At 48.0% G+C, this 241,432-nt stretch overlaps 7 protein-coding genes and 1 pseudogene across 11 annotated transcripts; 3 read left to right on the plus strand and 5 right to left on the minus strand.

Moving 5' to 3' along the window:
• Window positions 1-4,403: 4,403 nt before the first annotated feature.
• On the plus strand, window positions 4,404-7,845 carry OAZ1 (ornithine decarboxylase antizyme 1; the record flags this gene model as incomplete). Its single annotated transcript, XM_080988574.1, has 5 exons — window positions 4,404-4,412; window positions 5,681-5,866; window positions 6,053-6,225; window positions 7,092-7,177; window positions 7,321-7,845. 5 exons carry the CDS (start codon window positions 4,404-4,406, stop codon window positions 7,449-7,451), a joined length of 585 nt encoding a protein of 194 aa, XP_080844700.1. The 3' UTR covers window positions 7,452-7,845.
• A 2,765-nt stretch (window positions 7,846-10,610) lies between these two features.
• MYO1F (myosin IF) lies at window positions 10,611-61,229 on the minus strand. The gene is made up of 28 exons (XM_080988778.1): window positions 61,005-61,229; window positions 48,617-48,754; window positions 44,975-45,064; window positions 44,724-44,818; window positions 39,468-39,555; window positions 38,804-38,893; window positions 38,342-38,473; window positions 36,664-36,798; window positions 35,941-36,073; window positions 34,418-34,614; window positions 32,637-32,717; window positions 31,433-31,519; window positions 30,641-30,727; window positions 29,577-29,744; window positions 29,221-29,306; window positions 27,461-27,542; window positions 25,922-26,028; window positions 24,776-24,874; window positions 22,211-22,355; window positions 20,557-20,671; window positions 19,427-19,596; window positions 18,930-19,075; window positions 17,509-17,655; window positions 16,546-16,694; window positions 15,339-15,422; window positions 14,367-14,580; window positions 12,355-12,524; window positions 10,611-11,256 (listed from the first exon to the last, which is right to left on the minus strand). The coding sequence occupies exons 1-28, from the start codon at window positions 61,005-61,007 to the stop codon at window positions 11,180-11,182; spliced, it is 3,315 nt and encodes a 1,104-aa protein (XP_080844904.1). The 5' UTR covers window positions 61,008-61,229; the 3' UTR covers window positions 10,611-11,179.
• On the plus strand, window positions 58,526-66,908 carry LOC308467518 (uncharacterized protein). Of its 2 annotated transcripts, none has more exons than XR_013981184.1 (4): window positions 58,526-58,665; window positions 59,436-59,492; window positions 60,475-60,614; window positions 66,099-66,908. XR_013981184.1 is itself a non-coding variant. In XM_080989311.1 (4 exons), exons 1-4 carry the CDS (start codon window positions 59,248-59,250, stop codon window positions 66,147-66,149), a joined length of 339 nt encoding a protein of 112 aa, XP_080845437.1. In that variant the 5' UTR covers window positions 59,245-59,247; the 3' UTR covers window positions 66,150-66,908. The 2 variants fall into 2 exon arrangements, 1 of the variants encoding a protein (XP_080845437.1); XM_080989311.1 differs by lacking the exon at window positions 58,526-58,665 and adding an exon at window positions 59,245-59,338.
• Window positions 63,846-107,201, minus strand: ADAMTS10 (ADAM metallopeptidase with thrombospondin type 1 motif 10). Of its 3 annotated transcripts, XM_080988775.1 has the most exons (25): window positions 106,732-107,201; window positions 100,305-100,627; window positions 97,652-98,019; window positions 93,388-93,547; window positions 89,139-89,356; window positions 87,853-87,936; window positions 87,121-87,266; window positions 85,964-86,007; window positions 85,593-85,698; window positions 84,741-84,887; window positions 82,535-82,676; window positions 80,358-80,465; window positions 79,988-80,133; window positions 79,833-79,896; window positions 78,046-78,148; window positions 77,812-77,945; window positions 76,350-76,473; window positions 75,870-75,950; window positions 74,638-74,801; window positions 73,211-73,337; window positions 72,021-72,150; window positions 68,971-69,175; window positions 67,867-68,043; window positions 67,250-67,406; window positions 63,846-65,958 (listed from the first exon to the last, which is right to left on the minus strand). In XM_080988775.1, the coding sequence occupies exons 2-25, from the start codon at window positions 100,390-100,392 to the stop codon at window positions 65,849-65,851; spliced, it is 3,333 nt and encodes a 1,110-aa protein (XP_080844901.1). In that variant the 5' UTR covers window positions 100,393-100,627; window positions 106,732-107,201; the 3' UTR covers window positions 63,846-65,848. The 3 variants fall into 3 exon arrangements, with proteins under 3 accessions (XP_080844901.1, XP_080844902.1, XP_080844903.1); XM_080988776.1 differs by lacking the exon at window positions 84,741-84,887; XM_080988777.1 differs by lacking the exons at window positions 93,388-93,547; window positions 97,652-98,019; window positions 100,305-100,627; window positions 106,732-107,201 and adding an exon at window positions 90,501-90,616.
• On the minus strand, window positions 82,688-83,985 carry LOC308467514 (small nuclear ribonucleoprotein E pseudogene; annotated as a pseudogene). Its single transcript has one exon. The product of its transcript is annotated as a small nuclear ribonucleoprotein E pseudogene (transcript).
• Window positions 107,202-113,950: 6,749 nt separating the features above from the next.
• On the plus strand, window positions 113,951-142,338 carry ZAP70 (zeta chain of T cell receptor associated protein kinase 70). The gene is made up of 13 exons (XM_080988961.1): window positions 113,951-114,146; window positions 122,559-123,017; window positions 124,290-124,450; window positions 126,077-126,215; window positions 128,064-128,145; window positions 129,963-130,003; window positions 130,237-130,291; window positions 133,846-134,029; window positions 136,681-136,887; window positions 138,430-138,622; window positions 139,927-140,067; window positions 140,961-141,073; window positions 141,439-142,338. The coding sequence occupies exons 2-13, from the start codon at window positions 122,616-122,618 to the stop codon at window positions 141,554-141,556; spliced, it is 1,836 nt and encodes a 611-aa protein (XP_080845087.1). The 5' UTR covers window positions 113,951-114,146; window positions 122,559-122,615; the 3' UTR covers window positions 141,557-142,338.
• A 23,088-nt stretch (window positions 142,339-165,426) lies between these two features.
• On the minus strand, window positions 165,427-167,119 carry ACTL9 (actin like 9). The gene has a single exon (XM_080989065.1). The coding sequence runs from the start codon at window positions 166,843-166,845 to the stop codon at window positions 165,514-165,516; it is 1,332 nt and encodes a 443-aa protein (XP_080845191.1). The 5' UTR covers window positions 166,846-167,119; the 3' UTR covers window positions 165,427-165,513.
• Window positions 167,120-173,318: 6,199 nt separating this feature from the next.
• LOC308467230 (mucin-16-like) lies at window positions 173,319-229,483 on the minus strand. Its single transcript, XM_080988691.1, has 87 exons — window positions 229,199-229,483; window positions 226,797-226,913; window positions 225,659-225,787; window positions 224,124-224,278; window positions 223,959-224,026; window positions 223,657-223,829; window positions 223,193-223,219; window positions 222,531-222,685; window positions 222,366-222,433; window positions 222,065-222,237; window positions 221,602-221,628; window positions 220,906-221,060; window positions 220,747-220,814; window positions 220,465-220,637; window positions 219,976-220,002; window positions 219,313-219,467; window positions 219,154-219,221; window positions 218,872-219,044; window positions 218,382-218,408; window positions 217,720-217,874; window positions 217,561-217,628; window positions 217,279-217,451; window positions 216,789-216,815; window positions 216,348-216,502; window positions 216,184-216,251; window positions 215,878-216,050; window positions 215,528-215,554; window positions 215,160-215,308; window positions 215,007-215,074; window positions 214,708-214,880; window positions 213,518-213,544; window positions 212,734-212,888; window positions 212,570-212,637; window positions 212,264-212,436; window positions 211,770-211,796; window positions 211,405-211,553; window positions 211,252-211,319; window positions 210,951-211,123; window positions 210,582-210,608; window positions 210,240-210,394; window positions 210,076-210,143; window positions 209,770-209,942; window positions 209,276-209,302; window positions 208,911-209,059; window positions 208,759-208,826; window positions 208,458-208,630; window positions 208,089-208,115; window positions 207,732-207,886; window positions 207,568-207,635; window positions 207,262-207,434; window positions 206,893-206,919; window positions 206,551-206,705; window positions 206,387-206,454; window positions 206,081-206,253; window positions 205,135-205,161; window positions 204,843-205,006; window positions 204,560-204,627; window positions 203,101-203,273; window positions 202,030-202,056; window positions 201,735-201,895; window positions 201,271-201,338; window positions 200,961-201,133; window positions 200,009-200,035; window positions 199,699-199,838; window positions 198,648-198,718; window positions 198,007-198,179; window positions 196,672-196,698; window positions 194,419-194,564; window positions 194,272-194,339; window positions 193,734-193,906; window positions 193,256-193,282; window positions 191,658-191,800; window positions 191,194-191,261; window positions 189,584-189,756; window positions 188,063-188,089; window positions 187,825-187,970; window positions 186,412-186,479; window positions 185,495-185,667; window positions 183,761-183,897; window positions 182,607-182,674; window positions 181,872-182,026; window positions 180,194-180,357; window positions 178,317-178,384; window positions 178,003-178,175; window positions 176,975-177,013; window positions 176,694-176,773; window positions 173,319-174,906 (listed from the first exon to the last, which is right to left on the minus strand). Exons 4-87 carry the CDS (start codon window positions 224,178-224,180, stop codon window positions 174,808-174,810), a joined length of 8,850 nt encoding a protein of 2,949 aa, XP_080844817.1. The 5' UTR covers window positions 224,181-224,278; window positions 225,659-225,787; window positions 226,797-226,913; window positions 229,199-229,483; the 3' UTR covers window positions 173,319-174,807.
• Between the last annotated feature and the right edge of the window lie 11,949 nt (window positions 229,484-241,432).

Consider the following 241,432-nt stretch of genomic DNA (forward strand, 5'->3'; position numbering starts at 1 on the left):
AAGGGCAGAGTGAGGCCCACTTCTGTTAATTAAGAAACGAAACAAATTGATGCTCTTTCACACACAACCCAACACACACTTATAGCACCAACGTTTAGGAAGAAAGGGGCCAATTTTAAAGGGGGAAGGGGAAGAATGTGAGCCCCATCCTTGTTCTTTTGGGAAGTTCAAGTTTGTCCTTCCACTTTCCGCTGCCCATACACCTACTTGGCAGCCAACACTTAGAGGAAAGTTGCTACCTGTATATGTTTCCAGGGAATGAGACTATTTGATCACACGGGACAAAATAGAATTTTATCAAACACGTGCCTTTGTGTAAAATGACAATTGGCCCCCAGGCACTGAACACAAAGGAGGAGGTACTATTTTAAATATGTATGTATGTATGTATATGCTAGGATGAGGGAAAGTAAGGTGCACTTTTATATTCTGTAGTGAGAAACACTTCCCTCTCGTCCTTCATTTGGTACTCACCCCCCAGAGAAGTCTCTTCCTAAATAGTATGAAGGGACAGATGAAGCAAAACCCATATCTGATCATTGTGGGGAAGGATATGGGGTCTTCCCTCTCCACTGCCTGCCCCAGACTGAGGCAGAAGCATCTGTTCCCTAGGAAAGAATGAGCTTCTGCTCTCATTTGTTGCAGACGAGGTCACTGGTTACATGAGAGACCTTCCCCTGATCCAGACAAAATACAAATCCTCTTTTTATCATTAGGGGAAAGGCTTCATCCCTCCCTTGAGACGCAATACATTTTTAGACACCTTACTCAGTATAAGTTTCAGGGAAATGAGTGACATCATAAAGGAAAAATGGGCACCAACTTCCACTCTTCCCTATCAAAACCTTGGGAGCCTTTTGTGAAAAACAGTTCCTGTGCAGGGATACATAAAAGTGGAGCACCTGCCTAATCCTTGTGGAGAGATATTTACGACCCCTTTGTCAATCACGGGGAAGGCAGTGGTTCTACCTTTATTTAGGGGAATCTACATTAATGAATGAAGGGGACGCAGGTGGCGCTGTGGGTTAAACCACAGACCCTAGGACTTGCCGATCAGAAGGTCGGCGGTTCGAATCCCCGCGATGGGGTGAGCTCCCATTGCTTGATCCCTGCTCCTGCCAACCTAGCAGTTTGAAAACACATCAAGTGCAAGTAGATAAATAGGTACCGCTCCGGCGGGAAGGTAAACGGCATTTCCATGCGCTGCTCTGGTTTGCCAGAAGCAGCTTAGTCATGCTGGCCACATGACCCGGAAGCTGTACGCCGGCTCCCTCGGCCAATAAAGCGAGATGAGCGCCACAACCCCAGAGTCGGCCACGACTGGACCTAATGGTCAGGGTTCCTTTACCTTTACATTAATGAAACACACAGGAATTGTAGAGTTGGAAGGGATCGCTAAAGTCATCCAGTCCAACCTCCTGCAATGCAGGAATCTTCTGCCTAATGTGGGGCTCAAACCCACTACCCTGAGATTAAAGAATCTTGTGCTGTAGAAACTTGAGCTTTCACACATATACCCATCTGACTTTTTTTTTTTGCAGAATATCCTATGTATTCATACAGCAAAGGCAAATCTTCAGCAGTGCATATTTTCTCACTGATGTGCATTGTTAAAATAACCACATTTAAACAATTCTTAAGTGGATACGTATAACACTAGGGTCCCAAGTAGAGGGAAGCCCCGTTCGATACATAGAGAGTGTGTGTAAAAAGAAAACAGTGTCTTTACTACATAATCCAAATCAGATTTCACCAACCTAGTACCCTCCAAATCTTTTGGGCTGCAATGACCAGTGGCAGTCCTGGCTGGCGCTTATGGGAGATGGAAGTTCAAAACCTGTGGAGGGCACCAGGTTTAGTAAAAGCCGCCTCTAGATTTCCCATGTCACTGAATTCAGAAATGGGACCACCTTTTAGAAAAGGGGTGGGGGCTTTAAACAATATTTGAGGTGGGGACAAATTCACAAGGCAAGCACTTAATTCACTCTTGCCAGCAGTAGGGCTTAATAATGTCTTTTCCTCCACTTCTGATCATGTTAGAAGAAGCATCTCAAACTGAGCATTATTGAGATGTAACTCCGCCTCCGGGAGAGTGGGGAGTTTCCTAGCTGTTGTCCTCTGGGTGTGGCTTGCCCTGAACTTCCTTTCTTAGTGCCATTAGAGCTGACATGGGGCCTTGGCCAACTGCACCTTCCCAGAACAGGCAGAGGACCCACTTCCCCTTCCCCCAAACCTGTCGCCTTGTCTCTTGTCTGCTAAAATCTGCAGGTGCACACTTTATTGGCCCTACCTAGGAAGGGATGTTCCTTCGAGAATGAGAAATGGGGGTGGAAGTGTCGGGTGCAAGAGAATGCTGGAGACGTCTTGGGTGGCACTTGCATCTTTTTGCCCTCTAATAGCCCTTCCCCAGTTGCCTTGCCATTCTTCATGAGCGCAGAAGAGATGGTTGTAGCCCCTGCCAGAAGCATTGCAAAGAAGCTTCTCTGTAGTTGCTCATGCCTCAGCTCCCTTTTCTCAAATCTCAGTGCAAAAGTAGCAGCTGATCCAAGAATGGTGTGTTTTTTTTAAAGAAAAGAAATCTGTTTCTCTGAGAAAGACATCTTGTTTTGACCAAGCCAGGGGTGGGAAATTGGATGTCTGACCCGCTTTAAGCAAGGTCCGGGCTTTTTTTTACATGTAATACTTTACACTGTGGCCTGTTCCCTACATAATTAAGAGGTACAGGCCATATTCCTTTCCTGCTCTGGGATTTGGATCTCTGAAGCATAGTGTACAAGGCATATACAGTGGTACCTCTACTTACGCACACCTCTGGTTACGTATCCTTCAGGATACGCATGCGGCAAACCCGGAAGTATTTTTCCGGGTTTCGTCGCATGCACAGAACAGGCACCTCTGGTTGCAAAAAAACTCTGGATCCGACCGGAGCTCCGGAATGGATCCCACCCGCAACCGGAGGTACCACTGTAACTGAATTCTGTGGCAATGGTTGCCTTCATGTTCTTCCTAACACCACTTGCCTAAAATCCTGTTGCAGAGAGCCCTGTTTAGACTAACCTGCCCCCAACATGGTGTCTTCCTTGTCCCTAATCATTGGCCAGGCTGGGTTAAGTATGCAGTAGCACTTGGTAGTGTAAACTTGAGTCATCCCCTGCTTGGGATGTTGGTGGGCTGAGCAGCTTGGGTCAGCTCTTCTCCCAGAGATTGAGTTTGTCCCTTGATGTGCTCTAGGTGTTGATCAGCTAGGTTTGGATAGAGCAGGGTCCTCATAGAAGGGACCCCTTGGGTCATTTAGTCCACCCCACTGCAGTGCAGGAAGGAATGCCCTCCTCCTGTCAACTCTCCTTCGGGGGTGGGGCTTGAATCAGACCACTATTTCTCAGAACAGCCCTGGCAGCGCTGTTGAAATGACCTCAGAACACAATGCAGGGGGGGTTGAGTTAAAGGCAAATGCTTTTGCAGGGAGCTGAGGCTGGAACTGGGTTGAATCCAGTGTGGAATAGTCTCCCTTCTTGCTTTGAATCCTCTCGGTTCAACTGGGGGTGTTGAATTTACAAAGCAAGAGTGCCTAATTTGGATCCGCAGACTGGTGAGGCACAGCCAGCCTATGTTTCAAGTTGATTCTCCTACTCAAGAGCACCCAAGACATCCATGCTTGCTCAGATCCAGGCCCGCAGGAGCCTGCCTTAGTTAGGTGATTGATGGGGAGCTGGCGATTGGTCCCCCACCTGTGGATTGCAGTCTTCTTTACACTGAATAGAAACAGTTGTCTTTAGATAAGCAGCTTGGGCTTCCTGCGTAACAGGGCCAATTCCTTGCGGACTGCAAGGATAGAGGGGTGTTGAACCCTGGGCGTAATGGCTACTTAAGGAGAGAGCTGAGTTCATGATGGAAAACACTAAGGGTGGTAGATCTTGAAGACTAGAATGGACCTTTTTCTGTGGTGGCTCCCCGTTTCTGGAATGCTCTCCCCAGAGAAGTTCTCTTGGCGCAATCCTTTATCTTTAGGCACCAGGTAAAAACTGTCCTCTGGAACCAGGCCTTTAACTATCTGTGGCTTTTTAGAAGTGGGTGGGGTGTTTTTAATGTATTGTGGAGTTGGGAGGGATCCCCATGGGTCATCTAGCCCAACCCCCTGCAATGCAGGAATCTCAGCTAAAGCACTTATGACAGATGGGCATCTAACCTCTCCTTAAAAACCTCCAAGGGAGGAGATTTGATTTTAATGTACCGATGAGGTGTTTATTATTTGTCCGTTTGGTTGTATGCCATTTTGAGTTGCCCTGAGCAAGATAAAGCAACTGCCAAATTTAATTAAAAAAATAAAACATTCCCTGTGGTTTCCTGCCTGGAACCATTCTCCCACTTATCCAAACTGAAACAGCGCAGAGCATTGTAAGACGATGGAGTTAGTAACTGGATGTTGGGCCTGTGGCATTAAACCAGAAATTACAATAGCAAATGTACATGGGAAAGGCGCCCTTAATGAGTAGATACTGCCTGTCAGAAGTCCTTAAAATAAGTCACAAACCATTGTAACCCGGAGCAGCATTTTTCTGCGCCTCAGATGACTCAGTCATTTCCCCCCCCCCCCCCATTGAGCAACCTTGAGCCCAGCTTGTGTGGCTGAAGGGGGAATAAAATAAATCGGATTGTTGTGCAATCCTATGAGCAAAGCACTGCATATCGCGTTAAGGGATTAGTGGGGCGGTTGTTTCTTTTTTGGCTGTTCAAAATGGTGGATGACAGGGCTTCCTCCCCACCCCTTGTTTATACTGTTTTGCAAATGGCTGCTGGCAGGATGGTTGTGAGAATTTCCCCGAGGGGAACCTTGATCTGCTTCATCTGCTGAGGTGACGCATCCAGTGAGAGCCTGCAGGGTGAAGGATGGTGCAGAGGGAGGGGCTAAGTGGGACAGCGATTATCATCACCCGCTGTTGATGTTAAAAAGGAGACGGAGCCCATTCAATTCAGCTGGCTTGCTGTTGACATAGCACTGTACGTGAATGCTGCACGGCTAGCTTGCTTCAGCTGTGCGGGACATTTAAATGGCAGCTTAGAAATTCAGAAATAGGGGTTGGTATTTTGCGGCTGCAAGTTCCATTCTTAACGTGTGGATTCATGCACTTTTTTGTTTCTGTTTTTAAATGGCAGTTCTCCAATTTAGCTTGCAGGCTTGCTGCTCCCAGTATTAAATTCCCAGTAGAAAGAAGCAAAACATATTATGGATTAATGAAGTTTTATGTATTTTATTGCAGCCAGTAAAGGGGAAAGGAAAGGGCTTCCAGTTCTATAGAATGTGAGTGCGGCAAGAGTCTAATAGGGAATGAACATGTTTGTGGGCTGATGGGGCAATAGAGTGCTAGTTAAACAACTAGAATGGGAGCCTTTTAGTCCTCTCCCCGGCCCCCGCCTGCTTCATGGGTTGGAGCTCCCGTTAACTCTGAAAACTTAAGCACCTCCCCAGAGAATAGCAGATAGCAAAACAGCAGGCTTGAATATCAGTGGAGTGCATCCAGATTGTTTTGTGTGTTAGCATTCAACAGACACAAGTGTGACATTTGCATGATTCTTGGAGTTTGACGCAATTTGTGTGTGGGGGGGTGTTAGTTTTTGGTAGGCTTATTCAAACTTGGAGCTCATGGCACTAGTCCATAAGAAATTCTGATGTCCTCCCTAGTTGTGCAACCCTGACCACTTTCCCCCTCTCTTTTTCTCAGTTCCAGAGTGTCCTTCAGTTGCTGTAGTAACCTGGGTCCGGGGCCTCGGTGGTGCTCCTGATGCCCCTCACCCACCCCTGAAGATCCCAGGTGGGCGAGGGAATTGTCAGAGGGATCACAATCTTTCAGCTAACTTATTTTATTCCGTAAGTATGCTTGTACTCTGCACGTGGGGTTAATCCCTGCATATTTTAAGGGTTTTAGAGATTAGGCTGAGATGTGCCTTTTAACTTCAGTGGGTCTACTCTGAGCGGGACTCACAGTAGATTCAGCCTAACGTTTTCCCCACAGCCATAAGCAGATTAAAAAAAACACCTTTCTGTTTCCTTTAGGATAATCGGCTGAATGTAACAGAAGAGATAACATCTAATAACAGGACGAGAATCCTGAATGTCCAGTCCAGGCTTACGGATGCCAAACACATCAGCTGGAAAGCTGTGTTGAACAATAACAACTTGTACATCGAAATTCCCAATGGCGCTCTGCCTGAAGGGAGCAAGGACAGGTAAGGGCGGAAGGAGTTCAGGTGTGCCTCGGTTGTTGTCATGGTCGGAGTGGGGTGAGGGAGGCCACCAGCAAATTTAGAGCTATGGTCAAGTCTCGTTCTTGAATCTGTGGCTTTTACAGAACTGCCCTCAGGGTCTATCCTTGATACACTTCTTGGTGTTGTGTTGTGTTGTGTTGTGTGGTGTGCTTTACACACTGATTAGGCAGGTTCACAGCGGATGAGTAGTCTATCTGCTGACAATTGGCTGCTATGGCTAAGTGGACCCTCCGTGTTTGCAGACAGTGTGCTGCTGCGGGGGGGGGGGGGGGTTTGATGTCTTTCAGACTGTGCTGCTGGGCTTCCCAGAGGCATCTAATTGGCCACTGGGGATCAGGTGGTGCTGGTGGCGCAACAGGGATTGGCTGATGCTCTTCAAATACTAGGTGCCCCCCCTTCCCTTTACAGGAGAATGGAGGAATTTCTCGTTAAATTGATCCTGGGGAACCTGTGCTATTCTACTTTTGTACATACATGTTTCCTGCTTTTCCACAGAGGTGGTGTGGGGCTTCAAAAAAGAAAGGCCTGTGTTTAACGGGAAAGGAATGCAGTCCAGGTTCTTCAAAGTTCCCACATGTGCATCTTAATTCCTAAAACCAGCTCTTGACAGTAGCATTGCGGGGCAGAGGCCATCCTGGGTAATTTCTGTAGTCCGTTCAGCCCCAGGAGATTATTAAGCTATAAATGGCAGCTGCTGGCTCCTTAAGGAGCTTCTGCTGCTTTTCCTCTGCCCAAATCAAAACCACAGTTGCATAAAATACTTCTTGAGCAGGGAAGTGGAAAACAAGAGTTTTCACTTGCTTCCTGTTCTTTCTCCCCACCTCCAGTTTTGCAGTTCTTCTTGAGTTTGCTGAAGAACAACTTCAAGTGGACCATGTCTTCATTTGCTTCCACAAGAATCGAGACGACAGAGGTAAGAGAGGCTGGCTTTGTGGCTGGGTGTGTGTGCGAGGAACCCGTGTCACCTCCCCGGTGGCATGGGTGGGAGATGGGGGGCAAACGGGGTGTTTAATTTCGTCTGGGGAACTCACCCTACATCTCTTCTCTCCCCGGCAGCCTCGCTGCTCCGTACTTTCAGCTTCTTGGGCTTTGAGATTGTGAGACCCGGGCATGCCCTTGTCCCCAAGAGACCCGATGCTTGCTTCATGGCGTACACCTTCGAACGAGACTCTTCCGAAGAAGACTAGATTGCAGTGTTTGCCTTGTTAGAGCTTTTCTCTCTCTTGTTTTCTCTTTGTCAAAGATGAATCTGTAGAAATTTTGTCAACATCTTTAAATGACGCGTAGCGCACAAGCGCCGGAAAAAAAGAAAGAAAGATGACTTGTTCCTTTGTACGAATTATTTGTGACAGGCTGCTCTGGTGGTGGTGGTGTGGGGGGAAAGATGTTGAAAATTTCCACCTTTTTGTCATCTGTTTTTTTTCTCTCTCCTGGATTTGTCCGCATGTTGTGATTGTGCAAAGAAAAAAAATAAATGCTCACTCCAAATTAGCAGTATATTTCTTGGAAGTTTAATATTGTGTGTTTGTGATACTGAAGTATTTGCTTTTAATTCTAAATAAAAGTTTATATTTTACTTTATTGCTAGTTTTAATGTTTAATAACAGTTGGTATGTTCGGCTAGGAAGGGGTTTTTTAGCCTGGACTTGTAGAGCAGTAGTCAGGCATGTTGGGTTCTCGGCTCCTCTCATTCCTAGCTAGTGTGGTGGAGGCAGATGGCATTTGTAGTTCAGCAACATTGAGAAAAACGGTGGGTGTTCCCTAGCTTTGCTGACAAGATCATGACGTTGGTCCTACTGTGAAGGTTTAGTTTCTTCAGGGAATAGTTTTTCACTCAAATCAGGGTCCTTTCAAGCAACACAGTTGCATATTCCACAACATCAGCTGGCCTTGTTGGGGGTCCTCTTCTCAATAACGTAATTTGGTGCCGATTCTGAGCCTTTCCAGGGTTGTGGCTCATTTGTGTTATTGTCAGTATTGCTTCAAGATAGTTGGGATTCTAGGGTGCTGAGTGGGCCTCTTAAGATTACTTTCCTGTGTCCTGCAAGCAGGGACTTGGCTGTTTCCTAGGTGCCTAGTAGGGCTGGGCGATAGCTGGTGTTCAACATCACAATATATCACCAGCTAAACATCGCGATAATGTATCACACTGATTGAGAAGGATGGAGCTATGTAGTGTCATTGGCTGGCTTCATGGTTTTCCCCCACATTCTGATTTTTGCATAGCACACACAGACACCATGATTTGCAGTATATTGCCAGGTCAAAAATTATGAAACCGATCGCGTGATACGAACTTATATCATCCAAAGCAGGTTTTATCAAGATATTGCCCAGCCCTAGTGCCTGGTAATCTTAAATTGGGACTGGTGCTTGAGTTGTTGCAGCAGTCCAGACAAGCAGCTGTAGGAAATGTGCACGTCTCTGCATTCTTACTTCTCTACCATGTCCCCTCGCCTCAGTTGAGCTTGTTGCTATGAGAAGTCCCAACCCGTGGCTTCTCAACTCCGTTCCTTTAATCCTAGGTGGCGGCTGGTTTTATACCCTGTAATGCAGCCCCTTGCCAGAGTCTTTGTTAAAAAAAACCCCATCCTGTGTTCCCATCTCGAGACAGTCTACTTTTGCCAGTTACACTGCAGCAAACCATGAATCCACCTAGCTGAGGATTGTCTACACAGACAAATCGGACGCCAAGGCAAAATGCTTGCTGCTGTGATCTTTACCCGAGGGTCACGTACGTACACTGCTCACAAGATAGGTATTGAAGCGACTTTGTAGCATAAGTAAGTAAACAGAATTGTAGAGTTGGGACACTGCAGTTGTCCCATAAGATGATCAAACCTGCAACCTTGGCATTGTCGGCACCACAACTAAACTTAGGATAGGTCCCCCCGACCTGCTGGAAACCTTAAGGCAGGTGCAAAAAAATAACAGGTGGAGAAACTTTTTCAACCTTAGAGCTACCTTTTAGGGAATTGCTGACAGCGGTGGGTGGGGCCAAAAATTAAAAAGTTATCTGACCAGCGGGATAACTCTATTCTATACCGCAGGGGTCAGCAACCTTTTTCAGCAGGGGGCTGGTCCACTGTCCCTCAGGCCTTGTAGGGGGGCCGGACTATATTTTTTTGGGGGGGGGGATTAATTCCTATGCCCCACAAATAACCCAAAAGATGCATTTTAAATAAAAAGCACACGATCTACTCATATAAAAACACCAGGCAGGCCCCACAAATAACCCAGAGATGCATTTTGAATAAAAGAGCACATTCTACTCATGTAAAAAAACACTGATTCCTGGACCGCGATTGGGCCGGATCCGGCCCCCGGGCCTTAGTTTGCCTACCCGTGCTAGTCTACTGAGTCTACCCAGACCAGCAAGAGGTGTTGCCGCAGTTCATTGGCACATTCTGTCAAAGCTAAAAGCACTCAAGGAAAGTGAGGCAGGGCAGGGCTGGGGAGAGTGTCCAGGGCCAGAGAGGAAGGTCTGCAGGACCTCAGTAGTCCCCAACGCCTGAGGTGCCCCATCTCTGAGCCAGAAGGGGAAAGAGGGAAATGTTTTGGACACATCTTGCCTAAGCCGAAAATTAAAGGGATGTACATGTTTTTAAGGAGAGTTTGGATGGCCATCGGTCATGGATGCTTTAGTTGAGATTCCTGCATTGCAGGGGGTTGGACTAGATGACCCTTGGTGGTCCTTTCCAGCTCTACGATTCTATGCTAAAGCTCTCAGTCTGATGCGAGCAAGATGCTGGCTCCAACCCCAATGAATCATAATCATAGAAATAAAAGCCAATGCAAACCTGAACCTCTAGGTTAGAATGACACTGGTCGAACGATTCCACGATTCTAAGTCCCATTTGTTGAATTAATTCAACTAAATAGTTCCAATTCAATTTTAAATAAATTGCGATGGATGTTTACCGTTTTGAATCTTGATTGCCTCGTGATCTTCCTTGGCGGGCTTTGCAAACCGCTATTCTGAACCATGCTTTTTGTAGGGGGTGCTGGTCCCCAAAGGTTTGGCAACCGCTGTTGTGGATAAAACAGCCTGCTGGCCTGGCTCAAAATAAAGAATCTTCCTATTTTCCTACGTGTTCTCCCCCACAACTGCAAACAGGCACACCCTTGATTTTTAGCAAATCAAAATGGGCCAAGGCTTCACCTCCGATGGGCGTAGCCAGATTTAGTTTAGGGGGCTGCAGGCCCCCCACCTACCCCCATCCTCTGCCTGGCTTTGTTTAGCAGATACGGAATAAAATGTCTCAGCAACAGTTGTTTTAAATTACTTCCTTTTAAATTACTTGCTTTTGAACTCAGCGAGGATTTCAGTTCCCAATATTCTCATTATTTCTACTTTTAGATTAGTATTTTTATTTACTTGATGGGGGGTGCAGCTGCTCCCTTGGCTATGCCCATGTCCCCTCCTTCAAATGAGCGTGCTTGTATCCTAAACTGACATTACGAGGAAGACAATGTGCATTTCGAAACGGCGTTTTTAATTCCTTCCTGGGCCTCCCTGCCTCTCCCACTCACCCCCCCCGCCCAAAAAAGCATTGCAACATTGTGCAGAGAACACATCAAGGCGGCCGTTGTGCAATGCCTCTGCCAGCATGCCTTGATAACTCATCCCTTTTAAAAAATCCCTACTTGCCGTACCCCTTTAGATAGCACCAGAACAGCAAAAAATATCAACACAGTGAGTGCTGGGGTGCAAAGGTTGCCTTTGCTGAAAAAACCCCACATGCCAAAGTGTTTGCAATTTGGAAACAGCGTTCCTGACTCCCATGTGCTTTGCAACGCATGTGGTGGGGGTTCCTTGCGCATGGTGCAAGCTCTCTGTTTCAAGAGCTCGTTTTGTATGATCTGGCCTGTTTACTGCCCTGCTTGGGCTCTGGGCCACAGGATGGAGAGTTGCTCAGATCTTCTGAACATAATTCCCGGGGAAGAGGCCTTCTCTCCCATGAAGCCGACCTTTCCACCATCCGGAGGGGTCTGCGAAAACAATATAATAATATATGACAAGGTGTTCGTGTTGCTTGTCAACCCCACGTGCCGCCCTCCATCCCTGCTTTATTGAAACAGCTGCATCTCTTGAAAACTAGCCTTTTTTGGTCTCCTCCCCTGCCCTAGCTACGTGCATACCCTCCAACGTTTCTCTGATGAAAACAGGATCATTCTACAGTCCCTACAAGTGTCCCTATTTTCCAGGGACAGTCCTGGATTTTCAGAAGCTGTCCCGGTTTTGATTTGATCCCAGAATGTTCGGCTTTTCCTTAGGATGTCCCTATTTTCATCGGAGAAATATACAACCTTTAGAAGACATCTGAAGGCAGCCCTGGATACGGTAGTTAGTTAATGTTTAATGTTTTATTAAGGGACGCGGGTGGCGCTGTGGGTTAAACCACTGAGCCTAGAACTTGCCGATCAGAAGGTTGGCGGTTCGAATCCCCGCGACGGGGTGAGCTCCCATTGCTCGGTCCCTGCTCCTGCCAACCTAGCAGTTCGAAAGCACGTCAAAGTGCAAGTAGATAAATAGGTACCACTCCGGCGGGAAGGTAAACGGCGTTTCCGTGCGCTGCTCTGGTTCACCAGAAGCGGCTTAGTCATGCTGGTCACATGACCCGGAAGCTGTACGCCGGCTCCCTTGGCCAATAAAGCGAGATGAGCGCCGCAACCCCAGAGTTGGTCACGACTGGACCTAATGGTCAGGGGTCCCTTTACCTTTACCTTAATGTTTTATTATGTTTTTATATGTGCTGGAAGCTGCCCAGAGTGGCTGGGGCAACCCAGTAAGATGGACAGGGAATAATAATAATAATAATAATAATGCAGGAATAGGATGTCCCTACTTTCATCAGGGAAAAGTTGGAGGGTATGAAAGTGGCAGAGAGAGCGGAAAGGGTGTCTGGTGGGGAGACAGCTTCAGAAGAAGGGGGCAGCCCTGTAGACCTCTGCCACTGCCCGCCTGCCCTGTGGCTGACCTCAGACCCACCTGTACCTCCCCCAAGAAAAATGTGCATTTCTGCAGTGCAAAACCACAGCTTCCTCAGCCCTTGCTTGCGTGAGTCACAGACCGCATTGCAGACCTACCTTCCATCAATATATCTATCACGTCGCCCGCGTTGAAGCTGATCTCATCCACATCCTGCCCTACATACTGGTACAGAGCGCGGCATCGTGGCCCGGAAGCCTTGGCCTGCGGCTTGGGCCTCCCCACGGCCGGAGGGGGTTTTTGGCTGATGCTCCGCTTCCTCTGCGTCCTGTTAAAAAGAGGCGGAAATGAGTCGGCAAGGGGTGCTTGAAGCTCTGGGTTCGAATTCTGCAGGGCACCAGAGATGTTTCCACCTGCAGGGCTCATCCCATCTGCAGGATGACACAGGGGAACAGAATGCAACATTGGGCACAGAATCCTGCTTTTCCGATGGGTGCCCAATTGAATAAAATATTGGGGGGCCCCGGTAAGCCCTGCCCTACGTAATTAATCACATGATGCGGCACACTGCAAACAATTTGGATAGCAATGGTCATCAGCTTTTTTGGGACCCCCAAATATTTGGCAGGGCAGGAGCGGATATAAAAGGAGGAACAACATGAAATTTAAAGAATATTTAGCTAAATATTATAATATAAGCTAAATAGAAAATTTGGAAGTAACAAATAGGCTTAGGGGTAGAATAAGGATACAGGGTAGTAAATATTAAGCATTAGAATATTAATACAGGAGAAGAGGTTAGTAAATGAAAGGAGCTAATATTATTAGAAATATGAACTTGGAGAACTGTTATAAAGGTGATATAATGAAATTCAGTTAGAGGGGAATCGAAGTCAGTTATCAATGTTAAGAGAATTAGGTATTTGAAGAAATAATTTTTCTCTGTGTTTAATTTTATTGTATCGTAGTATGTTTTTTGTTGTTGTTGTGTTTTGTTATGTATGTCATTTTGTGATAAATGTGGAAAATCAATAAAAAAAAATTGGGGGAAAAAATAAAAGGAGGAACGGCCGACGAAAAGACAGATCCAGATAATCACACAAGCAAGATGAAAAGAAAAACATAATATAGAAATAATAATAATAATTATATTGTTTATGCCCTGCCCATCTGGGTATATACAAGTAATGATTTAAGGTGGAGAGGCAAGGGCCAAAGCAACCTCATTTGTTTTCTTTCTGTTTTTCTTTTTAAGGAAATAAGTAATTATACAAGCAGGGACTGATAAATAGACGGCTGAGGGGGAAGGGAGGGGGGAAATAAATTTTAAAATCTGGAATTGAAGATTAAGTATAAGGAACGGAATGTGAATTAGAAATCAATGGCTGATATAAAGCAGTAATTAGAGGAAAGATGAAACACATAGACAATGAAGAGTGGAAAAACTGCGTTAAATTTGATGTAATTGGGTATTGATTTGTTAAAATGAATAAAAATTATTTGGCAAAATAAAAACAAAAATGTGGAGGGGCCAAGGGACCTCAGACCCTAGGAGTTGATTCCTATGGTTCCCAATAAGTTCAGTTTAATTTTCAAGCCGACCCCATGATTCTAGTCCTTATGGTTTTGTTATCAAAATCTACCTTTTGCTTCTTGATCGTAAGTAAAACCTCCAAGTGGTTTGCAAATAATAATAATAATAATAATAATAATAATAATAATAATAGGGACGCGGGTGGCGCTGTGGGTTAAACCACAGAGCCTAGGAGTTGCCGATCAGAAGGTCGGCTGTTCGAATCCCCGCGACGGGGTGAGCTCCCGTGGCTCGGTCCCTGCTCCTGCCAACCTAGCAGTTCGAAAGCACGTCAAAGTGCAAGTAGATAAATAGGTACCACTCTGGCGGGAAGGTAAACGGCGTTTCCGTGCGCTGCTCTGGTTCACCAGAAGCGGCTTAGTCATGCTGGTCACATGACCCGGAAGCTGTACGCCGGCTCCCTTGGCCAATAAAGCGAGATGAGCGCCGCAACCCCAGAGTTGGTCACGACTGGACCTAATGGTCAGGGGTCCCTTTACCTTTTAATAATAATATTGCCAGCAAAGGGGGAGGGAAACAGCTTTCCTCACATAGGGCACCCTGGGGCAGGTGATAGGTTTCAAAATCAACTCATACCCTGCCATTCCCTGGTCTGGAACGTTGAGGAACTCCATGTTGTGGTCCGAGGGCGTCCTCGCCTTTGCCCGCCGCGTCATGCCCTGTCTGGGGAGAGCGCTGGCCGGGGGCACTTGTCCAGGCCTCTTGGGGGCGCTGTAGGTCTGTTCCTGGGACCTGGTGCTGCGTGCAAATTGTGGTGCTCCGTTCCTGCATGTACCTTGAGGCAGCGCCCCTAAACCGGAGGCGTTACAGAAGCCTTAGCAAATAAACTCTGCAGAGATTCGTGCTGGTTTTGCTCAGCTACGTACAACCTGAGCCATTTGTTGCCTGGTCGCCTGGAGCAAACTATCAGCTCACCACAGGTGAGTTAGATTGTGATGAATGCCCCAATTATTAGTAATAATATTGTTGTTATTAAAATTTGTGTACCACCTATACCTGCAGGTCTCAGGGCAGTTACAACATAAAATCACAATATAAAAGCACAAATTACATAATAAAAACAACCAATTTTTTTTTACCCATCCTTCACTAACAGGCTCCCAGGGTGGGTCACAGCGATTTAAACTTCAGTATTGAAAACAGCTTAAAGAAAACATGACGAGCGAATCTGAGCTTTCATCCAGGCCAATAAAAATTAGAGGGCAGGTTACTGGACCTCATGGAGGAAGAATGCAGGTTGAAATTCCCAGCTAGTCTATGTGAGACAAGGTAACCCCGCAAAATGGGTTAGCTGGGCATACTGAAACTGGCTCAAGGTCTGCAAATGAGCAAGTGGATCTTCTGGGATCCTTGCCTGGCACAGTACTTTATCCTCTACCTTTAGGTCAGAAATGGGCAATTCTGTGGTTTTCTGGATGTTCCAGGACTCCACTTTGCAGAACCCCCTGTACCATTGACCATGCTGGCTGCTGGGACTCCAACAGGACATGCCATGTTGAATGTGCATTTTTCTCCCTTCCTCCAAGAAGCACCATTGGCCAGGCTTACCTCTGGGGGCTGATGGGGCGGCTCGCGACGGCGTTGCCTGCTTGTGGCGGCCTCTGCTTTGAAGGGCCCCTTTCCGAGTTGGCTCTGGAGGAAGAGAGGAAGAGATTTCACATTCACCTTGGCCTGGAATTGGGATAAAATTCTGCAAAAGGGTGCACCTTTCATGCGGATTATACCCAGCTCTACCTCTCGTTTAAATCGGAACCAGTGAAGGAAGTGAAGGTCTTGTGTGAGCGGCTGGAGGATGGATGGTGGTCAACGGATTGAGGTTGAATCCCGACAATACAGAAGTGCTGTTTTGGGGGGACAAGGGACGGGCAGGTGTGGGGGACTCCCTGGTCCTGAATGGGGTAATTGTGTCCCTAAAGGACCAGGTGGCAGCCTGGGAGTCATTCTGAACTCACAGCTGTCCATGGAGGCGCAGGTCAATTCTGCCTCCAGGGCAGCTGTCTACCAGCTCCATCTGGTGTGCTGGATGAGACCCTCCCTGCCTGTTCCCTGTCTCACCAGAGTGGTCCATGATCTGGTTGTCTCCTGCTGGGGCTACCGCAATGTGTTCTCCATGGGGCTACCTTTGTAGGTGATTCAGAAAGTGAAACTAATCCAGAATGGGGCTGCCAGACTGGGGACTGGGAGAAGCTGATGGGACCATATAATACCAGTCCTGAAAGATCTACACTGCCTCCCAGTACGTTTCTGGGCACAATTGAGAGTGTTGGTGCTGACTTCTAAAGTCCTAAACAGCCTTGGCCCTCTATAAGGAGTGTCTCCACCCCCATCGTTCAGCCCGGACACCAAGGTCCAGTTCTGAGGGCCTTCTGGTGGTTCCCTCACTGCAAGAACTGAAGTTACAGGGAACGACAACCAACCCAGAACGCTGGTGACTGGGAGTGACCGCTGAGAACATATAAGACCTGCTCCCGGTACGTTTCTGAGCATCATTCAGAGTGTTGGTGCTGGACTTTGAAGCCCTAAACGGAATTGGCCCTGAAGGAGCATCTCCAATCCCATCGTCCATCTCCAAGGGCCTTCTGGTGGTTCCCTCCCTGCGAGAAGTGAGGTTACAGGGAACCAGGCAGAGGGCCTTCTCGGTGGTGACACCCTCCCTGTGAAACACAGATGCCAAGGAGATAAACAGCTATCTGACTTTTAGAAGACACCTGAAGGCAGCTCTGTATAAGGAATTCCCCCCTCAGCCCCTGCTTACTGGAGTTCTTGGGGAGGCCGCTCCCAATGGAAATGGTCAGTGTCTTGCCGCTTGCTTTGAGGGCTGCCACATCGCCCTGTCCACTCACAAACGACACCGTCCGGGTGCCCCCTCCTCCCCACCCTTCTTTCTTCACACGGAACTGTAGTCTGAGGGACGGAGAGAAGGAGAGGCAGGGGAAACGATTAGATCCACAAAAACCTGATTTGTTCATTGTTTCTCTCACATCCAAAGTGACTTGCAGTTTGAACCATTTAAGGACATCCAATAAAAATATTAAAGACAGCTAAACAGATAACTCAGGACATGCTGACCCCATCCCACTAAAAGAAGGCCACAATTGCAGACCCTCCCAGTGACCCTGTTTTCCCGGGATAGTCCCGGATTTACAGAAGCCATTCCAGTTTCTGACTTGATCCTGGAATGTCCCACTTTCCCTTAAAGGTAAAGGGACCCCTGACCATTAGGTCCAGTCGTGGCTGACTCTGGGGTTGTGGAGCTCATCTCGCTTTATTGCCCGAGGGAGCCGGCGTGCAGCTTCCGGGTCATGTGGCCAGCATGACTAAGCCGCTTCTGGCGAACCAGAGCAGCGCATGGAAACGCTGTGTATCTTCCCGCCGGAGTGGTACCTATTTATCTACTTGCACCTTGATGTGCTTTTGAACTGCTAGGTTGGCAGGAGCAGGGACCGAGCAACGGGAGCTCACCCCGTCGCAGGGATTCGAACCACCGACCTTCTGATCGGCAAGCCCTAGGCTCTGTGGTTTAACCCACAGCGCCACCCGCATCCCGCATAATATCATACTTTTCACCTAATACATATTGTGGAAAGTGCTACTGCTGTTTTAGAGGGGTTCTGAGTTGGAACGGCAGGGCTGAGGAGGGGAACCGGGTCTATTTCCCAGCGACACTTTGGGAAAGGGGCGGTTTGTGTGCTTGTGTGTCGCTGGCCGTCCTGCTTACGTGTCGTTGAAGTTCAGGAGGAGTTTGCTGCGGGTCGCCTCTTCGTAGCGCTTGCAGAGCAGGCTGATGAGCTCCGTCTTGAAGATGGATTCCAGGAACGTGTCGGCCTCGGCTTCGTGGAGGACAAAGAAATCGTCTTGCCTCGTGCTGTGGTCACCGGAAAAACAAAACAAAACAGGAAACAGCCAGAGAAAAGAAGGCGTTAGTTCTCTTGGGAGAGGGAGGAAGCGGGTGGGTCGAGAGGGAGAGTGGCAGGGAGTCCCTCTGACCCCGAGATGGCCAAGCGCGGAGCAGAGGACCATTCCATTTCAATTCTCTGAATCGGAGGGTTGTGGGTTCGAGCCCCACATTGGGCAAAAGATTACTACATTTCCAGGGGTTGTGCTAGATGACTCTTGGGGTCCCTCCAATTTCTACAACTCAGCTTCCTGTTTAAACCAACCCTTTGTTCAAAACAATGAGGACTAGAATCTTGCTTCAGTTTTCAGGGAAGAAGCTTAGAGGTGGCTTAGAGGGAAAGTAACTCATCATGCGAAAGGCTGGGCTGGATGAATCCCAAGCCGGAATTAAGATTGCCGGAAGAAATATCAACATCCTCAGATATGCAGATGACACAACCTTGATGGCAGAAAGTAAGGAGGAATTAAAGAACCTTTTAATGAGGGTGAAAGAGGAGAGGGCAAAATATGGTCTGAAGCTCAACATCAAAAAAACCAAGATCATGGCCACTGGTCCCATCACCTCCTGGCAAATAGAAGGGGAAGAAATGGAGGCAGGGAGAGATTTTACTTTCTTGGGCTCCATGATCACTGGAGATGGTGACAGCAGCCACGAAATTAAAAGACGCCTGCTTCTTGGGAGAAAAGCAATGACAAACCTAGACAACATCTTAAAAAGCAGAGACATCACCTTGCCAACATAGGTCCGTATAGTTAAAGCTATGGTTTTCCCAGTAGTGATGTATGGAAGTGAGAGCTGGACCATAAAGAAGGCTGATCGCCGAAGAATGGATGCTTTTGAATTATGGTGCTGGAGGAGACTCTTGAGAGTCCCATGGACTGCAAGAAGATCAAACCTCTTCATTCTGAAGGAAATCAGCCCTGAGTGCTCCCTGGAAGGACAGATCCTGAAGCTGAGGCTCCAATACTTTGGCCACCTCATGAGAAGAGAAGACTCCCTGGAAAAGACCCTGATGTTGGGAAAGATGGAGGGCACAAGGAGAAGGGGACGACGGAGGACGAGATGGTGGGACAGTGTTCAGGAAGCTACCAGCATGAGTTTGACCAAACTGCGGGGGGCAGTGGAAGACAGGAGTGCCTGGCATCCTCTGGTCCAGGGGGTCACGAAGAGGCGGACACGACTAAGCGACTAAACAACAACAAAGAGGGAAAGTGGCCCAAACAAAGAATGTGGCATCTCACCTGAGGGACACTCTGTTGACAGCCTGGACCTCCACTTTCTTTTTCAGGACCTCTCGGATCTGACCTTTCTCAGGACCCTTTTTCACCTTCTCCCGGCCGATCATGTAGAGGTATTTGGGAGTCAGGATGAAGTCCCTCTTGATGGGCTGATGATGAGGAGGAGAAGTTGGTTGCCACGACCTCTCGAAGGGAGCGTGTCCCATCCACCCTTACTCACCTTCCCCCTAAACTCAAAAACCAATATGTACTGGGCAAAAATTTCAGCTACGAACAAGGAAGTCCTGAGTTCGAATCTCACGTGAAATTGACTGAGTGGCTCTTAGGCATCCCATTCTCCCTCGATCTTCCCCATCTGTGAAATGGGGATTAAATGCTCCGATCTGCCTTGCACAGAACATTGGCAAGGTAAAACAGAGGCGGTGTTTGTGAACATTTCAGTGCTAATGGAAGGGTAGGACTCTGGATAAAGGATTTGGAAGGGGAAATCTCCCCCTTACCTTAAACCGCCTGTCATATTTGGTGACGGAGTCGGCAAAATCGACCCGCTCTCTCCTGGCCAAGAACTGGCGCAGCTCAGGCTTGTCTTCCATGCCCAAATAGTCCCCCACGAAGTTCCGGTTGATGCTGTTGCGCCGCCTCTCTTTGAAGTTATACAGGATGTGAGATGCTTTGCGGTTGGGAGGAAAAGAAGAGGCCGGTTTGAAAAGTGGCCAGGCAGACCTGGCCTTGGTCAAAATGAAAAACGCAAGGAGCTAGTCCTTAAGACTGCATACCCTTGTGCGTGTTTCTGACCAGTTTTAAAACCACATGGACAAAATTTGAAATGCAAGGCGTTAGTCCTTAAGGCTGCATACTGTGCTTGTGTGTCTGACCAGCTTTAAAAGCACACAGGCAAAATTGAAAAGCCAAGGTGCTAGCCCTTAAGACTGCACACTCTGCTCATGTTTCCGACCAGTTCTACAAACACACAGGCAAAGTTAAAACCGCGAGGGGCTAGTCTCTTAAGCTTACATAATGTGCTTGTCTTTCTGACCAGATGATGATGATGATGATGATTAATGGCCTCAGCCCTGTATACCTGAAGGAGTGTCTCCACCCCCATCGTTCTGCCAGACACTGAGGTCCAGCACGGACGGCCTTCTGGTGGTTCCCTCGCTGCGAGAAGTGAGGTTACAGGGAGCCAGGCAGAGGGCCTTCTCGGTAGTGGCACCTGCCCTGTGGAAAGCCCTCCCAGCAGATGTCAAGGAAATAAGCAACAAACCTACTTTTAAAAAACATCTGAAGGCCTGTTTCGGGAAGTTTTTAATGTTTAATGCTGTATTGTGTTTTTAATATTCAATTGGGAGCTGCCCAGATGGGCAGGGTATAAATTATTATTATTGTTATTATTATTATTATTACTTCCTCCCTCCCACCACTCCCACTTGGATGAAATGTAATTAGATTGTAATGTCCTTGGGGCAGAGACCTTGTTAAAATGGCTATAAACTGCTTTAAAGGCCTTCTTCAGGGTGGTGGGAAAGGGAGATAAATGACCTCCCCCCCTCTCTCATCATCATCATCATCACCACCCTGCTTCTCTCTCCACCCTCCCTGAAACATTGGAGTGTTTGTGCACACCCCTTACCTTCTTCCCGCATCTGCTCGTATTTCCGGATCGCGATGTAGCGTCGCCAAGCTTTCTGGATTACCCGGGCGTATCCGTCAAACTTCCGTTCTCGCATCTCCTCTAGCAGAAAGAGCTGAGTGGCGATGAAGGTGGGAGGGAGAGAGAAACAGAACTAAAGGATTGTATCAGAAGGCGATCTATCCAAAACTAACGGGGGGTGGGGAGGAACCCATTTCCCCTTCCCATTGAACTTCCCCCATGCTCCACCCAAATCCTCTTTAAAGGGTACAAGAAGATGTCTTCCACTTAGATGTGGCTGATACCCAGATTTATTTCTGTTGGTGTTGTGAGTCCTGGGAATCGGCACGGCTCCCGGCGCCAGCAAAATATGCTAGGACGCTCTCAGGGATGAGTTGGATGCAGATAAAGGGTGGGAGGAACCAGCCAGGGGACCCCCAAGGGAGGGAGGCTCAGAGCCCGGGGAGAGGGGTGGGTGGGATGACAATGAGGGAGAAGACTTGGATGGGGAGGTGTCAAAAGTGGAAGAAGTAACAAGGCTTAGTGAGCAGGGAGAGTCTGTGGCAGAGAGCAGTCCAGAATCAAAGGCTGCAGCAGGAGAGGAGGGAGGCCAAGAGGCAGAGATGGTGAAGAGTCTCCTGCTGCGAGAAGCTCCCCTCCCTGCTGGTCTCCCAGAACCAGGAGAGGCATGAAAAGGGCAGAGGAGAGGTTGGCGTCACACAGGCAGAGTCTCTGATTGCTCAAAAATAGCCCCAGAGAAGAGGGGATTTAGCTGCATCTGGTACGCAGGCTGAGACCCTCCCTGCCTGCAGACTGTCTCACCAGAGTGGTCCATGCTCTGGTTATCTCCCGCTTGGACTACTGCAATGCGCTCTGTGAGGGGCTACCTTGGAAGGTGATTCAGAAACTGAAACTAATCCAGAATGTGGCTGCCAGACTGGGGACTGGGAGCGGCTGATGGGACCATATAACACCAGTCCTGAAAGATCTACACTGCCTCCCAGTACATTTCTGGGCACAATTCAGAGTGTTGGTGCTAAAGTCCTAAACAGCCTTGGTCCTCTATACCTGAAGGAGCATCTCCACCCCCATCGTTTACCCTGGACACCGAGGCCTAGCTCTGAGGGCCTTCTGGCGGTTCCCTCACTGCAAGAAGTGAAGTTACAGGGAACCAAGCAGAGGGCCTTCTCGGTGGTGGCACCCGCCCTGTGGAACACCCTCCCACCACATGTCAAGGAAATAAACAACTATTTGACTTTTAGAAGACATCTGAAGGCAGCCCTGTATTGGGAAGTTTTTAAAGTTGGATATCTTACTGTGTTTTAATTTATTGGAAGCTGCCCAGAGTGGCTGGGGAACCCAGTCAGATGGGTGGCATATAAATGAAATTATTATTGTTATTATTAGAAGGTTGGGAAGCAGCTTCACTTGCCTGGGCTGCCTCTTCCTCCTCTTCCTCCAGACTCCAGCCCCCAGCCAGGATGGCCACAGACTGGAGCAGAGTGGGCACAGGGGGAGTGTAGCCTAGTGGGTTCAGGCGAAACGGGGGAGTAGCAAAAAAAGCAAGGCCGTCTGGATCGTGCAACCTGGCTTACACAACAGCCAAACCTGAACCCAAGTCCCAGATCCTCTGACACCAGAGCGTTCTGCTTACCGACTCGGGGTTCTTGACGAAAACCTTGGAGCGGCCCATCTGGTACTGATCCGCGTCCATGTTGACGGACCGCAGCAAGTGCTGGACCCCTTGGCGCTCATCTCCCTGCCACCTGGGCCACGTCTCTGGGGTCAGGATGGCGTACCTGCCGGAGGGGGCAAACACACTTTGCTCAGGGCGCCGCAAAGGCACCTGGAGATATTGGGGAATCCCAGCAGGAATGGGAAAGTACGGGGGCGTCGTTGGTGGGGAGGGCCGGGAGGGACCTGGCTTTTAACATAAGGTTACCAGATTTTTTTCAATGAATCCAGGGACTAAATAAATAAATAAATACTACACGTTCGGGACATTGATGATGCAGCGATGGCGGTGGCAGAGGGGCGGCTGCCGCCTTGACCTCAACCGCCACGTTTCCCCTTCCTCTGAGGCGTCTATCTCCTTTCTCCATGAGCTTGGGCAGCCCCTGAGGTGTTGGTTCTTTGGTGGTGGGGAAGCGGTGTGCGGTGGGTCAGGCATGGAAGGCGGAGAAGGAGGGCCGAGAGCAGCAGTGGTGGCGAGGCTAGGCCAGCGCGATGCCTCCCTTCCCATTGGAGCAGCCCCAATCCCATTCCTACTTGCGTGCAAGCAGGAGGGGGCGGGGATCCCTCAGCTGAGAAGGGAGGCTTCCCTTTGCCTACCTGAGAGATCCCTGCCCCTTCCTGCTTGCGCAAGTAGGAGCTGGGAGGCTGCTCTGATAGGCAGCGTGAAGCCTCCCTTCACAGCTTACTTGCTGGGCTCAGGGAAGGTGGAGGCAGAAGCTGCACCTTAGAGCCCCTGCACCACCATCAGATGGGGACTTCCGGGCAGCTCCTGAAGCCAGCCAGAGCCAACTGCACTGGGCTGCTGAGACTGCTTTTGCTGCGTTTCCCGGGGACATTAGATGAAATCCGGGGACATTCCGGGGATGCAATTTGTCCAGGGACTTATTCGCAAATCCAGGGACTATCCCCGGGAAACGGAGACTTCTGATAACCCTATTTAACACCAGCTAAACATCGCAATATACTGATATATCACCATGTCTGAAATAAGGGTGGAGCCAGGTAGAGGCTTCACGGTTTCCCCCCGCATCGTAAATTTTGCACAGCACACAAGCACATGGTGATTCACAATATATGGCAAAAATTCTGAAACCAATACTGTCTTATAATATGGACTTGAAACTGGTTTTTGGTTATATATATCGCTCAGCCCTAGTGGTGGGTAGTCTAGAGGGCTCTGAAACCTGCTGCCTTCTCCTCCCCCCATAATATTCTGCTAAAACTGTGCTTTTGGGGTGCCCTGCGTATCACCTTGCTAGCGAAACACAGCCGCCTGCCATCTTAATTTGCCCAGAGGTGTGTATATGTGCCTAGATCACCATATGCAAATGATAAGCAGATTTGTGCGCTGGGCGTGTACCCTGAGGCTTTTGCTAGGAGGCTCTAACCTGGGGGGGGGTCGGAGTGGGGGCTTTTTTCCAGCCTGGGAGAGTAGAACCAAAGGCAAAGAGGGGGATTGTAACATGAGATGGGGGCTGTTATGGATAGAAGTTCTCCCCCTGGCCACCAGGGGTATTGTGTACAGTGGTACCTCTGGTTGCGAACGGGATCCGTTCTGGAGCCTCGTTTGCAACATGAGCAGAACGCAAACCGCATCTGCGCAGGTCGCAATTCGACGCTTCTGCGCATGACGTCATTTTGAGCGTCTGTGCATGTGCGAGCGGCAAAACCCGGAAGTAACCCGTTCCGTTACTTCCGGGTCGCCATGGGACGTATCCTGAAAGAACGTAACCTGAACCGCACATAACAAGAGGTATGACTGTATATAGTTTTCACTCAGGTCCACATCAGTTAATTTAGGCAGGAAATCATGGGTTGTTGTTCCAATGTTGACAGCCGGCTGCCTATAAAAGCAGGTCGGCTGAGCTATTCAGTTCAGTTCAGTTCAGTTCCAGCTTACTTATAAAGAACTACAGTGGTACCTCGCAAGACGGAAAACTCGCAAAACGATAGGGTTTTTTGTTTTTTGAGCTGCTTCGCAAGACGATTTTCCCTATGGGCTTGCTTCGCAAGACGGAAACGTCTTGCAAGTTTGTTTCCTTTTTCTTAAAACCGTTAATACAGTTGCGACTTGACTTCGAGGAGCAACTCATAGCACGCGGTGTGGTAGCCTTTTTTGAGGTTTTTGAAGACTTTGGTGATTTTTGAAGCTTTTCCAAAACTTTTCCGACACCGTGCTTCGCAAGACGAAAAAAACCGCAAGACGAAAAAACTCGCGGAACGAATTAATTTCGTCTTGCGAGGCACCACTGTACTTGGAGAAATCTCTGTGACATCTGCTATGTCCACCCACTACTTAATAGGGGTGTAGTGGGGGTCTGCAGAACCCACCTTCTGTTATAAAGGTGAAAAAGCATGGGAAGCCCAGCCCGGCAGCCCCTCCCCACTTCCGACCCCCAGGAAGTAATAATAAAATAATAATAATTGATTATTTATACCCCGCCCATCTGGCTGAGTTTCCCCCGCCACTCTGGTCTCTGCCTACCTCTGCAGGAATTTGTGGAAGAGCCTGCGATAGGCGAAGCCCGCTCTGCGGACTCGGATGTTCTCCTTCAGCCCCAGATACTCCACCTGGTGTTTCACCCTGAAAGAGAGGAAGAGCTGCCTTGGTTCTTTGTTTTCAAGAGAGTGCTGTCTTAGAAGAGGCATTCCAATCTCCCTCCTGTGTGCCTTTTTGTCTGACCCAGAAGGTAACGTCTCTTAAGATATATGCATTTGTGAAATTCTTTCTTTGCCTCTCTGACATTGTAGGAGATGATATAAATAGACAGGATTGTAAGTTGTTTTTATATGCGATAACGGCAGCAATAATATTATTGGCACAAAAATGGAAACAAGAAGAACTACTGACAAAAGAAGAAGGGAGGATGAAATTGATGGACAATGCAGAACTAGATAAATTAACAGGAAGGATTCTAAACCTGCGGGATCAGAGATTCTTAGAGGACTGGAGCAAATATATGAACTATTTGAAAAGTAATTGTGATGAACAGATTACGCTAGTAGGACTGCAAGAAGTTTTGTAAGGTGGACTGTTGGAAATATTGCAAGAAAGATTATGAGGAGAATTATTGGTTAATGATAATTAAGTGTAATAGAGAAATTAAGAAATGCAGAATAAGTGATAAAAACGGAAAATCATCAGAGGCGTTGACGGAAGTAAAAAATAATGTATAAGATAAGAAATTATGTTATATGAATGTTGGAAATGATATGTTAAAAAAACATATATATATATATACACACACATATATATATATATGAGAAGGGAATGCCTCTCTTAAGGGAATCTCTGCTCCCCTCTTGTCATCCTCTTCTAAGACACAGCTTGCCTTTCTCATTCCTCATCCTCCCACCGAAGAGAGAATGGTTTTTCTAAGACAGGGTTTTGCAATCCACATTCTCCCTCTCTCAAGCAGAATAGAATGCCTCTTCTGAGATGAGACATTCAATAATAATAATAATAATAATAATAATTCATTATTTGTACCCTGCCCATCTGGCTGGGTTTCCCCAGCCACTCTGGGCGGCTTCCAACAAAGATTAAAAATTAAAATGTCACACAGCAGGATTCTCCTCATGTTCTCAGTTCTCAGTTCTCAGATCTGGGTCTCCCACCATCCTTTCTTACCTGCTCTCCTCCCAGTCTCTTGGTCTCTTGGTCTCGTTGGGTTTGATGCAGCGGATGTAGTGGGGGGTGCACTTCATCAAGGTGTTCACCAGATCATTGGCCTGCCTCTTTTAGGGAAATAATAATAATAATAATAATAATAATAATAATAATAATAATATTTATACCCAGCCCGTCTGGCATTGTTGCCCCAGCCACACATATAAAAACATAATGAAACATCAAACATTCACCATAACAATTTGATCCAATACAAATAAAGTCACAATAACTTTAAAATAAACAGGTAAAGGTAAAGGGACCCCTGACCGTTAAGTCCAGTTGTGGACGACTCTGGGGTTGCGGCGCTCATCTCGCTTTACTGGCCGAGGGAGCCGGTGTACAGCTTCCAGGTCATGTGGCCAGTATGACTAAGCTGCTTCCGGCGAACCAGAGCAGCGCACGGAAACGCCGTTTACCTTCCCGCCGGAGCGGTACCTATTTATCTACTTGCACTTTGACGTGCTTTCGAACTGCTAGGTTGGCAGGAGAAGGGACCGAGCAACGGGAGCTCACCCCGTCGCAGGGATTCGAACTGCCAACCTTCTGATCAGCAAGCCCTAGGCTCTGTGGTTTAGACCACAGTGCCATCCGTGTCCCTTAAAATAAACAACTTATATCAAATAAAGCTATATTCAATAATCAATTAGAATGCAATAATAAACAATAAAATTAAATCAACAGATTATAATTAAACAGTTTACACTTATCAGTTACAAGAAAGAATAGCTAAACTATAATAAGTAAAAATAATGGCAAGTCACAATGCACTCTTCCCAGCTGCTTTTGCTGTTCTCAAAGTCTGGGAAAGGCTCCCAGGGCTTGATCAGGATTGCCCAAACTTGGGTGGCTAGCTGTTGTTGGACTACAATTCCCATCATCCCTGACCACTGGTCCTGCTAGCTAGGGATGATGGCACTTGTAGTCCAACAACAGCTGGAGATCCAAGTCTGGGAAATCCTGGGCTGGACGGTGGAGCAAGGCAGGTGGGAAAAGCCATTGCCTGATGGACAGCAGAAGACTCAAGTTTTTTGGTGTTACCCAGCCCAGGGGGCAAATGACAGGAATGAGCCGGAAGTCAATCGCAGGAAGCAAGCGGGGTTAACTCTTTATTAGGAAAAGCAGGATCTGAACAGCAGCACCAGCAACTCTTCTTCAGTGGGTCTTGAAGGTCCCTGCCTCCCCACAACCATCTAAGACCCCTTCTGTCTGGGACTTTCCCCAAGCAATCGGAGACTATGCCTTCATGCAGCCAACCTCTCCTCCGCCCCTTTCATGCCTCTCCTGGTTCTGGGAGACCAGAGGGAGGGGAGTTGGTTGCAGCAGGAGGGGGAGAAATCCGTGACTCTTCACCAGACGAACTTCCTCTCTGCCTCTTGGTCTCCCTCCTCTCCCGCTTCTGCCTCCGATTCTGGACTTCATAATACATGGATAGTTTTATCCCACGCAAATGCTTCCTACCTTCAGCTATGAAACGGATCAGGCCAAACAAAGACTCACCTTAATTTTGGATCCCGCTGTGGTGGGTCTCCCTTTCTTATCCGCGTCGAGTTTTTCTGGGAAGAGTCCCCGGATGAACCCGCTGGGAGGCGAAAGGTTTGGGGGCCTGGTTATGTCAAGCCAGTAAACCCCACCCCACGTTCCCCGAAAGAGAGAACTGAGGTAGCAGATAAGGCAGTCAGACCAAGGGAGTTGGTATTATTATTACTATTATTATTATTATTAGCAATCAGTGCTATGCACTTTCCCAAGCACTCCCATGAGGTCTAGAAACTTCATGCTCCATTTTTAAGGCAGAAGCTGAGAGTACACACATAGCCCCAAAGCCAACCCACCCTCGCCTGCTTTTTCTCAGTGACCAAACAGAGGGATCTGGCAATAATAATAGTTGTTGTTGTTGTTGTTGTTGTTGTTAGTACCCCGCCCATCTGACTGGGCTACCCCAGCCCCTTTGGGTGGCTTCCAACATATATGAAAACATAATAAAACATTAAACCTTAAAAAGCTTCCCTATGCAGGGCTGAAGAGCTTCCTTTTCCATGTAGGGTTTACCTTCCTCAAACCACGGTGACTTTGATGCCACCAGGGCAAAACAGTCCCCTGTTGTCAACACGACTCAGGACAGCTGGTTAATTCTGAAATATTTTTGTCCATCCCACTTCCCCTCCTCCCTTCTTGTCCCTGACCCTGGGCATAGCCAGTGTGGTGTAGTGGTTAGAGCAGGGGTTCGCAAAGTGGGTGGTACTGCCCCCAGGTGGTTGTGGTGGGATTAACTATTCTAAATAATAATAATAATAATAATAATAATAATAATAATAATAATTTATTTATACCCCGCCCACCTGGCTGGGTTTCCCCAGCCACCCCGGGCAGCTTCCAACAGAACACTAAAATACAATAACCTATTAAACATTAAAAGCTTCCCTAAACAGGGCTGCCTTCAGATCTCTTCTAAAAGTCTGGTAGTTGTTTTTCTCTTTGACATCTGGTGGGAGGGCATTCCACAGGGCGGGCGCCACTACCAAGAAGGCCCTCTGCCTGGTTCCCTGTAGCTTTGCTTCTCACAGGGAGGGAACCGCCAGAAGGCCCTCGGCGCTGGACCTCAGTGTCCGGGCAGAACGATGGGGGTGGAGACGCTCCTTCAGGTCTACTGGACCGAGGCCGTTTAGGGCTTTCAAGGTCAGCACCAATACTTTGAATTGTGCCTGGAAACGTACTGGGAGCCAATGTAGGTCTTTCAAGACCGGTGTTATGTGGTCTCAGCGGCCGCTCCCAGTCCCCAGTCTAGCTGCCGCATTCTGGGTCAGTTGTAGTTTCCGGGTCACCTTCAAAGGTAGCCCCCCATAGAGCGCATGGCAGTAGTCCAAGTGGGAGATAACTAGAGCATGGACCACTCTGGAAGACAATCTGCGGGCAGGGAGGGTCTCCGCCTGCGTACCAGATGGAGCTGATAAACAGCTGCCCTGAACTCACTCACATCTGAGGAGAGAATGCCTCTTCCAAACAGATAATCTCTATGTAGCTCAGGACTGAGTGCCTCTTCTAAACAGACGTGTCTCTCCATCTCTTGCATACTGCAGGGACTGAATCTTATTCTGTCAAGGATAGGGGAACCTGCAGCCCCTCCAGAAGCCACTGAATTTCACCTCCCAGAAGTGTTGCTGGTTTCCCATCCTGGATCTAGCAAATTCCCAGAGCCTGTTTCTAACTGCCAGATGTTTCTGGGGAAACTCACAACCGCAGGGATCCCGGCAACTCACAATTCGCTGCTTTGCATCAACTCGATCAAGTCGGTGAAGAGCACGTCCCGGTTGCGTTCACAGAAGCCGCTCACGTCGTAGGACACCTGGAAACGAGCGCCATGGAATCTTAGGACGGCGGAGTTGGAAGAGGGTCCCCCAAGGGTCATCCAGTCTAACCCCCTGCAATGCAGGAGTCACAAACAGAGAATCCCCAGCAGATGCCGCATGTGCAGAAATGAAATGAAGGGGGGAAGGATCCACAAGAGTTTTATTTAAAAATGGGCTTTAAAAGTAAAATAATACGAGGATAGCAAATTAGCTAATTGGGAACCACTGATGTAGATAAGAATAGCGCCCCACAGAGCTCCAGAGACCTTGCCAGCATAATGGTGGATGATGAATCCCATGTTGGACCCATTGAAATGTTCGTGGTTCCCCACAGCCGACTGCAGCTTCTGAAGGAGTGTCTGGTCAGCTCCATCGCCCTTGGCGTACACAGTGGCGCAGACGTCGTCCAAGACGCTCATAATGCCCGGAGGATTCTGGGAGTTGGAAGAAAAGAGTGGAGGGGGGCTAATTACGTCCTGCTTCAGCCTTGCTGGAGGTCTTGTTCCGCCCAACCTCCTTGTGTTTTGCCTGTTCTCTATGTTAGAATTCCTGCTCCATGATTGCAGTCATGGGATTGCTGTCTATCACATGACGGTGTGTGTTTTCATTCCACAGAGTGGGAAGTGACGGAGACAGGATGTTTGTGTTCCTGTGTTCCGTGAAGTGGGACTATTGTCCTTTGTTCTTTGTCTCTTTGCTGTTTGATGCTAGAGTGAAAGGGAGCCATGTTGCAGTGCTCCGTGTGTGTTTATATGTAAAGTAGATTAGCCAAAATGCTGAGTTGCTGAGGTCTGTTACACAACTGCACAAACTCTGCGGATCTCTGTGTGCCGGTGTCTGTTGGCATCAGTCGCTGTGATGTTCGGGCTGAAGAAAGCTTTTGAAGCTTCCGAACGATCGACCAGGAGGGAGGGAACGTGCTAGTTGGGCATGTGTCTCTGCCAGGGTCCTACTCGAGTGTAGGCTGAACTCCTGACACTCTATGCACACATTTTGGGTCGCACCCAATTAAATTCTACTCAGAGCAGATGTGTTAAAACGAATGGAATTAAGGTACGCATGCCCTTAAGTCTGAACGGGCGTCCTCTGAGTACGGCTGTGTACACACCACCCATCGCAAGCCCATGAATGCCAAAGAACCACGGGAAATGTTGTTGGTTCAGGGTGCTGGGAATCATAGCTCTCTGAGGGGTGAACTACAGTTCCCAGGATTCTTTTTTTGGAGGAAGTCATGTGATTTAAATGTACAGGGTATAGCAGTCTATGCTCAACTATTCCTTTACACTTTTTTTATGTAAAAGGGGACTTTTTTGGGGGGGTGCTCTCTTACCAGCTTGTTTTCGATGAGGTCACACACCACTTTGTTGTTGAAATATTCGATTGGGGTCCATTTGATCCCTTCTTGCACATACTCTTCCTAAGGCAAAGAGAACGAGCTGGAAATGCGAGGTTTTTTATTTTTAAAGAAACCATAATATATCAAGAATTGAGGAGTTAACTCTTGATGTCACCCTGATTGATGTGTGGGATGGGCACACTTGTTGATTTTGTTTTTAGAAAACCCCCTCTTTTCACCTTGAAAGGGGATGGGGGAGGAAACCCTTTCCAAACTCCGGGTTTTTTGTTTCTTGCTATATAATACAGTTGTAAGGCTGTCATCACTCTGCAGTTGATGGCTGCAGTAGCTCCAGCATTACAGCAGAATATTGGGCAGGCAAGCCAGCAGGGTATGTTTATGCATTTCATTTAGACTCTGCATATTAAAATACATTCAAGGTGGCATGCATAGATATCAGCAACAAACCGGTTAAAGGCGTTTAAATGTTTAATGACTTGTCTATTGCAGGTGGGAAGAGCCAGAAGAAAATGCAAGGGAAGAGTAAAGGCGAACCAGAGCAGCGCACGGAAACGCCGTTTACCTTCCCGCCGGAGTGGTACCTATTGATCTACTTGCACTTTGACGTGCTTTCGAACTGCTAGGTGGGCAGGAGCAGGGACTGAGCAACGAGAGCTCACCCAGTCAAGGGGATTCGAACCACCGACCTTCTGATCGGCAAGTCCTAGGCTCTGTGTGGTCTGGAGCTATTGCATTCGCCCTTCTGAACCCTGGCGTAGACCTCACCTGCTCTGCTTTCAGGGTCAGCTCAATGAAGATCTGCTGCAGCTTTTCATTCACAAAGTTGATGCAGAATTGCTCGAAGCCATTTCTCTGATGGGAGGAGAGAGATTAAAAGGCATTACCCCTGACCTGGCCACTGTGATCCATGCAACGGTCACCTCCAGACTTGATTATTGTAACTCGCTCTATGTGGGGCTGCCCTTGAGACTGACCCAGAAACTCCAGCAGGTGCAGAATGCCGTGGCGAGGCTCCTTACGGGGTTCTTGCCGCGGGATCACATTCACCCGGTGCTATACCAGCTGCACTGGCTCACGGTGGGGTACAGGATCAGGTTTAAGGTGCTGGTTTTAACCTTTAAAGCCCTATACGGCCTAGGACCCTTGTACCTATGGGGCCGCCTCTCCTGGTATGTCCCACAGAGGACCCTACGATCTTCAAACAAAAACATCTTGGAGGTCCCGGGCCACAGGAAGGTTAGGCTGGCCTCAACCAGAGCCAGGGCTTTTTCGGCTGTGGCCCCGATCTGGTGGAACACTCTGTCACAAGAGACTAGGGCCCTGCGGGACTTGACATCTTTCTGCAGGGCCTGCAAGACGGAGCTGTTCCACCAGGCCTTTGGCCAGGGCCCAGCCTGACCCCCTCCTTTGGTAATCCTCATAGCACTCTAGCCCAATGGTTGCCATTAATTTGATTCTGAATTGGTTTTAGAATGAATTGAATTTAGAATGCTGTGTTACTTTTATTGTTGTTAGCCGCTCTGAGCCCTGCTTTGGCTGGGGAGGGCGGGATATAAATTATTCTTATTATTATTAATATCACAGGGAACAGAGACATGCCCAGTTCAGGTCGCAAGCTGTGGCGATCGGTGTATTGTGGTTTCTGGAGATGGCGAGAGAATTAAACCCCCACATCTATCTTCTAAACCTGGGGTGGTTTTTCAAATTGTGATCCGTGTTCCCCTTGGGCGAAGATTCCGGGGGCCACATGGCAGCGGTGGGCGGGGCCAGAGGTCAAAGTGGGCGGGGCAGTGCATGCAAATGTCACTCCTGCACCCCCCACAGAGACACCACCCTTGACCCTTCACCCCAGCAAGCAAGAGGCATTATCAGAGTTCAAGGACCCATTTCCAGCCGCGTGAAAAGGCTCACGGAGGTGTGGAGCAGGGCCTTGAGAGGGGGTGTGGCTTGGGGGAACAAAGACACCTACCTGGAATATTTCAAACCCATAAATGTCCAGAACGCCAACGCTGTACTCTTCGTGCGGCTTCTGAATGGCTCTGTTGATGGACTTGAGGCAAAGGAGAGAGGATTGGTTACCATCCAAACATGGCGGAAGGATGACAAGAAGGTTGCACAAATGCAGAGCGGACAACCGAGGAACCGGCAGCAAAGCAGGCTGCCATCTTGCCCAACCCGCTAATCCTAAAGGCAAAGGGTTGCTTCCAGCTAAGTTCCACTCAGAGTAAACCCATTGGACTTAATGTGCCCAAGTAAACCCTTTCCATGGTTTTCAAGGGATATCATGTAGGATCAATGGTGGATCCCGCCGAATAGTCCCCCCCACCCCTCTATTTCAAAGAACCATAGAGCTGGAAGCGACAAACAGGCGGCTCTCCAATAACTCTCGTCTTTTCACGTTCGGTTTTTAAAGGATCATAGAGCTGGAAGGAAGAAATGGGCCGCCATCTTGTTCCAACACTCTCAGGCTATTCCTCCCTTCCATATTTGGTGTTCAAAGAACCACAGAGTTGGAAGCAAGAAACAGGCTGCTCTCCAAACAAGTCTCATCCTTCCATTAATGATTTTGAAGGAACCATAGAACTGGAAGTGATGAATGGCTCACTCTCACACTTGCATATTTGCTTTCCAAGGTACCATAGAGTCAGAAGAGGGAAGCAGACCAGTCTCACCCTTCCATATTTGATTATGGCGGCTAATGAATTGAGGTTCAATTCTGACAAGACAGAAGTGCTGTTCTTGGGGGACAGGGGGTGGGCAGGTGTGGAGGACTCCCTGGTCCTGAATGGGGCAACTGTGCCCCTGAAGGACCAGGTGTGCAGCCTGGGAGTCATTTTGGACTCACAGCTGTCCATGGAGGCACAGGTTAATTCTGTGTCCAGGGCAGCTGTCTACCAGCTCCACCTGGTACGCAGGATGAGACCCTACCTGCCCACGGACTGTCTCACCAGAGTGGTGCATGCTCTGGTTATCTCCTGCTTGGACTACTACAATGTGCTCTATGTGGGGCTACCTTTGAAGGTGACCCGGAAACTACAACTAATCCAGAATGCGGCAGCTAGACTGGTGACTGGGAGCGGCCGCTGAGACCACATAACACCGGTCTTGAAAGACCTACATTGGCTCCCAGTACGTTTCCGAGCACAATTCGAAGTGTTGGTGCTGATCTTTAAAGCCCTAAACGGCCTTGGTCCACTATACCTGAAGGAGCGTCTCCACCCCCATCGTTCTGCCCAGACACTGAGGTCCAGCTCTGATGGCCTTCTGGTGGTTCCCTCGCTGCGAGAAGTGAGGTTACAGGGAACCAGGCAGAGGGCCTTCTCGGTGGTGGCACCCTCCCACCAGATGTCAAAGAGAACAACAACTACCTGACATTTAGAAGACATCTGTAGGCAGCCCTGTTTGGGGAAGTTTTTAATGTGTGACATTTTAATGTATTTTTAATCTTTGTTGGTAGCCGCCCAGAGTGGCTGGGGAAACTCAGCCAGATGGGTGGGGTACAAATAAAAAATTATTATAATACTTTTATAATAATAATAATAATAATAATAATAATAATAATAACAACAACAACAACAACATCAACAACAACAACCATCCAGTTGGAAGCTATGAAGGGGCTGCCATCTTGTCCCAACACTTTTGGGATCCAAAGAACCACAGAGTTGGAAGCGATAGACAAGACTCCCTGTTGCCCCAGTGGCCCCAGCCTCCCCTAACACCCTGGACCAGGATGAGGCCAGTCCTCACCTCCACAAGGAAGTCAAAGACTCGGGAGTACAGCCCCTTGGCCAGGGCGTCGCGGGTGTAGGAAGCTTGCTCGACGTTGAGGGTCACGTTGATGGACTCCTTCCGGTTCCCCCATTTGCTGTCCATTTTCCGGCTGGTCAGCTTGTCGTTCAGCCGATTCTTGTCGATCCCCAGGAGGTAGGCAGGAAAGGCCAGCACTGGAGTTGGGAGGGAGAGGCAGTTGAGCATCTCTAGAGAGGCCTGTGGAACTCACGGCCACTGCATAACCCTGAACTTCAGGGCTAGGGAATGATCTTCACAACAACCTTGTAGGGTAGTTCGGTTTGCACACCCTTGCTGGGCCACAAAGGTTGCCTGATGAACATGGGGGCCAGTTGCCATTTTCCCTCAGCCTAACCCCTGGGTAGGCAAACTAAAACCCGCGGGCCAGATCAGGCCCAATTGCCTTCTGGATCTGGCCCACAGACGGTCCAGGAATCGCCATTTGGATCACCAGCGCGTGCGTTCTTTCCCTCTCCCTCCGTCTCCCTCCCATGGCGGCACTGGTGGCACCTCCTCCCTCCCTCCCTCCTCCCGGCTTCTCCCTGCCCTGCCTAGAGGAGGAAGGGGGCTGGGCTTTGATGGTGCCAGCAGCAGCAGCGCTTGAGCGGCCGCCATTTGAAGCAGCCCCTGCCGTTCGCAAGACACAGGTAAGCAGCCACTGGTGCTCGTGGGACACTCCCAGATTTACAGAAGCCGTCCCGGTTCCTGATTTTTATGTAATTAAAATTCCAGTTATGTCTTAAGGATGCCTCATATCTATGATTAAAGGGGGGAGGGAATGAAGGTTTTATGGTCTTTTTGGGGGGGGTCATACTATTGTATATTTTGCTCTAAGACATGGATAGGCAAACTAAAGCCCAGGGGCCGGATCTGGCCCACTCACCTTCTAAATCCGGCCTGCGGACGGTCCGGGAATCAGTGTGTTTTTACATGAGTAGAATGTGTCCTTTTATTTAAAATGCATCTCTGGGTTATTTGTGGGGCATAGGAATTCGTTCATATTTTCCCCCTCAAAATATAGTCTGGCCCCCCACAAGGTCTGAGGGACAGTGGACCGGCCCCCTGATGAAAAGGTTTGCTGACCCCTGCTGTCCTAATCTTCTTCTATCCATGGTAATCATTAATCAATTTGAAAACATTTATCTCCGATACCTCTTGAATGACACTTTGCATGAGAAAAACACATCCTGCTCCCTCCCAGGCTTGGGCTATTTTCTTACACACACACACACACACACACACACCCTACTCTCCAGCTGTGAAGCAGGCCTGGTGAGGGGCGTGGTTTAGATAAAAGGGGCGTGGCCATGGAGTCCCGAAAGGCCATGTTTTCTCCCTCTCTGGGCCTGAGGTTCCCCAGGCCTTTTGCACCGCTTCATTTGGAGCAATATTTCATAGGGTCATAGAACTGTGGCATTGGAGGGGACCCCAAGGCCCATCTAGTCCAGCCCCCCTGCAATGCAGGTTGGCAAGCAACTCACAATCTGGGCTCTCCACCTGGGCGTAGTTGCCCTGCTCCTGGAATCCAATGTTGCCGAGGTGAAGGATGCCGGCTGTGATCTGTAGGATGAGCTGTTTGTCTTGGCCAGAGATCCCGATGACGTCCATGGCGTTCTGGGGTGGTGTGGGGAAGCCCAGGAAATAGAGAGAGAGAGAGAGAGAGAGAGAGAGAGAGAGAGAGAGAGGAAGTCCATGTTATAGCTGACTGCGAATAACAGCCAGTGGTTAAAAAGGTAAAGGGACCCCTGACCATTAGGTCCAGTCGTGGCCGACTCTGGGGTCGCGGCTCTCATCTCGCTTTATTGGCTGAGGGAGCTTCCGGGTCCTGTGGCCAGCATGACTAAGCCACTTCTGGCGAACCAGAGCAGCACACGGAAACGCCGTTTACCTTCCCGCCGGAGCTGTATCTATTTATCTACTTGCACTTTGACGTGCTTTCGAACTGCTAGGTTGGCAGAAGCTGGGACCGAGCAAGGGGAGCTCACTCCGTTGCAGGGATTTGAACCGCCGACCTTCTGATCGGCAAGTCCTAGGCTCTGTGCTTTAACCCACAGCGCCACCCGCGTCCCCAACAGCCAGTGGTTGCTGGTGCCCATTGGAGCTGATAGAGAGGCAGGGAGAGCATATAAGGGTGTTACAGATTTGGGAACGTGGAAATTAATAAATGGCAGGGTTTTGATGATTCGGGAAAAATATGACCACACCATTGTCTCGTGGAATTCGCTCCGGTCGTCCGTTCCGTCCACTTTGTACGTTTCTGACTGGGACAGGTAGTAGTAGTAATCTGGGCTCATGATCCCCAAATTGTGCTTCTGGTCTTGGGAGGCTCCCTCGATGAGCTGGAAAACGAGACACGTGGGGGAGAAAAAATATGCAACACAAACAGAGATGGCAGGACTAGCGAAGATTTCTGCGGTGAGAGAATGTATGGAAGAGGCAATATTCTTTGTGCATGGACTGGCAGCAGGGATGGTATAATGCTCAAGGTTTGGGAGTTGCACTTTTAACAGATCTTGGGCATGGAAAAGTGCTTGACCATGCCTACTTCTGGCCGGGCAGTCAGTGCACAATGGTGCATGATGTGAGCTCATCCCTGTGCCTCCTTGCACAAGAACTTTTCTTTAATTTCTCACTAGTTACAGGTAGGTAGCCGTGTTGGTCTGCCGTAGTCGAAACAAAAGAAAAAAATTCCTTCCAGTAGCACCTTAGAGACCAACTAAGTTTGTTATTGGTATGAGCTTTCCTGTGGTATCTGAAGAAGTGTGCATGCACACAAAAGCTCATACCAGTAACAAACCTAGCTGGTCTCTAAGGTGCTACTGGAAGGAATATATATACATATATGTATATGTATATGTATATGTATATGTATATATATATATATATATATTAAACAAAGAAAAACAAAGAACAGTACATAACACTGTAAACACAATTATATACAGAATTTCCAAAATGAAAATAAAAATAAAAAGAAAGAAAAGGAAAAATAAAAGATATAAAGAAAAAAAGAAAAAATACTTTTCATAACCTGAAATATTACCAAATTCTTGCTTCAAATACAGTGGTGCCCCGCAAGACGAATGCCTCGCAAGACGAAAAACCCGCTAGACGGAAGGGTTTTCCGTTTTTCGATGCGCTTCGCAAGACGAATTTCCCTATGGGCTTGCTTCGCAAGACGAAAACGTCTTGCGAGTCTTGCGATTTTTTTCGCTTCCCCCCCTTTTTCTAAGCCGCTAAGCCGCTAAGCCTTTAATAGCCGCAAAACCGCAAAACCGCTAATAGCGCTAAGCCGCTAAGCCGCTAATAGGGTTGCTTCGCAAGACGAAAAAACCGCTAGACGAAGAGACTCATGGAATGGATTATTTTCGTCTTGCGAGGCACCACTGTACTGCAATATATAAATCTTAGTTTAAATATTATAAAAGACTTCCACTGCATTCACCACACGTCTCTTAATTGTCTTACTCGCATTTACATCTGTTCTTCAATCATTTCCCTTCCTTAGATTCTTTCATAATCCATCAAATCTTTATGTTCTCTGTATTCTTCACAAGGTTAATCTAGACACAACCAAACCTTCATATTTGAGCCCTGCTTGTATAAATAATCATTTAAACATTTCCATTGTTTCTGAATTATTTTTTTTTACTTATGCCTTATTATATCCGTCAATTTTATTTAATTTTGTACCTTACAATAAAATTGTTAAGGCTGTCACCATGCTGTACTTCACCTAGCCACCAGTAGGTGGCCAGGGCCACTCCAGCATGGTTGCAGAACGGCAGGCAGGCAAGCAAGCAACAATACATTAGATGTGCTTCTTAGGCAGATGCACATCTAGACACTTAACTGACCCAGCCCTGCTTCGTCAGCTCTTACCTGGTAATAGATATGGAAGTTCCTCTCGCTTTCGTTCTGGCTCACCACACGGGATTTTTCCAGCAGGAAGTTGGAGATCTTCCCTCCATCGGGCTCCCCTCCACGACTGAACTGGATCTCAAAGTACTTCCCCTGGCAGGGCGAGACGGAGACACAGGCTCGTGCTGAATGTTCGCCCTACTCAGAGTAGCCCCACTGAAACCAATGGGCATGAGTCACCAAGGCCCATTTGTTTCAAGTGCTCTCTGAGTAGAACTTAGCAGGAGACAACCCACAGCAGGTCATTTTGCAAATCCAGTTTTTCAGTGTAGGAATCTCAACTAAAAAACCCCCCAGCATGTATTTTGGCTGCGTTAGGTCCCCTGCCTTGAGGTCCCCCATCCTGCCCTATTGGCAGCAGCAGCCACCAAAGCTGGAGCTCCAAGTCTTCACTCCCCAAACAACGACCCTGCAGAGACTTACGAATCGACTGGAGTTGTTGTTCCGGACAGTCTTGGCATTGCCAAACGCTTCCAGCAGTGGGTTGGACTGGAGAATGATATCTTTAACGTGCTGGAAGGAAGAGAAACCAACATCAGTGGAATTGAGCAAGAGAGAGCAAGGCAAAATGGAACTGAGTTGTCCTAAACCCTCACAGCATTTCTGAATCTAGTTTTCCCCTCCTTTTGCAGAGTAAATAACTCTGAATTCAACCCAGGATCCTGACCTGGGGAACCCCCAACCTGACCTGGACCAATTCAGGGCAAGGCGAATGTTCAGTTCAGGTTTTATTATTTATTCGTGTTTCATTAACCTTGCCGGCTGGTGAGCAGAGGGTTCGATCCTGCAGGGCGCCGCATCCCCAGCAGCTTCCCTGCGGGGAGCACGCCAGCGAAGGAAGACCTGGCAGCCCCTCTGACCCATCTAACAGCCCCAGATTGCTCCGGAGATGGCCCAACCTGAGCAGGGGCGATCTAAGGCTGCTTTGAACCTGACTCAACCCACAGCCAGATCCTAAATCGGCCTGAATCAGTTTGTCATCCAGCCAGATGTGGAGCCCAGAGCTAGCCCATGGGACAGGAAGCAAGACTTCAGAACTGAAACAAAACACAGAATTCGGATAGGGTCAAAGGGCGAAACAACCTACCTGCACCTTTTCACCACCTCCGGAAACTTTGGAAATGTACCCCATGATGTATTTGGCGGCCACCGTCTTCCCTGCACCACTCTCGCCGCTGAAACACACACGTCAAAATGTCAGAAGCTGCCTTGTATACAGAGTCAGACCAACATGGCCTACCTAGTTCAGCATTGTTGACTGCCGTCTGTATCGAGAGACAGCGTGCTTTTTGGAGTGAAGTCAAACCGCTGCGTGAGCGGCACAGAAATGACCTCCCCGGGGCCCAAGCTTGGTCAGTGTGTCTGGAGGTCCTGGGCTGCCCAGATGACAAGACCCGCCTTTCAGCCTTGCTGGTGTCCAAAGGAAAGCAGAGCAAGACATTTGGCACCATGTTTGGCATGCAAAACACCCTCCAACCGCCAGGGCCGTCTTATCCATAGAGGCTAGTGGCACGGGAGCCAGGGTGCCAAGTTCTGGAGGGCGCCAGGGAAGAGGCGGAGGCTGGATGTGGCACCTCCTGGCATCAGCTCACCGCCCTCGCCCGCATCTGCCATGCCGCGCTGAAGCAGCACTGCGCCCGGAGCCTTTGTCTGCCGTGGCCACCGCACCACAAAGTGGCCAGCTGAGCTGGGAGGTGCCACGTCCAGCCTCCGCCTCTTCCCTGCCGGAGGAGCCGCCCCCTAGCCACTGCCCACATCCTCCAGCCCCACTGGCAGCGCTGTCCTCCCTAAAAAATTCTGGGAGACGTAGGGAGCTTTGCACCACGGCGGCGGATATGCTTAAGACAGCCCTGCCTGCCTTAGGGACTTCGCTCTGGATTTGTGTAGGGTTCACTCCTGAAGCCCTTTCGTCTCCCAAATATATCCTGTAAAGGCAGCAGAGATTTGAGACCCCCGTTTTCCTTCTCCTAGATAGGAGACAAGCCCCACCGGCCCCTCACTTCTGAAATAAAAAAATTAAGGTCTTATATATATAATAAATGTTCCTCAATGTACCAAGCAAACACGTACATAAATATATAAACCACATGCCTGAAGCAGCACAGGAAAACAGCCCTGGAACCAATATTGACTCCCAAACTGACCAAATGTTTTCTCTGCAACGTCAAATGGAAAAGCCTCCCCATTGTCTTTTCCTTCACAATTCCTGTCTTAAGGGTATGTCTGTGTATGAATAGGGTGAGCCTGTGACCTGGCTCAGGAACTAAGTATTTATCATTGCAAAAGACTGGCCAGGCTCCCCAGGGTATCCAATCAAGTGAGCGTTAACAGGTAACCTGCCAGACAGGAGGTAAACAAAGCACTCAGATTTCTGTTGTAGACCGCCCTTTCTGTGATGTAGGTATGATGTATATGGGGGTGGTCTTGGACTCCAGGGTGGGCAATTTAAAATGTCTATATAAGGGTGGACACACCTTTGTTCTGGGTCCTCCTCTCTCCTGCATGTGAGGGGAGCACCCAGTTGCAACAGATCAATAAAGACCAGGCTTACTAGCTGCTTTGCTTCTCAATATTCTCTGGTTGGCCTCTGTTATTTTCTCTGACCGATGGAGAACCTGCAAAGGACTCTATAAGGGCTCTTGTGTCCCCCATAAGGGAATAAAGGCAGATTTTCGTTTATTACACTTCCCTCTACAGCACGGGCAGAAACCGCCTTCTTGACCATGGGGCCCAGTCTTGGTCTCGTCCATTTTGTCCGCCGGAGTCTGTCTTTACCTGGAGGGGAAGCCCCTAACTCACCGAGGGTTTGAGACCCACCGGCTCCCCTCAAAGCCCAGGGTTTGGGAAATCACCAAAGTTAAGGGGACCCCAGGATGTCCTCTTTGGTTATAATGGGAAGCACCCCTTTGCCCCATGAAACTTGGCTTGCAATGCAAACCGTCTGCTAGAACGTCGCAGACTTCAATGGGGAAGTTGCTCAACATTTTGCAACAAATCTGTTGCAATGATCTCATCAGGGAAAAACAAACAAAACCCCCAAGCCCTAAATTTATACAGTATATATATTTTCCTTTTCCTTTTCCTTTAACAGCAGGCCTCTTCCTAAGTCACTGCAGCCGTGGTAAAAAAACAAAACCCCACGCCTGCCCCAGGAGTTCTGCTTGAAGGGCAACGGCAGAACTTCTGCTAGAGGAAGAAGTGTGTATGTTTGTATGTTAGTGTCTGCGTAACCTTGTGCTGAGTTTTGATTTGCTCAATCATCCCAGATCGTCCATCATGGGGGAGCTGAAGTGGTCTCCTGATTGCTGGGTTTCTCTTTCTTGCCATTGGAATGAGACACCCATTTGAATTCAGAGAAGGCTGATAGACTGGGCAGATAAGTCTGTATCTCTAGAAGCTTGTTCTTGGCAGGCAGAACTATGCCACTGTGGGGACCATTTATAAAAAAGAAGCTCAGGCGAGTCAGGAGTCCTCCTTCTATCTGCCAGAGCTGGGATGAGGAAACTGTGGTCCTCCAGATATGACTCCCAGGTGGTTAATAATCAAAGATGTTGGGCGTTTTGACCCATAAAGCCTTAAACGGCTCAGGGCCGCAATATCTCAAGGACTGCCTCTCTCCATAGGAACTGACCCAGACCCTGAGATCATCTTCTGAGGCCCTCCTTCGTGTGCCTCCTCCTCGAGAGGTCCAGAGGGTGGCAACACAAGAACATGGCCTTTTCTGTGGTGGCTCCTCAATTGTGGGAAGCTCTCCCCAGGAAAGTTTGCCTGGCGCCTTCATTATACACAGATGCTCCCTGAGCTAAGAAGAAGCAAAATCTACGGCATGCAAGAGACGGGAGAACGCATCTATTCAGGAACAGGGAATGCCTCTTTTCAGAACAGAATAATGAAGGCGCCAGGTGAGCCTCCCTTGGGAGAACATTCCACAAACGGGGAGCCATCACAGAAAAGGCCCTGTTCTTGTGTTGCTACCCTCCGGACCTCACATGGAGGAAGCACATGAAAAAGGGCGTCAGAGGATGATCTCAGGGTCCGGGGCAGTTTATATGGAGAGAGGCAGTCCTGGAGGGATTGCAATCCTGAGCTGTTTAAGGCTTTAGAGCAGGGGTCAGCAAACCTTTTCAGCAGGGGGCCGGTCCACTGTCCCCCAGACCTTTTGGTGGGCTGGACTATATTTTTTGGGGGGGGAAATGAACGAATTCCTATGCCCCACAAATAACCCAGAGATGCATTTTAAATAAAAGGACACATTCAGCTCATGTAAAAACACGCTGATTCCTGGACCGTCCAGGGGCCGGATTGAGAAGGGGATTGGGCTGGATCTGGCCCCCGGGCCTTAGGTTGCCTACCCATGCTTTAGAGGACAAAAACAGCACTTTGGTTTGGGCCTGGAAACTGATTGGCAGTTGGACCAGAATATGCTCAACCTGTTTTGCCCCAATAAGCAACCTGGACCCTGAATCCTGCGCTAGCTGGAGTTTCCTAACTGTCTTCAGTGGCACCCCGAGGTGAGATTAGATCGCGGATAAAAACATGAGGAGTTTTTTCTCCCACTACCACATCCCCTGAAGCAAACCAGGGAAGCCCTGATGCATCCAGGTTTCACCCTCGTGACAACCCCAAACCTGGGAGAGGCCGTGACGCGGGGCAAGGGACCGAGTGGGGATTAAGCCCCACGGTCTCTCTACCTTGCCAGGACATCAGGCTTCCCAGCTGCCAAGCACCCGGATCATGATTCAATATATAATGATTTATATACAGTGGACGCTCGGGTTGCGAACGTGATCTGTGCGGGAAGCATGTTTGCAACCTGCAGCGCCGTGTCTGCACATGCACGGGTCGCAATTCGGTGCTTCTGCGCATGCGCAAAGCACGATTTAGCACTTCTGCGCATGACAAAGCGCCGAAACCTGGAAGTAACCTGTTCCGGTACAGTCATACCTCATGTTACGTCTGCTTCATGTTATGTTCTTTCAGGTTACGTCTACGCATGCACAGAAGTGCTAAATGACATAAGCGCATGCGCAGAAGCGGCAAACGCAACCCATGTGTGCGCAGACGCACCGCTGCAGGTTGCGTTCTTTTCACGTTGCAAACGGGCCTCCGGAACGGATCCCGTTCACAACCAGAGGTACCACTGTACTTCCGGGTTTGGCACGATGCACAACCCGAAATCGCGCAACCCGAAGCGTCTATAACCCGGGGTATGATTGTATTTCAAAAGAGCTTAACACAACTTTTTCCAATTAACAATCAATTCACTTTGGACTTCCCCTCTGCCCTCCTCCACGCTTTCCCTAATTTTCCAAATAATGTTGCCTGTTACAGTCCTTCTGTGCCTTCTCTTCTCCACAATATTTTCAAATACAGGTTTTACTCTAAGGCTACTTGCGCCTCAACACATTTTACAGTATTTTTTAAAATGATGGCATATGCTGAAATGGCAAAGCTACCTGGAAGACTTAGAGTTAAGGACAACAGAGACTTAAAAAAAGACTGGGAGCCGTTTATGTTGTATTTACAGAAGCATTGTAAAAAAGAAGTGGACTCACTAGCAGGGTTTGAGCAGACACTTACAACAAAACAAACATAGAGATCAAGATGTAATAACAGGGAAATAACAAAGTGTAAGAGGCAAATTGAAAACAATTATGGTGTAAAAATGCTAAGAATATAGCAATATTCAGCTTAAAGAATGCAATATTAAGGTATAATATTGCGGGACTTGACATCTTTCCGCAGGGCCTGCAAGACAGAGCTGTTCCGCCTGGCCTTTGGTTTGGACTCAGTCTGACCCTTATGTTTCCCTCCCCTTACGGTTTTGATCTATGGGCTACTTTTAAAATGAGGCTGCATTTTAAATTGCATTTTAACCTGTATTTTAAATTGGTTTTTTTCTTTTCCTATTATGTTTTTACTGTAATTTTAGTGGTTTTAGCCGCCCTGAGCCCGGCTCTGGCCAGGGAGGACGGGGTATAACTAAATTTTTTTATTATTATTAATATAAAATAAGCAGGAGGAGTTAATGTATAAAGAACCAGAAGAGGAAGTTGAGGGAAGTTGGAGTGTGTGTGTTGGGAATTGTATTTTTTCTTCTTCTTGACATAATGTCATTGTGATGAATACAAAATTGTAAAACTTAATAAAAAATATTTTTTTTAAAAAGCAATATTTAAAAATAACCGACCAACCTTTTCCAGTGCTCCTTCAATCCTGCCTCTTCTTGATCTATAATTTCACTAGCTGGACTTGCCAGTTTGGCAGCTTCTGTCAATTTTAGCTGCAAATCCTCTTTAGCATGGATAGCGATTCCATTCTGTTTTATCCTCTGTTTCCTTACCTGATGATGACGCACTGGTTCTCCCCGTCGATGAGCATGTTTCGGTACATGTTGTCGGTCAAGGCGTAGATGTGGGGCGGGTTTTCGTACTGTGCCTAGGACAGAACACCAGAGAGGCGTGAATCCGGGGCTCCTGCTGTAGCCAGACCCGTGTCAGAGGGCAGGGAGGGGCTCGGCCACCTTAAGAAATTGGGGTGCCCACTGGCGGCCCCCCGACCCATTCCCCCAGCCCCACAACTCCAGGGCCTTACTGCTCCTTGGTAAAGTTCCACTTCCCGGTCTGTGAAATAGGGCATTTGCTTGAAGGGGTTGACAGAGATGAGGACGGGTCCAATATAGGTCTGAGAGCCATCTGTTAAGGAATAATCTGCCTGTCTGTCTGTCTCAATATATTTTGTCTCTCTCTATAGGTAAACTATAGAGAAATATCAACAACCTCAGATATGCAGATGACACAACCTTGATGGCAGAAAGTGAGGAGGAATTAAAGAACCTTTTAATGAGGGTGAAAGAGGAGAGCGCAAAATATGGTCTGAAGCTCAGCATCAAAAAAACCAAGATCATGGCCACTGGTCCCACCACCTCCTGGCAAACAGAAGGGGGAGAAATGGAGGCAGTGAGAGATTTTACTTTCTTGGGCTCCATGATCACTGCAGATGGTGACAGCAGTCACGAAATTAAAAGACGCCTGCTTCTTGGGAGAAAGGCGATGGCAAACCTAGACAGCATCTTAAAAAGCAGAGACATCACCTTGCCGACAAAGGTCCATTTTATTAAAGCTTTGGTTTTCCCTGTAGTGATGTATGGAAGTGAGAGCTGGACCATAAAGAAGGCTGATCGCCAAAGAATGGATGCTTTTGAATTCTGGTGCTGGAGGAGACTCTTGAGGGTCCCATGGACTGCAAGAAGATCAAACCTCTCCATTCTGAAGGAAATCAGCCCTGAGTGCTCACTGGAAGGACAGATCCTGAAGCTGAGGCTCCAAGACTTTGGCCACCTCCTGAGAAGAGAAGACTCCCTGGAAAAGACCCTGATGCTGGGAAAGATGGAGGGCGCAAGGAGAAGGGGACGCCAGAGGACGAGATGGTTGGATAGTGTTCTCGAAGCTACCAGCATGAGTTTGACCAAACTGTGGGAGGCAGTGGAAGACAGAAGTGCCTGGCGTGCTCTGGTCCAGGGCGTCACGAAGAGGCAGACACGACTAAATGACTAAACAACAACATAGGTAACCTTGCCTGAAATGCACCTCCCCATCCCAGCTTCAGAAGCCAGCATTCAAGCATGGACCTAAAACCTGGGGAAGATGTGGCTTTCTTGTTTTCTCCAGCTAGGGAGGGTAGGACTCGAACCTGTGGCTTCAGGTTACAAGTGTAATAAATGAAAATCTGCCCTTATTCCCTAATGGGGAACACAAGAGCCCTTCTAGAGTCCTTTGCAGGTTCTCCATCGGTTAGAGAAAAGAACAGAGGCCAACCAGAGAATATTGAGAAGCAAAGCATCTAGTAAGCCTGATCTTTATTGAACTGTTGCAACAGGGTGCCCCCTTCACACGCAGGAGAAGGAGGAGGACCTAGAACCCAGGTGTGCCTGCCCTTATATAGACATTTTAAATTGCCCCCTGGAGTCCAAGACCACCCCCAGAAACTTCATACCTACATCACAGAAATCTGAGTGCGTTGTTTACCGCCTGTCTGGCAGGTTACCTGTTAACGCTCACTTGATTGGATACCCTGGGGAGCCTGGCCAGTCTTTTGCAATGATAAATACTTAGTTCCTGAGCCAGGTCACAGGCTCACCCTATTCATACACAGACATACCCTTAAAACAGGAATTGTGAAGGAAAAGACAATGGGGAGGCTTTTCCATTTTCCTTCGACCTTGCAGAGAAATATTTGAGGTCAATTTGGGAGGGACAACATGGTTTCAGGACTTTTTCTGTGGGGTTTCAGACATGTGGTTGATATATGCAGTTATATATATAACCTTAAATTTTTTATTTCACTAGAAAAGCGATTCCGACTCAAAATCAGGAAGAACATTCTGACAGTAAGAGCTGTTCGGCCATGGGATGGAAGGTGGCAGAGTCTCCTTCTTGGGACGTTTATAAGCAGTGGCTGGGTGGCCCTCTGTCAGGGATGCTTTATCTGTGATTCACGCATTGCGGGGGGGGGGGGGTTGGACTAGATGACCATTGGGGTCCCTTCCAACTTTACGATCGTATGATTCTATGAAATCAGAAGCCGGGGTGGCTTCTGTAAATCCGGGACCATTCCTGGAAAATCAGGACACTTGGGTTGATCCTTGCTGAATTCTGCAAGAAGCTCAGCTCCCAGGTTGCTTGTAAGTAGTATAGCAAGCAAATGAGGGCTGGGTCATGGCTGTCCAAGGTGAGGGGGGCAGCGCCCCATGGACCCCAAGGCGCCATGGCATGTACAACTGGCCCAAGGTGCGGCTGCGCCTGCAAACTCGGCCGCCCTGCAAGCTAGAACCATCCGGCCATTCTCTCTGGCGCCACCTACTGTTGGGCTCCCGGGCTCCCACCCTCCCAGCAACCGCCACCACCAATTGCACTTGCAGCGTTGAGAGGCAGTGTCTGTGGTTCTGCCCTGCATGGTCCCTAAGCATCCGAGGCGGACCCAGGTTCGGATCCAGCCCTCAGGGGGCGAACCTGACCTTTTAGCATCCCCCTGGGCACCTGACTTATGTGGGCTGTGGCGATTCTGGATGACTCAGGCCACAGTACGGAAGTCCTTTCCACAACGGCTGCTGTGGGCGGCGCTATTTTTAAGCAGGAAGATGAAAGCGAGACAACTTTTCAGTTTCGGTGTGTGTGCGTTTATCCCACATAGCTAAAGAGTCCCGTGACTTTGACTAAGCCCATCTCCATCTCTATTGCATGCTAATTCTTAGAACTTCTGTGGACCTTCAGATTATATAGTGGTACCTCTGGTTAAGATCTTAATTCATTCCAGAGGTCCGTCTTGCAGGAGTTAGGGCAGACTGCTTCTCAGAACAGCACCAGGGGATTTCGCAGAACTGTGGAGTTGGAAGGGACCCCCGGGGGTCATCTAGTCCAACCCCCCCCCGCAATGCAGGAACTCACACTGGGAAAAGAGTCCCTCAATGGGAGCATCAAAACATTTGGGAAATCGGCAGAGAAATGGGCTTGTGGAGCGAAGAGGAGGCTTTCAGAGCTCTGCCGGGACTGCCAAATTTGGAGCGGATGACGGGAGAGGAAGAGCAGGGGGAGGAACGTACTTGCCACAAACCACAGGGACATCTGAACGGAAGTGACACAGGGGGACAGCAGCACAGGCAAGAGCAAAAGTATAAATTTAAGAAGGATGTCGACAAGCTGGAAGGTGTGCAGAGGAGAGCGTCCAAAATGATCAGGGATCTGGAAACCAGACCTGATGAGGAATGGTTGAAGGAGCTGGAAAAGAGGCGATAGGAGAGCCATCTTCGAATATCTGAAGGGCTGCCACATGGAAGAGGGAGCAAGCTTGCTTTCTCCCGCACTGGACACCAGGACTCGAACCCATGACTTCCAGTGACAAAGAAAGGCGATTGTGACTAAACATCGCGTAGAACTTTCTGACTATAAGAGCTGTTCGACCGTGGGATGGAAAGTGGTGGACTCGCCTTCCTTGGAGGTTTTGAAGCAGAGGTTGGGTGGCCTTCTGTCATGGATGCTTCAACTGCATTGCAGGGGGTTGGACTGGATGACCTTTGGGGGTCCCTCGCAACCCAACAATTCTATGATTCTAATTCACTGCCCGAAATGAGAACTTGGCTCAGTCAGATGCCTCGACTCTGATCACGACGGACACATGTGGCACCAAACACCTAGAAGGGAACGCAAGAAAGAACGGCGGAAAGGACGAAAAGGATACGAAGATATAGTCATCCATGAACCGCTTCTTGAGATTTTCGACGATGGCGTCTTCGTTGATCTTGCTGAGGAGGACCATGTCGTCCACCCCGCTCTGCTTGACATTGTGGCTTTGCCAATGGAACCGCTCTTTGCTGCCCTGGAAAGATTTGAGAGAGAGAGAAGAAAGCGGAGTCAGGCCGGCAGAATGGATCTGGAGTTCGGATGGATGGATCTGTCCATTTACACTTTCATTCAGCCTCTGATTCCCTCCTTCTCCTCCCCCCCAGTTTCAACTATTTTGTTATTTATTACCATGGAATCGTCGAATTGTGGAGTTGGAAGGGGACCCCTGAAGGTCATCCAGCCCAACCCCCCGCAATGCAGGAATCTCCACTGAAGCATCCATGACAGATAATAACGCCATCCAACCTCTGCTTAAAAACCTCTAACCCTTAAAAAAACCCTTCACTGGAATATCACAGGGCGGTCCGCAACACAAAAACGCAAAACGAAAACACAAAATACAAAATAAGCAAAAACAAAACAAGAGCAAAGCAACAACCCCCCTCCCACAAACACAGACCCCACCCCCAATATTCCTCAGGTGAAAATAAGGACATTTCTCACTCCCATCAAGTGACCCTCCTTGACCCCCCCCCCCCATTTTTGGCACACAACCCCGCCCCCCGGCAGAGGATTTCCACCACTTCACCAACGGGACACGGGACACACAAACCCTGAGAAAACTCCTTAACCCCTCGCAGCTGCCATAGGGCCATTCTGGGATACAGCACAAGATATTATGGGCTGTCCTGTGAACCTGCTGGATGAAAGAGCAGAAGAACGTTGCCTCGGGAGAGTGAGGAAAATTCTCAGGGATGATTCACACCCTGGCCGGCACTTTCTTGATCTCTGTTAAGTTGTGGGTGAACATATCAGACGACACAGCGATTCTTCAAACAGCTCTTGTTTATTCACAGGCCAGAACAGAACTGAACTGAAAGGTTCAGTCAGCCTGCTTATATATAGAGCTCCAGTACAACGTTACTGTAACAATTTTCTAAAACTATCCAATCAGTGAACGTCACTTTCGATCCCTTATTTGCATAACTATCTACAGTATCCCCCTGCTGGCCCAGGGTGAGAACTTCAGTACATAACACTCTCCTGCCCTCGGGCAGAAGATATAGAAGCAGGATTAGTCGCACCGACAGGGTAAAGAACAGCTTCTATCCGTAAAAGATAACAACAGGGCAACGGACTTTGGGGTTTGGTGTGTGTGTGTGTCAGTAAACGAGGAGAATTAAGACTAAGGGAGCTGAGTGGGGGGTGCTCTGTAATCTCACTGTATACAAGTTGGACAAGCGACAATAAAGTATTTCAGTTTCAATAAATCAGAAGCTGGAGTGGCTTTTGTAATTCCAGACTGTCTGCAGACCCCCTGAGTGTCCCAACTTTTCCAGGGACAACCCCGGATTTACAGAAGCCATCACGGTTTCCGATTTGATAACGGAACGTCCCGCTTTTCCTTGGGGTGTCCATATTTTCATCGGAGTAATGTTGGGGCGTAGGTAACCAAACAACCTTTAGAAGACATCGGGAGGCAGCCCTGTAGAGGGAAGTTTTTTTAATGTTTTACAGTGGTACCTCAAGTTACAAATGCCTCAGGTTACAAACGCTTCAGGTTACAAACTCCACTAACCTGGAAGAGTTACCTCAAGTTGAGAACTTTGCCCCAGAATGAGAATGGAAATCGTGTGCCAGCGGCGCAGCAAAAGCACACCTCTAGTTAAGAACGGACCTCCGGAACGAATTAAGTTCGTAACTAGAGGTACCACTGTATTATGGTTTTATATATGTTGGAAGCTGCCCAGAGTGGCTGGGGCAAACCAGTCAGATGGGTAAGTATTATTGTTGTTGTTGTTGTTGTTGTTGTTGTTGAACAGGATGTCTCTATTTTCATCGGGAAAATGTTGGAAGGTATGTACAGTCCCTGGAACACCAGGACGCTTGGAGGGTATGCAAACACAGCAAAAAGGCCCTAGATAGTTTTATCAGCCAAAGGCCTGGTTATAGAGGAATGTTTTTGCCTGGCGCTGAAATATACAACAGCCGCTCGGGTTGCGAATGTGATCCGTGCGGAATGCACGTTCGCAACCCGCAACGTTCGCAACCCGCATCTGCGCATGTGCGGGTTGCGATTCGGCACTTCTGCGCATGCGCAAAGAGCGATTTAGCGCTTCTGCGCATTGCGCGATTGCCAAAACCCAGAAGTAACCTATTCCAGTACTTCAGGGTTTCAGCAGACTGCAACCCGAAAAAACACAACCTGAAGCGGACGCAACATGAGGTATGACTGTATGCCATGGGGGAGAGCATTCCAGCAACGGGGAGCCACCGCAGAAAAGGCCCTGTTCTCGTGTTGTCATCCTCCAGACCTCATGGGGAGGAGACACACAAAGAAGGGCCTCAGAGGATGATCTCAGAGTCCGGGGCAGTTTATTTGGGGAGAGGCGGTCCTGGAGGTATTGCTCCGTGCAGTGGGCTCATTCCTCAACACGCATCTCTTGATCCTCCATTCGGTCAAGCAAAAATTACAGTCAGAGTTGAAGGGCACATTCTGCAGAGGCAAAAACGCTCTCCAGGAGGGCGTGCAGAGCCAATGAGGGCCATGGGTTGGGACAAGGCTTGCGGGGAGTTATGAGGGCCAGGCAGAGAGGTCCCAGGGGCCGCATTCGGTGTCTTCTCCACCCCCCACTGTAGTCACCGACAGAAGTATTTCCGAAGGGGAAGTTTTAACTGCTCTTACATGCTGCTGATTGCTTAAGAGGTGGTTTAGCTGCAGTGGGGCAATTTTGGAGATCTCGGCCTGTCGAGTCGTTCCAGTGCTTTTGAGCTCGAGGGCTGAGATCCGACAAAGTCAGGCTCAGAACAGACCCACTGGCTTCAATGGAACGAGGCAGGCCTGCAGATTTCAACAATCTATTAATAAATTAATAAACAAACAAACATTGCCCCCCTTGCCTATTTAAGCATGTATTGTTGCTGGGCTGAAAATAAGATGGAGAACTTCCAGGGACAGGCTGGGACCAGAGAATTCGGGACTATTTTCTCGGCCTTTTGGCTAAGATCAAGTGTAGTATTTTCGATCGAGAGGGAGGCAGGAAGAATTCACCTCTACCTCCTCCAGGATTCCCAAAACACAACTACCCTCTGAAATCTGCACGTCTCTGAGTTTTAGGACCCGGTTCTCCAGCCTCTCCCCTTCTGCAAATGTGTTCAGCAATACGCATTGGTTTTTTGGGGGTGGGGGTCAGTCTGGATGATGTCCCGGGTCCCTTCCAGTTCTTGAGATCCTATAACTGTTTTGGGTGAGATGCACAAATTTCTGTTTAGGTAGAAATCTGTGATGTAGGTATGATGTATCTGGGGGGTGGTCTTAGGTTACACCCCTTCTGTGATGTATGTCTGATGTTTCTGGGGGGTGGTCTTGATCTACAGGGTGGCAAAGTCTTTATAAGGCCTTGCGCGCCATTTTTCTGGGTTCCTCCTCCTTCTCCTGCATGTGAGGGGAGCACCCTGTTGCAACAGATCAATAAAGATCAAGCTTACTAGCTGCTTTGCTTCTCAATATTCTCTCCTACCAATAGGGAACCTATGTAAGGACTCTATATGGGCCCTTGGATACCCTATAAGGGAAAAGGGCAATTTTTGTTTACAACACATGAGAGCAAGCTCTTTGGCTTTTATGCCTCTGCAGGGCTTTTCTGATTTCCATATATGCCTTGGGGGCGGGGGGGGGGGCAGAATGCACATAGGCCAATTTGCTGATGTTTAGGGATTTTTATAGAAAAAAGAATTTGCAAATGGGCGAGGAAATGCGGTGGGGTTGAGATGAAGAAAAAACAGGAAGCCAAGAGAAAGCGAAGTGAGGGCAGACCACCACAAATGGGGAGGGATTTCTGGAGATCCTCAGATCTGGCTGCTAAACTCAAAGGCCTCTCCTGCCTTCACTGAAACCCTCGTCTGCCCACAAGGAATTTATTTTGGACGTAGTGGTTTTTGATTTATTGTGGATTGCTAACTTGTTGATTAACCTCACTTGCAGATATTGGAAATGTCAGAATATTATACGTCCAGGAACTGAGGAGCGGCTAGCCAATGCTTCAGGATAATAAACAACAACAAAATACTGCAATAAGGTTAATTGCAATTAGAAATAACTGGGAAAACAATGCAGCAACAAGATGAAACGATGGACATATCGAGAACGGAGTGCGGGGAACCAATTTTTTGAAAAGCTGTATGCAAATTGCTTTCATTTGTGGTTGATTTTCAATTTGGCAAAAAAAAGGGGGGGCAGGGGAGAAACCATAGTCTGCCCCTTTCTTGGTGTGGTCACTGTTTGCAAAAGCACCCGGCATCCACATCCTCCAGATCGTATGCAGAACACAAGAAGGTCTCTTCCTCTGTGGTTTGGTTGCTGCGGCTTGGAGAGCTTCGGTTTAAAGGAAAGGGGAACTGAGGTAGCTGTGTTGTGAGTGTGTTTCTGTGTGTTGTGAAACCTGTCTCTGCGTTTCCCAGGACATGGTTTCGAAAAGGCGGCCAGAGAGAGAGGGGCCCACAATCAGCCCCAAAGCAGTGAGTTTCCCCCCAACATGGCATGTCTCCTGCTGCAACTCTGTATGAGTCTCCGTTCCAGGCCTGGCCTCCTTTGAATCAGCAAGCGCACCACCCCGGGCAAGACCGCTGCCGCCCATTGGTTTCCTGTGTCACACGCGAGCTTCAGAGGCAGCAAGGAGGCACACTTCCTGTGGTTGAAGTTAGAGGAGCGATCAAGGGCCTAGTCCTCAGCGAGGTGGCAAACTCGGCTCTGGGGAGTGCCGCTTCAGAGTGTTGCAGGAATTTATGTATAGGTTGGGGGGGGTGTTGCCCCTCCAGCAGATATCAGGCACATGCAGCCCACTACCAAAACCAGCACAATCACTTTTGTGACTTTTGTGATTTGTCCCCACAAAACACTTCATCACAGTTTCTTCCTATCTATTCAAAGGGCCTTTGCTGCACGATACCAAATGTAAGAATTCACTGACAAATGTCTCTATGTACTGGCTCACTGGGAAAACTTCAGAAATTCATATAGACGTGTGAGCTCAGCTACTCAGCAGCCCCTCTGCCTAAGTGATAATCCCTGGCATCCTGATACCTGAGTGCCAGACAGGTAGCCATTCCAGAAAGAACAAACCCAGAGGAAGACCAAAGGGTGTGATGGGAAACTTGGATGGGAAACAGGGAAATGTAAATATCTCTTTTCTTACACTTGATGGGTGTTTGGTGGAGGGCAAGGGGAACCATGGGGCAGGGTCCAGGATGCTCAGATTACTACCACCAGACCTCCCCTTTCATGATGTAACCGTGATGTATCAGTGATGTAGTTTGGGGGGTGTAACATGGGGATGAGCAGCTAATAAAAGTTTGGGGGCTCTTTCGTTCTGGGCTTCCATCTTGTTCCACCTGGTGGCAGGTGGGAGTCCTGTCGCAACAGTCTTCAATCAAGACCAAGTCTACTGGCCGCTGTTTTGCTCTGGTATTCCTGGCTGGTGTCCTTGTTTTTTGTCCAAGGGAGCCCTCAGATTTCTCCGTTAACAAGAGGCAGAACCTCCAAGTGTCCCTATTTTCCAGGGACAGTCGTGCACTTACAGAAGCCGTTCCGATTTCTGATCTGATCCTGGAATGTCCTGCTTTTGCTTAGGACGTCCCAGTAAACATCGGAAATATCTGGCAGTGCATTCTTGAGCCTGTGATGGAGGGAGGTGGATAAAACGAAAGTTGGCATCCAAACCTCTGAGCCAGCTCTCTCACAGAACCATAGAGTTGAACGGGACCCCAAGGGTCATCTAGCCCAACCCCCAGGGATCTTTTGCCCAATGTCGAACCCACAACCCTGAGAGTCTCATGTTCTACTGACTGAGCAGTAGGTAGCTCATATCAGCTGCATTGATTTATCTATTCGTGTTTAGTTTTAAATGTATTAATGATTATTCTGGGCAACTTACAAACATTGCCTTCCGGGGATGGGCGGGGCCAGAGGGAAAAGTGGGCGGAGCAAACAGAAACATTACAAGAATGTTTTAGCAGGTGCCAAAAAAGGGAAAGGCGCCTGTTGTCAATAGGCGGGGAGTTCCAAAGATCAATTTCTTACAAATGAGGAATGGGTATTATGTGGCAGCTGTTGACAGGCCCAGTTCTGCAGATAGAAGAGGTCAAGGGGGCGCGTATGGGGTATGGCAATCCCACAGATTGGGGTTGGCTTAGTTTTAGGGATGGACATGATCAATATTTCTTTCTCTGAGTTTCTTATCTGTCCAGATTTAAATTCTCCATCTTTCTGCATCAATGTGGATCCTCGTGAAAATACCCGTGCAAATTCACCAGAGCTTTAGTTTCAATTTCTCCAAATATGCACGTTTTCTGTAAGCCGTTTTCCCCATGCTATTTCCACTATTATAGATATCTGTGTGCACATCCGTAATTATACAGATTTTGGGAGCTGGATCACCGCATTGCAAAATTCAGAAATGTGCAAATTTCGAAAGATCGCTGCAAATTTCGGTCTTGCAAAGTGTAGGTCTGCATTAAGCGAACCAAATTCCTCCTCTTCCTCTTTCCTCCTTTGAGTGCCGTGCTCTTTTCAGTCTTCATTTAAAAATACACACATTTAAAAATATGAGCGCGAGAAGAGACGCTGGATCGGGGCCCTAACCTCTCCAAATGATGTTTTCCCCCACCTACCCTCCCGCACTGATGGGTCTCTATCCTCTTCTGACCTCTCCATTCTGTTTTCACACCTCCCACCACTGTCACTTTTCTTCCAGCCTCTCATACTGTCCACACCCCATGCTGTTAAGCTATTATGGGATTGTTTTGGTGTTTCTGGCGCCTCCCACATCCCCCTTAAGATCTTTTGCCTATCTGCAAACCTCAGGGGTTACTCACAGTTTACTGATATTCCTGTCTTAGAATCATGAAATCGCAAAGTTGGGATCTCCAAAGGTCATCCAGTCTAACCCCTGCAATTCTGCCCACAGCCCTGCCTGGGTGGGCTCGAACCCCCAACCTGGTTCACAGCCAGACGCACTGACCCATTTGAGACGTTTTCTCCCCATAAAGAATGTGCTGCAACCTTGGCACAGGAATTGCCATTCGCCGCAGAATTCACAAAGAAAGCAAAATTAATAAGAAATAAAATTCTCTCCTCCTGCTGAACCCCCTTATGGTTTTGTCAGATCTTTGGACAGTTAAGTAATAAATCTGATCATCTCTCTGCAGATCTCAGTTTCTGCTGTCCTCGGGTGCCAGGTGGTTCTTTCTGTTACGCTTTCAGATCCGACTAAACGTCAGGAACTTCCTAAATATCAGGAAGAACTTTCTGACAGTCAGAGCAGTGGACAGTGGACAGTGGAACTAGGAATGTGGCGGACTCTCCTTCCCATTTCCAAACAGACGTTGGATGGGCAGGGATTCTTTATCTGCATTTCCTGCGTTGCAGGGGGTTGGTCTGGATGACCCTTGGGGTTCCCTTCCAACTCTACACTTCTATGCTTCTATAACCTGGAGCTTTCAAGCAAGTCAGTGCTGGTTTAATTGTTATGTTGGCATTAGAACCTTAAACAAAGCATTGCTTGGCATAGAAACTGGTTTTTTTATGACAGAATGTGTAAAAAAATGGAAGTGTAAAAATTCCAGAAGGCTGTCAAAGCCACTACTTCTCAATTTTTGCAATGTATGGATCATTTTGTAAGTAGAAAAATGAAACCTTCATAAGCACAGGAATAGCACCTCATCTAACCTATGGGAATGGGGGCGTTATTCCGCTACTTTTCTTTTTCTTTTGATTATGTATTTTGTGTTTTTATATTGTGATTTTGTGTTGCAACTGCCCTGAGACCTGCGGGTATAGGGACGTATAATAATAATAATAATAATAATAATAATAATAGCATATAAAATTTTATTTCTTAATTGAATTATTAATTATTATTATTATTTTGTGGATAGCTGTTCAGTGGAAAAAGCAGGACAGGAAGACTTCAACTCACAACCTAAATACCTACATAGAGATCTTTCACTTCCTGTTGTTTTGAAGCTGCAAAGCTCAGCCCCCTGCGTGCTTACTCAGAAGTAAACGCTGCTGTGCCCACTGTGGCTTACTCCCAGATAAATATGAGGAGCAGCACCGAGCGGCGAACTTTCTTCCAACGCGAGGGCCGCATCGCCTCCTGCGAAACTTTCTGGGGGCCAGCAATCAGAGGTGGGCGGGGCAAGAAGTAAAAGTGGGTGGGGCACCAGAGGTAAACCCCGCCTCCTCGCCATAGCCAAGTTTCCACACACCCCTCTCTGTCTGTCCTCCATCCAGGCGAGTGAAAGACAAGATTGGGGTATGAAGACACATCCCCGGCTGTGGGAAAATGCTCAGGGGAGGGAGCACGACCTGGAGAGAGAGGGTGTGCGGCCTCAGCACATTTCTGAGGGCCAGACAGAGATGCGTGGAGGGCCACTCCCAAGGGTTCTAAATTGAAGCTAAATTGAAGCAGGTGCTACTTAGGGAGGTTTAAAAAAAGCAAAGCAAAATGTGAAAACAGTGTGTTTGTCGGCTGTTGAGGGATTGACAGCAATCACTTCCCCCCAACATTTCTTGGGTGAAAATAGGAACTCCCTATTCCGTAACCACACAGCCTAGGGCTTGCCGATCAGAAGGCCGGCGGTTCGAATCCCGGCGACGGGGTGAGCTCCCGTTGCTCAGTCCCTGCTCCTGCCAACCTAGCAGTTCGAAAGCACGTCAAAGTGCAAGTAGATAAATAGGTACCGCTCCGGCGGGAAGGTAAACGGCGTTTCCGTGCGCTGCTCTGGTTCGCCAGAAGCGGCTTAGTCATGCTGGCCACATGACCCGGAAGCTGTACACCGGCTCCCTCGGCCAGTAAAGCGAGATGAGTGCCTCAACCCCAGAGTCGGCCATGACTGGACCTAATGGTCAGGGGTCCCTTTACCTTTACCTTATTCCGTAACAACAACAAGGCGTCTGTGACATTGCTCTGTCAGAGAGGAGCACCACAGAATCACAGATTTGGACGGGACCACGAGTGTCATCTCGTCCAACCCCCTGCAAGGCAGGAACCTTTTTGCCTAACGTGGAACTCAAACCCGCGACCTTGAGATGCATACTCTCCAACATTTCTCTCACGAAAATAGAGACTCTTGGGCGGCTTCCAACACATGTAAAAACATAATAAAAACATGAAACGTTTAAAAACTGCCTTCACGTGTCTTCTAACGGTTGCATAGCTACTTATCTCCTGGGCTTGGGGATGGCACAACTCCAGACCCTCTAACATTTCTCCGATGAAAACAGGGACGTCCTAAGGAAAAGCGGGACATTCTGGGATCAAATCAAAAACTGCGACAGCTTCTGTAAATCCCTGGAAAATAGGGACACTTGGAGGGTGAATGCCTGGATAGCTCCGTGCTGACAATGCCAAGGTCGCAGGTTCAATCCCTGTATGGGACAGCTGCATTGCAAGGGGGTTGGGCTGGATGATCTTCAAGGTCCCTTCCAACTCTACGGTTCTATGGTCTGACTTCATTTCCTGGTGATGCTAAGCTTCCACAGCAATTAACGCCACCCAAAGTGGCCTGGGGGGCGGCGAAGGTGCTGAGATTCCTCTCGGATGCCTGTGACAAGAACTACAATCCCCATTTCCCAGCCTGGAAAGAGAGAGCGGTTGTTAAACCCCGCAGGCTCCAGGAAGTTCTCAAAGAGGACGCAAAGGCAGCAACCAACCCCTTGTTTATAGTTACCAGAATCTAGTACTCCAAGGCAGACTGCCTTTGCATTGAGAGCTCTGCTGGGTCAGAGCAAAAGCCTGCCAAGTCCAGTGGCCAATCAGACATGGGATTCTAGAATCGTAGGACTGTAGATTCGGAAGGGACCTCCAAGGATCATCTAATCCAACCCCGTGCAATGCAGGAATCTCAGCCAAAGAGATTCTCTCCCTCAAGCCCACAAGCAGGGTATGAAATGAATGAGGTTAATCCCGAAACGCGGTGGTTGCTACCTCTCCTGCTCCCTCTGGTTTGGGTTCTTTGAGGTAGACTTCCTTAGATCATGGAGGCTCCATTACACCAATAGCGATCGAGAGATCAGCTTTCCTTCCCCAAATCTGTGGAACGCCCTCCCACCAGATGTCAAAGAGAAAAATAACTACCAAACTTTTAGAAGACATCTGAAGGCAGCCCTGTTTAGGGAAGCTTTTAATGTTTAATAGGTTATTGTATTTTAGTGTTTAGCCAGATGGGGGGTATAAATAAATTATTATTATTATTATTATTATTATTATTATTATTATTATTATCTCTGCAGTCTAGTGGACATTACCACATCTTCTGGCAGGGAATCCTGTCAGTTAGAGGAACAGGATTCCCCCCCCCCCAGCCTGTGGACCGGCATGTGGGTCCCTCGTGGGCACTTTGGGGTCATGAGGCAGGGCTGGTGACGATCCCGGCTTGTGGGGAGAGTCACAAGGCCTGGAGCACTTCATTCAAATCTTCAGATTATCCACTCCCTGTCCGCTTTCACAGTGGGTACGGTACACAATGCAGAACTTGCACGGCTGGTCGGAGATCTGGCCTGAATCTACTGCTACGTTTGTTCATTCTGAATCGATTGTTCTGAATCTCCTGATGGGTAGTGATGCCCCAGGGTCCGAGGATCACGGGAGAAGGAGAACAAAACGTTATTTCATGCCACTTTCCCCCTACTAATTTTAAACTCTGTGTTCTAGCTTTCGTGTGGCTATGCCCCAGATATACATCTGAACATGGACCCAACTGTTACGCGTGTAAGGACAAAAGAAGCAATTATAATTTAACAGTTTTCATGTTACTCTATTTTATCAAAGCAACTAGGAAAAAAATTATGATGGGAAGATCTCACACAGGTGAAGGGAGGCAGTGGGGAGGAGGGGGGGTTAGGTTGAATTGGGGGGGGGGATAATATATGGATATAATAGATTCTTGTAGAATAGTAATATATTGTAACCAGAAAAGAAGTTTAAAAGGGGAAGTAAATGTACTTTTAGTATTTTCATTATTGTAATAGTTATTATTATTTCTTATCGGTGGAAGGCAATGTTAATTTAGGCTTCTTTGTTTTGCTGTCTATATAAATTATTTAAAGCCAATAATAATAATAATAAAAAGAAGTACATCTGCACCTGGACCCAAATATGTGCCATCTGGGAGCTGAATGTGGGATTTACTCTGTCTTTAATTAGCACAACAGAACGTCAGGATAAAGGCAGGTCTCGGTGGGAGTTGGAAGGACCCTCAGGGATCATCTAGTCCAACCCCCCTGCAACGCAGGAATATGCAGCTGTACCATAACAACATACAGTGAAAACAGCATCAAACAGAATCTGCCCCTTCAGTGGCATGAAACAGGGCTTTTACCTCAGATCGTTCCAAGGGTTGGTTTTGTGTTCACCGTTAGCCAGAGTAGACCCTCTGAAGTGAGTGGACATGACTAACTTAAGCCTGTGACTCTGAAAGTGTCTACTCTGAGTAAAAACCCAGTGGGATGCAACTGATGGATGCTAGTCAGAGTGGCAGGGGAGTGAAAAAGAGCAGAAACCACATCATGGACCTCACAAGGACTAGCCACTTGAGCTGCCCAGGCACCTTCCTGCGCCGAAACACATACAACTGAGGTCACAGCCCAGAACTTCTGCAAGTTGCTTTTGGGAAGAAGGCTGCAGGCAAGGCCTGCCGGGTTAGACGTCTCCTCTGGACAGGGAAGCTTAATTTTGCCTTTTTTATTTTTAGCAAACCAGCTGAAGAACACCACCCACCCTGGAATGAATCAGGAGGACCGAAATACACATGTGTCTGAATTGCACATCCTTGCACCAAAAAACAGAAGCAAAGCACCAGACACAGAAATGGCAAAATTCCTTTTGGCCTGCGTAAGTACAACTTAATCCATCACCTCTGAATACACACACACATATATAATGGTGCCGCCTTATTTTATCTGAAATAAGTCCCCATCGACTGAGTTTTTGAGTAAGCATACTGAGGACTAGAACTTTTGTTTCCCTCCCCAAATTCTCATGCCAAGCGGATGCCAAGCGGTAACTTTCCTTCAAGTAACCCTAGCAGTTTAAGCAACAAGTGGCAAGCAATTTGTCAGGGAATTTGGGGTGTGTGGGGGACTTACCCTACCGAACGCCCCTCTCTGACGCCAGACACCTCTGGAACTTGGTCCATTTTGAGCAGTGCAAGCTGGGTGGAAAACTGGTTCCCGAAACAGGAACCACCACCGCTCACCTTGCCACCCTGAAGCACAGACTTACCATGATCTCTGCTGTGCCCACTCCCCAGGTTGGTGCTGAGACCCCCGAGATGGGTCACTGAGGTTCTCTGTGGGTCATAGATGCATTCCTGGCGCAGGGCAAGGAGCAAGCGGGGAGAGATCTCTCAGCGGTGAGCTTCAGAGCTGTGCAGGCAGCAAGAGAGAAGTGGAAGCTCACCAGAGTCACAGCAAGTTCCTCTATCCGGCCCTCACCACCCTCCCGCCTTAATCTCCCCCTTACTTCCTCCTTCAGAGTTGCGCAGAGCTGTGCAGGTAATAGGCCTCTGAGAAGAGGAGTCAGCGCAAAACTGCACTTTTATTTCAGGATGACACTCTCGAACCCAGTGCCAGAATAGAATCGTAGAATTGGGACCCAAGGGCCATCTAGTCCAACCCCCTGCAATGCAGGAATCTCGGCTGAGTTAATAGTTAATTGATCCCCCTCCAAGTTTCCTGTTCTGGAGGGGGATTTAATTTTTAAAGAAAACGACACACACAGACACAGGCCTGGAAATGAGGCCAGATAAGGAACGATTGAGGGAACATGAGTTTGACCAACATGAGTTTGACCAAACTGCGGGAGGCAGTGGAAGACAGGAGGGCCTGGCGTGCTCTGGTCCAGGGAGTCACGAAGAGTCGGACACAACTAAACAACAACAACAGCCTGGAAAAGAGGAGACTGAGAGGAAACATGATAGCCATCTCCAGCCCCAGGAGTCCTCATAAGGGAGCTGTTCCTGAAGGAAGAACTGTGAGGGGAGGGACTCCATCAGGCAAGGCCTCCTTCCACCTGCCTTGCTCCACCCTCTAGTCCCTGCTTTGCAATGTGTATTGTATTATTTTATGTACTGTGGCTTGCTGTGGTTTTATTGATTATAGTTTAGATATTTTTTATTGTAACTGTTAAGTGGACTTCTGTTTAACTTTTATATGTTGATATTATTATTTTATACTATTCTAATGATTGCTGAAGGGACGCGGGTGGTGCTGTGGGTTAAACCACAGAGCCTAGGACTTGCTGATCAGAAGGTCGGCGGTTCGAATCCCCATGACGGGGTGAGCTCCCGTTGCTCAGTCCCTGCTCCTGCCAACCTAGCCGTTCCAAAGCACATCAAAGTGGAAGTAGATAAATAGGTACTGCTCCAGAGGGAAGGTAAACAGCGTTTCCATGCGCTGCTCTGGTTCGCCAGAAGCGGCTTAGTCCTGGCCACATGACCCGGAAGCTGTACGCCGGCTCCCTCGGCCAATAAAGCGAGATAAGCGCCGCAACCCCAGAGTCGGCCACAACTGGACATAATGGTCAGGGGTCCCTTTACCTTAATAATTGCTGAATGTTACTTTTTTGATGTAGGTTGCCTATTTTAAAATTGTTTTATTATCACATTTTTGTATTGCATTAGATTGTTATAAGATGTACATTTTTTTGTTTCTTGAGCTTGTAAACCGCCTTGAGTATTGTAAGATAGAAAGACGGTATACAAATTAAAAATGATGATGATGATCTTCAAGTATCTGAAGGGCTGTCACATGGAAGAGGGAGCCTGCTTGTTTCCTCCTGCTCTGGAGGAGCAGGAGACTCGAACCCATGGCTTCAAGGAGATTCCAACTAAACACCAGGAAGAGCTTTTTGACAGCAAGAGACATTTGACAGTGGCAGTCTCCCTCGGGAGATGGTGGATTCTCTTCCTTGGAGGTTGTGAAGCAGAGGTTGAGTGGCCATCTTTCATGGATGCTTGAGCTGAGATTCCTGCATTGCAGGGGGTTGGACTAGATGACCCTCGGGGGTCCCTCCCAACTGCACAGTTGTATGACTCTATGATTCTGTGAAAAAGCTCTTTCCCTTGTGATGGAGTGAGATGGTGGCTCCAACCGCAATGAATCAAAATCATAAAAATAAGGGCCAATGGAAACCTGAACCTCTAGGTTAGAATGACTCTTGTCAAACCGGGTTCTGAAAGTTAATTAGTGCCCCCGCACCAAATTACCAGCTCAGAATGTGGCTCATTTCCTTTTTTAAAATAAACATTTAAAAAATTGCTAATGTGACAGTGCAATGGCATGGTTTGAACAACAGTGAATTGAGACAATGTGCAAATAATTACATGAAAATAAGGGTCAGAATGACTCTGTTTGGGAAAAGTTACCAGCGCAGAAAACAAACAAACTGCCTAAACAACTAACAGCGATGTGATGGAAAGTTGTGGTATTTCACCCCAGTAAATTATAAGAACATAAGTTTGCAATGAAGAATATTTTTGTTTGTGTGTGCCTAAAACTTCTGTCCTCTTAAAAAATTGATGGCAAAATAAGGGTGGACGAAGGGTCAAGGATGCAATCTGCTCCAGTTAAATTTTACCTTTAAAAACACACACACACCCGCTGCCCCCCCAGTTAGAAATCAGTCTCTTGTTGCACCAGAGTTGCACCAGATTTGGTGGCTCTCACTGGTGGATCCACTGTGTGGATGTGACACGGAATGTACAGCTACCAGTGGGATTCCTGCCGTCCAGGCTCTGTGAGGGAAAGGAAAGTTGTCAGTTTGGCTGGGAATGAAACTTTACTGGGGTGCTGACTGAGGAATGGGAAGAGGTCCCAGGAAGTCAAAGGGACAAAGGGACAAGGAGCCCAGAGGCCAGGGTGAGAGCAAGACAGGCTTGCCAATTACTAGGTTTAAAATCCAGGGTTGTACCCAACTCAGCACAGAACAAACCTCAGCTTCCCCTTGCCCATGAATGCCAATGGGTCTATTTCGGGTGGAACTAAAATAGGATAAAACCGTATGTTTTTACATCTCCCCAACACCAGACATAGATGCCAATTCATAATAACTCAGAACCGGGGGTGGTAGGTAGTTTTTTTTATTGTAAAAATCATGCTGTAATTTCTCTCTCTCTCTTTCTCTCTCTCTCTCTCTCGCTCACTCTCATCGTGGAAACAGGATTTTAAACAACTTCTATAATAACAATATTATTATTAATACAATATATCTGTATATATTTATATATGAAATGGTGAAATCTGACCCTGCCCACCAGAGGGCGCTCTGAGCAGATTAAGAAAACCAGCACCCGACTATCAGCTAGGAAGGTTCCTTTGGCGACATAACGGATCTTCGTCTGCTTGTGTCCGGGACCCAAAGGAGAGCAAGTGACCAACATTTTGCTGGCGGCCAAAATCCAAAACTGTTGCTAGGTATCACTGAAGCTGAAATTTGAACTGGATTCAGTGAAATTTTGAGGGAATGGGAAACAGTTTGTGAGTAATTCATTGCCCAAATCCTGCAGGTCCCTTAGACTTACCAGAGGGTTGCGGGGTACTTTGTGGGGTGAGGGCGATCTCTAACCAGATGGGAGAGGGAGAGAGTTTGCCATGTGAGATCCACAAAAGGGGCAAAATTGAACCAACCAGTCTCCCAGTGGCATAGCAAGGGTTGCCAGTGCCCAGGGCAACCTGTGGAACATTAGCACTCCCCGAGTCCCTTCCGCCAGTCCCGTATTGAACAAAGTCAACAAAAGACTCTGCCATGTTGACCTCTGTCTCTTCGATGTGCGCATCTCGAATCACTTGATGACCAGCACGGGGACAGCGGGACAGGGAATTGGTCAGGAGCGGGTATCTTTTGAAAGCTTGTGCAGAGGGCACCCTAGCAACCAGTTGCCACCCAAATCCATAGCTGTCAACTTTTCCCTTTTTTAAAGGGAAATTCCCTTATTCTGAATAGGATTCCTCGCAAGAAAAGGGAAAAGTGGACAGCTATGCCAAATCCGCCCATGCAAACATTGGGAGATTTTCTGTGTAAGCTGTTACTATTATTATTATTATTATTGAAATTGTGCACACCTAAGAATTTTGTGCCACTGCAACTCCCCCACCCCACTGTCTGATTTTGAATTTCTAATTTTGATTGCTCTGGAATTTGGCAAGCTACCCTACACCTCCTTAAAAAGATAATTCTGGAATTGAAACGTACTGTAGGTTCGAGTCTCCCAGGACAGGAGGGACTCCACCAGGTTTGTGAGAAACCAAGTGAGGTGAAAGAGTTCTCCCCTCAAAGCACCAATTTATCGTTCACGTCCGCAAATTCAAAGGGAAGACCATGGAAGCATGTGATCCCCAAATTCAGTGGGACATAAACAGTTCTAAAAAATATCCTAGGATCTTCCCTCACTCGCAGGCTCTGATTTGGCCGCAAACCCCTGGGCTCTGAAAACAAGAGGTTTGTGTCGAAATTCCTGGATCTTCCTCCTTTGCAGCTTTGGACAACCCTAGACCTGGAGATGAACAGGTAAGATCCTGTCTCCGCTTGTTTCTTTTAAGCGAGCCTCAAGCATGTGTGATCCCTTCCCTGAGGCCTTGCTGTATCCTTTTCTTGGCCATTCACCTGCAGCTCGGGATCCCTGCCCGACTCCCAGACCCAGACTCCTGTGCTATGCCTCCTCTGTGGGGCTCGCAACAGCCAACCCACTGAGTAGGGGAGAATTCTGGGACTGGAAAAATGGGGGGGATGGGATGCTGATGGGGCACTAGTGACTCGGGTGGGCTACTCCCACACCGTCGGGTGGGCAGGGCAACGGCGGCACCCAGCTGTGATACTAAAATAAATAATAATGTCAGAGTTTCAAGTAATGCACTCCACAGCGCCTCGCCCAGGTCCTCTGGCACAGCGGCCCCTTGCACCGCGCTCTGCTGCGCCCCCCACGGAGATTCTTGCCTGCTCGTTGGCGGTCCTGGGGGAAGGGATGGGCGGTGGGGTGGGGGAAGGGCACAGCCACCCCTTGACCCGAGCCTTCCCGATTTCCTTGAGGCACCGAGAGCGTGCTCCCCCCCCCAGCCGCCGCTGCCAGTTTAACGCCCCTGGCAGGTTTTGCAGCACATCTGTCGGAAGTAAGGCCGGCTACAGAACTTGAACTTTAGCACCAAAGGGCAGTAGGCGACCTTGTTCACATCTTTGCATTCTGGAGAGGAAGAAAACAGAGGGGGGGAAAGAGAATGTGTGATGTTAGTGGGTCAAGAGTAAGAGGGTACATGAAGAAGTTTACGAAATCATGTGCGGCGTGGAGAAAGTGAAGTTTTGCTCCCTCTCGTGTCACGCTAGGATGTGTGGACGTCAGATGAAGCTGAATGCCGGAAGATTTGGGGCAGATGAAAGAAAGGAATTCTTCAAGCAGCACAGAGTTGAGGTGTGGAACTCACTGCCTGGTAGGCCAGGGGCTTGGGATGGCTGGGCTAGGTATTTGTTGACTAGAGACCCCAGCCCCTTCCAGGCCCTAAGGGTTCTAGCTGTGGGGATGTCTCCTCCGGGCTCTCCTGATCCTTTGAGGAGCCTGGCAGCTAAGGACGGTCTTTTTTGGGTTCAAGAGACGGGTGACAAGGCATCTGCATAAAGTGGACCACGGAGCAGATCCATCTCCTCCTTGTCGCTGCCATCGTCAGAGGACTCTGCTCCCAAGCATTCCTCGTCTGGGACTAAGGCAGTTTAGGCCTAGTACCCTTGTACCTACGGGACTGCCTCTCCTGGTATGCCCCATGGAGGACCTTAAGGTCCATATATAGCAACACCCTAGAGGTCCCGGGCCCTAAGGAAGTTAGATTAGCCTCAACCAGAGCCAGGGCCTTCTCAACACTGGCCCCGGCCTGGTGGAACACTCTGTCTCATGAGACCAGGGCCCTGCAGGATCTGATTTCTTTCCGCAGGGCCTGTAAGACAGAGTTGTTCCGCCTGGCCTTTGGCTTAGAATCAGTTTGATTCCCTCCCCCTCTCTCTTTTTCCTTTCTCCTCCTATGAAGAGATTGCTCCCTAATTGTTTTAATGTTGTATCTTAATCTTTTAAATTGTATTTTAATCAACTTGTTTTTATTATTGGTTGTTAGCCGCCCTGAGCCCTGTCTTGGCTGGGGAGGGCGGGGTATAAATAAAATTTTATTTTATTTTATTTTATTTTATTTTATTTTATTTTATTTTATTTTATTTTATTTTATTTTATTTTATTTTATTTATTTATTATTATTATTATTATTATTATTATTTATTATTTAGGTGAGACCCAAGCCAACCCCTCCCCTGCCCGGTTGGCCTTCTGTGGTCTACACGTTCTGGCCCATGCCACGGGTGTAAGCCCCAACTGGCTCCAAGACAGCCCAAGGTCCTGAGTTAGGTCACAATAGCTTTGTCTCATGGGGAACAAAGTTATTTGCCACCCTGACCCCTGGGTGCTTGATACAAATGTTGGAGCAGCAGGCAGGTACCTTCGGGGTTCTCTGTGGGTCCCGAGTCACACTTGCTCTCGCACTGCTGTGCCGCTGCAGGCTTGAGGGCTTCTACGCACTCCCCGGAGGGCTGCCCCGTGTGGGTCATGCACTGGACCGAACGGCGTTGCTGGCCAAAACTGCACTGCCCAGAGCACTTTGGGGAAGAAGAAGGAAGATGCAGGAGGGTTAGGGTGGGCTAAACAGAACAAAGTAAGATCGTAGTCCTCATGATGTAAATAGAAACACACGAAGCACATAGAGGGACAGACGGATAGAAAAATGAAATAAATATAAAATAAATAAATACTACATAACATTTAGGAATTGCCTGAGGACATTCCTGTTTATCTGTTGGATTATCTATTGACTCCCCAAGCCGTCCCCCTTGATTTGTCCCAACCAATATGGCTCCCCAGTGCTTTCACCATTGGTTTGACCCACTCAGTATGACTCCCCATCCCCTTCACCATTGGTCTGACCCAACCAAGATGGCGGAGCAGCTCTATTGACCTCCATTGACGCTTTGCCTCTGGTTAAGGCTCCCCGCAGTGGCTTGGCCTAGTGGAACAGTCCTTGCCAGCTCTCATAAGTGAAAGAGAGCAGCAGTTCCATACCTCTCCCCACTCGCCGGTGACCCACCGCGGGGGTGGACAACGCCGAAGGCTGCACCTTATACTGGTTGGGGGCTTGGCATCTTCGGGACATTGGGAGGTGGGCAAGGTGGAGGTGTGGTCGCCGCTCTTGCAGAGGACAATTCGGTGGCGGAAGCCGGGCCCGCAGTTTGGGGTGCACTGTAGAGAGAGGATGCTGTTATGGACTGGGGCAGAGAGAGAGAAAGAGAGGGAGGATAGCTGAGCTGAGCTGAGCTGAGCTGAACTGAGCGGCTCATCTGGTACATGACCCAAATGTTTCATCGTGACAGGGGGTAGTGTGATAAGAATTTTAAAGTCTTAGATATATAATAAATGTTCATAAATGTACCAACCAAGCATGTACATAGATCAGCACAGGAAGACTGACCTGAAACCAGTTTTGATTCCCAAACTGACCAAATGTTTTTTCTGCAAGGTCAAAGGAAAATGGAAAAGCTTCCCCATTGTCTTTTCCTTCACAAATCCTGTCTGTGTATGAATAGGGTGAGCCTGTGACCTGACTCAGACACTAAGTATTTATCATTACAAAAGACTGACCAGGCTCCCCAGGGTATCCAATCAAGTGAGCATTAACAGGTAACCTGTCAGACAAGATAAACAACGCACTCAGATTTCTGCTGTAGATCACCTTTTCTGTGATGTAGGTATGATGTATCTGGGGTGGTGGTCTTGGGTTACACCCCTTCTGTGATGTATGTATGATGTATGGAGGGGTGGTCTGGAGCTCTAGGGCAGGGAATTTAAAATGTCTATATAAGGGCGGGCACACCTTTCTTCTGGGTTCCTCCTCTCTCCTGCGGGTGAGGGGAGCACCCTGTTGCAACAGATCAATAAAGATCAGGCTTACTAGCTGTTTTGCTTCTCAATATTCTCTGGTTGGTCTCTGTTATTTTCCCCTACCAGTAGGGAACCTACATAAGGACTCTATACGGGCTCTTGGATACCCCATAAGGGAAAAAGGGCAGATTTTTGTTTACAACAGTAGCTACTTGTTTAATCGGTGCGTGTGCTTGTGTGCCATGCTCAGTACATATTAGACATTTAAAAAGACACAGAGGCTCTTACTTCAGACCAGTCGAGGGCGGCCCATTCTGGGGGGCAGGTCTGGTTGCCGCAGGGCTCCAGCACGCGGGGGCGTGGGGAGTTGCAGGCGGTGTCGTCCAGGATCTTCTCCTCCGTGGTGGAGATTTTGCGCCGGCAGGTCACGCTCCGGGTACGGACGCCCTGGTTGCAGCTGCGGCTGCACTCGGACCAGTTCCCGATCACCCAGCTGACGGAGGCGAGAGGCAGAAAGGATAAGCTTGCTTCCCCTGTGTGCTGGGAAGGGTGTGGGGAGAAGGGGCAGCTACAGGCCCTGGCGGTGCAAATGCCCAGAGGAGGGAAATTTCAGGGTTTAAATGAGAGAAGTAAATTTGCTCAGGGGCATGTTGCAAAGTCTCCAGAGCTTCCAAGGGGATGGGGCGACTCCCCTATGAGCAAAGGCTGCAAAGTTTGGGACATTTTAGAGAAAAGGCGAGGAAGAGGTGAAATGACGGGAGTTTATAAAGTTACGTGTGGCATGGAGAAAGTTTTTCTCCTGACACTAGGACTTGTGAACATCCAGTGAAGCTGAACATTGGAAGATTCAGGGTGGATAAAAGAAAGTCCTTTTCCACACTGCGCATGGTTACACTGTGGAACTCCCTCTCATCGCAGGGATGGCTGCCAGCTTTAAAGGATGATATTTTTAAAAGACCAGTTCATGGAGGGGAGGGCTATTGATGGCTAGGGCTGGTCAATAAATTGATATATCACCCCAAACCAGTTTGAAGTCCGAATGATGATATCAGTTTCATAGTTTTCGACCTGGCAATATATCGTGAATCATGATGTGTGTGTGTTTGTGCGTGTCATGCAAAAATCACAATGTGGGGAAAACCGTGCAGCCGGTCAATGCCTCTACCTAGCTCCATCCTTTGCGGTAAATTGTGATGTTGATTTATCTGGTGATATATTGTGATGTTGAAAACCAGATACAGTGGTACCTCGGGTTAAGTACTTAATTCATTCCAGAGGTCCGTTCTTAACCTGAAGCTGTTCTTAACCTGAAGCACCACTTTAGCTAATGGGGCCTCCTGCTGCCGCCACACGATTTCTGTCCTCATCCTGAAGCAAAGTTCTTAACCCGGGGTACTATTTCTGGGTTAGCGGAGTCTGTAACCTGAAGCGCATGTAACCTGAAGCATATGTAACACGAGGTACCACTGTACAGTCATACCTCGGGTTACAGATGCTTCAGATTGTGTTTTTTCATGTTACAGATCGCCGAAAAAGAGCGTCCACTATATTGCCCAGCCCTAGCTATTAGTCACAATGGCTGTGCTCTGCCTTCACAGCTGGAAACGGTAATGTTTCTGGACACCATTCGCTCTAAACCGCAGGAAGGGAGAGGGCTCTTCTGCTTGGATCCTGCTTTCACACAGGCAACTTGCTTAGCCACTGTGAGAACAGAATCCTGGACTACGTGGGCTGATCCAGCCGGCTCTTATGATGTTCTTATGAGCTTCTGTTACTGAATCAGGGCTTGGTGGATAAACCACTAACTGGATTTCTATCAATGGCTGCATGGATGGTTATAGCCGCATTCTGGAAGGATTTGGTTCAAAAAAAGGATGGTGTGTTCTTTACAGGGTGGGGGAGGGGACTGACTCACAAGACTGGCAAGAGGAATGAAGGACCCAGGACACCTTTCTGGGGAAATGGTGGAGCTTTCACCCATTCAAAAATCACCCAAGAAACCAAAAACCAAAGGTTTATGCTGACTTGCGGATCACTTAAGATGCATTCTGCTCTAAGTTGTGGTGTACGTAGGGCAATACAGGTTTTCACAATGTATTTCGGGGGAGAAGATAAATAAATATTTAAAAAAGAAAGGGAAAGGGATGCATAGGTATGTAAAAACTAAGAGACCCTCAAATGTTTTCTTGGAGGAGGGGAGAGTTGGTATTTTCCCTGTCTCAGTTGGATTGTTGTTGTTATTTAAATTTTTATACTGTCTGGTACCTGCAGGTCTCAGGGAAGTTACAAATTAAGATTACAATATAAAAACACAGAATACATAAAAAAATGCAAACAAAAACCCCCAATAACCCCCCCCCCCCAAACACATTTTAAAAGGCCATCGGAAGTCAATCAGTCATGTCTGGGAGAAGAGGAACATTTTTGCCTGGCACCTAAAGGTGTTTAATGAAAGCGCCAGGTGGGCACCCCTGGGGAGAGCGTTTCCACAAATGGGGAGCCACTGCAGAAAAGGCCCTGTTCTCGTGTTGCCACCTTCTGGACTTCTTGCGGAGGAGGCACACGAAGAAGAGCCTCAGATGATGAACGCAGAGTCTGGGCTGGTTTATATGGGGAGAGGCAGTCCTAGAGGTATTGCGACCCTGAGCTGTTTTAGAGGTCAAAACCAGCACTTTGGATTGGGCCTGGAAACTAATTGGCAGCCAGTGCAGTTGGACCAGAATATTCTCAAAGCATTTTGCCCGGATGAGCAACCAGGATGCTGAATTCTGCACTAGCTGAAGTTTCTGAACCATCTTCAGACACAGCCCTACATATAACGCATTGCAGTAATCTAACCTTGTGGTTAGGTAAAGGTAAAGGGACCCCTGACCATTATGTCCAGTCGTGGCCGACTCTGGGGTTGCGGCGCTCATCTCGCTTTATTGGCCGAGGGAGCCGGCGTACAGCTTCCGGGTCATATGGCCAGAATGACTGAGCCGCTTCTGGCAAACCAGAACAGCGCACGGAAACGCCGTTTACCTTCCCACCGGAGCGGTACCTATTTATCTACTTGCACTTTGACGTGCTTTTGAACTGCTAGGTTGGCAGGAGCAGGGACTGAGCAACGGGAGCTCACCCCGTCACGGGGATTCGAACCACCAACCTTCTGATCGGCAAGCCCTAGGCTCTGTGGTTTAACACACAACGCCAGCTGCGTACCTAACCTTGAGGTTACCAGAGCATAAACAGTAGTTAGGCTTTTGTTTGCCTGCTGGATAAAAGAGTCTGGGCACTGGGCCTCTTTTGGGGTGCCCCTCCCCCTGGGATGCAGCCCCCCCAAAAAACATCTAACTTACGCTGGTGGGCAGGGCTCAGTGTTGCACAATCTCTGTCTCTCGGGCAGCTTAGTGTCGGGGCTGCAGAGGTGGTTGAAGACCGTGGAGCTGTCGGCTTGGTTGCGGCAGACGACGGGCTGGACCTGGCTGCCTGTAAGGATGGCGCTGAGTGAGGATGCTGAGGTCTGAGCAGCGAGAAACAGCAGCAGCTTCTCACTCACTCCCCACACCCTAGGTGCCAACTCTCTGGGGCCCTGGGTGCTTGAGCATCCACAAAATTCCCCTTGAAGGGGTTTTCAATGCCAGGGCATAGCACCCAGGGTCCCAGGCACCCACTGTCGCGGGGCCAAGTTGGCACTCCTGCCCCCCACACCCCCAGGTTCCATAACACCCCCTAGCCAAACAGTCTGCTTTTCAGTGGTAGGAACTGCCTGCCCTCATCCCCATAAAATGTGTTTTCAAAAAGATGTGTGGACAGAAGCAAGGGTTTATCTAGCTCAGAGCTGGCTACAATGACTTGGGAGATTGAAACCTGGAACCTTTCCCATCTAAAGCAGCTGCTCCACCACTGAGCTACTGAAGTAATTTTCAAGTCCCCGGTTCTCTAGGGGTTCAGGTGAGGTTTGCTCCCAGCCGCACCTGAGGTGCTGTTGGTGATTCGAACCCAGGACCTACTGCGTGCAAAGCAGATGCTCTGGAGTTGAGCGATGGCCTTTCTCCTATAAATAAAGCAAGATTCTAGTCCTCACAGTTCTGTATGGCTTAAACTGGAACATGGGGATCTGCCTTGGAGCAAGTCTTCCCAAAGGTCTGCTGAACTTAGCAGAGTCTCTACACTGCTGTTGACACAAAAATGGCAGGGTCTCTCTAGGGGTTCAGACAGGAGCCCTACCCGGGTTCGAACTGGGCAGTGCTGGATTACCAAACAGGCAGGGTAGGCAGCAGCCTATGGGCCCCACATTTTTTAGGGGCCCCACGACAACAGATCAATATAAGATTGATTTGATATTGAAATGAAATTGGTTTATTGAAATTGTTGGTTGGTAAAATCAACAACATATTAGGAGATAATTTGCACAGCCCCCCCCCCCCCGAGATTCTGAATACCCAGTGGTCTCCTCAGGGTTTAATCCAGGACTGGAATTGGGGACCTCCTGCAAGCATACCGCTGCCGCACCTCTGAGTTGGGCTCTTCCAATAAAGAGTCTTACCTCCGCCACAGAGGGCCGAGCATTTTGTCCACGAGACATACTGCCACAAGTACTGGGTGACGGAACCACGGACGATGGGTGCATTGAACTTGTAGCGGATTCTCTGCAGTTCTTCCCTGACGAGCACCTAGGGGTGGAAGGGAGAGGGAATAGGGAGGCACAGCCATGGTTGGTGGAGAACCCCACACTTTCCCAAAAGGACCTTGGAAGCAGAATTCTCTGCTGGAAAATAAAAAAGCCACCCCCACTCCCCATAGCTGTTCTGTTGCATGACTTGCGGGACGTTATTGCAACCCATCCAACAACTCATGTTTTGCCAGATGGGCACACGAAGGGGAAAAGGTTCACAGAGGTTTCCTACAAAATTTGCTAGAGGGAACTCTTCCTGAGATCACTTCCTTTGTCTGTCTTGGCAGGAAGCTGTAGTACTAAATCCTTCCTTCCTGTCTCAGCATCTCTCTCTTACTTCGTCGTGCCTCCAAGCAGGCCACACATGCATGCCTAGTTCAGGTACCATTTTTGAACTCAAGATTTTGTACTTTTGTAACTTAGATAGTGGTTATAAGTCTGCTTTCATTTTGCTATTGTACCTCCTTCTTCAAGACCGAGCTTATGTAAGTAAATACTACTTTTACTTCTTCACAAAGCAATGTCATCATCATTATTATATCATTATATTGAAAAGTTGGAAGGGATCTTGAGGGTCATCTAGTCCAACCCCCTGCAACGCAGGAATCTTTTGCGCAACACAGGATTCGAACCCACAACCCCAAGATTAAGAGTTAAATGCTCTACCAAATGAGCTATCCCAGGTCCGTGGGACTGTTATTTTTAAGGGGGAGAAAAGGGGTACTGCCGGGGAAAACCCAGTCTGCCTTAAAGCACCCCAGATTATTGTTTCTAGAAGATTAAATCACCCTTGTTTTAGCTTCCAAGTTTAAAGCTACAGAGTATGGTAGTCTGCTGATCTCACGCACGTGAGCAAGGAAAGATAACAACTAAATAATATATGCTCTCCTAAGGCTTGAGGTCTACATTACATGACCCCCGCTCCTACAAGGATCACACGACATCTCAATTACACGGCCAATCAGCTTTAGCTGTGTGCTGAGGTCAAACAAGGGCAAATGGAGTCTGTTAGTGGGCATGACTATAGCTGTCAACTTTTCCCTTTTCTTGCAAGGAATCCTATTCAGAATAAGGGAATTTCCCTTAAAAAAAGGAAAACGTTGACAGCTATGGGCATGGCGTCCTTTACTGGTCGCAGGGAGAATCTTGGCTTATCAGGGATCACCCTAAAGCAGCGGTTCCCCAACTTTTTCGTGCCCCACCACAAAAAGCAATCTTCAGTAGAGCACTGGTACCTGCTTTACAAAGACTGATAGTCTTAGATACCGCATTTAGTAACCCCTGTTCAGTCAACGAACCATGACGATGAGGGTGACGTTGGTGGGGCCCAGGGATTCCAGGGACTCCAGCTCGTCTTGAGCGCGTCTGTAGTGGAAGGTGGTCCCGGCGATGTCAAAGCGCCGGGGTGGGTCAATGGAGAGCTTTCCGTTGACGAAGTACTCGTCGTTCTCCCCTCTCAGAGCTGGAAAGAGAATCCGGGGTGTGTGGGGTGTGACCAAGTCAGGGGTGGGCTGAAGCACTTGCATCCCACCCCCCCAAAGAATACAGGGATATTTTTCATAAAAATCATAATTGTATTACAGTGGTGCCTCGCAAGACGAAATTAATTCGTTCCGCGAGTTTTGTCGTCTTGCGATTTTTTTCGTCTTGTGAAGCACGGTGTCGGGAAAGTTTTGGAAAAGCTTCAAAAATCACCAAAGTCTTTAAAAACCTCAAAAAAGGCTACCACACCGCGTTCTATGAGTTGCTCCTCGAAGTCAAGTCGCAACTGTATTAACGGTGTTAAGAAAAAGGAAACAAACTTGCAAGACGTTTCCGTCTTGCGAAGCAAGCCCATAGGGAAAATCGTCTTGCGAAGCAGCTCAAAAAACAAAAAACCCTTTCGTCTAGCGAGTTTTTTGTCTTGCAAGGCATTCGTCTTGCGAGGTACCACTGTATTTGTTCCCCACCCATCTGACTAGGTTGCTCCAGCCACTCTGGGCAGCTTGCAACAAAATATTAAAAGCACAATAAAACATCAGCCATTAAAAACTTCCCTATATGGGGCTGCCTTCAAATGTCTTCTAAACATCAGATAGTTGTTTATTTGCTTGACATCTGACCACTGAGAAGGCCCTCTGCCTTGTTCCCTGCAAACTCACTTTCCGCAGGGAGGGAACCGCCAGAAGGCCCTCAGAGGTGGACCTCAGTGTCTGGGCTGAATGATGGGGGTGGAGATGCTCCTTCAGGTATACAGGGCTGAGGCCATTTAGGGCTTTAAAGGTCACAACCAACACTTTGAATTGTACTGGGAAGCCACTGTAGGTCTTTCGGGACCGGTGTTATATGGTCCTGCCAATGGCTCCCAGTCACCAGTCCAGCAGTCGCATTCTAGATTAGTTGTGGTTTCCGAGTCACTTTTGAAGGTAGCTCCACGGAAAGCACATGGCAGTAGTCCAAGCGGGAGATAACCCACATGCAAAACCAGAGGTTGGAGGTCACCTCAAGGACAACCTGTCTGGGGTATCCCTCCTTAGCTAAGGTTTCTCACCAAGGTAGTTCAAGGAAAGGTTGAGCTCCCGGATGTCGATATGCACCGATCCTTTGGGGATCCATATCACCTCTTCGTAGCCTGTGCGGCAGATGGACATAATAAACCAAGTTAAGTTCTAAGGGGGTGCTCAATGTTCAAAAAGCCAAGAGAGAAAATTTTGGTGCAGGGAATTGCAAAGCACATGAAGAATTGTGTTGATGCTGTCTTCTACTAAGTCAGTACTGGGATGGGAACCTGGGAGACCAGGCTTCAAATTAACGTTTTTTAAGGGCACTGGGCAATAGGCATTACAGGCATTGGGCAATAGGTGCTATGCACAGCTGGGAACCTCCCCAATCAAGTTCCACCTGTGCAATTTATTTTTGAAAGCACCTGCCTTGGAATAGAAAAACATTTGCCTACAACATGTCAGAACCGTCTTGGCCACTCTCTGAGCTGTACATTTGTCCACCCATTGGGTCACCAGGCAACCCTCACCTCCGTCCGGCAGCGAGTGGTTGAAAAGTCCTTCAATGGTCTCGCAGGAGCTCCCGTCCCCTCCGCAGACCCGGCACTTGTCCTCCTTGGTGTCCGAGCCCAGGATGCGGTCGCAGCCCACGTGCTTATAGGAAACAAAAGGAGAGGTTTGACGGAGGAAGTTCTTGGAAGAGTTAGGGATGGGTGATATTGGGTTTTCAACATTGTGATATATCACCAGCTAAATGCTGCGATATACTGATATATCACGATGCCTGAAATAAGGATGGAGCTATGTAGCGCGCCAGTGTGGTGTAGTGATTAAGAGCGGTAGACTCGTAATCTGGGGAACCGGGTTCGCGTCTCCGCTCCTCCACATGCAGCTGCTGGGTGACCTTGGGCTAGTCACACTTCTCGGAAGTCTCTCAGCCCCACTCACCTCACAGAGTGTTTGTTGTGGGGGAGGAAGGGAAAGGAGAATGTTAGCCGCTTTGAGACTCCTTAGTGTAGTGATAAAGCAGGAAATCAAATCCAAACTCTTCTTCTTCTTCTTCACGGATTTCCCCCGCATCAATATTTTTGCATAGCACATACACACATCATGATTCGCGATATATTGCCAAGGTCAAAAATTAAGAAACTGATATCATGGTATGATCTTCAAACCGGTTTTGGACGATATATTGATATATCGCCCAGCCCTAATGAGCACCAACCGGGATAGCCTTAAAAGAAAGCAGGCCTTTCTAAAGAGAAATGGTAGAAGACAAGAGCCTGGTTTTGGTTTGGCCAATGGCCCGTTTGGTCCAGCATCCTCTTCTCACAGTGGCCAGCCAGATTCCTCCAGGATGCCCGCAGGCAGGAGATAAAGGAGCAAGCCCTGTGCCTCTCACTGTGATTCATAAAAAACTAAGAAGAACCTGCAGCTGGGACTCATCTAGTCCAGCCTCCTGTCCTCGCAGTGTCCAATCAAATGCCCCCCTAAGAAGCCCAAGCAGGATGTGAGAGTAATAGCCTTCTCTTGCTCTCCACCATTCTAAGGTAGACTGTCTCTGCCCATGAAGGCTCTATTTGTGAATCGCCAGAAACTAAGTGCCAACCAGATGCCCATGTTGGGAAGCCTGCAAGCAGAAGCTGACCATCACAGCAAACCTCCCTCCTGTGGCACCCAGCAACTGGGATTCAGAGGTAGACTGCCCCAGTCCAGGAGGTGATATGCAGCCATCATGCCTAGCAGCCACTGATAGCCTTATAGTCCCTGAATTTGTCTAATCCCCTCAGTTAGCCTGATCCAGTAGGCTCTTCTTATGGCCTTAAATCATGGCCATCTAAATGGAAAAGCCCCCCAATGCATAAATCTTTCCTTGTAGAGAAAGTGGACCAACCTCCCCCTCCAGACGGTCCCAGAAGCTGCCCATTAAACCTCAGTCATTCGGAGGCCTACGGGCAGCGAGGAGGAGTGGTTACAGCGCTCGAAAATCACCTTGCACTCTCCATTGACACAGATGTCGTTGGAGTCCTGGCGGCAGGGTGTTCCATCCACCACGGCTGCCGCCCTCTCTGTGTAGAAGTTGAAACCTTCCGCCAGGCAGTTGAGCGAACAGGACTTGACGCCTCCTGCGGAGAGATGGCAATTTCAAACCACTAGATCAGAGAGGCTGGATTTGGAATGGGTGAAAGCCCCCCCCCCCGGGTGGGTGTGTGGAAACAGCCTTACCTCCTCGGTACGTCTTCCAGGTATAATACTTTCCTCGGAAGGGGATATTATCAAACTCGGCGCACTGCAGTTCTCGGAAGTCTTGCGAGCCCGGTAGGCAGTCCTGGGGTGGGGGCACAGAAAGATCGCCAAATTTATTATCTGCTCTCTGGGGCTGTGGGGTGCTGCTTCTTTTAATGCCTGGAAGCAGAGGTGGTGCATTCTGTTGTTGTTTTTTATAAGATATTTATTGAGATTTTCAAAATATTACAAAAGAAAAAGAAAAAAATACAAAATAAAAATGGTTAAAAACAACTCAATCTTTCCATTACTTATTTTTCATTAGCTTGTTTCCCGGACCTCCTCACGCCTCCCTTTTTTGTATTCCAGTTCGGTTTGTTGGTTCAGCAAATCCTTACCCTCTTTAATCTTAATAGTCTTTAATCTTAAAATATTGTAAGGTTAAATTTTTATCTATTAATAATCCATTTTTCATATTCCCTTATAGTATTACAGCTGAAAACCACTTAGTTTCTATCCAACATCATTCTAACATTCATTAACAGAGGTGGTGCATTCTGGACCCCACAGCTGAAAGACTTTGCTGGGAGGTGCAAGTCAGGCACTCCATGACTGAGCTATAAGGTTGGGAGTTGCTGTCACTTCTCACATCTGCCTCCCAAGACATGTGACTCACTCTGCCTTATCATTATTAATATTTATTAAATTTGTATACCTCCCTTCACCCGAAGATCACAGGCAGCTCATGACATAAACATTCAAAACAAGAACCCAAAATACAGTTATTGATTGTGTGTGGGGGGGGGGGAGACACTCCTAAACCCTAGAAATTGACAAATGGTAAGGTAAAGGTAAAGGGACTCCTGACCATTAGGTCCAGTCGTGGCCGACTCTGGGGATGCGGCGCTCATCTCGCTTTACTGGCCGAGGGAGCTGGCGTACAGCTTCCGGGTCATGTGGCCAGCAGGACTAAGCCGCTTCTGGCGAACCAGAGCAGCACACGCAAACGCCGTTTACCTTCCCGCCGGAGCGGTACCTATTTATCTACCTGCACTTTGACGTGCTTTCAAACTGCTAGGTTGGCAGGAGGCAAATGGTAGGATTTCGATTAATTGGGATGTGGATGAAAGTACAATCTGCAGAGCTGTGCCAGACAGGGAATCCCCAGGCTGGCTTCTGCAAACCAGCCTGGCTGGCCTAGCAAACAGCAAATCTGTCAATAGTGGCGCTGGCTTGGGCCCTAGATTATGGGTGCCCAGTGGCAAGCAGCTCAGGACAAAGAGCAAATCTGTTAACATGACAAAAGGTGTTGATGTGCCATCCGAGAGGAATTCTGTGGCCTGGGGAAGCAGACGGTGCCAAGGTGATGGGTGTGTGTGTTTGAGGTGACAGGAAAAGAGTCTTTTCAGCAAGGTGTGCTGGGAAGAAGAAAGGGAGAGAAGAAAGGCTGGGATCCATCTTGGGCAGGCTGGCTGCAGGCTGGCTGGGAGAGATGCCTTGGACACCAGGGCTGCACAAGCCCCTCTTGAAATGACCATGCTGTAAGATCTGGACTCCCTCCAGGCAGACTGAAGGTGTAAACAGGGGAATAAACCACATTTCTTAAAGCTATGGCAATCTCCACCGTGTTGCAGTTCTCCAAGAGACCACAGATCCTGGGTGAACGCCCAGAACCCCTTGGGATCTTGCTGCCTCTCAGCAGAGAGTGGGGGGTAGCGCTCAACTTTCGTAACAATCCATTCCTTTGCCCCCACCGTCCTCCCATCCCAGAATCCCTTGCTACTCACGTCAGTGTTACAAGACCGGTAACGCTTCCGTTCCCCGAGACAGTATTTCCCACCGATTGTCGGCCTTTGAAAGAAAGAAAAGGAGGAAGACATGGAAAATGCCGTCCCAGGGAACACGGGGGATGTCTTGGGTGTTTATGCATGTGTCCACTTACCGTGGGCTGTCGCAGTGGCGGATGGATGAGGAGACGCCTCCCCCACAAGTCCGGCTGCACTCTCCCCATGGCGACCACGTCCCCCAGGCTCCGTCCACACCCTCTGGCCGTGTGCCGAAAGGAACACATTCCCGTTTGTAGCACCACTGGCGGTGGATACAGAGGATGGAGGGAAGAAGAGAGACCCACCGGTCAGCAACAACACCCCCCGCCTCGCTGGCGTCCATGCGTCTGACCTCAGCAGGACTGCGTGATTATGGGTAAACTGGCCGTCTGGAAGGGACCCCAAAGGCCATCTAGTCCAACCCTCTTGCAAGGCAGGAATCGCTGCTGTGGGTTAGGGTACAGCAAGGGTGACCCTGCCTCTTACCCCCCTCTCGATGGTGTTAGTCTGGCAGATGGTCCCCTCGGCCGCCGGGATGCTGTTGGTGATGCATCGGTTGCTCTTGCTAAGGCACCAGAGCTCGTTGCAGACTTCCTGGAGGAGGAGGAGAAGAAGGACCAGTGGGTGGGTGGGGGCGCAGGCGGAGCTGGGAGGAGGGGTGCACGGTCGCAGAGGTTGGTGGTGCTACGTGACGTCTTGGACTAAGGAAGAAGGTGGCAACTGATGACTGGAGACTGAAGGAAGGATTAAAGAAACACAACAGGTCTCTGTGGAGACTAGGTCTGGGAGATACCTGGTTTTCAACACCGTGATACATCACCAGCTAAACATCACAATATATCACAAGGTCTGAAATACAGTGGTGCCCCGCAAGACGAATGCCTCGCAAGACGAAAAACTCGCTAGACGAAAGGGTTTTGCGGTTTTTGAGCTGCTTCGCAAGACGAATTTCCCTATGGGCTTGCTTTGCAAGACGAAAACGTCTTGCGTTTTTTGCAAGTTTGTTTCCTTTTTCTTAACACCGTTAATACAATTGCGACTTGACTTCGAGGAGCAACTCATAGAAAGCGGTGCGGTAGCCTTTTTTGAGGTTTTTGGCGATTTTTGAAGCTTTTCCAAAACTTTTCCGACACCGTGCTTCGCAAGACGGAAAATTCGCAAGACGAAAAAACTCGCGGAACGAATTAATTTCGTCTTGCGAGGCACCACTGTAAGGAGCTATGTAAAGGCACTGGCTGGTTTCATGGTTTCCCCTGCATCATGATTTTTGCATAGAACACGTACACAGGCTAGGAGCCTCAATGTCTCTCCTCTGGAGGCTTCAACCAGGGCAAAAAACTTGACACCCCGCCCCCTGCAGCTACGGCTCTGCATTGAAGTCAATGGATTGTAGCAAACTGCACCAAACTCAGTAGACCCATTAACATCAATGGATCTGTCAAATGATGCTTTTACTCAGTGGAGTCATTTAAGTCAGTGGGTTGCCTCGAATTATATCATGCTGTGAGGAGCCCCTTGGGGTATAGGAAGGGCTACAAAGGAAGAAGGTTGTGATTCCATTTTCCCACCCCACCCCCTCACCATTCCCCATCCATTAATAAGCAAAAAGACTGCTTTTGAAAATCATCAAAGTGGAGAGGAAAAATTGGTGGAATTCTCATGGGTGGAGTGCAGGGGTTAATATACAGTCGTACCTTGGAAGTCAGAATCCGTTCCAGAAGTTTGTTCGACTTCCAAACGTTTGAAAACCAAATCCTGGCTTCTGATTGGCTGCAGGAACCTCCTGCAGCCAATCAGAAGCCGCGGAAGCCACATTGGATGTTCGGGTTCCAAAAGAACATTCGCAAACCGGAACACTCACTTTCGGGTTTGTGGTGTTTGGGAGCCAAAAGGTCCAAGTTCCAGGGCGTTTGGGATCCAAGGTACGACTGTATTCCTTTTGAGGTGGTCAAGGGGTGATGATGATGATGATGATAATAATAATAATAATAATAATAATAATATAATTATATGCTGCCCATCTGACTGTGTTACCCCAGCTACTCTGGGCAGCTTCCAACAAATTGAAATACACTTGGAAGCATCCTTCCATTCATTCTGCAGAGAGCTCTGCAGTCTTCCCAGGTGCCCACAGTGCAATCAAATCACAGCTCAGTCACAGAATCATAGAATGGTAGAGTTGGAAAGGGACCCCAATGGTCATTTAATCCAACTCCCTGCAATGAAGGAACCACATGTAAAGAACTGTATTGGTAGTGCTTCCCACGAAGCAGCTTTTTCTACATCAGGAAGTGTGGTCACCCAGGAAGGCTGTGGGGCACAGAGGACATATTGCCTGGGGAAAATGTTTATTGGGAACGAAACATACACCTGCCTAAAAATGTCCAGAAGTCTCTCCAGAAACTCCCAACTGCCCTGTGAACCAGGCAGAAAAGGTGGAAGCCTCTTTCGCAGAAGGAGAGTTGTTTTTAAAAACAACAACCCGAAGGGCAGATTTCAGCCCCGCACTCCTGATTACTGCAAGAGTGGACCTTGGCTGACGCTGGTGCTGCAGCTGAGGGCTGTGGCTGGTTTAAAGGCTGGCCAGTGGGCGCAAAATGCCTTGCCCATCCCTCCACCCCTCCACGTTGGGAATCAAGAGTAAAAGCAGGAAGGCTCTCTACCCCATATTTACACTGGCGAGATTTGACTCCGTACTGAAAGCGGCACTGCTCATCTGCATCGTAAGCCTGTCCTGGGGCCACCGTCGGGTAGACGAAATCCTGCTTGGGTGGAGCATTGTTCAGGCAGAGGCCCATCCCAGAGCTGGAGCAGCAGAGAGAAAGAAAGGAGAAAGACATCAAGGGTTGATGGTGTGAGTGCAAGAAGAGTTTTATTTATAAAGAGCTGCAATTCCACATCAGCGTAGAAATTTTTTTGGAAATTATGCAAGCACAGACTAAGTAACTGGCTTCATTCTTCAGCTGGTAGAGCATGAAGCTCTTAATCTCAGGGTCATTTCAAGTCCCATGTTGGACAAAAAGATTCCTGCATTGCAGTGGGTTGGACTAGATGACCCTTGTGGTCCCTTCCACCTCCATGATTCTGTGATTCCGTCAGACACCTAAAGTAGAATTTGGAGTGGTAGCATTAAACCACCACATATTTTAATCTATAGTTTTAAAGATTGAAGCAATGGAACAAAACACACTGAATAGCCATTTCTAGTTACAGACGCTCAGTAGAAGAGTCATATTAATCCCTTTGAACATGATCCGACTCAGCTGTTTCCTTGATTTTGTCTTGGAGTGAATCTCCTCAGCATCATCCAGAATCAAGTTCAAATCCAATAACACAGCCTTCTATCCTTGTGTTCACCTGTTCATACAGTCCTACCTGAATGCTGAACCTGTTTTGTAGGTATCTGAAGATGAGGTTGATGGGCTGTGCCATTGCTTTCTGCATCTTCTGGCCTTGCCCGCCATGGCCGACACCTGGGCTTGGAATGACCCCCCCACAAGACAATCCTACTTCTAAGGGATGGGGGCCCCTTCTAAGAAGACGCGTGGAATCATAGAATTGTAGAGTTGGACTGAGGATCATCTAGTCCAACCCCCTGCAATGAAGGAATCTTTTGCCTGACATGGGGCTCGAACCCATGAACCTGAGATTAAGAGTCTCATGCTCCACCAGCTGATCGTTGGAAAGAAATGGCCACCAACCTAGATGGCCTTAAAAAAGGATTGGACTATATGGAACTTGCCGAACTGACTGGGAGACTCTGGGACCAGAGAGAAGAGACGGTGGAAGAAGATTGGAAGAAGTTTAAAAAATATTTGAAAAAATATGTTACTATTTAAATCTTAGAAAAGCTTTGGAAGTGGATATAGGCTGTAGGGTTAGAAGTAGAAGATAGCGTATTTTAAAATAGTATTATTTGTAAGGGATAATATGTGAAGATTTTAATGGTAAAAGTAAGTGTGATAAAAAAATGGTTAAGAATTATGATATATGTAAACTGCTAAAGATGAGGTAAAATGAAAATCAGATAGGGGGGAAGCTCACTAAACAATGTTTAGAAAAAATAAGGATAAGACAAGAATTTGTTTGTATTGTTTGTTTTTCTATTTGTGTTGGTTATTAGTGATATAAAATGAATAAAAAAAATTGGGGGGAAAAAAGAATTGGACAGAATCATGCAAGGAAGGGCTATCGATGGCTACTGCCCACAATGGTTGCGCTCTCCTTCCACAGTTGGAGGAAGCAAATGCTTCTGAATACCAGTTGCTGGAAACCGCAGGAGGGAAGATTGTTCTTTTGCTCAAATCCTGCTTGCTGGTTCCCCACAGGCATCGATCACTGGGTGAACAGAATACTGGACCAGATGGGCCACTGGACTCATCCAGCAGGACTCTTCATATTCTTATGCACAACAATACTAAGTACGGAAAGCAGGACCCCAAATAATAAATACAGTGGTACCTCAGGTTACATACGCTTCAGGTTACATATGCTTCAGGTTACAGACTCCACTAACCCAGAAATAGTGCTTCAAGTTAAGAACTTTGCTTCAGGATGAGAACAGAAATCGTGCTCTGGCGGCGCGGCAGCAGCAGGAGGCCCCATTAGCTAAAGTAGTGCTTCAGGTTAAGAACAGTTTCAGGTTAAGTACAGACCTTCGGAACGAATTAAGTACTTAACCCGAGGTACCACTGTAAACCCAGAAGACCCCCCAGCATGCAAAAGGAGCCCATTGTGTCATTTTTGTGTCCACCACTTAAAGGCCAGTTATGGAAAACTTTTGGAACAAAGAGACAGGGGAAATGGAAGTAATGAGGTGGTGTGTGCGATGCTTTGGAGACGCACAGCGGAAAACAGGCAGCCCCTTACTCGAGAAAGCTGGTTATATAGTCCCTACTGCACGTGGACCACACAAAAGGGTTGGTTTTCATGGTGATGTGAGCCGCCATCAGCTTGGCTGTCTCCTGCCCCCGGGAACCACAGCTGTTTCCGACGCCGTCGTGGTTCATGCCAAACCTGGAAGGAGAAGCGTGAAGCCAGAGAAAGAAGGAGCCAGTGTGGTGTAGTGGTTAGGAGCGGTAGTCTCGTAATCTGGGGAACCGGGTTCGCGTCTCCGCTCCTCCACATGCAGCTGCTGGGTGACCTTGGGCTAGTCACACTTCTGTGAAGTCTCTCAGCCTCACTCACCTCACAGAGTGTTTGTTGTGGGGGAGGAAGGGAAAGGAGAATGTTAGCCGCTTTGAGACTCCTTCGGGGAGTGATAAAGAGGGATATCAAATCCAAACATGCCAAACAGGATTATTTGCTGCCTGCTTGGGAGTAAACAGAGCTGCAAGTAGGGGAGTTTATTCTGGAATAAACTGGCTGGCAAGTGGAGAGTCTATTCTGGAATAAACTGGCTGGCAAGTGGAGAGTCTATTCTGGAATAAACTGGCTGGCAAGTGGGGGAGTCTATCCTGGAATAAATCGATCAGCAAGAAGGGGAGTGTATCCCTGAGAAAACTGACCAACAAGTAAGAGAGCCTAACCTGGCCATTCGGATGTCTTTGACATCTTTGGTACCCCTGCACCCAACCCCTCCCACAAGCCCTCTTTCAGGCCTGCGGTTCAGAACACTGCAACATAGCAGAAGTGGCCCTAAGCATTAAGCAAAACATTAACCAGACACAAGACCAAACAATTTCCACATCAACCCCACAATCAGATCTGAACTCTGCTCACGTGTGGCCGATCTCGTGGGCGATAGTGAAAGCTGTCGCCAGGCCGAGGTCTTCGTTGATGGAGCAACTCCGTTCCCGCTCACACATCCCACCCACGGGCGCCAGTCCTGGGAGAAGCAGAGCATTGTCACAGGGAGACGTTATGTCAAAGCAGATTCAGCCACGAGATCCAAAATCCTGATCTGCACATGGCTCTGGAAGGGTAGTTTGTAGCGAAGTCCACCCTCTCCCCAACTGGAATCTGTCCTAGGTTGCATCACAAACTGATATTGAAATGATGTCTCCCACTCTGCTCTAAAGCTGGGGGGGGGGGGGGTGATGACAGAAGCAGAGCGTTTGAAATGCATTTAGTGGGAAAAGCTTCCTACCTACCTAGAGTCCCGCACGGCTTGTTTTTGTAGATGCAGATATCGTATCTAAAAAGCAGGTGCGAGAAGAAGGGAGATACAATTAAGGCACATTCCATCCTGCCAACTGAGCACAGCAAATAAACGAAGGGCAGGTGGGGCTCGTCCACCTGGGAAGGGAGCCCACCCAGGAGAAGGAAAACTCTGACCCTAAACCTCCGCTGTCTTGTGGCCGGGACATCTTTGGGAGACGAAAAGACTCAGGAGTAGACCCTCCACAAAAACGGACCGGAGTCCCTAAGACAGTTGGATGGTGCCTTGCACGCCTGTTTCTGGCAACTCCTGCAGCCAAGCTGGTGCCAAACGTCTTGTTCTGCTTTCCTTTGGGCCACACCAGTGAGGCCACAATGGGGGTCTTGTCATCTGGGCAGCCCAGGACCTCCAGACACACTGCCAAGGCTTGTGCCCCGGGGAGGTCACTTGGGGGCTGTTAGTGCAGCAGTTTGACTTCACCCTCGGAGGCACACTCCATTGTCTCTCATGACAGACAGATGCCAACAACAACAGCTATTATGGAAATTCCAGTTCTGGTGTTTTATAGCTCTTATTTTGGAAAACAGTGATGTTTGCTGCTCTTATTCTTAAAAATGGAATAAAAAATATTTAATTATGTTAAACAAACAAACACGAAGACAGAGAAACTTCTGGGTTGCGAGAGAATCTCAGCTTGCAAGGGGTTCAAACATGGACATAGCCATGGGTGTGCAGGGGGGGGGCAGCTGCCCACCCCCAATCAAGTAAATAAATAGAAATACTTGATTAACCAATTGCTTTGCAGGAAACTTGGTTCTGCCCCCCCCATAATGCCTGCTACCCCTAAAATAATTCCAACGTGGCCCACGAGACCATCTCCCCCAGCCCCGCCCACCTGTCAGCCCTGGGTGACATCAACTGATGGGCAGCATTCAATCCTGCTGGAGTCCGCTTGGCCAATGCATTCCCTGGGGCTGGGAGGATTGAACCGCCCTCTCAACAGTGGGCGAGTGGAGGGTTTGATGTCCGGGGGGCAGTCTGAGGTTGGTGTGCCAGTAGCATGCCCCGCCCCCGCACAATCAGGATGAAACAAGATGTTTCAACTTTGGAGCCAACTGCTCTTTTACCACCAACATGGTTCCGGTATACCTGGTGATCAAAACGGCAGTGTCGTGATTGGCGATGCCGTTGTCCGGGATGGCGTTCCCGTTCCCATTGCGATTCACAATGGATTTCTGCCACTTGCAGAAGCTGTCGAGAGACTTTCCGGCATGGTGGTTGATCTCCAGGGTGGGCTGGAGGAAGAGGGAGAATCGAAAAGGTTTCAGAGAGTGTAAATGTATCAAATTCTCCCACTCTTTGAGACCTCCTGGACAGTATCGTTGGGGCATTTCTGTGGCTGCACCAAGACCAGGGAGACAAAGCCCCGTGGCACATGGGGTTTCAGGCACTTACCCAGCGTCTATTTCCTTTGGAGGGTTGAGACATGGCAGAGACCGTCGCAGCTTTAAGAAATATGGTTTACTCGCCTGTTTACACCTTCAGTCTGTGTGGCAGGAGTCCAGAACTTACAGCATGGTTATTTCAAGAGGGGCTTGTCCCCCACAGCAGTGCAGCCACGGAGTCCAAGATATCTCCCCCAGCCAGCTTAATTAATTTCTAGGGTTTGGGGGGGTCCCCCCAAAACCTATAGCACATCTCTTATCACCTCCTCTGCAAATATGCTCCTCTTCCCCCACTTTATTGCCAGGGAGAGGACGCAGCAAGCAAGCAACCACCGCCATTTTCTGTTCCCACTTTTTGCCACCATCATTGTCTGGGGAAGCTTCTCAGTGATACCAGCCCTGGTCCCTCTTTCTTTCTCTAGGGGCACCCCCTCACCTGGTCCTCTGTCAGTAGGATGAGCCGGGTCACCAGTATGTTGACAATATTGCCCAGACTTGAGTCTTGGAAAAGTTTAGCAACCTGACCTCCAGGAAACAAGGAAAGACCAGTGTTAAAAAACAAGACGGTTGGGGGAGGCTGAACGATGATGGGCATTTGTATCTTTCTCAATGGGACAGAGGAAGCTGCCTTAAACCAAGACAGACCATCGGTCAGTGTAGCTCAGTAAAGTCAGCACTGACTGGCAGCAACTCTCCAGAGTTTCTATCTATCTGGAGATGCCAGGGATTAAACCTTTTGCACACAATGCAGATACTCTACAGTGAGCTAAAATATTTCTTAAAAATAAAGCAAGGTCCTAGTGCTCAATATTTATTAATATATTTGCATTTGTTTTTGTACATGAAGTTGCAAACCGTACAAGTGTCCCTATTTTCCAGCATCATTTCCGCATTTACAGAAGCCGTCCTGGTTTCCAAGTATCTCAGAATGTCCTGCTTTTCCTTAGGACATCCCTATTTTAATCGGAGAAATGTTGGAGGGTATGCAATTGCTTTTTACAACTGTAATTGGTTTAATTGAAAGCATGCCCTATTTTGTGTATAGTTTATATATATACGGTATATACATATAACTATACTATATGTGTGTGTGTGTGTGTGTGTATATATATATATATGTGTGTGTGTGTGTGTGTGTGTGTGTGTGTGTAGTGTGTGTATAACTTAAAAGATGCTTCATAGGAAGCAATTAAATTAATGAAATATATTACACACAAATATACACACGGGGCTGCTTCCCCTACTTCTGTTGCTCAGCTACCCCCACCAACCCCATGCTAACCCCAGCACCCCTCTTGTCAACCCTCTTTACATCTCACCCAAACCCCATCCTCTCACAACTCCTTCAAGCCCCACATCCCTGCTTTACTCAAACCTCTGCTTTCATTTATAGCCACCATTTTGCTCTCCTCCCTCGCCCTGAATTCATGCAAATCCAGGATTGTGTTGAGGCAATTTGTAGCTGCGTGACGACAGCCTTACGTTTCTATGTATATAGGAAGATCCATTTCCCAAATGAAAACAAACAGCTAAACAAAGGCAGACCTTTGGCAAATTGGAGTCAGCCTCCAATAACCGGAGTTAATAATTATCCAAATTGGAGTTAGTTGATGTGTGTATATGGACTTCAGGAAGCACTAAGGTTTGCATTGCACATCCTACCGCTGGCCCAGAGTTCCCAGAATGGGAACCATTGGCTGGGTGCTTGGTTATAACACTTACAATATTCATGATGGCCAGGATGTACTGCTCGATGTCCCGCCGGCCGTGGTACCCCACCATCATTTTGTCGGCCACCACGAGGGTCTCCACGTAGCGCTCCGTGCTGACCGACCTCTTCAGCGGAAGCTGCCCCCGTTGGGTGAAGTTGCTCAGCGTCTTCGCTGGGGAGGGTTTCAAGGCCCGCAGCCACCACGGGCGGCCCTTCCACGGCTTCTCGTCTGAAGGGGAAACGGCTGTGAGGCAGACTTTCTTTCTCCTCTGTCCCCCCACAGCGCTTTTTGGGGCAAACCACTCACAATCCCGAAAACCTGCTAGGCCTGACAAATCCAGATGCCGGCTAGGTCTGGCTAGTCTCTAAAACATACTAGGCCTGGTCAATCCCTGAGGCTTAGTAGGCCAGGTCAACCAGCCAGCTAATCTTTAAGATGGAGTACTAGGCCCTATCAGACTCTAAGGCCTACTAGGCCCGGCCAGTCCATGGTTTGGCCTGGTCAGTCTCTAAACCAGCATTTCCCAACCTTGGGCCTCCAGCTGTTTTTGGACTACAACTCCCATAATCCTCAGCTAGCAAGACCAGTGGTCAGGGATGATGGGAATTGTAGTTCGAAAACAGCTGGAGGCTCAAGGTCGGGAAACACTGCTCTAAATCATACGAGGCTTGGCCAATACCTGAGGCCTTCTAGGCCCAGAAAATCCCAGAGACCTACTAGGCCCAACCAATCTCCAAGGCCTAGTAGGCTTGGAAAATCCCTGAGGCCTACTAGGCACAGTCATTTCCTGAGGCCTGCTAGGCTCCATTCAATCCTCAAGGCCTTCTAAGCCTAGAAAATCCCTGAGGCCTACTAGGCCCAGCCAATCCTCAAGACCAACTAGGCCTGAAAAATCCCTGAAGCCTACTGGGCCCAGCCAATCCTTGGCCAATTCCTGAGGCCTACTAGGCCCGGCCAATCCCCAAGGCCCAGTAGGCCTGGAAAATCCCTGAGGCCTACTAGGCTCAGTCACTTCCTGAGGCCTGTTAGGCCCAGTCAATCCTCAAGGCCTTCTAAGCCTGGAAAATCCTTGAGGCCTACTAGGCCCAGCCAATCCTTGGCCAATTCCTGGGGCCTACTAGGCCCAGCCAATCCCCAAGGCCTAGTAGGCCTGGAAAATCCCTTAGGCCTACTAGGCCCGGCCAATCCTCAAGGCCAACTAGGCCTGAAAAATCCCTGAAGCCTACTAGGCCCAGCCAATCCTTGGCCAATTCCTGGGGCCTACAAGGCCCAGCCAATCCCCAAGGCCTAGTAGGCCTGGAAAATCCCTGAGGCCTACTAGGCTCAGTCATTCCCTAAGGCCTACTAGGCTCCCCCAATCCTCAGAACCTACTAGGCGCGAAGGTAAACGGTGGCGCTCTGGTTTCCGTCATGGTGTCCCGTTGCGCCAGAAGCGGTTTAGCCCTGCTTGCCACATGAGCCGAAAAGCTGTCTGTGGACAAACGCCGGCTCCCTCGGCCTGAAAGCGAGATGAGCGCCGCAACCCCAGAGTCGCCTTTGACGGGACTTAACCATCCAGGGCTCCTTTACCTTTCCTTTACTAGGCCTGAAAAATCCCCGAGGCCTACTAGGCCAGCCAGTCCTCCTAAGCCTGGACATTCTCTTAAGACCACCTAGGCCTGGACAATCGCCCATTTTAAGGGCCATGTTATGTACTGAGTTGAATAGGATCCACAATACAGCAGTCTGGTCCTAGAACAATAGGATTCAGAATGCAGCAGTCTGATTGGCCCTAGAACAATAGGATCCAGAATGCAGCAGTCTGATTGGCCCCAGAACAATAGGATCCAGAATACAGCAGTCTGATTGGTCCTAGAACAATAGGATCCAGAATACAGCAGTCTGATTGGCCCTAGAACAATAGGATCCAGAATGCAGCAGTCTGATTGGTCCTAGAACAATAGGATTCAGAATGCAGCAGTCTGATTGGCCCTAGAACAATAGGATCCAGAATACAGCAGTCTGATTGGCCCTAGAACAATAGGATCCAGAATACAGCAGTTTGATTGGCACTAGAACAATAGGATTCAGAATGCAGCAGTCGGATTGGCCCTAGAACAATAGGATTCAGAATGCAGCAGTCTGATTGGCCCTAGAACAATAGGATCCAGAATGCAGCAGTCGGATTGGCCCTAGAACAATAGGATTCAGAATGCAGCAGTCTGATTGGTCCACAGGAGCCACCCAATCCAGCTCCAGGTGGAAGTGAATCCGCAACCTGATTGGCCCACAGGAGAATCCCAGAATTAGCCAATCACGTGGGGCCCATTGTGTAAATAATGTATATAAAGCAGACATTCTGGGGGAACTTCCATTCCTCCTCACCACTATGAGCTGAATAAAGAGCATGAAATCCACTCTCGACTCTGAGTATATTTCAGGCCCCTTCCAGATTTTAGGAACAGTAATGGGAACTAAACCGTCCGAGATCAGGAGGCAGAGCAGCATTTGAAAGAGTCCGGAATCCAGAGCGCCAGTTGCTTGTTTTGGGGATTGTTATCTCTCCAAGAAACAAATTGGAAGCAGATTCGTTCCTGCCCAGAGAACGCAGGGAATGACCAGAGTGCTTGAAGAGGGCAGCAGAAGGCCGCTTGGCAGCATTCAGTGCAAAATGGCTTTGACAGTGTCCTCTTCTTTACTCCTTCTGGTATCTGGGAATCCGATCCTTTGGATTCCAGCTCCCAAGTTAGCGGGAGGCGTGTGTCTCCCCCACAAAGGCAAACCGGAATCCAAAACCACATCCTTGAACCAAGCGTCTGTTAGGTCAAAATGCATTCCTCACTGAGCCTCCCAGATGGCTTTCAAAATTACTACCGCCAAGCAGATTTCTGGCCTGTTTCGGCTCGAGGGCCACATTCCTATATGTGCAACCACTCAGGGGCCACACGCCAGCCACGGGCAGGACCAGAGGCAAAAGCGGGCAGAAAGTGGCGGACTCTCCCTTGGAGATTTCTAAGCAGAGGTTGGGTGGCCATCTGCCAGGGAATCTTTAGCTGCGATTCCTGTCTTGCAGGGGGTTGGACTGGATGACCCTTGGGGGTCCCTTCCAATTCTACAAATGGGTGCTTTCCAAAAAAGACGTTGATGGTTGCTCAGTTGTTATAAATCATATTTCGCAGTTGAAATCAGCTTACATCAATCAGTCAAGACTCCTAGCTTGACGCTATTCTCTTTTTTTGTGGCTGGATGCTCCGTGGAAAAAAAGCAGGACAGGAATACTTTAAATAAACACCCAAATACTTACATAAGGGTGTTTCACTTCCTGTTGCTTTGAAGCTGCAAAGCCCAACCCAATGCGTGTTTACTCAGAAATAAACCCCGCTACGTTCAGTTGGGGCTTACTCCCAGATAAATATGCAGAGCAGAGTGGGGGCCACATTTCATCCTTGGAAACCTTCCAGGGGCCAGGTGGGTCGAAAGGCAAAAGCAGGCAAGTTTCTACACTCAGAAATACCCATAGCTGTCAACTTACAGATTTGAAAATAAGGAACCAGCAGCCTTGGAAATAAGGGATCAACAAACAAAATAAGGGATTTTCCAAGCACAGGTATGTTCAACTTCTGAGCCCCTCCACGACAAAGGCAGAAAGCCCAGCCAGCAGCCAAATGAAGCCTCAAGTCGTGGTTCCCACAGCGCAGCAACCCGGCAAAGGGGATGCAGCAAGGAAAACCACCGTCACCTCTCCGCTGGGAAGTGCTGAGCAAAGGCGAGTCCCCAGGCAATGCAGCCGATTTGATCGGCACAAGGCATGCAAGCTCCACCCCCCCAGTCGTTCTTAGACTCCTTATTGGGTGAGCAACTCAGGCAAGCCACACAGTTGGAGCGTCCCTCCTCCCTGGCTGGCAGGGAGGGAGGGAGGGAGAGGAGAGGAGCTGCTTCCTTTGAAACCCGGGAAATTTAAGGGACATCATCAATAAGGGACAGCAGCGGGACATGGCGCTGGGATAAGGGACTTTCCCGCCAAATAAGGGACGGTTGACAGCTATGGAAACACCCCTTCTCTTTACCCTCTATCCCAGCAAGAGAGGCAAGTAAGGACTGCATCCCAGCCGTACGAACGCCATAGCTCAGCTGGGAGAGCAGGAGACTCTCAGGGAGGTGGGTTCGAGCCCCATGTTGGTTGGAAGGTTCCTGCATTGCAAAGGGTTGGACTAGACGACCCTCGTGCCCCCTTCCAATGTCTGTAGTGTTTATCCACCCAGATCTGGCCCACGGCGTACCTAGCACCCCACAGGCGGCGTCCATGTGTGGGTGCTGGAGAGACGATCTCTTGTAGACCACATGGGGACTCCCTTCGCTCTCGTGCCCCCCACTGATATTGGTGCCAGGGCTCAGGGGCTCAATGAAGTACTCCTCGCCGTCTGCGATGATCACACCATGCTGGAACGAGAAGCGGAGAGGAACATGCAATGCGTTTATACGTGGGTCTGCCTCTGAAGACGGTCCAAAAACTTCAGCGGCCAGATCACTCACCAGAACAAGGCGGTTCGAGCACAGAACACCAATAGTGGCACAACCGCACTGGCTGCCCATTGGTTTCCAGGCCCAATTCAAAGTGCTGGTGCCAACCTTACAAAACCTGGCACAGCTCCGGACCTCAATACCTTAAGGATAGCCTCTCCCAGTATGAACCAACCCCACGCTTGTCACCGGAGTCCCTTCTCTATGTCCCCCATGCCAGTGGCAGCAAGAGAACAGGGTCTTTTCTGTGGTGGCTCCCCGATTGTGGGATGCTCTTCCCAGAGAGGCTCGCCTGGCAGCATCACCACATGTGCCAGGCAAAAATATTCCTCTTTGCCCAGGCCGATGGCTATTAAATAATCTACGGCCTGTGAACGTGTGGCAGAGAAGACCGTTATGACGACTGCTTTCTTATTAGGCTGTCAGTATGCTTTTTATTTATATGCTTTTTTGGGACGCGGGTGGCGCTGTGGGTAAAACCTCAGTGCCTAGGACTTGCCGATCATATGGTTGGCGGTTCGAATCCCCACGGTGGGGTGAGCTCCCATCTTTCGGTCCCAGCTCTTGCCCACCTAGCAGTTCGAAAGCACCCTTAAGTGCAAGTAGATAAATAGGTACCGCTTTATAGCGGGAAGGTAAACGGCGTTTCCGTGTGCTGCGCTGGTGCTGGCTCGCCAGAGCAGCTTTGTCACGCTGGCCACGTGACCCGGAAGTGTCTGCGGACAGCGCTGGCCCCCGGCCTCTTAAATGAGATGGGCGCACAACCCTAGAGTCGGACACGACTGGCCCGTACGGTCAGGGGTACCTTTACCTTTACCTTTATGCTTTTTATTATGTTTGTATCACTGATGTTCTGAAATGTGTTTTTAATGTTGTACACTGCCTTGGGATCTCCTGATAAAGAGTGGTATATAAATTGGAATTAATAATAATAATAACAATAATAATGGCTACTAGCCATTAACGGCTGTGGTTTGCAGGCAACAAATGATTTTGAATACCAGTTGCTGGAAAACACAGGAAGGGAAAGAGCTTTTGATTGGGTCCTGCTTGCCCACAGGAAACCTGCACTGCAGCTTGTTGGACTAGAGGACCTCTGGGGGTCCCTTCCAACTCCACAATTCTATGATTCCATGATCTGGACAGCCACTGCGAGAGCAGGATCCTAGGCTACATGGGCCGCTGTCCTGACCCAGCAGGCTGCTCTTACGTCCTTATGTTTTGCACCCCAGGGTGACCCTGCCCGCAAGCCACGAGGCGACCCCCCCTCCTTCCCGGCTGCTCTCTCTCCGGCTGACGCTCGAGTTTTCGGCCGGACTCCTTGCCAGCCTAGCCTCACACTACCCCGCTTGTCCTCGGAAGCGTGGCTTGCAGCCAAGAGCAACAAAGCTTTCGTCCGGAAAGGAAATCCAAAGCAAGGCCATCAACACCGCCCCTTTCTAGGGCTGGGAAACCAGAAACTTTTCATTACACACACACAGAAGTGATTCAACTCTGGTTCTTTGTGGAGGGGGCTTGGAGGGAGAGAGAAAAAGTTGGGGGACCCACAGACCAACTGATAACCATGCTAGCAGATTTCCAAATGCTTTAAAAGAGAGAGAGAGCAGGGGAAACTCTTATTTTTTTAAGAGTTAAAAGTGCCCTGGGAGGAGGGCTTCCCTTCCCATCTTATCCCGCGCTGCTCGACAATATTCCTTTTCATTCCGCTGCAGAGACGGGAGAGAAATTCGGCCTGTGTTAGGAGTCGCATCAGAAAGGTTGCAGTGCCTGGGGCTTTCGAGTTTATGGAAATCGTGGGCATGCGATGAAGCTGAACGTTGGAAGATTCAAGACAGATAAAAGGGAATCCTTCTTTATCCAGTGCAGAGTTAAACGATGGAACTCCTTGCCCCAGGAGGCTGTGATGGTCATCAACTTGGATGGCGTTAAAAGAGAATTAGACAGATTCATGGAGGAGAGGGCCATCAGCGGCTACTAGCCAAGGGTTGGCCACTGTGAGAAAGGGATGCTGTGCTAGATGATTCTGCAGGCTCTTCCCAGCTTCTTAAAATGGTGTCCGGTGGCATTTAGGTAAAGGGTAAAGGGACCCCTGAACATTAGGTCTAGTCGTGGCCGACTCTGGGGTTGCGGCGCTCATCTCGCTTTACTGGCCGAGGGAGACGGCGTACAGCTTCCGGGTCATGTGGCCAGCAGGACTAAGCCGCTTCTGGAGAACCAGAGCAGCGCACGGAAACGCCGTTTATCTTCCCGCCAGAGTGGTACCTATTTATCTACTTGCACTTTGACATGCTTTCGAACTGCTAGGTGGGCAGGAGCAGGGACCGAGCAACGGAAGCTCACCCCGTCGCAGGGATTCAAACCGCCGACCTTCTGATCGGCAAGTCCTAGGCTCTGTGGTTTAACCCACAGCGCCACCCGCATTTAAACATTGACAAAAACCTGCACCTAGATCTCAGGAACAATCCAGCCAAATCTTGTTGGTATCGTTGCAGTTTTGAAAGTTTTAGTCTACCATCTTGATTCAGAATGGCACCTGGCAGTATTCAAATACAGTCATACCTCGGGTTACAGACGCTTCAGGTTGCGTTTTTTCAGGTTACGGACCTGCAGAAACCCGGAAGTACCAGAACGGGTTACTTCCGGGTTTCGGGGGCTGCGCATGCGCAGAAGCGCTAAAACGCGTTTTGCGCATGCACAGAAGTGCCAAATTGCAACCCATGTGTGCGCAGATGCACCACTGCAGGTTGCGAACGCTGCAGGTTGTGAACGTGCATCCCACACGGATCACGTTCGCAACCCGAGCGTTCACTGTATAAATGAAAACCTGCACCTTGATCCCAGGTACCGTCTTGCAGACCTCCAAGTGTCCCAATTTCCCAGGGACAGTTCTAGATTTACAGAAGCCGTCCTGGTTTCTGATTTGATCCCAGAATGTCCCGCTTTCCCTTTGGACGTCTCCATTTTCGTCAGAGAAATGTGGGGGGGGGGTATGCAGTGATGCAACCCCTGAGCCAAGGAGATCCAGTAACTAGACAACTTTTAGAAGATATCTTAAGGCAGCCCTGCATAGGGAAGTTGTTGTTCTTCTTGTTGTTGTTGTTGAATAGGATGTCCCTATTTTCCCTGGAGAAATGTTGGAGGCTGTGATCTTGCAAAATCTGGCTGCGAGGTCTTAAGAGGTGTCTGAAGGCATCGTGAACAGGCAAACTACTTTCCAAAATCAGTGGGGAAAGTTCCTGCCATGCTCACGTCCTGTTTGTGGGCTGGCAGCAGGATGCCGGACTGGATTTTAACATGATCCAGCAGCCAGGATCATCTTAATTTCTTACTCCAGAATCCGTTCTGGGATCTTGCATGGTTAGGAGACTGTCTGGGGGTGCGTGTCGGGGGCGTTTACTGAGTTACCGCCATGTCCTCAGGCTGGGAGCCAAAGAGACAGTGACAACAGGAGGAGGCATTGCAAAATTTTCCTCCTTGAATTGTAAAGAGGGAAAGAATGAGTCTCGGGTTGAGAAACCAAGGAGGATCTTCCAAAGTGAAGAGTGGAAGGAGTCGCCCACGGAAGGTCTGCAGAACCTTTTCCCCGAAGTGCAAACCTTTTCCACTCGGGAGGAATAGCGTAAATCTCTCTTTGGGAGTGATAATAATAATGATTTTATTTTTTATGTGCCACCCATCTGACTGGGTTTACTCAACCACTCTGGGCGGCTCCCAACAAAATATTAAAACCACAATAAAACATTAACCATTAAAAACTTCCCAATACAGAGCTGCCTTCAGATGTCTTCTAAAAGTTGTGTATGTGTTTTTTTCCCTTCTCTTTGACATCTGACAGGAGGGTGTTCCTCGGGGAGGGTGCCACTGCTGAGAAGGCCCTCTGCCTGCTTCCCTGTGACTTCACTAGAATCTTACATTGTTTTTAGGGAGCAATGAGGACTAGAACGTTGCCCTGTTGTTGTTGGGTTTTTTTAGGGGAGGGTCCCAGGCCTAGCACAGACGAGGCTGAGCCGGGGGACAGCTTACCAGCCCGTTGCAGTTGCTGATGGCGACTTTGGAGTTGAGGTACTCGTCTTGCAGGTGGCCAGAGTAGTGGCAGTCCTCGTGGAACTCGTGCTTCCGGTCCACCCCGTCGTGCCGCCAGTACTCCACCCGGAACCGCTCCGCCAGCAGGTTCGTGTGCAGCGTCAAGTTGAGGAGGAACTGCGCCCGGTGGGCTGAGACCCTGTAGAAGACCTGCTGCTCCCGGGGGGACTCGTGGGAGGGGGCCCCCGTCCCGCGCCGGGCCCGCCGCTTTCGCGGGCTCTTCACGTCAAACGTCAGGAAGTCCCCATTCTGGTCCACCTGCACGGGGAAGGCGATCTCATAGTGGTCGAGGCTTGAGAGGAACTCCTCTGGAGCAGGGGGAAGGAAATGCAGAGAGAAAAAAGAAATGCACATGGGTGAATTGGGATCTGGGTTCAGTGCCCTGGCCATTTTCAGGGTTTTGCTTGGCATGGCAATGCATGTTCATTCCGCAAGAGAGAGATGGGGTGCCCCTGGGGCCTTCTAGATGCTGTTGGGGTCGAGTTCCCACATCCCCTCTGACCAATGGTCACACTGGGTGCTGGGAGACGGGAGTCCAGCTGCTCCAGCAGCACTACGTGGACCACAGTTTTTGCCTAAGAAGAGGCATTCCCTGCTCTCATGTGAACACCCCTTCTAAGTAGAGGCGTTCCTCCGACTATACAGTGGTGCCCCGCAAGACAAATGCCTCGCAAAACGAAAAACTCGCTAGGCAAAAGGGTTTTGCGGTTTTTGAGCTGCTTCGCAAGACGAATTTCCCTATGGGCTTGCTTCGCAAGACGGAAACGTCTTGTGAGTTCTTGCGAGTTTGTTTCCTTTTTCTTAACACCGTTAATACAGTTGCAACTTGACTTCGAGGAGCAACTCATAGAACGCGGTGTGGTAGCCTTTTTTGAGGTTTTTGGCGATTTTTGAAGCTTTTCCAAAACTTTTCCGACACCGTGCTTCGCAAGACGAAAAATTCGCTAGACGAAAAAACTCGCGGAACGATTTAATTTCGTCTTGCGAGGCACCACTGTATCTGGATGGATAAAGGCCTAGTGAGCAAAGCAAATTATCTCTGGCAGGTCTTGCCCCCATGAAGCAGCTGCCTCAGTCCCATCCAATCCAGAATTTCCCCCAAGCAATCGGAGGCTGTGCCTGCACACAGGCAACCTCTCCTCTGCCCTCTTCACGCCTCTCCTGGTTCTGGGGGACAAGAAGAGAAGGGAGCTTGTCACAGCAAGAGGGGGAGACACCCGTGACGCTTCACCATCTCTGCCTCTTGGCCTCCTTCCTCTCCTGCTGCAGCCTTTGATTCTGGACTGCTCTCTGGCACAGACTCTCCCTGCTCACTAAGCCCTGTTACCCTTTCAGCTTCCAACATCTCCTTACCCCAGTCCTCCCTTTTCTCCTTCTGCCCACTAATGACCGTACAGGCTCTGAGACGTCTTCCCTTGAGGGTCCCCCAGCTGGTTCCTCACACTGTTCCTCTGTGTCCATCTAGTATGTGACATCCCAGAAGAGGCAGTCTCCCATCTCCCCCACCCAATTTGGCCTCTTCCTCGCCACTGGAAGGCTGTCCAGAAGCAAATGCAGCCCCCAGGTCAAGAAAGCTTCCTTTCCCCTGCCTTGAGGTCTAGTAAGTAAGTCGTTATATTACGGTCAATGACCAGTATCAAAACATAGAACACCAACTGCAAAATTTAAAAAGCATAACAAAGTAAAATAATGTAAAATCACATATACATAAAAATATTTGGGGGGGGACCTTTCTGACCTAGGAATGTTCGTCGGACAATGTGTTATAATCCTGGGTAATAATAATACCTGACCCATCTGGCTGGCTTCCAGAAAATATGGAAAATAATAAAATGTCAAACATTCTAAAGTTCCCTATACAGGGCTGCCTTCAGGTGTCTTCTAAATGTTGTGTAGTTTTTCATCTCCTTGACATCTGCTAGGAGTTGTGTTCCACAGGGTGGGTGCTACCACCGAGAAGGCCCTCTGCCCAGTTCCCTGCAACCTCACTTCTCACAACGAGGGAACCGCCAGAAGACCCTCAGAGCTGAACCTCAGTGTCTGGGATGGACGATGGGGGTGGAGACGCTCCTTCAAGTATACAGGGCCGAGGCTGTTTAGGGCTTTAAAGGTCAGACCAAAACTTTGAATTGTGCTCGGAAATGTACTAATGATTGCATGTCGTATTTTAATTGCTACTGCCCAAAATTTGGCCACCTTGTGTGTCACACCAGGATTGTTATCTAGGAGCGACAGAGTGGCAAGAAACTGTTCAGTATACAATCATACCTCGGGTTACAGCCGCTTCAGGTTGCGGTTTTTCGGATTGTGGACTGCCGAAACCCGGAAGTACCGGAACGAGCTACTTCCAGGTTTCGGCAGTTGCGCATGCTCAGAAGCGCTAAATCACAACATGCATGTGTGCAGGTGCTGGTTGCGAACGTTTCAGGTTGCACGGATCATGTTCACAATCCAAGCGTCCACTGTATTTCAGTATATTTATGGAGTATTGGCAGAATAAGGTTAGAGTGTAACTCCCTATAAAACAAGCACTGAGGACTAGCAGCTTGGGGCTCAACCTGCGCTCCCTTGGCCCGCCGCCCCCCCACCGTACCTTGCGACTGGAAGGCGTAGCCTGGGAGGTTGCCCACGGACACGGCCGAGACGAGGGTCCAGGTCAGAAGCCTCCAGGCCGACGCCATAGTGGGCTAGGATGCTTGCTGCGATGGGGGCTGCGTTGGACCAGGCCGAGGGGGTCTGCCCCAACATTGCTTTCGCTGAGCCGCCACGCTTGCTTAGACAGGGGTCCCCCGTTCCTGGGTGGCCATCCTCGGCCGCTGGGTGCTCTGCTGGAGGCGGCAAGGGCGGGGCGGGCGTCACGGCGGGGAGGGGCTGGTCCTGGGCGCTCAGCATGTGCCAGGAGTCTGCGGCATCGCTCTGTCGGAGAGGAGCATCACAGGAGAGTTGGAAGGGACCACAAGGATCATTGTTCAAGCCCCTCCAATGCAGGAACCTTTTGGCCTAGCGTGGGGCCCTGAGATGCATACCCTCCAACATTTCTCCAATGAAAGTAATAATAATAATAATTTATTATTTGTACCCCACCCATCTGGCACTCGGGGCAGCTTCCAACAAAGATTAAAAATACATTAAAATGTCACACGTTAAAAACTTCCCTGAACAGGGCTGCCTTCAGATGTCTTCTAAATGTCAGGTACGGTGGTACCTCGGGTTACAGATGCTTCAGGTTACACACGCTTCAGGTTACAGACTCCACTAACCCAGAAATAGTACCTCGGGTTAAGAACTTTGCTTCAGGATGAGAACAGAAATTGCGCGGCGGCAGCGGGAGAGCCCATTAGCTAAAGTGGTACCTCAGGTTAAGAACAGTTTCAGGTTAAGAACGGACCTCCGGAACAAATTAAGTTCTTAACCCGAGGTACCACTGTAGTTGTTTATCTCTTTGACATCTGCTGGGAGGGTGTTCCACAGGGCGGGCGCCACCACCGAGAAGGCCCTCTGCCTGGTTCCCTGTAGCTTTGCTTCTCGCAATGAGGGAACCGCCAGAAGGCCCTCGGCGCTGGACCTCAGTGTCCGGGCTGAACGATGAGGGTGAAGACGCTCCTTCAGGTATACTGGGCCTTTGAGGCCGTTTAGGGCTTTAAAGGTCAGCACCAACAGTTTGAATTGTGCTTGGAAATGTACTGGGAGCTAATGTAGGTCTTTCAAGTCCGGTGTTATGTGGTCTCAGTGGCTGCCCCCAGTCATCAGTCTAGCTGCTGCATTCTGGATTAATTGCAGTTTCTGGGTCACCCAAGGTAGCCCCACGGAGAGCGCATTGCAGTAGTCCAAGCGGGAGATAACCAGAGCATGTCCTATTCAATAACAACAACAGCAGCAGCAATTGTTGTTTTATTGTTTATATCCCTCCCATCTTGCTAGGTTTCCCCAGCCACTCTGGGCGGCTTCCAACATACGTGAAAACATAATACAGTAAAACATTGAACACCAACAACTTCCCTATCCAGGGCTGCCTTCAGATGTCTTCTAAAGGTTGTCTAGTTACTGCGGGAGTCACATGAAGCATCTCTGCGTCTGCCATGGAGGCAGAGCTGTTGTGGCTCATAGAAGAGATTTTGTGGCTCAAGAGAGAGAAAGATAGTGGGGGAAGAAAAAAAGGAGGACAGAAACTGCGAGGTGCTTGTGGCACAAAAACAGTGGGGAGAGTGGCAAGGGAGAAGGACACAGAGAGGATTAGTTTACATCTTAATTCTCCCCCCCCCCCTAAAAATCCAGATTGTTGTTGAAGGGAAGGAGAGAGCGAGAGAGAGCGTCTGTTCCCAATTTTGCCACTGGGTCTGCAGACAGCCCGGCCGCGCTGGCTTCGGATCCAGCTGCAGAGGAGAGTAATGGGAAGCAGATGGGCTGGAGGGGTCCCTCTCCGCCTGCGAAGAAGCGAGGAAGGATTTTTGCAAGGAAGGCAACGGGACCCGTGGACCTTGAGCTCTTGTTTTGAAGACCAGGAGCTCGGAAATGTGGTTATTTCATCATCGGGTGATTGCTGACCCAGGGTAGGCCCATCCCAAGTTGACGGCTTTAAATTCAGTGGGTCTACTCTGAGTAGGACTCGGCTGGGGGATTTTGGCATAACCGACTCTCCGCAACTGGGAGCCAGTAGTGGCATAATGGTTAGAGTGTTGTACTAGGACCTGTGTGTCCTGGGTTCAAATCCCGCCCCCACTTGGCCACAAAGCTCACCAGATGCCCTTTGGGGGGCCAGTCTCCCTCTCTCTCAGCCTATCCTCCCCCAGGGCCAGGGCCTTCTCAGTGATGGCTCCGACCTGGTGGAATGCTCTGTCCCATGAGACCAGGGCCCTGCAGGATTTAACCTCCTTCCGTCAGGCCTGTAAGACAGAGCTATTCCACTTGGCCTTTAATTTGAATTCAGACTGATTTCCTTTCTCTTCCTTCCCCCTCTCCTTTTATGAAAACCACCCGCTCTTAGACCCCACGGCTAATTCTCCCCTGGCCTCCTCACTGGCCCAAGTAGGACCAATTCAGCCAGCTAGCCCTGGGGATTATCTAATGCTTATATCCCCTAAACTGATTTTTGAATTTTACTGTTATTCATGTTTTTGTACTGTATTTTATGCTGCTTTTATAAGTGTGTGTTTTAAATTTGTTTTTAGCTACCCTGAGCCCGGTTTTGAACCAGGAAGAGCGGGGTATAAATAAATATTATTATTATTATTATTATTTATTATCCTACCTCGCAGGGTTGATGTTGGGGGGTTAAGTGAGGAGGGGGAGTACTGTGTATGCCACCCCGAGCTCTGCAGAGAAAAGGTGGGATCTAAACGCAATAAATAGATAGTTTTCAAGAGCAACAACCACAAAAGTCTCAAGGAAACTGATCAGAGAGGTAAAGGCATGAGAGTGAAATAAAACCACAGCATCATAGAACTGTAGAGTTGGAAGGGGGCCCCCAAAGGTCATCCAGTCCAACCCCCTGCAATGCAGCCAAAGCATCCATGACAGATGGCCACCCAACTTCTGCTCAAAAACTTCCAAGGAAGGAGAGTCCACAACCTCTGTTCCGTTGTCAAGAAGCTCTTACTGCCAGAAAGTTTTTTTCTCCTGATGTTTAGTCAGAATCTGCTTTCTTGTAACATGAAGCCATGGGTTCGAGTCTTACCCTCCAGAGCATGAGATAACAAGCTGGCTCCATCTTCCATGTGACAGCCCTTGAGATATTTGAAGATGGCATTGTATCTCCTCTTTTCCAGGCTAAACATACCCAGCTCCTTCAACCGTTCCTCATAAGGCTTGGCTTCCAGAATGTAGCAAAACCTACATACTGCTTGATTGTGGTAAAACCTCTGAGCACATACATAATTTTATTTGTATGCTGCCTCTGAGTAGGACAACTCTATGATTTGAAGACGAGTGAGGAGTCAAGGGTGTCCCACAAGCATGTGAAGAGTGCAAGGACAGACCAATCTATCCATTTTGGTTCCTCTCAGCTCCTCGTCCTTCCATTCTTAAAGTTCAAATTCTGCATGCTGACACATCAGTTGGTGCCTTGTTTTTTGAAAGTCCTCATGAAAGTTCACTCGCCCTTTCCTGCAGATTTCTGCAGGCTTGACTAATAGACCAATTCTGGTTTTGCAAAGCAATTTCTTCCAAAAGAGCACCTTATTTTCTCTTCCATCACCCAGGTCAGCCATTTTTGCACATTACCTGGCCAGAGAACCATTTTACAGAATTGGGAAAAGTGCAAATTTCAACGAACAGCTCCTTTTGTTTTGTTTGTGTGCCATTTCAGAAAATGCAGTTCGCCTCGGTGCAAACTGAATAGATTTTTTCCCCTCTCCCCATACCTAGATATAACAACAACAACAACAACAACAATAATTTATTATTTATACCCTGCCCATTTGGCTGGGCTTCCCCAGCTACTCTGGGTGGCTTCCAAAAAAAATTAAAATACTGTAATACATCAAACATTAAAAGCTTCCCTAAACAGGGCTGCCTTCAGATGTCTTAAAGTCTGGTAGTTCTTCCCTTTGACATCTGGTAGGAGAGCGTTCCACAGGGCGGGCGCCACCACCAAGAAGGCCCTCTGCCTGGTTCCCTGTAACTTAGCTTCTCGCAGGGAGGGAACCGCCAGAAGGCCCTCGGCGCTGGACCTCAGTGTCCAGCAGAACGATGGAGGTGGATACGCTCCTTCAGGTATACTGGACCGAGGCCATTTAGGGCTTTCAAGGTCAGCACCAACACTTTGAATTGTGCTCGGAAACGTACTGGGAACCAATGTAGGTCTTTCAAGACCGGTGTTATGTGGTCTCAGCGGCCGCTCCCAGTCACCAGTCTAGCTGCCGCATTCTGGATTAGTTGTAGTTTCCGGGTCACCTTCAAAGGTAGCCCCACGTAGAGCGCATTGCAGTAGTCCAAGCGGGATACAAGATATCCCTTTCAGAGAAGGTCGCTACCTGATCAGAAATTCAACTGCCATGTCCCTGAATGCCTTCATGCTAAAAGGGGCACCACGGGGTGAACTGCATGCCCGTCAGGCAGCTATTAAAGGCTCCAAATATAAAAAGAGGCCATGGAACTTAGCTTTGAAACATCTGAAATGGAGGTAATAAGAGAACGCTCACCTCCAGCCTCCTCCTAACCCCGGCTCTCATTTTTAATTATTACTAAGCCCAATTATTTACACTCTCAACCCACCAGACGTCACTGAGCGAATGGCTTGGCTTTTCAACTCAAGTTTGCTCAGATGATTAAAACAACAGGTTGCGAGGGATTAATTGAATTGAGCCTGTGGTGCATTGGAGTGTGGGTTTAAAAAAAAAAAAAAAATTGGACGGAAGGGAATGCTTTTAAGGATCCAATCAGAGCATATGACCCAGAGCTCCGAGCCAGATACCCAGCTTGAAGAAGAAGAAAAAAACCACACAGCTATTGACTTCTTTTTCGTGGGCACCTGAAGAGCAGCTGAGACAAGAAAGCACGTTTAAGCTTGTTGGGAAGGTAGACGTGTAATCCCGCAATGCCCAATTAGCAGATGCAGGTAATTAAAAGGTTGTCAGAAAGTTGGGAGGAAAACACACACACAGGGGTGCCAACTTAAATAAAATATTGGGGGGGGGGAGCAGGTAAGCCCCACCCTCCATAATTGATCACATGATGCAGTGAACTCATGCCATTTGAATGGCAACGCCCATCGATACCTCCATTGCTGCCTCTCCCCATATGAACCGACCCAGACTCTGAGGCCCTTTTTCATGTGCTTCTTCTATGAGAACAGGGCCTTCTCTGCAGTGGCTCCCCGCCTGTGGGATGCTCTCCCCAGGTAGGCTCGCCTGGCGCCTTCATTAAACCCCTTTAGGCGCCAGGCCTTTGGCTGGCTGATATCCAATGCCCATTTAAAATGTGTTTTTTTGGGGGGTGGAGTGATTGGGTTGTTCTTGTTTATGTTTTTATTATGTATTTTATACTGTGGTTTTATGTTGTAACCACCCTGAAACCTGCTAGTATAGGGCGGTACGCAAATTTAATTAGTAAAAATAATAATAATTTGGGAAGGGGCTGGCTCTCGCACACAAACCCCACACCCAAAGCCACCATATAAAGGGAGACTGATGTTGGAACACTGGCCAGGCCCAAGGAGATAGTCAGGGGTGGGCATACACTTTGGGGGCTGGCCGGGGGGGGGGGACTAGACTTTATTTCACCCAGGTCAAAGACCCAGTTTGACACCCCCTACACACACACACACACACACAGGCTCCATGGCACTCCATGGCACCCCTTTGGAGGCCCAAAACCTGGCAGCCCCCCCACTTCATAGCTACGGCTCTGTGGGGCTGTTATGGGGTTCCCTTTGCAACCAGCAACCTGGGCAGTCCCTGTCCCTGGCATTGCCCTACAACAGATCACCACACTTAAAAATAAAATAAAATAACTACTACATCTCAGATTTTGATGAACATGTCAAAGCCGCTGGTGGAAATAAATATTTCCTATGCCTTATAGTTTCCAAGAAGCGCGGGGTACCAGTTAGGGAAATGCTATACTGTATAAATGCATGAATTCAGCCGCTTTTAGGACCCCTGGGTGACGGGGGACCCCGAAAGTCATGCTTCCTTCCTTTCCTAGTCCACCCGCCACTGCAGATGGTCGAGATCAGCCCTGGAGATTTTTGCATACGTGTAGAATTTTGGGAACGCGAGGCGAACATACTTGGCATCTTGCAGCAATGTTTTCCCACCCACCCAGAAGGCAGCAAGCCCTTCCCATTCTCCGGAACAGAGAGAGAGAGACAGAAAGCCCCAAGCAAGACATCTTTTCGGGTGGGGGGCCGGGGAGAGACCGCGTCCCCGGCCTCATCCCCCAAACCAGCCGTTTTTGCGCACGGTTTCTGCAACTCCGTCCCTGGAGCGCTTCATCACACACCCCCCCCCCCCTCCAGCTTTGCAAAACCAGAAAGTTCCCAAAGGAAGAAAAAAACATTAAATAAATTCCCCTTCGCATACCTTTCTCTAATTTTGTTTTTTTTTTATTTTTCTTCTCCCCGCCCCGGGTTTCTTGCCGGAAATTTCGGTTGGTCCGATGAGAGAGGTTATCCAAGCGCGAGGCGCAAAGTTTTTTCCCCAAGCAACAGCTGGAAAGAGAAGAAGGAGAGAGAGAGGGAGAGAGAAGCGGCAGAGGGGGGAATTCAGGGGAAACGCTCCTCCTGCAAAAAGTCTTGAGCTAACGGATTCGTTGCAAGAAGGAGAAGAAAAAACAGAAAGAGGGAGAGGAAGAGAGAGACTTCTTTTCAGGAAGCAAATGGAGGTTGCATGAGGCAGACCGGGTTGTTTAGCAAAAAAAGAAGGGGGATTTTGCCAGGCTAATTAAGAAAAATAAAAGCCCCCACAGTGCTTCCCCCCACCTTCACCCAAGGAAAAAAGAGAGGGAGAGAGAGCAAGAGAGAGAGACCTCCTTCTCTGGTGACGCCATTGAAAGGCAGGTCTCTTTCTGTTACAGATGTAAGGCACCGCTGGGTTGCTAAACCTCAGCGGGAAAGGGAGGGGGAGACAGATGCCCACCCTCCAGCATTTCACCGGTGAAAATCATCACCATCAGACCTTTTATTGCCATCGCATACAAACTCCATAACATATCAGTACCAGGGCCTTCCAGAGGCCCAGGCCAGGTAGATAATGTGCCCCCCCCCTTTTTTTTACCCTGGGGATAACCGAAGTCTTATAAATAAGTGAGTATATAAATAATTTTCACAAAAGTTGTGCTGACAAATAAGTTTATTTCAAGGCTTGAACCGTATCTGCATATAAAGACAAAATGGAAAATATGGATATACAATAGTGCTTTTTAAAAATAAAAGCACTTTGGAATCGGAGGCCCGGGCCAAGTGGCCCATATGCCCCCCCCCCTCTGTCTGGGCCTGATCAGTACAGAGTTACCGCTTCCCCCGTGGCACAAAACATTTACCAAAAAAAGGAGAGGCAGAACAGACTATTGCCACAACCGGTGTAAATAGTAATGTCTTATTCAATAATAATAATAATAATAATAATACCCCACCCACCTGACTGGGTTGCTCCAGCCACTCTGGGCGGCTTCCAACATATAGAAAAACATAATGTAACATTAAACACTGAAAAACTTCCCTATCCAGGGCTGCCTTCAGATGTCCTCAAAATGTTGTATAGTGACTTATCATCTTGGCTGAGGGGCTGCATAACTCTAGATCCGCCAACATTTCTCCAATGAAAATAGGGACGTCTTAAGGAATAGTGGAAATGGGATGCGGGTGGCGCTGTGGGTTAAACCACTGAGCCTTGGGCTTGCCGATCAGAAGGTTGGCGGTTCAAATCCCCACGACGGGGTGAGCTCCTGTTGCTCGGTCCCTGCTCCTGCCAACCTAGCAGTTCGAAAGCACGTCAGAGTGCAAGTAGATAAATAGGTACCGCTCCGGCGGAAAGGTAAACGGCGTTTCCGTGCGCTGCTCTGGTTCGCCAGAAGCGGCTTAGTCATGCTGGCCACATGACCCAGAAGCTGTACGCCGGCTCCCTCGGCCAATAAAGCGAGATGAGTGCTGCAACCCCAGAGTCGGCCACGACTGGACCTAATAGTCAGGGGTCCCTTTAACTTTAAGGAATAGTGGGACATTCCAGGATCAAATCAGAAAACGGGAGGCTTCTGTAAATCCGGGACTGTCCCAGGAAAACAGGGACACTGGGAGGGTCTGCTGATGGGAGGATAACAGCACATCTAAGGTCAGGGGTGGGGGATGTAATATTTAGAGCAGGGGTCCCCAAACTAAGGTTCACGGGCCGGATAAGGCCCGAGGGACTCGTTTATCCAGCCCGCCGCCTGCTGCCGCCACCCACTCTTACCGGTGCTGCACTGCGCAGCTGCCCACTTCCGGGTCGGAGGAGCACCGGAAATACCTTGTGCTCATGCGCAAGCGTTATTTTCAGTGCAAATCTGGGTTGGAGGAGGCCTGTGCACATGCGCACAAGCTATTTCCGGTGCTCTTCCGACCCAGAAGTGCGCCGGAAATAGAATGTGCGCACGCGTATGGGCACGTGCTCCCCTGCCCTCTGGCCCAACACGATCTGGCCCAAGGTGCGGTAAGTTTGTTGACCCCTGATTTAGAGAGCCCGCTGGATCAGGCCAATGGTCCATGTAGTCCAGCATCCTGTTCTCACAGGGGCCAACCAGATGTCCCCAACGAGGGACCTGCCAGCAGGATCCAAGCGCAGGAGCAACTCTCCCCTCTTGTGGTTTCCAGCAACTGGGATTCAGACGGTCTTGTAGCTCCCTCATCGGAAGCCCACATCCTCGCCAAAACAGCCCTGCCCACACCCTGTACCCCAGCCTATGCATGAGACGCAGGTGGCACAGTGGTCTAGACCACTGAGCCTAGGGCTTGCCGATCGGAAGGTCGGCGGTTCGAATCCCTACGACGGGGTGAGCTCCCGTTGCTCTGTCCCTGCTCCTGCCAACCTAGCAGTCCGAATGCACACCAGTGCAAGTAGATAAATAGGTACCACTGCGGTGGGAAGATAAACAGCGTTTCCGTGCACTCTGGTTTCCGTCACGGTGTCCCGTTGCGCCAGAAGTGGTTTAGGGATGCTGACCACATGACTCAGAAAGCTGTCTGCAGACAAATGCCGGTTCCCTCGGCCTGGGGTCAGCAACCCCAGAGTCACCTTTGACTGGAGATATATATAGATATAGATGATATAGATATAGATATAGATATAGATATAGATATAGATATAGATGATATAGATATAGATATAGATATAGATATAGATATAGATATAGATATAGATATAGATATAGATATAGATATATGTTTTTTAACATATCATTTTCAACAATTATTAAACATACTTTTGTATCTTATACAATATTTTTTTACTTCCATTAATCACATCTGAAAATTTTCCAATTTTTTCACTTAATTTACATTTCTTACTTTCACTATTACATTTAAATCTCATAACTAATGTCTCTCTTCTTTCTCTTCTTTGCAATATTTCATATATTTCTCCTTACAAAACTTCTCGTAGTCCTACTAGCGTAATTTGTTGATTACAGTTGCTCTTCAAATAGTTCGTATATTTCTTCCAATCTTCTGTAAATCTCTGGTCCCGCAGGTTTCGAATCCTTCCTGTCATTTTATCCAATTCTGCGTAGTCCATTATTTTCATCTGCCATTCTTCTTTCGTCACGCCTCTGACTGGACTTAACCGTCCAGGGGTCCTTTACCTTACCTTGACATTTACCTTTACATTTTCCCTTACCCCAGCCTGTATTTGAAGCTGTTCTTTCCCTCTCACTTACTGTCTCACTTACCCAATTCTGGGTAGGAAAACAGGGTGTATTATCCCTTATTGGCATAATACTTTTTAAAATGTAACTTCAAAATGCAGAGCATCTCAGTTTGATCTCTTCCACAGAAGCCTGCGATGGGTGATGCAACTATGATGGGCCTTGTCAGGCAAAGGGGTCCAACTTTGCGGGAGCCATAGAAGCGGGCCTACGGAACTCCCTGCCACAAGGCATGGCAATCTGTGCTGGCTTGGGTGGTTTTTAAAGAGGGCCCCTAATGGGTTTGCCTCCACAGGACCTTTTCCCTATGTTCCTAACTCAAACCAGATCTTTATTCAGGATCATGAGGACTACATCCTTAGTTTACATTTAGAGGGAAACGTCACTATGGAAGACAGAGGGTGGGGAATGGATTGGGGAGTCTGCTTCCCATTTTTGAAAAACAGCGCTGTGCAAGAGTAAAAAAACAGATAATGTACATTTCTCATAATGCCACAGGGTGACATCAGTTATTAAAAGCTGACTCCCCTTGCAAAATGGTGCAGAGGCACAGGGTGGGAATGCATTTAAATAACATTAATGATAATAAATAGATATATTTATAAGGGGCCCTTTATGGGATGGGACGTGTGCTAGTGTTCACTTTCAAAGTGCCCTCTGGTGGACAAAGAAGGGAAAGCTTTCCTTTTTTCAGATATATTTTATTGTTATTGCTTTTTTAAAGAAATATTTTAAAGAAAAAATCTCAAACTGATTTGCAACACATGAAAACATCAAACAAAACACTCCAGATTAGTATTTCAGATCCTTCTCTAAGTGACGTTTTGCTTTCCCCTTATTTATTAGACTGGCTTAATTTATAGATTGCCCTATAGCAGAAGGACTCTAGAAATTTCACATATACATTCCAACACACAATAGATTTTTCTTTTGATTTGTCGACTTCCCATCACACATTTTCCAGGGTTGTTTTTTATTTCTCCCCCTATCTTCATTCTCTCATATCATAAAAATAATGAAATAATCTCCATAGTTCAAACCCTGCTTGCGAATACATCATACTAAAATAAGAAACACGCCCTTCTTTCTGGAGGTTTCCTCACCCCTGAAAGCATTTAAAGACCTGCTCTTACTCAGATAAATTGTCCCTCCCTCACTGAACAACTCACTTTACCCAAAAGTTTCTTTTCCTTTCCTCTTCAAATTCTAGCCCAGAGTATCCTCACATTTGTGGGGGGATAACTAGTAAGTTGGAGTCTCAGACAGGTTTCCTTTAAACAAACAATAAAGATTTATTTAAGGCAAGATAGTATATAACACACATGGATTAAACTTAGGTAACTTCAAGAATACAGTGCAATTTCTCTTTAATTCGACCTCAGTTGTTTTTGCGTTACAGGTTTGGTTCCTTTATACCAGGGGTCAGCAGCGGGGGCCGGTCCACTCTCTCTCAGACCTTGTGGGGGGCCGGACTATATTTTGGGGAAAAAAATGAACAAATTCCTACGCCCCACAAATTACCCAGAGATGCATTTTAAATAAAAGGACACATTCTACTCATGTAAAAACACGCTGATTCCCGGACCGTCCGCAAGCCGGATTTAGGAGGCAATTGGGTCGGATCCGGCCCCCGGGCCTTAGTTTGCCTATCCATGTTTTATACAGTGATACTTTCTTTCAGTTATCCCCCCCCCATTTTTAAAAATCGTTTTATTGATTTTCCAATAATAACATCAACTTAATATATAGAAGAGTGACTAGTGGGGTGCCACGGGGTTCTGTCTTGGGCCCGGTCTTATTCAACATCTTTATCAACAACTTGGATGATGGACTCAAGGGCATCCTGATCAAATTTGCAGATGACACCAAACTGGGAGGGGTGGCTAACACCCCAGAGGACAGGATCACACTTCAAAACGACCTTGACAGATTAGAGAACTGGGCCAAAACAAACAAGATGAATTTTCACAGGGAGAAATGTAAAGTGTTGCACTTGGGCAAAAAAAATGAGAGGCACAAATACAAGATGGGGGACACCTGGCTTGAGAGCAGTACATGTGAAAAGGATCTAGGAGTCTTGGTTGACCACAAACTTGACATGAGCCAACAGTGTGACGCGGCAGCTAAAAAAGCCAATGCAATTCTGGGCTGCATCAATAGGAGTATAGCATCTAGATCAAGGGAAGTAATAGTGCCACTGTATTCTGCTCTGGTCAGACCTCACCTGGAGTACTGTGTCCAGTTCTGGGCACCACAGTTCAAGAAGGACACTGACAAACTGGAACGTGTCCAGAGGAGGGCAACCAAAATGGTCAAAGGCCTGGAAACGATGCCTTATGAGGAACGGCTACGGGAGCTGGGCATGTTTAGCCTGGAGAAGAGGAGGTTAAGGGGTGATATGATAGCCATGTTCAAATATATAAAAGGATGTCACATAGAGGAGGGAGAAAGGTTGTTTTCTGCTGCTCCAGAGAAGCGGACACGGAGCAATGGATCCAAACTACAAGAAAGAAGATTCCACCTAAACATTAGGAAGAACGAGCACCGCAACCCCAGAGTCGGCCACGACTGGACCTAATGGTCAGGGGTCCCTTTACCTTTACCTTTTAAGCTAAGGTTACCAGATTTCCCCATTTCCTGGGGACAGTCCACGGATTTACAAATCTGTCCCCATACAAAATCCATTGAAGTTGAAAAGTGTCCCTGGATTCATTGAAAAAAAGTATGTAACCTTACTCTAAGTTTGATTAGAGTGACATTAACTTGCACTTCTAAAGCCCAGTCTTTTTTTCTGGAGGAGGCGGTGCAGTCGTCATGTAGTTATATTGGCTTTAAATGACTGCCCCTTTGTTAGAAAACTGTTACAGTGGTACCTCGGGTTACAGACGCTTCAGATTACAGACACTTCAGGTTACAAACTCCGCTAACCCAGAAATAGTACCTTGGGTTAAGAACTTTGCCTCAGGATGAGAACAGAAATTGCGGCAGCAGCGGGAGGCCCCATTAGCTAAAGTGGTACCTCAGGTTAAGAACAGTTTCAGGTTAAGAAACGACCTCCAGAACAAATTAAGTTCTTAACCTGAGGTACCACTGTATTACTATTATTATTATTATTATTATTATTATTATTATTATTATTATTAACAACTCACCCTCTTTCATTAATTGAAAACAAACCCTTTCCCCCAGACTTGAAAATGAACGCAAATTAGATAAACATATGTCAAAAGTTATTGATTGATTCAAAAGAGGAAATGTGGAGTTCTTGTCCCTTGTTGCAATGGTCTTCTGGTAAGGATACGGTTTTAGAGTATCAGCTCAATCCGTAGAGCATGAGACTCGGAATCTCAGGGCTGTGGGTTCGAGTCCCATGTTGGGCATTAAGATTCCTTCATTGTAGGGAGTTGTACTAGATCACCCTTGGGATCCCTTCCAGCCCTATAATTCTTTGATTCAATATGCCAAAACCCAATTGGGCATTTTCAATTGTATCAAAATCATTATTTCTCCTTCCTGCGCTGCTGGCAGTCCATCTGGAACTTCCACATGCGATGATTCCAACCACTAGGTAGTGTTGTTCCCCCTGACCCCAGGCAAGATGCCTTACCTACCAGGCAGGGAATCGAGACCTGCAGGTTTCCCCATAAGAGTCCGGGAGGAGAGTTATGGCTCTACCGGTTGAGTTACTGTCTGCGGCACGATACTCACACAGCGCAGGAGCTCTCCGTGAGAAAGGAAGTGGCGAATGTGAGTCTTCCAGGCCTAACTTGTGCTCTTTACACCTTCTCAAAACCAGAAGCCTTTCTTCAAAAGCACTTTTTCAACCTTCCTGCTTACGCAGTACGGAAATTGGGTCAAAACTTCAAAGACACCCCCACCTCACCCTGTCAACGTCTGCAGAGCAAACTCAGCCACTTCACTGCCAGAGACCAGACCTCTCTCTTTCTTTCTCTCTCTCTCTCTCTCGTTCCCTTTACACCCCTAAAAACTATCGTTTTGCTTTGGGATGGACATCTGACTCCATTAATTTCCGCTTAAAAAGAAAGATTCAGACAGAAACATTTACGGAAGTGTCCATTGTCTTCCCTGCCCTCTGATTCAGGTAAGGATCTTGAGATATTTGATGCACAGATAACCATTTTTCTCCCCATTTAGTGCTGAACTGGCGCTGGTCCACATTGGTAAGAAATTGATGTTTCATTGTGGTGGCATCTGCCCTCTGGAACTCCCTGCTTATTGACATCAACAGAAGTCTAGTGTCCACATCAAGGGAAGTAATGGTACCACTCTATTCTACCTTGGTCAGGCCACAACTGGAATACTGTGTTCAGTTCTGGGCACCAAAATTTGAGAAGGGTGTTGACAAGCTGGAAGGTGTGCAGAGGAGGGCGACCAAGATGATCAAGGATCTGGAAACCAGACCATATGAGGAACGGTTGAAGGAGCTGGGTAGGTTTAGCCGGGGAAAGAGGAGACTGAGAGGAGATAGGAGAGCCACCTTCAAATATCTCAAAGGCCGCCACACGGAAAATGGAGCATCTTGTTTTCTCCTGCTTTGGAGGGTAGGACTCAAACCCGTGGCTTCAAGTTACAACGAAGGAGATTCTGACTAAATGTCAGGAATAACTTTCTGACAGTAAGAGCTGTTCGACAGTGGAACAATCTCCCTCAGGAGGTGGTGGGCTCTCCTTCCTTGGAGGTTTTTAAGCAGAGGTTGGATGGCCATCTGTCCTGGATGCTTTAGCTGAGATTTCTGCATTGCAGGGGGTTGGACTAGATGTCCCTTGGGGTCCCATCCAACTCTACAATTCTGTGATCGGGGGACACCTTCTTCACTGTACTCTTTCCTGTGCTCAGCTAAATACATTTTCGTTGCTGTTTAGACAAGCCTTTCCAGACATGTGGAATCGTAGAGTTGGAAAGAATCACAAGGGCCATCTATTCCCACCCCGTGCCGTGCAGGAATGTTGACATACTTTTTAATCTGTTTTCATTTTGTCACAGGTTTTATCTTTGGAAAGTTTTAAAGAATTGTTTCCCCCAATACTTTTAATGGCCTTAATTCTATTGAGAAACACCACTTTGAGATTGTTGTTGTTCTATGAACAAGTGGTATAGACATTTTATGGAAAAAGCACACAACAACAAAAAATTGGGGGGTTCAAGGTGGGGTTTCAGGGATTGAACTTCAAGGGGGTCCTTGGTTCTTAAAGGTTGTTTAGGGTGGGCTGGCGCTGGGTTTAGATAGACCGGTGGTGTGATTTCGTGTAAGACAGCGTCCCATTTAAATCAGCCGCTTATCCAAAACCACAGGACTAGAAACATCTTCGCAGGCAGAAGGCCCTGGGTTCAGTCCCCTGCCTGAAAGCCTGGAGACCCACCTTCAATCATTGCAAATAGTCCTGAGCTTGATTGACTTGGTATATATAGCCAGAGTTTTTGTTAGGGGGGCAGACCTTTTGTTGAGTGGGGCAAAACCTCAGTTTGCTATGTATTTTTATTGATTTTTATTCATTGGGGGGCAGCTGCCCCTTCCTGCCCCCTTGGCTACACCCATGTATATGTCCCTATCTAAATCAGAATCATGAGGACCAGAAACTAACTTTAGATTTACAGGGGAGGCCACAGCTCAGTTGCAGGGGAATCTACTGAAAGGCAGCTGCCTACATTCCCAGTCAACCCTGTCAAATGCTTTCTCCAGAACCGCCAGGACTTAGCAAACTTAGTTTTACTTTCAGGGCAAGGCAGGAGCTCCCTGGCTACTTTGCCTGCAGAAGGTCCCATGTTCAAGCTGTCAACCAGTGTAAACAATACTGAGCTCGATGGCCCAGGGGTCTGACACAGCGCAATGGAGTTTCTTTTTTAAAAATAAAACAAAATGTCCAAAAATTCCACATAAAATTCCAGTGCAAATTTTAAAAGATTTCTTTCATATTGTTGACGTCACATCCCATTTTCTGTTATGTTTTTCTTATCCCCCCCCCCTTTGCTGTATTCTGCCTTCCCTCTGTATTATCATAGTCATAACACAATGATATTTAATTATTTCTGTTGCTCATAGTTCGAAACCTGATCACAGATTCTTCATGTTCTGTGTCCTGCTCAGAGCAAAATCATTGCAGGCTGTTTTATTTAGCTCCTTTGATTTCAGTAAGTTCCTCTGTGCTTAACTTAGCCAGACACTACTCACAGTCCTATTCAGAGTAGTCCCCGTTGGACTCGCTTTGGCCCATCAATTTCCAATGGGTCTTCTCTGAGCTAAAAATTTTCAATGTTTGCAGAGGAAGTGGAGTCTTGCGATTGACATCTATACTGTGACTTGGGGTTGATTTCGGTTTCTCTCAAGTTTTCCACCCTTCCAGTTTTCAGTTTCTCATGTTTCCACATCCGTCTGCAAACTTTAATAAAATAATTTTAAAAACCCTGATGGAAGTCCATCACCACTTTTGCCTCCCATCGACGGGTTTCTGTGTGGAGTTTCCCTAATATGATGCATCCCCACGTGTTATTTTTGCAAATTTGTGCACGATTGCCGACACACATTTCCACCGAGTGTCTGCACATTTTGAGCTGTGCTTCATTTGCGGGGGCTGCATCATTCGAGTTCGGAGGCTTGTAAAATGAAATTTTACAAGCTGGCTGGCAGACATGAATGCCACATTGGTGGTGAACGACAGGCCAATGTGATTTATGGACAAGTATTGACTGCTTGGGTCTTGCATGCTCAATAGGGTTATAACTTTCTGACTCCCCCCCCCCCACCAAATACCTGATTTCCTGTGTCATAAAGGGACAAACTCATGCTTAGAAACACTGAAAAAGGGACTAATTGTTCTCAGTTGTGAAAAAAGGTCACCCCGAAAGTTGGAGTCACCATATATGTACTTTGAAAATGGCTTCAAGAACTTGTCACAAAAATGCTTACAAAAAAGCATTGCAGGTGTTGGAGAATCACTGGAAGCAGGAGTGCTCAAAAAAGGTTGAGCCTCAAAGAAGGTTGAGCAATTGTACATTTCCGAGCACAATTCAGTGTTGGTGCTGACCTTTAAAGCCCTAAACGGCCTCGGTCCAGTATACCTGAAGGAGCGTCTCCACCCCCATCGTTCTGCCCGGACACTGAGGTCCAGCTCTGAGGGCCTTCTGGCGCTTCCCTCACTGCAAGAAGTGAGGTTATAGGGAACCAGGCAGAGGGCCTTCTCGGTAGTGGCGCCCTCCCTGTGGAACGCCCTCCCATCAGATGTCAAAGAAATAAACAACTATCTGACTTTTAGAAGACATCTGAAGGCAGCCTTGTTTAGGGAAGCTTTTAATGTTTGATGCATTACTGTATTTTAATATTTTGTTGGAGGCCGCCCATAGTGGCTAGGGTGGCCCGGCCAGATGGGCGGGGTATAAATTAATAATAATAATAATAATAATAATAATAATAATAATGACGCAAACATGTGCACGGTGAGCTTTGCTCCGAAAGCAACATCCAAACCTTTCCGTGTTTGCCCGAACCATTTTTTCCAGCAAACTTTCTTATTGCATTTTATATTCTTTATTGCCAAATAAAAAGTACAAAATGCACAGAGTAAGATAAGATACAAAAAAAATAGGAAAAAGCAAGAAATAGTACCCATGTAGAAAACAAAACAGAAAAAAACATTGTGTACATTACAAAAAAAGGCGGAAAAATGTTATTGTAGTTAACCAGACCTTAATCTAATGTGGCATTTATAAAAATGAATTCCAAATATTGTTAAACCTGTCCATGGCATGTGGACATCTTTTCCAGCAAACTTTGCGTGGAGGGAAACCTGTAAAAAAAGAAAAAAGACCAAATCAATTTCTCTCCAGGAAAAGGCAGCAGAAAACGTGGGAAATGTTGAGCACGTGGGACCCAAACATCCACAAAGTTTAGTTAAACTTGAGCATTATTTTCCAGGAAACACCAACTTTCTTAATGGTAAAAATTAGTAATAATCTGGCCTGCTTTCAAAAGTGCAGACATATCTTCCCCGAGGACCAGGCCACATTTAGCCCACACTTTCTGGAGGCCGGACACATCGGCTGCCTGCTGAGCAGGCAACTGCAGCTTGCCTGCCTCTTCACACCCGCCAGCCACAGCGATGCGCAGAAATTTCCAACCACAAACATGCAGTTGCATGGAGGCTGGGTGGCTGTTGTGATCGCACACCTTTTAAAGATAATGTATGCTAATCAGAGACAAACACAGAAGGTGTTTTTTTGTTTTACTGGTTTTTCCACCTTCCTCGGTTTTCCCTGCAGGCAGAACAGATGCTCTCCCACTTAGGACCCACCTACCTATGGGACCGCCTCTCCCGGTATGCCCCACAGAGGACCTTAAGGTCCACAAATGACAAAACTTTGGAGGTCCCAAGTCGCAAGGTGGTTAGACTGGTCTCAACTAGGGCCAGGGCCTTTTCAGTACTGGCCCCGGCTTGGTGGAACGCTCTGTCACAAGAGACTAGGGCCCTGCGGGACTTGACATCTTTCCACAGGGCCTGCAAGACAGAGCTGTTCCGCCTGGCCTTTGGTTTGGACTCAGTCTGACCCTTAAGTTTCCCTCCCCTTACGGTTTTGATTTATTAGCTACTTTTAAAATGAGGCTGCATTTTAAATTGCATTTTAACCTGTATTTTAAATTGGGGTGTGTGTGTTTGTTCCCCCCCCCCCCCCGATTATGTTTCCATTGTAATTTTACTGGTGCAAGCCGCCCTGCCCATCTAACTGGGTTTTCCACTGTGCTTGGAAACATACTGGGAGCCAGCATAGATCCTTTAGGATGGGTGTTATACAGTCCTGGCGGCCACTCCCAGTCACCAATCTGGCTGCTGCCTTCTGGATTAGTTGCAATTTCTGAGTCACCTTCCAAGGTAGCCCCATGGAGAGCACATGGCAGTAGTCCAAGCAGGAGATAAGCAGAGCATGGACCACTCTGGTGAGACAGTCTACAGGCAGGTAGGGTCTCAGCCTGCGTACCAGATGGAGCTGATAACAGCTGCCCTGGACGCAGAATTAACCTGCACCTCCATGGACAGCTGTGAGTCCAAAATGACCCCCAGGCTGTGCATCTGGTCCTTCAGGGGCACAGTTACCCCATAGAGGACCAGGGAGTCCCCTATACCCAACTGCCTCCTGTGCCCCCAGAAACAGAACTTCTGTCTTGTCAGGTTTCAACCTTAACCCGCTGACCGTAAACCACTGCAAATCCTGTGTGCCATTGTACAGTGGTGGTTGTTGTTTAGTTGTTTAGCCGTGTCCGACTCTTCGTGACCCCATGGACCAGAGCACTTCACTGTCTTCCACTGCCTCATTGTACAGTGGTACCTCGGGTTAAGAACTTAATTTTTTTTGGAGGTCCATTCTTAACCTGAAACTGTTATTAACCTGAAGCACCACTTTAGCTAATGGGGCCTCCTGCTGCCGCTGTGCTGCCAGAGCACGATTTCTGTTCTCATCCTGAAGCAAAGTTCTTAACCTGAAGCACTATTTCTGGGTTAGCGGAGTGTGTAACCTGAAGTGTCTGTAACCCGAGGTACCACTGTAATGGATTGTTTGAAGTCATTTCTGCAACAGGGAAATAAAATTTAAGCCTCCCCATTCCCCACCCTGACTTGTCCCGTATTTTGCCCGACCAAAGGGGGCGACAAGGGTCATCAAGTCCAACCCTCTGCAATGCGGGAATCTTTTGCCCATTGTGGGGGTCGAAGCCACGATCTCGCCGACTGCTCTGTCCCGGAAGACTTGAGAGCAGCCTGGTGTCAGAGGCTTCATCTCGTAGCTGCATTTGCACAGCAAGCCCCCGGCACAAACACAGAGCGACCATCTGCCTGCTCTTAAGTCACGCCTCTTGACGGCTGAGCTTCCTGCAGCAACTTCCTTCCCCCCAAATGACATACGAGCGGCTTCTGATTCTTCAAAAGCCTCCCAGGATCAGAAGAGGAGTGCGAACACATGGATGCCATAAATTGCAAAATCTATCAAGCATGTAGAAGAGACTCCCCAGAGGGAACCTTTTCCAGTGTATAGGACCTTTTAGCTTAGAGAAAAGCCGAAGAAGAAGAGACACGATACTAGAAATGTACGAAATTAGTCATGGCATGGAGAAAAAAAAGCAGAGACATCACCTTGCTGACAAAGGTCCGTAAAGTTCAAGCTATGGTTTTCCCAGTAGTGATGTATGGAAGTGAGAGCTGGACCATAAAGAAGGCTGATCGCCGAAGAATGGATGCTTTTGAATTATGGTGCTGGAGGAGACTCTTGAGAGTCCCATGGACTGCAAGAAGATCAAAGATTCTTAAGGAAATCAGCCCCGAGTGCTCACTGGAAGGACAGATCCTGAAGCTGAGGCTCCAATACGTTGGCCACCTCATGAGAAGAGAAGACTTCCTGGAAAAGACCCTGATGTTGGGAAAGATGGAGGGCGCAAGGAGAAGGGGACGAGTTTGACCAAACTGCAGGAGGCAGTGGAAGACAGGAGTGCCTGACGTGCTCTGGTCCAGGGGGTCACGAAGAGGCAGACGACTAAACAACAACAACAACAATGGAGAAAACGGATAGGGAAAAGTTGTCCTCCCTCTCTCCCCACGCTAGAACTCAAGGTTGGAAGATTCAGGACAGACCGAAGAAAGGACTTTTTCACGCAGTTAGACTTCCCAAGAAGATAAAACAATAAAATTACACAGTCACCATTCCGGCAGCCGCATTTTGGATTAGTTGTAGTTTCCAAGGTGTTATGTGTTCAGTGCTCTGTGTTTGCCTGAGCTTGAGTCTGGACTAAGGCTTGTGAGCTCTGATTCAATGCATGATGTCCAATCACATAACATTTCGGGATTTGGACCTCTGCCATTGGCCCTTGAACTCTGAGTCGTGATTTGCAGCTTGGAAGTTTAGACAGCCAATCACGTTGGGAGTGGGAGTGGCCCAGGCTTTCAGAAATGTATATAAGCAGTTGCTTTGCCCGTTTCCCAGTTATGTAGTTCAATAAAGGTTCTTGCTGTTATCACTGGGTCTTGCCTTGTGGGAACCCACCTCCACTTCAAAAGTCACCTTCAAAGGTAGTTCCAGTGAGAGCTCATGACAGTAGTCCAAGCTGGAGATAACCAGAGCATGGACCACTCTGGCGAGACAGGGCGCAGGCAGGGAGGGTCTCAGATGGAGCTGGTAGGCAGCCGCCCTGGACGCAGAATTGACCTGCGCCTCCATGGACAGATGTGAGTCCAAAATGACCCTAATAATATTAACACATGCTAGAATAAGCTAGGATTCTTTATGCACAAAAATGGAAGGAAGAAGAAGTTCCCACCAAAGAAGACGTAAAATGATTCACTACATGGAATTGGCAAAGCCAAAAGCAAAAATGGAAGCCGTTTTCGGAATATTTCAATAAATGTCATGGTATGATGAATTCACGAGCAGGATATGAACTACAGTGGTACCTTGGGTTACAGACGCTTCAGGTTACAGACTCCGCTAACCCAGAAATAGTACCTCGGGTTAAGAACTTTACCTCAGGATGAGAACAGAAATCGCGTGGCGGCAGCGGGAGGTCCCATTAGCTAAAGTGGTGCTTCAGGTTAAAAACAGTTTCAGGTTAAGAACGGACCTCCGGAACGAGTTAAGTACTTAACCCGAGGTACCACTGTAGTAATAATATATATATATCCTTTATTAGGCATAGCAAATGACACATTATCAAACAGACACCGTATAAAAATTGTGCAAAATACGAGCTCAACATAACAAGGTTTGTCCCAGTCAGATTTTTAACTCCAGAGAAAATCAATTTCCATAAATAATACAATACAACAACACCGCATCACCGATCAATTAAGAACCACTAAATCTCTTTATAACGGCCCAGTCTTTCTACATCGACAGCACTCAAAAATTCAGCCACTATTAAAGTAATTTGATCATTCCTGTCCGAGAGCAGGTCTTGAACCATTGGTGGCATAGAATTGAGCCTGTTGAGTTGTAAGGCCTCTAATAATTGTCTTCTGGCATAAATGCCAAAATCACAAGAAAAGAAAATATGTTCCAAAGTATCAGGTTCCTGGGACGCGGGTGGGGCTATGGGTTAAATCACTGAGCCGAGGGCTTGCCGATCAGAAGGTTGGTGGTTCGAATCCCCGCGATGGGGTGAGCTCCCGTTGCTCAGTCCCAGCTCCTGCCAACCTAGCAGTTCGAAAGCACACCAGTGCAAGTAGATAAAGAGGTACTGCTCCAGCAGGAAGGTAAACGGCATTTCCGTGCGCTGCTCTGGTTCGCCAGAAGCGGCTTAGTCATGCCGGCCACATGACCTGTACGCCGGCTCCCTCGGCCAGTAAAGTGAGATGAGCGCTGCAACCCCAGAGTCGGCCACGACTGGACCTAATGGTCAGGGGTCCTTTTACCTTTATCAGGTTCCTGTTTACTACATTTGCAGAGACGCTCTGATTCTGGGAGAGCTAAATATCTTCCTTTTAAATAGTAATAATAATTCCTGCCTACTCCTGTTTCCCAGGTGTTTCCCTGAGCATCCTATGACCCCCGCTTGGGCAGCCCCACGACCTGCCGCGTGATGCCCAACCCGGCTGCCCACCTGCCCTTTTACTATGGCAGCATCTCCCGTTCAGACGCCGAAGAGCATCTCAAGCTGGGCGGGATGATGGACGGCCTCTTCCTGCTCCGCCAGTGCCTTCGCACCCTGGGCGGCTACGTTCTGTCGGTCACCCACAACCTCCAGTTCCACCACTACCCCATCGAGCGGCTGATGAACGGCACCTTTGCCATCGCGGGTGGCAAGGCGCACTGCGGCCCCGAGGAGCTCTGCGAGTTCTACTCCAAGGACGCCGATGGGCTCTGCTGCCCACTCAAGAGGCCGTGCAACCGTCCCGGTGGCCTCGAACCCCAGCCGGGCATCTTCGACTCCATCCGAGAGAACATGGTGCGGGAATATATACGGCAGACGTGGCAGCTGGAGGTACGGGCAGGATCAGGGCCTTTCCTGTGGTTTGGGGGCAGCAGAGGGGAAACATTGCGGCCAGCAGAATATGGAGCGGCACCCAAGATTAAGGGCAAAATGTCAAAAGTTGATTTTTATTCATTTTCAAATTTATAACATATCCAAATCGAATGAAAAGTGATTTAAAACACACACCCCTCAAAACAACAACAACTGATTTTCCTCTTTCTCAGGTATATTCCAATTCATCCCCTTTTAGATGCTGCTTATTTTACAGATTTATTTCTCCTTCACATCCAAAATTCTCATCCCTCAGCTGTCCCTTTACAGACTCCTGCATACGGATTAAACACAATTACATCAAATAAAAACAAGTGAGCGGTTATAGTAATTTAAACATTTTGTTTTTCTTTCCAACTTGCGTGTAGGTTCATTCTCTTATCCCTGATAGTTTTCAGCCTCTGCCTGTTTGCGCAAACCCTTTTCCTTTCCTTAGGCAAACCAGATTATCTCCTTTCAATGTTCAGTCTTCGTTACTGAGTTAAAGGTAAAGGGACCCCTGACCATTAGGTCCAGTCGCGGACGACTCTGGGGTTGCGTGCTCATCTCGCTCTATAGGCCAAGGAAGCCGGCGTTTGTCTGCAGACAGTTTTTCCAGGTCATGTGGCCACTTCTGGCGAACCAGAGCAGCGCAAGGAAACGCCGTTTACCTTCCCGCCAGAGCGGTACCTATTTATCTACTTGCACTTTGACGTGCTTTCGAACTGCTAGGTTGGCAGGAGCAGGGGCCGAGCAACGGGAGCTCACCCCGTCGCGGGGATTCGAACTGCTGACCTTCTGATGTGGCTGTGTCATGCTGGCCACATGACCCGGAAGCTGTACGCCGGTTCCCTTGGCCAGTAAAGCGAGATGAGTGCCCCAACCCCAGAGTCGGCCACGACTGGACCTAATGGTCAGGGGTCCCTTTACCTTTACCTTACAATTCAATGCCACTAGATAGTCATTACATTTACATTTCCAGCACCCCCTTTCCTTTGAGGTAATCCCACTGCCCTCCAGGAGACCATACTACCCACTTTGAGAACCCCTAGTTTAGAACAACGTAGAATTACAAAAGCAGTTCCTTCCATCTCCAACATATAGGTGTTGAGTGCTGCTCTTATGTAGGAACCAACTGGGGTTAAGTGGGAGGCTGATAATTTCCCCCACCAGGCACAGCTTGTCTCGGAAGTTTAAATAATTCCCAGAAAGGCAATAGAGTCTCTGTTCTCTCCTCTTCCTTCTTCGTAGGGGGACACCCTTGAACAGGCCATCATCAGCCAGGCCCCCCAGGTGGAGAAGCTCCTGGCCACCACAGCCCACGAGAAGATGCCCTGGTACCACGGCCCCATCACTCGAGCGCAAGCGGAAAGCAGACTCTACTCAGGCTCACAGCCTGATGGGAAATTCTTGTAAGCACGTTATCAGGGCAAAGCTTCTTGTCTGTCTTCTTCTTCTTCTTCTTCTTCTTCTTCTTCTTCTTCTTCTTCTTCTTCTTCTTCCAAATGATTTTTATTCATTTTCCAAATTTTAATGAATCAACCACAAATTAAAACACATTCAATACAATCTTCCCCCAAAATGGCTTCCTGCACTCTGTCCTCTATGCGTCCATCATTTCCTCTCATTGCTGCATTGTTTTCCCAACCTGTCTGTCGTCTTTCTGCGTTGCTGCCATTATGCAGTTGGGGCACCATCTGCCTCGCTTTGCAGATCCGGGGCATCTATCAACCAGGGTGAAGGAGTTGGAATGGCCGAGTCCAGGAACTGCCGTCCTAATGTCCCACAAGAGGGGTGAGGAGCCCCCAGTCTCCTCATTTGGCCTGTGAGGCCATTTCAGCCAAGCCCACCTCCCCATAAGGATGTCAGAAAGAATCCACTTCCATTCCGACCCAGCGTTGCCACTGTTGGCTCTGCTGCAGTTCAGTTTCTGCCCGGTACTAACAGATCCTCCAAGGGTCCCTATTTTCCAGGGACAGACCCAGATTTACAGAAGCCATTCCGGTTTCTGATTTGATCCCGGAATGTCCCGCTTTGCCTTAGGACGTCCCTATTTTCATTGCAGAAATGTTGGAGCGTATGATTAGTTATGAGGACCCCCCCCAAGCCAAGGAGATAAGTAACTAGACAACCACTAGAAGACATGTTTTATTATGTTTTTATATATGTTGGAAGCTACCCAGAGTTTGCTCCGCTTTCAGAACCGCTTATGGTTCTTGTTAATTGCTACCTGTAACTAATGGAGCCAATTGGGCTGGACTTAATGACCCTTAATGGACACGGGTGGCGCTGCGGGTTAAACCACCAAGCCTACGGCTTGCTGATCAGAAGGTCGGTGGTTCGAATCCCCACGACAGGGTGAGCTCCTGTTGCAGTATGTCAAAGTGCAAGTAGATAAATAGGTGGGAAGGTAAACGGCGTTTCCGTGCGCTGCTCTGGTTTGCCAGAAGCGGCTTAATCATGCTGGTCCCATGACCCAGAAGCTGTATGCCGGCTCCCTCGTCCTGTAAACCGTTAGGTCCAGTCGCAGACGACTCTGGGGTTGCGGTGCTCATCTTGCTTTATTGGCTGAGGGAGCCAGTGTACAGCTTCTGGATCATGTGGCCAGCATGACTAAGCCACTTCTGGCGAACCAGAGCAGCACACGGAAACACTGTTTACCTTTCTGCCGGAGTGGTACCTATTTATCTACTTGCACTTTGACGTGCTTTCAAACTGCTAGGTTGGCAGGAGCAGGGACCGAGCAACGGGAGCTCACCCTGTTGTGGGGATTCGAACCGCCAACCTTCTAATCAGCAAGCCCAAGAGGCTCAGTGGTTTAGACCACAGTGCCACTTGCCCATAAAAAGACACACATTCGTGCAAATATCAGACAAAATTGCACTATCTCAGGGGACGCTGCTTTGCATAGGGAAGCCGAGATTGATCGAATGAGAAACAGAAAATGGACGCATTTGCCAGGCCCCTTAGAGAAAAACTAGGTGCCCCTTAGTAGGAACAGAACTGATCCTGACAACTTCCATGCCATTTCCCTCCAGGCTGAGAGAGAAAAAGGAGAAGGGCTCTTACGCTCTGTCCCTCGTCTACGGAAAGACTGTTTATCACTACCGGATCGGACATGACAAAGCAGGAAAATATTCGGTGGAAGACGGAACCAAGTTTGATACGCTGTGGCAGGTGGGTTGTGTGAGTGCGTGGGGCTGGAGACCCTCCTCCTTCTGGGATCGCCTGCACTGCAATGAAGAGAAGAGAATCATCGAATTGCAGAGTTGGAAGGGACCCTGAGGGTCATCTAGCCCAACCCCCTGCAATAGTTTTTTGTTTTTTTAAAGGCAAGATGGCACTGCCACCCAAGAAGGTGTCAGCAAACAAGGGCAAACCACAAGGTTTCCAGGGGTACAACCTTTGTTGGGGGATGGGATGGGTGGACAACTAAAGGGAGGGGGAGCCCCCAAAGCAGACCCATTTGGACTGAGTACTTTGATAAAACTTTATTCGCATTAGCCAATGGCCATAGCAACAGTAAAACATTACAGTATACGCAGGAAAGGAAATTTGATATAAGAGCACAATTTAAAGTCCTGAGTCAGCTGTCAGTTAGTGGCCCTTATTCTGATGGCCCCTGCTAGCAACCTTTCCTGTTATCTGCTCATTTTGATCTGATAGAAGAAAGGCCATTGTGGCAGTGGTTGAGCGCCCTGGGATGGTTAGTACGAGTGGGGTGAGGATCTCGTTCCTCATGTCTTTGTAGAGAGTGCAAGACAGGAGGACGTGTGCCGCTGTTTCGGTGCTACCGTCTCCACAGGGCAAAGACGTTTCTCAGACGGGATCTTTAGGAATCGACCCTCAAGCACCGCAGATGGCAAAACATCCAGTCTTGCAAGTGTAAAAGCACGTCTGTATTTTGGGATAACAAGTTTGTGCAGATATGCGGCCAGAGAATCAAAATGGAGGGGTGGAAAATGAACATACCAAGGGCAGAATTTCCTTATAGTGGCCAGGTTGTTCTGATGCTCAATATCTTTTAGACGTTGACCAATTAGACTGTTTGCTTTAGTGGGGATCGGCCACAAGAGTGGAGGTTTTGATAGATGGTTTGAAGCCAGGCATTTGGACTGAGTATGTGTGGCGGCTGTCGAGGGAGACAAACAGAAAACCAGATGGGCAGCAGAACCCAATGGAGTGTCATGGAAGTGGACCATTAATTGCAGCTTCCACTCATCAGCATGACTAATAGCCATGTAGAGACTTGGGGGGAAAAGCAGCAACAAGACTGAATAGAGCCAGTGGAAGTTTTCTTGATGGCTCTGCGGATTGGAGGGGTTTTAGAGGCATGTCGGTGACATGGCAGGGGTACCAGCCAAACATCAATCACCATGCGGCCCTCTAGAGGACTTTGTGTGGACCTTGGAAACCTCCCCAGGACACACTCCTCCCCGGCTTTGCTTCGCCCCTTCCGTCTAATATTATATTTTATTGAAATAATTTCGATTATATATAAATAAAGCGATACAGAGGGGGGAAAGTGGGGAAAGTGAGGGGTGGGGAAGAAGAAAGATGTGTATATTCCCAGCTGGGAGTGAATGGAGGACAGTGGGGTGTTGTGTGTTAATTTCCTAAAGTTATATTCTGCTCGGTTGTGCAAATAAAACCTCAAAGCAGTCTGAGCGTGGGAGGAAATTATCCTGCTATACTCAGATATAGCCTGTGGCTCTGTGGCTCCACCCACTTTCCCCACTGGCTCCGCCCACTGCTGGCAGGCGGCCCCTAAGAGGCTGCCAAGAAAGGAATCTGGCCCTTGCATTCATGAAATCTGCTCTCGTTGTGGAGGAACCCTTCCCCTGGACCATCCCTAGCTGGGCTTATGATTTCGCCTCTCATATTTCGTCTTGCGATATCCAGGGAGATCTTGGGATTCGAGCAAAAGGAGAATGTGGAATAGGCAAAGTTGAGCCCTTTTAAAAAATTACAAATATAAAATATTCTCTCTCTGTTTCTGGGCTTCTCCTCCCTTCCCAACTGCAGCTCGTGGAATATCTCAAATTGAAACCGGATGGTCTGATCTATTATTTGAGAGAAAGCACACCGAATCCCGATATGCCATCAGGTGAGAACACAATATTTGCCACCTGGAGAATATTGGAACTACTTTCAGGGGCAATTCAAGAGTTGTTGGTTTTTGTTTTAACATTTAGTGGACTTTGTTAAATTAGGGCCTACTTTCTTTAAAAAACAGATATGAATTTTTCATTTTTATTTATTTATTTTTCAAGTTTTGATTTTATTGGGTAAATCCGAAAAGTGACATATCACAGAATTTACACTGAATATTGAAAAGACCAGAGAAGGTCACAAAAAACAAAACGAAAACAGTAATAATTTTCCATTTTGATAAAATATCGATCATCTTCTGTTCTATTATTCTACATCTGTATCTTTATACATGACGTCCCATCTGCACCCAATGTATATACCTTTTTAGAACAATGATTGTACTAAAATAAATTTCATATTTCAGTAAAGTTCTTCATATACCTAAAGTCTTTTTTAAAAAAAACTAAACCTTACATCTTGTTTTATTCCCCACATATTATATTATTTACACTGAAATTATTCCAACGCAACCATAGCTGCCACACTGTGACTGTAATTCTGTAAATATTTTTTAAACATGTCCCATTTTGGAGTAAAGCATTGATTGAAATTGCCTCTCCGTCTGGTCATCTATTGTGCCATCCCAGCATCGTCCAGGAGTTTATTTAACCACTCTGATTTAGATGGTACCTGATCCCCCTTCCAATTCATTGCAATCAGGGTCCTTGCGGCCGCAGTGGCATACGGAAATATTTCCTTTAGGCCTTTTGGTATTTCTTTGTCTAGAATGCCAAGACGGAAGGCCTCTGGTTTCTTTGGAAAGGATACTTTCAAACTTTTTTTTTTCCAATTCGTCATATATGATATTCCAGAATTCTTTAATTTTTTTACAGAGCCACCACATGTGGTTTAAATTTTTCAATTTTTACAAGCATCAGTTAAAAAGCAAAGCCCATATCCAATTCTTACTTGTAACCAGGGCCGTCTTAAGCATATCTGGTGCCGTGGTGCAAAGATCCCTCTGGCACCCCCCCACCTTCCCCAGAGTTGTCAACCTTTTTTTAGGGCTGGAGGAGGCGGGCAGCGGATGGAGGGTGGGGTGGCTACTCCGGCGGGGAAGAGGTGGAGGCTGGATGCCTCCTGGTTCAGCTGGCCGCTTCGTGCCACGGTGGCCACAGCAGGCGGCACACCGAGTGAGCGGGCCTGCGTCGAGCGAGCGAGGGCACATGCGCCACTCCTGCCCAGCGCCGGCTCAGTTTTTTCCCTTTTAGCCTTCTGGCGCCTTGCAGAACTCGGCGCCTGCAGGCTAAAAGGGAAAAAACTGAGCGGACGCTTCGCAGGAGCGCGCACCCCCCCTCGCTCACTCAGCGCACTTGTTCGGTGTTCCCCAGATTCCCGCCGGGTGCCCTCCAGAACTTGGCACCCTGCGCCACTAGCCTCTATGGGTAAGACGGGCCTGCTTGTAAATCCTTATTTCCCATTTTTGACTACAAGTTTTACTAATGTGTTTAGTTTCCCCCCAACAGTTTTTCCATTCTTTATTAAAAGTTACTTCTCCCTGGTTTCTAATTCTTCCCGTACGTTTTGCCATTTTGGCATAGTCTATTAATTTTATATGCCACACTTCCTTGTTTGGGACTGTATCTTCTTTCTACCTAGTTCCTTCCAGGAACTCAGCCAGATGGGCGGGGTATAAATAAATAATAATAATAATTCATGAGGTCTGGAAGCTTGGCTTTGTTTGTTTGTGCATGGGAGAGCTAGAAGGACCATAGCTCAGGCTTGTCGTTTGCAGATGTCACCTAAGCAAACTCTTCCTCCTGTTTCCAGAAACCGCGGCGCCTGCCCCACCGGCTCACCCGTCTGCGTTCGTAAGTATTTCCTTTTTTGCTTCCTCTCAAATTGTTGCAGTCTGGTACCGCCTTTCAGGGTTGGTTTAAGGACCGGGGAACACGCATGTCCTGGGTGAGAGATCAGCGGCCAGAGAAATCCCATTGAACCAATCTCTGCACGGAAGCAAATCCTACATCTGCAAGGGGTGGAGTAGATGGCCCCAGGGTCCCTTCCAACTCTGCAATTCTATGATTCTATGTTTCCTTGCCAGGCTCAACGGAGACTCGTATCACAAAACTCCGATGGTTACACACCTGACCCCATTGGTGAGTAAAGGGCAAGGTGAACTGTTGTGTTTTTATAGATAGATAGATAATTTATTACGGTCAGAGACCAGCTTAGTAAACACACTTGGGGGTACAATCCCGAAAGGAAAACAAACATTTAAAACAATGTACAACAGTAAATTCAAAATTTATAAATGCGATAAGCGTATAGGCAATTAAAACTTTAAGATAAGCTACCGCAGAGAGATGACCCAGAATCACCCATGGAACCGAGTTTGGGGATTTTCTTAACAAACTAGTTTGGGTTGGGGGATGGTCTGCACCTACAGATCTGTACACAGAATCTGACGACCATCCGGGTCGTCTTATGATCTTTGCCTAACAGGAAAAGGTCAATTTTTTGCTTTTCCGGGAGGTCAGCGAGCCTCACCAGCAGGGGATCAGTGGTCTCACTCCGTGCCTCTTCATAAAAGAGACATCTAAAGAACAGGTGCTCTGGGCTTCCTAGCTCCCCCAATGAACAGGTGCAAAGTCTCTGAGCATATGGGACTTTTTAAAAGGATCCTTCCAGGACCGGTGAGGGCAGAGCCAAGCTTCTGGCGAGTGTAAAAGCCCTTCTTGCATTTTTGCTCCGTGTCCGCTGCTCCAGAGAAGCGGACACGGAGCAATGGATCCAAACTACAAGAAAGAAGATTCCACCTAAACATTAGGGAGAACTTCCTGACAGTAAGAGCTGTTCGACAGTGGAATTTGCTGCCAAGGAGTGTGGTGGAGTCTCCTTCTTTGGAGGTCTTTAAGCAGAGGCTTGACAACCATATGTCAGGAGTGCTCTGATGGTGTTTCCTGCTTGGCACGGTGTTAGACTCGATGGCCCTTGGGGTCTCTTCCAACTCTAGGATTCTATGATTCTATGAAAGAAGAGATATGCTGCCGGTGCGGCTATATCTCTCTCGATTTCTCCAATTTTATAGTGGGGGCACCTTGAGCAGTCCTGTTGTCTCTCGGTGTCTATGATTCTTTGCCTGACCGTAGCTTTTGCCTGGCCCAATCCCAGGCTTAGAAGGGTTTGAGGGGCAAAACCCAGTTTCTGAAGGGTGTTCAGGTCTGCAGTCTGCCAGCCTGACTGGAATTGATCGCAGAGGATCAATGGGGCTATTCCTCGGGGGAGCAGATTCAGTGTCAGCCATTTGTAGATTGATGTTAGGCAGATATAAGCCTCCACTCTCATCATCCCTGTTTCTAGTCTGACCCATGCATCTGAAACACATCTGGGGACTTGTAGGAGAGCTCTAAGGAGTTTGGATTGCACTCTCTCAAGGGGGGAGAAAGTGTTTTTATATGTTCTTGGTAAATAACTGGTCCAAATTTTAGGCATTTCTCCTCTCTCTCTACATACACACATAATTTTTTTTTTTCATGTGCTGCCTTCCCACAGTTGTGGACTCTCCTTCCTTGGAGGTTTTTAAGCAGAGCTTGCATGGCCAACTGTCCTGGATGCTTTAGCTGAGATTCCTGCATTGCAGGGGGTTGGGCTGGATGACCCCTGGGGTTCCCTCCCTACCTTACAATTCCAGGATTCCAGGATTCTATGAAACCATGCTCAATGCAGCTTAGAACATGAAGAAAATGCATAACCACAAGATAACAAAAGTAGTCATGACTAATAAATGAAGTGTTCACAAAACACACAACCAAACCAAACGATTTCCACATAAATCACAACAAAATCTAAAAGAATCCAACAGCAGCAGCAGCAGCAGCACCACCCTGTGGCCACTGGTGGCACTACAACAAAGGCACCCCCAGCACTGTTGGAAAAGGAAGTTTTTAACTTTGCACGGGCATCTAAGAAATAATTCACTCTACTAATTGTTTCTTTAAGTGCAAAAAAGAAGGAAAAGGTGGAAATCACACCAAGTTCATCTCCTGCAATCATTTTATCATTCCCCCCCCCCACTGCTTTTATCTTGAATCCTGCCATGATTTCATTTTACTATAATATTTTTAAATAATCCACAGAAGGCCTCCAGTCAGCTTTGCCATTTCCACAACATCTGTTGCTTTCAAAAGCCAATCCTCCTTTGATGTTATTATTATTATTATTATTACCTTCTTTTTGCATTCTGTGGATATAATATTCTAGCTGCTGTTGTCATATACAAAAATAATTTGGTCTTCTTCTTTGAAACCTCCGTCCCTATTATTCCTATAAGAAAATCTTCTGGTCTTAAAGGCCCATTTAAAATTTTTCTTCATTTCATTATATATCATTTCCTAAAAGCCTTTAGCTTTTGTGCATGCCCACCACATATGGAGGAATGAGCCTTCTGTCTGCTGGCATTTCCAACATTTACTTGACACATTTCTATGCATTTTGAGCAGTTTATTTGGTGTTAAATACCACCTGCACATTGTTTCAAGATTAATACTCACTATCAGCGCTCCATGACCGTCTCCTTGATCTCTTGGGGGAGGGGAATCAGATAACTGCTGGGAATGCAAAGAGACAGAAGGTACATTCTGCCATATGTGGTGGACATGTAAATTGGGCTTCTCAATGATGACATAAAGTCATACCTTGGGTTACAGACGCTTCAGGTTGCGCGTTTTTGGGATATAGACACGCCGAAACCCGAAAGTACCGGAATGGGTTGCTTCCGGGTTTCGCGCTCACACATGCGCAAAAGTGCTAAATTGTGCTTTGTGCATGCGCAGAAGCGCAGAATGGCAACCCGCTTGTGCGCACACACGGCGCTGCAGGTTGCGGGCACGGAGGGTTGTGAACATGCCTCCCGCACGGATCATGTTTGCAACCCGAGCGTCCACTGTACACTGAAATGAAAAAAATATATTTAAAAGGTCTTTTATTTAAAAAGACCAAAACCCTTTCTCTTAGGAATAACTGAGTCAGATGTCTCCAGAGATTGAAATAATCTGTTTCTTTACGCAACTATGGCAACCTGAATGGGATATGTGGTTCGAATCCCCGCGACGGGGTGAGCTCCCGTTGTTCGGTCCCTGCTCCTGCCAACCTAGCAGTTCAAAAGCACGTCAAAGTGCAAGTAGATAAATAGGTACCGCTCTGGCGGGAAGGTAAACGGCGTTTCCGTGCGCTGCTCTGGTTCGCCAGAAGCGGCTTAGTCCTGCTGGCCACATGACCCGCAAGCTGTATGCCGGCTCCCTCGGCCAGTAAAGCGAGATGAGCACCGCAACCCCAGAGTCGGCCACGACTGGACCTAATGGTCAGGGGTCCCTTTACCTTTAACTGTTAGAATAAGAGAACCGGAAGAAGGATACCTTAAGGAAGATTGGAAAATGTTTGTGGAATATTTGAAGAATCATTGTAAACAGGTTAGAACGTTAGCAGGACTAGAGTAATTTCAGCAGTAAAAAACACGTCGAGATAAGATGGGAAAGGGGAAACACAGGGTAAATATTAGTACCTGCAGCCGCAAGGGGTCACCAGAAGGAACAATGGAAGGGGGAGAAGGGAAGTCAATGTTCAATTTAATATAACGCTTTGCTTTTTTTATGTGACTATGAAAATGATAAAATTCATTTTTTAAAAAAAAATCTCTTGGGGATGGGCGCAGGCCGTGGGAAAAAGGGCCGGATCCTGCCCATGGACACGTCCTGCTATGAAAGCCCTTACAGCGACCCCGAGGAGCTGAAGGAGAAGAAGCTATTCTTGAAGAGGAACAACCTGATTGTCGAGGACATGGAGCTGGGGGCAGGCAATTTCGGCTCCGTCCGGAAAGGCGTTTACAAGATGAAGAAGTAAGTTTGCCTCATGGTGAGCGAGAGCAATGATCTGGCTACCTCAGTGTGGCCTGCACTGACTGGCAGCAGCTCTCCAGAGAGTCAGGCAGGGATCGTCCCAACTGCACCTGGAGATGCTGGGGATTGATTTTATATACAGAACTGAGGCTCAAAGTAAGATTCCAGTCCTCATGGGGCTAACAACCCCCCGCCCCCATTTCAAAATGGATGATGCCTTATAATGGATTGAGGTTGAATCTAAACAAGAGATAAGTACTGTTCTTGGGGGACAGGAGGCAGGCGGGTGTGGGGGACTCCCTGGTCCTGAATAAGGCAACTGTACCCCGAAGGACCAGGTGCGCAGCCTGGGAGTCATTTTGGACTCACAGCTGTCCATGGAGGCACAGGTCAATTCTGCATCCAGGGCGGCTGTCTACCAGCTCCATCTGAGACCCTCCCTGCCCGCAGACTGTCTGGCCAGAGTGGTCCATGCTCTGGTTGGACTACTGCAATGCACTCTCTGTGGGGCTACCTTTGAAGGTGACCCGGAAACAACAGCTAATCCAGAATACTGGTGACTGGGAGCGACTGCCGAGAACATATAACACCAGTCCTGAAAAACCATCTCCCAGTACATTTCTGAGCACAATTCAAAGGGTTGGTGTTGACCCTTAAACCCCTAAACGGCCTCAGCCCAGTATACCTGAAGGAGCGTCTCCACCCCCATCGTTCTGCTGGACACTGAGGTCCAGCTCTGAGGGTCTTCTGGTGGTTCCCTCCCTGTGAGAAGTGAGGTTACAGGAAACAAGGCAGAGGGCCTTCTCAGTGATGGCACCCTCCCTGTGGAATGTCCTACCATCAGATGAGGAGATAAAAAAAACCTATGGAAGACCTATGGAAAGCAACCCAGCCAGATAGTTGGTGATGGTGGTGGTTATTCCCCATTTGGGGAATACCTCTTCTTAGAGCAGAATAAATAACAACAACAACAACAACATCAATAATAGAATATTTGTATGAGATTGTATGGGAAAAATATGGAACAACAGATAAAATTTTGCTTAAAATGTATATAGGAAGTGCAGTGTAAGCGATGGAAGTCAATCAATGAAATTTTATTATTGAGATATTTGTAGAATAAATTTGGAAGAAATTCTTCCAATTTTTCTTCTTCTTCCAAATTTTCTTCTTATTTTTTCTTTTTCTTTTTCTTTTTTCTTTTCTTCCTTTTTTCTTTTTTGTTCTTTTTTATATCTGTGTGCTTATCTGAAATATATATGTATATATTTGCAGTATTTTGCTTGTATTTTGTAACAGTTATGTTAAATAATTTTAATAATAATAATAATAATAATAATAATAATAATAATAATAATTCCTCCACGTATTGTTCCCTACACTGGGGAAAGCCTCTTCTTAGAGCAGGAAAGTATTACTATTACTACTACTATTACTATTACTATTATTATTGTTGGTGCTGACCTTCAAAGCCCTAAACGGCCTCGGTCCAGTATACCTGAAGGAGCGTCTCCACTCCCATCATCCATCCTGGACACTGAGGTCCAGCGCCGAGGGCCTTCTGGCGGTTCCCTCACTGTGAGAAGTGAGATTATGGAGAACCAGGCAGAGGGCCTTCTTGGTAGTGGTGCCCTCCCTGTGGAACTCCCTCCCACCAGATGTCAAAGAGAACAACAACTACCAGACTTTTAGAAGACAACAGAAGGCAGCCCTGTTTAGGGAAGCTTTTAATGTTTGAAGTATTACAGTATTTTAATATTTTGTTGTTGTTGTTTTTAATAATTTTTATTAAAATTTTGAACAACAAAGAAAGAAAAGAAAAGCATACACAATACATATCTCAAAAAGAAAATAACAAAAACACAAAAAAACCAAGATTCAACAATAAAAGAACAAAAAACATAACAATTAAAAACAATATCTCTTTTCCATTTCCGTTTTTTAGTTACTTATTTTCTGGACTTCCTCATACCTCCCTCTTTTGTATTCCAATTCAGATTGTTTGTCCAGCAATTTCTTTTCCACTTTTTTAATCCCAATCTTTAGCTTTAATAAGATATTGAAATATATAACTTCAACTTCTTTAAACCTGATCTTTAGTCTTAGTATCATATAACATTAAAATTTTCCCTCTTAATGTCAAATTTCCATTTCTTTAAACATCTTTAATCCTAATCTTTAATCTTAGTCTATCATTAACTTTAACCTGTACAGCTGGAAACCGCTTATTTTCAGTCCAACATCACTCTAACATTCTTTAATTTTGCAATGTTTCTGAAGATAGTCTTTGAATTTCTTCCAATCTTCCTCCATCGACTCTTCTCCCTGGTCACGGATTCTACCAGTCATTTCCGCCAATTCCATATAGTCCATAAGTTTCATCTGCCATTCCTCCAGCGTGGGACAGTATTTTAATATTTTGTTGGAAGCCGCCCAGAGTGGCTGGGGAAACCCAGCCAGATGGGCAGGGTATAAATAAATTATTATTATTATTATTATTATTATTATTATTATTATTATTATTCCAGTTTGGTGATGCCTCTTTCAAATAGTCTTCCAAAGAGTCCTTTAAGAGCCCAGCCTCCTTTCCCTACTTCTTCTGAAAGGCCAATGCCACCCATCGCCATAACCTCTGCTCCCCTCCTCCCTAGGAAGCACATCGATGTGGCCATCAAGATCCTGAAAAGCGGGAACGAGAAAGCCGAGAGGGACGACATGATGAAGGAGGCGCAGCTCATGCACCAGCTGGACAACCCTCACATCGTCCGCATGATCGGCGTCTGCGAGGCCGAGGCACTCATGCTGGTGATGGAGATGGCCTCCGGGGGGTCCCTCAACAAATTCCTCTCCTCTAAGAAGTGAGTCGATCCCACCGCAGATTGGATCTGCAGGTCCCGGGCGGAACTGCAAATCCAGTTCCTTATTTCCAAGGTTTATGGACAACTCTTCTTCTCCAAAGAAGGTCAGAAAGCGGGTGGCAGATCGATGAAGCAATTCATCCGTTGAATAAAAGGGGCTACAAATAAGCCTAATGTGACTTCCTTTAGAATTGTAGGTTTGGAAGGGACCCTGAGGGTCATCCAGTCCAACCCCCTTTCTGGAATAGAAATGTCTTTGTCAAGTTCAGCAAGGGAGGGGCCTGTCTCATCTCAGCTGGGAGGGAGTTTTACGATATTGGGATCACGCTATGGAACGCTTGGCTCCTGAGAGATGTGAGCCACGGGTCTGAGCCACGGGACACCACTAACCATAGAAGCATAGAAATGTAGGCCTGGGAGGGACACCTTCTGCAATGCAGAATTCACAGCTCAGGAATCCCTGACAGGTGGTCCCCCCAGCCCCTGTTCAGAAACCTCCAACGAAGGAGAGTTCACCACCTTCTGAATGTTAGAATTCCTGCTCCCTGGTTGCAGTCATGGGATTGTTGTCTATCACATGATGGTGTATGTTTTCATTCCACAGAGTGGGAAGTGACGGAGACAGGATGTTTGTGTCACTGTGTTCCGTGAAATGGGACTGTTGTCCTTTGTCCTTTTTCTCTTCGCTGTCTGATGCTAGAGAGAGAGCGAACCATGTTGCAGTGCTCCGTGTGTGTTTATATGTCCATAAAGTAGATTAGCCAAAATGCTGAGTTGCTGAGGTCTGTCATGCGAACTGCGAAGATTCTGCGGATCCCTAAGTGTGCCAGTGTCTGTTGGCATCGGTCGCCGTGATGTTCGGGCAGAATAAAGCTTTCGAAGCTCCCTAACAATCGACCAGGAGGGAGAGAACATGCCAGTCGGGCATGTATCTCTGCCAGGGTCCTACTCGAGAGTAGGACAAGCTCCTGACACTGAGGTCATAGAATTGTCGAGCTGGAAGGGACCCTGAGGGGTTGGACTAGATGACCCTCGGGGTCCCTCCCAACTCTGATTCTACCAAACAAAATACAAGTAAGACCTCCCTGGAAGTCCTCAGGCTAAGAAACGTTCTCCATTTTGGACTTTTTGAGTGACAAAAGAGGAAGGCTGGGCCTGGGACGGAAATGTAACAAAATGCCATTTAGCAGAATAGTATGAAAACTGTAATTTTAATTCCAGCCAGAAATTTTCGTGGAGTGTTTATATTAAATAATATAATAATGGTAGTACTAACAATTGACAGAGAGGGTTGTGGAGGTAAGTTTCTTCTATCTCTATCTCCCCCCCCCCCCGTCTTGCTTTTTCTCTTTTCTTATTCTCTTGATATGTTGGTTTTTATCATTCTTTCATACATGAGTTCGGATTTTATTGTTTAATATCTTAAACACACACACACACAAGTTTCCTCTTTCCTGTTCTAAAGCAATTGGGTTCTCCAGCTCAGGAACCCTCATTAAGTCAATGCCTTAACCGTGGAAGAACTTTCTTTCCCACCCCTAGGGATGAAGTCCCCGTGAATAATGTGGTCGAGTTGATGCACCAGGTGGCCATTGGCATGAAATATTTGGAAGAGAAGAACTTTGTCCACCGAGACCTGGCTGCCCGGAATGTTCTGCTGGTCAACCAACACTACGCCAAGATCAGTGATTTTGGGCTGTCCAAAGCTCTGGCCGCTGATGACAGTTACTATCTGGTGAGAAATGAAAAACGGGCTAGGGATCCATTGAAGGTCAGAGAGTGATCTGCTGGGATGCAAGAATGGTTTAGATTAGGGCTGGGCGATATCTGGTTTTCAACACTGTGATATATCACCAGCTAAACATTGTCATACACAGATATATCACGATGTCTGAAATAAGGAAGGAGCTGGTTTTCAAATTTGTGATATATCATGAGCTAAATACCAAGAGATATATCTCAGTGTCTGAAATAAGGATGGAGCTATGTAGAGGCATTGGCTGGCTTCACTGTTTCCCCCACATTGTGATTTTTGCAGAGCACACACACACACACACACACACACACACACACACACCATGATTTGCAATATATCACCAGGTCAAGAATTATGGAACCAATATCATGATATGGACCTGAAACTGGCTTTGGATGATATATTGCCCAGCCCTAACACACATCATGATTCGCGATATATTTATTTCCGGGTCAAAAACTATGAAATCAATATCACAATATGGACTTCAAACTAGTTTTGGACAATATATTGATATATCGTCCAGCCCTAGAGATATCTAAGGGAGGGGGGCAGAGACTGCTCAACTAGATCCTGAGAAAACAAGAAGGCATTTGATTATATCGAGGTGACTCCATCTACAGCATGGTTAAAGTGTAAGCAATAAGTTGTTGTTGGTGGTGATGGTGGTGATGATGGAGTTATGAACTAGGACCTGAGCGAACAGGGTTCAAACCCTCAGTCAGGCTCACCTGGCAACTTTGGGGTGAGCCACAGTCTCTTAATTTTCCTCAGAATAATAAAAATGGGCCGAAGGAGAGTCATGCATGCCATCTTGAGTTCCTGGGAAGAAATCTGGGATAGAAATGGGAAAAAAAGCAGGTCTTGCCCATTGAAATGAATTTCTAATGACTTACCTCTGGATCTGAGCTGTTGGGAATCACAACTGGGGAGAGTTGCTGCCGTTGCATTCAGAGGTCAGGGCATATTGTCAGACGCCATGAAGATAGGAGGGTGGACGCCATGAAGATAGGAGGCCCCCTTTGTCCAGATCCAGCAGCCAGGCTCCTCTGAGTTTCTTACGACTGCTAAATAGAGCTTCCATGGGCAGAGGCAGTCTACCTTAGAATGACGGTTAACAAAGGAGGGAGGAAGCCTTTGGTTGGCCCCTGTGAGGAGAGCATGCTGGGCTAAGGTGGGGCCTGCTTGGGGAGAGCGAGTCGTCCACCCAAGTCTTCTCCTTCTGCATCACGCACATTACCTGGCGATTCTTCACTGCCCCTCTTCTGTGCCTTTCGATGCAGGCCAAGACAACAGGCAAGTGGCCGTTGAAGTGGTACGCCCCAGAGTGCATCCTCTTCCGAAAGTTCTCCAGCAAGAGTGACGTCTGGAGTTACGGCGTCACAATGTGGGAGGCGTTTAGCTACGGACAGAAACCCTACAAGGTGAACACCCCTAAGCTGAGTAGCTCGGGAGCCCCACACCCTGCAACATTCCACCAGGCTCACCTTATATAAAAACTGCTAGCACATTCGCAAACGAAGCAGAGTCTGCTTTGGTTTCTAATTGGACGGGGGACTGCATGCTTCTGCACCACAGGGGGTTGGACTAGATGACCCTCGGGGGTCCCTTCCAACTCTACAGCTCTATGATTCCATGAGAATCCATCTATCTGTCCATAAGAATCTATCTAAAGTAAAGGTAAAGGGACCCCTGACCGTTAGGTCCAGTCACAGATAACTCTGGGGTTGCAGTGCTCATCTCGCTTTACTGGCCATGGGAGCTGGCATACAGCTTCCCGGTCATCTGGCGAACCAGAGCAGCACACGGAAACACCGTTTACCTTCCCGCCAGAGCGGTACCTATTTATCTACTTGCACTTTGATGTGCTTTCGAACTGCTAGGTTGGCAGGAGCAGGGACCGAGCAACGGGAGCTCACCCCGTCACAGGGATTCAAACCGCCAACCTTCTGATCGGCAAGCCCTAGGCTCTGTGGTTTAACCCACAGCGCCACCTGCGTCCCAAAAATCTATATACCTATATGTTTATTCTTATTTAATTATATATATATATATAATATTTATTATTTACCATGCAGTTGTTGTTTTTGTTAGAGCACAAGACTCTTAATCATATGCATTGCTGTGGGTTGGACTAGATGCATAGCTGTCAACGTTTCCCCCTTTTTAAAGGGAAATTCCCTTATTCCGAATGGGATTCCTCGCAAGAAAAGGGGAAAGTTGACAGCTATGACTAGGTGACCCAGCTCTATGATTCTATTATACTCTGCTCTTAAGACAAACCAGTCAACCAGTTTCTCTGCCACCATTCCACTAGAAAATGAAAGGACCAGAGGTGATAACGTTCCTGGAGGAAGGGAAGAGGATGGATTGCCCCCCCAAATGCCCCCCGGAGATGTACAAGCTGATGGAGCAGTGCTGGACTTTCAAGTAAGACCCTTCTGTAGTGCTCTAAATTAGCCGAGCCCTCTCAAAAACCATACAGGGATGGCAGGCCAATATCTGGGATTCTTTTAGTTAAAAAAACATTTATTCAAAAGTTACAGTGCAACTTTCCCCTTGCCATAATATCACTCTGTTAGCCAAGAAATACCCACACCTGATATCTGAGACAGGGAATGCTTCTTCGTGCAGAACAAAGTTAAGTTGTGGAACTCCCTGCTGCAGGGTTGGGAGAGGCCAGTGCAAGTACGAGCCTCCAGGATGCCGGCGCCTTTTGCAACCTTCAAATCTCGTTGACAAATATGCAGATTCCCCCGCTTAATTTTCTCCCTTCCGTTTCCCTCCCTTCCCAGGTGGGAAGACCGGCCGGACTTTTCCACAGTGGAGACGCTCATCCGCACCTATTACTACAGCATCGCTGCCCGGACGGAGGAAAGGCAAGGGGAAAAAGTGAAAACTACGTCTGATTGAGCTCCGGACACCCGCCCAAATCCCTCTGCAGCCAAGACATCTTTCCGCCTTTGGGAAGGGATGCCTTGCAGGCTGCGCTGTTTCTCTGCGGCTGCAAAGCCAGAGTTGGTGGCGACAAAGCTCAGTCTGCCCTCGCCCAGGCCCACAACCGCCTGCCTTCTTGTGTGCAACCAGCCCTCCTGCCTGTCAGCTCCCTCCCTCATCCTTGGTCTTGAACAGCTTCTCTGCCTCTCGTTGACTCTGGTGCCCCCTACTGGCGGTCCTCCTCTTGTACACTGCACACTGTTGATCCAAATTCAGTAGCAGCTCCAGGTATCCCTGTCCCTTCCCCCTCCCTCAGCGAATATGAACATGAGAGCCTGCCGGATCAAGCCAATGGCCCATCCAGTCCAGCATCCTATTTTCACAGTGGCCACCATGCAAGCAGGATCCGTGCGCAAGAGTTTCCGGCAACTGTTGTTCAGAAGCATCGCTGCCTCTGATTGTGGCGGCAGAGCCTAGAGATTGTGGCTAGTAGCCTTCATAGAATAGAATTCATTGGAAGGGACCCCCAAAGGCCATCAAGTTCAAAAGTTATCTGTTTTGTTATACATAATGTACTTTTTATTGACTTTCCTAATTTTTCCAAATGGACTTCAGTTTAAATAGTTGCATTGTTTCATGTATTGACTCCCCACTTCCAAATTGTTTCTGTTTATACCCTTTTCTACTGCATTATAAATCAAACTCAAATGTCTAATACAATTACTTTATCATTTTACTTTCGCTGCTCCGATTTTGAATCCTGCCTGCGATTTCTTTCATTCTTTTAAATATACAGTGGACACTCAGGTTGCGAACATGATCCGTGCGGGAAGCACGTTCGCAACTCGCAGCGTTCACAAACCACAGCACCATGTCTGCACACACCCCGGCTGTGATTCGGCGCTTCTGCACATGCACAAAGCACAATTTAGCGTTTCTGCACATAAGCAAGCGCTGAAACCTGGAAGTAACCCATTCCAGTACTTCCAGGTTCGGCGTGGTGCGCAACCCGAAAAAATGCAACCTGAAGCGGCTGTAACCCGAGATATGACTGTACTCCATTCTTCTATAAAAAGTTCACCATTTTTACCTCTTAATATTCGTGCCATCTTTGCATAGCCACAGAATCGTAGGGTCAGAAGGAATCTCAAAGGATCATCTAGTTCAACCCTCTGCATTGCAGGAATCTTTTTGCCCAGCAGGGGACTCGAACCCCCAGCCCTGAGAGCCTCAAACTCTACCGACTGTGCTATACCAGTCCATTGAGTAATCTCTTCACTTTGAAACCCTGCAAAGGAAAACCCTCTAAAGGAAATATAAAGGAGGATGAAAGCATTAAGATTATTTGTGTGCATAGTTATGGATCTCTCTCACATTATTAAATCACCTCTTGGATATTTAATTTTTCATTTGTATCTTCAAAGATGTTTCATCAAGGCGTTTTTTTAACGGCTGAGGTCACTCGGCCCTTTTCTTTCTCCCTGCGGGGTCTGTGAAGGCCAGCCAGCCCTCACCTCTGATCAAAGCAAGAGGCAAGCACAACACTTCTGAAAGGACAGGCAGCCATCCTCTGCTAAAAGGTGACCAGCCCTGGAGAGATAGAGATCTGATGTATTATTAGTTACAGGTGAATGCTTTAGGTTCTGACTGTAAAGTTATGTCCTTGTTTGTTTAATTCGGGGATAGGGGGTGGCGGCGATTGTGGCAATGCTCATTTATGGTTTCGTAAGAACCCTCGAACATTATAAATCACAGAATGTGCATATTCAGAAGCCACGCCAAGGGTCATCTAGTCCAACCCCCTGCAAAGGAAGGACCACAGCCAAAAAGGTATTTTAAAAAGGCAAATCTGAATAAGTTGCCAGCCTAGGGATGGGGGGAAAGACTGATTCAGTTCACATCCAAAGAGAAATCTGTCAAATTTGCAGTTTCGGAAGCAACCTGAGACCCAGAACACACCAAACTTTCAAAATTCACAGGTATCTAAATTTTGCGGCGTGGCTTGCTGACACACCACCATTGACAGAAATGGCATACAGTAGTACCTCAGGTTAAGTACTTAATTCGTTCCAGAAGTCCGTTCTTAACCTGAAACTGTTCTTTTTTTTTTTTTAATGATATTTATTGGGGGGAATTTTTTTTTTTTTAAAGTTACAATAGAAAACAAAGTAGAAAAAGAGAAAAACAAACCACTTCCAACAATACAAATACAAATTCAAAATAAGAAAGAAAAAGAAAAAAAGAACAAAAATACACCACAAACATTTAAAAGCATTTAAAAACAAATCCATTATTCTCAAATCCTCAACTGTCATTACCTTCTTTCTTTGACCTCCTCCTCCTCCCTTTTTTTGTATCCTAGTTATTAATTGTCACAGCAAATCCTTTCCCTATTTCATAATATTCTGTCATTACATTACTGTCAGGGAACTGACATCGGAGCTAGAGGCGGAGGGAAGGCTCTCAAATGATGCTGGAGAAGGGCCCAGCAGGGAGAGAGGCAGCTAGTGACTGAGGCAGCCACGAAGTGAAGGGCTGCCCAGACTGAAAGGTTTACCAAGGCAACAAAGCCTGGAGAGGCGGCAACTTACGCACGAGCAACCCATACTCATTACAGCAATCCGTCAGTCCCTGACGTTGCTTGTGCACAGCGGCAGGCAGCATCATGAGCAAAACCGGAGAAGCTGGCGCCACGGAAGGAGCAGCAGGAGTGCAAAATCTGGTGGAGAGGAACCGAGATTTGGAGCAGCATGTGGCTCTTCTGACGGCGCGGCTGGACGAAAGGCGGGCTCAAGATGCACAGGTCAGACCCACCCCCGTAGCAAGGAAGGTACCGGGACTGGTACACAAATTTGGAGGGAAGCCCCAGGACTATAGTGCGTTCCGAACGGAAATAGAGTACGCTTTGGAACTGCAGCAGAATGATTTTGCAGACGACGGGGAGCGGGTTGCTTATATTGTTGGGCATTTGCAGGATGAGGCCAGGGAATGGATCAGGCCCCTAATGGCAACGCAGAATGCCGCCTTGAAGGACCTGAGGAAATTTTTCCAGGCAATGGACGCAATGTACTCCAGTGATGTACAGCAAAGTGTGACTCGGCGGGAACTGATGAACTGTAAACAGGGGCACCAGTCAGTTAGAGACTACTGGTCACGCTTTGCCATGTTAGTTCACCGGCTCGGGTGGGAACTGGACTCTGAACCCATTCAAATGTTGTTTGAGGAGGGGTTGTCTCCAACGGTGAAGGACGAGCTTTCCCGCGCACCCCGCCCGCAGTCGATGGATCAGCTGACCAAGGCTGTGCTTGCGATTGGTGTAAGGCAGGAAGCGCGGGCTCAGGAGAAGCGGGAAGGGAGAGAGCAACGTTACCATGACTACCGCATTCCTGAAATACCAAGGCAGCCTTCCGCGCCGGCGGAGCCCATGGAAATAGATGGAGCGCGCGCGGGAGATTTCAAACTCCAGCGAAGGTCGCAAGAGAGAGGGAAAGGATGGGAAAACCACCAAGAAGTGTTTTCTCTGCCAGCGGCCAGGACATTTTGCCAGGGTCTGCCCGCAAAGAAAGGCCTGGCAAGGGATGGTGGGAGCTGCAGGGGGTGAGGAGGAGATTGCACAGGAGCAGGGAAACGCCAAAGCTTGGCTGCCACTCAACGGGCACAGCAGCCAGGCCAGCAACCAATAGAAGTGCCCAGACCAGACCCCCCCCGGGCGGCTATAGCCATAGAAGTGGTGCTAGAACTCCCAAATGGGCACCCAGTCAAGGTGAAAGGGCTGTTGGATTCAGGCAGTTCCTGCAATTTCTTCAGCAAGGACTTTGCACTAGAGCACCAGCTCCACCTGCTGCCCCTGGATTTCCCCTTGCAAGTAACCACCATTGATGGCAGGGAGCTTCTGGGAGGGGAAGTGACGCACCAGACCCCACCAATGAGAATGAGGGTTTCCAGGCACACGGAGACTATCGCCTTTCACGTAGCCTCACTGGCAGGGCCCCCAATAATATTAGGAATGAGCTGGCTAGCACAACATGATCCAGTGGTGGCATGGCAACCCGGGGGAAGACAGCGGTCATGGTAGTGGTCGATCTACTAACAAAAATGTGCCATTTTATAGCTTGCTCACATGCGGTCACGGCAGAGGAAACAGCTAGGTTGTTCGTAGATCACATCTTCCGGTTGCATGGGGCTCCTTCAAGGGTCATCTCCGACCGCGGGAAACAATTTACTTCCCGTTTCTGGAGGAAGCTCATGAGCTTGCTGCAGGTCGAAGTGGGCTTCTCAACGGCGAGACACCCGGAAACCAACGGGCAAGCAGAAAGAGCGAACAGTATTCTCCAGCAATACCTACGCTGCTACATCAGCGAGAGGCAGAACGATTGGGTAGAAAAACTAGCGCTGGCTGAATTTGCGTACAATAACGCTGAACATGTGTCAACGGGAATGAGCCCGTTCATGGCCAATTATGGGTGTCACCCCAGGGCCTTCCCAGGGAGTGGGGAGGAAGGTTGGAGTGTACCGGCAGCAGAGCAGTTTGTGGAAGAAATGGAAGCCCTGCACCAGCAACTCAAGATGAACTTGGAGCGGGCCAAGGAAATTTACAAGAGGCAGGCAGACAAGCACTGTAGGGAAGGGGAAACCATACGGGTGGGAGATCGGGTGTGGTTGTCAACCCAAGGGTTACCTTTTAAGGGGGGGTGCAAGAAGTTGCAACCCTGGCGGTTGGGACCGTTTGAGGTAACACAGCAGGTGAACCCCGTGGCATTCAAGCTCAAATTGCCAGACAGCATGAAGATACACCCGGTGTTCCATAGGTCCCTACTCTCACCGTACAGGGAAGGAAGGGGATTCCCGGGGCGAGAGGGAGGAGTCACCACACACCCGCAGGTAGAAGAGAGGGAGCACCACAACTTGGCCATGGAAATACTTGATTCAAGGTGGCGAGGGCGCCAGGTGGAGTACTTGGTGGCTTGGGAGGGAGAACCCGGGTCGGAAAACACGTGGGTTCCCGCGGAGGCAATCACTGACGGGTATCTGGTGGAGGAATTCCACTGCCTGTTCCCGGACAAACCCAAACCACTAGCGAGATTCTGGGAGGAGCAATTTGGAACCACAGACGATGAAGAGGATTTTGTGGGTTTTTCTGTCTCTGAAGGGAAGGGAGAAGAGGCTTCGGAGGACGAAGAATCAGACTGGGAGGCCCACCCCGCGGGAAGGGATCAGAGCGGGTGGGAAGCGGGTTTTGAATCCTCAGAGGATGGCGACAGCTCCTTCCGGGGGTTCCCCGCATTGTCGGCCGAAGAAAGGGACGAAGTTCGGTCAACAGGTCGGGCCGGGGGTGAAGGGGGTCCTGGGGGGGAGGTGGATGTCAGGGAACTGACATCGGAGCTAGAGGCAGAGGGAATGCTCTCAAATGATGCTGGAGAAGGGCCCAGCAGGGAGAGAGGCAGCTCCGCAGATGGGGAAGCAAATCAGCGCTACACCAGGGATAAGGAGGGGCTGATGGGGGAATCGGCGAGAGGGCTCCAGGACTCTTCACCGGACACCAGCGGGGAGAGCACTGGTCCCCCGCTACTCACGCCCACCCTGCGCAGAAGACTTCCGCGCAGAGAGAGTAGGAGGAGACTGGGTGTCAAACAACTTTTATGTTGGAAAAGATTTCAGAAACGCCCACTGACGGATTCTGCTAGCGACTGAGGCAGCCACGAAGTGAAGGGCTGCCCAGACTGAAAGGTTTACCAGGGCAACAAAGCCTGGAGAGGCGGCAACTTACGCACGAGCAACCCATACTCATTATAATTACCTTAAACTATTTTAATCTTATCTTACTATTAAAAAAACCTTGAAACGTAAAACTTAAATCTTATTTTTACCAGCTTCTCATAACCATAATATTCTTTCATAATTCTTTAAACATTTTTACTAAAGCCAAGTAATTTCATTCCAACATTTTTCTGACATTCATCAATTTTATAAAACAGTCCTAGTAGTAAAAAAAGAAATAAAAACAAATCCAATCTTCATCCAGCGTCCCTTCCTCCTGGTCCCGGGTTTTGTCAGTCCTTATTATCCCAACCTGAAACTGTTTTTAACCTGAAGCACCACTTTAGCTAATGGGGCCTCCTGCTGCCACCGCGTGATTTCTGTTCTCATCCTGAAGCAAAGTTCTTAACCTGAAGCACTATTTCTGGGTTAGCGGAGTCTGTAACCTGAAGCGTATGTAACCCGAGGTACCACTGTATTAGGGGAATATGTGCACAAAAAATAATACACTGTGGAAAATAACATCCGCAAATTCATTATAAAAGGCTCAGGACTGCAATAATCCAGAATGCTGCAACCAAACTGGTGACTGGGAGTGACTGTTGGGGCCATATGACAACGGTCCCACATTGACTCTCAGTACATTTCTGAGCACAATTCAAAGTCCTAAACAGCCTCGGCCCTGTAAACCTGAAGGAGCGTCTCCACCCCTATCGCTCAGCCCAGACACTGAGGTCCAGCTCCGAGGGCCTTCTGGCGGTTCCCTCTTTGCAAAATGTGAAGCTACAGGGAACCAGGCAGAGGGCCTTCTCGGTGGTGGCGCCCTCCCTGTGGAACGCCCTCCTGTCAGATGTCAAGGAGATAAAAAAAACCTATAGAACTTTTAAAAGGCATTTGAAGGCAGCCCTGTATCGGGACATTTTTAATGTTTGACATTTTATTATTTTTTTATATTTTGCTGGAAGCCTGCCAGATGGGCGGGGTATAAATAATAAAAATATTATTTACCATAGAACTGTAGAGTTGGAAGGGACTCCAGTGGTCATCTAGTCCAACCCCCTGCAATGCAGGAATCTCAGGTAAAACACCCATGACAGATGGCCATCTCAGGTTCTATTGCATTTTTAATATTTTGTTGGGAGCCGCCCAGAGTGGCTGCGGCAACCCAGTCAGATGGGTGGCACATAAATATAAATATAATAAGAACAACAGCATTAATAATAACAATAGCCCAACGATCTCATCTAGGACTTGTCCACACATCCAGACGTTGCATGCCTAGGAAGCATGGCTCCAAACAGTTTTGCCCCTCTTTCCCCCTAGGGAACCAGAGAAAACCCGATGGACACTTGATCTGATTCACCAGCAAACAGACAGTGGGGACTTCGATGTCCACCTTACGTCTTGTTTCTCTTTCTTCCATTTCAGAAGCCAGTGCAACTTTGTGGAATTTGTGTGTATTCCCCTCCCACCCCGCTTCTTTTCCATTTCATTCTGAAACTACTCCTCTGTCTTCCCCAGAAATTACTTTTCCATTCCGGAAAGCCCCCAGAAACTCCTGTGACATAAAAGTTTCGAATTCAGCCATTGCTAAATAGAACGCCCATGAATGAATGAATGGAATCTGCATACCCTTGTTATAGGAATTATAAGGTTTTATATATATAAAAAAATAAAAGTTCATAAACGTACAAGGAAAACACATACATAAGTATATAAACCACGTGTCTGAAATAGTACAGGAGAACAATCCCGAAGCCATTTTGACTCTCCCAAATTGACCTCAAATATTTCTCTGCAAGGAGGAAGGAATTGGGAAAAGCTTTCCAATTATCTTTGGCCTATAGGAGCTTACACCTCCCTGCAAATACAGTCTGGCAAGTATCTGTTAAGCTGAGCACACGATCAATATGTGTAAGAGATTCAGGAAGTATTTACCATCTCCAAGGAATGGCCAGGCTACCCAGAAAAGGCAATTGATAAGGCATGATCAGGTATCCTGGCAGACAGGAGAGAAGCAACACACTCAAATTTCTGCTGGAGACCACCTCCTTCTGTGATGTATGTATGATGTTTTAGGGGGTGGTCTTGGGCTCCAGGGGGACAATTTCAAAAGTCTATATAAGGGCTTGGCACACCATTGTTCTGGGTTCCTCCTCCCTCCTGCGTGTGGTGAGTGAGGACCCTGTTGCAACAGATTAATAAAGATCAGATTTACTAGCTGCTTTGCTTCTCAATATTCTCTGGTTGGCCTCTGTTATTTTTCTCCTTCTGAGAAGTAAGGACTCTATACTGGCTCTTGGGTGCCCCATAAGGGAGGGGGCAGTCCCCCCCCCTTATAACACCCTCCAATATTTCTCCAATGAAAATAGGGACGCCCTATTCCATGTGGTCCAGGAGCAAAGGTTGAGTTGAAAAGTTTGCAACCTGCGTGGCTGCCTCGCTCATCTGATCGTTGGCGCTCTCTCTTTCTCTCTTTCTCACAAACAACTTCCCCGGTGACTCATTTCCCACCCTCTGATCTTAGAAATAAACCTGCTGCCCTGTGGATCAGCCACTTTGACCCGGCCTTTCCATCTGGGGAGTCGGGTTCAAAAGGGAAATGAGATCTCCACCTGCGCCCCTTTTTTACTGCCTCCCTTCCCTCCCTCCCTCCCTCCCTCTCTCTCCTTCACATAATTGTGAGATGCTCACCCGTTTTTCTTAGACTGGAGACAAACAGTCAGAGTTGAGACCTTTAGACGTCCCCAACCCACTGCCCTGGTTCATCTTAGAAAGATTGCGGGAACCCTGTTCTCATCTTCCAAATGTTGGCAGGTAAGTTGGACTTCCTCCTCATAGGGATGAGCTAGAAATCAAATTCAGTTCGCCCTCAGCGGCGGACCTATCAACATTTTCCTATATAACTTTTAATTATTTCCCCCCCAAACATTTTTACCATAACCTTCAAATCAAATGCAGTTTCATAATTGACTTCCTCCGCTCTACAATTACTCAAACCTTTTCCACTGCATTATATCTTTATCTCTTACAAAAAAGTTTCTCTATTACAATTATTTTTCTTCCGCTGCTTTCATCTTGAATCCTGCCCACAATTTCATTTGACTGTAATGTTTTTTTAAAAAATAGTCCATGAGAGGCTTCCATTCTTCTATGAAAAGTTCATCATTTTGATCTCTTAATTTCGTGGTCAGTTGTGCCATTTCTGATAGTCCATTGCTTTCAAAAGCCGCTATATCATTATTATTATTATTATTATTATTATTATTATTAACCTTCTCTTCTTTCCATTCCTGCACATACAATATTCTAGCTGCTGTCATCATATATATAAATAATTTGGTCGTTTTCTTTACCTATTGACATTTTCCAATGAACGAACCGAAACTCGGCCATCTTCCAAAATTCACACGGCACAAATGTCGAAGGATGGCATACGATTCACAGGATCGTACAGTTGGATGGGGACTCCCAAAGGTCATCTAGTCCAACCCCCCATTATATACATTGCTTTGGTTATATACCTTCGTTTATATTAAATCTGCAAATAGAGAGATAGATGCCTCAAGTCACAGCCGAGATTAGTCCTGCTCAGGGTAGGCCTATCAAAATATTTTATTTTTTATGATCATTGCATGCCAAAGGATTGTCCTTTCTCTCTTGTTCTATATATTCCTTTGGTTCTATACAGAAATATTTATATTCAATTTGTAAATTAACGCAAATAACTCCCTTGCTAACAGCTACCTGCTTAGTTACCACTCAAGGCTGGGAGGAGGCTTCTATGTACTCTATTACAAATCGGTTTTTAAAAGCCATACTTAGAGCCGCATAAGAGTAATTGACCCACAGACTCCAGGTTCTCAGAGGGAAAGCAGATCTGTCGGACTTTGCAGCTGTCTGATGGGTTTGGGGCAGCCAATTTAATGACAATTGCCACCCAAATACAATTTTGCCTGGAGCTGGTTTTTATTACATGAGTTTTAAATATATATATTATATATATATAATTCTTTTTCCATATAGAAAGTTACACTTGCTATTCAACAGTTTTTTTTATATAAATTTTTATTAGTTTTTTAACATACCATTTTCAGCAACAGTTAAACATACTTTTACATCCTATTCAGTTTTTTTGACTTCCATCAGTCCAGTCTGAAAATTTTCCAATCTAATCTCTTAGTATGCATTTCTTATTTTCCCTATTCAATTTCAAACATAACCAATATCTCTATCTTTTTCTATGCTATTCAACAGTTCTGTTCCAATTCAACAAAACTAGTGACTTCCCGCTCACCCAACATCAATGCTTTTAACTCAAATTGCACACAATTGCATTTTAAGGTTCCAGTCCTCAGTGTCTTATCTGATTTCATCCTCTCTAGCAGGTTTCTTAATATGTTCTGCTGTTTTCTTGCTCTTCGAACCCTGCTGTGGTCTTTGCGTATGGGAAATAATGTTTCATATAGACTAGGAATGGGTCCCAGTCTACTTTAAAAGATTCTAAATCTGGGTTTAGTACTGTCAGTTTTGCCATCTCCAAGTATTTCAATTTTTTGAGATTTCACTATTATTCCCAGAAGGAAGGATTCTGGCCCCTTGGGAGAAATCACTTTAATTTTTTTCTTAATTTCATTATATAGCATATCCAATAAGTGTTTTTGACCCACTGTCTTTTATTGGAATAGTGTTGTATTGCTTACTTTCTACAACTTTCTTCTTCTACGCATTTTTCCATCTCCTTATCTTATACCTGGTCTTGCTCAACAGTTTCTTCTCATTCTTTCTTTGTCAAATTATTGGAATACTTCAGACTTGCTTGTTATACATTTAAGAAAATAATAAAAAAATGTTTAAAAAACCAACCAACCTGTAAATAAAGAGATAATTAGGTTGGGTCATAGCCAAGGGTAATTTCCCCCAGGTTAGACTGACAGAAATATGTTATTATTTTCATTTATGGAAGCAAACCAAGGATGGTTCTGTGCATATATGTCTATAAAAATCACACACACACACACACACACACACTCCTTTGGTTCCATGCTGTACAAATATTTTTATATTAAATCTTTAAAGAAAGAGATAACTAGGTCAGGTTTTAGCCAAGTTTTGTCCTACTCAGGGTAGACCAACTGAAAGGAACAGAGACTGCAAATTTAGGTTTATTGCTCTCAAGGGATCTCCTCTGAGTATAAATTTCAGCAGCGTTTAGTGAATTCTGTTTTAAAAAATTCTCACAAGACTTCTTCAGAATTATAGTGTGGATTTTTCCTAACACACATTTTTCTAGGCAGTTTTGACAAATGTACCCATTTTGTGCAAGTGATTTCCCCTAACACAATGCGTTCTTGTATGCTATTTTCACTAACAAGTTAATTTAAAAACACACTCCCCCCGCCTGAACATATGCATTTCTGGAAATGCAGATATGTGCAAATTTCTGATAAAATTCAGATAAGTACAAATTTCAGATAAAATTCAGATAAGTGCAAATTTCAGATAAAATTCAGATTAGTGCAAATTTCAAAAGGCAGCCCACTTTTGGTTTTTGTATTGCTTCAGAAAGTAAGAATTTGATAGTGTTCAGATGCAAACTGAATCCAATTTCTTTCCCCATAGAAATCAACAAGTTTCCTCTCAGGACAAGCTTAGTTCATGGGTAGGCAGCCTAAGGCTCGGGGGCCAAATCCGGCCCAATCGCCTTCTAAATCTGGCCCCAGATGTGTGTTTTTACATGAGTAGAATGTGTGCTTTTATTTAAAATGCATCTCTGGGTTATTTGTGGGGCATAGGAATTCGTTCATTATTTTTACCAAAATATAGTCCGGCCCCCCACAAGGTCTGAGGGACAGTGGACCAGCCCCCTGCTGAAAAAGTTTGCTGACCCCTGGCCTTAGCTGAATACAGTGGTACCTCGGGTTAAGAACTTAATTCGTTCCGGAGGTCCATTCTTAACCTGAAACTGATCTTAACCTGAAGCACCACTTTAGCTAATGGGGCCTCCCGCTGCTGCCGTGCGATTTCTGTTCTCATCCTGAAGCAACGTTCTTAACCTGAGGTACTATTTCTGGTTTAGCGGAGTCTGTAACCTGAAGCGTATGTAACCCGAGGTACCACTGTAATAGTTTTCTAACAAAGGGGCAGTCATTTAAAGCCAATATAACTACATGAAGACTGCGCCGCCTCCCCCAGAAAAAAAACCTGGGTTTTAAGAGTGCGAGTTAATGTCACTCTAAGCATGCTTAGAGTAAGGTTACCAGATTTTTTTCAATGAATCCGGGGACACTTTTCAGCTTCAGTGGATTTTGTATGGGGACTGATTTGTAAATCCGGGGACTGTCCCTGGGAAACAGGGACATCTGGTAACCTTAGCTTAGAGGCACCCTTATTTCAAATCTGATTTTTCAAAGGAATAGTGCAGCCTAAGGACATTAAACATTAAACTGGGTTTGGTCAGAGACAAAAGGGCATCTCTGTGGCACCAGAATCAAGAACCCAGGGCATTGTGGGAGCCGAAATATTGGATGCCCACTGAGGTGGGCGGAGCCTCTGACCCTGGTCCCTCTCGCGCAAGTGATGCCCGGTTGGGTCTCCGGGTGATTGGTTAACAAAGAGCCGTGTGATTAGCCACAGCCAGAAAGAGGCAGGCGGGACGAAAAAGTTGGTTTGGCTGGACCGTTTGGAAGCAAAGTTCTTAACCCGAGGTACTGTTTCTGGGTTAGCAGAGTCTGTAACCTGAAGCATCTGTAACCTGAGGTACCACTGTACAGCCCAGTCTAATTCATCTTAACAGTTCATTATCTCAGCAGTGAAAAGGTGTCCAAACTAAACTCTTGCTTCCTATTGCTAACAGAAGGGAACTGGGTCTTTTCAAATTGTTCTGCATCAGATAAATCCCTCTTTGTTTTTCATATAAATGCATATTTATTTATTTATTTATTTATTTATTTATTGCATTTATAGCCTACCTTTCTCCTCAAGGAGCTCAAGGTGGTTCTCCCCTCACCTCATTTAATCCCCACAACAACCCTGAGAGGCAGGTGAGGCTGAGAGGCCCCCCCTCCCCCAAGGTCCCCCAGGGAGGGTCAGAACGGAGTGGGGATTTGACCCCTGCCCTTCCAGGCGCCCTTCCTCTTGGCGTCCCCTGCTACTCTACAGTTCTACGATTCTATTACCTGCCTTTCACCCTAAGGTCCCGAGGCAGGAGAAAACACACAATGAATGTTCACACGCAATATCTGACCTTCCGGGTGCCCCTATTTTCCAGGGACTTTCCCAGATTTACAGAACCAGTCCCGGTTCCTGATTTTTACTGTAATTAAAATTCCAGTTATGTCTTAACGATGCCTCATATCTATCATAGAATCATAGAATCAGAGAATCATAGAATCATAGAATCATAGAGTTGGAAGAGACCACAAGGGCCATCGAGTCCAACCCCCTGCCAAGCAGGAAACACCATCAGAGCACTCCTGACATATGGTTGTCAAGCCTCTGCTTAAAGACCTCCAAAGAAGGAGACTCCACCACACTCCTTGGCAGCAAATTCCACTGTCAAACAGCTCTTACTGTCAGGAAGTTCTTCCTAATGTTTAGGTGGAATCTTCTTTCTTGTAGTTTGGATCCATTGCTCCGTGTCCACTTCTCTGGAGCAGCAGAAAACAACCTTTCTCCCTCCTCTATGTGACATCCTTTTATATATTTGAACATGGCTATCATATCACCCCTTAACCTCCTCTTCTCCAGGCTAAACATGCCCAGCTCCCTTAGCCGTTCCTCATAAGGCATCGTTTCCAGGCCTTTGACCATTTTGGTTGCCCTCCTCTGGACACGTTCCAGTTTGTCAGTGTCCTTCTTGAACTGTGGTGCCCAGAACTGGACACAGTACTCCAGGTGAGGTCTGACCAGAGCAGAATACAGTGGCACTATTACTTCCCTTGATCTAGATGCTATACTCCTATTGAAGCGGCCCAGAATTGCATTGGCTTTTTGAGCTGCCGCGTCACACTGTTGGCTCATGTCAAGTTTGTGGTCAACCAAGACTATGATTAAAGGGGGGAGGGAATGAAGGTTTTATGGTCTTTGGGGGGGGGTGTCATACTGATGTATATTTTGCTCTAGGACTTCGGTAGACAACCTAAGGCCCGGGGGCCGGATCAGGCCCAATCGCCTTCTCAATCCAGTCCACAAACGGTCCGAGAATCAGTGTGTTTTTATATGAGTAGAATGTGTGCTTTTATTTAAAATGCATCTCTGGGTTATTTGTGGGGCATAGGAATTCGTTCATCTCCCCAAAAATATAGTTCGGCCCCCTACAAGGTCTGAGGGACAGTGGACTGGCCCCCTGCTGAAAAAGTTTGCTGACCCCTGCTCTAGCAGGCTTAGTTTTGTCAGAATCGAGTCTACACTTCCAGAGTTAATGTTAAATACATTACTTTTGGTAAACGGGCCACTGTAGCTGGGAGAGGACGGTGAAAATTTGTGTCCTTGCTTTTTAAGACTTGTCTTCCCAGGCGCTATCTGAAACCAAAGTGGCGCATGGATTGCCAGATGTGGATTCTTTCTAGTTCTCTGATGCATGACGTTACCCCATTTTTTTCTGAATTAAAAATCCCCTTTTGTTTAGAGAAAGGGTGAGTTGTTGGGGGGAAGGGGAGAGATACAACTGAGATCTGTAAAATTATGCACGATAAGGAGACGGCCGATTCCTCCCCACTCCATCTCTCAGAATTTGAAAAGCTGAGGGTCAGAAAGGAAGCACAAAATTGGGAGATTTGGGACAAGTGAAAGAAAATAATTCTTCTTCCCTTTCTGAACTGTTTCCAGCTCTGCAAGATCATTTTTGTGACCAGAACTGCGCACAGTATTTCTTTCTTTTTAAAATAATAATAATTGTTATTTGGTTTTACAAAATCAATCACACAATTAGCATTCTTGAAATGTTCGAATCTTAGGACTTTCCTCCTCCCCTCCATGGATTCTTAAAATACCTATATCAACTGCATATTATAATTCATCCAAATTTCAGTTCTCCGTTGTTTCCAAAGCCTTTGTAACATTGCAGGAGTTATTTAAAGGCTGCCAGGGAGTTCAAGTGTTCACAGTGTTCTTGCAAATACAATCTATATTTATCCCAATCTCTGCTGAAGTTTCGGTCCTCCAGATTTCTAAGTTTCCCGGTCAATCTTGCCATCTCTGCGTAATCTAGTAGTTTCATCTGCCAGTCTGCCTTCGTAGGCATCTTGTCATCTTTTCATCTCTGGGCAAACATCATACTTGCAGCCGTTTTGCACACAATATTTCAACTGTGGTCTCAGCCTGGGTTATTATGCCAGCAGTTTTATTTGCTAACGATCCCTAGTGTGCAATTTAGTGGGCAACAACCTAACTAATCTGCAGATATTTAACCCGCCATTGGGGGTTGCAAGTTAGCTGAATGTTTCGCTGCCATGCACTCTCTCTGTGTGTCCTTGTTCTTTGATAAAGTGGAATTTATCGACCTGTGGTGGAGAGATCTTTCAAGCACCAGCCTCATTTCATAACCCCCAACGATTTCCTCTTCTCCCACGCCACTTACCGGAACTTAGGTATCAGTAAGAGATTGACAAAACAATCTGTGGTTTGCTCTGGCAATGGTGAGATTGACGTTTCCATGGAGAAAGGTCAACTAGTTCGTGGCGAAAAGGCATCTCTTCTAGGTAACTGCCATTCGCCTTTCGTTTTGCGAGGTGGGTTTTGTTCCAGGCACCGTTCCTTCCCAGCAGCTGAAGTGTTTGGGGGAACAGGGCAAATCGGCCCCCAAGTCCCGCCCAGATTTCTCCCCCAGGTGACCCCAAATGACGTACATAGAAAGAAGAGTTGGCGTGTTTATATTTTCATGCTGAGCTGAGCTGGGGTTCTGTAGTAAGAACATAAGATGAGGAGTCCTGCATTACCGGGGGTTGGACTGGATCTTAGAACAGTAGAATCAAGAACTGTAGAGTTGGAAGGGACCCCAAGGGTCATCTAGTCCAACCCCCTGCAACGCAAGTCAGCTAAAGTGAACTCACATGCCAGTTTCAGACCCAGCTCCTTCGACCATTCCTCATAGGGCTTGGTTTCTAGACCCTTGATCATGTTGGTTGTCCTCCTCTGCACATGTTCCAGCTTATCAACATCCTTCTTAAATTGTGATGCCTAGAACTGAACACAGTTAGGCTTGCTATATTTCAAAAAGCAACATTCCTGACACCCTCAAAGTTGTTGAGCTTAGCAGATGAGGCACGCTTAGCAGGGCTTTATCAATAACCGCCCCCCCTGGTGGAGGAGACCCACCGGCTTTCTTGCCACAGGACTGTGACACCGCAGGGTGATGGTCACCCTCCCAACTCTGACAGAAAGTGGTCTGAGCAAGGCAGAATAGAGTGGTACTATTACTTCCCTTATGAGGGATGCGGGTGGCACTGTGGGTTAAACCACTGAGCCTTGGGCTTGCCGATCAGAAGGTCGGCGGTTCAAATCCCCGCAATGACGGGGTGAGCTTCCGTTGCTCGGTCCCTGCTCCTGCCCACCTAGCAGTTCGAAAGCACGTCAAAGTGCAAGTAGATAAATAGGTACCGCTCCGGCGGGAAGGTAAACGGCATTTCCGTGCGCTGCTCTGGTTTGCCAGAAAAGGCTTAGTCCTGCTGGCCACATGACCCGGAAGCTGTACGCCGGCTCCCTCAGCCACTAAAGCGAGATGAGCGCCGCAACCCCAGAGTCAGCCACGGCTGGATCTAATGGTCAGGGGTCCCTTTACCTTTTTATTACTTCCCTTGATCAGGACAGTCAACTGCTATTGGTGCAGCCTAGAATAGCATTAGCCTTTTATGCTGCTGAATCACCCTGTGGACTCATGTTCAGTTTGTGGTCCACTAAGATCCCAAGACCCTTTTCACAGGTACTACTAGTAAGCCAGCCGTCCCCCATCCTATATCTGTGCACCTGGTTCTTCCTGCCTAAGTGCAGAACTTGACATCTCAGGGAAAGAGAAAGTGTGTGAAAGAAGGAATGAGCATATATTTTATTTCTCTCTCGATCTAGTCCACATTATCATCCAAATGTAGCACAAATGGCTTAAATTTTCTGTTTTACATTGTCAGCCTTTCCACGTGACACATTTCATATCACAAGACTTTTGTGCTGCTGGATCCAAAGCATGTTGTCTCAAAAATGAGTCTGGGGGATGCTATAGCTGAAACGCCTGCATTGCAGGGGGCTGGACTGGATGACCCCTGGATGTCCCTTCCAACTCTACAATTCTTTGATTCTATTATTCTTTCTGTCCATGAATCGCCCAGCATTCAGCTTGGCTAGATGTTCGCAGGTTTCAGAAGTTGTGAATTCGACAGATTCAATAATATATATATTTTTTAAAAATAATTTTATTATTTGTACCCCGCCCATCTGACCGGGTCGCCCCGGCCACCAAATTGGAGTCACGAAGCAGAGAGGGCAGCATGAGGTTCTGGTTGTAAGGTGTGAAACAGTTTGGCTTGTGTGGCTGTCAAAACAAAGGACGTACCTGTTGCCAAGTCAGTCTGTTAATAATAGCTGAGGTTTGTGGCTTGCAGCCGTGCACTTGCTGCTTGCGCCAGAGGAAGCCTTGTCACGGCACAGCAGTGGCATCCGTCTTTCGCAGCCCACCGGAAACCAGAGGCGTTCCTCACACCATCCTCGCTCCAGATCACAATGTGGTCAGGGCCGGAAAACCAGAGTTCTAGGCTTGGAGATGGAAACCTGGCATCTCAGGCCAAGACACATGCTGTCCAGAACTGCAGGTCGAGAGCCTGAACTCACAAGGCCAGGAGAGTGTGGTGCAGTGGTTAGAGTGATGGAGTAGGAGGGGCAGACCCACATGACTGTGAAGCTCAGTGGCAGACCCTGTTTTCCAGGGACACTTCTGGATTTACAGAAGCCGCCCCAGTTCTTGATTTGATCCCGGAATGTCCAGTTTTTCCTTGTTGTTGTTTAGTCGTTTAGTCATGTCTGACTCTTTGTGACCCCCTGGACCAGAGCACGCCAGGCACTCCTGTCTTCCACTGTCTCCCGCAGTTTGGTCAAACTCATGCTGGTAGCTTCCAGAACACTGTCCCACCATCTCGTCCTCTGGCGTCCCCTTCTCCTTGCGCCCTCCATCTTTACAGGCATCAGGGTCTTTTCCAGGGAGTCTTCTCTTCTCATGAAGTGGCCAAAGTCTTGGAGCCTCAGCTTCAGGATCTGTCCTTCCAGTGAGCACTCAGGGCTGATTTCCTTCAGAATGGAGAGGTTTGATCTTCTTGCAGTCCATGGGACTCTCCAGAGTCTCCTCCAGCACCAGAATTCAAAAGCATCAATTATTCGGCGATCAGCCATCCCTATTTCCATTGGAGAAATATTGGAGGGTGTGGAGCTATGCGATCCCCAAGCCAAGGAGATAAATCATGATATAACCTTTAGAAGACACCTAAAGGGGGGAATATGGGATCCAGGTGGCACTGTGGTCTAAACCACTGAGCCCAGGGCTTGCCAATCAAGAAGGTCGGCAGTTCGAATCCCCACAACGGTGTGAGCTCTCGTTGCTCGGTCCCAGCTCCTGCCAACCTAGCAGTTCGAAAGCAAGTCAAAGTGCAAGTAGATAAAAGGTAAACAGCATTTCTGTGCGCTGCTCTGGTTCGCCAGAAGGGGCTTAGTCCTGCTGGCCACATGACCCGGAAAAATTCTCTGGGGACAAACGTTGGCTCCCTTGGCCAGTAAAGCGAGATGAGCGCCGCAACCCCAGAGCCGTTTGCGACTGGACTTACCTGTCAGGGGTTATTTATCTTTACCTTTTTAAAGGGGGGAATTGGGACATTCTCTGATCAAATGAGAAGCCGGGATGGCTTTCGTAATTCCCTGGAAAATAGGGGCACTTGGAGGCTATGATCCCTGCCTTAAGAACCTCCACATTTCATTGGATGACTCATCCCTCCCCAACCCACCCAAATGGCAGTTTTTTTCAAGAGTTTATGATTTCACACTTTCAGGTGGTGCCCAAGCAGCTGAAGAGGAAACCTCCTGGGGGCGAATGAGCTCGAGAGAAGCTGGTGGCAAAATGCTGATTTGTCCCTTGATGGAGGAGGGGCCACCCCCTGCGCCTCCGCTGAGTCCGCGCCCCCTTCAGCGCCAGCGACACGACGAGGCAGCAGAGGAGCCTAGTAAGGAACCGCAGACCTGAAACGAGGGCAAGGGGACTGTGGCCCTGAAATATAACGCCTGGCAAGAGGCTGTGAGGCGGCAGCTGGCCATGATCCCCTCCCAATTATCATGGAATTATAGAATTGTAGAGATGGAAGGGACCCCACGAGTCATCTAGTCCAACCCCCTGCAATGCAGGAAGCTCGGCTAAAGCAACCAGGACAGATGGACTAAGGGGGCAGTGAACCAGGGATGGGGGGAACATGGCTCTCCAGATGTGATTTGGAATGGAGGGCTTGTTTGAACAAGGACAACTAAAGCTGCCTTGCATCATCAAACCAGTGGTGCATCTAGTGTTGCTGACACTGGCTGGCAGCAGCTCTACAGGGTGTCAGGGCATCAACTGGAGCTGCCATCAGGGATGGAAGCGGGGGGCCATTTGCACGCTCCAGCCCTGAGCTATTGCCCCTCCCATAAAGATAACGTAACATCCTAGTCCTCATGGTCCTGAATTTAAAAAGTCGATTTAAATGGGAACCTTTTACTCCCTGGGCCAGTATTGTCTACACTGACTGGCAGCAGCGCACCAAAATTTCAGGCAAGGGGGATTTCCAGCTCTACTGGCAGAAACGCAGACTCAAACCTGGGACTTTTTGCAGAGATTCTAGTCCTCATGAATCTTGGGGCAGGGGGGAGGTTGAAATTAAAGGGGAAGCTGCCTTATTCTAGCTTAGTGTTGTTGACCCTGACTGGCAGCAGGTTTCCTGGGGTCTCAAACAGGGGTCTTCCTCAGATTTCCCAGCAGGGGCGCAGAGTTCTGCCCGACATTGTGGGTGTGATGTCACACGTGTGACACACATGGGAGACGTCATACATGTCAGAAGGCTGTGAGGTGAGGCAAGGCCTGCCGCCACCGTGGGGAAAACCAGCAGGGCCTGGCCCCTCAGGATTGGGGGGGCTCCGTTTCATCCCCAAATACTTGCGGGCAGCGGCTGAGGTGTCCTCAGCCCCATAGAATTGGCACCTATGTCTCCCAGGGGACTGAACCTAGAACCTTCTACCATGGAGCTAAGCAAAAAAACTCTCTTCTGCCTTTGCACGCATATTCAGCAAAGCTCCCCCTTTCACAGAATCATAGGAATGTAGAGTTGGAAGGGATCCCATGTGTCACCTAGTCCAACCCCAGCGAGGCAGGAATCTCAGGCCAAGCATCCCTGATGGTTTTGACGAAGCGAGATTTCTCACCTCTATTGAACCCATTTTTCTTTCTTTCGCAGAAGGCAGTGAGCGGACTGTGGAGGGTCTCCAGGGCCCCTGTGGGGTCTTCAGCCCCCTCGCCGTTCACCCCACAACAGCCCCTCTCCCCAAGGGGGCTCTGCGGAGGAAGCGGGAGTTCACCCCCGACGACAAAAAGGACACCACCTACTGGGAGAAGAGGAAGAAGAACAACGAGGCGGCCAGGCGGTCCCGGGAAAGGAAGCGCTTCAACGAATTCGCCATCGAGAGCCAAGTGGCCACGCTCCAAGAAGAGAACCTGCGCCTCCGCTGGGAGGTTCTAGACCTGAGGGCCCGGTTCAGCCTCGCCGACTTGGAGGCCCACTGTGCCCAGCAAACCCCAGACCCCCAAGTCTTCCCTCTCCTTCCCAGACAAGATGGGGGCTGCTTCAGGGCTCGCCATGACCCCCCTGCTGCTCAAGAACCAGTTGATTTTATCTACCTCTCCGGGAACCTCCCAGGTTCTCCGCCAGGCTTGGGTTCTCTGCCCAAAAGGGGTCACGAGGAACCCACTTTTTGCAGATCGGCCTTCTCCCCAAACTTCCTTGACTACCACCTCGTCCACAGTTACGGCCATCGTTTCCCGGGGTTTGGAGAACCCCCTTTCCCAGTTGTGTCACTGACCGCTGGCGCAGGAGGGAGGCATGGCCGACCCCAAACCCTGCCAAGGCTTTTGGGTGGGACCAACTCGCCCCCTTGCAGGTTGCCGGATGCTTCTCAAACTCTGCAGGCAAACAAACCCCACTCTGTCTTGCCCCATAAACTTCGGATCAAGGCAAGTTATTTGAACTCCTGGGGAAATGGGAGCATCCACAGACACTGTACAGAAAAGGACGAGGGTCAATCCTTGGAGAGGAAGGATGATATGGGACTTATGGCCTAGCAGCCAACTTTCGGATGCAGATATTTGGTTTGCAACCTTTCTGAGTCCACGGCAAAACAAGATTAAGATCAGAAGCAGGAATGTTGCGTTATTGTGGGGAGGGAAGAAACACGCAGTGCAGACGTGGTCCTTTCCCGCAATATTCTCCCCGACTCCATAAAGCCGGGTGATTGTTAAGGAGGAGGGGGGTTGCCTGGGGGGGGGGGAGAGGTAGAGAAGAAGATGGGGAAGGAGGTTGGAGGTAGAATTAATTTTGTATACCTCCACTAGCTCAAACGTGGTGGCAGAACTTCAATGATGGGACTAAGAACTGGGGAGAGACGGGTTCAAATTGCCAGCAGCTCTCTGTGTGATCTTAGGCCAGACACAAACTCTCCGCCGAGCCTACGTTGCAGGGCTGTTGTGAGGATAAAATGGTGGGCAGCAGGAAGGACTATTGTATGCTGCCCTGAGCCCCTTAGAAGAAAGGCTGAATAGGAATGAAAAATATAATAACAAGGAACTCAAGGACCACCATAGGAACATACCCAGACCCCACAATCAACATCTGAGGCCCTTCTCCGTGTGCCTCTTCCAGGAGGGAGGCCACACGAGAACGGGGCCTTTTCTGCAGTGGCTCCCTGTTTGTGGGATGCTCTCCCCAGGGAGGATTGCCTGGTACCTTCATTATGTATCTTTAGGTGCCAGACAAAAAATGTTTCTCTAGAACCAGGCCTTTGGCTGATTAAACAACCCATAGCCTTTTAAATGTGGGGTGTGGCTTTTTTTGGGGGGGGGGAGGGAAGTTATTGGTTTGTTTGGTTTTTTTGTTATCATAGAATAAATGTAGAATTGTAGAGTCGGGACCACCAAGGGTCATCTAGTCCAACCCCCTGCAATGCAGGAATCTCAGCTAAAGCATCCAGGACAGATGGCCGTCCAACCTCTGCTTAAAAGCCTGCACAGAAGGAGAGTCCACAACAGGGAACTAAATTTGCTCCTTCCTTGAATCTTCCACCCTTAAGGGATGCATTAAAACCCACCTGCTGCTTCTCATTAGAGAAGGGCACTCTGCAAATGCTCAGAGGCACTATGAGCGACCTTTAAAATCGCATCCCATGCAATCCTGCTCCCTTTACAGAAGGAAGGCTCTCTGCCCTTGCATGCTTACAATTTTGGGGGAAAGGGAGAGCTCTACTCAAAGGAGGAGAGAAAATCACTCTGCCCATGCTCAGGAGCACTTGGCACCACAAAACCAAAAACGGGCAAATCCTTGATTGTGTCTCTATGCATCTGCTCAAAAAGCAATAAAAAATTATTTTTATTTAATGGCGACATTATGTTTCCTCTTTCCTGTTGCTGGGAGGGAGGGGCTTTTGCTGGGGGGGGGGGGAGGCAGGAGATGTATTGATAAAGGGAACCGACCACAAAGAGGCTTTGCAAAATGTTGCAAGCAGAATTGACCACAGGCCGTGATGGTTACAACCGCAGCATGGAGCCTAGCACGAGCAATTTGGCTGCAAGTTAAGAGGCCAAAGACAGCGTGAAAACGACTTGGCTTCGGTATCAACCATACCAATGGATCTTAAACTAAGACTTATACAAAAAAAAATATTATCTAGAATCTATTGGACTCCCTGGTGTTTGCATAAGAAAGGACCATCTAATGTATCTCTCTGCTGGAGATGTAATACGGACAATGCTTTTTTGAAACATAGGCTTCTGCTATTTCACACACTGATTAGGTTTCGGGAGAAAGGCCGGGACTGTATAAGCAATGCACTGCGGAAAAACTCAAGATTTTCAGAGGTGAATATGCTTTTGAACTATATACCCAATGTATGGAAATGGACAACAGGACAGTGAATTGGAAGAATAGAGATACAATTCCTCTTAATCAGTGGTTTGACAGCATGACAACATTGGCAACTTATTTCATACCCTTATTTTCATCTTTTTCATACCCTCCAACCAAAATAGGGACATCCTATTCTATTATTATTATTATTATTATTATTATTATTATTATTATTATATTTATACCCTGTCCATCTGGGGCACAAACAGAAAAAAACATGTAGCATTGAAAAACTTCCCTGTACAGGGCTGCCTTCAGATGGCTCAGGGCTTGGATAACTCCATCCCCTCCAACATTTCTCCAGTGAAAATATGGGCGTCCTAAGGAAAAGTGGAATATTACGGGATCAAATAAGAAACTGGGATGGCTTCTGTAAATCTGGGGTTGTCCCTGGAAAACAGGGAGACTTGGAGGATCTGTGAACAGACAGCTTATGGACACATACATCCTTTGGATAAATGCAATTATATTGGGAATGGGTTCACACAGAGTATATGAGATTATTGGCAATTATATGTGTATTAGGATAATAAGAATATACACATCTGTATATTGATGCATGTCAATGTAACAGCGTTTTTTCTCCCCCCCCCCCCCCATTTCACTCACTTTTTCCTTTCTTTTTCTCACTCTATGAAATCCATCTATTAATAAGAAGGGGAAAAGAGGTCTCTGCTGCTTTTCCTTGCCTGCAGCAAAAACGGTTATGGCTGTAACAGCCTCAAGGAGGCTTCAGGTCTTGCCACCTCCTTCCCAGGGGTCTCCAGCACAGCTGTGGGCAAAAGCCCTTTTGGAGATAAATTGTGTGAGGAGCCCATAAAGTTCATTCTTAACAGCTGCTTTCTTTGTTGGCTCCCTGACCCCAGCACTGCCTCCGACGCTGAGCTCATCCCCTCCAGCCAATAACTGCGAGCCTCGTTGTCATTCCTATGCAAACTGATTTATTTTTGGTCCCCTGGCACCCCAGCCCCAAACTCCCCCCGGCGGATTCTCGCCTGGCCCGTCTCAGTAGCACTTCCGGTGGACGATGTAGGGGCCGTGTTCGTGATATTGCTCCTTCCGGATCCAGCATGGCTGAAAGTTCTTCAGGGAAGCGAGGATGGACCCCCCAGTCCAAACAGAGTACTTCCTCAGAGGGATGGCCGTGACTTTCACTTTCGTGTTGGTGGGCACAGCCACCATGAGGTCGTGCAAGAACCTCTTCTCGAACCCCTCAAAGAGGGACGAGCCACCACAGAGCATGATGTTCTCGTACATTTCCTTCCGGGATTCTTCGGGGACCTTCCGGACGCTTCTCAGCGCCATACCATGAAGCCCCAAAAGGTTCAGTCCGGGCATCTGCGGAGGGTTGAACAACATCTCTGGACACTGGAATCTCTCTTTGCCCAGGCTGATGATCTGGCCATCGGGCAGCTGGTAGTCTGCCATGTACTCCCTCTTCGGACGGTTCCACTCGGTCTCAAAATCAAAGGCCACATAGCAGCATTTTTGCTTCATGTCGTCAATGACGTCCAACATCCTCTCGTCAAAGTAATGCCCCATGTTCCTCAGAAGGTCCATCAGGAAAGATGTCATGTTGGCGCCCGCGATGTCCATCCTCTCGGTGGCATGGGGCAGATTGTACCCTTGGTGGACAGGGACCGTGTGGGATGTGGCATGTCCCGTGTCCACTACCAAACCGCTGATCTTGCCGTGGGCGTACACCGACAACACCGACTGGTACGCCACGTACATCCCGGGCGAGTTGAGCGACTCAAAGACCACCTCCACCAACTTCTCCCTGTTGGTCGTGGGGCAGAGCGGAGGGTCAGACATCAAGAGGGCGTGGTCTTCCGGAGCAACCTTGAGGTCGTGGTAGAACAGGTGCCTCCACAGAACTTCCGCCGCGTCCCAGTCAATGATGATGCCGTGCCGGACGGGCAAAATGATATCGACGTCCGGCTCTAACCGCGCCCGCTCCCCGACAAAGGTATCCGGCCTGTCTCTCCTGGTCCTCATGGACTTCTCGGTGGGGTGCCCAACCAACGTTCCGATGACCGCCTGAGGAGTCTGTTGACCTGCGAACCCCGCTTTACATGTCCCTGTACCTGTATCGATGATTACTGCTCCTGTCTTCACAACTGAGCGCCCTCTTTCCGGAGTATTTGACCGAGGAGCTTCTTTGGAGGATGCCCGCGATCTGGACGAGCGGTCCAGTGTGTATCCCGGGGATGCGTTCCTTGTTCCAGCACGTCCTGGGCTGACCGGCCTCGACCCGGGGCTCTTTGATCGTGAGGATGCCGGGCTCCTTGTCCGTGAAGGGCCGGGGCTGGTTCTCCTGGTACTCCTGAATGACATCTTGAACGGGCCCTGGGGATACCCCCTTCTTCAAGGTCAGCCACTGAGCTACAACGCAGAGTGCCCTGCAGAATTCTGCCTCACTCTGTCACAAAGGGAACTATGACACCACACCAGCTCCTTGGGTGACGTGGCTCAGGACAGGCCACGTGGTCTTGGCCGGCTGCGATTGCCTCCCTCCGACCATCGCTCAAAGCGCGAAACCTGGGCGTTCAGTCCATCCCACCGCTGGTCGTCAGGAGGCTCTGAATTGTTCCGCGAGAGACAATGGGTGGCAGGCCTGGAATCCTGGAATCTTCGGTGCAAGATGACCTTTGGGTCCCTTGCAACACTATGATTCCATGAACATGGAACACCACAAGTCATGTTCTCTCCTGAGTGAGTGGCGTCTCAGGGCTTCACATTTGTATCTGGAAACACAGATAAGTGATGGTTTCTCCATCCACTGCTGGGGGCAGGAAACACCTCGGGAGTTGCAGCTGCTGGGAATCGCAATGCCCTGTTGCACTCAGGTTCTGTTTGCGGGCTTCCCTTTGGGGTATTTGGTTCTTAACGGATCTCTCAGCGGCTGTCGACCGCAGTTTCCTCCTGGACTGTCTAGGAGGGCTGGGAGCTGGGGGTCGTGTTCTGCAGTGGTTCCGCTCCTTCCTCCTGGGCCATGTCCAGAAAGTGGTGTTTGGGGGTGAGTGTTCAGACCCCTGGGCTCTCACTTGTGGGGTGCCTCAGGGTTCTGTCCTCTCCCCCATGCTTTTCAACATCTACATGCAGCCGCTGGGAGAGATCATTAGGGGGTTTGGGTTGGGTGTCCATCAATATGCAGATGACACCCAGCTCTACCTCTCTTCTAAATCAGAACCAGTGAAGGCGGTGAAGGTCCTGTGTGAGTGTCTGGAGGCGGTTGGAGGATGGATGGCAGCTAATGGATTGAGGTTGAATCCTGACAAGACAGAAGTACTGTTTTGGGGGGACAGGAGGTGGGCAGGTGTGGAAGACTCCCTGGTCCTGAATGGGGCAACTATGTCTCTGAAGGATCAGGTGTGCAGCCTGGGAGTCATTTTGGACTCACAGCTGTCCATGGAGGCACAGGTTAATTCTGTGTCCAGGGCAGCTGTCTACCAGCTCCATCTAGTACAGCGGCTGAGACCCTCCCTCCCTGTCTCGCCAGAGTGGTCTGTGCCCTGGTTATCTTCTGCTTGAACTACTACAATGTGCTCTCCATGGGGCTACCTTTGAAGGTGACTCAGAAACAACACCTAATCCAGAATGTGACTGCCAGACTGGTGACTGGGAGCGGCCACCGGGACCATATAACACCAGTCCTAAAGGATCTACACTGGCTCCCAGTATGTTTCCAAGCATCATTCAAAGTGTTGGTGCTGATTTTTAAATCCTAAACAGCCTTGGCCCAGTATCCCTGAAGGAGTGTCTCCACCCCCATCGCTCAGCCTGGACCCTGAGGTCCTCCTCCAAGGGCCTTCTGGTGGCTCCCTCGCTGCGAGAAGTGAAGTTACAGGAAACCAGGCAGAGGGCCTTCTCAGTGGTGGCACCTACCCTGTGGAACATCCCCTCCCATCAAATGTCAAGGAAATAAACAACTATCTGGCTTTTAGAAGGCATCTGAAGGCAGCCCTGTATTGGGAAGTTTTTAATGTTTGGTGTGTTATTGTGTTTTTATATGTATTGGAAGTTGCCCAGGGAACAGGGTGCTGGATTTGATGGGCCTTTGGCCTGACCCAATGTTATAGTAACATCCTTATGTTCTCCTTCATGGATACAGAGTGAGTCAGAGACCCACAGGCCCATTTAGTAGGCATTATGTACGCTGACTAACAGCAGCACTTTAGGATTTTAGACAAGGGGACTCCTCTCTGGAGACCCCCAGGATCAAACCTGTGACTTTCTGCATATCCTAATGGGGGCCTCCTTGACCCAATCCAACAAGGAACTGCTGATGTTCTTTGGACAAATTCACAGAGAGCCAGCAATGGCTACTACCTGCAGTTTCAGAGGTGCTCTATCTCTGAGCACTGGCTGATAGGAATGTAGCCGGGGAAAATTACTTTTTTTATTAATATCCAATGAAGGCAGATTTTGGAAAATTCGGGCCCAGTAAAGGAAAATGCTTCTTCAAAGTGCCTGCCACAAATCTGGATCTTGACATCCAGGAATTTGACTTTTTTATACCCATTTTTTCATTGCCACAACAATCCATCTGCAGCTGGGTAAGGCTGGGAAACCTGAGAGACGCTGCCAGTCAGTGTAGACAATACTAAACTAGACAGACCATTAGCCTCAGAGGGTACAAGGCAGTTTACTATAGTCCTAACGCGCTGAACATAGTTAAGGCAACAATGTCTTAATTTTGCCAGCAGGTGGCAGGAGTGAATCAATTAATCGCAATCCCACCAAAATGAAAAGCTGTTAATCTAGATCAGGGTTTCCCAAAGTTGGGTCTCCAGTTGTTTTGGGACTACAATTCCCATACGGGGATCGAACCTGCAACCTTGGCGTTATGAGCACCATGGTGCAACCAACCGAGCTATCCAGGACATGATATGGCTTAGATGCAATTATCATCTATAGTGTCAGAAAAATGGTGGTGGACTCCTTCACTGCAGGTTTTTAAACAGAGGTTGGGTGGCTGTTTGTCAGGGATGATTCAGCTATCAGTCCAGCATTGACGGGGGGTTGGGCTAGATGACCTAGAGGGGTCCCCTTCCATCTCAACAATTCTGTGATTCAGTGATTGGTGAACGTCTGTATCCCCTATGTTCACTGGAGGAATGTTGGAGAGCATGCTGGGTATGTTTAGCCTGGAAAAGAGGAGACTGAGAGGAGATAGGAGAGCCATCTTCAGATATCTCAAGGGCTGTCACATGGAAGAGGGAGCAAGCTTGTTTTCTCCTCCTCTGGAGGGCAGGACTCGAACCCATGGCTTCAAGTTACAAGAAAGGAGATTCCGACTAAACTTCAGGAAGAACATTCTGCCAGTTAAAGCCGTTCAACAGTAGAACAGACTCCCAAGAGCAGTGATGGACCCTCCTTCCTTGAAGGTTTTTAAGCAGGGGTTGAGTTTCCTACATTGCAAGGGGTTGGATTGGATGACCTTTAGGGGTACCTTTCAATTCTGCAAGTCTGCGAGTCCACAGTTCCTACAGCAGGGACAGGGAACATTGATGACCCTCCTGGTGTGGTTAGACTCCAACTCCCAGCAGCCCAGAGGGATGATGGGAGTTGGAGTTCATCAGTATCTCCTGGTATGCCCCGCGAAGGACCTCAAGGTCCACAAAGGACAACACTCTGGAGGTCCCAAGTCACAAGGTGATTAGACTGGTCTCAACTAGGGCCAGGGCCTTTTCAGTACTGGCCCCGGCTTGGTGGAACGCTCTGTCCCAAGAGACTAGGGCCCTGCGGGACTTGACATCTTTCCGCAGGGCCTGCAAGACAGAGCTGTTCTGCCTGGCCTTTGGTCTGGACTCAGTCTGACCCTTATGTTTCCCTCCCCTTATGGTTTTGATCTATGAGCTACTTTAAAATGAGGCTGCATTTTAAATTGCATTTTAACCTGTATTTTAAATTGCCCCCCCAATATGTTTTTACTGTAATTTTACTGGTGTTAGCCGCCCTGATCCCGGCTCTGGCCGGGGAGGGCGGGGTATAAATAAAATTTATTATTATTTATTATTATCTGGAGGGGAGCTGGTTGGGCAAAGCTGATCTATATATCATGTTGTCAGAGTGATAGTAATTAAGATAGTAACAATAATAGTCAACTTACGGAGAACTTATGATCTGGAACGGATTCACCACTCCTGCGTGACACACCATTTTATTTTATTTTTGCTCATGCGTCTAATCCCTCCCAATTTGCCCTGGATCTCTTGCACGGCATCCCAGGGCATCCATTCACGAAAAATTCACTTTCAGTTGAGCCACGCTCCATTTACTCGGCTCCCTCTTTCGTAGAATATGTAAGGATCAAAAGCATAGAAAGACACCCTTTCTCAACATAGCCGCCCTCCCCGAGGGCAGGAGAGGTGACTGGGAGGGCGGAAGAATGAAAGGTATTTGCATTCTGAGAGGCAGAAAGCGTAAGAACGGCTTTCCGGATCAGGACTGAGGCTCATCGAGTTCAGTATCCCTTTCTCTCGGTGGCCAACCCACAAGCAAGATTTGATCAGAAGTCGCACTCCCCTCCTGCGCCTTGCAGCAGCTGGGATTCAAAAGCATACAATGATAGAACTGTATAGTTGGAAGGGATCTTGAGGGTCATCTACTCCAACCCCCTGAAATGCAGGAATCTCAGCTAAAGCATCCAGGACAGATGGCCACCCAACCTTTGCTTAAAAACCGCCAAGGAAGGAGAGTCCACAACCTCCCAAGGGAGACCATTCCACTGTATAACAGCTGTTCATGTCAGAAAGTTCTTCCTGATGTTTAGTCGGAATCTACTTTCTTGAAATTTGAAGCCAGAGCAGGAGAAAACAAGCTCCTGCCTCCTCCATGTGGCAGCCCTTGAGATATTTGAAGATGGCTATCATACCTTCTCTCATTCTCCTCTTTCCCAGGCTAAACATACCCAGCTCCTTCAGCCGTTCCTCATCAGGCTTGGTTTCCGGACCATTGATCACCTTGGTAACCCTCTTCCAGCTTGTCAACATCCTTCTTAAATTGTGGCACCCAGAACTGGACACAGGACTCCAGGTGTGGTCTGACTAAGGCAGAATAGAGTGGGACTATTCCTTCCCTTGACCCAGACACTAGACTTCTGTTGATGCAGTCTAGAATAGCATTCGCTTTTTTTGCTGCTGCATCACCCAGTTGACTCATGTTAAGCTGGTGTTGAGCGGCACCAAAGTGACTTCTCTGTGGCGCAAGCCTAGTAGTCAGTGTGTCTGGAGCTCCTGGGCTGATGCAGTCCAAAGAAAATCAGAGCAAGACGTTTGGCACCTGTTGCCGAAAGGAGGTGTACAAGGCGCCATCCAACTGCCTTAGGGACTCCCCAGAGTGGATTTGTGTAGGTTTTGCTCTTGAGCCTTTTCTTCTCCCAAAGGTATCCTGCAAGGCAGTGGATAGGGCCAGAGTTTTCCTTCTCCTGGATGGGCTCCCTTCCCAGGTGGATGAGCCCCATCTGCCCCTCATTTCTCTCTACAGCACGGGTAGGCAAACCAAGGCCCGGGGGCTGGATCCAGCCTAATTGCCTTCTAAATCCGGCCCACGGACGGTCCAGGAATCAGTGTGTTTTTACATGAGGAGAATGTATCCTTTTATTTAAAATACATCTCTGGGTTATTTGTGGGGCATAGGAATTCGTTCACCCCCCCCCCCAATATAGTCTGGCCTGAGGGGGGTGGACCGACCCCCTGCTGAGAAAGTTTGTTGACCCCTGCTCTACCGCATGGCCAGAAACCACCTTCTTGACCATTGGACCCCCTCTTGGTCACATCCACTCCATCCCTGGGGGCATGTCTTTGCATGCAGGGGAAGCCCCTAACTCATTGTGGGTTTGAGACCCATTGGCTCCCCTCACCTGGCTTTGCCGGCCACTTGAAACCGTTCCCAGGATTGTGGCTGCTGTCACCTGCTGGCAGCTTCTAGGAGCCGCAGGTGAGAGCAGAGTGCAGGTCAGCAAACAACCCCAGAAGGAACCCAACATGACACCCACAAGAGGAGCTTTGTTGTTGTCTAGTTGTTTAGTCGTGACCCCCTGCTTGGCAGGGGGTTGGACTCGATGGCCCTTGTGGTCCCTTCCAGCTCTATGATTCTATGACTCTTTGTGACCCCCTGGACCAGAGCACGCCAGGCCCTCCTGTCTTCCACTGCCTCCCGCAGTTTGGTCAAACTCATGCTGGTAGCTTCAAGAACACCATCCAACCATCTCATTCTCTGTCGTCCCCTTCTCCTTGTGCCCTCCATCTTTCCCAACATCAGGGTCTTTTCCAGGGAGTCTTCTCTTCTCATGAGGTGGCCAAAGTCTTGGAGCCTCAGCTTCAGGATCTGTCCTTCCAGTGAGCACTCAGGGCTGGGGCTACCCCTCCTCTAACACCCCCACACCCTGCTCTCAATTTAATAATCATAAAAAGAGAGGGTTTGCCCTCCTAAGACAACAATCATATAAATTGAGGACTTTTGCCTCTTTTATATGGCAGTCATTTGGGGATTTAAAGATCAAGGAGTCTTAACTCAGAAACCAGATCTTCCTCTTCTGCCATTCCAGTCCCCTTAAGGCAAATAAATGTATGTTATTAGGACCTGACTCTCACGTCATCAGCTGCATTGTGGCATAATGGATGTATGATTACCGCCGGGTTTCATTTGCTAGTAGGTCGGCTTTAGATTCCAGATATGCTTATACATGTATTTTTTGTTTCTATGGAAGCCGCCCAGAGTGGCTGGGGAAACCCAGCCAGATGGGCGGGGTACAAATAATAAATTATTATTATTATTATTATATATACACACCCCATCTCAAGTTCGTTTTTCAGCTTGCTGTTTATTGATTGGCTTGTAAGAAATCGAGAACGTTTTTAAATATTGAGATCTTTTAGAAAACAAAGAACAATAATCATATCAATCGCTGACATACGAATATATATTATTTTGGAATCTGGTTCTCTCCTAAACCACAACCCCAGTTGTTTTTTTGGGGTGTGTGTGTGTGTGAAATTATCCTTCCAGTGTAGCAAACTTCATCACCTCTCCAAAAAGAGCATCCCTTCTTTAAATAGAAAAACCATCCCTGCCGACAATCACTAAATATTGCTATTTTGTTTTAGGTAAAACGGGGCAAGAGACCTCCGGCTTGTGTGTCCCCCACCTTTAGGACTCTTTCTGGGGTCATAGCTTTCTTGTCAGGCCATATCCTTCACCAACCTTCCAGCCCACCTTCCATAAGTGCTTTAGCCTGGATGGAAATGTGTCTTTGATAATGCCTCCTGCTGGCCTGGACAGAGGACGGAAAGAGGAGTGGTCGGACATAGAAACCTCTGGTTGTCGTTCTGGTGGCGTGTAGCCTACCACACACAGGTAATTAGCATAGGCCCGCCTACTTTTTGCTCCCGGCTCCGCCCTCCAACGGTATGTGGCCCTCGGAAGATCCCCCAAGAGGGGGGCCGGCCCCTGAGCTGAACGAGATCTCCCAGTCCCCGAGCTAAACAGAACTCTTTTTTTGCAAGCAGATACAATATCTGCTGAGGGATGATAGTCCCGAAAATACCGAGATGGTTTTGGGATATTTAGTTGAGATTTTTAAAGTCAAATTTAAAACTACTTAATTTATTTAATGGTGGCTACTGAGTCTTTTTTATGTTTTATGAGTTTAATATTACGAAAGTTTTATGGATGGTTTGTAAAAAAACAATTCTACTGTCTAAGGTATGCCAATAAAGGCTGAAAAGCAAAATTCTAAGGGAATCTAAAGTGCAATACAGTCTGAACTTCCTTCGACGCATCTCTGGACATTTCAGAGAACGTGGGGCAGGGGGAGAAAGACTTGACACTGATCTGCATCCCAGGCAGAATCCATCTACAAATAGTTAAATAATCTGTGGCTACATATATATATATATATTAAAATTACATTCCAAAGTCCACCGTGCATTAATAAATAAATTGGAACGGAGCTTCCCCACTCAGTTCTGAATCCGGCAGTCTTCAGGGTCGCCGAGGTCAATGTCCAAAATATCTCATAGAGCATGCTCAATAGTCACAGAATCATAGGGCTGGAAGGGACCACGAGGGTCATCTAGTCCAACCCCGCGCAATGCAGGAACCATCTCTCTCTCTCTGGTCCAAGACAAGCTAGCGTTGATTGGTTGTGATTCACTTCTTAATCTAGACGTCTGTTCCAGCTGTGCCAAAACAGTTGTTTGCTGTGGACGGTGGGAGCAGTGTGCGAAAGGAGACCCCCCCACTCCCACCTTGTGGGGTGCAGACAGTCAAGGCCGCAAAAGGGTCTGCACATCATCGCGCTTTCCTCATGTCCAAGTGCGGGAAGTAGAGACCCAGGATGTCCTGCTGGACCTGATACTTCCCGGCTTTCTTCCGCAGACAGAAAGCAACCTGGTTGGTGCAGAAAGAACAGAGGGGAGAGAAAAAGAACACTTGTCATACAAGTCTGTGTGTGGACAGTGCTCCCCTTCCTGCATCAGCAGATGGACCACCAGCTGAACATGAGCCAAACGTGTGATGCAGCAGCAAAAGAAGCAAATGCTATTCTAGGCTGCATAAGGGACCGCCTCTCCTGGTATGCCCCGCAGAGGACCTTAAGGTCAACAAATGACAACACTCAAGGAGGTTAGATTGGCCTCAACTAGGGCCAGGGCCTTTTCAGTACTGGCCCCAACTTGGTGGAACGCTCTGTCACAAGAGACTAGGGCCCTGCAGGACTTGACATCTTTCCGCAGGGCCTGCAAGACGGAGCTGTTCCGCCTGGACTTTGAGAGACTCCCTGGATTCTTCTGCAGCCTCTTGACCCCCCCCCCTTTGCTTCAGCCTCAGAGTCTCAACTGCTCCCTGTCGCAGCCTCTTCCCGCTCACTAAACCCTGTTGCTCCATCAGCATCCGGCACATCTTCCCAATCCTCTCCCTCTGACCTCTTCTCAGTGTCCCACCACCAACTCCCAGGCTCTGAGCCTTCCTCCTCTGGGGTTTCTCTTGGGGGTTCCCCAATTGGCACCTCCCACCTATTCATCCAGCCAGTCCCTTACAGATGCTTGCTGTGGCTGCATAGCGGCAACTGTGCCCCTGAAGGACCAGGTGCACAGTCTGGGAGTCATTTTGGACTCACAGCTGTCCATGGAGGCACAGGTCAATTCTGTTTCCAGGGCAGTTGTCTATCAGCTCCATCTGGTAAGCAGGATGAGACCCTCTCTGCCCATGGACTGTCTTTCCAGAGTGGTGCATGCCCTGGTTATCTCCCGCTTGGACTACTGCAATGCGCTCTGTGTGGGGCTACCTTTGAAGGTGACTTGGGAAACTACAACTAATCCAGAATGCGACAGCCAGACTGGTGACTGGGAGCGGCCACCGGGACCATATAACACTGGTCCTAAAAGATCTACACTGGCTCCCAATATGTTTCCGAGCACCATTCAAACCATTCCACCTGGCTACGTCAGACAGTGAGGTGAGGCAGGAAGGCCCCCTCCGTTGGTCCGGCTGGGACAAACTGTTCCACCTAGCTGGGTCAGAGGGAAGTCCATCAGCCTGGCTTGCACGAGCCATTCAATATGGCTGCATCTAAGGGAAAGGCAAGATAGCGAGGCCCCCTCCGCCAGCCTGGCTGAAATTAAATGCCGTTTGGGTCCTCCCCTCCCAAAACTACCTCCATCAGCACACCAGGGCATTTCCCAGTGCTATATATATATATACTTGCGCAAGTCCCACAGCATTCTCCAGCCCCCTTCCATGTGAAATGGTTCTGGGGAAATGCGATTTCCCCCACATTGGGTGCAACTGGTGTCAGAAGTGGGAAACCTCGACCATGCCCCCACCCCAAAAATGCGTAAGCACTGTGTGCATTCTTAAAATAAGGTAAAGGGACCCCTGACCATTAGGTCCAGTCATGGCCGACTCTGGGGTTGCAGCGCTCATCTCGCTTTATTGGCCGAGGGAGTCGGCGTACAGCTTCCGGGTCATGTGGCCAGAAGGACTAAGCCGCTTCTGGCGAACCAGAGCAGCGCACGGAAACACCGTTTACCTTCCCGCTGGAGCGGTACCTATTTATCTACTTGCACTTTGATGTGCTTTCGAACTTCTAGGTTGGCAGGACATTCTTAAAATAAGGAATGATAAAAAAGAGGAAAGAACTTCCTTTCCCCTGTCTTGAATAAAGAGGATGAACATACCAGGAAGCAGATGAGGAAGAGCAGGAGGAAGCCCAGGAGAGCAGACAGACATATCAGGATGATGGCCCAGAAAGGTAACCCTGAAAGACAAAAAAAAAGTATTAAATGTTGGCCGGCTTTGACCCATGGCATTGTGGAGAATTAAAATGGGCAGCTTCTGAGGCTGGGGTGTTTGAGTAAATCTGATGGACGGTGGAAGAATTGAAAGAGGAGACCCACCCACCAGAAACCGGGACCCCTCCAACTTCGAATCAACACTGAACAAATAAAGCATCACTAACCTCCTTGGTGGTGCACTGGGGTCACTGTTGAAGGATAACCTGTAAATATAGCATAAACATAACAGTGTGAAATGAACCCAGGAGCTGAATCAAGCCAAAAGGGCCCCATCTAATGCACTGTTTCTGGGGGAGAGGGGGCGGGCAGGTGTGGGGGACTCCCTGGTCCTGAATGGGGTAACTGTGCCCCTGAAGGACCAGGTGCGCAGCCTGGGAGTCATTTTGGACTCTGGGTGTTGTGTCTGGAGGTCCTGGGCTGCCCAGAGGACAAGACTCCCCTCTGGGCCTCACTGATGGGGTCCAAAGAAGGCAGAGCAAGACGCTTGGCTGAAGGAGTTGCTGGAAGGAGGCTGACAAGGCGCCATCCAACCATCTTAGGGACTCTACTCCAGATTTGTGTAGGCTTTCCTCCTTAGCCTTTTCTTCTCCCAAAGATGTCCCTCAAGGTATAGGACCAGAGTTTTCCTTCTCCCAGATAGGAGGTGAGTCCCATCTTCTCCTCACTTCCTTCTACAGCACATGCAGAGACCACCTTCTTGACCATTGGACCCACGCTTGGACTCGTCCACCCTGTCTGCTGTAGTCTGTTTTCGCATGCAGGGAAAGTCCCTAACTCCCCGAGGGATTGGGACCCATCAGCTCCCCTCGCCTGGTTTAGCCGGCCAGTTGAAGCCCTTCTTGGATTGTAGCCACTGTTGCCTGCTGACAGCTTCCAGGAGCCACAGGTGAGAGTTGGGTGCAGGTGGGGACCAAAGGTGGGCAAACGACTGCAAAAGGAGCATGGTATGTCTCCCACCAGAGGTAACACCCCCCCAGTGCCTTTAGCACCCCATACACCCCAGCCTTGGAGGCAATTATGCTTCTGGCTTCCAGTCGCTGGAAGCCATGGCAGGGGAGAGTGACTCTTGAGCCACAGTGAGACGGGGACGCTAGACTAGATGACCCATTGGCCTAATCCTGCAGGCCCTTCTGACTTTCCCCTGGAAGCTTCTGCCATTGTCCAGGATCTCTGGCACCCACTGCACTCTTACCGCTGACCAGCAGACTTCTGTTGTCCAGTGTGTACATCCCCAACGCTGTGGCATTGCCCGTCCAGTTCCTAAACGCATCGTACACCAGAGCTCGGTCGAAAGTCCTTGTGGACGAATCCATCGCGAATGTGCAGGCAGCGCCGACCGCCGTCTCGGTCTGCAGGTCAGTCGGTCTATGCAAAAATTAAAACACAGCCAAATGTTGGTCAACCGCCATGACTGATGTCTCTGAAGCAGGGAAGTTGGAGACTCCCAATGGCAGCGGAGATTACTGACCCTCACTTAGACTGCCTTCGAATCACACAAACACACACCTGAAGCTCTCAACAGAGCACTGCACAAACTCCCTCTGCAGGCTGCTGCGCTGGTATAACTGGTGGAGCTGTTTGGAGGAAGAAGGGGAGAACGGGATCGATACAATACAATACGATAATCTTTATTGTCATTGTCCCATACAGAACAATTGAAAAATCTACATTAGACATTCAAAAACCAACAAGCCTGCTATCCCAGCTGTCCCAGCCTGGTTAGCCCCCTAAAAACTCTGATACCCCATAATTAAATACAATATACTCCCACAGAGACTACCTTACACTGCGTTTAAAACCAAAATCGCATTTGGGTAGAAACTGTTTCTCAGGCAGCTAGTCCTAGTCTTTATAACCCTGTACCTTCTTCCAGAAGGCAGAAGCTGAAAGAGATCATTTCCGGGGTGCGCACTATCCTGCGCTATCTCTGCAGCTTTCTCTGGAAACTTAGGGTGAACGTTGCCAGAGAGAGGTGTAATCCAGGTCCCTCTTTGAGTCATATCACGTTGGCGTGGCCTGTGCCATTCTTACACGGGTTTTAAGGTGCGTGCACACACATAGCAGGTGCCCCTTCACCCTTCAGCAATTAAATAGTTTATGGAAATAATAGCCACTTTATTTGAATGTATTAAACTTAGTTCACATAGCAAAACAAGAACATTTTTAGTTGGGTGGCATAATATGCATTGCTAATGACTGGGGCAAGGCAAGGATTGTGCCCCCTAACCTCACTGTGGGCAGCGTGAAGGAGTCAACGGTTAAACTTTGCTCGCTGTGCCCCTGTGGTAGCCGCTCCTCATGGAGGCTGGCTGCCCTCTCGGCTCGGGTGGAGACCAGGGTTCGAATCCCCGCTCGGCTGTGGAGCTCACTGAGTGACCTTTCAGGCCCACCAACCTCACATAAGCTACACTGAGCACCTCAGAAAAACAGGAGATATATAAACAAAATAAATACATGATTTGAGATGATTTAAAAAATTGTCCATGAACAAACTTAATGATATTTGGAATTCATTTTTATAAATACCATTTTTGATTAAGGTATAAGGTAAAGGTAAAGGGACCCCTGACCGTTAAGTCCAGTCGCGGGCAACTCTGGGGTTGTGGCACTCATCTCACTTTATTGGCCAAGGGAGCTGGCGTACAGCTTCCGGGTCATGTGGCCAGCATGACTAAACTGCTTCTGGCGAAACCAGAGCAGCGCACAGAAACGCCGTTTACCTTCCCGCCAGAGTGGTACCTATTTATCTACTTGCACTTGGACGTGCTTTCAAACTGCTAGGTGGGCAGGAGCAGGGACCGAGCAATGGGAGCTCACCCCGTCGCGGGGATTCGAACCGCCAACCTTCTGATCGGCAAGACCTAGGCTCTGTGGTTTAGACCACAACGCCACCCGCATCCCGATTAAGGTATGGTTAACTGCAATAACAATTTCCTCTTTTTTGTAATAAGCACAATATATTTTTTTCTGTTTCATTTCCCACATAGGTGTTACTTCTTGTGTCTTATAATTACCCTGTGCAGTTTTAATTTTGTACTCTGCATTTTCCAATAAAGAGTATAAAACAAAACATGATTTGAGATGATTTTAATTCTAACTCTTTTAAAATATTTGGATCGGCTCTTAGAATGCTTTCGCTTTGTTTCTTAAACTTCACACTTGGGAACTTCGGGGAGGAAAGGCAGGATATAGAAGTCTGAGAAATAACAACACATGTACATATTTCCAGCCAGACCAAAACATTTGAGGGGGGAGAGAAAGAAGGCTGGTCAGGGCCAAGCCTGAAGGGAGTCCCGGGGGCCTGGCAGAGTGCTCTGGAGGGCCGCAGCCAAAGTCAGGAGTGAGGTCTGGACTCTGCTTAGCGTCTCTCCTGAGCCGTTTACCTCGCTCTCAAGACTCATTTTGGTCTTCCAGTAGACATCCGAGTCGGGATCTGCCATTTCCCCTGCGTACGGCAAGTTGGTGACGGTGAAATTGACCGCAAAGTTCTTCATCTCAAGTTGGGGCGGCAGGGCGGCAGTGGCAGACTCAATGGCCGATTCGGGAGCTGGGGAGGAAGGAAGGATCCTAAAAATTCAAAAAAATACCCCTTCGGCCACCGTCCCCTTGGTTCCCAGTGCTCCCAGCTGATATTATTTAAAAGAGTGGTTTGCATGACCTAAAGGTAAAGGTAAATGGACCCCTGACCATTAGGTCCAGTCGTGACCAACTCTGGGGTTGCGACGCTCATCTCACTTTATTGGCCGAGGGAGCCAGCGTACAACTTCTGGGTCATGTGGCCAGCATGACTAAGCCGCTTCTGGCGAACCAGAGCAGCGCACAGAAATGCCGTTTACCTTCCCGCCAGAGCAGTACCTATTTATCTGCTTGCATTTTGACATGCCATTGCCCAGGAGGGGCGCAAGGTGTGCGGTTTCTCTGCCACTCAAGGTGCAAAGCCCTTCTTTTGCACCCTGTGGAACATAAATGTGCAGAATTTTTAAAAGACTGGGCAACGGCCAGCCGGCAGCGACTCCCAAGCCTCCCCGGATCAGTCAAAACAAAGGAGGAAGGGGGCAGGAGGCTCGGGAGTCACAGGCGGGTGGCGCGCTGTTCCCCAGTTTTTTAAAAACTCTGCATATTTATGTTTCACAGGGTGCAAAAGAAGGGCTTTGCACCTTTATACAATATGCATGTGTGCTTGGGCCCAGGGTCTTTTGCCTCACCATCCCCACTACAGACTCCCTGTTGCTACTCAGCTTCAAAATAATAATAATTAAAAAAATGTCCCCGGATTCATTGAAAAAAATCTGGCAACCATAGTTTTAGGGTTAGTTCCTAAACTGGGAGATATAGCAGATGCTAGCTCGAGGGCTCTGCGCGTGCTCTAGAGCCTCATTAATATTAAAAAACACACCCCTTGTCCTTAAATTGCTAATTTACATGAACATGGGACATATGTAAAGGGAGGGGGCACTTATCAGGAAGTAGATATGAAATGGGCGTTTAGGGAAGTCTGTTAGCTGCAAGTTCTCAACCTACAGGAATTGTAAGGAGGAAAGGAGGGGGAGAGCGGGGGACGGAAAAGCTTTAAAGCAGGGGTAGGCAACCTAAGGCCCAGGGGCTGGATCCGGCCCAATCACCTTCTAAATCCAGCCCGCAGACAGTCCGGGAATCAGTGTATTTTTACATGAGTAGAATGTGTGCTTTTATTTAAAATGCATCTCTGGGTTATTTGTGGGGCATTCCCCCCGAAAAAATATAGTCCGGCCCCCCAAAAGGTCTGAGGGACAGTGGACTGGCCCCCTGCTGAAAAAGTTTGCTGACCCCTGATTTAAAGAGCAAGGGGAAAGTTTTTCCCCTTGCAGCAGTTTCTTTCTCTGTACTGAAAGTGTTGCCCTCTGTTTTACTCAGCTGATTAAAAAGAGTATTTTTCCTGGATCTCCTGAGTCTGTTGGCTTTCATTGATCAGCTGAGCCAAAGGCTGCCCTGGTCCAAATCGTGGACCCAACAGAACCACGCGTGTTTTACTTCTCACAACCGGTGACCTTTCCTGATTTATGCTGAAGGGTGTTTCTGTACCTCGCACAGTCACGCCCTTGAGCTGGAACTGCTTTCCCAGCCATAGAGACGTGGCGTTCCTCGTCTCCTGCTGGAACGTCTCTCGGACGACCTCTTGGCTGGTGTTTGTCGCCGGGTCAAAGTAGCACTTGCAGTCGACCACGATGGAGCCGTGCCTGAGAATTGCAATGTGCAGAGGAAGAGTCAGGGGCAAGAGGACATCCCAGACAAAAACAAACCCAACCCCAAGAGGCAGGCAATCCCTCTGAACAACATGGTTAATTCAAAAAACCAGCCTGATCCCACAAGGTTCTCCTGATGTTCTTATCTGTGACTCCCATCTCCCATTAGGCCAACAAGCAAAGGATGATGGGGGCTGGAGTCCCTCAACAGGCAAGGGATGATGGGAGTTGGAGTCCCTCAACAGGCAAGGGATGATGGGAGTTGGAGCCCCTCAACATGCAAGGGATGATGGAAGTTGGAGCACCTCAACAGGCAAGGGATGATGGGAGTTGGAGTCCCTCAACATGCAAGGGATGATGGGGGTTGGAGCACCTCAACAGGCAAGGGATGATGGGAGTTGGAGCACCTCAACATGCAAGGGATGATGGGAGTTGGAGTCCCTCAACGTGCAAGGGATGATGGGGTTTGGAGCCCCTCAACATAAAGAAGTCCAAAGATTCCTTATCTCTGATTCAGGTAGGTGTCTCAGGAGCCTGGACAACTGCTTACACTTTCCTTCCTATCAGTACTGACCTCAGTCCAGTTACTTTGCAAATGTTGAATCCGTTTCGGATGGCACTCCGGAGGAAGAGTTGATTTAACTGGAGTGGGTGGAACAAACTAAAATTAGGAACTGCTGGGATTATTATTATTATTTTTATTGCATTTGCATCCTTCGAGGAGGTGGCTAATACGGTTTCCCTCCGCCTTGCTTAACCATCACAACAACGGGCTGAGAGCGAGCGACTAGCCCACAAGGACACCCACTGAGCACCATGGATTGGTGTGAATTCAAACCCCGGGCCCTGAGGTCCTAACCCGACACTCTAACCACTGCACCACGCTGCCTCTGTGCATTGCAGAACGTGAGAAAAACCATGCAGCCTCACTGTTTAACATAGAGGGTCTTTCCCAGCCCTACCTAGAGATGCTGTGGGGTGGAATCTGGGATGTTCCCCATACAAAGCAGACGCCCTACAATTGAGCTATGGGCCTCCTCTACAAATAATGGAAGGCGCTTGTATAGGGCTGCCATATTTCAAAAAGTGGAAATCCAGACACAAAAGTTGGTCTTTTTTTGGCAAAGCTGTTGAGTTTGTTGTTGTTGTTGTTGAGCTATTCTTAAGGAAATTTGACATGGGTTGCCATACGTATGTATGGTAAAATAAAAATAGGAATGGGAAGCGATCTCAGTGCTGCATTTTATCTGCACAGACTGCCGTGAGGGTTTCAGAATTTGGGTTTGATCCAGCTGCTGTTCTTAGGGACAGCTTTACAAAGGGATTAGACAAAACAGGCTTTGCCATTCTTCTTCCTTAAACTCCAGAACGGCAGAAGAAAGGTGCGAGGATGGTCAATTAAAAATTTAACACGGATAATAACACTATATCAATTTAGATTGCAATGAACGGGAGTCTATTACATTGCATTTGTGTGTGTGTGTGTGTGTGTGTGTGTGTGTGTATATATATATATATATATATATATATATATTACACATCTTTGGTCCCCCCCCTCACTTCTCCTCTTTCCCCCCTTTCTATCACTTCATTTCTTTACTACTGAAATTATTTCAATATAAATATAACACATAGAAAATGAGGACACTGAAGGAAGTGCGTGAGACCCTTTCCTCAAGGCTCCTATGCCCTCTAGGGTCTGGTGAGTCCCAGCGCACAGATCCTGACCTCGTGGGCGATGGCAGACTTCACACGCTGGTATTCTGGAGACGACGGGTCCGTGTGGGTCAAGTTCTGGTTGATGACCGTGAAGCCCAGCTCATAGCCAACTCCTTCCTCCCCTCCTCTGAGGACTGGCGGGTATCCTGCAAGGAATTGGAAGGAGCAGGTGGTGAACAGGTGTGTAGGCAATGGCAGGACCTCCAGGTGTCCTTATTTTATAGCGATGGTCCTGGATTTACCTCCCTTTAAAGGCATGGTGTGAATGTAGTCGCCCTCAGAGGAGGACTGAATTAGGCCCTCCCCAGTGGAAACGGTTTTTTGAATATTCAGAAATAAATTGTAAACAGATAAGAACATTGGCAGGATTATTGTATAAATAGTACTGTATAATGAATAAATGGGTCAATTAAGTTAATTTGGAATATGCAAAAAATATTATAAAAAAAAACAAATTTAAGGAACCGCAGAAAGAGAGGGAAGGAAGTCGAGTTTTGAAATGTTAAAATGGTTGTAAAATTATTGAAATGTACAAAACTGAGAATCGGGTTTTTTTAAAAAAAGAAATAGGCCCTCCTTGTTCCACACCTTCCTTGGGTGTTTCAAACTCAGATCCGGCCTCTAGCTTGCCTGGACGAAGGCTAGAGAGGGCTGTGTGTGTGTGTGTGTGTGTGTGTGTGTGTAGAAACTAGCCTATTCTCTACAAAGCTTACATTTTATAGAATCGTAGTGTTGCAGGAATTTATGTATAGGTTGGGGGGGTTGCCCCTCCAGCAGATTTCAGGCACATGCAGCCCACTACCAAAACCAGCACAATCACTTTTGTGACTTTTGTGATTTGCCCCCACAAAACACTTCGTCACAGTTTCTTCCTATCTATTCAAAGGGCCTTTGCTGCACGATACCAAATGTAAGAATTCACTGATCAATGTATCTATGTACAAGTTCACTGGGAAATTCATATAGACATGTGAGCTCAGCTCCTCAGCAGCCCCTCTGCCTAAGTGATAATCCCTGGCATCCTGATACCTGAGTGCCAGACAGGTAGCCATTCCAGAAATAACAAACCCAGATGAAGACAAAAGGGTGGGATTCACTTGGCTGGGAAACAGAGAAATGTAAATATCTCTTTTGTTATCCTTGATGGGTGTTTGGTGGAGGGCAAGGAGAACCATGGGGCAGGGTCCAGGATGCTCAGATTACTGCCACCAGACCTCCCCTTTCATGATGTAACCATGAAGTATTAGTGATGTAGTTTTGGGGGGGGGTGTAACATGGGGATTAGCAGCTAATAAAAGTTTGGGTTCTCTTTTGTTGGGGGCTTCCATCTTGTTCCACCTGGTGGCAGGTGGGAGTCCTGTCGCAACAGTCTTCAATCAAGACCAAGCCTACTGGCTTCTGTTTTGCTCTGGTATTCCTGGCTGGTGTCCTTGCTTTTTGTCCAGGGGAGCCCTCAGATTTCTCTGTTAACAGTAGAGTTGGAAGGGACCCCTGGGGGTCATCTAGTCCAACCTGCTGCAATGCAGGAATCACAACTAAAGGAATCTCCATTGCCCCACCCACTTTTGCACCTGGTCCCGCCCACCCCTGGCATGCGGCCCTCGGAAGGTAACTCAGGCCCTCAGGGTGGGAAAGGAGCAAACGCAGTGAGATGAATGGGCGCAATGATGAATGGCTTAAGCCTGTCGATTTCCACGGGTCTCGGGTTCTTCCCATCCAGCCTCTGGCCCCCAACTGGCTTACCATTCACAGACAGGCTGTCCTTCTCCAGGCTGTAGTGGCCGAGCCTCGTGCCGTCCCTCGTCAGGTTGCTGATCTCCCGGTGAAGCCTCATGTGGTCAAAGGGGGCAGGGAGAAGGTCTTCCCAGTAGCTGCAGACAGTGTCCACCGCCGCAGCATGCCTGGTTTGTGGAGCCCTAAGGAAAGGCAAATGCGCATTATAAAGGTAAAGGTAAAGGGACCCCTGACCATTAGGTCCAGTTGTGGCCGACTCTGGGGTTGCGGAGCTCATCTCGCTTTATTGGCTGAGGGAGCCGGCGTACAGCTTCCGGGTCATGTGTGAGCTGCTTCTGGCGAACCAGAGCAGCACACGGAAACGCCGTTTATCTTCCCGCCAGAGCGGTACCTATTTATCTACTTGCACTTTGACGTGCTTTCGAACTGCTAGGTTGGCAGGAGCAGGGACTGAGCAATGGGAGCTCACACCGTCGCAGGGATTCAAACCACCGACCTTCTGATCAGCAAGTCCTAGGCTCTGTGGTTTAACCCACAGCACCACCTGCGTCCCTTGCACATTATAGAATCGTATAAATCAGAGGGGGTACTTCAGGGGTCATCTAGCCCAACCCCCTGCAATGAAAGGGGGTCCTCTGCTCCAGAGCAGCAGAAAACAAGCCTTCTCCATCTTCCGTGCGACAGCCCTCCAGATATTTGAAGATGTTTCCTCTTTTCCAGGCTAAACCTACCCAGCTCCTTCAACCGTTCCTCATACGGCTTGGTTTCCAGACCCTGTCAATGGGGTGGGGGGTGGGTTTGGGGCTCAAAATGGGTATATGGAACATCCACGCTCAACAGCAGTCTACCTCGGGAGGCCTGCCAGGGGAATTGGTTGTAACTGGAAGGCCAGCCCACCCTCTTAGCTGCCCTTCCCAGCCTCTTACCAAAATCTCTCCACTCGGCAGTACGCAAAGGCCGGGCCAACGTGTGTCTTCTTGAGAAGAGGCTCCATCTGGAGGGGGGGAAAGGAAAGAAAAATATTGGCAGAGGCCCTTCACCTGCAGATCAGTTGCTTTGAAAGCTTTGCCTGAAAGGTGGAATCATCTGCGGAGGGGGCACTGTTAATGGTGCCACCTAATGAGCGATCGCCAAAGAAGAAGAAGAAGATTCTGCATTTGTAAGAAATTGATTTTTCAGCACATGGTGGAACCTAAACTTTGGAACTGCCTGCCTCTTGACATTGGGCAGGAACCTTCCCTGTACTCTTTGCTGCACTTGCTAAAGACCCTTTTTTTTATTAGACTCAGAAATTTAGAATGCTGATGAGTTTTTAGGTTGCTGCTGGTTTTGTTTGTTATTATTTTTCTGAATGTTTTACAGTGGTACCTCGGGTTACATACGCTTCAGGTTACAGACACTTCAGGTTACAGACTCCGCTAACCCAGAAATAGTACCTCGGGTTAAGAACTTTGCTTCAGGATGAGAACAGAAATTGCACGGCGGCAGTGTTTCAGGTTAAGAACAATTTCAGGTTAAGAACAGACCTCCGGAACGAATTAAGTACTTAACCCGAGGTACCACTGTAATTGTTTTTACTATTACTCTTGTATTCTTTTTGTAAAGTGCTTTGAGGTTTCCTATGATCAAGAGGTGTATAGATTTTTGCAAAATAAATAAATAAATGCACACAAGAGATAGGAAGGGGGATATTAAAGGTTTCTCAAGAGGGAACAGGCATCAAGAGTTGGCCCAGGGAGGCATTTTCCAAGGACCCACAACTAACAGTGGTGTCCAGTGGCAAAAGCCCCTTTTAGCAACCCGGGCCCATATGCCACTTATTTATTTTATAAAATCTGTGCACTGCTTGATTGCACAAAAGCAAAATAACGGCCTCAAAGCTGATTACAAAAAAAGGGTAAAGCAATAAATACATAAGAAAAAGGAACAGCCATAATTTAAGACTTTCAAGAAATTAAAATGACAACAGGCTAAAAACAGATAACTCAGAATGAAATTCTGGAACCAAAGTTCTTTTTTGTGTGCAGCCTGAGCACAAAAAGTTTTAAAACTAGCTCAAGGTGAACTAGCCAGATGTTTAGCTGAGAATCAGTCACAGTCAGTCCATCAATTGGACTTTAGAGCCAGTTGGCAAATAGACATTCCATTTTGGCAACTATAACCTTGGTTTAAGGAACCATTTGGCGTCTAGCTTATATTATCGGAGTTTCTAGCACTGGAGGCAGTCTTCAAGGGCAAGCCCCACATCTAATGCAGGGCAGTAGTCTAACCAGGAAGTCTCCAGGACTGGGCTACTTGTGCTGCAGGTGGCGCACACAAGTGAGGGATATGAAACGTACGTAGAAGTTCAGGGCTTTCTCCGTGGCGTTGAACTTGCGAGAACCAGGGGTCCCCATTTCATTCATGTAGGGGAGGCTGGACAAGGTGTAGTTGACCGTGAAATTCCGCAGAGTTGGCATCTTGGCAGGGGTCGCAGCGGGGAGATCTGGAAGGAGGAGAAGCAATGTGAATTTCAAGGCGGGAGTCGTTTCGATCGGAGAGTTTTCCGTTTGCATGGTGGCACTTTGGAATACTTACACGGAATGCTACGTAGGTCGCTGTAACCTGGAAAGGAAAGACAGTAAAGAAACTAAGTTTTCTGCTCAAGAAACAAGAGCCCCCTGTGTTAAAAAATATAAAATTAAGGCTTCCAAGCAGAGGCTGCTTTGTCACTAACTGCAGATGAGCTTGTGCCTCCATGTAGAATTGTGGTTTCCCCTGCAGAATTAATACTTAATATTAATATCCTTTATAGTTGGATGGTGCAGTAAGAGATCACCCTCTGTGTGTTCCAAAAAACCAGTTACAGGGGACATTGTTCACTGCATTACCCAGCCTCCTCTGTTCAAAGATCCTTGTGAAATATATCCATCAAGCCGCAAGGGAAAAAAATCTTGCATCAAATGAGTCTGCATGCTTTCCTGCTGTCGGAAGAAGAAAATTATGGACTCCTGGGGGTTCATTTGCCTCGCCTGCCAAATGGGTGGCTCAGCTGGGATGGCCTTTTGTTATGCTTAGGGCTTATAGCTAAACAAACAATATTGCTACTCCTGCCCCTTCATGAGGACTTCATGATAGCCATGCTATCAAGAAAACCCCCAAAGATGTATTCAGGGTCCGTCTTGAAGCCTGCTGACTGGGGAAGTTTGTTGTGTGTGAAGCCAGGTGTTCTCTCTCTGCTGACCCAGAAGACTCCTCACCTGGAGTCACCTGCCTGGAGGTGGTTGGTAGCTAATGGACTGAGGCTGAATCCTGACAAGACAGAAGTACTGTTCTGGGGGGAGACAAGAGGTTCGGCAGGTGTGGGGGACTCCCTGGTCCTCTCTGGGGTGACTGTGGCCCTAAAGGACCAGGTGTGCAGCCTGGGGGTCATTTGAGACTCACAGCTGTCCATGGAGGTGCAGGTCAATTCTGTGTCCAGGGCTCCATCTGAGACCCTCCCTGCCTGCGCCCTGTCTCACCAGGGTGGTCCATGCTCTGGTTATCTCCTGCTTAGACTACTGCAATGCGCTCTCCGTGGGGCTACCTTTGAAGGTGACCCGGAAACTAGAGCTAATCCAGAATGTGGCAGCTAGACTGGTGACTGGGAGCGGCCGCCGAGACCATAGAACACCGGTCCTGAAAGTCCTACTTTGGCTCCCAGGATGTTTCTGAGCACAATTCAAAGTGTTGGCGCTGACCTTGAAAGCCCTAAATGGCCTTGGCTCTGTATACCTGAAGGAGCGTCTCCACCCTCATTGTCCAGCTCAGACACTGAGGTCCAGCGCCGAGGGCCTTCTGGCGGTTCCTTCATTGTGAGAAGTGAAGCTACAGGGAACCAGGCAGAGGGCCTTCTTGGTGGCGGTGCCCTCCCTGTGGAACGCCCTCCCATCAGATGTCAAGGAAATAAAAAAACTATAGAACTTTTAGAAGACATCTGAAGGCAGCCCTGTATCGTGGAGTTTTTAATGTTTGACGCTTCATTGTTTTTTATACCTGTTGAAAGCCTCCCAGAGTGGCGGGCTATAATTATTATTATTATTATTATTATTATTATTATTATTATTATTAAAAATGCACCATTGACGTAGAGGCTGTCCTTGTCTAGAGTGTAGGACCCCATCTTGGTGAAGCCATTGGTCATATTTATCAGCTCCTGGTACAGCTTCACTCGGTCGAATTGTGGCGCCGTCGCATCTCGCTGGTAGCTGCAGACTGTGTCCACCGCAGTTGCCGTCCCACCATCTGAAGACCTGCAAGATCAAAGGCGCGACGGTCAGTCCCTAAGCAGGCAGGGGTTGAGCGCTTTTCTGGCCCGGGGGCTGCATTGCAGGGGCCACTTGCCAGAGGCAGAAATGGGGGAGGCAAACGTACTGCTGGCCAGCAGCTACCCACGGTCACAGAATCTTCTGCAGGCAAGTAAAGGGCAAGATCAGCAGTCCAGGGCATATCTCTAGCCTGGTGAAAATCAGTCAGCTGGGGAGTGAAGTGAGGGGTGTGGCCTGGGGAGAGGGGTGTGGCCTGGGGAGAGGGGGTGTGGCCTATGGAGAGTTGCCAAGGGCCAGATAGCAAAAGATCTGGAGGGCCAGGCCTGTGGTTCTCAAATCCTACCATTGATTGCTTTATATTCTTTTTCCTTTTCCTTTATTCCCTTTTCTTTTTTTTTAAAGTGTTTTGGTGCACCACCCTTTACTCTGACTGAACAGGAATTTCTTTTCCTGCATCAAGGGGGTTGGGCTAGATGACCCTTGGGGTCCCTTCCAACTCTACAATTATTATTTTCCCCCAGTATATCTTTAGTAATTTGTATTGCTGTTCAAAAAAATTAACAAATTAATCTGAATTAAATGTTTAAAAGTTGCTTTCCCACCCTTCCTTCATGTGTGCCTTGTTCTTCCTATCTTGCTGCATTATAAAACATATTTTAATCTACTTGTCACTTTATTATTTAAAACAATTTATCATTTTAACATTATTATTTTTTAAGTCTTCATCTCATATTTTCCATTGTGTATATTTCAATCCCTGCCCGTCCTTTTATTAACTAATATATGTGTGTGTGTGTTTTATTATCTCTATTGTCTTTCTCCTCTGTTTCCTTTCTTCCTTTGTCTTCCTCTCTTTTCTTTTGATGTTTCTCTCTCTCTTTCTTTTTTATGATTCCATCTGTTCTGGATGTACTTTTTACTGTTTTGCAAAAAATGTAATAAACATTTCTGAAAAACAACAACAATAACAACCCTATAACGTATTTTCCAAAAAAACCAACAGAATTACTCTTTGCTTTGCTAAACCAACTCAACAATTCTATGATTCTTGGCTAAAGGTTGCAGGACACTGGCGTTGAAATTCATTGCAATGGAAATACTGGCAACATTCGGGTTCAATTCAATAATAGCCACATGGAAGGTTCCGGAATGTCAAAGAAGAAGAAGAAGAGTTTGGATTTGATATCCCGCTTTATCACTCCCTTTAAGGAGTCTCAAAGTGGCTCACATTCTCCTTTCCCTTCCTCTCCCACAACAAACACTCTGTGAGGTGAGTGGGACTGACAGACTTCAGAGAAGTGTGACTCGCCCAAGGTCACCCAGCAGTTGCGTGTGGAAGAGCGGGGAATCGAACCCGGTTCACCAGATTATGAGACTACCGCTCTTAACCACTACACCACACTGGCTCTCAAGACGTCTTACCGTAGAGCCGTAACATTGCATCCAGAGTAGGCGTCTCCAACGCTGCTTTTCTTCAACATTTGGCCCAGCTAAAGGCAGAAAAGAATCTCATATTAGCCCGACTCTGGATAAGGAATTATTAAATTCTGACTCTGGGTTGTCTGGCATCTAGCCTGGCCCTTTGGTTCAGGTTTAGGAACGACTGCAGCACACGCTTATTGGGGAATAAGTCCCGCTGACTAGAGTAGAACCTACTTTTTACTCAGGAGGTGGTGGACTCTCCTTCCTTGGAGGTTTTTAAGCAGAGATTGGATGGCCGTCTGTCAAGGATGCTTGAGCTGAGATTCCTGCATTGCAGGGGGTTGGACTGGATGACCCCTGGAGGTCCCTTCCAACTCTATGATTCTATGATTCTATGACTAAACCAACTGATGGTAAGCTACTACTATCCTGTGCTCATGAAGTACAGGGATACTGAGACTCACCAAAGTGGTCACAACTCTCTGTGTGGAAGTGAAAGCTTTCGAACTCGGATCCCCCATCTCTGCCTTGTATCTGAGGTTGGTCAGAGTGAAGTTGGTCGTGAAGCGTTCACTGGCTGGAGGGTGGGGAGGAGTTGGGGCAACGCCTGCATAATGGAGAAGAAGAAGCCATTATTGACGTACATGTCTGTCTCCTCAAGAATATTGCTGTCTCCAAGAGCTGAGCTGAAACAGTTTTTTCATGTTGCACCTGAAATGCCATAAGCCTGAGCCGTGTGTCTGGAGGTCTCGCTGGGGGGGTCTAATAATAATAATAATAATAATACCCTGGGCTTCCCGGTTCAAAAACCGGGCTCAGGGCAGCTAGCGGCTAACAACAAATTTAAAACGCTTAACTGTAAAAGCAGCATAAAATACAGTATAAAAACATAAATAACAATAAGATTCTGAATTCAGAAATCAATTTAGGGGAAATAAGCATTAGATGATCACCAGTGCTAGCTGGCTAAATTAGTCCTATTTGGGCCAGCGAGGAGACAAGGAGAGAATTAGCTGTGGGATCCCAGAGCAGGTAATCTTCATTAAAAGGGGAGGGAAGGGAAGGGAAATAAAAGATCAGGCTGAATTCAAATTAAAGGCCAGGCAGAATAGCTCTGTCTTACAGGCCCGGCAGAAGGAGGTTAAATCCTGCAGGGCCCTGGTCTCAGGGGACAGAGCATTCCACCAGGTCGGAGCCATCACTGAAAAGGCCCTGGCCCTGGTGGAGGTTAGCTTCCTTAGGGCCCGGGACCTCTAAACTATGGTTATCCATGGACCTTAAGGTCCTCTGTGGGGCAGACCAGGAGAGGCAGTCCCGTAAATTCCAAAGAAAGCAGAGCAAGATGTTTGGCACTCGCTTGACTGAAGAAGTTGCTGGAAGCAGGCTGACAAGGCACCATCCAACAGCCTTAGGGACTCCACTCTGGATTTGTGCAGGGCCCTCCAGTTGTCCCACAAGGCAGCAGGTAAGGTCACGAGCAGTGGCGTGGTGTGAGGGAGGGTCACAGGGGTGGCTGCCCCGAGGCCGAGATACGTGGCAAAGCAGAAGCGAAGATGTTATGCCAACAACTGACAGGCCCTATGCAGTGGCTTAGCATGGGGGGCCCCCAGAGGTGGTTGCCCTGGGCGCAAAATTGTTAGGGGCGCAAAATTTCAACACCTGGTGCTGCCTCAATACAGCTGCACACTTCCGTCGCTGGGCTTCACTGAAAACGGCTTCTCCATGCAAATCAGGAAGTGACCTCTCCATACTTTTCTTACATCTGTGGTTGCAATCTCCTGGGTTATGCTTGAATGCCCTGGGCACTGGCAACCCACGCTACGCCACTGGCCACGAGGGCTGGAATTTTGCTTTATTTTAAAGGAAAGCATAGTGTTCAATCTCCAGCATCTCCAGGGCAGGTCTGGGAAAGGCCCTTGAGTCTGAAACACTGGACAGCTGCTGCCAGTCAGTGCAGATGATATTGAGTTAAGTGGGCATGGTTTGACTCTGCATAGGGCATTTTTCTATGTTCGGTTGGGATGTGGTTGAGGTGTCGCAGTTCTGTGAATAGCACACTTACTGGGTTGACGAGGTGGTTCATGATAACCTGTTGAAGGAGGGAAGACTTGTTAGAAGATGGCAGAGAGCACATTGTTGGGGGAATGTCCCACCCAGGCTAAAGAAATCAGGATGGAGAACAACGTTCTAACACATGTAACCATACACTGCCAGTAAATCACAGCAACACAAGCTGAATTTAAAGAGTAAACAACTGTTTTGGAACATGTTGAAATATTGCTTTGAATATTATGTAATATTGCATTTATATTTGAGGATGTAAGTCTCTGCGCTTATGGCATATCAATCATTGCAGAAATATTCTGGCCTCTGTGTCATGTTCAGAGGACTCTCTGGCTCTCAGGAGAGCAGAGATCTCTGCCCCAGGCATTTGGAATAAAGAGAAGCTTCAGCTGAGAAACAAGAGTTGTCCTGTGGTTTGATTTCCACAAGAACACCTCCACATGCTTCAACCATAACAGTAAGCTTCCTCTCCTCACCATTCACAAGGAGGCTGTCCCGGTCCAGGTCGTAGGGCCCCATCTTGGTGAAGTCCTTTGTCTTGTTGGCAATCTCCCGATACATCTGCACCCGGTCAAAAGGGGATGCCATCAAGTCTTTCTGGTAGCTGCAGACACTGTCCACGCCAGTGTTCTTCCCGTCATCTATGGATCTGGAAATGGAAAGGTTAAAAACTTTAAAACTCTTCCTACGTGGGATCTCTTCCTCCACCTTCCAGTTCAACACTTTTGGCCCTAAATTAGATGTCCCAGGAAAGGACCAGTGGTTCTGGTAAGGAGCAGGGACTTTGCCGGAGTGGCACCTCCAAGAGGACAAGGCAGGTCAGACGTTTCAGCACCATGGAAAGCTCCATGTGAGCCACTTGCCCTGCCAGAGATTAGATGTGTATTGAGGTCTTTAATACAAGGACTGCATTCACAATCAAGCTTCGTGATTTTGCATCTCTTACTTGCTTGATAAAATTTCAAAGACCACCTTTAAAATAATAATAAAAAAGCACCCATTCTGCATCCATACCTGAACGCCGAAACATTGCATCCCATGAGCGCAGGTCCAACGCTGCTTGTCTGCACTGCTCGACCCATCTAGGCAGAAAGGAAGGTGCTGTCATTTATTTATTCCTGCCTTTAAAAAGCAGAAGGTGTGCTCTCAGGGAGGGCTTACCAGTGCTGACAGGGCCTTCTCCGTTGCGTTGAACACCTTCGACTGGGGAGTGCCCATCTCTGGCTTATAGATGAGGTTTGTCACGGTGTAGTTCACCATAAAGTGATCCACTGCCGTTGGAGGCCGAGGAGTGGTGGGCGAGGCAGCTGTAAGGGAGATAATCTGTGAGATCACAGCCTTGCCCCATGTATGCCCCCCCCCTGACCTCACCAGTCTGCGTTACCGGCACATAATACTCAATCTACACTTGGAAGAAATCCATCTTTGAGCATAGCAGAAACTACCCTTTGGAACTCCCTGCCTCTTGACAACAGCCGGACGCCTTTCCTGTACTCTTTCTGGCTACAGCCAAAAACATTTTTTGTTTACGCAAGCCTATCCAGACTTGACCCTCCAGATGTTGCTGGACTACCACTCTCATCATCCCTGACCATTGGCCATGCTGCCTGAAGATGATGAGGTTTGGAGTTCAACAGGAGATAGTCACAGCCTCACTAACTCGAGCGGGTGCAGAATGCCATGGCGAGACTCCTTACGGGGTCCTTGCCGCAGGATCACATTCACCCGGTGCTACACCAGCAGCACTGGCTCTCGGTGGAGTACAGGATCAGGTTTAAGGTGCTGGTTTTGACCTTTAAAGCCCTATACGGCCTAGGACCCTCGTACCTACAGGACCGCCTTTCCCGGTATGTCCCACGGAGGACCTTAAGGTCTTCAAATAGAAACATCTTGGAGGTCCTGGGCCACAGGGAGGTTAGGCTGGCCTCAACCAGAGCCAGGGCTTTTTCGGCCGTGGCCCCGATCTGGTGGAACGCTCTGTCCCAAGAGACTAGGGCCCTGCGGGACTTGACATCTTTCCGCAGGGCCTGCAAGACAGAGCTGTTCCACCAGGCCTTTGACCAAGGCACAGTCTGACCTCCTATTTTGGCAATCCTCACAGAACTCTAGCCCAATGGTTGCCATTAATTTGATTTTGAATTGATTTTAAAATGAATTGATTTTAGAATGCTGTTGTTAATCACTCTGAGCCCGGCTTCGGCTGGGGAGGGCGGGATATAAATTAATAATAATAATAATAATAATAATAATAATAATAATAGTTATTATTATTATTATTATTATTATTTATTATTATCCTGTCCTACTGCCTCAGACATCTCCGAACAGTGCGCTGGCCTTCTCTTCTCCAGATCCTCCCAGCAGAAGGGGGTCATCCAAGGGCCCTCTGGGTCTAGTTCATTGGGCCCTGGAACTCCTGCCCTCCCTTTAAAAAACTTAAATCAGCACCCCCTTTTGCTTACAGGGCTACAGAACATAATGCAAAGTGCAGGGGTGGTGAGGGGTCCGCCCTGCATGACCTCATGAGCATCACACACATGATGACCGGCCCTGTTGGGCCTTGGCGTGCTGTGTGTTGTCATGCACACACCGTGTTGGGTTGCCTGGCTGGGCACCCGCAGTGATAGTTTTGTGGGTGCCTTGGCAGCCAGGGCCCCCCAGAAATGTCTCCTGTGACCTGAGTCACTTGATTAGTCACACTGAGATGATGCGCACTCCATACACATGTGGCTTCAATTCCAGCCTTTGTTTCCTGCGCTCTCCCAGCTTTTCATTATTTCTGATCCGGCTCTCAGCGCTGAAATTGGCTATCCATCTAACTGATAGATCAGAGGTTGCCACGCTTTTTCAGGGCAGCCTCCTGTCGGTTCCAAAAACTCATCCCCAGTGCCCCTACTCTGCTCTATATAATTTATTTATTTTTTACAGCATTGTTCAACCCAAGATGAATTAATTAAGTCAACAATGATGCAACGGGTTTGAATAAAAGCACTGTGGAGGGCAGGGTGGGAAATCAATCCATGATACAAAGCTGCTATGTAATTATCTAATCTGAAGATAATCTGAGAAATTTTGGAAACGTAGTAAAAAATAATATTTGCAAAAAAGGAAAAGCATTGTTCGAAAGAGCGGTTCTCATGAGGAAGATCGTGACACAGTAGAACAGGAACAACTGATTGCCCTTTCGTTCAGAATTCAAAAAAACTACTCAGTTTCATTCAATGAACTTTACACTTCCTGCACCCCCGTGCTGCCCCCTTCCTTGCCTCTTAGCAACCCCCTAAGCAATCCCATTCTCCCCCGGGGACAGAACTCCCCACTTTGAGAATCACTGATGTAACCAATGCACCACAATTTTGGATTAGCCTGCCCACAACGAATAAAAATTAAGCATTGCAATTATTATGCCCTTACTTGTAGGAAGTGATGCTTCATTGTAACCTGGAAAGAAAAGGAACACTTGTTTAAAGGCAGAATCAGGTTCAGTTGCTTCCACTTTCTAGTGTGGACATTTGCCCACTTTTGTCCTAGGTTAGGGTTGGGTCTCTTTATACCAGGGGTGTGCAACCCGTGGCTCCGGAGCCGCATATGGCTCTTTTACACCTTTGCCGTGGCTCCAGGGCGGATACTAGAGAGGGGAGGAGGCGCATTGTGCGCCCCGACACTCCCCACTGTGGCGGGCGCTGTACTGGCTGTGATGTCGCATGGGGGCGGTGCGTGCGTTAGTCATGCACTGTCCCGACGTCACCTTCCCGCCCGCTGTCAGATCGGAGGGCAGCGGCGCGCATGCTTTAAATGTTGCAATGGTTTTGCGGCTCCCAGGTTTTTTTTTCTTCGGAAACGGGTCCAAGTGGCTCTTTTTGTCTTAAAGGTTGCAGACCCCTGCTTTATACCAGGAGTGGCTAATGTTTTTGCATTTTTGGTCCACTTTCATCTAGATGTCTACCAACTCCATCTGGTGCGATGGCTGAGCCTGTCTGCCTACCTGCGCACCATCTCACCAGGGTGGGACATGCTCTGGTTATCTCCCACTTGGGATACTGCAATGCGCTCTCCACGGGGCTACCTCTGAAGGTGACCTGGAAACTGCAATTAATCCAGGATGCAGTTGCCAGACTAGTGATTGGGAGCAGCCGCCGTGACCATATAACACCGGCCCTGAAAGACCTACATTGGCTCCCAGTACGTTTCCGGGGACAATTCAAAGTGTTGGTGCTGACCTTGAAAGCCCTAAACAGCCTCGGCCCAGTATACCTGAAGGAGAGTCTCCACCCTCATTGTCCAGCCTGGACACAGAAGTCCAGCTCTGAGGGTCTTCTGGCGGTTCCCTCACTGGGAGGTGTGAAGCTACAGAGAACCAGGCACAGGGCCTTCTTGGTGGCGGCACCCTCCCTGTGGAACACCCTCCCATCAGATATCAAAGATGTAAGCAACTATACAATCTTTAGAAGACATCTGAAGGTAGCCCTGTATCAGGAAGTTTTTGATGTTTGATGTTTTATTATGTTTCTGTATATGCTGGAAGCCACCCAGAGTGGCTGGGTACAAATAATAAAATGAGGAGGAGATGGATGGATGGATGGATGGGGTGAAGTGGTCTTTCTTTACCTATTTTCTGAAGTTATCAGACTTGGTGGGGCAGATCAGGCCCTAAAACTGGAGGTTAGCAACCCTACTGGCTTATATCCTAAACGTTCTGAGACACAGCAGGCAGATAGAAAATATCGGACAAATCGAAAACCTGGTTACCGTTCACATAGAGGCTGTTTGGGCTCAGATTGTAGGGACCCATCTTGGTGAAGCCATTGGTCTTGTTCACAATTTCGTGGTACACCGTTACTCGGTCAAAGGGGGAGGAGGGGGATGGTGCCCTGTACGCGCAGACGGCATCCATTGCCGTTTCGTCCCCATCTCTCAACGGCCTGGAAGGGAAGGAAGAATGCAAAGAGAAACACTCAGAGCGGACCAGAGGTGATGGAGAAGATGCGGTTCCTATTGTCTGGACAACGTAAGCACATGTCAGGGACTGTCTGGACGATGAGGAGTGGTGGGAAGAGCCAGCCGGGGAACCCTCAACAGAACCTCCAGAGGAGGAAGGCTCAGATCTCACTGAGGAGAGGGAAGATTAGGAGGTGGTGTTGGATACTGAAGGGGCAACAGGGTTTGGTGAGCAGGAGGAGTCTGTGACAGGGAGCAATTCAGACTCCCGGCTGAAGCAGAGGAGGGGAGTCAAGAGGCTGCAGAAGAACCAGGGAGTCTCTGGCTGCAACAAGCTCTCTCCAAGAACACGCAGAATAATGAGGAGGTCAGAACAGAGGCCAGAGGTACACAGACACAGTTTGAGGAGCCTTAGAGAGTGGGAAGGCAGGGTTGTGTTGGGGAAGGCTGACCTCAGAGCTGTCACTTGGCATCCCTGATAGTTTGGGCCGACGCCGCTGCCACTGGAGATGACTCTGCCAAGCTGAAAGAGAAAAAATACCGTTGGTAAACTTTGTTTAAACTTGTTAATATCATTGCTACCAAAAATACCTTGTAGACAGGAGCAACCCCCCCCCCCAAAAAAAAACCATGGGAGGTTGGACAGTGGCATTTATTTCTAATACAGTTCATTTAGACTACAAAAAAACCCTGCAACATGGGATTGTAGGTGGGGTACCCTCTGGAAAATAGGCTGACTCACAGGCGTTCTGTGATGGGAAGAGCCTAGCTGGGACTTTTGGGAGACAATTTATAATGAGATTGGGGGGGGAATGTTTAAAAGTTTTTCCCCAAAAAGACCAGAGGCATTTCTCTTAGGAATAATTGAGTCAGATGTTTCTAAGAACTGCCAGAATTTATTTCTCTATGCAACAACAGCAGCTTGGATTTTATGTGCTCAAAGGTGGAGGGAGGGGGCAGTCCCAGCGAGGGAGGAATGGCAAATATGATGGAACACACAGAGTTGGTGAATCTAACCAGCAGAATTGGAGAGCTATAGGAAAAAGCATTTAAAGAGGATTGGAAAATGTTTGTAGACTAAATGAAGAACTTCTGCAAACGGGTCAAAACGCTAGCAGGTTTAGAATAAATTCAGCGGTACAAAATATGTGGAAATAAAATGTGAAAAGAGAAAAGACAGAGTGATTATAATATGCAGCGGTAAAAGATGTTAGAAGGAAGGCATGGAAAGGCAGAAGGGAAGTCAATGTTCTAATTTTAAAATTTTTTGATTGTAATGTTGAATGAAAACTGTGATGATGAAACCATGTGAATAAAAGTTTAAAAGAGAGAGAGGAGAGCCCAACTGGGCGACGGTCCAGCACAAGGCTGGTCTCTGACACAAACAGAACCCAGAGCTCCTAGGGACCTTTGAGGAGTAACATTACAGCAGATACACTGACTACGTCAACCCAAAAGGACCACAAACAATGATCAACAACTGGATCAGAACCGGACTCTTACCACCGTGGTGAGAGCTTTTTCCGTGGCATTGAAGACCTTCGAATGCGGAATTCCCATCTCCGACTTGTATTTGAGGTTGGTGACAGTGTAATTGACAGTGAAGTGCTCCATTGCCCAAGCTGGGGGGGTCTGAGTTGTTGCTGGAATAAAGTGGAGACAGAGGCAGTCTTAGGCAAGAAGGAGAAAATTCAGCTTGGCTCTCATTTCAATGCAGAACTAACAGGTTTACACTTCATTCCCTTTAGAGCCATTATCAAGACATCCATATGCCTCTTGTAAGGATTCTACAGCCTTTCGTAGTTCTACTTACATGGTTCCAGAGGGACTTCATTATATCCTGGGGGGGAAAGAGAAGAGGTGATAGTTTGTGGAGAGAAAAAGAAGACATTGCAGCATTTTTCTTTAAGGCAAAACTGGCAGGAAAATAGGCAAGATTCTCCCTCCCCTCTGCCCTGCAGCTCTCCATATTGGGATTGGTGCCTCCTTGTACTGTATTTTTTGCTCTATAGGACGCACCTTTTTCCCTCCAAAAATTAAGAGATGCGAATGCAGGCTGCACAGCTAAGCCCAAAGCCAGAACAGGGAGACGGGGGCTACAAAGGCTGTCCCCGAAGCCAGAACAGCGAGACGGAGCGCTCCGTCTCGCTGTTCTAGCTTGGGGATGGCTGCGCAAAGCCTCCGCAGGGCAGCAGAGTGCCTTCACCCCGCTGCTCTGCGGAGGCTTCAAAGGCTGCGCTCCGGGGGCTTCAGGCAGCTATCCGCAAGCCTTCGGAGCGCAGCAGGAAGGCTGCGCTTGGAAGGCTTGCGGATAGCTGCCTGAAGCTTGGAGAGCGAGAGGGGTCGGTGCACACCGATCCCTCTTGCTCTCCAGGCTTCGCTTCGCTGGAGAGGCGCTGCACAGTTTTCCCTCTCTGCACAGCGCCCCTTCAGCGAAGCGGGAGGAGAAATGGAAGGGCTCCATTTCTCCTGCCGCTTCGCTGAAGGGGCGCTGAGCAGAGAGGGGGAGAATCCCCCCCCCGTTCTCCCCCTCCTATGGTCCGGTGCGTCCTATGGTCCGGTGTGTCCTATAGAGCGAAAAATACAGTATTTTCTCTCTCCCTTAATAAAGAAACTAAATGTGCGATAGACTCCTGTCTTCCTCTCTGACCTGTGAATGACCTGATCTTCCTGTTAGCCCCTTGACACCCCAATGGGAAGGCCACTCAAAAGCATGGCGCCTGAGGCAATCTATAGCACGATGAGCAAATGCCCAAAAACGCTACCGTTAACGTAGAGACTGTATCTCTCCAAGTCGTAGGGCCCCATCTTGGTGAAGCCACTTGTCCGGTTAACGATTTCGTGATACACATTCACTCGGTCGAACACCAGGGCAGCGGAACTGTTCCGGTAAGAGCAGACGGCGTCCATCCCAGTTTCCTCCCCTTTTTGCACCGGTCTGGAAGGCAAGAGAAAGGATTTGAGCAGGAGCCTTTGGAACTGGCCCAAGGGGTGGGTCCGAGAGGAATGAAGCTGCTGCTGTCTGGGAAAGAGATGATCAAAGCTGAAATGTCTACAAGTAAGAGGAAGGCTGACCTCAGAGTTGACACTTTGCATCCCATATACGCTGGGCCGATACTGCTACTGCGGAGGACTCTTCCAAACTGAAAAAGAAAGGATCCGTTGAATATTATTATTTTGAATCCAATATTCCGAGTGAGTAAATGTTATTTGTACCTTTTACGAGATTGTGTGATTGTTATTTTAAGGGGGAAATACCAGGAGAATCCAGTCTGCCTTAAAGCATCCTGGATTAAGGCTAAAATTAGCTGGTCTAAGCTTCCCTTTCAAGCTGCTGAACTCACAAACATGAGGAAGGGAAGATAATATCTAATAAATTTAGCATCAAGTCACATCTCAACAGTTACAACCTAATTAATAGCCAGTTTATGGACCAAAGCTTATGTCTTAAAGGTCCTAGCCTACTATTGGAGGTCAAACTACCAGGGAACACCACCAAAGCATCCCAAACAATCAACGCCAACTGGAACTAGTCTTACCAGAGTGGTGAGTGCTTTCTCTGTGGAATTGAACGCCTTCGAATTGGGAGTTCCCATCTCTGGTTTGTATCTGAGGTTGGTTACAGTGCAGTTCATGGTGAACTGTTCAACTGCCAGGGCTGGGGTCGGGGTTGGTGCTTTGGTCACCAAGCGTGAAACAGCTGGAAAGGAAAACAGCTGTAAACCAATGCTCTTCCACTGAAGCTCTGCAAGAGACCCAACATCTTCTGGCTCCCCTTCCCCTCTCCCCACGTTCTGAACAGACTCAAAGTTAGGATTTGATTGTGGGACTTACTTGGTTTGAGAGGTTGCTCATTGTAGCCTAGGCAAAAAGGAAAGATAAGAGCAATTAGCATGAAAGTCAGCAGCATATCTCTTCTTTCTTGTATCCAAAAATGCAAGAAGGGCTTTTACATTCGCCAGAAGCTCGGCTCTGCCCTCGCCGGTCCTGGAAGGAGCCTTTTAAAAAGTCCCATATGCTCAGAGACTTTGTTCCTGTTCATTGTGGGGATATAGGAAGCCCAGAGCACTTGTTCTTTAGATGTCCCTTTTAGGAAGAGGCACGTAGTGAGACCATTGATCCCCTGCTGGTGAGGCTCGCTGACCTCCCGGAAAAGCAAAAATTTGACCTTTTCCTGTTAGGCAAAGATCATAAGATGGCCCGGATGGTCGCCAGATTCTGTGTACAGATCTGTAGGTGCAGACCATCCCCCAACCCAAACTAGTTCGTTAAGAAAATCCCCAAACATGGTTCCATGGGTGACTCTGGGTCATCTCTCTGCGGTAGCTTATCTTAAAGTTTTAGGTGTCTATACGCTTATCGCATTTATAAATTTTAAATCTACTGTTGTACATTGTTTTAAATGTTTGTTTTACTTCTGGGATTGTACCCCCAAGTGTGTTTTATAAGCTGGTCTCCGACCGTAATAAATTTATCTAGCTATCTATCTGGCATGAAAGTCAAGGGGGAGAAAGAATTATTACGACGATCCCTGATTACAATATGCAGGCACCTGTGAGAACACACACACCAAACCCCCTCCATATATATAAGGAAAGCACAATAAATGTTGTGTGAAAAAGGATTCCCATTATGGCAGAGCACACTGCTTCCATACTGTGCCGGAATGAGCCTTTGGCAACACTGCAAACACACCCACAGATATTCAACACACGTGAAATGCATAAAAACTATTTGGCCAATGTCGTTTCGTTTCATTTTTTTCATTTCACTTTAAATTTGGCTACCATTATTTTATTATTATCATTTACTGAATTTATATACCACGCCATACCTGGAGGTCTCAGGGTGGTTCACAGAACAAAATCAAAATAGAAAACCACAAAATATATAATCAGTATCTACCATTGACGTAGAGGCTGTATCTTTCCATGCTGTAGGGACCCATCTTGGTGAAACCGCTGGTCCGGTTGACAATTTCATGGTACACCTTCACTCGGTCAAAGGCGGGCATGGTGGAGTCGTTGCGGTAAGTGCAGACGGCGTCCATTCCGGTTTCATCTCCGTCTCTCACCGGTCTGAGAGGAGAGGGAGAAGGAAAGAGAGGGTTTTAGCAGAGAGGGTTTGTGGGTCAAGAGAAAGGAGTATTGAATTGTTAGGAACAGAAGGGCACTGGAAGCCGCTAGTTCTCATGATTTTGAACAATGGCTGGTTTAACTAGGAACCCAGGGAACTGACTTATACCGACTGGTCCATCAAGCTCAATATTGTCCACACTGATTGGCAGCACCTCTCCAGCAGTCTTCCTTACCACCCTGCCCTACCCAGAGGTGCTGAGGACTGAGTCTGGGGCCTACTGCTTGCATAGCAGACGCTCAGCAACCAAGTTATGGTCTTTCTTCTAAATGTAGTACAAGATTCTAGTCCTCTAGGTTAAACAGGAGCTCAGGAAGCTGCCCCATACTCAGTCAGACCATCTAGCTTGGTATTCTCCACTCTCCAGGGCCAGATTCACTACCTTCACTTCCCCATTACCTGCCTTTTGGTATTTGTACTGTATTTATTAGAAAATGTATTTTACAAAGAATAAGTTGTGCTGGGGAAAATAAAACCTATGTAATGTAATGTAATGGACGCGGGTGGCGCTGTGGATTAAACCACAGAGCCTAGGATTTGCCAATCAGAAGGTCAGCAGTTCGAATCCCCGTGACGGGATGAGCTCTCGTTGCTCAGTCCCTGCTCCTGCCAACCTAGCAGTTCTAAAGCACGCCAAAGTGCAGGTAGATAAATAGGTACCGCTCCGGCGGGAAGGCAAACGGAGTTTCCATGTGCTGCTCTGGTTCGCCAGAAGCGGCTTAGTCATGCTGGCCACATGACCCAGAAGCTGGACGCTGACTCCCTAGGCCAGTAAAGCGAGATGAGCGCCGCAACCCCAGAGTCGGTCACGACTGGACCTAATGGTCAGGGGTCCCTTTACCTTTACCTTTACTAATGTAATGTAATGCCTGCAAAATCTTGTAACTCCAATTAAGGGCACAGAAATGCTGAATCGTGGGCTTGTCAATGTGTTAATGCCCTTTAAAAGTGACCGTGAGTATGTCTGAAGGAGGACAGACAAGTGACCATGAGTATGTCTGGTGCGGACAGACAAGCTATAATATATGGGCTGCTTCAAAGGAGTTTGGGAAGTTAGAAGATCCTCTCTTGGACTCAAGAGAGTGAGATGCGTTGCATTGGACTTAGCATATATGCAAGTAAAGAGTCATCTTCAAAGTCTCGTGTGTGGATTCTACTTCATCACTAGGGCTTCGAGGGTGAAACCGCTGCATCACTCTGCGTGACTCAGGAAAAAAGCAAGGCTTACTTCAAAGCTGTGACTTTGCATCCGGAATACTCTGGGCCGATACTGCCTACGGAGAAGATTCTGCCAAGCTGGGGAAAAAGACAAGATACATTGAGTACGTTGAACCTAGACGCTCCTCACCTTATGAGAATCAATTTTGGCAAGTGGATCCTAACCCAACTCTTACCAAATGCCTGTCTAAATAAAGACGAAAAAAAGTCCTAGCCTGTCAGTGGAGGTCAAACTACCAGGGAACACCACCACAGCATCCCAAACAATCGACGCCAACTGGAACCAGTCTTACCAGAGTGGTGAGTGCTTTCTCTGTGGAGTTGAATGCCTTCGAATTGGGAGTTCCCATCTCCGGCTTGTATCTGAGGTTGGTTACGGTGCAGTTCACGGTGAATCGTTCAACCGCCAGGGGTGGGGTTGGGGTTGGTGCTTTGGTTGGCACTGGGGGCAAAACAGCTGGAAAGGAAAGCAATGATATCTTGACCGTCTTCTGTTGAAGCTCTATCACGAGACCGTCACCCCCGGTTCTCCTGCCCTCCATGTTCTGAATGGACTCAAAATCAGGTTTCCAATGCGGTACTTACTTGTTTTGCGAGGCTGTTCGTTATAGCCTAGGCAAAAGGAAAGGAAGGAATGGTTTGTGTTAGAATGAATGTGATGAAAGAATTCTTGCTTTGATCCCTGGTCTACAAGATGCACTTGCCCATGGACACTTGGAACCCCCCCCCCCCATAGCCTAGGAAGCCGTTACAAATACACAATCAAAGGCACAGAGCCAACCATGTTCCAAGACCCACTCTTCCACTGTTGAACAGCTCTCACCATCAGAAAGTTATTCCTGATGTTTAGTCACAATCTCTTTTCTTGTCATTTGAACCTATTTGTTTGTGTCCTACCCTCTGGTGCAGCAGAAAACAAGCTTTCCCCATCTTCCATGTTCAGATATTTCCTCGCCCTTCCAATGCTTGAAAATTGCTATCCTATCTCCTCTCAGTCTCCTCTTCTCCACACTAAACTTACCCAACTCTCTCAACTATTCTTCATAAGGTTTGGTTTCCAGGCCCTTATTGGTCACCCTCTTCTGCACATGCCAACATCCTTCTTAAATTGTAGTGCCCAGAATTGGACACCGTATTCCAGGTGTGGTCTGACCAAGGCAGAACAGAGTGGGACTATGACTTCCCTTGATATCGACACTAGACTTCTGTTGATGCTGCCTAGAATAGCATTCACATTTTGGCTGCGGTCTCACCCTGTTGATACATATTAAGCTTGTTGTTTACTAATACACCTAGACTTTTTTCACATGCTGTCAAGCCAGGTGCCTCCCCAATTCTCCTTTCTGCACCTGGTTATTCCTCCCTGAATGTGAAGGAACAACCTGATGCACAAAGTTTCCCAAACTTCCTAACTTGCCACCCCTTACTCCAAAGTGTGGAGCCACAAAAAGCATTCAGAAGCATTAGAATAATGCAAACACGCCCCCACCCCTTACTACTAAATCTTCTTTAAAAACCAACACTAGGCTACCGTTGACGTAGAGGCTGTATCTTTCCATGCTGTAGGGACCCATCTTGGTGAAACCGCTGGTCTGGTTGACGATCTCATGGTACACCTTCACCCGGTCAAAGGCGGGCGTGGTGGAGTCGTTGCGGTAAGTGCAGACGGCGTCCATTCCGGTTTCATCCCTGTCTCTCACCGGTCTGGAGAAAGAAAGAGAGAATTTGGGATGCAGGACTGACCACAAAGGTGGAAAACAGAGGAGGGAGGAAGTCACTCTTGCCAGAGTGAGAAAGGACCAGAGGATATGCGTTTCCGCACTTGAGGAAGGCTTACCTGAGCTGAGTCACTTCGCATCCCAGGTACGCTGGGCCAATGCTGCTGTTGCGGAGAATTCTTCCAAACTGAAGAAGGAAGGAAACATTGAATTGGTGAAATCATCAGGATCACCCACAACACGTCCCATGCCAGTCTCACAAGTAGATGGGAATCAGCCTTACCAGCATGGTGAGCGCTTTCTCCGTAGCGTTGAAGGCCTTTGAGTTGGGAGTTCCCATTTCTGGCTTGTATCTGAGGTTGGTTACGGTACAGTTGAGGGTGAAGTGTTCAAGTGTTGGGATTGGGGTTGGCGTTGGGGTTGGCGTTGGCAGAGTGGCTGCAAGTGGAAGAATAGGAGGTACATTGTGTGATGGGATTGTGACACACAGCAAAGCTATCAACAAAAGCATGTTAAAATTTATGCTCTTCCACTGAGGCACGGCCATTACTGACACCTTCATATAACTGCTTCCCTTGAGTTTGTCATGAGGAGCACAATTTAAGGATAACAATATCGTACTTACTTGATGCAACAGGAACTTCATTATAACCTAGAACAAAGGAAGACATGCTGGTTTATGAATGGAGCAAGACAGTGGTGTTTCAGTTGTAGACACTTGAAAAGGGTTCAATCCAGACTTCCACCGACTGTAATCCTCCTCAGGGGAGGCTCCCCCCTCTCCATTCCCCATTCCCAAAGTTCCTTCTGCCTATGAAACATGAATTCCCCATTTACAGAGCCCTCAGTTCTGGAGTGAGAAGCCTCATCTCTCAGGAAATCATGGACACAACAAGAAAACTGAGCTCAGAGGAGAGTCTATTTCTGTAGTATGACACAAACCCCATACAGATATAAGGCATGCACACGAGATGATTAGGAAACAGCTGGTTACCATTGACGTAGAGGCTGTATCTTTCCATGCTGTAGGGACCCATCTTGGTGAAACCGCTGGTCTGGTTGACGATCTCATGGTACACCTTCACCCGGTCAAAGGCGGGCGTGGTGGAGTCGTTGCGGTAAGTGCAGACGGCGTCCATTCCGGTTTCATCCCCATCTCTCACCGGTCTGGGGAAAGAGAGAGAGAATTTGGGATGCAGGACTGACCACAAAGGTGGAAAACAGAGGAGGGAGGAAGTCCCTCTTGCCAGAGTGAGATAGGACCAGAGGATATGCGTTTCCGCACTTGAGGAAGGCTTACCTGAGCTGAGTCACTTCGCATCCCAGGTATGCTGGGCCAATGCTGCTCTGGCGGAGAATTCTTCCAAACTGAAGAAGGAAGGAAACATTGAATTGGTGAAATCATCAGGATCACCCACAACACGTCCCATGCCAATCTCACAAGTAGATGGGAATCAGCCTTACCAGCATGGTGAGCGCTTTCTCCGTAGCATTGAAGGCCTTTGAGTTGGGAGTTCCCATTTCTGGCTTGTATCTGAGGTTGGTTACGGTACAGTTGAGGGTGAAGTGTTCAAGTGTTGGCACTGGGGTTGGCGTTGGGGTTGGCGTTGGCAGAGTGGCTGCAAGTGGAAGAATAGGACACATGGCAGTGCTGAGAGGTACATCGTGTGATGGGATTGTGACACACAGCAAAGCAATCAACAAAAGCATGTGAAAATTTATGCTCTTCCACTTTGGCACGGCCATTGCTGACACACTCATTTTAGTCGTTCCCTTGAGTTTGTCATGAGCACAATTTAAGGATAATGATATGATACTTACTTGATGCAGCAGGAACCTCATTATAACCTAGGACAAAGAAAGACATGCTGGTTTATGAATGGAGAAAGACAGTGGTGTTTCAGTTGTAGACACTTGAAAAGGGTTCAATCCAGACTTCCACTGAGTGTAATCCTCCTCAGGGGAGGCTCCCCCCTCTCCATTCCCCATTCCCAAAGTTCCTTCTGCCTATGAAACATGAATTCCCCATTTACAGAGCTCTCAGTTCTGGAGTGAGAAGCCTCATCTCTCAGGAAATCATGGACACAACAAGAAAACTGAGCTCAGAGGAGAGTCTATTTCTGTAGTATGACACAAACCCCACACAGATATAAGGCATGCACACGAGATGATTAGGAAACAGCTGGTTACCATTGACGTAGAGGCTGTATCTTTCCATGCTGTAGGGACCCATCTTGGTGAAACCGCTGGTCTGGTTGACAATTTCATGGTACACCTTCACCCGGTCAAAGGCGGGCGTGGTGGAGTCGTTGCGGTAAGTGCAGATGGCATCCATTCCAGTTTCATCCCCATCACTCACAGGTCTGGGAGGAAAGAGAGAGAGATGTTGAACAGAATTATGAGCAGTTGGAACTGTTGGTTGAGAGGATCATTTGTGTCTGTTCAAGGGATGATCAGAGCTAAAAGGTTCCTGTGTTTGAGGATGGCTGACCTGAGGTGAGTCACTTTGCATCCCACATACGCCGGGCCAATGCTGCTGTTGCGGAGAATTCTTCCCAGCTGAAAAATGAAGGAAGCATTGAGCACATCAAACCAATAGGATCATGGGAAGCTATTCTCACAATGGGCAGGAATTGGACTTACCAGCGTGGTGAGAGCTTTCTCTGTGGCGTTGAAGGCCTTTGAGTTGGGAGTTCCCATTTCTGGGTTATACTTGAGGTTGGTTACGGTCCAGTTGACGGTGAAGGGTTCAACTGCCAGGGTTGGGGTTGGTGTCAGGGCTGGTGGAGGGGCTACCACAGGAAATGAAATAAATGGATCAGGCAGAGGCTAGCGGCTCATGGCATGGTGTGACTGATCAGAATAACAACCAATCAATTTATATGTGTTTACATAGATGCTCTTCAATTGACAAACGGCCAACACTATTGCCTTCCTATAACTTCCTTGGGTTTGGTGAAAGGGCCATGAAGGGCTTTAAGATGTAGGATTTTTAAAAGTAAACTTACTTGATTTAGCTGGGACCTCATGATAACCTGGGGAAAAAGAAGATACACAGGTTTATTAATGAGGAAAGACAGTGGTGTTTCAGATGGAGATTCTGGCAAAGAATAGAACTGGTTGCATCCAGAATTCCCTTGCGTGGTGTATTGCTTGGAAGGTGGGGGTCCTCCAATCTATCTCCCTCCCAACCAGCTCTGTGGGGATTTGGAAAGCTTCTTGAACATGGGCTACGTGGTGCAGTAATAGGGGCAGCAACAGGGAGGAGGCGTCCTTCTCAGTGGTTGATGACCTCTTCCACAATCTATCTCTGCAGCCAATTCAGCTTCCTTCAGCCCATTTGAAAGCACGTCATTCTGGAGATGGAGCCCTCATTTCTCTGAAAACATTAAACCTGATGAGCAGACGGGACCCTCAGGACTACCTGAACTGTAACTACGGCACAAACCCCACACAGAGAGGTAATCTATGTACATGAAATCTTCAAGAAACACTAGGGTACCGTTGACGTAGAGGCTGTATCTTTCCATGCTGTAGGGACCCATCTTGGTGAAACCGCTGGTCTGGTTGACGATCTCATGGTACACCTTCACCCGGTCAAAGGCGGGCGTGGTGGAGTCATTGCGGTAAGTGCAGACGGCGTCCATTCCGGTTTCATCCCCGTCTCTCACCGGTCTGAGAAAAGAGAGAGAGAACTTGGGACGCAGGACTGACCACAAAGGTGGAAAACAGAGGAGGGAGGAAGTCACTCTTGCCAGAGTGAGAAAGGACCAGAGGATATGCATTTCCGCACTTGAGGAAGGCTTACCTGAGCTGAGTCACTTCGCATCCCAGGTACGCTGGGCCAATGCTGCTCTGGCGGAGAATTCTTCCAAACTGAAGAAGGAAGGAAACATTGAACTGGTGAAATCATCAGGATCACCCACAACACGTCCCATGCCAATCTCACAAGTAGATGGGAATCAGCCTTACCAGCATGGTGAGCACTTTCTCCGTAGCGTTGAAGGCCTTTGAGTTGGGAGTTCCCATTTCTGGCTTGTATCTGAGGTTGGTTACGGTACAGTTGAGGGTGAAGTGTTCAAGTGTTGGCGTTGGGGTTGGCGTTGGGGTTGGCGTTGGCAGAGTGGCTGCAAGTGGAAGAATAGGAGGTACATTGTGTGATGGGATTGTGACACACAGCAAAGCTATCAACAAAAGCATGTTAAAATTTATGCTCTTCTACTGAGGCACGGCCATTACTGACACCTTCATATAACTGCTTCCCTTGAGTTTGCCATGAGGAGCACAATTTAAGGATAACAATATGGTACTTACTTGATGCAACAGGAACTTCATTATAACCTAGGACAAAGAAAGACAAGCTGGTTTATGAATGGACCAAGACAGTGGTGTTTCAGTTGTAGACACTTGAAAAGGGTTCAATCCAGACTTCCACTGACTGTAATCCTCCTCAGGGGAGGCTCCCCCCTCTCCATTCCCCATTCCCAAAGTTCCTTCTGCCTATGAAACATGAATTCCCCATTTACGGAGCTCTCAGTTCTGGAGTGAGAAGCCTCATCTCTCAGGATATCATGGACACAACAAGAAAACTGAGCTCAGAGGAGAGTCTATTTCTGTAGTATGACACAAACCCCACACAGATATAAGGCATGCACACGAGATGATTAGGAAACAGCTGGTTACCATTGACGTAGAGGCTGTATCTTTCCATGCTGTAGGGACCCATCTTGGTGAAACCGCTGGTCTGGTTGACAATTTCATGGTACACCTTCACCCGGTCAAAGGCGGGCGTGGTGGAGTCGTTGCGGTAAGTGCAGACGGCGTCCATTCCGGTTTCATCCCCATCACTCACAGGTCTGGGAGGAAAGAGAGAGAGATGTTGAACAGAATTATGAGCAGTTGGAATGGTTGGGTGAGAGGATCATTCGTGTCTGTTCAAGGGATGATCAGAGCTAAAAGGTTCCCGTGTTTGAGGATGGCTGACCTGAGGTGAGTCACTTTGCATCCCACATACGCCGGGCCAATGCTGCTGTTGCGGAGAATTCTTCCCAGCTGAAAAATGAAGGAAGCATTGAGTACATCAAACCAATAGGATCATGGGAAGCTATTCTCACAAGTGGGCAGGAATTGGACTTACCAGCGTGGTGAGAGCTTTCTCTGTAGCGTTGAAGGCCTTTGAATTGGGCGTCCCCATTTCTGGGTTATACTTGAGGTTGGTTACGGTCCAGTTGACGGTGAAGGGTTCAACTGCCGGGGCTGGGGTTGGTGTCAGGGCTGGTGGAGGGGCTACCACAGGAAATGAAATAAATGGATCAGGCAGAGGCTAGCGGCTCATGGCATGGTGTGACTGATCAGAATAACAACCAATCAATTTATATGTGTTCACATAGATGCTCTTCAATTGACAAACGGCCAACACTATTGCCTTCCTATAACTTCCTTGGGTTTGGTGAAAGGGCCATGAAGGGCTTTAAGATGTAGGATTTTTAAAAGTAAACTTACTTGATTTAGCTGGGACCTCATGATAACCTGGGGAAAAAGAAGATACACAGGTTTATTAATGAGGAAAGACAGTGGTGTTTCAGATGGAGATTCTGGCAAAGAATAGAACTGGTTGCATCCAGAATTCCCTTGCGTGGTGTACTGCTTGGAAGGTGGGGGTCCTCCAATCTATCTCCCTCCCAACCAGCTCTGTGGGGATTAGGAAAGCTTCTTGAACATGGGCTACGTGGTGCAGTAATAGGGGCAGCAACAGGGAGGAGGCATCCTTCTCAGTAGTTGATGACCTCTTCCACAATCTATCTCTGCAGCCAATTCAGCTTCCTTCAGCCCATTTGAAAGCACGTCATTCTGGAGATGGAGCCCTCATTTCTCTGAAAACATTAAACCTGATGAGCAGACGGGACCCTCAGGACTACCTGAACTGTAACTACGGCACAAACCCCACACAGAGAGGTAATCTATGTACATGAAATCTTCAAAAAACACTAGGCTACCGTTGACGTAGAGGCTGTATCTTTCCATGCTGTAGGGACCCATCTTGGTGAAACCACTGGTCTGGTTGACGATCTCATGGTACACCTTCACCCGGTCAAAGGCAGGCGTGGTGGAGTCGTTGCGGTAAGTGCAGACAGCGTCCATTCCGGTTTCATCCCCGTCTCTCACCGGTCTGGGGAAAGAGAGAGAGAATTTGGGATGCAGGACTGACCACAAAGGTGGAAAACAGAGGAGGGAGGAAGTCCCTCTTGCCAGAGTGAGAAAGGACCAGAGGATATGCGTTTCCGCACTTGAGGAAGGCTTACCTGAGCTGAGTCACTTTGCATCCCAGGTACACTGGGCCAATGCTGCTGTTGCGGAGAATTCTTCCAAACTGAAGAAGGAAGGAAACATTGAATTGGTGAAATCATCAGGATCACCCACGACACATCCCATGCCAGTCTCACAAGTAGATGGGAATCAGACTTACCAGCATGGTGAGTGCTTTCTCTGTAGCGTTGAAGGCCTTTGAGTTGGGAGTTCCCATTTCTGGCTTGTATCTGAGGTTGGTTACGGTACAGTTGAGGGTGAAATGTTCAAGTGTTGGCACTGGGGTCGGTGTTTGTGTTGGCGTTGGCAGAGTGGCTGCAAGTGGAAGAATAGGAGGTACATCGTGTGATGGGATTGTGATACACAGCAAAGCAATCAACAAAAGCATGTTAAAATTTATGCTCTTCCACTGAGCCACGGCCATTACTGACTCCCTCATTTTAGTAGTTCCCTTGAGTTTGTCTTGAGGAGCACAATTGTTTATATTTTTATTTTATTGGGTTTTATAAACAAGAATAATGTTATAATAATATTATTAATAATAATAATAATATAATTTTTATTTATACCCCGCCCTCCCCAGCCAAGGCCGGGCTCAGAGCAGATTACAAGCAATAATAAAAACAAGTTGAGTGATTACAACTTAAAAACAAAATTAAAATACAGCATTAAAATACTGAAACATTAAAATATTAAAATGTAGCCTCAATGCAGGAGGAGAAGAAAAAGAAAAAAGAAAGAGAGGGAGGGAATCAAATTGGCTCCAAGCCAAAGGCCAGGCGGAACACCTCTGTCTTACACGCCCTGTGGAAAGAAATCAGATCCTGCAAACAAGTATAGCAAGTATTCTCATGTCGTTGGTGTATCACAAAAATACCATAATAAATGTGGAAAAAATTCTACAACCTATGCACACAATTTAAGGATTATGATATGGTACTTACTAGATGCAACAGGAACTTCATTATAACCTAGAACAAAGGAAGACAGGCTGCTTTATGAATGGACCAAGACAGTGGTGTTTCAGTTGTAGACACTTGAAAAGGGTTCAATCCAGACTTCCTCTGAGTGTAATCCTCCTCAGGGGAGGCTCCCCCCTCTCCATTCCTCCCTCTTTCCACCTATGAAACATGAAATCCCCTCAGAAGGAAGCTGTACCTGAAGGAAGAACTGAGGGGAGAGACTCCATCAGGCAAGCCCTCCTTCCACCTGCCTTGCTCTACCCTCTAGTCTTTGCTTCCCAATGTGTATTTTATTGTTTTATGTACTGTGGCTTGCCATTGTTTTATTAATTATAGTTTAGATATCATTTATTGTAACTGTTGAGTGGATTTCTGTTTAACTTTTATATGTTGATTGATAGGGAACTGCCATCGGCTCAGAGGCGAGAAATAGAAGGGCAGTTTGTGTTACAGGGATCCTCCGAAAATCAGTTCCTCTTCCGGGGAGGAGGAAAGCCCCACCTCCGGTGGGGAAGAGGTACAAGGACCAGAGGACGCTGGTAGGAGCCTTAACACCACTTCTGGGGCAAGCTGGTCTGGAGGGAAACACGCCCTTGCCATCGCCCATTCTGTGCAGAAGTTTGGGGCACAGAGAGGGGAGGAGACGGCTGGGGGTTACGAAACTCTTATGTTGGGGGAGGTTAAAAAAAAAAGACCACTCCCAGATTCTGCTAGCAACTGAGCCAGACATGAGCTTTGGGGCTCTTCACTGTAAATAGTTTGCACAAAAATAAAGCCTGTAAAACACAGGTCCTGTTACTCTCGAGCGACTGCTACAGCCACCTGACATTGATATTATTATTTTATACTATTCTAATGATTGTTGAATGTTACTTTTTTGATGTAGGCTGCCTATTTTAAAGTTATTGTTATTATCACATTTTTGTATTGCATTAGATTGTAATAAGATGTACATTTTTTGTTTCTTCAGCTTGTAAACTGCCTTGAGTATTGTAAGATAGAAAGACGGTATACAAATTAAAAATGATGATGATGATGGAGTGAGAGGCCTCACCTCTCAGGATATCATGGACACAACAAGAAAACTGAGCTCAGTCTATTTCTGTACTATGACACAAACCCCACACAGAGATAAGGCGTGCACACGAGAAGATTAGGAAACAGCTGATTACCATTGACATAGAGGCTGTATCTTTCCATGCTGTAGGGACCCATCTTGGTGAAACCGCTGGTCTGGTTGACAATTTCATGGTACACCTTCACCCGGTCAAAGGCGGGCGTGGTGGAGTCGTTGCGGTAAGTGCAGATGGCATCCATTCCGGTTTCATCCCCATCACTCACAGGTCTGGGAGGAAAGAGAGAGAGGGTGAGTAGAATTATGAGCAGTTGGAACGGTTGGGTGAGAGGATCATTCGTGTCTGTTCAAGGGATGATCAGAGCTAAAAGGTTCCTGTGTTTGAGGATGGCTGACCTGAGGTGAGTCACTTTGCATCCCACATACGCCGGGCCAATGCTGCTGTTGCGGAGAATTCTTCCCAGCTGAAAAATGAAGGAAGCATTGAGTACATCAAACCAATAGGATCATGGGAAGCTATTCTCACAAGTGGGCAGGAATTGGACTTACCAGCGTGGTGAGAGCTTTCTCTGTAGCGTTGAAGGCCTTTGAATTGGGCGTCCCCATTTCTGGGTTATACTTGAGGTTGGTTACGGTCCAGTTGACGGTGAAGGGTTCAACTGCCGGGGCTGGGGTTGGTGTCAGGGCTGGTGGAGGGGCTACCACAGGAAATGAAATAAATGGATCAGGCAGAGGCTAGTGGTTCACTGCATGGTGTGACTGACCAAAATAACAACCAATCAATTTATATGTGTTTACATAGATGCTCTTCCATTGACATATGGCCAACACTACTGCCTTTCTATAACTCTTTCCTTGGGTTTGGTGAAAGGGCCATGAAGGGCTTTAAGATGTAGGATTTTTAAAAGTAAACTTACTTGATTTAGCTGGGACCTCATGATAACCTAGGACAAAGGAAGACAGGCTGGTTATGATTGGACCGAAACAGTGGTGTTGTAGTTGTAGGCACTTGAAAAGGGTTCAATCCAGACTTCTTCTGAGCGTAATCCTCCTTAGGGGAGGCTCCCCCTTCTCTATGCCCCACTCTCAAATTTCCTTCTGCCTATGAAACATGACATCCTCAGTTTGGGAGTGAGGAGCCTCATCTCTCAGGAAATCATGGACACAACAAGAAAACTGGGCTTAGAGGACAGTCTATTCTATTCCATTACACAAACCACAGACAGTTAATCTATGCACATGAAGTGACTAAGAATCTCTTGGCTACCGTTGACGTAGAGGCTGTATCTTTCCATGTTGTAGGGACCCATCTTGGTGAAGCCACTCGTCTGGTTGACAATCTCATGGTACACCTTCACACGGTCAAAGGCTGGCGTGGTGGAGTCATTGCGGTAAGTGCAGACGGCGTCCATTCCAGTTTCCTCCCCATTTCTCACCGGTCTGGGAGGAGAGAGAAAGAATTTCAGGTGTAGGACAGACCATGAAGGTGGACAACAGAGGAGGGATGAAGTCACTGTTGCCAGAGTGAGAAAGGACCAGAGGATATATGTTTCCGCACTTGAAGAAGGCTTACCTGAGCTGAGTCACTTCGCATCCCAGGAACGCCGGGCCAATGCTGCTGTTGCGGAGAATTCTTCCAAACTGAAGAAGAAAAGAAACACTTAATTGGTGAAATCAACAGTCTCACTCACACCTCATTGCATGCCATTCTCACAAGTGGCCCACAATCAGACTTACCAGCATGGTGAGCACTTTCTCTGTAGCGTTGAAGGCCTTTGAGTTGGGAGTTCCCATTTCTGGTTTGTATCGGAGGTTGGTTACGGTACAATTGATGGTGAAGTGTTCAAGTGTTGGGATTGGGGTTGGCGACTGTGTTGGTGCTGGCAAAGTGGCTGGAACAGGAGAAGAAAGATATGTACTAGGGTCAAGAGATTTATAGCATTATACAATTATTATATCCTATACATTAATGGGTGCTCATATTGACACCCGGTTCACTGATGTATTACCAAAAGTTTTAATATCATGAGACTCATCCCTGACTATGTTGTAAGAGACTCTACTTAAAAATACTTAGGTGGTACTTACTTGCTTCAAGAGGGGCTTCATTGTAACCTAGAAAAGGACAAGATACACGGGGCGTGTGTTGTGTTACAATTTCAATGTGGTTCTACTTACTTGTTTCAGGAGGGTCTTCATGATAACCTACAGAAAAGTAAGAGATGGTCATTTGAGAAGCTCTCAATATATTGATGTTTAAAATATGGAGGGGTTTTTTCTGGGGCAGGAGAATAGTTATGTCCTCCTGCATTCAGAAGATGCACTAAGCAGAGGCAGTGAGAAGCATTTCACACGCATTATGACACAATCATGTCCATCACATGACAATCACCTCAATCAGCTTTGGACACTTTCATGAAATGGGGAGGCCTCCTGGGCAGAGGACAAAAACCTCTATAATATCATCCCTGCACCCAGATTGGCACAGCAACTCAAGCAGGAACAAAATCACTTGTAAATACCCCAGCATTTAGTTCGCAAGCAGGGATCCTAATATCTCTGCAAACATTGGCTCAGATGAAGGCTGGGCTTGGGGGTACTGCACAACACACACACACACACACATACGGACAAGCTATGCACATGAAGAGCTCCACAACTTGTTTACCATTGATGTAGAGGCTGTATCTTTCCACCTCATAGGGCCCCATCTTGCTGAAGTTGTCCGTCTGGTTGACGATCTCATGGTACACCTTCACTCGGTCAAAGACGGGGCTGGTGGAGTCATTGCGGTAAGTGCAGACGGCGTCCATTCCAGTTTCATCCCCGTTCTTCACTGGTCTGGGAGGACAAAGAGAGAGGGAGATCATTCAGGATGCAGAATGGTCCACAAGGGAAGAAAGGATGGAGTCCCACTGGCAAGGTGTGTTCCCATTGGAGGAAGACTTACCTGAGTTGAGTCACTCTGCACCCCAGATATGCAGGGCCAATGCTGCTGTTGCTGAGGAATCTGCCAAGCTGAGAGAGGAATGAGACACGACATCAAAACAAGAGCCTGGTCTTCCCCTCCTCACAAGCCGTTCTCACAAGCAGTCACAATCAGACTTACCACTGTGATGAGTGCTCTTTCCGTTGTGTTGAACACTGTAGAATTGGGTTGTCCCATCTCTTCCCTGTACTTGAGGTTGGTGACGGTGAAATTGACGGTGAATTGTTCAACCCCTGGAATTGGGGTTGTTGTTTGGGCAGGTGTGGGCAGAGTGGCTGGAATAGACATAGGTATTTCATAAATTTCCATTCCACCCTTCCCAAGGGGAAAGCAGAATAGTTAAAACAAGAGGAAATCAAATGAAGGAATTCCCAGAATACAATAATTAAAATGCAATACATCAAACTCCCAGGTCTCACACAACATATGTTTCCTCCTTAAGAGACTGAAATACTTTTAATTTCAACAAAAGTCGGTGGGATGGTGTAAATGTGAATTGAGAAAAGAAAACCAAATAAAGCAATATTCAGAATGCAAGAATTAAAACAAAGGCCATGAAACTTCATATTCTCAAACTATATATCCCCTTCTGAACAGATTGAAATATTTGCAATGTCAACTTGGTGTTGATCACATGGTGAGACTGATAAATCTAACAAATGAATCACTTGAATCAAAGAAGCTTCATTTTGTTACTCTTCCACTCATGCATTGTCAACATCAGCTACTCTGATTGTCGGGGGGGGGGTGTTGTGTTACAATTTCAATGTGGTTCTACTTACTTGTTTCAGGAGGGTCTTCATGATAACCTACAGAAAAGTAAGAGATGGTCATTTGAGAAGCTCTCAATATATTGATGTTTAAAATATGGAGGGGTTTTTTCTGGGGCAGGAGAATAGTTATGTCCTCCTGCATTCAGAAGATGCACTAAGCAGAGGCAGTGAGAAGCATTTCACACGTATTATGACACAATCATGTCCATCACATGACAATCACCTCAATCAGCTTTGGACACTTTCATGAAATGGGGAGGCCTCCTGGGCAGAGGACAAAAACCTCTATAATATCATCCCTGCACCCAGATTGGCACAGCAACTCAAGCAGGAACAAAATCACTTGTAAATACCCCAGCATTTAGTTCGCAAGCAGGGATCCTAATATCTCTGCAAACATTGGCTCAGATGAAGGCTGGGCTTGGGGGTACTGCACAACACACACACACACACACATACGGACAAGCTATGCACATGAAGAGCTCCACAACTTGTTTACCATTGATGTAGAGGCTGTATCTTTCCACCTCATAGGGCCCCATCTTGCTGAAGTTGTCCGTCTGGTTGACGATCTCATGGTACACCTTCACTCGGTCAAAGACGGGGCTGGTGGAGTCATTGCGGTAAGTGCAGACGGCGTCCATTCCAGTTTCATCCCCGTTCTTCACTGGTCTGGGAGGACAAAGAGAGAGGGAGATCATTCAGGATGCAGAATGGTCCGCAAGGGAAGAAAGGATGGAGTCCCACTGGCAAGGTGTGTTCCCATTGGAGGAAGACTTACCTGAGTTGAGTCACTCTGCACCCCAGATATGCAGGGCCAATGCTGCTGTTGCTGAGGAATCTGCCAAGCTGAGAGAGGAATGAGACACGACATCAAAACAAGAGCCTGGTCTTCCCCTCCTCACAAGCCGTTCTCACAAGCAGTCGCTATCAGACTTACCACTGCAATGAGTGCTCTTTCCGTTGTGTTGAACACTGTAGAATTGGGATGTCCCATCTCTTCCCTGTACTTGAGGTTGGTGACGGTGAAATTGACGGTGAATTGTTCAACCGATGGAATTGGGGTTGTTGTTTGGGCAGGTGTGGGCAGAGTGGCTGGAAGAGACGTAGGTATTTTATGAATTTGCATTCCACCCTTCCCAAAGGGGAAGCAGAATAGTAAAAAGAAGAGGAAATCAAATGAAGGAATTCCCAGAATACAATAATTAAAATGCAAGACATCAAACTCCCAGGTCTCACACAACATATGTTTCCTCGTTAAGAGAATGAAATACTTTTAATTTCAACAAAAGTCGGTGGGATGGTGTAAATGTGAATTGAGAAAAGAAAACCAAATAAAGCAATATTCAGAATGCAAGAATTAAAACAAAGGCCATGAAACTTCATATTCTCAAACTATATATCCCCTTCTGAACAGATTGAAATATTTGCAATGTCAACTTGGTGTTGATCACATGGTGAGACTGATAAATCTAACAAATGAATCACTTGAATCAAAGAAGCTTCATTTTGTTACTCTTCCACTCATGCATTGTCAACATCAGCTACTCTGATTGTCGGGGGGGGGGGTGTTGTGTTACAATTTCAATGTGGTTCTACTTACTTGTTTCAGGAGGGTCTTCATGATAACCTACAGAAAAGTAAGAGATGGTCATTTGAGAAGCTCTCAATATATTGATGTTTAAAATATGGAGGGTTTTTTCTGGGGCAGGAGAATAGTTATGTCCTCCTGCATTCAGAAGATGCACTAAGCAGAGGCAGTGAGAAGCATTTCACACGTATTATGACACAATCATGTCCATCACATGACAATCACCTCAATCAGCTTTGGACACTTTCATGAAATGGGGAGGCCTCCTGGGCAGAGGACAAAAACCTCTATAATATCATCCCTGCACCCAGATTGGCACAGCAACTCAAGCAGGAACAAAATCACTTGTAAATACCCCAGCATTTAGTTCGCAAGCAGGGATCCTAATATCTCTGCAAACATTGGCTCAGATGAAGGCTGGGCTTGGGGGTACTGCACAACACACACACACACACACATACGGACAAGCTATGCACATGAAGAGCTCCACAACTTGTTTACCATTGATGTAGAGGCTGTATCTTTCCACCTCATAGGGCCCCATCTTGCTGAAGTTGTCCGTCTGGTTGACGATCTCATGGTACACCTTCACTCGGTCAAAGACGGGGCTGGTGGAGTCATTGCGGTAAGTGCAGACGGCGTCCATTCCAGTTTCATCCCCGTTCTTCACTGGTCTGGGAGGACAAAGAGAGAGGGAGATCATTCAGGATGCAGAATGGTCCACAAGGGAAGAAAGGATGGAGTCCCACTGGCAAGGTGTGTTCCCATTGGAGGAAGACTTACCTGAGTTGAGTCACTCTGCACCCCAGATATGCAGGGCCAATGCTGCTGTTGCTGAGGAATCTGCCAAGCTGAGAGAGGAATGAGACACGACATCAAAACAAGAGCCTGGTCTTCCCCTCCTCACAAGCCGTTCTCACAAGCAGTCACAATCAGACTTACCACTGTGATGAGTGCTCTTTCCGTTGTGTTGAACACTGTAGAATTGGGTTGTCCCATCTCTTCCCTGTACTTGAGGTTGGTGACGGTGAAATTGACGGTGAATTGTTCAACCCCTGGAATTGGGGTTGTTGTTTGGGCAGGTGTGGGCAGAGTGGCTGGAATAGACATAGGTATTTCATAAATTTCCATTCCACCCTTCCCAAGGGGAAAGCAGAATAGTTAAAACAAGAGGAAATCAAATGAAGGAATTCCCAGAATACAATAATTAAAATGCAATACATCAAACTCCCAGGTCTCACACAATATATATTTCCTCCTTAAGAGACTGAAATACTTTTAATTTCAACAAGAAGTTGATGGAATTGTGTGACTGAAAATTGAGGAAAAGAAAACGAAACAAAGCAATATTCAGAATGCAAGAATTAAAACAAAGGTCATGAAACTCCATATTCTCAAACTATATATCCCCTTCTTAACAGATTCAAATATTTTGAATGTCAACCAGAAGTCGATCACATGGCAAGATTTGGAAATCTAATCAATCAAACAAACAAACAAACAAACCAAAGAGTGCTCATGTTGCTATCCTTCCCCTGGTGCAATTTCCAAATCACACACCCCCCATCCCATCACTCTTTTCCCTGTTTTTATCAGATTGGGGTGTTGTTTTCAGAATTTAAATTTGGTTCTACTTACTCGTTTCAGGAGGGGTTTCATGATAACCTATGGAAATGGAAGAGACGTTAATTCAGGAACTTGCATAATGTAATACAACAAACAGGCTTTTCAAAGATAATAGTAACTGGTTGGGATTTCTCACTATTTTGGACGGTGCACTGTCTTTACACAGGAATGAACATCCTTCACTTCTATGAGAAAATCATCTCACTGCCAAGGAGCCTCAGACCCTCACACAACATCTGGTGAAAACCTCCATAGTCATATCTCTGCATCACGATTAGCCCCGTTCTACCCAAACAACACACAGTATCATATTCATCCAAGTCCGCAGCATTCTGTCTCAGAAATTTGGCTTCTGGAGAAGGCTGGGCTGGAGAAACTGCTGTGTTGCTTTTATTAACATTCATGGACACACACACACATCCACACACATCCAGATAATTGATGCACATCCAAAGCTTAAAAACCACTCAGCTACCGTTGACGTAGAGGCTGTATCTTTCCAGATAGTATTGCCCCATCTCAGTGAAACCGTTGGTCTGGTTGACGATCTCGTGGTACACCTTCACTCGGTCAAAGGCGGGCGTGGTGGAGTCGTTGCGGTAAGTGCAGACGGCGTCCATTCCGGTTTCATCCCCATCTCTCACCGGTCTGGGAGGAGAGGGAAATCAGGATTCAGGATTGACCACAGATATGGACAAGGGAGGACAGAAGATGCCAACCTTGTTTGCCTGGGTTGCCAGCAGAGCAGATATGTTCTCACCTTTGGGAAGGCTTACCTGAGTTGAGTCACTCTGCACCTCAGATATGCCGGGCCAATGCTGCTGTTGAGGAGAATTCTGTCAAGCTGAGGAAGGAAAGAGACATTGAGCATATTCCACCCTGCAGAAAGTGTATAAATTTATCCACACATCCCTTGCTAACTGCCATGGAGTCAGGCTTACCAGGCGGCGGAGATCACTCTCCGTTGCATTGAATATTTTGGAATTCTGAATTCCCATCTCTTCCCTGTATTTGAGGTTGGTGACGGTGAAATTGACAGTGAATTGTTCAACCGCTGGAATTGGGGTTGTTGTTTGGGCTGACGTCGGCAGAGTGGCTGGAAGAGACATAGGTATTTTATGAATTTGCATTCCACCCTTCCCAAAGGGGAAGCAGAATAGTAAAAAGAAGAGGAAATCAAATGAAGGAATTGCCAGAATACAATAATTAAAATGCAAGACATCAAACTCCCAGGTCTCATGATATATGTTTCCTCCTTAAGAGATTGAAATACTTTTAATTTCAACAAGAAGTTGATGGAATTGTGTGACTGAAAATTGAGGAAAAGAAAACGAAACAAAGCAATATTCAGAATGCAAGAATTAAAACAAAGGTCATGAAACTCCATATTCTCAAACTATATATCCCCTTCTTAACAGATTCAAATATTTTGTATGTCAACTAAGTGTCGATCACATGGTGAGACTGATAAATCTAACAAATGAATCACTTGAATCAAAGGAGCTTCATTTTGGTACTCTTCCACTCATGCATTGTCGACATCATCTCCTCTGAATGTTGGGGGGGGCTTGCTGTGTTAGAATTTAAATTTGGTTCTACTTACTTGTTTCAGGAGGGGTTTCATGATAACCTATGGAAATGGAAGAGACGTTAATTCAGGAAATTGCATAATGTAATACCACAAACAGGCTTTTCAAAGATAATAGTAACTGGTCGGGATTTCTCACTATTTTGGATGGTGCACTGTCTGTACACAAAAATGAACATCCTTCACTTCTATGAGAAAATCATCTCACTGCCAAGGGAGCCTCAGACCCTCACACAACATCTGGTGAAAACCTCCATAGTCATATCTCTGCATCACGATTAGCCCCGTTCTACCCAAACAACACACAGTATCATATTCATCAAAGTCCGCGGCATTCTGTCTCAGAAATTTGGCCTCTGGAGAAGGCTGGGCTGGAGAAACTGCTGTGTTGCTTTTATTAACATTCATGGATACACACACACATCCACACACATCCAGATAATTGATGCACATCCAAAGCTTAAAAACCACTCAGCTACCGTTGACGTAGAGGCTGTATCTTTCCAGATAGTATTGCCCCATCTCAGTGAAACCATTGGTCTGGTTGACGATCTCGTGGTACACCTTCACTCGGTCAAAGGCGGGCGTGGTGGAGTCGTTGCGGTAAGTGCAGATGGCGTCCATTCCGGTTTCATCCCCGTCTCTCACCGGTCTGGGAGGAGAGGGAAATCAGGATTCAGGATTGACCACAGATATGGACAAGGGAGGACAGAAGATGCCAACCTTGTTTGCCTGGGTTGCCAGCAGAGCAGATATGTTCTCACCTTTGAGGAAGGCTTACCTGAGTTGAGTCACTCTGCACCTCAGATATGCCGGGCCAATGCTGCTGTTGAGGAGAATTCTGTCAAGCTGAGGAAGGAAAGAGACATTGAGCATCTTCCACCCTACAGAAAGTGTACAAATTTATCTACACATCCCTTGCTAACTGCCATGGAGTCAGGCTTACCAGGCGGAGGAGATCACTCTCTGTTGCATTGAATATTTTGGAATTGTGAGTTCCCATCTCTTCCCTGTACTTGAGGTTGGTGATGGTGAAATTGACGGTGAATTGTTCAACCGCTGGAATTGGGGTTGTTGTTTGGGCTGGTGTTGGCAGAGTGGCTGGAACAGAGGGAGGAATAAATGAACGTGTATATTCGGTAAATTTCTACCCCACTCTTCCTTACCAAAGGGCACCCAGGATGGTTAAAAATGGGAAATCAAATAAAGCAATACCCAGAATACAATATTTGAAATGAATGTCATAAGTTTGCCCGCCTTCAAAGGTGGCGTGCCCAGGGGGCTCCAATTATCTGTTGGCTGGCTGGGGAAGGATCTCCCAACTGCCGGCAAATTGGCCAATGCCAGCAGGTTTCAGGTGGGAGTTCCCCAGAGGTAGGCCTCTGGAACCCCTTCCCATCAAATGCCAAGGAGATAAGTAACTATACAATATCCGCCCTCCCTTCCCCACAGGTGGGCGGGATTTGTGGCACTGAATGAGGCTCACCTGGGCGGGTGCCACCCACCTGCTTGAGCTGGCCTTTGACCCGCCCTCGGCCAGGGAGGACAATGGACGGCCAGCCGGAGGTGGGCCTAAGGCCAAAAGAAAAGAGGCTGACTCCTGGGCTGAAGCCTCTTTTGCCGTTCTCCCTTCCAGGATCAGGATCAAGATCAGGAGCGTGTCCAGGCGGCCGGACTGAGGTAAGTAACCGGCCTTCTTTACTTTTTTGGAGCTTTTCCCTGGCAACAGTGTGGGGGGGAGCTGGCTCCTCCACTGGCAGATGATTGCCCAGGGCGCTGCCAGCCTGAGTGGGCAGCATGGCCCCCTGAGTAGGCCGCTAGGTTGGCCTACTAGCCTACCTAGCTTGCATTTGCGGCGGGGGGGGGGCCACCGGGAGGATGGCGCGGGCACAACTAGGCCGCAGAACGCCAGTGTGGTGTAGTGGTTAAGAGCGGTGGACTCGTAATCTGGTGAACCGGGTTCGCTTCCCTGCTCCTCCAGCTGCAGCTGCTGGGTGACCTTGGGCCAGTCACACTTCTCTGAAGTCTCTCAGCCCCACTCACCTCACAGAGTGTTTGTTGTGGGGGAGGAAGGGAAAGGAGAATGTGAGCCGCTTGGAGACTCCTTAGGGTAGTGATAAAGCGGGATATCAAATCCAAACTTTAGTTCTTCTTTTCAGTGGTGGGGAGGCGGCATCGCTCCCTGCCAGCGCCTGACTCCTGACTAGGCCGCAAAAGTGGTCAATCTTTACAATCTTTACAATCTTTACAATCTTTAGAAGACAACTAAAGGCAGCCTGGTATTGGGAAGTTTTTAAAATGTTTTTTAATGTTTAATGTTTTTGTATCTGCTGGAAGCTGCCCAGAGTGGCTGGGGAAACCCAGTCAGATGTGTGGGGTCTAAATAATAAAATCATTATTAACATGCTTCCAGCTCCCCCTCCTTTTAAAAATCATTTTTAAATAATTAAAAACAAAACCATCACTGTGAAATTTTCTTACTTGTCAACTGGGATGCCGTGGAGGAAATTACTGGCGGCTGTCTGGGGGTTGTCACTACCGGGGTAATTTTGATGGTTGTGCGGGCTGTTGCAGGTATAAGTGGAGGCAGCGGAGGTTTTGCGGAAGAGCCTATGGAGGAAATAGAGAGCCGGGGGTTACCATGAGAAGATGTGATGGGAGATGAGATAATCCTTCTCCCTTGCCTGCCCTTGAAGTCCCCAGAAAGGGTTCATATCAATGAAATCAAAAGAGAGCTTATGTGATGCATGCTTAGAGCACTGGTTCTCAAAGGACCATCGCCTCGTCCTGGTGAGTGGGCTTGCATGTTCCTATGACCCTTGTGAGCGTAGCTGTCGGGAATCTCGTACTCCCAGCAGGGTCACCCAAGGCAGTAAGGTCAAAGGGAAGGAGCTGGACAAAGAATGATCCAAGAAGTCCTCAACAGCAGAACAGGCAGAAGATAACAAGGGGCATGTTACAACGGTTGTGAAGGCGGACGAAGAAACTACCGGTCGCCGTGATACTCATGCCATCGGAATACAGCCTTACTGATCCCCACACATAAAACAAATTCACACACAGGCTTCTTCAAAAAAGCCACCCCACCACTCAAAAAAAGTCCCATGGTGATTGGCAAATGGTAACAGGAGCAGGACCGTGAAATGTGGACGCCCTAGTCATGAACCAGGACATGGGCGGCGGATACAGATTCAGTCATTCTTACTAAAGGAATGAGGCAGTTGAGCAGCTGGGCAGCTGCATCCATCTTTGAGCCACCCCTGCTCTGGATCCATTCTGCTTACCCCGAAAAGGGGGAGGGACTAGAAAAGGATGTGTGGATCCAGAATTGAAAGGAGAGGATGGCAAGTGTGGCAGGAAGATTCAAGGACAATCCAAGAAACATTTCAGTGTAGTAGAGTATCTATCTATCTATCCATCTATATCTATCATCTATATCTATCTATCTATCTATCTATCTATCTATCTATCTATCTATATCTATCTATCATCTATCTATTTGCAGAATATGGATAGACATCTTTTCAAAATGAGAGCAAGACCGGCCAGGGACATTGTAGTGAAGGGTGGGTCAGAAAGTGAATTATCCCTAACAGTATCAGCAATAGTTAATACTTACTTGTTGTTCCGACACGGGGCGTAGTTGCTTGTGGCGTTGTGGCATTCTTAACACCTCCCGGTTGCAGGATTGGCTTCTCAGTAACAGGCTGGATCACAGATTCGTTGCGTTTGGTGACTGGAAGGGGACAGATTTCCATTACTGCCGGCCAGAGATTTTTGCTGACGTGTCTTTGCTGACGCTCCCACTTTCAGACACAGACTCTCAGCTCGGTTTCCATCAGCCAGTGCATCAGTTGCAATGATGCATACGGCATGCGGGTCAAGAAATGCAACCGAGGCCGAGATATGTGGCAAAGGAGAAGCTAAGATGTTGTGCCAACAACTGACAGTCCCAGTGCTGTGGCGTGGCATAGGGGGGCCCCAGAGGCGATTGCCCTGGGCACAAAATTGTAAGGGGCACAAAATTTCAACACCCGGTGCTGCCTCAATACAGCTACATGCTTCCGTCACTGGGCTTCTCCATGGGAACCCGGAAGTGACCTCTCCAGACCATGGAACGGCTACTATTTTCTTATCTCTGCAGCTGCAGAGATCTCCTGGGTGACACTTATGCAGTTGAATGTGCATGTGTACTCCAACGGTTTGTTTGCCACCCTGCTCCACGCGGCCCTGGGCAACCCACGCTACGCTACTGGCCCCATGGGGCCTCCCATTCAATGAGCAGAGAAGTCAGACACTTGTATGGTTGGTGTCCTGATCCTCAGGCAGGACCAGTGAGAGGAGGTCTGGGGGAACCCCCAACAACAGCGGGCTGTCGAAAAGTCTTTACATGGGATAGAAAATACCGTATTTTTTGCTCTATAAGACTCACTTTTTCCCTCCTAAAAAGTAAGGAGAAATGTGTGTGCGTCTTATGGAGCGAATGCAGGCTGCGCAGCTATCCCAGAAACCAGAACAGCAAGAGGGATTGCTGCTTTCGCTGCACACCGATCCCTCTTGTTGTTCTGGCTTCTGAGATTCAGAATATTTTTTTTCTTGTTTTCCTCCTCCAAAAACTAGGTGCGTCTTGTGGTCTGGTGCGTCTTATAGAGCGAAAAATATGGTAAATGTGTCACCTCATTCTTATGTTAATAACAAACATTATAATATTTGTACCTGTTGAGAATATTCAAATGCAAATGACTCTTTTCTGACAGTGCTGGGGTCACATCAGACTGCTGCGATGCAACACTTGGGGTCTCAGGATCCACTGGGGTTGGCTTCTCTCGGGCCGTCCCCAAGGCCAAGGCCGCCTAATCTACTGAGCACCTCCTTGGGATCCAGTTCTGAGAGCTCTACATCCTCATCCCATTCCTCCACCCGCTCTGACCAAACCTTCCAAGATCTCTCCACAGGTCTCAGGACACCAACCCATCCTCCAGGTCTCCCCATCCTCCACTGCTTCCTGTTTGTGTCAAACAGGGGGTGCCTGGGCCAGGTGACCCCATACCTGTTCCTTGCAAAGCATCCTGTATATAAAGGAAGGGATCATCCAGGTTTCCTTTTGTGCCGTGTTCCTAGGCTGAGGTTCGCCCTTTGCATGAGAGGGTTAAGACCATAGAGTAAGCTGTCCTGACAGGCTTAAAGGTAAAGGTAAAGGGACCCCAGACAGTTAAGTCCAGTGGCGAATGACTCTGGGGTTGCAGCGCTCATCTCGCTTTACTGGCCGAGGGAGCCAGCATTTGTCCACAGTTTTTCCGGGTCATGTGGCCAGCATGACTAAGTCGCTTCTGGCAAAACCAGAGCAGCGCACGGAAATGCCGTTTACCTTCCCGCCAGAGTGGTACCTAGTTATATACTTGCACTGTGTGCTTTTGAACTGCTAGGTGGGCAGGAGCAGGGACTGAGCAATGGGAGCTCACCCCGTTGCGGGGATTCGAACCACCAACCTTCTGATCGGCAAGTCCAAGCGGCACAGTGGTTTAAACCACAGTGCCTGAGAAGCTCAACATGTGAGGAGCTCTGAGCTAGTTGCTGCAGCTCAGACCACATTGTTCTTATAAGCCTCTCTTGAGTTACTAAACCAATAATATAGGAAAAATTTACCACTGTAAATAAACTAAGTTTTACTGCCTGTGCAACTTTTTCTGAATTCTGTATGGAAAATGGCATGAATCTGACCTTCGGAGAGTTTGTAAGTAAACCACTCTTAACTTTTAAAAAAGTGGAAAGGCTGAGTCCTTTTTTCCTGCCCCAGCAGTTTACTTGGCAGAAGCCTGCACTTTATCACTAAATTGGCAGAAAACCTGAAATGCCATTTGTTCCATTTCAGCATTAAACAGCAAGTTTTTGTCCTGAAAGAGTCAGGGTTGTTGGTTTTTTTTTAACATTCAGATACAGCATTATAAACCACAGACCTGCACCTAGAAAATTTGGGGAAAGATAAGTGTGGATGAGCCCTTAGGAAATAAAGGAACATACCTCTCTCTGTCTCTAAAGTGGTGGCTGTCTCTGATGTGAATCCAGCAGACACTCCATGGGAAGTAGAAAGAGCTATGGACCACGATGCTAACTCAGTAGTACCCGTTGCAGAAGTGGAGGGATGTTCCCCACTAGACGTGACCTCCACAGGTACTATGGGAATAGTGGAGGCAACATGTACAGTTGATGTTACCTCTGTAGTTTCTACTGGAGAAGTGGATAAAGATTTTGCACTTGATGGGAGCTCTGTGGTCTGCAGTGGAGAAGTGGTGGCTTCTGGTACAGTTGATGTCAGCACTGTAGTCTCCATTGGTGTAGTGGATAGAGCCTCAGTACTGGATGGGAGCTCTGTGGTCTGCAGTGGAGAAGTGGTGGCTTCTGGTACAGTTGATGTCAGCACTGTAGTCTCCATTGGTGTAGTGGATAGAGCCTCAGTACTGGATGGGAGCTCTGTGGTCTGCAGTGGAGAAGTGGTGGCTTCTGGTACAGTTGATGTCAGCACTGTAGTCTCCATTGGTGTAGTGGATAGAGCCTCAGTACTGGATGGGAGCTCTGTGGTCTGCAGTGGAGAAGTGGTGGCTTCTGGTACAGTTGATGTCAGCACTGTAGTCTCCATTGGTGTAGTGGATAGAGCCTCAGTACTGGATGGGAGCTCTGTGGTCTGCAGTGGAGAAGTGGTGGCTTCTGGTACAGTTGATGTCAGCACTGTAGTCTCCATTGGTGTAGTGGATAGAGCCTCAGTACTGGATGGGAGCTCTGTGGTCTGCAGTGGAGAAGTGGTGGCTTCTGGTACAGTTGATGTCAGCACTGTAGTCTCCATTGGTGTAGTGGATAGAGCCTCAGTACTGGATGGGAGCTCTGTGGTCTGCAGTGGAGAAGTGGTGGCTTCTGGTACAGTTGATGTCAGCACTGTAGTCTCCATTGGTGTAGTGGATAGAGCCTCAGTACTGGATGGGAGCTCTGTGGTCTGCAGTGGAGAAGTGGTGGCTTCTGGTACAGTTGATGTCAGCACTGTAGTCTCCATTGGTGTAGTGGATAGAGCCTCAGTACTGGATGGGAGCTCTGTGGTCTGCAGTGGAGAAGTGGTGGCTTCTGGTACAGTTGATGTCAGCACTGAGGTCTCCATTGGTGAACTGGATAGAGCCTCAGTACTTGATGGGAGCTCTGTGGTCTGCAGTGGAGAAGTGGTGGCTTCTGGTACAGTTGATGTCAGCACTGTAGTCTCCATTGGTGTAGTGGATAGAGCCTCAGTACTGGATGGGAGCTCTGTGGTCTGCAGTGGAGAAGTGGTGGCTTCAGGTACAGTTGATGTCAGCACTGTAGTCTCCATTGGTGTAGTGGATAGAGCCTCAGTACTTGATGGGAGCTCTGTGGTCTGCAGTGGAGAAGTGGTGGCTTCTGGTACAGTTGATGTCAGCACTGAGGTCTCCATTGGTGAAGTGGATAGAGCCTCAGTACTGGATGGGAGCTCTGTGGTCTGCAGTGGAGAAGTGGTGGCTTCTGGTACAGTTGATGTCAGCACTGTAGTCTCCATTGGTGAAGTGGATAGAACCTCAGTACTGGATGGGAGCTCTGTGGTCTGCAGTGGAGAAGTGGTGGCTTCTGGTACAGTTGATGTCAGCACTGTAGTCTCCACTGGTGAAGTGGATAGAGCCTCAGTACTTGATGGGAGCTCTGTGGTCTGCAGTGGAGAAGTGGTGGCTTCTGGTACAGTTGATGTCAGCACTGTAGTCTCCATTGGTGAAGTGGATAGAACCTCGGTACTTGATGGGAGCTCTGTGGTCTGTAGTGGAGAAGTGGTGGCTTCTGGTACAGTTGATGTAAGCACTGAGGTCTCCATTGGTGAAGTGGATAGAGCCTCAGTACTGGATGGGAGCTCTGTGGTCTGCAGTGGAGAAGTGGTGGCTTCTGGTACAGTTGATGTCAGCACTGTAGTCTCCATTGGTGAAGTGGATAGAGCCTCAGTACTTGATGGGAGCTCTGTGGTCTGCAGTGGAGAAGTGGTGGCTTCTGGTACAGTTGATGTCAGCACTGTAGTCTCCATTGGTGAAGTGGATAGAACCTCGGTACTTGATGGGAGCTCTGTGGTCTGTAGTGGAGAAGTGGTGGCTTCTGGTACAGTTGATGTAAGCACTGAGGTCTCCATTGGTGAAGTGGATAGAGCATCAGTACTGGATGGGAGCTCTGTGGTCTGCAGTGGAGAAGTGGTGGCTTCTGGTACAGTTGATGTCAGCACTGTAGTCTCCATTGGTGTAGTGGATAGAGCCTCAGTACTGGATGGGAGCTCTGTGGTCTGCAGTGGAGAAGTGGTGGCTTCTGGTACAGTTGATGTCAGCACTGTAGTCTCCATTGGTGAAGTGGATAGAGCCTCAGTACTGGATGTTAGCTCTGTGGTCTGCAGTGGAGAAGTGGTGGCTTCTGGTACAGTTGATGTAAGCACTGTAGTCTCCATTGGTGAAGTGGATAGAACCTCAGTACTGGATGTGAGCTCTGTGGTCTGCAGTGGAGAAGTGGTGGCTTCTGGTACAGTTGATGTCAGCACTGTAGTCTCCATTGGTGAAGTGGATAGAGCCTCAGTACTTGATGGGAGCTCTGTGGTCTGCAGTGGAGAAGTGGTGGCTTCTGGTACAGTTGATGTCAGCACTGTAGTCTCCACTGGTGAAGTGGATAGAGCCTCAGTACTTGATGGGAGCTCTGTGGTCTGCAGTGGAGAAGTGGTGGCTTCTGGTACAGTTGATGTCAGCACTGTAGTCTCCATTGGTGAAGTGGATAGAACCTCGGTACTTGATGGGAGCTCTGTGGTCTGTAGTGGAGAAGTGGTGGCTTCTGGTACAGTTGATGTAAGCACTGAGGTCTCCATTGGTGAAGTGGATAGAGCCTCAGTACTGGATGGGAGCTCTGTGGTCTGCAGTGGAGAAGTGGTGGCTTCTGGTACAGTTGATGTCAGCACTGTAGTATCCATTGGTGAAGTGGATAGAGCCTCAGTACTGGATGTTAGCTCTGTGGTCTGCAGTGGAGAAGTGGTGGCTTCTGGTACAGTTGATGTAAGCACTGTAGTCTCCATTGGTGAAGTGGATAGAACCTCAGTACTGGATGTGAGCTCTGTGGTCTGCAGTGGAGAAGTGGTGGCTTCTGGTACAGTTGATGTCAGCACTGTAGTCTCCATTGGTGAAGTGGATAGAGCCTCAGTACTTGATGGGAGCTCTGTGGTCTGCAGTGGAGAAGTGGTGGCTTCTGGTACAGTTGATGTCAGCACTGTAGTCTCCATTGGTGAAGTGGATAGAGCCGCGGTACTAGATGGGAGCTCTGTGGTCTGCAGTGTAGAAGTGGTGGCTTCTGGTACAGTTGATGTCAGCACTGAGGTCTCCATTGGTGAAGTGGATAGAGCATCAGTACTTGATGGGAGCTCTGTGGTCTGCAGTGGAGAAGTGGTGGCTTCTGGTACAGTTGATATGAGCACTGAGGTCTCCATTGGTGAAGTGGATAGAGCCTCGGTACTGGATGGGAGCTCTGTGGTCTGCAGTGGAGAAGTGGTGGCTCCTGGTACAGTTGATGTCAGCACTGTAGTCTCCATTGGTGAAGTGGATAAAACTTCAGTACTTGATGGGAGCTCTGTGGTCTGCAGTGGAGAAGTGGTGGCTTCTGGTACAGTTGATGTAAGCACTGTAATCTCCATTGGTGAAGTGGATAGAGCCTCGGTACTTGATGGGAGCTCTGTGGTCTGCAGTGGAGAAGTGGTGGCTTCTGGTACAGTTGATGTCAGCACTGTAGTCTCCATTGGTGAAGTGGATAGAGCCTCAGTACTGGATGTTAGCTCTGTGGTCTGCAGTGGAGAAGTGGTGGCTTCAGGTACAGTTGATGTCAGCACTGTAGTCTCCATTGGTGAAGTGGATAGAGCCTCAGTACTTGATGGGAGCTCTGTGGTCTGCAGTGGAGAAGTGGTGGCTTCTGGTACAGTTGATGTCAGCCTGGTAGTATCCATTGGTGAAGTGGATAGAGCTTCAGTACTTGATGGGAGCTCTGTGGTCTGCAGTGCAGAAGTGGTGGCTTCTGGTACAGTCGATGTCAGCACTGAGGTCTCCATTGGTGAAGTGGATAGAGCCTCGGTACTTGATGGGAGCTCTGTGGTCTGCAGTGGAGAAGTGGTGGCTTCTGGTACAGTTGATGTCAGCACTGAGGTCTCCATTGGTGAAGTGGATAGAGCCTCAGTACTGGATGGGAGCTTTGTGGTCTGCAGTGGAGAAGTGGTGGCTTCTGGTACAGTTGATGTAAGCACTGTAGTCTCCATTGGTGAAGTGGATAGAGCCTCGGTACTGGATGGGAGCTCTGTGGTCTGCAGTGCAGAAGTGGTGGCTTCTGGTACAGTTGATGTCAGCATTGTAGTCTCGATTGGTGAAGTGGATAGAACCTCAGTACTTGATGGGAGCTCTGTGGTCTGCAGTGGAGAAGTGGTGGCTTCTGGTACAGTTGATGTCAGCACTGTAGTCTCCATTGGTGAAGTGGATAGAGCCTCAGTACTGGATGGGAGCTCTGTGGTCTGCAGTGGAGAAGTGGTGGCTTCTGGTACAGTTGATGTCAGCACTGTAGTCTCCATTGGTCTAGTGGATAGAGCCTCAGTACTGGATGGGAGCTCTGTGGTCTGCAGTGGAGAAGTGGTGGCTTCTGGTACAGTTGATGTAAGCACTGTAGTCTCCATTGGTGAAGTGGATAGAGCCTCGGTACTGGATGGGAGCTCTGTGGTCTGCAGTGTAGAAGTGGTGGCTTCTGGTACAGTTGATGTCAGCACTGTAGTCTCCATTGCTGAAGTGGATACAGCCTCAGTACTTGATGGGAGCTCTGTGGTCTGCAGTGGAGAAGTGGTGGCTTCTGGTACAGTTGATGTCAGCACTGAGGTCTCCATTGGTGAAGTGGATAAAGCCTCGGTAATGGATGGGAGCTCTGTGGTCTGCAGTGTAGAAGTGGTGGCTTCTGGTACAGTTGATGTCAGCACTGTAGTCTCCATTGGTGAAGTGGATAGAACCTCAGTACTGGATGGGAGCTCTGTGGTCTGCAGCGTAGAACTGGTGGCTTCTGGTACAGTTGATGTAAGCACTGTAGTCTCCATTGGTGAAGTGGATAGAGCCTCAGTACTTGATGGGAGCTCTGTGGTCTGCAGTGGAGAAGTGGTGGCTTCTGGTACAGTTGATGTAAGCACTGTAGTCTCCATTGGTGAAGTGGATAGAGCCTCGGTACTGGATGGGAGCTCTGTGGTCTGCAGTGGAGAAGTGGTGGCTTCTGGTTCAGTTGATGTCAGCAATTTAGTCTCCTTTGGTGAAGTGGATAGAGCCTCAGTACTAGATGGGAGCTCTGTGGTCTGCAGTGTAGAAGTGGTAGCTGCTGGTACAGTTGATGTCAGCACTGAGGTCTCCATTGGTGAAGTGGATAGAACCTCAGTACTTGATGGGAGCTCTGTGGTCTGCAGTGTAGAAGTGGTGGCTCCTGGTACAGTTGATGTCAGCACTGTAGTCTCCATTGGTGAAGTGGATAGAACTTCAGTACTTGATGGGAGCTCTGTGGTCTGCAGTGGAGAAGTGGAGGCTTCTGGTACAGTTGATGTCAGCACTGTAGTCTCCATTGGTGAAGTGGATAGAGCCTCGGTACTGGATGGGAGCTCTGTGGTCTGCAGTGGAGAAGTGGTGGCTTCTGGTACAGTTGATGTCAGCAATTTAGTCTCCTTTGGTGAAGTGGATAGAGCCTCAGTACTGGATGGGAGCTCTGTGGTCTGCAGTGGAGAAGTGGTGGCTTCTGGTTCAGTTGATGTCAGCAATTTAGTCTCCTTTGGTGAAGTGGATAGAGCCGCGGTACTAGATGGGAGCTCTGTGGTCTGCAGTGTAGAAGTGGTGGCTGCTGGTACAGTTGATGTCAGCACTGAGGTCTCCATTGGTGAAGTGGATAGAACCTCAGTACTTGATGGGAGCTCTGTGGTCTGCAGTGGAGAAGTGGTGGCTTCTGGTACAGTTGATGTGAGCACTGAGGTCTCCATTGGTGAAGTGGATAGAGCCTCGGTACTGGATGGGAGCTCTGTGGTCTGCAGTGTAGAAGTGGTGGCTCCTGGTACAGTTGATGTGAGCACTGTAGTCTCCATTGGTGAAGTGGATAGAACTTCAGTACTTGATGGGAGCTCTGTGGTCTGCAGTGGAGAAGTGGTGGCTTCTGGTACAGTTGATGTCAGCACTGTAGTCTCCACTGGTGAAGTGGATAGAGCCTCAGTACTTGATGGGAGCTCTGTGGTCTGCAGTGGAGAAGTGGTGGCTTCTGGTACAGTTGATGTCAGCACTGAGGTCTCCATTGGTGAAGTGGATAGAACCTCAGTAGTTGATGGGAGCTCTGTGGTCTGCAGTGGAGAAGTGGTGGCTTCTGGTACAGTTGATGTCAGCACTGTAGTCTCCATTGGTGAAGTGGATACAGCCTCAGTACTGGATGGGAGCTCTGTGGTCTGCAGTGTAGAAATGGTGGCTTCTGGTACAGTTGATGTCAGCACTGTAGTCTCCATTGGTGAAGTGGATAGAGCCTCGGTACTTGATGGGAGCTCTGTGGTCTGCAGTGGAGAAGTGGTGGCTTCTGCTGCAGTTGATGTCAGCACTGTAGTCTCCATTGGTGAAGTGGATAGAGCCTCGGTACTTGATGGGAGCTCTGTAGTCTGCAGTGGAGAAGTTGTGGCTTCTGCTGCAGTTGATGTCAGCACTGTAGTCTCCATTGGTGAAGTGGATAGAGCCTCAGTACTGGATGGGAGCTCTGTGGTCTGCAGTGGAGAAGTGATGGCTTCTGCTGCAGTTGATGTCAGCACTGTAGTCTCCATTGGTGAAGTGGATAGAGCCTCGGTACTGGATGGGAGCTCTGTGGTCTGCAGTGGAGAAGTTGTGGCTTCTGCTGCAGTTGATGCCAGCACTGCTTTCTCTTTTGGAGAAGTTGATAGAGCCTCAGTACTGAATGGGAGCTCTGTGGACTGCTGTGGAGAAGTGGTGGCTTCTGGTACAGTTGATGTCAGCACTGTAGTCTCCATTGGTGAAGTGGATAGAGCCTCAGCATTTGATGGGGGCACTGTAGTCGAGATCACAGACTCTGTGGCTTCTGCAGATGTCATTGTTGGCCCTGTTGTCTTTGTGGTGGTACTGGATTCAGTTTCGGTACTTGATGGGGGAACCATAGTGGAGGTCACAGAAGTTGTGGCTTCTGCAGATGTCACTGTTGGCCCTGTTGTCTTTGTGGTGGTACTGGATTCAGTTTCGGTACTTGATGGGGGAACCATAGTGGAGGTCACAGAAGTTGTGGCTTCTGCAGATGTCACTGTTGGCCCTGTTGTCTTTGTGGTGGTACTGGATTCAGTTTTGGTACTTGATGGGGGAACCTTAGTGGAGATCACAGAAGTTGTGGCTTCTGCAGATGTCACTGTTGGCCCTGTTGTCTTTGTGGTGGTACTGGATTCAGTTTCGGTACTTGATGGGGGCACCGCAGTGGAGATCATAGAAGTTGTGGCTTCTGCAGATGTCATTGTTGGCCCTGTTGTCTTTGTGGTGGTACTGGATTCAGTTTCGGTACTTGATGGGGGAACCATAGTGGAGATCACAAAAGTTGTGGCTTCTGCAGATTTCACTGTTGGCCCTGTTGTCTTTGGGGTGGTACTGGATTCAGTTTCGGTACTTGATGGGGGCACCGTAGTGGAGATCATAGAAGTTGTGGCTTCTACAGATGTCACTGTTGGCCCTGTTGTCTTTGTGGTGGTACTGGATTCAGTTTCGGTACTTGATGGGGGAACCATAGTGGAGATCACAGAAGTTGTGGCTTCTACAGATGTGACTGTTGGCCCTGTTGTCTTTGGGGTGGTACTGGATTCAGTTTCGGTACTTGATGGGGGCACCGCAGTGGAGATCATAGAAGTTGTGGCTTCCGCAGATGTCATTGTTGGCCCTGTTGTCTTTGTGGTGGTACTGGATTCAGTTTCGGTACTTGATGGGGGAACCATAGTGGAGATCACAAATGTTGTGGCTTCTGCAGATGTCACCGCTGGCCCTGTTGTCTTTGTGGTGGTACTGGATTCAGTTTCGGTACTTGATGGGGGCACCGTAGTGGAGATCACAGAAGTTGTGGCTTCTACAGATGTCACTGTTGGCCCTGTTGTCTTTGTGGTGGTACTGGATTCAGTTTCGGTACTTGATGGGGGAACCATAGTGGAGATCACAGAAGTTGTGGCTTCTACAGATGTGACTGTTGGCCCTGTTGTCTTTGTGGTGGTACTGGATTCAGTTTCGGTACTTGATGGGGGCACCGCAGTGGAGATCATAGAAGTTGTGGCTTCTGCAGATGTCATTGTTGGCCCTGTTGTCTTCGGGGTGGTACTGGATTCAGTTTCGGTACTTGATGGGGGAACCATAGTGGAGATCACAGAAATTGAGGTCTCTGCAGATGTCACCGTTGGCCCTGTTGTCTTTGTGGTGGTACTGGATTCAGTTTCGGTACTTGATGGGGGAACCATAGTGGAGATCACAAAAGTTGTGGCTTCTGCAGATGTCACTGTTGGCCCTGTTGTCTTTGGGGTGGTACTGGATTCAGTTTCGGTACTTGATGGGAGCACCGACTTTGTGATTGGAGACCCTGTGGCTTTTGCAGATGTCAATGTTGGCCCTGTTGTCTTTGTGGTGGTACTGGATTCAATTTCGGTACTTGATGGGGGAACCATAGTGGAGATCACAGAAGTTGTGGCTTCTGCAGATGTCACTGTTGGCCCTGTTGTCTTTGTGGTGGTACTGGATTCAGTTTCGGTACTTGATGGGGGCACCGTAGTGGAGATCATAGAAGTTGTGGCTTCTACAGATGTCACTGTTGGCCCTGTTGTCTTTGTGGTGGTACTGGATTCAGTTTCGGTACTTGATGGGGGAACCATAGTGGAGATCACAGAAGTTGTGGCTTCTACAGATGTCACTGTTGGCCCTGTTGTTTTTGTGGTGGTACTGGATTCAGTTTCAGTACTTGATGGGGGCACCGCAGTGGAGATCATAGAAGTTGTGGCTTCCGCAGATGTCATTGTTGGCCCTGTTGTCTTTGTGGTGGTACTGGATTCAGTTTCGGTACTTGATGGGGGAACCATAGTGGAGATCACAAAAGTTGTGGCTTCTGCAGATGTCACTGTTGGCCCTGTTGTCTTTGTGGTGGTACTGGATTCAGTTTCGGTACTTGATGGGGGAACTATAGTGGAGATCACAGAAGTTGTGGCTTCTACAGATGTCACTGTTGGCCCTGTTGTCTTTGTGGTGGTACTGGATTCAGTTTCGGTACTTGATGGGGGAACCATAGTGGAGATCACAGAAGTTGTGGCTTCTACAGATGTCACTGTTGGCCCTGTTGTCTTTGTGGTGGTACTGGATTCAGTTTCGGTACTTGATGGGGGCACCGCAGTGGAGATCATAGAAGTTGTGGCTTCTGCAGATGTCATTGTTGGCCCTGTTGTCTTCGGGGTGGTACTGGATTCAGTTTCGGTACTTGATGCGGGAACCATAGTGGAGATCACAGAAATTGAGGTCTCTGCAGATGTCACCGTTGGCCCTGTTGTCTTTGTGGTGGTACTGGATTCAGTTTCGGTACTTGATGGGGGAACCATAGTGGAGATCACAGAAGTTGTGGCTTCTGCAGATGTCACTGTTGGCCCTGTTGTCTTTGGGGTGGTACTGGATTCAGTTTCGGTACTTGATGGGAGCACCGACTTTGTGATTGGAGACCCTGTGGCTTTTGCAGATGTCAATGTTGGCCCTGTTGTCTTTGTGGTGGTACTGGATTCAATTTCGGTACTTGATGGGGGAACCATAGTGGAGATCACAGAAGTTGTGGCTTCTGCAGATGTCATTGTTGGCCCTGTTGTCTTTGTGGTGGTACTGGATTCAGTTTCGGTACTTGATGGGGGCACCATAGTGGAGATCACAGAAGTTGTGGCTTCTACAGATGTCACTGTTGGCCCTATTGTCTTTGTGGTGGTACTGGATTCAGTTTCGGTACTTGATGGGGGAACCATAGTGGAGATCACAGAAGTTGTGGCTTCTACAGATGTCACTGTTGGCCCTGTTGTCTTTGTGGTGGTACTGGATTCAGTTTCGGTACTTGATGGGGGAACCATAGTGGAGATCACAGAAGTTTTGGCTTCTACAGATGTCACTGTTGGCCCTGTTGTCTTTGTCGTGGTACTGGATTCAGTTTCGGTACTTGATGGGGGCACCGCAGTGGAGATCATAGAAGTTGTGGCTTCCGCAGATGTCATTGTTGGCCCTGTTGTCTTTGTGGTGGTACTGGATTCAGTTTCGGTACTTGATGGGGGAACCATAGTGGAGATCACAAAAGTTGTGGCTTCTGCAGATGTCACTGTTGGCCCTGTTGTCTTTGTGGTGGTACTGGATTCAGTTTCGGTACTTGATGGGGGCACCGTAGTGGAGATCACAGAAGTTGTGGCTTCTACAGATGTCACTGTTGGCCCTGTTGTCTTTGTGGTGGTACTGGATTCAGTTTCGGTACTTGATGGGGGAACCATAGTGGAGATCACAGAAGTTGTGGCTTCTACAGATGTGACTGTTGGCCCTGTTGTCTTTGTGGTGGTACTGGATTCAGTTTCGGTACTTGATGGGGGCACCGCAGTGGAGATCATAGAAGTTGTGGCTTCTGCAGATGTCATTGTTGGCCCTGTTGTCTTCGGGGTGGTACTGGATTCAGTTTCGGTACTTGATGCGGGAACCATAGTGGAGATCACAGAAATTGAGGTCTCTGCAGATGTCACCGTTGGCCCTGTTGTCTTCGGGGTGGTACTGGATTCAGTTTCGGTACTTGATGGGGGAACCATAGTGGAGATCACAGAAGTTGTGGCTTCTGCAGATGTCATTGTTGGCCCTGTTGTCTTTGTGGTGGTATTGGATTCAGTTTCGGTACTTGATGGGGGCACCGCAATGGAGATCATAGAAGACGTGGCTTCTGCAGATGCCGTTGTTGCTTCTGTTGTAGACAAAGGCAGCAGGCTTCCTGCTACTTTAAAGTGAAACACATTGTTACTTTCATGCTTTGGACAGAATTTTATTAGATTCTGTTAACTGCAATTTGTTAAAGCAACACGGAAGGTATTATGAATAGCACATTCATGTTTGTTTGAAGATTTCCCTTGGCATGTGTTTCTTGACTTTGTGCATTTGTAATCCCATGGATTACATTTTCCTTTTTCCTTTTTCCTTTTTCCTTTTTCCATTTGCAATACCCAATTTTACAATGGACCATTGTTTACCGAGCAAGTTCTCTTGCTAAAACATACGACATTACATTATACAGACAGGGGCCTTTGCTGGTTTCTCTAGTTGCAGCCTCTGGGCCACCGTCAAGGACATCCCCACATGGAATGCTTTGCAGTAGTCAATCCAGGAGGTCTCTGGAGAATGGAGTCCAGGCTATCCTGGTTCAAAAGCAGTTTAAGGTGGGCCTTGACACTCCTAGTCTCAGCACTTGGCCACTTTGGACTCTATTGAGAGGCTGAATCTAGGAATACTTCTAGACCAGTGCTTCCAAAACTTGGGTCACCAGCTGTTTTGGACTGCAGTTCCCATCATCTCTGTGATGGCCTGAGACTCGAGGTCGAACTTGGAGCCAGAGGAGTCTCAGTCCACACTGGATCCTTGGCCTCAGGTGGCAGCTGAACCTAGTCTGAGGCCTGATTCTGAAGAGTCCCAGTCTGCACATGTTCCCCTGCAGGTGCCTGAGCCTGCCCTAGCTCCAGGTGTGGGGATTACCTCTTTGCCTTCAGCTGGGCCATCACTTACAGCTGCTCCACTACCAGTTGGGTCAGGAGAGGCTGAGGCAGCCTCTGGGCCTAGTAACCCACCGACATCTCCCAAGCTGCAGAGACTGAGGTCTGAGAGAAGGAGAGACCTGAGTACTCACAGGAGGAGTGCTCGCTTTTGGGCGAGACAGGGAGGTGAGTCACCGGGGGATCAGGACCAGCCGTTACCCCGACAAAGATAAAAGGCTGCTGGACCCCGCCCCAGGTTGCGGGAGCAACGTTGCTGTTTGCCAGAACCTGCCTGTGATCCTGTGCCTGACCTTGCCTGGTTTCCTGCCTTGGCCCTGTCGGACTGACTCTTCACGGAACCCTTGGATTCGGGACCGGACCTGGACCGCGTTACTTGGGTTACCCCCCGGGCCCAGCACAATCTCTGACCACTGGTCTTGCAAGCT

The sequence above is a fragment of the Podarcis pityusensis genome (assembly GCF_964106645.2).
Source record: "Podarcis pityusensis genome assembly, chromosome: 18".
Lineage (NCBI taxonomy): Eukaryota > Metazoa > Chordata > Lepidosauria > Squamata > Lacertidae > Podarcis > Podarcis pityusensis.

Excerpts from the sequence above, each read along its gene's own strand:
- ACTL9 (XM_080989065.1), bottom strand. The coding sequence starts at position 166,845 with ATGTCATTCAGGAGTACCAGGAGAACCAGCCCCGGCCCTTCACGGACA.
- ZAP70 (XM_080988961.1), top strand. The coding sequence starts at position 122,616 with ATGCCCAACCCGGCTGCCCACCTGCCCTTTTACTATGGCAGCATCTCC. Across the intron at positions 124,451-126,076 it reads CAGCCTGATGGGAAATTCTT|GCTGAGAGAGAAAAAGGAGA; the intron begins GTAAGCACGTTA and ends ATTTCCCTCCAG. Across the intron at positions 130,004-130,236 it reads CGGCTCACCCGTCTGCGTTC|GCTCAACGGAGACTCGTATC; the intron begins GTAAGTATTTCC and ends TTTCCTTGCCAG.
- LOC308467518 (XM_080989311.1), top strand. The coding sequence starts at position 59,248 with ATGCAGAACTTGCACGGCTGGTCGGAGATCTGGCCTGAATCTACTGCT. Across the intron at positions 59,339-59,435 it reads TGTTCTGAATCTCCTGATGG|CTTTCGTGTGGCTATGCCCC; the intron begins GTAGTGATGCCC and ends TCTGTGTTCTAG. Across the intron at positions 59,493-60,474 it reads TGGACCCAACTGTTACGCGT|CAAACCAGCTGAAGAACACC; the intron begins GTAAGGACAAAA and ends TTTTATTTTTAG.
- LOC308467230 (XM_080988691.1), bottom strand. The coding sequence starts at position 224,180 with ATGGGAACTCACAATTCCAAAATATTCAATGCAACAGAGAGTGATCTC. Across the intron at positions 182,027-182,606 it reads TGCAAAGTAACTGGACTGAG|GCACGGCTCCATCGTGGTCG; the intron begins GTCAGTACTGAT and ends TGCAATTCTCAG. Across the intron at positions 177,014-178,002 it reads CAGAAGTCTGCTGGTCAGCG|GTTATCCTTCAACAGTGACC; the intron begins GTAAGAGTGCAG and ends CTATATTTACAG.
- ADAMTS10 (XM_080988775.1), bottom strand. The coding sequence starts at position 100,392 with ATGGCGTCGGCCTGGAGGCTTCTGACCTGGACCCTCGTCTCGGCCGTG. Across the intron at positions 76,474-77,811 it reads GTGTCAATGGAGAGTGCAAG|CACGTGGGCTGCGACCGCAT; the intron begins GTGATTTTCGAG and ends GTTTCCTATAAG. Across the intron at positions 65,959-67,249 it reads ACCCACAGAGAACCCCGAAG|AATGCAAAGATGTGAACAAG; the intron begins GTACCTGCCTGC and ends CTTCCTCTCCAG.
- MYO1F (XM_080988778.1), bottom strand. Across the intron at positions 29,745-30,640 it reads ACCTCATCGAAAACAAGCTG|AATCCTCCGGGCATTATGAG; the intron begins GTAAGAGAGCAC and ends TCCAACTCCCAG. Across the intron at positions 14,581-15,338 it reads CGCCCCATCAGCCCCCAGAG|GGGCGCTGCCTCAAGGTACA; the intron begins GTAAGCCTGGCC and ends CCTCCGGTTTAG.